This window comes from Sceloporus occidentalis, unplaced genomic scaffold (genome assembly GCF_023333645.1).
Source record: "Sceloporus occidentalis isolate IW3139 unplaced genomic scaffold, rSceOcc1.0.p SCAF_1, whole genome shotgun sequence".
In the NCBI taxonomy this organism is placed as follows: Eukaryota; Metazoa; Chordata; class Lepidosauria; order Squamata; family Phrynosomatidae; genus Sceloporus; species Sceloporus occidentalis.
This window is the reverse complement of record NW_028316981.1, coordinates 249316638-249604995: the sequence shown is the minus strand read 5'-3', so window position 1 is coordinate 249604995 and position 288358 is coordinate 249316638. Positions and strand designations below refer to the sequence as shown.

Here is a 288358-nt window from a genome sequence, read left to right as displayed (position 1 = left end):
CTGATGGCTCCCTCTGAGGCCGAGATGACAGTTGAGGAGGGAGGGGCCTCTTCCTTCAGGCAGTCCCTGATGTTGCTGGGTCTGCCTGATGGCTCCCTCTGAGGCCGAGATGACAGTTGAGGAGGGAGGGGCCTCTTCCTTCAGGCAGTCCAAGATGTTGCTGGGTCTGCCTGATGGCTCCCTCTGAGGCCGAGATGACAGTTGAGGAGGGAGGGGCCTCTTCCTTCAGGCAGTCCCTGATGTTGCTGGGTCTGCCTGATGGCTCCCTCTGAGGCCGAGATGACAGTTGAGGAGGGAGGGGCCTCTTCCTTCAGGCAGTCCAAGATGTTGCTGGGTCTGCCTGATGGCTCCCTCTGGTTGTGGGATTTGTGGGAAATACTCTCCTTTTTAATGCTTACATGAGGATGTTAAAAAAAATGAGAATGGTTTATGGAAGATGCAGAGTGGGAATGAACATTTTGAATTGTTTCTTTCTTCTTTCTCTATTTGGCCTTTCCACTGATTGTATTTTCAGTCCAGTCATGCCTAGAGAAATGGACTGATGCTCATATCTAAAGCTACATTTGCCCAGTAAACATGTTCTTAGTGGGGGCAGGGAGGGAAATGACATCATTTCAAAGGCTGAAAACATAGAATGTGACTGCTGTCAATGAGAAACATGCATCCTTTCAACTATAGTCATGCCCATCCTTGCTGAGTAAATTTCTCTGTCTGTACCATTCAGATTATTCAACTGCAGCCTGTTCCATGTTATGGTTTCCCTTTAATGTGCTTTACATCTATCCGGCTTTCCATAGCTGAATCGATCCAGGGACAATATTAACATACATCAAAAGGCATTTATTCCTCTCCATACTGAACAGATGGCAGATAGTTGACTAAGTGGTTGCCAAAGGGAGGGGAGCCCTAAAAAGTGGGGTTATCCTGCATTCTGTATGTGCTGATTTACATTAACCATGCTAACACTGCTAGAGATCTATTATTCATCTCTGTTCTTCTGAACACTGTTTCTTGAGTCTCCCGTAGCTTATTCAGCCATAAGTGTCTGAAATAAATTTCTCCATTTCAAAGGGTTGCTGAAATGCAGAAGTGGATCTTTTATCTCTGGGCAATTTTGCCATCATCATTGTCTCGCTTGTTCCCGCCTGGTCCATTTACACAGTAAGACTTGAGAATAAAACAATTCAAAGGGAAATCTTCCTGCAGCACTGAGTGGGGCTTTTTGTTTTCCAACAGCAAACTCTCCTTCTTCCTGTACCTTGGGGCTCTCATGGTGCTCAGATGGCCTGTAATTCTCACTGAAGCTGAAGGATTATAAAATCTGCTTGGAGGCAGTTACTGCAGTCCTGCAGTATCTGCTGGCTGGCATTCAAGCTTTATGAAATAAATGCCTCCATGAACGATGTGAGTCATAAAGTACAAATACAAAGAAGTACACGAAAAATAAAGGCACTCCAGGGAGCAAGACGAATGTCTTGACACAAAAATCAGGCCCATTCCAATATTTTCTCCCAATGTATTAGTCACATTTTGCAAACATCCTTAATTTTGATTATCATTTCATGTTTTTTGACCCCTTTCCATAATAAACCATATCCAGTGTCATGCATTGGAGGTTTGTAGGATGTGGGTTCAAGTTCACAGTGAACTATGAAACACACTAGAGCCAAGATCCTGTATTGCAGAGAGTACGGAAAAAGTTCTGCAAGCATACCTACACTACTGGCAAGTCTAAACTTACCTTGAAATTCAGGTGGGCTCCAGGTTTTCAAGACTCGCAGCAACCCTGGGCTTGCATACACTATTCCGAGGCAATTCATGGCAAATTCAGCTTAAGCGGCCACATGTTTCCCCATTCCAAGGTTGCTTCATAGTAAAATGGTGGCCCACAAGCCCAATTTTCCAAATCATTTTCAGACACATGTCTGTGGCTGCTCCACTTTTATTTTTTCCTGTCCGTCAAGCATGCGAACTTACATATGCCTGCTTTGCTTTGGTTTTCTTTTTTGCCACACTCTAATTGGCTGTGCTGGTAGTGGGAGGAACCTTGCCCACTTCATTTTGTCCATGCAGTCCAATTGGCTGGTATAGGCAGGAGCCTTGTAATAAGCAGCCCATAGACAAGTGCCATCCACCATTGTCCTACCTTGTCATTGTTGCATTCAGTCACTGGCCAGCAGATAATGACAATGGAGGGTGCTTTGGAATGCTGCATGGCAGTTTTGCTGCAAGCCACTATTGCAGTTCATGATATGCTGGACATGATCTAGTGATGGGCATGATGGAGACGTGCTCTAGCACAAGAGAAAGAGTTCCTCCAATCCCATGCTCGTGCTTTCATGGGGGTCAAAGTTGACCCAGTGAGTTTCTATGGCCTAGTGAAGAATTAATGTCTAATTAACAATTTGTAAGCTGCTCTGATAGCCTTTTGGCTGAAGAGCAGGGTATAAATAAATTATTATCCTACACATACACATATCTGCTCAAAAGTATGTTTAAAAAGAGGTGAACTGTACTTCCAGGTAACTGTTTATACTATATGTTGTAGAATTTCAGCCTGAGGCTGTGTGATTTTAGAGCCTTTTTATAGTAGAATAGTACCAGAACAGTACTGGAATAGTACTGAATATTAACCATGGCATATATTATCAAGACCATGGCACATATTATCAAGAAAATCAGGTTCACTGCTAGAGGTCTATGGAGCAGCAGATGGGGGAGGAGACTTTTAAAATATGCTTTCCAACCAAAAATCACTTTTGAATATATTTTTTTCTAATGGGTGATCAAAACCCACTAGGAGGGGAAATTCAGTCCTAAACATCAATTTCAAGTAGAAAAGCATTTTGAGTGAGTGTTCAAATCCTTATTCTTACCTGTCCTTGCTGAATAGGGGTCCTTTCATACTACATAATTATGGAGCTATGATTGTACTTTACCTGGCATGGCAAATTCCTATGGAATCTTGGGATTTACAGTTTGGGGAGGGATACTTAGAATTCTCAGCTCAAGAATTCCAGTACTTCACCAGACATAGGATTCCTATAAGATGTTGCCATGATAGTTAAAGTGCAATCATAGACTTGTGATTATGTAGTGTGAATGGACACTAAGCCATTTTCCTTTTATACATTAATTGGACACTATCAAAACCAGTGATGAGTCCTGTACGTTTGTCCTTAAGAAAACATTCAATTAGGACTGAAAACCAGCAGAGAGAGGGTTGGATTGGGACTTAAATCTATTACTGGAATTATTTAATGCTAAAAAAACCTTCTAGATATGGAATGTGACAGGATACATATACATGCTACTTTTTAAAAGAAAATTTGATCACTTAATAGCATTCATTTGTATACCCACACAGCTGCAAGCTACTAGGTTTACTACACAAAACAACAAATCATTTATTTGACATTAATGAAGTTGTAGACCATTTTTTTAAAACAAAGCAGGCCAATTAATAATTTTATGGTTGAACAAACCTATTTTTAATCTTTCAATTTGTTTAAAAATCATTCCTTGTAACCATTTTTCTTCCATGAATTATCATGATTTGTGATGGAGTTAAAAGCATTAGAGTAGTGTTAACAGATGAGACCACTGTTTCAGCCCATCCTCTTCAATCCCATCTCTGATAGTGAGCAGTCTGGATGTGCTGAGCAAGTAACATTGCTTTTATTCTTCTCATAGGAGTAAGAAGTATAGCTTACAATATGTTCCCAGGAAAAATATTTTAAATCCAGTGTTCTGTTGGTTGTCACTGCAAAAACAAATTCCCTCCCCATTTCTTTTCTTCCCTCCATCCAAAAAATGGTTCTTGTGGCTCAGGTATGCCACTGGAATTACTGCTCAAGGTTTATGTACAATAAAATTCTGAGAGATACAGATGTGCCTCCCTTCCCTTCTTCTGTTCCACTGGGTTGTTTTTTCTACTGTCAAACAGTCCTTTCTATCATAGATAGAAAACACTGACCAGTAGCACCGTGAGGAGCAACGGACACAATAATGTTTTTGTAGTATTTCCAGTGACATTATTAGACATTTCCAAGTGTGTAGTGTAGATCCCACCCTACAATTTTGAAATTGTTTTAAATATTTTCAAATATATAAGTTCAATGAAAGGTGAATACTTATCTACAAGTTGACCTCATATTCTCTCTTAAACAGAACAAGGGGGGAAAAGAGAGAAGACCATGAGTCACCCAAGGCTATTCCTTCTCCTGCATTGGCTCACCATTTAGAGTTCATTGTCTTATTTACATCTTTCTCTGCAACAGATGTGTTTTCCCTTTGTGGTACAAGACTGGACAGAAAAGGACACACTTTCTCCATACCTGTAATTCTGTGAGACAGTTTCAACTGTAGCATGTGTCAAACTCCGTTCACTTACTTTTAGAGTAAAATTTCTTATCAGTTATAACATAATTATTGACATTGCCCTAATCCTGAGGACAGAATCACTTCCTTTGCCCCATAAAACAGATTTCCTTTACAAACCATAAGATCTGAAACTTAACATTAATTTGTAAGCGCATGATCATCATACATCTCACATTTTATCTGCTGAGGAAATTCTCTTTTCAGACTGGCATTTATATACATGTCAGTATTCAGTGGCTTTTATCACTGTCAATATATTGCATTAATTTAGCATAGCTGTAATCATTGCTTTAGAAGGTATTTTTACCTCACTATGCAAACTAGCACTTCAGTCAGAGTATTGTAAATTGTTTTAACTCATTCTGAGGATCAGCAATAGGCAGAGAAAACTGCATCATTGGCATAGTCAATAGGAGGCCCCTAATTTTTGTAGTCTAACAGCTTATATGGCTGAAGAATTCTGGGAACTGTGGTTTTGCGAGACATTTAGCTTTCTCTGTCAGAAAACTCTGGTTCTACAACAAATGAGACTTCCCAGAATTCCAAAGTATTTAGTCATGGCAGTTAAAGTGGTGTCAAACTGGATTATTTCTGCAGTGGAGATGCAACTATAGCCATATTAATGTGGATCGGTATGCAAAGAGATCTTGTAGCACCTTTGAGACTAAATGAGAGAAAGACCTTTGTACCATAAACTTTTGCATACTGAGTCTACTACATCAGATGCATTGTGGTATCTGTTGATATACTCTAACAAAGTGGACTCAGTTTATAAATGCAGTAACAAATATTTGTAAACATACAAACATCAGTCATAATTTGAGAACCTTTGCCTCTTAAGAAGCAATTTTAAGGGACACAAAATGTTGAGTCTGGCTTCCTGCCTAGGCTTCCTGTTATCATTATATGATATTTCTTCCATTATTATAGCTGCTCAGTTGTGGGAATTACATGGTTGACAACAATTCTATATATTTACAGATGGTTTGGCATTTCTTGGAGAATCAGCTTTGTTGGGCATTACTACATCACTCTTTCTTGTTTTGTTGATCCTACACGTTTTATCTTTCTAAAATATAGAGTCCAAAATGCATCATTGTTGTTGTTGTTCATGTTGTTGTCAAACCATAACAGATATACAGTTACATTCTTCTCCTTCCTATGACACTCTTTTGTAACAAAACTAAAAAAAGAACCCCTGACTATCTTCTTTGAAGAAGAATGGAGTATCCTGGAGAAAATGGAAGTGAAAGACCAAAGTGTGGCAATCTATCTACAAAGCTAATAAAAGGCAAGAGGGGGAAACATCAGGGATTGTCTAACTGCCCAGTGTCCTTTTCCTATGATTATTTGATATGTGTGTTTATGCTTTCTACTTCCAAAATCAGCATCCATAAGTGCCCATTCTGTCCAACTTTCTCGACAGTGTGAGGATGTGGACAAGGTCCTTGGAGAGGTGAGATCCACATGTGTGCTAGAAGCTTGCCCTTGCTGGCTTACAAAACAGGTCAGAGGGGGGCTGGCTGAGTGGCTCAATGCCTTCTTACAACATGATGGAGTTCCAACTTGCCCAAAGGAGGCAGTTGTGATACCTTCATTGAAATCCCTCTATAATGAATAATTATCAGCCAGTGTTTAGCATACCATTTTTGAGCAAAGTACTGGAGTGAGTGATAGTCTCCTAGCTCCATAGGTTTGTAGATGGAACAGATGATCTAGATCCATTTCAGTCTGGTTTCACGGCTGGATATGGAACAGAGACAGTTTTGGTTGCCTTGTTGAATGACCATGTAGGGAACAGGACAGAAGGAGTGTGTCCCTGTTACTTCTGCTAGATATCTCAATGGCTTTCAATACCATTAATCACAATATCTTTCTGGGCCACTTCATTGGGATAACACTTTGAGGCACTGTTTTACCATGGCTCCACTCCTCCCTGAAGGGGCAAACTCAGGTGGTGGTGCTGGGGGACTCCTATTTGACTCCATGGCCCTTGGCCTGTGGCATTTATCAGCATTCTGTCTCCCCCCCCCCCATCCCCCCATGCTAATATATACATGGAACCACTGGGAGAGGTTACCTGGAGCTTTGGGGTGCGGTGCCATCAATATGCAGATGACATTCACCAATGTTACTTCTTTCCACCTCAATTCATGGATGACATCTTGATTCTAACCCAGTGTCTGTCATGAATGATGGGCTGGAAGAGGGTAAATTGAAATCTAATGCAGATAAGACAGAGGTGTTGCTAGTCATTTGAAAGTCAGATCAGGAAATGCAGCCTATGTTAGATGGGGTTACACTGTCCTTGAAAATTCAGGTTCACAGTTTGGGTGTACTCCTGGACTCAGCTTTGAACCCGGAGTTCCACGTTTATATAGTGATCAGGAGTTCTTTGGCACATTTAAAGCTTATGAGTCAATTGCACCCATTCTTTGAAATGACAAAATTGGCCACAGTGGTACATGCCTTAGTTACAACCTATTGGACTACTAGAACACACTCTACATGAGGCTGCCTTTGAAGAGTGTTCAGAACTTCAGCTTGTACAAAGAACTGCAGGTAAAATGTTAACTGGGACAGGTTACAGGGGGCATACTATTCCCTTTACAATAGCTCCATTGGCTGCCTGTTTGTTTCCAGGCACAATTCAAAGAGCTGGTTATGACCTGTAAAACCCTATATGGATCATGTCCAGGCTTTCTGGCAAACTATGGTTCAAAACACACTGCAGCAATACTCCAGTTTGCGACCATTTAACTGTCCTGGCTCAGTGCTCAATTCTGGGAACTGTAGTATTTTGTGATACATTTAGCTTTCCTGTCAGAGAGTGCTGATGCCACAATAAACTGCAATTGCAGTGGAGGTGGTGCTGCATAAAGAAATGCACAGAGACTACCATATGGAAGAAAAAAAGCCACAACTTTATTTAAAAAAGCTGACGGGTGGGGTTGGCCTGAGCCATGGGTCAGGATCTGGCATTGACCAACCCAACTATTGATTGATCAACCCCACTGCTTGGTCACAACTGGGCCTCGGGATGACAAAAGGGGGTAACCGGCTATTTGCATGTTCACATCTCCACCCCTTGTCACCGGGGAATGACGATCAGGAGTTGCCCCACAATGGCAACTTCTCCACGATCCCAGCACCCCCAGTTCTTTGTACAAATTGGCTGCATGGTGAGTCAGGCAGCCACACTTCCCAGGATTCCCTAACACTGAGCCAGGGCAGTTAAAGCTGTCTCAAACAGGATTATTTCTACAGTGTGTTTTGGACCTGTGACTCCCTGTATGAGCAACCTAGACTGAGATCATCAGGAGAAGCCCTTCTCTTAGTCCCACCATCATCGCAAACATAGTTGGTTGGGATGCAAGAGAAGGCCTTCTTGGTGGCTGCCCTTGGTGACCTTGGAATTCCCTTCCCAGGCAGGCCTGAGTGGTCCCCTTCTTGTTGTCTTTCCATTGGCAGGCAAAACTCATTTTATTTCAACAGGTTTTCAATACAGAACATTTTTAAATAATGGGTTAAGGGATGCTATATTGTTTTAAACTCAACTGTTTTAAATAATCTTTTTAATCTTTTTAATTGTATTTTATTAAGCATACATCTGAACTGTTTTAATAATAAATTCCATTTTAATTTCAACTTTTTGTATGTTTAATTATATAGTTCTTTTTAAATTGCATGCATCCTTGAGTTCCAATTTTGGGTGAAAGGTGGGATGACTATAATAGTAGTAGGCATAGTAGTAGTAGTAACGATAACAATAATAATACTTCTAATCCACATATTCAAGACAACAATACTCAGCTGAATTTACTAGCCTTCTATACATCTTACTACCCTTCCTTCAACACCCACATTTAACTATTTATACAATTGTAAATGCTTGGCTGATTTAGAAAGGGATTTACAATTCATGTTATGTTCATCTCTGATATATGCAACTCTAAGATTTGCTGTGCTAGCAAATAACAACTCTTACACCAGTTCAATCACGCAAAACATTATGCTGGGACAGCACTGATGTAAATGCCAGAATTTTATGCATGTAACATCAGCACAAATGTTGAATAGTGGGATACACATTTGGTTGGCATCAATGAATTCACATATGCCATGTTTTTATATCCATAGTATGATGTCCTATTTCACCCCTGTGACTGATGTAGGTAGCATTATATTGATCATTTTATGGATCATTGAGGCTCAAAGAGAGCAATTTGGTCAAGAATGTTCTGTGAATCCAAGGTTGGGCCAAGGTTTAAATGAAAGTCATTTTAGATTCCAATTGTGCAAAAACATGAGTACATTTTATATACCATCATCATAAACTGCTATATGTATATCTGAATAATTTTCTAGGAAATGCTGATTGGAAAAAGCAAATCTCAAATATATCTGAAGAGAGCTCAGAAAATGTAATTCTTGGGCTTCTAGCTAATTCTGGAAGCTAGAGACCAAAATATATCTTTTCTAAGGTCAATGTTGAATATGTTATTTTGCTAAACAATTGAAATTGTGACCTGCTCCCCATAGGAAAGGTGACCTGCGAAAAAGGATGTAGGATGAGAAAAGACAGTAAGGCCAAAATGTCTGGCAAAGGCTTCCAGGAATAGAAGGCAAAAAGGTTTGTGGAGGAGTGAGGTTGTGTAGAAGAGCAGGAGATTTTTAGTTCCTCAGGGTGCTAAATCTGGAAGAAGCTGGAACAGATAAGGATATTAATGCAATATAAAGACAAAAACATAAGACGTGGCACATTTGTGGAAAAGCTTAGACTAAAAAAATGTGCTAGACATAGAAAGGGAAAGAAAGCAATACATGGATTAAAAGTATCCTATCTCAAACAGTGGTGGTCTTACCACTGGCAATTAGTCCCTGGTGGGTTTCCAAGAAAGAAAGAAACAAATGTTGCCAATGTCAAAAATATGATGTCAGTCCCTGGTAGCAATCTAATTGTTTACTAAGTTTGTTTCTGAAGATATTAATGAGGAATTTCAGCAACACTCTTCCTGCTGTGAGAAAGTATTTGAAAATCACACAGTTTTTGAAGGTTATTCATAATTCAGGATTTACCCCGAAAGATCCAGGGATAGAAGATATTCCTCTACTCTCTCCCTAAAGAGAGTAGAGAAATAAGATGCCCAAACATGGGCAGGTATGTAGTCAGCCCTCCGTATTCATGGATTCTGCATCCACAAATTCAACCAGCCATGGCTTGAATTTAAAAAAAAAAAATTATTCCAAAAAGAAAACCTTGATATTGGCATTTTATATAGAGCACACTATTTTACTATACCACTATATATAATGAGATGTAATCTGGTATCCACAGAGGGTCCTGGAATCAAATCCCAGAAAGATTCCAAGGCCCAACTGTATTACAAGACTGCCTAACATGCCTGTAACTATTGACCAAAATTGCTTAGTTTTTGTTTGTTTATTTGTTGTCTTTATTTGTTCTGTTTCCAAGGAGGATGTTACTAAAATACCTCATTGCCTATGCATGTCTTTTTTTCTTTTTCTGAGCACTTAGGGCTTTGTGGTGTCTTTTAATAAGAAGTTATGATTTAGGCAAAGTTCTACAGTTCTTCTGCTTCTTGACACTCAAAAAATATGTTTTTCAACCATTTTCCAAATACTTTTAATATTCTTTGCATCCCTAGTCCCTGGAACATTGGAAAAAAATAATTGCCAGTCCTCCACATCAACCTGAGAGGTACTGTTCTAAGATACTAACAATTTTCACAATGGGATTATATGTGTATATTTATCCTACATAGGATATGTTTACATGTTTCTTTTAAAAACATTTTTAAAATCACACACTTTTCATTGTCCTGCTTAAGACCATAGATGAAGAGGGTTAATAATTCAACTATATTAAAAAATACTAATGATCATACCAAGTTTGGGAAATCTTGTCCTTCAGTCAAATATAAATGAGTCAAAAATAGAGAAGCCCTGTGGTGCAGTGGTTAAATGCTGGTATTGCAGCCTCTCACAGCCACAAGGTTGTGAGTTCGATCCTGCAAGGCTCCAGGGTTGACTCAGCCTTGCATCCTTCCTTAGGTTGCTAAAATGAGTACCCAGCTTGTTTGGGGGCAATTAGCTTACACATTGTAAACCGCTTAAGTTCGCTGATATGTGGTATAGAAATATACTTGCTATTGCTGTTGCTATAAAAATTAAAAGGGGTTGTACATTATACAGATGGGTTACCAGGTGGGATTCTATCCATGTGTTTGTGTTTCAAATGCAAACATGAGCACTATTTCAGGCTAAACTACATTTAATTTGGGAATTCTATGGAGTCTCTCATCTCACATTTTCTGATGAATGTTTGTAGAGTTTGTGCTTTTTTTTTTTAAAGCATATTACATTGTTGAGGTTGTTCCATTCATTCCATCCAAACACAAATCCACCCTCCCTGCCCCCCCCCTCCATTATTATGTTTGTTGTTCTGAATGTCATACAGGTCCATTAATTATTATAGCAGCCTCTCAACCTCATAGGAGATGTGGGCAAATGATAATGTTTTATGTGAGTAATTAATCCTCTGACAGATGTGTAGTTTCCAAGACTATTGCCATTAAGAATCTTGACAGCTTCCAGAACAAATACCCAGGCTGTTGCTCAGTAATGATTTTAATATGATAATGTTCAGTTTCTCATAAAAAAAAGGGAACATTCAGGCCTAAAGTTTTTCATAAGTGTTGTAATTGAAAAGTACCTCAGAGAGAACAAGTGATGGGCTTTATTCATAATCTCAAATAAGACGCATACAATTAACATTACAGCTGGAAATGCATTCACCATTCTCACCTCCTCTCTTTGGTTAGGGAAGTGATACTTTTATATGGTAAAGGATCTGATACATGGCACAAATAAAGGTGATTCAAGGAAGGAAAATGCTAACAAGGAGATTGGGCTTTTTCTAGAATGTTGTGCCTGGTGTTTTCAATTCTTCCAGTGGTGGTCTAGGAGAACAGACAAAACCTACTGATTCCAAGCAGCATATTTCTGCAGTGGTTTATTTCCATAGATAGATAGATAGCAAACTAAAATTACATTTTAAGGCTCTCAGTTACATATCATGATGTTCTATCATTACAGCAATAAGGAATTATTAGATTAAAAAAAGAAATTGTTACCCATAAATTTCAATAAAAGCAAATCAAATATCTGAATATAAATCTGGAGTTGCTTTCTCCACTCCCCAGCCCACCAGCCCAGTTGAGCCATCTATTTGACCACTCAAAATGTCACATCAAAACTTCAAACAGTCTTACTCTGTCATCATTCCATCCATGTTCTCCTGCCTCATTCAAATATGCAGGCATGCCAGGAAACCTATGCATTGTGGGTATGATTTTCTTTCCTGGAGAAACTGAATCTGAAATATTGTTGATTGGGGGCAATATAAATTGTGATTTGCCTGTACTTCTTCAGTTCTATTCTACTTTCCTTGTAATATATATCACTTTCTAAAGCATAGGTGATCACAGCATGGATCACAGGCCAAATGCATTCCCACCAGTTGTTTTCAAGGCTCAAGCTGTCATAATAAGATAGCAACAGATCCTTGTGTTCTATTCTTATGTTCATCCTCTTCCCTGCTTCTACCAAATTTAAACATTAGTTACAAAAATCACTGTTTTTTTCTCTTGTAATCAAAAGAAAGGCTTCTAGAAGCTTCCATGGAGCATAATTTTCCTTAAAAAGGTGTGCAACCCTGTTCACATATATTTGCACAAAAAGTAATTGCTTTGCTGCCGCAATTATTGCAATGGCAAATTTAATAGCAAAGATAGAGTAGATGAGGCCCTCGGTCTTGGGGATTCCCCCTACTCCCAAAGCTGTCATGTTATTACACCTCTGACTTCAAGATTATCTCTAGATTTTCCTGGAAATAAATTCTTATCATGTATGTATTACTGAGCAAAGCTTTCATTTAATACAATTTAAGCTATACAGAAGAATTTTCTATGATTTTCAAGATGAAAAGATATGCTTCTACACATCATAACTGTGGTCAAGATACCCACAGTTCCATCCTTAGTTGTCCAAAATCACATAATCCTGGTAATGCAATTTCTTGGTGGAAGCATTTGGGACATATTGAATAAAACAAATTTTCAGTGATTACTTCAAGAATGCTGTTTTATAGTTTATGCTCTACAGTCTGTATAAATTTTAATACATACTGTGAAGTCGAAGGCTTACGTGGCCAGCATCCACAGTTCTTTGTGGATTTTTCAGGCTATGTGGCCATGTTGTGAAAGAGTTTATTCGTGACATTTTGCCAGCATCGGTGGCTGGCATCTTCAGATATTTCTCTGAAGATGCAGCCCCTGATGCTGGTGAAACATCAGGAGTAAACTCTTCTAGAACACGGCCACATTGTCCCCTCATCTGTCTATTGTCCCCTCATCTGTCTATTTTCCCCCGCCAATGTTTCTGCCTATTTTTTGGTTGTTCAATGTTTTTAATGTTTTAATATTATTAGTGTTTAATTCTGTTTTAGTACTGGGAATGGGGGGTGGTGGTAGGTCTAGGGTTTGATTTTTTAACTCTATTGTAATTTGTTGTATTTTATTGTTGTAACCCGCCCAGATTCTTCATGATTGGGCGGGCTAGAAATAAATCTATTATTATTATTATAGCCCCAAAACCCCACAAAAATATTAATACATATTATTTTCTTTCTTTAAGATGGGCACTAAGAGTTACAAAAGAAATGACAACACAGTACCACTACAACTTTTTGTGTCAAGTAGCTGATGCATGGTATAAGAAAATTCATGCAAGAAAACATCAGACAAGAACACTTCAGATTTTCTCTCAATTTAACCCCCTACTCCTTAAGTGTTAAGGGATTCCTGAAGCAGGGATGTAGCCAAGGGGGGGTTCTTGGGGTCCGGACCCCCCCTTCCGTGAGATAAAATGAATGGTGCGTGCTGCTGCGCAGCCGCACCCAAGCCCCATTATAATGGTGGCACTTAGTCTGGACCCCCCCCCCCCCTTCCCAAAATCCTGGCTATGTCCCTGCCTGGTCATATTTTATCTATTGTCTATATACAAAATGTCAATAGGGAGGCTAGAGGAGCTATTAGTGACAGAAACTTGTTTCCTTTCCTTGAAATAGAATGTTTTACTAAAATGAGGAAAACAAAACTCTTGAATGCTTGACTTCTGTAGTAATGGAACATGTTCTTTATGATTCATGCCTGCTTCCTGTACCAGTTTCATAAGAAATACATTGGCTTATGTATAGAAATAATTGCTGCCATCTCTGGAGTAACACACACTGACAAATGACTTTTGGTACTTTGAGCTCATATGAGAAGGGAGGAACCATCTTTTTTTCCAAATATGTTTGCCTTACCAATTCACTGCCAGTTTACCACTAAAATTACTCCTCAGAATAACTTGCTGTTATAGGAACAGTACTTTACTTCAGAAGGTAGTAAAAAAAACCTAACCCACTCCTCCATGAAGAAGCAAACTGGGTAGTCTAAAACAATTTCCCACTAGGAACTATGCCTAAGAATGTGTGAGCCCTCCAGTGTTAGAAGTTCACTCCATGGTGGTTCCTTTGTTGGGTAATTGCCTGTCTGCATACATCCTGGTAGGATTTAAATGTGGCAACAGAATAATATTAATCCTCTTTGAGTAACTGGGGGACTGGAGACAGTAGCTGGAATCCTGCTGGTGCCCTATACTAGCAGTTTTCCTGGTTCACACAGCAATGGCGAGGAAAGACAAGCACAATCTGCTCGCTCTGAGTAGCTTAGTTCTCCAGTGCCTTACTTCCTTTGATGATTCCTGGCCTTTCATCCCCAGATCTTTGAGTAAGGGGAACAATCTCAGGGGGCAACACTTCCCTGAAAACAAAATATTAAAAAAAAAGTGTATGCTCCTGTCCCCCACTGCTGTTACAGGATTTTTTGGAATGGTTGCAAGAAATTCTTCAGCGATCTCCTCTTCTCCCCTTCCTCCTACATTTCCTTACTTAGACGACTTCTTCTTCTTCTTTGGCATGCTCTGAGCAGTTGTAGTTGACATGATTACCATGTTTATTCCCCCCCCCCTATTTTTTATGTCACCAGGCACTGTCCCCAGGTCTCCAGTTTAAGCCATACAAGGTCAATGTCTAGAGTGCTTTTAACCTGGCAATCCAACATTGGTGTTGCACCATGACCTTTTTGCTCCTGCTGCCTTCACCTAGGAGGTTATTGCATTAACAAATAAGCCGGCTTACCTCTTCCAGCTTGAATTCAGGATCTGGAATGTCCCCAGATGTTACCATACCTAAATCGGCACCAATCTAGCCGGGATGCCACTGCCTGGATGCATCCCAGGTCAAAGCCTCACTCAGCTGGCCAATTTTTGACATCGGAAGCTCCCTGACTTCAAAAATGTGCTGGCTGAATGAGGCTTCACCCCAGGATGCATCCAGGCGGCAGCATCCCAGCTAGATCAGTGGCGATTAAGGTATGATAACATCCGGTGGTATTCCGGAATCTGAATTGAAGCCAGAAGAGGTAAACCTGCTTATTTCTTAATGCAATAAGCTCCCTAGTTACATTGGCTTAGCCCACCAACAAGACCCTAAACCCCCCCCCCCCCCGCCCGTGTATGCATGTAAGTATATTCACACATACATAGGGGTACTGAAAAATTTCCTGAAACCTAGAATAAATCTTGGTGCTCTGGCACATTTTTTCTGATGCCACTATTCCTCTCAGTTGGGCTGCAATGTGACAGTGATAACTGCAGTCTTCCATATGCCCATTTAAACCAGAATCATTCCACAATATCCATGAAAGTCTGTTCATTAAACATTTTATTTGTATTTTTTATTATTAGAGATGTCCCCACAAAGAGGACTTGTAAGCAGTTCATACTTTTGAAAGGCAGACACTTAGGAGCAGAGGCTCTGGAGACAATATGTCTTCCTTCTTAAGGAGTTACTATACCAGAAAAATTCATCTGATTCTGACACATTGGATGGGGGCACAGATATACTTAAGATTCAATGATAATTATTGGGAGAGATGAACCTTTGTATTTCTGAGCCTTGATTTGGGTTTGAAGCCTGAGAAATTAGATACTCTGTGTTGTTCAGAGCCAATTCAAATCATTTTCCAAAGGATCAAATCAGGATCCAACCCAAATCTTCCAGTTAGTGTACAACCCTGTTTTTTATATAGACACAATGAGGTGATAATTCTTTTCTCAAATGAGGTAAGAATGCTGAAAAATGATTATTCTTTCTTTGCATATAATACAGAAAGAAAACTGAGAGGGCTAAAGAGATATGTGGTCAACAGGAGAGAGATTCAAGGACAGGGCCTCTTGTTTGCTCTTAGTCAATTATCAGTTTGCTCCTGTGTATATTTTCCCCTCTTTCCCATAACCTGCCTGCTTGCCTGTGTTCCTCTTTATTACTGCTAGTCTGATCTCTGTATCAATACAGGCACTCTATAGGTTTACTTTATTACCAGTATTGAAACTTTTGAATATATGCAACAGAAACCTACACACTAATAATAATAATAATAATAATAATAATAATAATAATAATAATAAATAATTTGTTATGTTTCCCTGCCTCTCCCAGTGGATCGAAGCGGGGTTACAGACTAAATAACAGTACAAAGTGTTTACATAAAAATTCAATTAAAAGCAGCTAAAAACAATAAAATATCCAACATCAGACAATAACAATAACATCAACAAGCAAGGCAGGGATCATACACAGACAGGGGCATATCATTCATATCATATCAGGGGGGTATTCATATCAGGTGGGGGTATGCTCAGCTAAAAAGCAAGCATACCCCCAGGCAATAAGAATATTGGCCATTTGTTTTCCCATTTCCTTCACCCAGAGATGCATTCCAAAACTTGAGAATGATGTGTTTCAATCACATATCACACCTATTAACAACACTTTTAATTGCTTTAAAATAGAGTTCTTGTAGATTGACTTTATAATCAATAGATAGACAAATAGATGGGTAGAAGCAGAATAAGAGGCATGATGTGACATCTGTGGAGACAAGGGCACGTTTGTGAATACACCAAAAATGCCTAGGACAAGCCCAAAACATTATCCACATGAACAAACAGTACCCACAACTTGCACACAATTAAGCTGCTTTGTTGTCAGCTCATTGGTCTGTCTAACCCACTGTTCTGTTGGCCAAGGTTGGGCAACATCGAGCCCTAAACAGACCCTCAAATCTTTTGGAGGGGGCTCTCCCCATGTCTCCCAGAAAGAGTATGTCAAAATTGTGGTGCCAACATTTAAAAGCCAATCACTAAATCACCTAAAAACCGGAGCTTCCGGTGAGCTAGCTCTGTGAGGAGGACGCGAGTCAGGAGGCTCCTGATTCCCTCCTCCGCAGCGACGGTGCTTGCTGGAACGGGGACGCCACCCACCCATCCTTACCCTCCTTGGTGAAGAGGGGGTATACCTTCAGCTCGTTGGGGGTGCAGTGAAGGGAGCGGTAGGGAGGGGTCCATCCTCCCAACCCCCTTCTCTGAACCGAAGAGCTGCTGTCTCCCGCCGCTGCAGTCGTTCTATCCAGACGACGTTTGCAGAGCCCTCACCCAGGGTTTTTTCTTTCTTCAAGAAATCAATAAGAGACCTTGCACAGGATGCGGTATTTATTTTATTTTATCCCTTGCAATGAGAGGAGCTTTTGTTGAAATTAGAGCGGGCTTGAGTCTGGGAAGAAAGAGGAGAGAAAAGAGAGCACACCCCTGAGGAAAAACGGAGCTTGGGAAGTGTGTGGGGAAGAAAGGAGTGTGTGGCTGTTCTGAAGTGCTGCAGTTCGAAAGACAGGGCGCTTTAGCCTTAAAGCAAGAAGATATAGAAGGAAACTTCCCTGTTTGTTTTCTGTGAGAGAAAAAGAGCAGAGGAGAGGGGTGAAAACCTACATTGTGGTAAGGAGAGACGTAAGAGAAGAGGGGTGTGCTAAAGACCGACCAGACTGCACCCTTTAAGCCACAAAAAGCTATAAGAGCCCTTTAAGGGACTCCTTGTTCTGGGAAAGGAGTTGGTAATTAAGTATCCAGCATTGACTATAAAAGACTCAGCTGTGTATGGAAACATTTTGACTTTGATGAATCCCAGTATACAGAGGCATTTAAGAAAAATTCCCAACTTGAAAGACTCTATTTTTACTCTTTTGGTCTCAATCTGATATTGTTTTGCTTTTTCAAGGTTTCTTTCTTTGGCAACTACTTCCCTGTGACTGACTTTGTTGCCTTTTATATGGACATTATACTGCTTTGCCCTGCACTGATACCTTGTTAAGCTTCAGCTTTGGTAATTTTGCCAGGAGTGGTTGAACTACAGACCATTTATATATATATGATGAACTGGGTTGTTTTAACCCCTGCTTTTCTTTTTTCAGTCCTGATTGAATCGAATTGAACTGAACTTGAACTAGACTTTATTGGGCATATCTTCTCTCTCTTGTGTGGAAATTCTGAATTTTTTGGCAATTTAGGACACGTTGTGGAGAGAGCGAATGGAAACAAGAGAAGCTCTACGCAAGAAGGAAAGCACATAGTTTGGGAATTAGAACTGTATAACACTAATGAACTAGTATATATTTTTGCTACTCTTATGAACTTTTATGAATCCATCTTAATAGTCATATCCGCATAATGGACTTTATTATTCCTAAGAGTTAAATGTTAATGAATTAAGTATTCTAAAGTGTGTATGATTTAAGTATTTATTAATGTGATTTTTTCTTCTTTTTTCTTCTATAGCAACTCAGCAATATTTACTATATTTACATAGGATACGAATAGGATTGGGTTATTAGCAGAAGTATTATAATGAAGGTCTGAATTGTGGTGTGTTATATACTTTTTTCCTTTTTCTCTTTTTTCTCTCTTTTTTTTCTTTTTCTTTTTTCCTTTTTTCCTTTTCTTTTTCTTTTTTTTCCTCTCATTCTTTTTTTTCTTTCTTTTTGTTTCTTTTTGTTTTCTTTTGTTTTGTTTTGTTGTTGCTGTTACTTTTTCTCTCTCCCTTTTTTTTTCTTTTTCCTCTTCTTCTTCTCTTTTTCCTGGACTAGATAAGATTTTTGCTTTCATTTCTCCGTATAAGAAGAGGAAACGGTGGTAATGGTAAGCTTGAGAAGGAACCACCATCAGATGCAAACACAGACTACGATGCAGGGAAGAAACTCTTTAGAGGATGGAACTAGGACTATTGACCCTAACCTATTAGTGCTTGAAGAACTAAGGAAAATAAGGGCTGAAATGAAAGAACTTCGGACTGAACTGAAAGAGGACATCAGAGAATCGAGTAAAGATCTGAGAGAGGAAATGAAGGAAATGAGAGCAGAAATTAGGAGGGATATCAGGAAAGAACTGGACTGTATTGTGAAGAGAATGGATAAAATGAATTCGGAGATAATCAAAACACAAAATGATATGGAAAAGATTAAAGAACAGATAGAAGTCTTGGAGAAATCCATGATGAATGTACAACAAAAACAAGTCCATCAGCAACAAATAGACTTAAATCAGGACCTTAAATACAGAAATAAATGTATTAAAGTGAGAGGTGTCCCAGAAAAATCAAATGAAGATGTCTTTGATCTATTGTTACAACCTTTGGCGGACTTCCTAGGCTACTCTACTGAAAGAATGGAGATGGATTTGGATAAAATCTTTAGGATTAACTCTGTACAAACCAAAGAAAAAAATTATCCCAGAGATATCATAATTTGCTGTACTAGAACGAGAGTAAGGGATATGATCATTCAAAAGAGCTACGAATCGAACCTTATGATTGGAAATACAGAAGCAAGAATTTACAAGGATATCCCCCCTTCTATAATGTTGGCGAGACAGAAATACAGGAACTTGACTATGACCCTGAGGCATCTAAATGTGGAATATAAATGGGATAGAGTGGAAGGCCTCTCTTTTAGTTATAGACAAAAAAGATTCAAGATTGATACAATAGAGAGAGCGAAGGAGATGGAAATAAAATTGAGAAGGGACAATAGAGGAAGGAAGGATGTGACACAGAAAGAAAACACTGAAAATTTCAAGATAGATGGACTAGAAGATAAGAGCTATAAGAGCATCGAGAGGGAAGAGGAGAAGTCAGAAGAGGAGAAAGAACCGGGAGATTTTTGAAAAATTATTCTAACTCTTGAGGTTTGAGAGTGTGTGTTTGATTTTTAATCTTATATTTCTGTTTGATTTTTCTAAATTGATTGCTCTGAGAAGACTAACTTTCTAAGTTAATAAAGCCATAAAGGGGCGGAAGGGGTGGAACAACATTTATTTTTAACAAAAAAGGGGAAAGAACCAAGCTTATAAACTTACCTTGAAAACCTGACTCATAAATTGGAGATATTTGATTAATTCGAATATGGTCAAAATTATTTCCCTGAATGTTAAAGGAATCAATTCCAAATTTAAGAGGAGTATGGTATTTCATTACCTGGAGAAGATGAGAAGTGATCTGGTGTGTATTCAAGAAACGAAGATAAAAACGAAAGAAGAAAGACTATTAAGAAACCCAAAATTAGGAATTTGTTATACCTCCTCCACAAGTAAAAAAAAGAGAGGTGTAGTGATTTATGTAAACAAAAAATGGACATCTAAAGAGATCTTTAAGGATGACAATGGTTCCTATATAGCTGTAGAAGTTAACATTTCTAACCTAACTTTTTTGGCAGTAGGAGTATATGCACCAAATGATAACAGAGAGAAGTTTTATAGGGAACTTCATAATGTATTGTCCGAATACCAATATAATAATTTACTTCTCTTGGGTGATTTTAATGCTGTTGTGTCTCCTGTGTTAGACAGGAAATGTGGAAAATCTAAAAAGATTAAAAAAAACCAAGGAAAGCTTCCGAAGACCTTTTTTCAGATGTGTGAGGACTATGGGATTCAGGATGTATGGAGGTTTAAATATGATCATGCTAGATGTTACACATTCTATTCCGAGACACATGATTCTTTTTCCAGAATTGACATGTTTTTGGTGAACAGAGAGTTATTACCATTAGTTAAATCAATGGATACTCAAGTAACGTCTATTTCTGATCATAATTTGATCCTGATGGAACTTATGCAACCAAAAAGAAATACTCAATGGAGATTACCACAGGACCTCCTGAATAATGAAGATGTAGTCAAGGAAACAAAAGAAGCATTGACACATTACTTTAAGGAAAACAACACGGAAGGAATGAAAAGGAAGACTATTTGGGATGCCAGCAAAGCTGTTATTAGGGGGATCCTGATCAAATTAAACGCCTTCAAACAAAAAGAATCTCAAGTTAAAAGGGCCAAGATGCAAGAAGAGTTAGAGACTATAGAAAAAGAGTGGAAACAAAAGGGAGATAAAGAACTGAAAGCGAAGATTGTAGCTCTCAAACATGAGATAAAGATATTGGATGTGAAAGAACTAAAAAGAAAATTGTTATTAGCAAAGCAAAGAACCTTTGAACAAGGAAACAGAGCTGGAAAATTGTTAGCAGCTTTACTTAAAAAACAGAGAAAAAGGTGATCTCGTGCATTAACCACAATGGTAAAAAATATACAGAACAAAGAAGTATTAAGAATCTTTTCAAAGACTTTTTCCAGAATCTATACAGTAAACCTGAGGAGAGCTATGACTTAGGGAAAAAATTACAGGACTATCTGACAAACCAAAAATCTTTACTACTTAATGAAGAAGAAAGATTGAAAATTAATCATAAGGTAACTACAGAGGAGGTATCTGGAGCCATTAAGAAATTAAAGACTAACAAATCTCCTGGACCTGACGGCTTTTCTGCAATATACTATAAAAAAATGCAAGAAGTACTGGTTGGTCCTCTGAAAGATACTATAAACGACATAATAGATCACGGTCTACCTGAGACATGGAAAGAGGCCTTGATTGTGTTAATCCCCAAGAACCCTAACAATCAAAAGGGCTTAAATAACTTTAGGCCCATTTCATTAACCAATGTAGATTACAAGATATATTCTAGTATCCTGGCTGACAGATTGAGGAAAATACTAGGTAATCATATCCATGAGGACCAGTGTGGATTTTTACTGAATAGGCATGGAAGAGACAACTTGAGAATTGTTCTGAATATCATTGAGCATGCTGAACTTGATTGTAGTAAGAAAATAGCTCTGTTACTGGTGGACCTAGAAAAAGCTTTTGATAAAATCTATTGGAGTTATCTGAAAGAATTATTAAGATTGATGAACCTAGGAGACAATCTTATAACATGGATATATGCCATTTATGAAGAGCAGAGGGCACAACTTTTAGTAAATGGTGAGAAAACAGATTATTTTAAAATAGATCGTGGAACTAGACAAGGTTGTCCTTTGTCGCCTCTTTTGTTTATAATGGCTTTTGAAGTACTAATGAATAAGATCAGATCTAATGATGATATTAAGGGAGTTTGTATACAAAAATATTCTTTCAAAGTAAGAGCCTTTGCAGATGATCTAATCTGTTTTCTAGAAGATCAGATTCACTCGTTGCCAGCTCTAAATAGTACCATCCAGATGTTCTCGGAGTGTTCAGGGTTGAAGGTAAATCAAAGCAAATCAGAAATATTAACTAAGAATTTGGATAAAGCAGAACAAACGGTATTAAGTGATAGGACGAATTATAAGGTTGCCCACAAGGTCAAATATCTAGGAATCCACCTAACTAGTAGGAATATTGATTTATTCCAGAACAATTATGATAAGTTATGGAAAGAAGTTAAAAAGGATATGATATCCTGGTCGAAGCTACATCTTTCCTTTTCAGGGAGAATAGCGATATTGAAAATGAACATTCTCCCCCGTTTTCTATATCTGTTTCAAAACATTCCCATAATTGCTAATAAAAAACATTTCACTATATGGCAAAAGGAATTTTCTAAATTCCTTTGGGAAGGAAAACGACCTAGAGTGAGATGGAAATTGTTATCTGACGATGTGCTTAGAGGGGGCTGTGCGTTGCCTAACTTTGAAATGTATTATCTTGCATCATCTCTATGTTGGATTGAAAACTGGGTTACATTACAGAATGAAAGACTGATGGAATTGGAATGTGGGGACCTAAGATTTGGAATTCATGCCTATTTGTGGTATGACAAAATGAAAGAACATAAGGGATCTGAACGGCATTTTCTGAGAAAGGCTTTCTTTTTTGTATGGAATATTGTGAAAAATCTTTTTTATGTTGGTCTACCTCTATGGTTATCCCCTCAGGAAGCTCTATTTAGAAGAACTAGGGATTATAGTAAATCTTGGCTAACGTATAAGGATCTGATATATTGGAGACCAGATAATATTATCTCGTTTAAACAGAAAGACGCAATTATGGTAGAAAATCAGGAAATTGACTGGTACTTACATTTCCAACTTGTAAATAGATTTAGATCAGATTTAAAGCAGAAAGGTTTTTGTAAGGAAATGAATGAATTAGACAAGATCATGTTAGATAAGGGAAGAAAGCATTTGTCTCAATACTATAAAATTATGAAAGCAAGATATTTGGAGGATGAACTTGTGAAGCATTCAATGATTAGGTGGGCTCAGGACTTGGAGGAAGTTATAGATCTAGAGTATTGGGAGAAGTCCTGGAAAGATACGAAAAGATTTACAGTTTGCCAAAATTATAAAGAAAACTACACGAAAATGCTTTACAGATGGTACATGACACCAGTTAAGATTAATAAATTGTATAAGACCGCAAGTAATGTTTGCTGGAAATGTGAGAAGCAAGAAGGTTCCTTCTTCCATCTATGGTGGGGCTGTGAAAGGGCCAGAACCTTTTGGAAGAATATCCATAGAATAATGATTGATATCCTCCAGGTGGATATACCACTGGATCCTCGCATTTTTTTGTTGAATATGACTTGTGTACTGGATGATCCTAATGTAAAAAAGAAGTCCTTTTTAATTCTTTATATGGTCACTCTAGGTCGAATCATATATGCACAATACTGGAAAAAGAAGGTAATCCCTTGTGAATTAGAATGGTTAAATAAGTTATGGGAAGCCAAAGACATGGTTATGTTAACAGAGAGTATGAAGAATAAAGATGTGAAGAAAGTTAACACAAGATGGGAATGTTTGGAAATATACTGTGGATTAAAGAAGCCATAAATAATTTAGGGTTTAATAGAACAGTAACCCAAGATGTTTACATCTGTTTAGTTTTGTCCTTCTCTCTTCAAGGTAAATTAATTGTGGCATTAATATTTCTGTGTCTTTTTTTCCCTTCGCCTTTTTTCATTATATGAAGATTAAATTTAGATAAGATAGCAAAAGCTAGGTTTTGTTTTTAGGTTTCACCTTGGCGGAATACGATATAATGTTAAAATTAGTTAAATACCCCAAACTGTGTTGGAAGTACTTGAAGGGACAATTTTTAAAATGAAAAATAAGCTGTATGTTTTTTTCTTGTTACTTGTTTGTTTTTTCCTATTTGTTTTGTTGTGTTAGTTGTTGGTATTGTTGTTTATGTCCTTATTTGTTTGTTATGTCCCATTGTATATTCAATAAAATAAATTTTAAAAAAAATCACCTAAAAACCCTCCAAAATAATTCAGAATGGCTGTCCAGTGTTGTTCTCATGGTTTGGTTAAAATATCACCCCACCTATATTGCAACAAGCTCTTTTTTGCTCACCTAGGACCCAAACAGATAGGCCAGTATAAAGCTGTTTCAGGTCACTTTGGAGATATGCTATTTAAATGACACATGCATCTTAAGAGGCCAGAAGCTGCACCAAAGCTGCACTCCAGTCCTTAGGACTAAAGCGTGGCTTTGGTGTTGCTTCTGGACTCTTAGGATGCACACATTATTTAAACAGCACACTTCAAAGTGACCCAAAGCAGCTTTATTTTGGCCTGTCTGTATGGGCCCCCAGTTTCTCTTTCAGAAAATGTCATTTCATTTCATTTCCTAAGAAATATTTCTTAAGTCCATTAAGAAGCCAAGCCCTTCCTCCAGTCGATCTGCCTCGGTCCAGGCCTCAGAGGTGGAGAAGAACTGCTGGACCTGATCCCATTCCCCACCACCACTCCCTTCTCCTTTTGTGTCGTGTCTTCTTAGATTGTAAGCCTGAGGGCAGGGAACCGTCTAACTAAAAGATTGTATGTACAGCGCTGTGTAAATTTACAGCACTATATAAATAAAGGTTAATAATAATAATAATACTAAATAGTCCTGAAGGAGTCTTGCAGGGCTTTTAGAGCCAGTGAGGTGTAGCAGTTACATTACATTCAGTAATATATGAGAATTACAATTTATGAGTAACATTAGTACCAAAAAACATTACAAAGGATTCTGTATGGTGTGGTATGGGAGGAAATCAGTGGGGAGGGGTGACACCATGAGTTACCACGCCAGGTAAGTCCAACCCTAGTGAGCCACTAGATTTAGGTTCTGGCCTTTAAATCTCAGGGAATGGGAAGTTGCTGACCCTATCTACATGGGGTCATGACTAGGCTGGTGTGCCCTATACTGTGTCCCCTCTCCCCAGTTCTGTTTCATAATGTCTGAATGGTTTCCCTCTTGGTTTTCGAAGGAAAAAGATCCAGATGAATACTTTAAAAGCTGCTGAGGAAAATGGAATTTCAGACTCACTATAAGAGCTTATGAAAAAGTGTGTGTGTGTGTGTGCACGCACGCGTGTGTGCCTTCAAGCTACTTCCTGACTTATGAATTTCATAGGGTTTTTATTAGGCAAGAAATAATCAGAGATGGTTTTGCCAGTTTCTTCCTCTGAAATATAGCCTATAGCACCTGGCAATCTCCCATCCAAGTATTCACCAGGGCTGACTCTGCTTAGCTTCCAAGTTCAGATGGGATCTGGTGTTTTGGGGGTATTATTAGACGTGCCCAACAATAAATGTAAATATAACTTAATTGATCAGTGGTGAGACCTTTTTCTGAGATTCTTGCCAGAATCCCCTCAGCTTTCATGGTTGAGGAGTGGGTGAAATAATAATAAAAATGAAGTTTGTTGTCATTGTTGTGATATCTCAATTCCTTTAACAATTTGTCAGCTTACATCCTGGTAATTTCTTTTTAAATGACAAAGAAATCTTATCACCTTTTGCTCTATGGCATTTGACAGTGTTTGCTACTGAAATTTATTGACTGTTTTGTTTTGTATTGTTAGTTTTTATATTGTTCATACTATTACTCGTTACCTTGAGAATCTTCTAAAGAGGATATTATAAATATTTTAAATAAGTATAAGTAAATATACACAGAGAAACAACACATAAGACAAAACGACAGACTTTAAAATGCATTACTATTTTGAGATGTTCTTACAACCCAATCTGAAATTTACTCAGATGTATCGCTTTAGTCAAGGGACCAATTCCTTGGTGAATTTGAAAGTTTACAAGCAGGATTCAAATTGTGTGCACTCATTGATTTAGGACTCCATCCCTAGTCAGTATGCTTAAGACTGCATACTAATATCTGGACTCCCTGAGCTACAAAGGCACTATAATAAATCACAGTAGCTCTCCTTCAAAGATGTAAATGCCTCCAGTTATTAGAAGTGATAGTATCTAAGCACTGGAGCTTTGAAACAGAGCTAACCTGGTTCTTCTTTTAAAACAGATGCTACAAGCAGTTCCTCTAAAACCACTGTTGAATATATTAATTGCTCATATTCCAGTCTTAAAATAGAAATGACCTCAATGGCAGAATATTCTCATAGGTTTTTTTTTAATTGCAATGATAGTGCTAAAATGATAGAAATTCTTTAGGAATAATTATTCTTGTTGTACTGGCCTGTGTTTGGTGGGTGAAAAACTGAAATAGTCTCCAGAGATTAAGAGTGCAAATACATCCCATGTTTGCATATTGAGTAAAATCAACACCTAAAGTTACCTGCCATTTCCTTTGCTATTTTATTTGCCATAGTTCTGATCCAGATTTAGATGTATGCAACAAGGCTGGTGTAAATGGACATTCGCACCCCTCCTTCCTGTCTGAATGCAGTGAACTGTGCACCGGGAGAGAGATATCCTCCAAAATCAGACAGTTGGACATTGCATGAGTGCAATCTTTCTACTAGCAGAAAGCAGGTCCTAGATCCTAGATGTAATGGTAAATCTAAGCCCCAAATTCCGCCCAGCCTCATATTGATTTGTTTAGACAATGCAAGCTATTAGGCTGGGATCAGACCCAGATCCAGATGACCATACACAGATCTTGTAGATCTGGCCTGATCCCAGGGCAAAGAAGCCTTAACATGGGTCTAAATGACCAAGGGCTTCTCACTAGTGACAACAATTAAGGAAGGTGTGATCAGTGGTAGCAGGTCTGTGGTGCAAGGAAAGGAGAGCTTTTAAACATTTGCCTGTCCCCATGTCAATCCAGGGATCATCCAGATTGGGACCCAGGCCAGGATACCACAGGTTTGACCTGTGCTATTCTGGTCTATGTGTTCAGGGCCCTAGTGACATCACAAGAACAGTCTTGCTAGTTGAAATCCGTTTAGTTTACCCTTCTCTTTCAAACTACAGCCAACTAATTGCCTCTGGGGACGCCAGTGCAGAGCCTTGAGGCAATGCCTTTCTTCTGTTGTTTAAAATGTGTGTTTGGCATTGGGAGTTAAATTGTGGCTGTGGTCTGATGTACATGATGGTGGCACAGAGGTAGGTAAACCTGCAGGGGTAAAACGACCACAGGTACTATAATGATTAGAGGGGGGTAACATTGAAAGCCATCTTTGTCAGCAGAGAAAACAGCTGCACTGTACAGGTCCCAAGTTTTCACTGACAATGGAGATGGCTTTCTTGGCCATCGACCCATCACCACAATGTATGGCTCCAAAACAAGAGTTACATTGATAGAATCGGCTGTTACATCAATATAAAACACTGACATCCATGCATGGAGGTTTGATGTTGCTATCATAGTATAACAATTAGGACCTAAAATGGAGTGTTGCAATATGGAGTAATCTTATTAATGCAACACCTCCTCTACATTTCACACTTTAAGATCATTTTTGGATTACAAAAGTAAACTGAGAGGGAGTCGCAGAGAAGCATTTTTCTGCTTGCTTCTCCTCATGACTTAGCACTTCTGTTGGAGCTGGTCATAAAAGCACCCCATTTGTCATGCTGGAAAAATCCATTTGGCAAAAGGAATGCTTTTATGACTGGCTCTTACACTTTTACAACCAGCTCCTCATGGAAGTGCTATGGATGTCATGTGCTGAAGCAAGCAGAAACACACTTCTCTACCGCTCTGTCTCAACTTACTTTTGAAATGTAATAAGGCTCTAACCATCTTGGAAACATTCTATGGAATCCTGTAACTGGTAGTCTGAGGAAGCACTACAGTTTTCTGGTGGAGAATACTAGGCTGTATCCACACTGTAGAGATAATTCAGGTTGACACCACTTTAACTGCCATGGCCACAGCAAACTACAATTTCCAGGATTCCACAGTAGTGAGCTATGGCAGTTAAAGTGATGTCAAAATGGATTATTTCTGCACAGCAGATGCAGCCTTAGACATCCTTTCCTAAACTACAAATCCCAGGATTCAGTTGAATTAAACTATGGACAATGAAAGGCAATGTAGTGCTAAAATTGTGTGATGTGAAAGGCCTCCTGGTTAATGTCCACTCCCAATATTCAGCATTTAATGGCCAATGAACATTCCCGGACGGGGCTGGCCTGGATTTTTTCTTAATGCCTGCTTAGATTTCCCCCATAATGTGTCTGTTGTATTTCTACAAACCATGAGCTTCTCCTGAGTGTGAATATTTCCCTCTTGTTTTCCAGCAGTCCTGTTTTCCTGTAGTCCAGCCAGCGATCAGCAGCTGACTTCTCTGTTATCATAGTTAATAGCCATTACATTCTCCAGCGTGAAAAAGTATTGGAGAGAGAGAGCCACATCTAAGCCCTTGTTATTGTAAGCACATCTGAAGTATCATGTGAAGCAGAGATAACAAATAATGAAGTCTGAGAAGTAACTGCTAAATTACAAATCTTAACAAGTCATAGTATGTTTGTGACAGTTATCAGAGAGCTCAAAATGCTGGCCCCAAGAAAGCTTCCTAAACCCATATTGTATTATTAGTTTCATTACCTCAACCAAAAGGTTGCAAAACTCATGGAAGTTTGAAAGATCTTTAAATCTCTGGAACAGGCAAAATGTTATAAAAGGCATCTGGGAGAGGGAAGTAGGAGAGACTTGACTTTAAAATCATTTTGTCTTTATATTGTCTTGAGACGTAATGAAGAGGAAGTGTCTGCAGAGTGGGGAAATAAGAAATGGCTTTAACTACATTGACTACATGATCTTTCAACAATCCTTTACGTAAGCACCTGGACACAGCCATCTTTGAACACAGTGGGTTTTACTTTGAAGGTTATGTGCATACATGTGCAAATATATTAAGGCTGGATTCAGAGGAGCTGTTCTTAAAAGAATTCAGTGGCTATAGAGACATGTCTGCCTGGATGCTGCATTTGTTCCACTGAGGGCATGTTCTCCTTTGTACTAATAAAAAAAAAACACCTTCAATTTATTTTTAGCTTTCTTCAAAGGCTGATGAAAGCACTGTTTGCTATTCCAGGAACATACAGCTATCTGCATTTGTTTGCTGTCTGTTTATTAGAATAAAAATGAAGGTAAAGACAATTTTGTCACATAAAACCACACATATACATTGTATTTGTTTCTTTCTAGCTTCCCCATTTCCTAACTTGGATTTCTACTTATAAAGACAGGAAATGTAGCAATTAATGGGAATTAAAGAGGAATGAAAGGAATGCAAACACAGAGAGAAAGACACTTATTGTTTTTGTTGTTGATATTTTTTGACACAAAGAAATAAGACTTGGTTAAATAACAAGGCATCTGCCACTGCCTGCTTCCCTTGGCAGAGAAGAACGTTGCACATAAAGTGTGTGTGTCTATGTATTCAGTTATTTTGTGTTTATCATTCAGAAGGAAAGCCATTCTAACTAAACAGCCTTGGAAGCTTCTAATTCAGAAAAATTAATGCCTCCATTATATTTTATTATTATTATTTTGAAAAACCAGTGAGAGGAATTATAATATACTCTTAAAATCCTATTATATTACTTCTGGGGGAAAAAGTGTGTGTGTGTGTGTGTGTATGTGTGTGTGTGTGAGAGAGAGAGAGAGAGAGAGAGAGAGAATGGTGACAGATAATTATCCTCATCAGTGATACAGTAATGTTTTCAATTAGGTTCAGCAACAGGTATACCTATACTTGTGTCACAAGTTGTATAATTCCAACATGGATGACGTTTTTCATGCAGGAAATTAATAGAAAATCTGGGCATTATGTGTAACACTTGACCTAGCAAATCATTTTTGGTGGTAGTAGTCATCCTTTTATTATTATGTTGTTGCTACTAGTGCTGCTGTTGCTGCTTTTCTCCTTTTTCATCTTCTTCTACTACTACTGTACTGCACGTGAACATATGTCAGAACTTTCCCAGTTCAGAGATATCATATATACATGCAATTAAAACAACAACAACAACAACCACACAACTTTACATACGATCTTATTTACATTGTGGATTTCACATTGGAAGTGCATCCATATTTCACATTTATAGCGGTTTGATTCCGTTTAAATTGCCAGAATGCTATAACTCTGCATATCGCATTCTGTATATAACTAGGGCTGTCACATTCTGTATAGGAAATAATGAAATAGGTGAGATGATCTACCTTTTTATTGTCACTCAGAGCCAGATGTGTATAAACTTGTCGACAAAGTGAAAGACTAATTCATAGTACAAGTTGAATATCCCTTATCTGGAATTCTGAAAGCCAAAATCAAAGTTTTTATCATGGGTGGCTGAGGCAGTGATGCCTTTGCTTTCTGATGGTTCAGTGTGAAGAAATTTTGTTTCATGCACAAAAGTATTATAAATATTATGCATAAAATTGCCTTCGGGCTATGTGTACAAGATATATATGAAACATAAATGAATTTCATGTCTAGATTTGAGTCCCATCTCCAAAATATTTCATCATGTATATGTAAATATTCCAAAATCCCCAAACTCCAAAACACTTTTGGTCCCAAGCATTTCAGGTAAGGGAGACTCAATCTATACCAGTTTATTTGCAGACCCAGTGGCAAATGTGAGGCTTCATTTCATGTTTAGCAAGAATGAACACAGACAACATTACCCTGGAATGGAACAGGCCACAACTTTATTGGCTACATTTTAATATGTTTTTCTCAGAGCACGGGTCTGGATCCTGTCTTCAGTTGGCCCACTTTCTGGCTGATGGTAACCCCATTCATCAGTTGACCCACCTATCAACTGATGGAAAACCATTCACACAGCCTTCCTGCTGGGTAGTGCTGGAATGAGAGATGCAGGAATCCATTTGGGTGGAAACCACCGTGTGCTTCTAATGTCCCTTGGAGTGAGGCAGAGCCATTTGCCCCCAAGCTGGGCATAACTTGATTGCCTGCACCAACAAGGTTTTGAAGTGGTCCCACCAAACTGTGTATGATTGGTTCACAGGTACCACCTACCACTGAACTGGATCAATGTTAAGCATTTGATGCCAGTAACAAAATCTTTTTTTTTTTTTTTTTTTTTTTTTTTTACATAAAAACCCAAAAACAGAAAGGGTGGATAGGATTGACAATTAAAGCTGCAGATGGTTAGCCCAGGGCAGGAAGCATCTTTTATGGGCCAAGAGAGGACCTGAGGGAAACCTTTGCTTGCTCTCATGCCCACCCTCTGCTAACCAACAAGGCTGCCTCTGATTAGCTGCCCTTTACACTCCAGGGAAATGTGCATGGCTTTCCAGAAAATACAAACATGGCACCCACCTTTGTTTCATCTTCAATGACAGCCTGCAAATTAGTGTTCTCACTGATTCAGAAAATGCACATTCCAGTTGGGTCCTGTGTAAAAAAATCCTTTTACGTAGCCATACGGTAAAACTCTAGAGACCACAGTTCAAATCCCCACTCAGCCAGGGAATCCCACTGGGTGACCTTGGGCAAATCATACTCTCTCAGCCTCAGAGGAAGCCAAGGCATACCAGCTCTGAACAAATCTTGCCAAGAACTCTGTAGTAAGTTCACCTTAGATTTGCTATGAGTTGGAAATGGCACAACAACAACAGCAATGTAAGAGATAGAGCAACCCACATTTTTCATAGACCTTTTATAGTATCTGGTTTGTGCATACATTCTAATTCTTCATGAATTTATAATTCATATAACAGGGATTTATAAAACACTCAGGCATTGTTGAGCATATGAAGCCACCTAATATAGAATCAAACTAATGCTCCATCCAGGCCATTCTTGGTGGTCCTGAGTGGCATTGGAATTTAAGGCCTTTCTCAGCCCAACTGCCTGAAATCTTTTTTTAAATTATTTTTAATTGGATGGGCCTTGGATTGAACCTAGCACTGTCACATCTAAAGGAACTGAGTACGTAAGGTATATTGAAATGTTTGGGCACTAGAGTCCAATGTCGGTCGGGACCTGCTCCCAAATCAAGATGCACAGGATCCTGTAAAAATACAGTTTTATCCTGTATTTTGAATTTGATATTGCAATTTTTACCTGTATACCGCTATGATCAACACAGAATAGTGGTTTATAAATAAAACTTATTATTATTATTATTATTATTATTATTATTATTATTATTATTATCCTTAAGCAATTAGCATCAAGATCCCATTGATTTCTGTGGAACACACATGCACCTAATTTGTGGTGGATTATATCTACAAGCTTCATCCACTATTTACAGTGCAAGCACATCAGAACCACAATTTTGTAAGCCATTTTAAACATGGATTCTTGCCACCCTTCCAATGTGTCCCGAGCCACACTTCTGAAAATCATCCTGTGGTATACACAATGGAGATATCACACTGTGCTTGTTTGTGTTTCTGACAGCACCCTGGAAGTCCTAGACAGACACTTCAGTTTTCCTGATCAATTGGTACTGCACCTCATAACTGCTCTATGCGCTGATCTCTGCCATAAAAATATATGCATGATACATACGGTCATTTATATTCTAGGCACAGAAGATGAAATAATTCCTGCACCATGTCCATTTTTGTGCTGTTAAGGCATGCTCTTGCTTTGCAAGCAAAACAGTAGATCTTTCATTTGCCAGTGACATTCCACAAAGTGCTTATAATTCAGTGTTCGCTTATCAGCTGTCCAATCTCCCTCTCTAGGGAATGTGTCAACCATCAAAAGCAGTGGAGGAGGTGTGCTGAATCTTAATGGTTGCTATTTAATCAGATTCACTTTCTTAAGGGCATTTAATCAATGAGGACAAGACGTAGGCAGATTTTTAAATAAATGTGTCACTTTAGTGTAATCCACAGCACAGCTGAATGTATTTGTTTATGAGATTCTCCAGCGACATGCCTTGTTGCTCAGTGGAACTGAGAATCTGAAAATAAAAAATGTGCTACATGTAGTTTTAAGTTAGGCTGTGAACAACAATTTTATTCTGAGTATCTTAAACATCCAGAAATATTGATAGTGAGGATATGGTATATCTATGATGCACTTACTGCTGAAATGGGGCAAGGGTGGGGAAGGGGAGGGATATAATATGCAGTTCCCTGAGTTCTGATTTCCCCACACACAATGTTTGGAAAAAATGCAATGTTACATTCCCTCCCCCATTTTCTTAGCAATACCTCTTGGGGAAAAAAATCAAGGGCCCTAAACAATTCGAAGGTTATTTGTGACTAACAGCCCAGCCCTATACAGTCTTACATGGGAGTAGAACCTATTGAACGCAAGCTGGGTCTGCTCTGATGGGAAACCCTGACTTATCACTGCAGCTTCTAGATCCAAGGGAAGGATGACTTGTCTGCAAAACCAACAGCCACAACAGGCTGATCCCAGCAGCACTGTCTGCACACACTGTTGTATTAATGCGCATTTGTGTGATCAGTTTGTATAGGTGGACTATTTTAATGGTGCTAAAATGCAATTGTGCAATCAGTTTGCAAGTATGCAAAAGGAATAGCACTAGGGAAACTGCACAAACTTATAAGTGAAAGTGATGTGGCACGTTAACCATTCTGGGTGGGAAAGGGTCAGTGGCTTGCCTGCCTACTGACACTTCTCCCTCATCTCCACAGTGGTGCACAGTCCACAAATCCAGGGGATTCTCTGGAATTTCTGGCTTGAACCAAAGTAAATGGAGGCTATTTTTACTCCAGAGAATTGCCCTAGAGAGCAGATTGGGCCCATGTTCCACCCCTTTTGGCCCCATGTATCATCTAAACAGATCAGTGTGGGAATGGAACATACACGCACACACATACCATGGCATTTACTGCCATATCAGCATGTACAAGGTTTGGCCACAAGTCCCACTGAAAGCAGTAGGACCTAAGTGAACTGCAAGTTTTTTCTGTTGCATTCCTGTGTTGAACCATGAAAATTGGCAAAACCACCCCCTTACTTAAAGTTTTAGCATGAATCAACATTGTCTAAAGTTTGGAAAACTTACTTTTTTTTTGGGGGGGGGGGGGGACTGTAACTACCAGTATGAAAGGTAATAATGCTGGTTAGGGATTCTAAGAACTGTCATTTAAGAACATTTTTTCACACCATGATACAGTTATGCCTTAAGGTTTTTAAATGTATTTCTCAAAAGCCTAAAATTTATTGTTATAGAATAGATTAACCCATTGAATCAGTGGGAGCATAGTAAGTGAATGGATCGATTACATTAAGTTTCATTGATTCAGTGTGTCTACTATAAGCAATAGAACTGAGAACATGCATGCTTTCAAAAGCAAGCATTTGAAATGGTTTGGTAATTCAAAAAGCAAAACAAAACAGATTTCAATGATCATTTGCCCAAATTAAATGTATTTAATTAATTATTAATTTATGCTGATGAAAACAATATCTAGGCATTTTCTGAATGCAAAATTATCACCAAGGCGGGTTATAAACTGCCATAAAGCACGCACTCTGCACATACTAGGGTTAGGAAGGGCCATATTAGGGTTAGGAAGGGTCTTACCTTCCTGACAGTCCTTCCTCCCAGTACGCGCGGAGCGCGGAGTTTATGGCGGCTCCCATCCACATGGGCGCTGCCATTTTGATGTCTTGGACACTGTGCATCCAGATGTGTCGTGGCGGAAGTGACGCCGCGAGGGCGCGCTCCGCCCCTTGCGGCTCCACTTCCGCGTTTCAAAAAGGAGTGCCATTTCGGCGCTCCTTTTTCGCTGCGTGGGGAAGCCTCGCTGCGTGGGGAAGCATGGTCTGGCCGCTGGGGCTTCCCTACACAGCGAATGGCGGCGGTGGGAAAACAGCCCCTTGAGGGCCGTTTGTAACCCGCCCAAGGGAAGGAGAAGAACAGGAAGAATCTTGTTGACCTCTCTCTCTGTTGTATCCCCATACTCATCTTCATCACTTCCTACATACTGGATGTTGAATTTCTCCATTATGGAGCCTTCTTTACTTGAAGAGACACCCTGTATGGTTTAGAACATTGGAAGATCAGGATCCTATATCACATAGGGGAGAAACAAAACTAGAGAAGAATGCCTGCAAAAATTTGTACAGTTGGTCCTCCACATTTGCAGATTTGGCTTTTGCAGATTTGATTGCTCACAGATTTGATTAATATGTTCTCTCTAGGTCCTCCAGTATGACTCTATGGTCAATGTCTGGCAGAAGAACATAGAGTCATGCTGGAGGACCTAGAAATTCCTAGAGAGAACATTTCTCTAAGCATTGGTAAGTGCTTCACCACGATTCTGTGATTAACTTCCACTGGATGCTAACTACTGAATTGCGCTGGAGGACCTAGAGATTTCTAGAAAGGTGTTTCTAGAGAGGTGAAAAAAAGTGTTTTTATTTGCAGTTTCTACACTTTCATGGGGGTCCTACACTCCTAACCCCAGCAAATGTGGAGGGACACAGTATTAGTGACAGGAACAAAACAGAGGACATGGGGTCAATAGGCATTGGTTTCAACTCTATCTGCACTGAGGCATGTCACATTTTTATAACAATGGGGTATATCTGCTTCCATAATTTCCCATTACTATAATGCTTCCACATGATATAAAGTAATGAAAAATCAAATTTAATTTTCTGTAAATCAATGCCCTGGGGTCATTGTTTGGATCTGGAGTCCAGTCCAAAGCCCAGCGCAATGTCTGAACTCTCTGCTAGTTACAGACAAATTCATTCTCATGATAGCTGCACAAAGAATGTGAATGGTTTTAGACATATCATGAGACCTGCTCCAAGTGTTATCATCATAAGTAACATAAAGGATTTAAAGAGAGAGAGAGAGAGAGAGAGAGAGATGTATAGAAGCAGATAAGTAAACTTGTGACATTTTGTTGGTTTCCTCAGGAACCAAGCTAGGCTTTATTTTGTAACATGCTCTTAGCGAAGGTTGATATAACACAGTGGCAGAAGCAGTATGATAGTGAATTTCTTTCACTGCCCTTAAACACACAGAGAGAGAGATGCCACATTCTCCTTGAGGAAACTAGGTGGGGGGAATCAAAACAAAACTTCTCATCCAGTTCTCACTGTGGAGATTTTTATTTGTTATTTTAGCTTGAATTAAGGAAAAGCAGATTCCTCCACTGATGTTGGTTATATTACAGCTGTAATGGAATGAGAATCATGTACACCTTCCAATGTGGATAGGCTCCAAATGAAATAGGAAATCATTGTCATTTGCTGCTGCTGCTGATAATGATGATGATGCATGCATGCAGGTTCTACATGTGAGAAGAAAAGAAGAGACTAAAATGTGAAGGATTGAATTCTCCTTCTAGACATAATCCATCCAAACAAAACAATTTGAGAAAGTGATATAAAGCCAGCTTTTCCAAGAGAAGCCATCCATAAAGTCCTTTAGTTCAACAGATAAACAAATATCAATCTTGGTCTTTTTAACATATGTCTCCAAAACAGTGATGGAGGAAATACCATATGGATGTAGCAGGAGGTCAGACGTGACATTTTGGATCTCCCAAAACAGTCTTGTTTGGGAAGCATGTTTCTCAGATTGTAACTGGGTGAGAAACAGATAAGCAAATGCCTGTAACAGCTGTAAAGACTTAAAGGCATTGTGATTGAGTTAGATGAAAATATATGCTTTCTTCTAACTGGTTGCAACCTATTGAGAGAATGAAAACAATCTGAACATACAGCACTCTGACTGAAATTACGGCTCACAGAAAGAGCTGGAAATATTTTCTGCCCAGACAGAGTCAGAAATACTCTCTGAAACAATGATTCATGCTGAGCTAATGCAACAGACTGGAAATGCTGAAATGCCACCAAATGCTGAAATATATGTAAATACTCTATGAGATTAATTATGAGTTGTATGATGCTCATGGGTTCCAAATAATGGCTGGTGTCCTTTGAGTGGTTTTTTGTTGTTGTGTGCCCTAAATTCACTTTCAAATTACGGTAGCCCTAACACAAAAAAGGAGACACAAAAGACTGGAGCAGCTATAGGACCATAGCATTAATTACCCAAGCAAGCAAAAATATTCTCAGAATTCTTCAGCATAGACTGGAGAGAGAAATCACAGAGGTGCAACCAGGGTTTAGGAAAGGAAGAGGCACTAGGGACTACACTGCAAACATATGATGATTAATGGAGTGCATCAAAGAATTCCACAAGAAAATCAGCATGTGTTTTATAGACTACAGCAAAGCCTTGGACTGCATAGACCACAAAAAGCAATGGAATGCTCTCAAACAAATGGGAATGTCACTAAATTTGATCGTCCTGATGAAAAATCTGTACTTAGGACAAGAGACTACTGTTAGAACGGAATGTGGAGAAACAGAATGGTTCCCAATTGGCAAAGGAGTAAAGAATTTAGGAAATATAGTATGAAAAGCAGGTTTACACTCAAAAGGAGGAGTGAAGATAGGAGAAAGGAACATCAGCAATCTAAGATATGTGGATGACACCATACTACTAGTGGAAAATATCACAGACTTGAAACAATGACTAAGGAATGTCAAAGAACAATGTGCAAAGGCAGGTTTTTTGCTGAACATGATGATGATGATGATGATGATGATGATGATGATGATGATGACGACGACTACAGAGGATCTACCTAAATTCAACCTAGATAATAAGTAAATTCCATGTAAATGGAAATAGTCAAAGACTTCCCATACCTGGCATCAAATATTGATCAGAATGGAGCATGCGGTCAAGAATAAAAAGGAATGGGAAGGGAAGCTATTAAAGAATTAGGCAAGATCCTAAAGTGTAAAGATATACAATCGAGTACAAATTACATTTGTACAAGCCATTGCATTCAGATATGAAAGCTGGACAGTGAAGAAAGTGGACAGAAAAAAAATAAACTCATTTGAGGTGTGGTGCTGGAGAAAAGTGCTGAAAATATTGTGGATGGCTAAAAAGACAAACAAATGGGTCTTTGAACAGGTCAATTAGATCTCTCTTGGGAAGCCAAGATGATAAAACTGAGGCTGTCATACAGTACTTTGATGACATCATGAGAAGCCATGACTCATTAGAAAAGAGAACAATGCTGGGAAATGAAGAATGTAGTAGAAAGTGAGGAATACCACATGCTAGATGGGTAGATTCAGTCAAGGAAGTCACGGTCCTGAATCTGCAGGAACTCAGCAGAGCAGTGGAGGATGGGGGGTTCTGGAGATGTCTCATCCATAGGTTCACCATGAATTGGGGTCAACTCAAGGGCAGTTAACAATAGCAAGAATTTATCTAATGGTTAACTTGCTGGTTAATATATTCACCCTTCCAGTAGTAAGTTCAGATTCTTGCTGAAAGTGAAGAAAGTCACAATTACAAATGTAATTTGTACAAATGTAATTTGTACTCAGTTGTATATCTTTACACTTTAGGATCTTGCCTAATTCTTTAATAGCTTCCCTTCCCATTCCAAAAATACTAAGTTTGTCTTCACCTTTAGAAATTAGTAGCTGATTTGACAACAGTCTTATAGGAAAATTCCATATTTTTGTAGAACAAGTATGTAAAGACTTTTCTCTTGAATGGAATTACCGTGTTGCAGAAACTATGTGTTACCTTGCAAAAGATGCCCCTGGCTTGTTTCAGGTTCAGTGCAGGAATCCAATACAATAGCTTCTGCTAGATAATGTGTGGGGATAAATAATTGTATGCACTTTTTAATGTGCATAACACTGCAAGAAGGTCTGCCTCTATATTTTATAGACTTACTGAACATTGGCTAGGAGAGATCAGAAGAACTAAACATGTATACAGATCCACCTGAGAACATTTTCATGGTTTTATGCTTCCCTTTGCTCCTTCACTTTATGCTAACATGGATTTTTTCCACACTCAGTTATTCAGAGCTCAATACTAAAATGATAACTACATCAAGTACATACAAAGGGCTCTCTGGAATGTATATTAATGTGACAATTTGTGCAGCAAGTCAGCTCTTTAAATTCAAGGACAAATTAAATCCATTCTTGTGCATCCCACTGGTAATGTAATGTACCATTAGCTTCTGAACACCAGTTTGGGTTCCTTCCCCCACCTCCAGCCCATTCTTCCAACATCTAACAGTCTGTGACAATAGCAGGGAAAGAGGGTTTAAAAAAAATCTTTAGTATGGATCCCCAAAGTCACTTAAATCAAAGCATTTTGTAAACTGTGTCACAACCTTTTAAAATATATCTTTGTGTTAGCTTTAACATCATTATGTCCCATTGTGATGAAAATGGACGCTCTGTATACTGCGATAATGAAAATAGCCACTTTATGTAGTTTCTGCCTGCAATTATCCAAGCTTTTCTCAGACTCTGGAGAAATCTAAGCTAATTGCTTTGGGACTTTTGCTACATTTCCATAAATTCTTTGTTAATTTTTCATGAGAAAGTGTGATTGCAGTTGGCTTTAGATTTCTCATTGTATTCAATAATGTAAAGAAGTCATTTATGAAAAGACAACGAACTCAGGAGGACTTGAGTCAAAGAGTTAACCTGTTTATCTGCTCATATTCTCAGGTAAAACTAAGTGTGACTCATCCAAATCCTTCAATGCTTCTCCCCCCCCCCTTTATTTTGATATAAGCTTCCCCACACACACCTCAAAGGAAATCTAAAAGCAGCTCTGTGTGGAGCATGACCTTGTCATTATAGGACATGAATTGAGTTTGCTTTATCGGACAGTTTGGCTTGATGAGGAGGTATAAAAGCAATTCCACTGCAAAGACAAAGAACTCCCTGACACAGAAGGAACAAAAATGAAGCCCATATCTAAGGGGAATGCTCTGCAACTTGTGATCTCATATTTGATTTATTGATTGTTTCAAGCTGAAAGCCACAGTTTCGACAGGCTCTAAATAACAACAAGACCAAATATGAGTCTATTTTATTGCTCAGCTGCATTCAATAGCCTAAACTGAAGATGAATTCTCTACAGTGCTGAGCACTTTGGGGTCAGAATCGAGCTGCTGAAAATCCACAAATATTACCTTTCAAAGTGGGCTATACATTTCTCCCATGCAAACTAAAGTTTTATTTTTCCCACCCAGGAACTGTTATTGCTTATCGTAGAGATTTTTTTAGACATCTTTCCCCAGATGAAAACTATGCATAACCATGACTAAAACAATTCAATGACATTTTTTCACCAGGTTATGGGGAAATTACCACACAACATTTCGATCAGCAGTCTGAAGTGCTTGTACATGTATGTTGTCTCAAATTACAGATTCCCTAAAAATGGGTCTAAAATTAAGAAGTGTAGCATTCTTTGCTTTAAAGATTATCATTCTGTTTCTAACACATGTAAATGTGTGTTGCTAGATTGTGCCATCGGCAGGCTTTCTTTTCTTGAGTTCAACCCAAGACACTTTGCTGCCTGAATAAATAAAGGAAGATGGTGTCTAGCAATTGATGGGATTATCATATGGAGGGTAAGGAGGGGAATAAAGCAGATTGCTCCCATCCTTATCCCACCTCTTTCATGCAGCCGGGGGAAAGATTATCACACCCCACACACTTATCCTGTTCTTCTCCTGTCTATGAAGTGTAATGAACCCCTCATTTGCTATTGACTGAAACTCCCATTAATACCAAATGACGAGTCCATTACATTTTACAGATGGGGAAAGAACGGGATAAGCGTGGGGTTTGTGATAATCTCCACTGTTTTCAACACCAATGATGGGAGAAAACAGGGTTTCTTAGGATTTTATCACACAAGAGTTGAAAAGTGGAATTAGAGCAGGATAGTAGAATCTGTGGCTGTACCATATCACACAACACCATCCGGCCTGTTGCTGGACTGTAGTCCATGTGTTGCTGGAGCACTCCTCATTCACAGGCAAAACTGGCCAGTGCTTCCCAATGTGTTGCTTTCCCCCTTTTATTCGCTTGTGATGCATTCCTCCCAAAGCTGTTCCAATATGCAGGCTGCCACATGGTGTAAATGGGCATGATTATGCTCCTCTCCCCTTCTCCCCCCCCTTACCCTCACTATCCCAAGCAGTCTGCTTTCCTTTTTCTTTTGAAATTTTATTTCTTTATTTTTTACTTAATGTATTGACATGATCACACAATTGTGTTAAGAATAAAAAATGAAAATAAATACAGACAAGGGCATAAGGCAGGGAGGTGAGGCTATGGAAGACAGCATGCAGAAGACAAAACAGAAGCAGTTGTTTTGTGTGTGTGGCTTCAAGTTTCATTTCTGGCTTACATTGACCCTAAGAAGAATCTATCATGGGGTTTGCCTGGCAAGTTTCTTCAGAGGGGGGTTAGCTATTGCCATCTCCTGAGGCTCAGAGTGTGTGACTTGCCCAAAGCTGCCCAGTGGGTTTAGATGGCCAAGCCAGGATTCAAACCCTGTCTCCAGAGTAGTAGTCCAATGCTCAATCCACTACACCATGTTGGCATTATACCATGGCAATTTTAAAGAGTTGTGTGATAATGACTGACAACCTGTTACGTTTGTGTTTCTTAAACTAACACAATTGTCTGGAACCCTAGTAATGGTGGCGGCACGCCACTTCCTGTCCGTCCATTAACGGGCAAAGTCCATTAACAAGCTTCAAGTCCAACAAGAGAGTTCTTCAACATCCAAGTCAAGTAAACAGTATGCAGAGTCAACAAACACAGTCCAGGTCAAACACAGAATTCAGGAATATGACAGGGAATCAGGTAGATCAGATGATCTCCAGCAACTCCTGGAGAGCAGGGGTTGGAAATTTATAGCTCAGCAGCTCAACGCAGCTGCTGCTTAATTAATTGCTACTTCCTATAAATCCTCTGAGACCTCCTCAAGCCCTCCCTTTTTTGTTTCTGCTTAATGAAGGTAGGTATGGGTAAGTTGTCTTCTGTATCTAAATACACAGGACCCTCTGCCAAAGCTGGGACTTCACTCTGGTCTGTATCTGAGACTGGTGGCTCTGGAAACTCCCCCTGCTCTGGTTCAGAAGCAAGTCCCAGCAGGTCCATTGCTGTAGTCTCTGAGTCAGAGGCCATTTCCATGTTCTGGAAACAGGGCACAATAATTATCTCATTAAAACAGAATAAAGTTACATTAAAATATAAAAGTTAATAATCATAAATAGAACCCACACCCCATATCTGACAACGATTACATATCAAAAGCCTGCTTAAACAAAAATGTATTTGCGTGCCAATGAAAAGAAAGCAGGGAGGGGGCCAGCCTAGCCTCCCATGGAAGGGAATTTCAGAGGGTGGGAACAACCACTGAGAAGGCTCTCTCTCATGCCCTCACCAAGGATGGGGGACTGAGAAAAAGCCTTCCCCTGATGATCTGAGAATTCTTGCAGGTTTGTATGGGTAGGTGGAATCAACCCAACTTGGATAAAATCATCTTGGTGGGTTTTTCTGGAAATTATACCAGTGAAGTTTATTTTAGGGGAACTGTACAATGAGATATTTACAACCTTCTTGTGCATAAGCTTTTCCCCCAGCTGCACAAACAGGAACTTGATGGTACCAAGGACCCCACAACCATTGCCTGGCAGTGTAGAAAGGTGGTTCAATGGTGACCAATTGCTGTTGTGCAACTAGTAAACACTGAGGACCTTGAGCTGCTTAGACTAATCCAGCTGCAAAATGACAGCTGGATGTCTTTGATCTTAACTGTATCCTCCCCAGCCACTGCCTGCCTGTGAGGATGTGCCTTGGCACCATCTGGCTGCCATTTTGCACATCCTCCAAACTTTCAGTTTAGGCACAGGGATGAAATGTTACTCTTCATCATTGTTTAATAATACCTTAGCTTTTTCATGGCTCTAGAAAGTCTTTCTACTGTGTCTTCATAATATATTATTTAGAAAGGATTGCTAACTTATAGTATGCATGCATTTAGAAGTCAATTTGTGACCATTCTTTTATTCTATCAACATTTCAACCAAGAAATATTCTAATATATGCACATCTGTGTGTGCATGTGTTCAGCTTTAAACCTAACACACACTTAGGTGCATTTTATAGATATACACATGTCCTTTCCCACAGTATACCTAGAATTGTATCTATATCATTTTTATTATCACTGGAATAATATCCATATCATGTTTATACAAAATTCATTAAACACATTCTCTGCCTCTCATTCTGTCTTTCAGTACAACTCAAGAGAACGTTCTTCTCTGACAAGCCCATTGCAATTGATGGGGCTTGCTGCTGTGTAGGAATGATTCTCAGTGGATTTTATTCTGCATCAGTAAGTGACCCTGAAATGCACTATCAAAAGAAATGCAAAAAAGCTTTTTATCCTCTCAACAGCTATTTTTCTTGCAGACTAAAGGGCCTACAAATTCCCCAGCTACACACAAAGATCTGCCTTTGGTACAAGTAAGTGAAGTCTAGTGTTAGCACATTCAAAACTCCCCTCACTGATGTGGGTAAACAATCAGCTCATTGAAATCCTCTGGGAAGACCACGTACGTGTGCTTTTCTAAATGGGGAGTCTGCTAAAAAAGTTAAATCACACACACACACACACACACACACACACAACCAAAAAACAGTGGAAAGCACATTGTTTTACAGGCTCCATAGTCACCCTGGCCCCCAGAGCTTGTGAATTTCTTTTGCAAGGCTACATAAGAATGAAGTATCATATGATTCCTACATTTCAACTCTTTAATCAGAGAACATGTTTGTGTGTGTGTGTGTGTGTGTGTGTGTGTGTGTGTGTGTGTGTGTGTACACTGCATGGGAATGCTCAGCCTAGCCAGGTAGGACTGGTGCTGAATGGCACCACATTAAGTTATGCAGACGGCATTGTCATTACTTAATTGCCATGGAAGACTGTGAATGCATCCCTGTTGGTTTTATTGGGGAGGGGGGCTGCCAGGCTCTATAATTCACACATCATTAACTGCTTCATTAAGACTACAGCAGGCCCACTGGGTCTTAAACCTGTTGCACTTTCAAGACAATGCAATGAAATATTCACTGTCTGAGCCATTCAGGCATCACCAGTGATGGGAGAGCCAGATTCCTTAAAGAATTAGAGGTGGGGTGGGAAAGAAAGGCGCGACCTTTTTTTGTCATTCAGAAGTAAATGCAAAAAAACCCCACAAAGGTTAAAATGTGGAGGCATTTTAGCTGAATGTGTTCTTTTCCAGTAAAGTACATCCTCACCTACTACTACATAATAATGGCATGCCACCAAGGGCTCAGTGGTTGAAGAATTTCCCTACATTCTAATTTCTTTGTATTTTAGGAACATAAGCCTAAATTCAATTTGAGTTCCAAGTAGAGTAGGCCCATTTGTAACTCAGCACTTATACATTCAGTGGGTTTACTCGAATTTGGACTGATAATTGCATACACTTAAAATATGACAAAAAAGACTGTATGTAACAGAGCAGCCAGACCACCTTTCACCCATAGTATTCAGCATGTCCCTGGAGAAATCAGCACTAAATTATGGGTAGACAACTTGCTTCTTGGTTGGGGTTTCATATGACCAGAGAGGTAATAATCAATTATAAGCCTGTTTATCTTTGAGATTTAGATCATGCATAACAGATTTTACACACCATTATTTTGGACCTAAACACCAGCAATCCCTATGCATATTATAGACACTGGAAGGTAAGAGAATCAGTTATTTAAAAGGCAATAATAGATTTTATTAGTAGTAAATGGCATAAATAATATGTTGTGGACTTTCTTTCCATAGACATCATTACATCCACCTATCTAGAACTACTTCCCCCAACTCCAGATGCGTTGGAATACAACAGTCACAATAGTTTACAATAATTGAACTAACAGATCTGGAGGGCACCAGGTTGCTTAAGGATGGACTCAAACTTTGATACTGTTTGATACAGAAATGATACTGTTTCAGTTAACCTAAGCACATATAGAATTCTCATGGTTCATTATTTTCTGTAGTAGTAGGTATTATAATAATATGTGTCCTAATACAGGGAATGGTGATAGCATGATCTGTGTGCCAATGAGAAAGGGATCCTGTCTTATTAGGGGGTGAAATGTGAGTGTCAGAGAGGATGGGAATAGAGGGAAACAGAGATGCAGGCTTTGTGAGACTTTGAAACATTCTTATTTCCATCAAACTTCAGCTCAGTGAAGGATTCTGCTTTTCAGAAGGCGAGCCTACTTGTGTAGAATAGATTTACCAATCAAATTGTTGTTGTTGTTGTTGTTGTTGGGTGCCTTCAAGGCCTTTCTGACAAGATGACAAGGCATGGGTGATGGGAGACAAGACTAGGATACATAGCCATACTGTTCTCTCCTCATCATGTTAATAACAGGAAGGAATAACACCCAAATTAGGTTCTGTTTTATTGTTCAAAAGCATTAACTAAAATCGGGTGTCAGTATCACTCTTTGGATAAAGTTGACCCCTCTTCTAGGCCCAAAACACACTGCAGAAATAATGCAGTTTGAGACTGCTTTCACTGCCCTGACTCAGTGCCAGGGAATCCTGAGAATTGTAGTTTATTGTGGCACGAGAACACTCTGACAGAAGTTAAATGTCTCACAAAACTACAGTTCCCAGAATTCCCTAACATAGTTTTTTCACAGGTACTAATGTGGAGCCCTCTCTATTAAGTTTATCGCATGGGACTTGGGGAACAGGAATGGGGTGGCATGAAAGGGAATGGAAATGGGGCAGAATGGGGGGTGTATATTATCTCACAGGAGAATGCCGCCAATGCCACCAGGAGTCCCCGATCCATTCTCCATCTGTCCCACAGCAGCCGATGTTGAAGAACAATTCTGAACAGTTCTTCAAAACTGGCTGCTATGGGATGGATGGGGAATGGATTGGGGACTCCCAGCAGCATCAGCAACATTCTCCCATGCAATAATATGCATTTCCCCCCGTTCCACCCCATTTCCACTCCCTTCTGTTCTGCCTCATTCCCCAAGCCCAGTGCAATAGACTTATGTATTTGAGCACCTCCTGTTTCCTGTCTAAAAGTGGGAGTTTACATTTACTGAAAACAGATTCCTTTGTTTGGATTGGTTTCTTAGCCAATAAAGGCTAGTTTGGATCCTACCTGGGTCATTTTTCTACGATGTTAGTTAAGCATTCCATTATGATTTCATTTGTAAATCTGATGAGCATCATTTAGATGATCATGGCAGGGGGTTGGACTGGATGGCCTTTGTGGTCTCTTCCAGCTCTATGACTCTATGAGCTTCTTCATCTGGGATACAATCTGCCAATCAATTACAAATCCACCAAACAGGAGCATTACCTAGTTCATTGCTATTCAAAATGGTGGTACATGGACTGGTGCCATTCCCCAAGACATTGGCTGTCACTTCCTGTATAGTGTTCAGGAAAGAAAGAAAAAACAATTCTTGCCAAAGGGAAAAAATGTGATACTGGCCCCAGGCAGGTGGGAGGGGGAGATGCTGGTCCCCCAGATTCAGATAGCTTGAGCTGTACTGATTTAGTCCACACTTTACCAGTTTGTTCACAAGAATATTATGTCTTCTAAAAGCTCACAAGCCAACTGGTTCATGATCGTTCATAAAATATTTCATGGTTCATCTGTCAGCAGTTGCTCATACTCTCCCCACCCCCCACCCCAACTTTTAAGGAGGTTCAGAGAATATTTGCCTACCTCAGGTTTGCAGAGATCTCACCTGTTGTGCAATAATTGTCAAAAATTAATAACAGAAGCCTGCAAGTCCCTTTATATCCTTGGATGTAGTTCATCTGGTTGTGAAAACTTGCATTAATTTAAAATGGCTAAGTATCTCTGTGCCTCCTCTTTACTGATCTGCAGTCCCTTTACTCCATCATTTCATTTGTTTTACTTTCCTTTTGAGAGAAGACAAGAAAAATAGTACTGGAATCCTATACTGTATGACCTTTTACATGACGAAACTTTGTGTATACCTAGCTACATAGCAGAGGCACTTAGAAACAAGCTTTTCAGAATTGCAAAAATGTATTACAGGACACTAGCACGAATGTCTAATGCTTATTGGTGCTCAGTACTCATCAGGCCTGATGTGATACACACTAGCACCTATTTGACGCACATCAGGACCAGTATAATGTGCATCAATCTCATGGTGCATTGGTCCCATTGTGCATTCAGCACCAATGCGCATCAGACATTTTTCTGGCTCTGCTACAAAAGAACATAACAACAGCATCCTACTGAATATGGGGTGCATAGCTGTTCAATTCTAGTTCCTGCATGAAAATGCAACACTCCAACAGGATTCTGGCCTGGATTTTGAACACTTCTGTTACCTATTCGCGTTTTGCCATCTTTTTATGCAGTTTGTGTATATATGGGTCTTCAAATTGCCTCTTGCCTTATGGCAACCCCATGAATTTCATTAGATTTTCTTAGGCAAGAAATACTCAGGTGTTTTTTCCTCTTGCTGTTTTCTTGTTCTTTCTCCTCCAAATGTAGCTGAAACCCCCTTTTAACCTCTTTTGCAAGCCTGAGCTCATTCTGGCCTTTAGCCCTCCTGACCTACAAATATTGACTACTCATTTGTACTTTCCCTTGGTGATTTGCACCTCCTTCCATTTCCCATTGTTAAAGAATTTTGAGGATTGGCTTTTCCTTTAATTAAAAAAAATGATCAATCTACAATAACTGGAACAAGATTCAACCCTTGGTCACATCTGCTGATTTGCTCTCTAGACAATTACAAATGTCTATGATTTTGAGTTGCTGAAAGGAAAAAAAATATGTCAAGGTTCAAAACAGGCAGGAATGAAGCAATAAGAGAGAGGTTTCAAGGCCAGATGTGCTGTCAGTTCTGGGCACATCCAGACTAATTTAAAAGACCAAAAACTCCCAGATCTTGTTTCTGTTCTTTCCCATTTTATTTTGGTGTTCCATACACATTTCGTTTATCCCATATATTTGCTGTCAAGTGACCAGAGAGTTTTATACCAGCTGCCCAAGTCAATTCATATTAAGCCAGTAAAAAAAATCAGGAAGAACAGAAACAAAATCTTGGACTTTTCAATAAATCTGAAGGAAACAAAAAGTGACAACATAGATGTTGGCTAGTATTAGAATTACAGAATCATAGAGTTGGAAGGGACTTCATAAATCACTGATTCAAACTCCCCTGTTCCATAAAAGGAGGCTCCACCACTTCTCTAGGCAATTGGTTTCATTGCCAAATCATTTTTACTGTCATGAAGTTCCTTCTAATGTTCAACTGAAACCTATTCTCCTGTAACTTTAAACCATTAGACCTGGTCCTATCCTCTGGGATAGCAGAGAACATATCTGCCCTCTCTTCTTTGTGACAGCCCTTGAGGTATTGAAAGAGTGCAATCATGTCACCCTTCAATCTTCTCTTCACCAAGCTGAACATACCCAGCTCCTTCAACCTTTCTTCATATGTTTTGTTCTTCATGCCTCTTATCATCCTTGTTCCACTTCTGTGAATCTACTCCTACTTGTTTATATTATATTCCAAAATGAGGGGCCCAGAACTGAATGTAGTACTTGAGATGAGGCATGACCAGTGCAGAATATAGTGGAACCATTACCTCTCTTGACTTGGGAACTATGGGGGGATAGAAATGGGCGGCAAGATGTCGCCCCTGTCTGCCCTGGATGGAAGCCACAGCAGACAAATGCTGCAACCTCTGTGAGGCCTAAAAAGAACTCGCTCTCATTGCTGCCCTCGTGCGCAACAATGATGTCTGTGTGGCATGGTGCCGTTTGAATGCTGCACCACACGTACATCATCATGGTGGCCCCCGTGTGGACGGGGGTGAGCCATGATGGCATCGGGACAACATGGAAGGGCTTGGGAGCATGTGGATGCTCTGCTCTCCCGAGCACTAAAATTGGTCCCAGGTTGGCACTTTGCATCAGTCTGTACCAGACCTATGTTTCTATTAATGCAAGTTAAAATTCCATTTTCTTCTGTATCAGCTACTTAGCTACCAATCTACCTTAGTAGCGTAACTAAGTAGTGTCTACCAGCCTGATCCACCCTCCCATCCCCACTTAGTGGGCAGCAGTCTCTGTGAACAACAGGGATAAGTTGTAGGAAAGCAGTCTGATGTTCCCACCCCTGGAGTGATGTTCAAAGGCAGCAAAAGGCAACATTAAAATGTATGCTCACCATTTGATGCTATAAAATCTGTTTCCTTGATATCTGGTCTGTCTCTTGTATGAAGCCAAAGGCTTCTTTACATTGGAAGGGTTCAGTGGTCATCTGGATCATCAAAGGAAGATCCCACGTGGGTCAGGTCTGGAGATAAATGTAAGTGACATGATAGGTAAAGTATGACAGCAAAAGCCAAATTTGTTCTATTTATCTTGTTCTTAAAATCTGGACCCTGACAACAGGTCACTCTCTTCACTTTTTCACTGCTCTGTGGTTTTAGTATCTTCGAAACTAAAAAATGCAGGGGCACATGTGTTGACCATAAAGCAAAATCCAGAGTATGCATTGGTAATACCTATATTAGGCCAAGCAGAAGTCCTAAAATCACTATGCTTATGCATTTTAAAATTTATTTGTTTGATTTATATCCCACCTTTGTCCTAATGCAGGACCCCAAATGAATGAGTCAAGGAAAGAAAAGGGACACTTCTGTAGTCATAGGATAGTGCCTTTTTTAATTTTATGAACATTTTTTTCATAGCCAAAAAAGCTTCTATGAAACACTAAGTTTTAACCTGAGGCTGAAATGAGGCCAAATGAGCCTCCAAGGGTTGGATGTTCACATCTCCCTCCCCTGTATTTCTATATGATGTATGGATAGTGGAAGAGTCTGCCCAGGAGATTATCATGGTTGAGCAGGTACATGAAGAAAGAGATTCTTCAACCAGTATTGAGCTTCTAATTGGGTTTTAAAATGTTATCACTAACATCTTGAATTTGGACCAGCAGCCTATTGGAAGTCATTGCAGTGTATTCATATTTTATCCATATGAACAAGTTTGCTGATTACAAATGGATTGCACTGAACACTATATTTAAATTTGGAGTTTTCCTGTAGGGGATCATAGCCTGTGGACTAAGGCACAGAAAATTAAATCATGACCTTGGGTAAAGTGTCTCTCACAGTTTTCTCCCCCTGTTGGAAACAACTTTTTGGAAGCTGTGGAGTGGGGTATGTGTCTTTGAACACTTTCCCCCTTTTTCATATAGTTCTGTGAATCTGTTCCCTTCTGTACATCCTGTCTTGAAGTAATTCCCAATGAAGAGTTCTATGATCTTCTCTTTGAAGATGTTAAATGAAATAATTGATATTGTACTGGATTCTTTTATATTAACCTAGGTGCATCATGAAAAGAATAACTGATTGATGCCATGCCAGGAGTTCATTTGAACTGTGCTTAGTTAATCTATTGTAATTCTGATGGCAGTTTGAACAGTATATTTGTTCTCAAAAAGCAATCTCTGGGTAAAAACCCCTGTCACCAAAGACATTTTGTGTTGCTTTGAATTGAGATGTAAAAATCTCTCTTGATACTTTTATTGCAGGGATGTGGCTGTTCTTTTTATCTTTTGAAAAAAGGAGACTGTCTTTTATTTTCACCATTTGCCCAAATATATTTTCTGATAGTCATTTTTTCAATCATCACAGGCTACTTTCCCCCAAGGCTTTATCCCCAAATTCATGGAGTATTTCTTACTTTCTTTGTAAGAAAATTCTAGCAGTTATCTGTGAACCCCAATCTCAAATCAAGCACAGGAAAATTGTTTCATGTCATGAAATGCCTATTACTAGTTGTTGTTTTTACCCCAGTTGTATTTAGGTCATCCTATGTAATATATGATTCCTCCAATTCAGAAGGATGTCTGTGAGGAATAATTGCAGTTATTACAAACATATTGTTAACCTTTTTCTTTTACCAGTGCTGATTAAGAAAAGAAAATCAGCATCAGTTTTCATTACTATGACCTTAGGTTTCTACAAAGACAAAATGAATAGCATAGGGTGTTGGGCATTTAGAAGGAAGAAAGGAGGACCTACTCCTGTTCCAGCCCCTCCACCTTTATTTTTATCTATTTAAAATATTGGCACTCTCAAATATTCCATATATTAATTCTCTGGAACGATGAGGTATCATAAAGATGCCATAGGCATCTGTATCTGGTAATATTGCTTATGACACCAGAACAAACTCTTTCACAAATTCTAAGAGCAGTGCAGCAGTCTCTGAAACAAAAATTAATTGATGCAGAAATTGACTTTCAAACTCTTCTCAGATCAGAAAGACTCCCTAGGGTGCGTATCTGGTACAACATATATCTAGCTAGAACTCTTAGTTGGACATGGAGGTTTGGGTATTAGAGTCAGCAACATGAGATGCACACATCTACATTTTTTGCTGGGCGGGGCATGTATTTTGATTGAGAAACTGGTATGAGGACAAGGTGGTCACATAACAGCCAGTACCATTTGTTCAGCCAAAATCAAAAGGTTCAAGTCACAGTCAAAGTGAGACTGGAACCCTTTGTCATCACAAAGCTTGGGATTCCCCTGTTAATTTGCCTATGATCTGAAGCTTAATCTCATTAGATTATCCTTCATTTTGCCACTACCTTGCATTTTATTGTTCGCACTGGTAGAAAGACAACTATCAGAAGTATTCACCAGTGTCTCAAACCCTTGTCTCCAGCTACTGTATGCAGAACAAGTTTTGCCAATTTCTTCAGGCCTGTTTGGGTCTTAAATTACTCCAGTGGTCTGCAAACTCATTATTCCCCAGGATAATTTTTATTTATTTTTTAATTTTAGATTTTAAATAAATTTACTAATAATATACCCTCTCCCCCAAACAATTAGTTCAATCAACTATCTCTGTCTTACACATCTCCCACCTAGCACATTTGCATAAAATCAGACACTGCTTATGGGTCTCCTTTCCAAATTAAAAATTACTATTCCAAAGCTCCTATTGACTTGTTGGTGTTGCTAGTCACATCTGTAGTATAGAAGAGAAATTGTGACCAGATTCCTGTAAAGCCAAAGAATAAGACAGATCCTAGACCATGCAGGAAGAGAAGCCCATGGGGGTAGCTCACCCACACACAAACATTAACCTTCCCCCAAAATGGGTTATCATTTGTTCATGGAAAGCTGCTGGTTTGTTTCAGACATAACTCTAAACCACAGTTTGGTGCTATAGCAATGAGACCGAGAAAGCCTTGGACTCAAATATTGCCCTTCCTAATTTCTCCTGATGAATGATGCAACTGCACTTTCTTCCTTTAGAAGTTAACCATAGTTTGACATTGCATCCAACAAATATAAACTGTGCTTAGTTTAAACTATAATTTATTGAGAAACTGGACTCAAGCTGTAGTCACCTTCCTGGCTTGTTTAAGCCAATCATGGTTTATATTTACTAAGACAGAGATTAAGACATTATCAGGCCTATTTTTCAAATATGGTTGTTATTTTTCCCCCAATTGCCTCCTCACAGTTCTATCAGAGGAAAGATGGGGGAAAGGGAAATACATGAGCCAATTGCTTGGTTGCCTTTGTTCCTACAATACTGAACTATGAGTCAGACTGCTAATCCTACTTGAGTCCAATAAAATGGAAAAAATAGTTTAGAAATTTAAAACATTTAACATGACAAATTAATTAAACATTTCAGAATGAATAAAGAATGACAATAATATATGAGTAACCCAGTCCCAAACTACTGCTGTTTGCATAGCACAGTGTCAATTAACCTGTGTTGTTGTTATGGTTTGGTTAATTGCTATGAATTTATGATTCCTGCCGGTTTTGTGTTACTCATTTCCTTCAGATTGTTTTACTGAGTGAATTGTGGTTCTTCTAATGATATATTAGCCACTTACAGTTGTTTTACAAGAAAGGCAGGATATAATCTTTTTACAATAAAGGTTTGCCTGTTGAATAACAGTTTTGGTACACAATCCCCCCCAGTCCATTGGCTTTGCTGGTTTTCTTCACTTTTCCTCTCCATTCTGATGCCACTTCCAGTGATGGATGGTGGCTTCCATGTCAGTGGAATAATGAGTCTGCTCTGGATTTTATTTTGAACTTTAAGGGAGCTATCTAAAGTGCTGAACTTTATTCCCCAAATAGGTTGAGCACCTTCAATAGCTAGCTCTTTTAAACTTTGGATTAAAGCCCAGAATGGATTTACCATCCCGCTGAACAGAATCCTCTAGCCACCACTGGACAGATCAAGCATCTTTCCTATTCTCCTTTTCAGGTCTCCCTTCAGCTTTTTTACTCAGACCTCTTCTTCCCCATTGCCTTTTTGCCTATTTCCTTTCCCTTCATTTTAGGACTCATCATTTCCTGAACATTCTGTGATCTCAACACCAGTGATGTTACTAGGTTAGTGCCACCTGGAGTGGTAACTCATGGTGTACCCCCACCATTGACCTTGTTAGGGGTCAAATCCAGCACACTGAGAAATGCTTAGATGTATGTGTGACCATGAGCATCCAGCACCAGAAGGACAAGACTGATTAGCCACAGCTGATGCTCATAGGCACAAGGTCACTCTGCTTGACTACGTGCAGCAAAGCCTGGATGATGAAACATGTGTCTGCATGGACAGGAGGACACTTTACAGTGTCGGGCAGGAAGTGACTGAGTTTGGGAGACCGCATGGTCTGGAGTGTATATAAACTCAAGGGCTTCCAGTAATTGCTTGTGGGTTTGAGTAGGAGTTGGTATTTGTTTGATCTGTATAGTAGCATTGGTGATTCATGGTTAGCACTCTGTAAATAAAGATAGCACTTTCGGGAGCCTGGCTTCTCTGGTTGTTTATTCAGCTGGAGCCGGAGCAGCAGCGATTGCTGGAGAATTCCCGAGATTCCTGCAATTCCTTCACTTCTGGAAGACATCCAGTGCCCGTCATCTTCACTGAGGATTGTGAACCACGTTTCTGCAAATTTGTCAGCTACTCTGCTATATTCCAGACTTGGTTTATAAGCCCAGCAGTTTTTCTGCCAATAGTTATTGGGCTCAGCAGTTATATTGACAGACCTCCCCCCATGCCACACCATACTTATCCACAGAATCCTTAGTACAGTAGTAAGGTTACACATAAATAGTAATTCTGGTATACCACTGAATGTAATGGCAATAGTTGTGACATAAACAACAAGAAAAATTAAAATTATACCTTTAAATTACAATATCATAAGCACATAGATCCCTAGCCACAAAAAAGGAGACATAGGAGACTGCAGCAACTATAGAACCATAGTACCGATCTTTTATGCAAGCAAAATTATGCTTAAAATTCTGCAACATAGGCTCCAACCATATATGGAGAGAGAGATCCCAGAGGTCCAAGTAGGGTTCAGGAAAGAAGGAGGCACTAGGGACCACATTGCAAACATACAGTTGCTAATTGAGTGTACCAAGGAATTTCAAAAGAAATTCAGCATGTATTTTATAGACCACAGCAAAGCCTTTTACTGCTTAGATCATGAAAGGCTATGGAATGCCCTTAAAGACATGGGAGTGCCAACACATGTGATAGTCTTGATGTGGAATCTTTACTCAGGACAAGAGGCTAATGTCAGAGCAGAATATGGAGAAACAGAATGGTTCCCAATTGGCTAAGGAGTCAGACAAGGATGCATCTTATTACCCTACCTGTTCAACTTATATGCAGAAAACATTGTAAGAAAAACAGGCTTGGACACAGAAGAAGGAAGAGTGAAAATAGGAAGAAGGAATATCAGCAATCTGAGATGCTAATGATACCATAGTACTAGCAGAAAGCCTCACAGACCTGGAACAATTACTAAGGAAGATCAAAGAAGAAAGTGCAAAGGCAGGCCTACTGTTGAATATAAGGAAAACAAAAATGACCACGGAGAACCTACATTAATTCAAACTAGACAATGAGGAAATAGAAGTAGTAAAAGAGTTCTCCTGTCTGAGATCAAACACTGATAGGAATTGGAACTGCAGTCAGAAAATCAGAAGAATGGGTAGAGGAGCTATGAAAGAACTAGAAAAGATTCTAAAATGCAAAGATATACAACTCAGCACAAAAGTCATAATCATACAAGCCATTGTATTCCCTATTACCATGTATGGATGTGACAGTTAAGAAAGAAGATAGGTGAAAAATCCATTCATTTGAGATGTGGTGCTGAAGAAGAGTGCTAAGGGTTCCATGGACAGGCAAAAAAAAAAAACAAACAAACAAATGGGTCCTAAAGCAGATCAAGTCAGAAATCTCCCTGGAAGCCAAGGTGACAAAACTTAGGCTGGCGTACTTTGGACACATCATGAGAAAACAATAATTGGGGGAAAATAATGCTAGGAAAAGTGTGGGGGGGAATAGATAGAGAGGAAGGCCACATGCTAGATGGATGGACTCTATTAAACAGATCAAGAGTATGAGTTTGTGGAGGACATGGGGTCTTGGAGATGTCTCATCAGCAGGGTCGCCATGGGTTGAGATTGATACGAAGGCAGTTAACAACAACAGCAACCAAAAACACAGCCTAAATGTATTTACATGGACACCGTTTCATGTGTTTAAAGTGAGAAATTTTTAAATGTGTGTGTGTGTGTGTGTGTGTGTGTGTGTGTGTGTGTGTGTGTGTTAAAAATACCTTAAAATTTAAAAAAAAAAAATCTGGGGCTTCTACTTTCTCCTCCCACTGAGCCTCACCCCACTCATACAATTTCTTCAGTATTTTAATGGGATGCTGGTGAATGCTACAGTCCATTTCTGCCCATATGTAAATGCTTGGGGTGCAGTGGTGTCACCCTCTTAGGATATCGCCTGGTGCAGCCTATACCCCATGCTCCCTCCAGTAACACTCCTTCTCATAGCAGTGAGCATTATATCACAGAATCAGCTCCTCCCACATACCCTGGGGATGTCCAGAGGTGTAGCTAAGCAGGTCAGTGTCAGAGGTCAGTTTGTTTGGTCAGTGGTAGGGAGCTGACTTATGGCCTTGCTGTTTTTCCTCTTTGCTGTTTGGAACCCACTCTCTGACTCAGAATGAGTGAATAAATGTGCAACAACAGCAGAAATGAGGAACAGCAGTGGCAGCGTCACCTGCTTGCTCACTAGTTTGTAGTAATGACATGAGACTGGGAAAAATCACCTTTTTGGACCACAGTTCTACACTGGCTATGCTGGCTAGCTGGAGCATTCTGATGATAACAACAACAACAACAACAACAACAATGTTTCTAAGCTCTGCTAATGGCATTGTAGAGGAAGACGAAGAAAAGGCCTGCTGAAGGATATGTTGCCCCCAGACCTGGGATGGAACCTGCTGCAGCTTCCACAGCAACTGAGTAAAGTCCCTTAATAGCCTCTGACTTCTTTTGTTGAGAAATATACATGTGAGAAGAAATAGAGTCTGGGGTTTGGTTTTGTATTTTGAGGGGGAGAAAAAGTCTCTAATTCCTTTAGAGAAATTCCTCTGGCATTCCACTGGCTTAATTAGAACACTGTTCAGCAGACTCTGAAAATTTCAGACCTGTGAGTGTTTGCCCACAGAGACACATAAGGCCTGGCACTAGCTCTTAATCACATTCCTGAGCCTGATGTCAAGCAGAGTTGAGGCACAAACACACCAGCAGGTTTTCTTTAGAGTACCTGGGAAAGAAAAACCACAGCCAAGTGGTGAAGCCGGACATCTGCACTCAACATACTGGGTTGTTGTTTTTCCCTCAAAGTCTAATTGTTCAAGCTAACCATTTACCCATACTTTTAAACAAACATAGGCTTCTTTGTTTCAACACTGTCAAATACATACCTTTTCATCATTCTGCTTTAGATGATGCAGAAAGGAATCACCTCCAATCAAATGGTGTTGATTTCATTGCATTGTAAAATCCTGGCCACAATAAAGGCAGTTGTAGCACCTGCAGTTTCAAGAACAGATCTAGGCATTCAAGGTCAAAATTCAGACTTTCTATAGGATTGACCATTACATCCTTTTGGAGCAGCTTGCATGGATGAAATCTTGGGGCACAATATTACTTTAGCTTTAGTTTTGTCTGGAAAATGAGTCTCAGATGAAGGAAGTGGGAGTGGGAATAGGGCAATTGCTCTCTTAGTTCTATCTTGTCCACCTACCCACCAACCCCAATTTCACATCTACATTAAACCCCATCTATCTCCTCTGTGCGTCTGATGAAAAATCCAAGATTCATTATCTAGAGACAAGAATGACTAGGATGTGGTCTAACAAATGGATATTGAATGTAAATAATACAGAAGTTACAAGGGAGCTTACACTGGAACTAGGGATGCCATAACCCGGTGGCCCCCGTGACAAACCCACTTTTGGGGCCCCCTCCCGGTCCCAGTCCGGTTTGGCCCCTAGCCCCCGGTTCGGCCTTCCCCTGCCTCCTCCCCGCCGTCCTGCGCGGCTGTGCGCCACTCTCCCCGCCTGGCGCACTGGCATAGCCTAGAGAGCAGGTCTTCAGGACATCTGCCACTCAGAACTTTTGCCCGCCCATGTTGGTATATATGCCTTGCAAGAGGCCTTACTTTCCAGGTTACAGTGAGAAAAGGAAAAAAAAGGCCATAAATCGTTCATGTTTCACTGGGAGTCTAAACGCCTCATCTTTTAAATGTATACTGCGTCAGGATTCTTGTAATTCTTTATCACAGGATCGTTTTGAGGCCCTAAACACCTTTACTTGGAATATGCAAATTTCTCCCGAAGCTGACCAATGGGAAAAAAGCAATCAGCCCTCCACTTGGGTTGGTTTTCAATGGCTTGGTGAAGGAAGAGATTTTGCCTTGCTTGTAAATAGGGGTAGCTTTAGGGTAGCAAAAGGCTGCAGAAATAGTTTGACCCCCCCCCTTAAACATCCATGTCTCAGTGCTATGGGATTCTGGGAATTGTAGTTTCTTGTGGCACCACAGCTCTTTTGACAAAAGGTGGCTGAATGGTCCACAGAGGAGGCGTTGCCTGGGGGCAGAGCCTCTTGCCAGCAGTCTGCGGTGGAAGAGAGGAGGCTGCGATGTTGAGGAAAAGCAGGGGCTCTTCCGGATGGTCCTGGCCACTTCCCTTGGCTCCCTTCTTCCTTCTCCTCCTCCTCCTCCTCCTTTCAGAGCAGCCACAGCCAAGGTGAGCTGCTCATTCACACTCCCTGGTTTTTCTCTCCCCCTCCCCCTGCACTTTGAGACCCCTTTAACTGCCAAAGCTCAATGCTCTGGAATTCTGGTGTCTGTGAGGCATTTGGCCTTCTCTGTCAGAGAGCTCTGGTGCCACAATAAACTACAATTCCCAGGATTCCATAGCACTGAGCCCTGGCAGTCCAAGCAGTGTGTTTTGGACACAGAGATCCTCCAAATGAATCCAGTCCCTTTTTATATCTCTCTCACACACTGCAGGAATAATTACCCACTTTGAGACTGCTTTAACTCAATGCTAGGGAATCCTGGGAATGCTAGTGTTTGGGAGACATTGAGACTTCTCTGTCAGTGATGGCTCTGAGGCCACAATAGACTACAATTCCCAGGATTCCCCAGCACTGAGAAGTCTCAAACTGGACCATTTCCTCAGTGTGGATGCACCTGGGGAGGAATTCTGGGCACTGCAGTTCAACTACGTTTGGAGGGTTATGGGACTCCCTGTCAGAGATAGCTCTGGGGCCACAATGTACTACAATTCCCAGCATTCCCCAGCACTAACCCAGGACAGTTAAGTCACTCTCGAACTGAATTATTTCCTCAGTGTGGATGCAGCTTTGGTGAGGAACTCTGGGCATTTCAGTCCAGCATTGTTTTATTTCTGCAGTGTATTTTGGACCAGAGACAAGGTGACCAGGCATCCTCCTCCTTTTCCAGGACATGTCCTCTTCTGTCAAATTTCAAAATGTCCTCCATTTGGATCATGGCTAAGAAGCATGGATTTATAATTACATGGGTGTTTTTAGCTTTTATTTTTGGCCATGTCCTACATTTTTTTTTGCTTGGGTGCCCTACATTTTAGGGTGAGGGCATTGGTCACCTTGGTCAGAGAGCTTTCCAGGGGTTAACTGCCATTCTGCTGTGGTGCTGGAACAGACCACCATTCCCAGAATTCCATAGCATTCAGCCGAGGCAGTTAAAGTGGTCTCAAACCAGATTATTTCTCCAGTGTAGATGCAGCCCAAGCCTTTTGCCTCTCTTATGCCTGAGATTTCAAAGCCCAGCCCTGGCACCACAACAAATTACAAATCCCAGGATTCCATAGGATGGAGTGATGAGAGTGAAAGCAGTGTGGCAGCAGCCTAAGTGTGCTTAATGCAGTTCTTAACATGGTGCACCTCTTGCCTACAGAGTCTCACAAGACTTTTTTGTTTAACTACTTGTACCCATTAACTCCATTTCATGTCTCCTTTATTTAGTGGGGAGGAATACAGACAAAACAAGTCAAAATGAAGAAAAACCAAAGTCCCTTGACCAAGTACACACTTCTGAGAAGTATACTTGGTGAGACACCTGAAACCGAGGGCAAATACACTTTTTGTTTAACCATGTTCTATATGCATAGCCATGTTAAACCATGTTCAATGTTAAACCCAAAGGGTTTGGTTGTGGAATAAGCCTCTGAAATATGCAAGAGGCAATGTTAAAAATAAAGCCATGTTCAATGCCCAAATGTGCTGTTTGGAATGGGGAGAGGGGGGTGGCCAGAAAGGGAAGTACATTTCTGCAATCTGTCTACGAATAATGTCAAAATGTCCTCCATTTTGATCATGCCTAAGAAACATGCATTTATATTAACATTTCTAAAAAAGCATTAATTTTTTCGTGTGTCCTCCATTTTTAAAAATGTGTCCTATATTTGAAAATGTTGTCCTGCATTTGTCCTACATTTGTCCCGGTTTGGAGGTCCTGACTTATGGCAACCCTAACTGGAACCAAAATTCAAGCCGGTAGTATTTTGTTAATCTGATGTATATGTTCCTTGAAAACACAGAACCTCACAGTTTGAAGGTTCTCTTGGACTGAATTTTGACCTTGAATGCCTAGGGCTGTTCTTGTAGGTAGTCTTAACCCTGGGTGCCTATTTCCAGCTACAATTAGCTGCTATAGATTTCTTCACCTCATATTCAAATTTTAAAAATTTAGCTGTGCAACATTGTGATCTACTACAAAACTATGAGATTATACCACAGGAAATAGGCTGTACATTCTGAGGAGAACCGAGAGGTTACTAAAAATTTAGACAAGTATAACAATGTAAATATTAAACAATTTTGTTCACCACTCAAGAAACTATTGTCAAACCCTTGTGGGCAGGTAATGCTAAAACAAGTCATGAGTTTTCCCCAACTAGATAAAATGTTTACGTTTTAAAAAAAAAAAAACAACTTTAGTTGTTTTTGTTGCACTCATTTATATCCTGGTTTCCCCCCAGAACTGGAATTCATAGCGGCTTACCAATGAAATAAATAAATAAATAAATAAATAAATAAATAACACAAAGATAAGTCAGACCTTCTTATACATGGATTTTTTATACACGGATTCCAGCATACACGGTTTGAAAATGTTCCAAAAAAGTATAAATTTACCTTGATTTTCCATTTTTTATAAGGGACATCATTTTGCTATGTCATTATATTTAATGGGACTTGAGCATACACGGATTTTGTTATACACGGGGGATCTTGGAACAAAACCCCAGCGTATAACAAGGGTCCACTGGATATGTAAAAAGTATCAAAAGTTATTGCTAAAATATGATGGTTGAAATTCTGATGGGGAATAACAAAAGTGTAACCACCGTAGTTACACAGCTATGCAATGACTCCCAGCTCAACTCCTCCCCATCCCCACTTACCAGGAAACTGCTGCTGTGATCAATGGAGGCCTGTTCCCCTGTAACTTGAAAGCAGTTGACTGATATTCCCACCCACCCACTCCCATAAACTATCCCTACTGTGACAGGAAGAAGCAAAGTCCCTGTCCCAATTCCCACTTACACTGCAGATCACTCACATAAGGAGTGGTGACAGCATCAGCCAGCTGCTTCCTGAGTAATAGGGAAATGGACTCCCATTTCCAGTAAGTAGGGATTGGGGAACTTTCACAATGCCTTAGGGAATACATTGTTGTTGTGTGTCTTCAAGTCATTTCTGCCTTATGTGACCCTAAGGTGACCCTATCACAGGGGTTTCTGGGGCTGAGAGTGTGTGACTTGCACAAGATTACCCAGGGGCTTTCCATGGCAAGCAAGGAATTGAACCTTGGTCTCCAAGTCACAGTCCAATGCTTAAACTACTATACCAAGCAGGCTCTCAGGGAATACATAGGAATCATAAATACCAAATAGTTATGAAAGAGTAACCTCCCACAGGATTCCAGCTGATAATACTAAAACTATTTAAATCAAATCTCTTCAAAAGGCAAATGATAAAAATCAGTTAACACCACACTGTTAAAAGTCTTTGCATACAATTCCCGAAAGACAGAAAAACAGCAAAATGGGAGCCATCCTAGCCTCCTTAAAGAGAAAGTTTCAAATCTTAGGAGCAACCACCAATGTGCATGTGATGGTTGTGGGACTGAGAGAAGTGCATTTCCGTTGTAATATGATGAACATCATCAGAGTATCTGACAATATGTTGCTACTGGCTTGCCTGGGCAAAATAGCAGTTTAATGAACCATTGACTAACTTGAAGCAGGCATGACATGATCAAGTGGAAAATAAATAACGGAGTAGGGAAATAGAAATGAATTGCAGTCTTTGAGACTGGTTTGCTAGGAAATAAAAAAGTAAGCAAAAGCTAAACACGAATACTAGCATTTATTGGGAAAAGCATCTTGCGTTTTGCTGCAAGGATCCTTCCTCTGTGTCCTAGTAGTGGGAGGAAAACATTGTGAGTAGAGAGGGGAAACAGCCTTTTCTGCTGTGGTGTCCTGGTTGTTGGATGACCTCCTTTAGGATGCCCAGTTGATGCTAACACTGGAAGTCACTCCATGTTTACTTCCTGTTTGTTTTTCTTTAAAGGATTCTTCTGGACTGAAAACTAGAGAGCCAAAATCATGACAAAGGTGCACCCACACCCTTAGGGGTCAGTTGAAATCAATATATATATATATGACTTTGGGAGGCAAAATAATTGTTTAAAATACACATGGCCCATGGCCCATAGCCCATACACATGGCCTACCTCTTGTATGTTGTTGTTGTATGTCTTCAAGTAGTTTCCAATTTATGGTGACACTAAAGGAACCTATCACAGAGTTTTCTGGGGCACAGTGTGTGTGACTTGCACAAGGTCAACCAGTGAGTTTCTATGGTTGAGCAAGAACTTTAACCCTGGTCTCCAGAGTTGTAGTCCAATGGTCAAACCATTACACTGTCGGCCTACACGTGGTATGAGGGAACAATTTACCTTATATTGATTCATCAGATTTGTTGGTTTGAGGAGGCTCCTTTCCATAAAGGGAACTGTTTGCCTGAAGAAAACATGCAAGCCTGTTGTTTCTTTTGATACATTCAATTATTTTAGAAGTCATGTTTCTGCAATAACTGCTAACAGGTGATCGCAATATAGTAGAGTGCATCAATCAACATGAACATTCAGTGATCAAGATAATCTTCAAAACTTTATTTAACTTAACCTATTTAAATGTTTCTTTGAACTCTGTGAAAATGGGGGAGCAACCTACTATGGGAGTGACTGGGGCAGATGGTAAACTCCTAAGCCACCTCTCCAGCATCCTTTGGGTGAAACACCTGAGCCCCAAGGGCAACCCAGCTTTGGGGTGCACCCCAGCAGGCCCGCATCCAGAATGCCAACCCAAGATCCCCTTGCACAACTCAAGTGAGGCTTGCATCTTAGGCCAGCCCCAAGGCCAGCCTCATTTCCTACCCTCTTAGTCTCAAGACCTAAAAAAGGCAGTTCCAGAGACCTAACCTTCTCTAAATAGGGTGCCGTAGGTGTTCACCTCCATTCCATCTCCTTCAGATTAAGCCAGGATACCTATTTATGACCACACTCTAGCCAGTTGTCCAAATCCCCTAACAACATTGTGGGCTAGGCAAAAAAAAAAAAAAAGTTAGAAAGGATCGAAAATTCCTACCTGGCCCCGAAGCGACCAGAGGAATCTCACACCACAGTAGAGGTGGGAGGGTGGGCCAAGAGCGAAAGGAGGAAGAGTGCAAGGCAGAGCAGGACTTGAATAGCCTAAGACTCACTCCTGCATTTCTCCAATGCAGAATGGGCATGCTGTGTTACTTAACTGGCTAGTCTCTTTTCCCCAGAGGCTAGCAAAACCCTATCCTCCAATCACAACCAATTAGGGGATATGCATTCTTTTTAAAGATGTATTTAAGTGTTGGAAATTTGCAGCTCTGATTGTAAAAATCTCTTCGGAATCATACAAGCACATGATTGTCCTGGTCTATCAGTTTGTTTCCACATGTGCATCGCTTCTGCTGAATTATGGTTACTGAAGTTTGTTTTCTAAAATGATTTCAGGAGGCCCATCCATGACTTAAATTATACATAGCATAACCATAGTCTAAACCAGAGTATGGTACATTTGACTCCAATAGGCTAAAGCAGCAGTTCTCAACCTGTGAGTCATGACCCCTTTGGGGGTCAAATGACTCTTTTACAGGGGTCACCTAAAACCATGGGAAAACAGTATCAAAATTACAGTTATGAAGTAGCAATGAAAATAATTTTATTGTTGGGGGTCACTACAACATGAGGAGCTGTATTACAGGTTCACGGCGTTAGGAAGGCTAAGAACCACTGGGCTAAAGAGCAACACCCAATTTCATGTTGGATTATATTTATATGGCATAGATTAACTTTGTATTACCACAGACAATTATTTATATGAGGTTATAATTAAAAAAAATCAGGATCCAGATCAGCTTTGTACAAATACAATGGGCCCTAAGGGTTCACCAAAGATTCAGCCTGGTTATTATTGTGAAATACAGTCAGTACTCTGTATCCATAGATTCTGCATGGATCAACCATCAACATCTTGGGAATTTTTTTTTTTTTAAATCCACAAACCAAGCCTTGATTTTGCCATTTTATACAAGGGTCACTATTTTACTATGACATTGTCCCAGCCAACATGGCTGCAATGAAACAAGCATACAGTGGTACCCCGGGATACGAATTGACCGCGTTACGAAATTTCCGGGGTACGAAAAAGTTAGATTTAAAAAAACTGTTCCGGGTAACGAAAGATTTTTCGGGTTACGAAAATCATTTCGGCGCGTTTCGGCGCGAAATTCAAATCGGAAGCGCGGCTAGCGGCTTTCCAGCGCCTTTTCGGGTTGCGAAATGTATCGGGTTACGAACGGCGCCGCGGAACGAATTAAATTCGTAACCCGAGGTAGCACTGTACTTCAATTAACAAAGCATCTGGCAGTGAACCTCCTTATTAAAAGACCTCTTTACACTAGTGCATTCCTCCTTTTCTTCCTCACTATCTAGATAGAAGGTTGTTTTTTAAAAGCATCATCCACGTTGGAGGCATAGTAGAGTAGGGCAAAAGAAATACAGACTTTCAGGCTCGCAAAAGAAAAAGGCATCCCTCAATGCGTTTGGAAGAAACTTTCAAATTGTCTCTAGAAGGTCCAATTGTTATTTTCTTATGCAAGGCTTCCCTGACCTAGGTATTTCATTCCACGTGTGCATATTGTTAGTTTCTAAACAACACATTGCTGGAATATTTTTTTTTTCCTTTTTGTGGTGCAAGAACCTACCTCTAGGAATTCTCTGTACCTCAGATGATCACTCAACTACATCTTGTTGTTGTGTGCCTTCAAGTAGTTTATGACTTATGATGACCCTAAGGTGAAGGTATCACTAAACACATCTACTTTTCAAATAATCTATTGACTGGAACATACCTTTAAAATAGCACCTCCTGTGGTGTTTAATAGAGACAGGAAGAAAAGAATGCTAAGTCTTACACTTATCTCCCATTAACAGAGGTAAGAAGAATGGAAAGCCTTAAGTTTATCTCACACTTATGTTTATCTCACACAGGTTAAGAATGAAAAAATATAGGCAGACAATACTGCAACACTGTGAGGCTGATGGAAAGCATGACTGTTTTGTAGATGCCCTCTCCCTTTGCCCTCATGGAGAGGGACTCTGAATGAGACCATTTTGACTTCTTTTGCTTGCATACTAATGTGGTTATTCTTCCTTTTGAATTAAAGCAGGTCAGCCATGCACCAGGGTTCAGGGCAGCATTGTAAAATATTTCCGAACCCCTGGTGACTGTGCTGTGACTCAGGTCTGAAGTATGTGACTCAGGCCTGAGATTCTCTCTCATCCAATGGCTGTCTGAGGGCTTGGCATTCACAGAAGCTTCTATTGTGTTTCCAATGCAATCTGAACAGCAAAGAAACTTGGCAACTACTGTGTTAGAGAGCAAACAGAGTAGAAGTGGGCTTGATTTTAAAGCAGGCTACCTCTTGAAGGCTTAGGAAAATGAATTGTGTGTGTTCGCGCCTCCTTGATAGCCCACTAAATTTTAATAGGGATTTTCTCATGCATTTAGAAGTGCCAGACCTTCCATTTCAGTTCAATGGAAAGAGATTTAACAGTGGCATTTATCCCTTTTTTATTTTTTGGCAAACGGGTAAGAAGACTTGATCTACATATTTCCCTGTTCTGAATTGTCTTTATGATTTGTTTCCCTTTGTATTGTTGCACTGTGGAAACTAGGCATTCCCTGAGTGTATCTTATTTCTAATGTAACTATGAATTCAAATTAGCAAGAAAGGGCTACAATATACCCAAAAAATAAATAGTCACTGATCTCATATGTGTAAGTGGAAATCCTTTAATTTAATTTGTTTTATTTTATTTATAAAGCCTTCTGACATGACCAACTCTCTCCATGAAGAAATGTATATCATATCCCTTTCACTCCATCATCTACCAAGGAGATAGCTGAATTATTCTTAATAATAAGCAGTAGACAAGAAATCACTGGACCTGTCTTTAAAAAGGTACCCTGGAAAACAATACTGTAGTTTTCTCTCTGATAAGGTGTTTTTAAAACACCTTAAACTGTGTTTTATCACGTATCGTAATTATGTAATATTATCTTTAGAGCTTTATGGACTAAATGGTTTATTTAGCCAATTAAGTAATGGAAGCTTTAATTGACTGATTATAAACATTCAGAACTAAAGACATGCCTTTAAAAAAGAAAGACATTTGAGGCTATTTGGTTTATTTTATTTTGTTCCAAGAGATTTTTAAAAGCAAGTATCAAATGAACTGTAAAAAAAAATGAAGAAGAAAATATCAGAAATGACATTTTCTTCTAGTAATGAATTATTATACATCATTTCATAAATTGTACCGACACTTCCTGTAACAACTCCAAAAGAAAACTACAGCAAGGTTTATATATTATTAATTTTCATTATTTATTATTAAATTTCATTAATGTCTCATAGACAAAAATGGAGATCTTTCAGCAAGTGTGTGGAACACAATGTTTCATATGCGAGCTCCATGCCACCCTTGCCTTAAACAGCTGCCAAGCCCCACAGAGTGCTGCTAGAGCCCATTACTGCTCAGAACGAAAAAGGAACAGAGGCCACATGGTCTGTGATCCGCTTGATCCAGCCAGAAACAATTCTGCTCTCCCAGAGGTCACCTTTCCAGCTGGAGGAAGAAAACTCTTGTCCAAATGGACAAGAGAATAAATTTGCTTTTTTCCTTGTGGATTTTGGATGTTATTATATTTTACCATATGGCCAAAAGGGCTACCCCTGAATATATTTCCTCAAGCAGGAAACTGCAGCTGAGTTGAGCCATAGTCCTCACTGCTCGATTGCTTTCCTCCCATCCATTAAATGCCTGTAGCACTGCCTCATGGGACTGGTCATCTTCTTAGAAGAGAGGGTCCAAACATTGTCCAAGGGGCTAGTGAAAAGGCTCTTGGACCATGTCCAAAACACCAACCAAACTCTAGACAAAGTCTCTCTAGATTAGTATACAGTACAGACAAGAATACAACTGATTCTGTGACAATCCATGAGTAAAGAACACTGCATAAAAAGAATAGACAGACATGCTAAGTCTCAGTGAACTGAGATCCCATTGAAAGCTAAGGGAGCATAAAGCTTCACCATCATACTTACATGAACTAGTCAAGAGGGTGGAAATGGCCAGCTTTGCTTGCTTGTGTTTTTTCACTGACTTTCCTGTGAGATAGTTGTGTTTAACACCACATGAATATTTGTCTAGCCTCCTCCCATATCTTACTCAGTTATATATAATTATTTTTTAACTTATGTATTATTTACTTGGTAGGAGTCAGTGGTGTGGTGGTTTGAATGTTGGACTACAACTCTGGAGATCACCACAGTTCAGTTCCCAGGTTGGCCATGAAACCCACAGGGTGACCTTGCTCAAGTCACACACACGGTGCCCCAGAAAATTCTGTGACATGCTCTCAGCTTCAGGGGAAGATGAGGGCAAAACACCTCTGACAAATCTTGCCAAGAAAACCCCATGATAGGGTCGCCTTAATGTCGACATAAGTCAGAAATGACTTGGAGTCACACAACAACAACAGCAGCAACAACATTTACTTATGACTTACTTGTTACACATATGGCATCTTATCTTGTCATATTGTAAATAGCTTCAAGTCAAGTACCTAGCATATGATTCCAGAGTCATGTAACTGCTGATAAATTCTTGGAGCTGCTGAATTGCTGCTAAATGCTAAGACACACTTTCAATTTTGTCTCCGCTAGAGTAAACCCATCAAAACAATCGGATTTTCCAATATGTGGATTCTCCATTCAGTAATTGATTCAGTAGCTCTATTCTAGTTGTGATTCATCAACAGGATCCAGGCCTACAAATTCTCTAGTCAGCATACCCAGGAGCTGTTGGATCTTTGTCGTTTCTTCCAGTCCAGATGATATAGTTATCACCGGTTAAATATCAAGTAGCAAAAAGGCTTTGGGGATCTGAGAAAGTGTTGTGTCAAGTTAGCCATGAAGATGCTGGCATTCTGTAGAGTCATGTGCATACCCATGGCAATGGCATTGATGTGAGGATATATGGTCTTTCCAAAGTTGATATAATCACAGTCGGCCCTTCTTATACATGGATTTTTTATACACGGATTCAAGCATCCACGGTTTGAAAATGTTCAAAAATGTATAAATTTCAAACATCAAACCTTGATTTTTCCATTTTTTATAAAGGACACCATTTTGCTATGTCATTATATTTAATGGGACTTGAGCATCTACCGATTCTATTATCCACAGGGGATCTTGGAACCAAACCCCAGCATATAACAAAGGTCCATTATATAGTGATGTACAATGAAGCCTAATAAAAGCCTATGAAATTCATAGATATAGGATGAACAAATGAAATGCATAGATATAGATTTGGGGACACCTGGTTTAATGATACTACATGTGAAAGGAATCAAGGGTGCGGTACGACAGCCCCAAAGGGTGGCCTGCATCCGCCTCAATTGGCAGTGGATTGGGGCCAGGGCAGCCTCACCTTGCGGCCCCAATCCACCATTTTTCCAGACCAACGAGAAGCAGCAAAATGCCTGGAAAAGGGGTGCCCTTGCACCTTAGGTGCCTTAGGCTCCAATGGCACTCCAGCGCTAAAGAGGAGAAAGAGGTGGCCGCTGCAGTCCCTTTCTCCTCTGCATCGTTGACATGGCTGTTTGGTTGTCACGCCAATGATGCAGGGGCTCCATTTCGGAGCTACTTTCCAAGCCTTCGCCAGGCTGCTGTGGCCTCGGGCAGCGTAGACACAGCTCGCATGCACTGCACCGTTTGGGCATAGCGTATGTGTGCACCGTGTGGTTGGCATTGCGTAAGAATGGTGCTCCCACACATACTAGGGTTAGGGAGCATGTGGATGGTGTGCACTCTCTAACCCTAGTATCGCCAGAAGCATGCTGCTTTATGGCAGTGTGTATTAGCCCTAGGAGTCCTAGTAAAGCACAGGTTGAACATGAGTCAACAGTGTGATGCGGCAGCTGAAAAGGCCAATGTGATTCTAGGCTGCATCAGTAGAAGTATAGTGTCTAGATCAAGAGAAGTAATAATGCTACTCTATTCTGCTTTGGTCAGGTCTCACCTGGAATACTGTGTCCAATTCTGGGCACCACAATTCAAAAAAGATGTTGAGCGCGTCCAAAGGAGAGCAACCAAAATGGTGAAGGGCCTGGAAAGCATTCCTTATGAGGAAAGACTTAAGGAACTGGGTATGTTCAGGCTAGAAAAGAGACAATTAAGAGGTGATATGATAGCCCTGTTTAAGTATTTGAAGGGGTGTCACATTAAGGATGGAACAAACTTGAATTCTGCTGCTCCAGAGACTAGAGCACAGAACAATGGATGCAAGCTACAGGAAAAGAGATTCCAGCTCAACATTAGGAGGAACTACCTGACAGTAAGAGCTGTTTGACAATGGAATGCACTCCCTCAGAGTGTGGTGGAGTCTCTTTTTTTCTTTTTTTCTTTTTTTTGGGGGGGAGGTCTTTAAACAGGCTGGATGACCATCTGTCGGGAGGTGCTTTGATTGTGAGTTCCTGCATGGCAGGGGATTGGACTAGATGGGCCTTGTGGTCTATTCCAAATCTATGATTCTATGATTCATCAGGTCATCATAAGTTGACAGGCAGTTTGAAGGCGCATACACAACTGTCATGAGACAGGACCAAAGGCCCAATTCAAGTGCAGACTGTCTTCTTGTGGGAAAGCCAGTTCCACATTGAATCTGATCCATCCCTGCCTTAATCCAATTTTTAAAAATTCACCATTTTCTCCAGATATTCCAATTGCACCACCACCATTCACTCCTTCTGAGGTCACAGTGAGGCGCCCAGATATGGGATTGATTCTGGGTGCCTGACTTTTTACCTCAGAGGGAGCAAGTCATGCCAGCAGTGGCAGTACGCATATGTAGGCAGCTGCTGGGTGTCACTCCGGAGTGCCCTGGAAATGGGGGAAATTCAGAGCAGCTGTGAGGACAGAATATTCTGGAAGCAGCCCGAAGTATTCTGGCCTGTGTAGACCCACTTCAAGCCAGGAAAACTACTGGGGCCTTGCTAACTCTACCTGTACTGGACAGGAACTGGCTGAAAGTCTATTCTCAGTTTTCTTAAAAAAATAAAAATGCTTTGTTAAGCTTCAAACAGATGAGGAGGGGACTGCACCTTGCTTGAAAAAGATCTGCTTACTCTAGAAGCTTTTGGGTATGATAGTTCTCTTTTTGCTCAGTATTTTTGAGCAGGATGCATTGGGAGGGGTAAGAATGGCCTGAGGTCTACCAAAAACAACAACAACAACTTAAGGGTTACATGTGGCCATAGGCTAAATGATCCCCATCCCTGTTTTATACTCTATTGTTGTGGGAGATACTGGTATAAAAGGCCTCAGTATCCATAGTAGCTTATATGATGTTTTCTTGGGGAAATGGCAACAGGATGCACTTCTCTAGGAAGTCAATAATATCCCTTCAGTGACGGAGTATTAGACAACCCAACTGTGATAGCACCAATGCCCCAAACAATGGGCATCCAAATGTGGGTAGCTTCTTTGTTCCAAACTTGTGCAGGCATAACAGTCACTCTGCTGCTGGGTATAAAATTCTCGGCTAGATAGAGCTCATTCTGACTCAGCAAAGTGGTTCTTACTTTCTTTTACGGGTTGAAATAAATTGGTAGACATGAATGGTATTTGCCAGCTGTTGAGGAGCTGTAAGTTCACACCATGCACCCACCTGCATCTGGCAACATGTAACAAGATGTATTGGGATTAGTTTTTGAGAGCCCTTGTTACACAACACTTTGCTAAGCAAGCCACTTTTTTACTACTGAAAGATGACAGCAGGGTAGAATTATTGTAAATGGTTAGAGAGTACCTTCTGAGAGGAAGAAATGGCACAGAGGTGAGACATGTTGAACGTCAGTAGAAATTGGCTGCCTAATTCCCATTTGTGCCATTGACAATCTCCCTTGTTACATTGGCTTCTGTCTCTGGGCTTAGCTGCACTTTCCTGTCATTCAGCTTTTCAATGTGTTGTTACAGCAGAAGCTTTGAAAGCTTTAAAATGTAGGTTGGGTATAAAGTTCACACAAATGAAGCCTTAACTACAGCTTTGTAAAACACAGCCTTGGGATGTATAAGCACAGACCAACAGATGGACTCCCCCATCCACCCACAAAGAAAGTAACTTGTATTGCATCATGAAAGAAAAGAGATCCTAGCATCCTCCCCTGATCTCATTGGAACATTAGATTATTCACTTTCCCAACTAATCAATAATTGTTATAATTAAAATTGATAGCTGCAAATAACATGACCAAGGGCTTGTGCCAGAATACTGATTGTGCATTTGGCTTGGGAAGATAGGTGGGAGCATGGAACACTTATTTTCCAATTTGCTTTTAGCTGGGTGCAAATTGCTTTAGCTGTATCCAGCTGATTTAGACCTTGCCTAGAGGTACACGAGATTAATTGGGAGCCACACTTTCATTGCTTATAGAATAGACTCTGTAATTGGCGAGATTTGTTAGTGCCAGTTATAAAATAACAGGAGAGTACTGCTTTTCAGTTTGTCCCTTTATTACTCTTTCAGCATGGTGCAGGGGGAAAAAAACAATTAGAACCTTTCAAACATTTGAAATTGCTTTTAATTCTTCATGTAAAACCCGCCAGCATGACTGTGGTCAATTTTTCATGCAAGCAGACATTAGCGCCAGTATAGTATTGATTTTCCTACTCCCTACTCCCAGATAAAAAGCATATACGCATACACCAGGCAAGAGAAAGAATAACACCTTTGTTGCTATGTAAATGTTAGATTAGGGTGGGAATTGTGTGGCTGTCCAGATGCTGTTCGACTACAGCTCCCAACATTCCTCACCATTGGCCATGCTGGGTTGGGCTGATGGGACTTGCTGTCCAGCAATTTCTGGGGGGACTTTAGGATTTCCAATACTGTTTTTGATCAATATGGGAAACCTTTGGAGGACAACCTAGGAGACTAATTTGCATGACCTTTCAGATATTAGAGGTCAGTGTACTGATGGCAGATGAGGTCAAACCAAAATGCAGGACCAAAGTAAAAAAGAAGGATCATGTCTTTCCTTCTCATCCACACAACACCACATACTTATATTCACATAAATTTGTACTCACACCTCCATACATACACACCCTTTCGTATCCACATTCTCTCTCTCCCTCTCCCTCCTGCCCATACTTACATTTATATAAATGTAAGTAGCCCTCAGCAAAAAGGCAGGAAAAATGCTTCTTGCTGAGCCAATGGCATGGCTTTTTTTCACTGAAGGTTGGGATGTGATGATGATAGTGCAAGGAAGTATTAGCTTTTCACATTCCACTTGCAATAGATACACTGATTTCTTCCCCTTTCATGCCTAAGGAAAACTAGGTTTTGGTGGAAAGCAGGAAATCCTATTAGAGCATCCTCAGGAGGAAGTTAATGAAATCATTGTGTTGTGGTCACAGTACTAGTTTGAAAACAATTTTCTCTCTCTTTCTTAAGAAATAGGTAATAAACAAAACCTAAAATCCTTTTGATTGCTGAAAGCTTAGCAGTATAACCAACAAAATTGTGAAAATCAGGTTTTCAAACCCCTCTGCCTTCACTTTGTATGAAATCTTTGCATGCATGCATGCACACCCCATAGATGTTTATCTGTGCCACACTATTTCTTTAAATGGATTGTCTGTGATATCTGTCTATATATTAATTACCGAGAGATGCTGGGGGTAAAAATTGCTATGGGGAGGGGGTTTAATAGGGGAACAGCAGTGTGTTTACATATGGCATGGACAGTAAAAGGTAAAGCATGTGTGGAGATAGGCAGGCTAAGAGGACACAGCTCTGATGTCATGTTCTCTTGAAATAAATAAAAGGTGGGGATCCAGTGGAAAACAGCTTTATTAAGCACAGAACAGGCTTTTAGTTCTTACTCTGAGGATTACCTTAAAAGCAATCACATAAGCATCAGTATAAAAATAGCACTTTACAGAACTGACATTATAAATACCACAGTAAAACACTCTCTTCAAAAGAAGTATAAAATGTACACCTCTTGTGATGATAGAAGGACACATTACTAACTACGGGCAACAAGATAAATATGTTTTTGTTCTGCTTACTCATAGTAATGTCATACAGGACTGTCCCTTTGCCTTTTGGCAAAGTAAAACATATGACTCGGATGATAGATGTTAGAGGTGGAGGGCTGCATCCAAATGGAGCAGTGAGCATGCAGCAGCAAGATGTTTGGGTCGCCTCTCCTTCCTCTCATCCATTAAGCTAGTCTGTGGTCTACAGGTCCAGTGGAGAATGCTGTCCCATCACCCATGTTGAAATAAGATTCAGCTCCTAGTCTACTTGACTTTTATACAGAGATTATGGGTATAGGTGCATGGAATAATTAAAACCAGCTACTTAATTTAGTGTACTTAACCAAGCTCATGTCTGCATGGGTTAAATGTCCCATTCGCCACCCTCCATTCATTCTGGCATGGCTCAAATCCTGGTTCTCATGTGGGCAATCCAGACAATGTCTGGCACACCAGAACCAGGAGATAGCAAGGTTATAACAAATTTTAAAAGCTTGTCTGTTGCTCCAGATCTCCTGGAAGATCCAACGTCCTTTGTTTCAGCACTGTGACAGCCATCTGCATGGCCACCTGGTATATCCACAGTACCACAGGTCATTCATTCTGAGGTCAGAATGAGATGTCCAGTGTTTGACAGCTGCTGTGTGCCTCATTCTGGCCTTAGAAGTGAGCAACCAGTAGTGGCGGCAGATGCACTGAGAATCCCAATGGGATGCTAGTTCAGACAGCCACTGTGACACTGAAACAGAGGCCAAGGTAATGGGGGCAGGTTAGGCAGCTATGGGCCAGGATACTCTGAGCTGCCCATGCAGTATCCTGGCCAGGGCAAACAAGACCTAACCCTCTTCTGGCCTGAACCTTCCCCTCCCCCAAATCTGGCAGAATTATCATTCACCCATGTAACTGGTAGAGTGGACCTCTTTTCCATGCATCTGATGCCCAGTAAAATAGATTGGGGGAGGGAGTTATGATTGTAGCAATAGTGTCACAATCATGACTAAGTAATGATTATAAAAATGGGACAGTTACCTAGATGTCCTCATCTGTAACTGTTCTGTATCCATGATCACTTCCTAGTCACAATTGTGACACTATTGTCATGATTGTAACTCCCTTCCCCAACCTACTTTACCAGGCATCAGCTGCATGGGGAAAGGGAGATACATTCTGCCAGCAATCACAGCAGGGGTGAATGAAGTTTCTATTAGGTTTGGAAGGGGGGCAGGCGAGGAGAGGTAACTTAGTTAAGTAGCTGATGTAGAATACTAGCCTCTGTCTTTTGTCTCAGAGAGGAAAACACCATGAGTTGGTGTTAGGCACTGCCCAGTAGGTATTTATGCCTACTACACAAAATATACTTTCTGCTTTGTACAGCTTGTTTTTAATAATTAGAAATAATTAAGAATAAATAGTATAGCTACTTGCATGGAACAGTTTAAATGCTAGTAAAATGTAATCTCCATTTTATTTAGGCAGGTTAAATTCTTTGATTTTTTTAATCCACTTAGCTGTTTAATGGTATGTTGGGTATGTTTTAAACTGTAAATTGTATGCTCTTTGTATTTTATCTTTAAAATGATATCTTTTTAGCCACCATTGACAATTGTGTTGTGATATATAAAGAATATTATAATCTTCAGGCACAGAAGCTCTTTCTTGCATATGCATATGTGGATGCTGTGGATAATGAACAAATGAACATTGATCACAAAAACTGCTGACCTAAAAAGGCAGCAGAGGTCCTGTGGGCACATGCATGTTAAGAAATGGAGTGATACCTACCATCTCTCTATGCCTCTCCCTTTATGAGTGTAACAGGGAGAACTCGAGTTAAATGCAACATTAAGTACAAACGAAAGCTCATTGTCTGTGAGACAATGTAATCAGAACATGTTTTATGCTATACAGAGCCCAAAGGGGAAAACAAACAGAAGGGCAAGGGAGGCTGATTTGCTCATCACAAACATGGCTACAAAATGAAACCTTGTACACACTGAAAAGGCAATTGTACCAGTTTCTATGAGCTGTTGCAATATTAGTGGAAAGGTCTTCTTTGTACCAACAAGTATTCTCTCTTTTATGCATGAAAACAAAAGCTTCTACCCATAGTGTTGTCATTTCTCCTGCTTTCATTGGAGTGGTTGAGCTTTTACTCCCTATTCATTTTTCTCTTTCCTGTGTGTCTTTCTATCAGATCATTTCCTTGTTCCAGCCACTTCTCACAGGTGTCAACATCGTAATGTGCACGTAGATTCCCCATGCTAGGTAGAGCTATCTGTTCACTTCAGTGGACATTGCCACCCACATGTTAATACGTGTTCATGTGATACTGCACATGATTTTGTGTGCTGTATGCTTACTGTATGCTACACTGTATATATTGCTGTGACTTTAGTAACATGTCATAGTGGTCTTGATTTGTGCAGTAAGTATGGATTTTATGGGGAAGGACTAGAGTTCAGTGGAAGAGGATCTACTATGTGTTTGTTGTTATGTACCTACAAGTCAATTCTTATTTATGCTAGCCAAAATAAATCTTGGCAATATTTATTTTGTTTAGTTACAGTACATTGTACATTGCCATAAGTACCAGAAATGCAGCAATGAAATTATTTTTTATAAATAAATAGAATAAATCTTGAAAAATTGCTAATATCTTATTTCTTCAACAAAGAGGCATCTTCATTAGATGTTTACGAATTTCCAAAACAGTGGTTCCCAATCTTTGGTCCTCCAAATGTTTGGGACTTCAGCTTTCAGAATTCCTGATTGTTGGGCAAACTGGATAGGGCTTCTGGGAGTTGAAGTCCAAAACACTGGAGGACCAAAGTGTTGGAAACACTGTTCTAAAAGGCTAAGACTTGATTTGTCTTTACAAGGTTCCAACAGAGACAGAGAGAGACCAACATGCCTTTTCTTTACCTACCAAGGCAGGGAAACAGAAATATGGTATTCAATTAATGTAAAACGTTTGAAGAATTTATTTGCCATTCAGAAACTTTCAGAATCTTCCCCCAACAGAAATGGAGTTAGTCAAAAATGTTGATTAATTCATTTTGACCATTTTTAAGGGCCTTTCTGGCAACAATTCAGTCTATTAAATTGGACAGACTTAGTGTCTGGGCAATGACAGTTTTCACAGCAGAATGTAGCACAGAACAATATTTCAGTAGCTTTCCAGTATAAAAGTGCAGTGTGTGTGGTATTCTGGCTTTAGAAAACAGGAAAGTACTAGACACGGTCCTTTAACAAGATATGTAACAGTTGTTGCAACAAGGTTAAATGCGGGGTGGGGATGGAAGGGAGCTTACATATTCAAACAATGTAAAATATCTGAACAGTAAGCCTGAGGTCAGAGAAATGTCTAATTAACAATTTGTAAGCCACTCTGATAGCCTTTTGTCTGAAGAGTGGGGTATAAATAAATAAATATTATTATTATTAATGCCTATGAGCATAATAAAAACAATGAAATAGAATATACTGTAACAGAAATTTCAGGAAACTTAGATTTCTAGGATTTGCAGAACAATAGAATTGGCAAGAGGACCTAGTAATTGAAAATCCATAAGTTTATTTCCAATTGTCGACAAAGGAAAACAATGAACTCAGTGGAATTCAAGTTCCAAAAGCTGAGACCCCGAACAAGACAAAATGGCTCTTTTTATATTATTCAAGACAAAGAAGCTTCTTCAATACACCTGATTGGCTAATTACAATTTAAACATACAGAATTCTTACAATCAGAACAGAAATACATGCATACATTAAAATTGCATCATCACTCCTTACCCCCTCCTGTAGGAATTCAGTGGCTTTCCTCCTAACCTTGCTCCTGAATGTCAACTATGTGTCCTTATCTCAGTAGTTTATGTTATGTCTTTTTACTGGTGCCAGCTTCCATCCAGGTCAAGATGCACTCCTTATTCCTTTGCTCTAGTTTTTCTAAACTCCAAGCCTTTATTTCAAAAACCATCTCTCTGGCTGACAAAGGTGACTCCATCTTTCTATAGTTTTTTATTTCAACAAGGAATATTTCCACCACATTCCCCCCTTTTGATGTTTCATCAATATTCATATTGCATGATACTATCAACTATTAACTATGTTTATATGACACTCTAAACTCAGAACAAAACAAACCTGTCTAGCAGTTACCAAAATATTAATATTCTTACCATCACCAGGCAATAACATCTTCCAGTCGGTCCATTTTCAGAAAGACAGTATATAGCATTAGTTAAACACACATATTCTCATTGCTTTTAACCCTTTGACACTTTTGTTGGATCTGATTCTCTGGAGTTTACTCTTGCCACCAAGCTAATCTTCTAATAGTGATGTGTATTTGTTTCATGATTCAATAGGAAAACTCCACTATAAAGAATATTGTATCTGCTGTCAGAATCACCTCTCATTGAGAAACTATAATTTTTAGCCTGGTTACAGACTCTTGCCAAGCAACTGTTACTATGCTTCTCTGGACTACTCTCATAACAGAATAGGAATGCCCAGGGTGCCACCATGTTTCAGATGTTCCTCCACTCCAGGGGCATCTTCCATCTCACGTTTCCTCAGGGAGATCACTATGGAATAGCTCTTGTTGTGTAATGCCATTTAATCAGAATAGATCTGGCCTTCACACTTTAAGACTATCTCCAGATGTATAAAAGTCTCCCTCCTTTCAAAGAGCGTCCTGAGAAAAAACTTACCATGCTTGACTTGAATTTTATGCCAATTCCACAGTTAACAATAGGAATCCTGACGACAAACACAATTATGTCTTTGATCATGGAGCTTGATGAGCTTATTTCTTCTTTTCAATAGGATTGCTTTATTAACTTTATTGTGAAAATCATATGTTATTGCTTATGTCAGGAACATATGTGCATGTATATGTAGGCTTATGTTTTGGGATGTGATTTGATTTGAGAATATGTATGATTGAACTTTATCACTTTTAGCATTAATCACTTATAAAAACCTCAGACAACAAACAGAAACATGAATAGAGAACACAAACAAGGAATATAGACAAGAAAAAGAGGCAATGTCTCTGAAAAAAATAATATTTTGATGGAGCTTCAGCTCAAACTTGATTGAAGTCCAAGTTGGTGCCCATTTCAGCTTCCGGGGTGTGAAAATGGGACATGCACCTGTATGTGTATTCTTTTTATTATTTTTGTGTAATCACTTATAACAAACATATAGGAAATCATAAAAGAGAAAAGGGGTTTGAGCATTTGAAATCTTTCTTTCTTACTTGCTAATTAGCTTACTTGCTGTTCACTGCTATGATCTTTGGAATAGCGGTATATAAATAAAACAAATTATTATTATTATTAATTCTTTCAGAGGAGCTGGTGTAGAGCACCCGAAGTCCTGGAAAGGTGCAGCCTAGCTTTTCTTGATTGATGGCGAAGTAGAGCCCACTCAGCTTCCGGTTGTAAGTGGGGCTTAAACTTCGTTCCTCTTGTCTGTGCCCCCCCCCTTTTCCCAGGCAAAGGAAAAGCAAAAACTGAAAAATACTAATTGACAAGTTATTAGAATGTTATGAATACATTAAAGGTATACTTTAGCCACATTTCATTAACTCCCCTCTTATAGGCTTTGCTAAGACATTTCTCTTCTAGAATTTATATCTCACTGCTAACTCTAACTAACAACAGATCCCCTGGGTCATTCTTGGGTCATTCTGAGCTCTTTATGCTTTAGGTTTTTATCTATGCCTGCATCTTTGGACCTTTTGAATGCATTTTAAATACATATGTAACCTTAATTCTACAAACTGCATTTACATGTACATACTGAATATGAAACTTTAACTCTGACCCAATGTACTCACAGCTTTATCTCATTTGAATCCACAACAGTTTGACAACAGAACAGGGAACAGGAAAAAACAAAACTATGATAGAGTAACTTCTTTGCTTTTTACTCAAGACTCAAAAAATCAGTTGATGCTCTTTTTTTAGTCACTCCTCTCAGGCCAAAATGATATATTCTAGCTTGGAATTAGGATACAATTTCACACATGCTGGCTTGAATTTAACTTGATTAATTTTGATTACGTCTGGCAGTGGAAACCAGAATTTGAATTTGTAAAGTGTTTCCAAATTTTCTCTTGCTACAATATAATAGAATACCAATCTCTTTAATACTTTCATATCGTTCCTTATTCCATTCCAGAACCACATAATAATTCAACATAGGATCAACTGGCTCGCCATGTTATTTTTTCAAAATAACAAAAATTATAAGTTTCAATGAGTGTAAATCAAATTGACAATCACTAATTAACCAGAATATAACAATTATATTCTGGATCTCTGGGTTCCAAAAATCACAAAAAGAAACTTCGAGTGCTTTCAAAAATACATTTAGATATCATAAAAAATAAAAATAAAAATTCAAGCTAAAACAATATACAAAAACCTCTTGGATGGGCCATTCTCAAAACTTAAAAATATAAAATAGTTCTCAGCGTCTGTTATAACAAGAAATCATTTCAAAAACTTTAGGCCAGAAATTTAAAACAAAAAAAAAAAAACAATTATTGCAGTCAATAAGCAAGAATCAAAACAAATCAAAATATTCAAGAGCAAAATTAAAAATTAAAACCAGGAACAAAAAATGATTTAAAACAAGCCAATTTTAACATGACATTGGCAAGACTTTGCAGGCATCTTTGAGCTCAAAAATACAAAAGCTATGGCCTCAAAAATTACCAGTTGAAATAAGTGCAAAACAAGCACACAATATTCAGAAAAAGCAAAAATTCAATAGGCCAGGGAATAGGCCAGGAAACTCATGGATCACAACTTAAAACTCAAAAAATAAAAAATAAACTTTGCATGATCTCAGGCATTCGAATGCTCATAATTGCAACAGCTGTTTCAGCCTAGCACAGCTGTAGCCTTACAAAACCAAAACATCCTAACTTTTCCCCAGGCTTCAAAAGAATTCAGGCCTAATACACTAATCTTATCAACTTTAATTGGAAAAATAATTTAGCTGGATTGCCAATCAGAAGATTGCAGGTCAATAATTTAAAACCCAAAAAGCACAATGGAGAATTCAAAAACAAAAAGTCTCTTTGGTCTTCACTAAAAACAATTGCATTTAAATAAAACATATATAAATTCCCAAAGGCACAACTTAAACTTCATTTTAAAAACCCATGAGAGCATCTTGAGGCCAGAAAATAAAAACAAAATATTGAGCAAAAAGCTGCTTGCCTGTAAATTTAAAAATATCAAAAACAAGCTTGCATTCTCTGGTCAGATAGAATCCAGTCTGGCTGCTATTGATGTAATATGAACTCTCTCTACAAACACACACACACTTCCCACTCAAAGAAAAACAAACCATCTTAATGCAATCTCTTTTAACAAGCATCTTCATAGATCACCCTTAACAAGACATTTACTATTTTTTCATCTAAGTCTAAAGCACAACATCTATTCTATGAACTTAAGAAAAAAATCCTTTGCCTTTAAAAATAGTCTACAAAAATCTCAGCCAGAGGGGAAGAGAAAATTTTTTTAAAAAAACAAGCTTTGAACTTAACAACGCTGTGCTGCTGCCCCATCTCCTTTAGCCACAGCCAGGAAAAAACCTCTCACAAACAGTGTAGCCAACAAGCCTCGAAGATAATTCCCCAAACGTTTGGCCAAAACTCACCAAATACTTAACTTTCAAAATTACTATTAAAACCAATCACCAAAATCACACCAAAAGCTCTGAAAAGTACCCATGTTGGTGTGAAAGTCACCAGATTGGCAACACGAAACTCCATTCCAGGTTTTCTTTCCAACATAGCTTCTACTATTGCTTTAGCTTTAGCCAAAGGAAAAGTTTTAAAATGCAAACCATGGGCTTTCCCTAACCCCCCTTTCTCTCTCTAACTCCAGCCAGAACTCAAACCACTTGTCCATCTGCACCAAACCCATTTCTAAATCTTTCTCAGCCACTTAAACATACTCAAACCTTCTGCAACATTCTTGAGCCTTCAATTTCAATTCAAACCTTGTTTATACTTTCCTCTGTAAACATTTTCCAACCATTTTGCAAACCATTATCAACTCGCTCCATAAGCTTTCTCCTTTCACACACCATCATTTTCACATCCTCATACCTTCAAATACTTTCTTTTATCTTTCTCACAATTTCCTCCACTCTTAGATCAACTTCCAACCACAGTCCAGTTCACAAAATCAGGCTACAGCTGAAGCTTACTGGCTAAGCTTAAAACTCACTATTTTATTATTACTATGCCATAACAACACCACCACTATAAAGCACTTATTTCTGCCCATCTTCTTAAAACTTTCACCGACAAAAGAATTTGCAATGTCTCTGGGAAGGCACAGGCTTAATATTCAATTTAGATTTTCCTTTGGCTTTAAATGGGTATGCATTCAAATTTAGGGCAGAACTTTCCCAAAGGCACTGATCATTTAAAATCATGAAAACCTCAAGTTAAAACACCAATTTTCCAAAATTTATCTACAATATACACAAAGGCAATTTCCAATTTTTATAATTTAAACAATTTCAATTTCCCCAAACAACAAGTTTCTACCTCTGGGTTGCTCCTGGCCACTGTCTAACACACAAAGCTAATTCAAAATCCTCTTTTCTTGTCATGTGGGGGCCTTCTTCCCTGATTTGCACCTCTCTCTACAGAGTCTATCTCTATCTTTTCTATCTCTTCCACAATTTGGGCCAAATCAATCTGAACCTTGAACACAGCTTCTTTAATACTAGTTAATCTCTCATCCTTTTTAAACACCAATTCTCTGCAACTATTCAACCCAGGTGGGCTTTTTAAAACAGTCTTATACCAATAGAAAATATACAAATAATCATTGAGTAACCCTCTTTCTGGCTCCAATGTTTTAGAATACAACTGCAAGACAATGTCAATATCTATACTACCCTCTCTCGGCCAATTTCGCAAAATCTGACTCCAAACATCTTTACACAAAAAGATTAATCGCTCCTTTTTCAAACGTTTCCCCATGCCTTTCCTAATGTAATCCAAAGGAGTTTTACCTCCCTCAGCCATTCTTAGACACAAAACAACAAAAGACCACAAGCACAATTTCAACAGGCGCAAACACTATAGGATTAGGATTTAAAAGTACACACTGGACAGATTGCAAAACCCACAAATCTCAGACACTACATACAGACAAATTCCACACGTTATATACCCACGTTTTACTCTTTACTGGAGCTCAACAGTCTTTACTGAAGCCTCCACCACAACCAGACAGAATGAAACAAAATATCACAACCATAATTTATACTCACAATAGACCAATGCTCTCCTCCAACTCTCCACCAGCACCAAACTTCTAGCTATTTAAAACAAAATACCACAGAAGGGAAAGGTTTGCCACCACACAAAAGGTAAAATAATTTATTGGCACTTGGAGATCAGTAGATTAACTACCCCAACACAACTGAGCAAGTGCCTTATACTTTCACACTGATCCCACACTTTGGCAATCAATACTTACACCACAATCTACCTCCTTTCAGTTCCCAGTTCCTTGCTTATGTTCCCTAGAGGCCCGGTTCCTGAGTTTTGGCAAGAAGGCTTCTCTGGGCAGAACCTTTGCTACTGGCTCAGCTAACACAGGGAGGGGGTCCTTTCTCCCACTCGCATCCAAAGATTTGGACCGGTCAACGAGGCTCCCTTTTTAGTGCACTTTTCCCTATATTTTATACTTTACCTGTTCCTGAAGAGATGATTTGTTCTTTTTCTATTTTTTCTTTTCCCTTTCCTTTTCCCCCAGTGAATTTTCAAATTACTAAGTGGTCTCACATAGGCTAAACTCTGTTCCTACCACTGAGCCAATCCTTATGTTCAGCCCTTCCAATCAAAATGTTGGATGGCGCCAGGGCCTTCTCACAAGGGTCCGCTCAATGCCAAAAACACACAGAGCCTGCAGGAAGATAAGTTCTTCCACTCTTTGCCAATTCTTGCTTGCCTTTACTCCTGCCTGGCTCGCCAAATATGTAACAGAAATTTCAGGAAACTTAAATTTCTAGGATTTGCAGAACAATAGAATTGGCAAGAGGACCTAGTAATTGAAAATCCATAAGTTTATTTCCAATTGTCGACAAAGGAAAACAATGAACTCAGTGGAATTCAAGTTCCAAAAGCTGAGACCCCGAACAAGACAAAATGGCTCTTTTTATATTATTCAAGACAAAGAAGCTTCTTCAATACACCTGATTGGCTAATTACAATTTAAACATACAGAATTCTTACAATCAGAACAGAAATACATGCATACATTAAAATTGCATCATCACTCCTTACCCCCTCCTGTAGGAATTCAGTGGCTTTCCTCCTAACCTTGCTCCTGAATGTCAACTATGTGTCCTTATCTCAGTAGTTTATGTTATGTCTTTTTACTGGTGCCAGCTTCCATCCAGGTCAAGAGGCACTCATTATTCCTTTGCTCTAGTTTTTCTAAACTCCAAGCCTTTATTTCAAAAACCATCTCTCTGGCTGACAAAGGTGACTCCATCTTTCTATAGTTTTTTATTTCAACAAGGAATATTTCCACCACAATACTTTGGCATGATCCCATATGTACAGATTCTAGATAGCTAGGGCACAGAGAGGATCTGCTGATTGAATCAAGAAAACACCTTCTGCATGGCAGGTGAACTGTGAGAACAAATGGAGACAGCAATAAAAGGTTGCAGGGAATCCACACCTTGTTAATAGGACTGCATCAGCTCAGGCATCTACTCAGCCAGCCATGCTTTCATCCAGCATGTTAACAAATTATGAAGAGAGCTCCCCTTTCTTTCACTGTTTTTTATGGATGATTCCTTAGCTACTGCCACTTGCCATTTATAGATAAATCTTCCCCCCTTCTCTCTCTTTATCTATCTATCTTCTGCAAAAATAAATATCTCCTGAGTAGACCATTACTTCTCTTTTCTGTTCTGACTGCTGTGTGTGAAAGAAAGACAGTGGGCACTTGGCTGGAGTTTGATTCCAGGATCCTGGTGGAAACCAAAAACAGTGGATGCTGACGTCCTATTGTATTCATTGGCATAGCAAAATGGTGTCCCTTATATAAAATGCAAAAGCAGGGTTTGCTTTTTGGAGTGTGTGTGTGTGTATACACACACACACACACACACATATATACATACAGTATATTCAAGCCATGGATGATTAAATCCATGAATGCAGAATTCATGGAGGGCCAACTGTATTAATGGAAACTGCCATGCAAGGGTCTTTCTGGCAACAATTTAGTCTATTAAATTGGACAGACTTAGTTTCTGGGCAAAGACAATTTTCACAACAGGATGTATCACATGCAAGGGCTTGCATGTTAGTGACATACACATACATAAGTCACACTATACATACAGTGTAAATTATTTACCACAAAGCAATAGACATACTCCTCTGACAGCAGTGGAAGTGGAGTTGTGCATATAGCAATGTTCTGCATTGGACTCACACATTATGTATTGCAATTGTGCATTGAGGTTGAGCATTACTGCACATTGTGGTTGTGCATTGTATTTCACATTGCACATTTTGTATTCCAGTTGTGCACTGCACATTGTATATTGTGGTTGTGCTTTGTGCATTGCACAATGGCATCAGATCATTGAGATGGGTTGTGCAATGTTGCTATTCTGCATGGGTATTGTGTTGTGCTGGTGTAGTATATCTCTGCATACAGATACTTCCACTACATTGATAGGATCTTGAACTGCAGCCAATGTGTCATTAGCATACTCTACAAAAATCTTTCTTGGAGGTGGTGTAAATAAAGCATTAGTGCTTTATGACAACGTTGCTATATAACATTGTTGTGTTTGTCTGGAACAGGCATCGGCAACGTGCGGCCCGCGGGCCGGATGCGGCCCGCGAAGCCTCTAGGCCTGGCCCGCGCTCGCCCCTGCCGCCGATTGCGCCGCCGATTGGCGCCGCTCCGGCCGCCATTTTCTTTTTCAAAATGGCGGCGCCCCTCTAGGAGGCCCGGGGCGCTTGCTGCAGCCCTGTTCCAGGGCTGCAGGGCCGCGCCAGCCCTCCGAATGGGCTCCGCCCTCCTCCCTTCTCTCTCTGCCCTTGGCCCTCCTGGCTCCGTTTTCCTGGCTCTGCCCTCCTCTCTCCGCCTCCCTCTATGAATAGAAGAGTGTGGAGGGGAGGGAAAGGAGGAGGCGGCAGAGAAAAGGAAAGCGAAAGTAAGAGAGCCAGCCAGCCAGGCAGCCGGAGCGAGCCACTGAAGAGGTTGGTTGGTGCATGTATTTTCCTCTGCTTGGTGACTGTGATTTACTCTCCCTTGGTATCTTTGCAACCCCCCCCCCAATGCTCCTTTGGGGATGCTTTGATTCTGATTTCCTGCATGGCAGGGGGTTGGACTGGATGGCCCTTGGGGTCTCTTCCAACTCTATGATTCTATGTTTCTCCTATGCTTTGTGACTCCCTTACTATCTTTGCAACCCCCCCCCCCCCCATGCTCCTTTGGGGATGCTTTGATTCTGATTTCCTGCATGGCAGGGGGTTGGACTGGATGGCCCTTGGGGTCTCTTCCAACTCTATGATTCTATGTTTCTCCTATGCTTTGTGACTCCCTTACTATCTTTGCAACCCCCCCCCCATGCTCCTTTGGGGATGCTTTGATTCTGATTTCCTGCATGGCAGGGGGTTGGACTGGATGGCCCTTGGGGTCTCTTCCAACTCTATGATTCTATGTTTCTCCTATGCTTTGTGACTCCCTTACTATCTTTGCAACCCCCCCCCCCCATGCTCCTTTGGGGATGCTTTGATTCTGATTTCCTGCATGGCAGGGGGTTGGACTGGATGGCCCTTGGGGTCTCTTCCAACTCTATGATTCTATGTTCCTCCTATGCTTTGTGACTCCCTTACTATCTTTGCAACCCCACCCCCCCCATGCTCCTTTGGGGATGCTTTGATTCTGATTTCCTGCATGGCAGGGGGTTGGACTGGATGGCCCTTGAGGTCTCTTCCAACTCTATGATTCTATGTTCCTCCTATGCTTTGTGACTCCCTTACTATCTTTGCAAAAAAAACCCTCCCATGCTCCTTTGGGGATGCTTTGATTCTGATTTCCTGCATGGCAGGGGGTTGGACTGGATGGCCCTTGAGGTCTCTTCCAACTCTATGATTCTATGAGGAGAGAGGGAGAGAGAGAAAGGGTGGGAGTGAGAGGGAGGGAGGAAGGGAGAGAAAGAGAGGGAAGAGAGAGAGAGAACCACAGCCACTGAGCCAGGTGAGAGGTTTGTTCATTGGGGGAGGGGGGTTATACTACCTGTGCCTTTGTGTTTTGAGACAGTGGCATGTATTTTTTTGCTTTTTTGTGGCCTTGCCTAGTAGCTTCCATCCTTGCAAATACTGCTATTATTATTGTTGTTATCCCTTGGTATTGTCTTTGCAAGATCCCCCCACATGGACTTGCTTGCACATTTCTGGGTTCAGACAGTGGCATGCATTTTTTGCTGTTTTGTGGCCTTGCCTAGTAGCTTCCATCCTTGCAAATACTGCTATTATTATTGTTGTTATCCCTTGGTATTGTCTTTGCAAGATCCCCCCACATGGACTTGCTTGCACATTTCTGGGTTCAGACAGTGGCATGCATTTTTTTGCTGTTTTGTGGCCTTGCCTAGTAGCTTCCATCCTTGCAAATACTGCTATTATTATTGTTGTTATCCCTTGGTATTGTCTTTGCAAGATCCCCCCACATGGACTTGCTTGCACATTTCTGGGTTCAGACAGTGGCATGCATTTTTTTGCTGTTTTGTGGCCTTGCCTAGTAGCTTCCATCCTTGCAAATACTGCTATTATTATTGTTGTTATCCCTTGGTATTGTCTTTGCAAGATCCCCCCACATGGACTTGCTTGCACATTTCTGGGTTCAGACAGTGGCATGCATTTTTTGCTGTTTTGTGGCCTTGCCTAGTAGCTTCCATCCTTGCAAATACTGCTATTATTATTGTTGTTATCCCTTGGTATTGTCTTTGCAAGATCCCCCCACATGGACTTGCTTGCACATTTCTGGGTTCAGACAGTGGCATGCATTTTTTGCTGTTTTGTGGCCTTGCCTAGTAGCTTCCATCCTTGCAAATACTGCTATTATTATTGTTGTTATCCCTTGGTATTGTCTTTGCAAGATCCCCCCACATGGACTTGCTTGCACATTTCTGGGTTCAGACAGTGGCATGCATTTTTTTGCTGTTTTGTGGCCTTGCCTAGTAGCTTCCATCCTTGCAAATACTGCTATTATTATTGTTGTTATCCCTTGGTATTGTCTTTGCAAGATCCCCCCACATGGACTTGCTTGCACATTTCTGGGTTCAGACAGTGGCATGCATTTTTTGCTGTTTTGTGGCCTTGCCTAGTAGCTTCCATCCTTGCAAATACTGCTATTATTATTGTTGTTATCCCTTGGTATTGTCTTTGCAAGATCCCCCCACATGGACTTGCTTGCACATTTCTGGGTTCAGACAGTGGCATGCATTTTTTGCTGTTTTGTGGCCTTGCCTAGTAGCTTCCATCCTTGCAAATACTGCTATTATTATTGTTGTTATCCCTTGGTATTGTCTTTGCAAGATCCCCCCACATGGACTTGCTTGCACATTTCTGGGTTCAGACAGTGGCATGCATTTTTTTGCTGTTTTGTGGCCTTGCCTAGTAGCTTCCATCCTTGCAAATACTGCTATTATTATTGTTGTTATCCCTTGGTATTGTCTTTGCAAGATCCCCCCACATGGACTTGCTTGCACATTTCTGGGTTCAGACAGTGGCATGCATTTTTTGCTGTTTTGTGGCCTTGCCTAGTAGCTTCCATCCTTGCAAATACTGCTATTATTATTGTTGTTATCCCTTGGTATTGTCTTTGCAAGATCCCCCCACATGGACTTGCTTGCACATTTCTGGGTTCAGACAGTGGCATGCATTTTTTGCTGTTTTGTGGCCTTGCCTAGTAGCTTCCATCCTTGCAAATACTGCTATTATTATTGTTGTTATCCCTTGGTATTGTCTTTGCAAGATCCCCCCACATGGACTTGCTTGCACATTTCTGGGTTCAGACAGTGGCATGCATTTTTTGCTGTTTTGTGGCCTTGCCTAGTAGCTTCCATCCTTGCAAATACTGCTATTATTATTGTTGTTATCCCTTGGTATTGTCTTTGCAAGATCCCCCCACATGGACTTGCTTGCACATTTCTGGGTTCAGACAGTGGCATGCATTTTTTTGCTGTTTTGTGGCCTTGCCTAGTAGCTTCCATCCTTGCAAATACTGCTATTATTATTGTTGTTATCCCTTGGTATTGTCTTTGCAAGATCCCCCCACATGGACTTGCTTGCACATTTCTGGGTTCAGACAGTGGCATGCATTTTTTGCTGTTTTGTGGCCTTGCCTAGTAGCTTCCATCCTTGGAAATACTGCTATTATTATTGTTGTTATCCCTTGGTATTGTCTTTGCAAGATCCCCCCACATCGACTTGCTTGCACATTTCTGGGTTCAGACAGTGGCATGCATTTTTTGCTGTTTTGTGGCCTTGCCTAGTCGCTTCTTGCAAATATTGTTATTATTATGCGGCTCCGCCCCCGGAGGGTGGAAACTCCACCCCTGACATGTGGCCCTGCCTCCAGATAGTGGAAGCTCCGCCCTGGCATGCAGCTCCGCCCCACAGGGTGGAAGCTCCACCCCCGTGTACAGCTCCGCCCCCGGAGGGTGGAAGCTCCACCCCCGGCTTCGGCCCCCCAGTTGTCTGAGGGACAGCAACCTGGCCCCCGGCTCAAAAAGGTTGCCTACCCCTGGTCTGGAATATCAGTATGTAAAGGGATATTTTAGCACCTTGGAGACTAACTGAGCAAAATAAGTTGTAGCATAAGCTTTTGTAGAGTTGGTCTACTTCCTCAGAAGCATTTATCTGAGGAAGTAGATCAACTCTATGAAAGCGTAAGTGATGTCTTTCACTCAGATAATAATAATAATAATAATAATAATAATAATGTATTTATAGCCTGCTCAATCACAAGGAATCCAGGCAGGTAACAGCAATAAAAATACAGAGAATACAATAAAATAAAACACAATAAGATAAGATAAGATAAGATAAGATAAGATAAGATAAGATAAGAGAGAGTGGCGTAAGTCACAGAATTCACAGCTAGACCTGATGCAACTGGGCCTGTTTTTTTCACTCCCTCCCAGGTCTAATGATGACAGTAGGTACGGAGGGAGGGCTTTTCTTCTTGAGGCAAGAATTTTATTTTAATTAATTTTAATTTAATTCTTCTCATTAAATTTAAGAGAAGAATTAGTGGACAGACGACGTAAGTCACAGTAAACAGGGAGAGGAACTAGGTAGGGAAGGCCTGCTGGAAGAGATCCGTCTTAAGAGCCTTCTTAAAGACTGTAAGAGTAGAAATGTCGCGGATCTCCTTCGGCAGGTCATTCCATAGCTTCGGAGCTGCGATGGAAAAGGTCCTCTGGGTGACTGAAGTTAGCCTAGATTTTATTGGCTGAAGTAGATTCTTCCCCAAGGACCTTAGAGTGCGGGACAGACAGTATGGAAGAAAGCGTTCCCTTATGTATTCTGGACCCAAGCCATGTAGGGCTTTAAAGGTAATCACCAACACCTTGTACCTTGCCTAGAATCTAATTGGCAGCCAGTGAAGGGATTTCAAAACCGTTGTTATGTGATAATTACGAGAAGTACCTGTAATTAACCTGGCTGCCATATTTTGTACAAGTTGAAGTTTCCCAATTTGGCACAAGGGTAGCCACATGTAGAGTGCATTACAGAAGTCCAATTGAGAGGTGACCAGCACATGTACTACTATTTCAAGGTCTCCCAGTTCCAGGAAGGGGCACAGCTGGCGTATCAGCTGAAGCTGATAACAAGTGCTCCTGACTGTCGCATCCACCTGAGCTGTCAGGTGAAGCGACGAGTCAAGGAGCACCCCCAAGCTGCGGATAGAGTCTTTCGGGGGAAGTGTGACCCCATCCAGAACTGGCTGACATAACTCCTTACCCGGGCTTGGGTTTCCTATAACAAGTACCTCCATCTTACCTGGATTCAGCTTGAGTCGGTTTTCCCTCATCCAGTCCATTACCGCCCCAAGACAGGCATTCAGAGGAGAGATGCCATCCTTAGTCACTGCATCAGTCCAACACATAGAGAAATATATTTGGGTGTCATCAGTGTACTGATAACACCCCACCCCATGTCTCTGGATGATCTTGCCCAGCAGCTTCATGTAAATGTTAAACAGCACGGGAGACAGGATTAGTTTCAAAGGTGCTACAAGACCCCTTTGCATATTGCTATGTAACAGGTGTATATCAATAAATATCAAGATCTCCTGATAAAAGACTCTCATGGTCTCACATGATCATAGGCAACATAAGCACAGTGAATTCTGGTTCATCAGTAATAATCTGGAGTTAGTAATTTGTGGCCCTCCAGATGTTGATGGATCACATCTCCCATCACCTTGCCTTATTGGCTCTGGTGGGTAGATATACTGGGATTTGTAGTGCAAGAACATCTGGAGGGCCACAAGTTACCCACAGTTGAATAACATAGTGAGGCATGTGCTTCACTGTCATTGCTAGGCCATCGGTATTGCATTAACACATAGCTGATTCAACATCTAGTTTGGCCCTAAAACAACAAAAATCACTGCCACATGAACATATTTGTTTTTAAGTGTTTCTCTGGCATCTTCCCAGTAAGCTTTTCAGAAGCTTACTTTCTGCCGAGATATGCTTTGGAAATTTCTATTCTACAATCTGTTATGGACAAATACTGTCGCATTATGTTAACAATAATAAATAAGCACTACTCTACTAACCACAAGCTCAAATAACAGGAATTGTATAATTAAGGTACGATACTATAGAAATTCAAAAGCCCTTTAGAGTGTTGTTGAAAGAACTATATAAGAATCCACTGAAATAGGCTGCCAGTACCAGTGCAGTGCAATGGTTCATTTGCCAGTAATAAAAGCTGTTTCTGAGAGTATCCATTGCAACTTCTTATAATATTAGTGAGAAATAAGAAATATTCCAAGTAATTAACTTTGGCAGGCTATCAGCTTTATTTTTAAAGCCAATTCTCATGGATTGCCTTGCTTACACACCAAACCAAGAGAGAAATTTCAGACTTGATAAAGATTTGTCACTCTCTGTATGTGCCTTCTAGTTGCCAGTTGACTTATAGCAGACCTGCACAACCAGGTAGTAGGAAGGCTAAACTTCTTTGGGCTGCAGATAGGTTGTTAGCAGCTCAGTTTCCAAATAAAGCTATAATTAATAATTAAACTATCTAATCATTAAGTATTAATTATTAATTAAAATAATTATTAATTAATAACAATTTTATTAATATTAATTCTGTCCTTTTCCTCCTCTTCCTCTGACCGGCCCTATCCTCAGGAGAAGGCTGATTGGCAGAGGAGCCTTGAAGAGTGAGTGTTCAGCTGTTGTCCTCTGTCTCCTGGTTCTTTCCTGGAAGAAAGCTGAATGGCGAAGGAGCCCTGAAGTCATTTCAAATCCTTTGGCAGGCCACATGTAGCCCTCAGGTCATATGTTGTGCAGGCCTGACTTTCAGCATCCACATGAATTTCATGGGGTATTTTTATGGTAAGAAATTCTCAAAGGTGGTTTTGCCAATTCCTTCCTCTGAAGTATAGCCTACTGACTTGGTATTCCTTGATAGTCTCCCATCCGAGTACTAACCATGACTGAACTTGCTTAGCTTCCAAGAGCAGACAGGATCTAATGCTTTCAGGGGGGTTTATCACTACATATTTTGCAAAGACTTTGCCTGAATATTTGAGGCAAGTTCAAGGGTACAGATGCACACAATGGAATTGTTTATTTTTCCCCTGTTCTATGAACAAATCAGCAGACCACTATGCCATATACAGTGGACCCTTGTTATACGCCGGGGTTTGGTTCCAAGATCCCCTGTGTATAACAAAATCCATGTATGCTCAAGTCCCATTAAATATAATGACATAGCAAAATGGTGTCCCTTATAAAAAAAATGGAAAATCAAGGTTTGATATTTGAAATTTATACTTTTTTGGGAAATTTTCAAACTGTGGATGCTTGAATCCGTGTATAAAAAATCAGTGTATAAGAAGGGCTGACTGTAACACACTATTTTTCAAAGCTATCTTTGCTTTGAAAGTACTTTGCCATATAGAATAGGAAAATACTGCTTGAAAGACTGAAGCCCAAAGTTCCCTTGGAGTGAGCACAGAGAATAACCGTAATCTTTGGGTCCTTCCTCTTTTACTATGCATGTGAATACTTCAGTTGACAATTATGAAAATGAGATTTGTGGCCAGAACTTGAAAAAAAAAAGTTTTGGACTAGTACCCACACTGACTGAAAGATTCTGTTAGCTGTCATCCAAAACTAACTTTTTTAAGTTCTTGGCTATGGGCATTACTCGGAGTGTCATTTGGGAACACCTTGAAAATGATGGATGGACTCATACCCTGATTCATACATTAGCACTGTGATGCTGTTGCTATTGATAGCCAACTCACGAAAGCAAAAATAAAAACAAAACAAAAATCCTTCATTACACACTTTGCATTAAAAAGTGGATGCTTATTTAGTGTTGCACTGATTCTAATGGTGTTCACGATGTAGTGGTTTGATGGGTTAGGACTCCAGGAGACTAGGGTGCAAATACTTGGGCAGGTCACAGTCTCTCAGTCTAAAAGAAAGGAAATGGCAAATCTCTGAAGAAAGCTCGTCAAGCAAGACTTACGATATGGTCACCATACGCTGGAGTTGACTTGAAGATATGTAACAGCAACAGCTGAAAATTACTAAAAAGCTTACTGAAATGTTGGTGAGCAATTTGACCCAGGATTTTATTTCTCCTTCTGGCTCCTACAAATTGCTTCTGTCAAAAGTGGGTGCCCTTTGCTCATCCCATTTTCATCCCATCTTCTCCTCTGAGGCCATTCACATGGAGTTAGTCACAGACATTTTCCGGCCTGACGGAGAACAGGAAATGGAACCTGTCATCCACACAGATCAAGATACATGGTACTCAATGGGCAAGTCATTTTGGCAAATTGGGCAGAAAAAAGCACAGAGCATGTCCCCCTCCTACTTGATAGTAAAACTACAACCACAATAAATGAAATCACTAATAATCTGCTGCCCTTAAATGATACTCAAGATCTACTGCCTGAGGCAGCTGTTTCATCTATCTAACATTAGAGCCCATCTTGTGTCTGGGTGATCTTAACCTATTCATTTGTTACAAATATTCCTAACAGCATGAGGGAGCAAGAGGTGTGTGTGTGTGTGTGTGTGTGTGTGTGTGAGAGAGAGAGAGAGAGAGAGAGAGGCAAGACAGTAGTGTCATGGCAGCAAACTGCAATGTTTCCCATGAGTACAATGTGCAATGTTTCCCATGAGTACTTATTTTGCAAGACAGCTGAGTCTAAGAGCAGAAATGAAACAGAAGGGATATGGGTGTTCCATGATGGGAACACCTTTCATTTTTTCATGATGATGATGATAATGATGTGGTAACAAGGTTGGGCAGGGCATTTTGTTACTAAGGTAGATCAGCAAATGGCAACAAGATGGAATTTATTTTTAAAGCCAGCTAAGTTATTTTGGCACAATGAGGCATAGAATTGCATAACTGAACCATTTCCTACTTGCTGCCCTTTATGAAATCAAAATTTGTTCCCTGAAGTGACTAGCTTGCTCTGCCTGATGGTAGAACTGGCCCTGCTTCATAAAAATATAAGCAGAGGATGAGACTGTGCCATGTTATTGGTGTTGAATAACTGATATTTCCATGGTCCTCTGCACTCATTTATCAATCCTCCTCCCTCTGTCTAGCCACTATTGGGATAGATGTAGGCTGAGTAGGGGAGAGGTACCTATTCTTCAGCCTTAATGGGCCTAATAATTGCTTTGGAACTTGTGGAATAGTATTTGTTGTTATTGTTGTGTGCCTTCAAGTCATTTCAGACTTATGGCGAACCTAGGGTGAAACTATCATGGGGTTTTCTTGGCAAGATTTGTTCAGAGGAGGTTTGCCATTTGTTGGGAGAAAACGTCCCTCCCAGTGACATTGTCTTGACCACCTCAGCCCACTAGACCACACTGCTTTTCTATAATGATTAAACTGTCCCAGGTTTTTCCGTAGCTTCAGGACTGTAAAGCCAAGACATTTGAAACTTGGCATGGAATCTAATGGGACTTAGGGGTGTGTACCTCAGCGTCATTTGGTTTTTAATATTAATTAATTTGAATGGATTTACATTTATCTGTTGTGCACTGTACCATCTTCCGTTACTATGCGGCAGACTTCCCTAACAACGACACACTTATTATTCAGGACAATGTCTCCAGTGTTTAAAAGGAGATTTATAAGAAGCCAGTTTTTTTTAAAGGCAGGTAGCAAATAACAGCAAGTTAGCAAGACTAACTGAGATGGCAGAGCAGAGCAAAATGAGTAAAACTGCATTCAGAATAGCTTGAGACTTCAGAGCAAGACAAGAAGAAGAGTAGACAGCAATGGCTAGAGAGAACCTCTGAAGAGAAAAATCAAAATCTGCATTATTGTGGAATTCCTTCCAGTGATAAACTAACTGTGACACAATGATAACTGTCTTTTGGGCAAAAATCCATCACTGATACCTTTATTGGCTAACCGAAATGCACAATATATTTGTTGCAAACTTTGGAAGCTCCATGGGCTTCTTCATCATGTTACAAACCAAACAAGAGAGAAAACAAAACAAAAACAAAAACAAATGGAGATGTTAGTCAGATGCCTACATGTTGTTTCAGTCCTTAGTAAAGATGTTATGATGGGGAGGATATCTTTTGCAGGCAGGTTCCTCCTCATTCTGGCCATGTGGCAATAGGGATATGTTCAAAGTCCAGGAAATTTAAAGTTCATTTGCATCTCAATAAGGGACCCCTCTTTTGCAATCCAATATGTCTCCATTCCAGTGAGGTCACAGGCATCTTTGTAGGCAGAGAAGAATAGATTCCTCAAGAAGTCTCCATGTTTTTGCATCAGGAACATTTTGGTGATGTAGAGGTAAAACATGCAAATTCAGTCCAAATTTAAGAAGAAAAATTGTTTTACCTTGAAGTCCCAGTCCACAGGCTGCTCTTCATGATTAACATCTGCAATTGTTTTTTTCTTCTTCTCCTGTTTGGTTTGTAACATCTTGCCTGATGAAGAAGCCCTTGAAGCTTATTGTGCATTTTGATTGGACAATAAAGGTATCACTGATGGGTTTTGTTTGTACTTGTTAAATGGCCAACACAGCTACACAGCTACCCCTGCATATTTTCTGTATTTTGGTCATTAGGTTTAGATGGATATTTTGTTACTGGAAGTGGCTCTGTTTGTGGTTTGAGAAAGGGGGACTTATAATCCTGTCATTTTGGCATAGACCACCTCCTGTTCCCACACATGGACTTTTCTTACGATGTAGCTATTCTCCTCTAAACTCTCCAGTGCATTCTCTTTTTGGCGCACTGATGCTCTGTAGTATGATCTGACTGTAATTTTAACCTATTCTTTCCATAAATTCTGAGAAGAGCCTCTCCTTTTATCACACAATTAAAAGACAACATTAATAGTATAAAACAGGAGACTTAGAGCTAATGTTAAACCCCCTTCTTTTTATAGTTAAAGGGCAGAAAATAATAATAAAGGAAACCATAGCCAGGAATAGCTATAAACTAGTTCCTCGAGGCTCAAATACAGAATAAAATCTTTAATATCAATTATTTAACCTTCATTCATCAAGGAAATTCATTGTGCTTACTTTCAGTCAGTTTTAAATCACATAGGTCTGAATTGCCAATAGTATAAATTTATAAGATCTGCCTTGCTGGAGAAGTGTTAATGGCCCTGGGGTGAAAATCAATGGCACATTTCAATATAAAACTCTTCTGAGATTTTAATAGAGGGGAGATAGGGAAATATACTTAATTGTTTGATAATTCTGTCCACAAAAGGTCTCCACAATGAGTAAGTTTTCTCCCCTACATATTACTTAATGAAATCTAAATTGTGCAGCATTAGAGCCTTTATGTTAGCATACAGATATTCAGAATGGGATGATATGAATTGGTGAGGGATAAATAATGGTTGTTAATCAATAATTCTTACTGCTAGCCACTAAAGAGGTTCTTTTTAGATCTATAATACTGCAGCAGAAAGAATAGTAATGACAGTTTCTTTGTAACCGTACAGAAAAGCGTCATATGTTTTCTATTAGGAATATTGTTCCTAATATAGTTTCTGTTACAAATATTAGGCATATTGTTCATTGTGGTTCACTCATCTGGTTCTTACTTTCTGAGTACTGACCGTGAGTGACTTTTGTGTCAGTCAGTGTATCATTTTTACCTAAGGCTTAAAGATATAATGTAAAGCAACATTATGGTCATGAATTATTTCACACTCATGGAATTATTAACATCTGGTTTATTATAGTACAGTAGAGAAAATGCTGGGCAGTACTGAATGTATTCTGGAGAGAGCCTGCTGTTTCCACATAAAAGCTCTCAGGTTTAATGCCTGACGTCTCCTATTATATGGAGTCAGGTTACAGGTGCCACAAAACATCTCTTTCTTCCTGAGATCCTGGACAGCCACTGCCAGTCAAAGTAAACAATCGTTAGCTGGATGGACAATATTCCAGTCTTGCATAAGACTGCTTTCTTCCTGACGCCCCTAACCCTAGTACGTACTGGGTACGTACAAAATGGCGGCGCCCTTCCACACGGGCGCCACCATCTTGACATTGCGGATGCATAGCGTCCGGACGTCATGTGATGGAAGTGACGCCGCGAGTGTGCGACTAACACCTCATGGAGCCACTTCTGGGGTGCAAAAAGAAGCACAATTTTGGTGCTTCTTTTTTGCTGCGCCCGGGAACCGCGCGGTTTGGCTGCTGCGGTTCCCGGACACAGCAACTGGCGGCACTTTCATGCAGTATGTAACGCACCATAGTTTGAATTACCAGAATACATTCTACAAGGGGCTGCTTTTGAAAAGTGCTTAGAAACTTCAGTTGTCCTAAAGAATCAATGGAAATTTGGTTATTCAGCATTTGTGTGGGCTTCATTTATTTAATCATCTAATCTAGTTGAGACTAAAAATATATTTAGGCCTTGTTTTTAGGTGACTCAACCATAGTCACATATTGCACTACATCTGTGGCAGTACCACACAGGATTATGTCTAGTGTTGCTTCCTTTCTGGTTGGTTCTAAGACTCTGTCCTTTAGGATATCTAGAAATTCTATTTGTTATGACCCAAACATGTATTTATCTAGTGAATGTGAAAGCTGAATCACCTCTTATCTTGATTTTATTTTCCATCTCAACATCCCTGTGAGCATTTTAATTAGGGAGAGCACAGCATGCCTTTTAACGCTTATATTCTTGGGGCCTAGTATTGTCACCCATAGCTATTTTGTGGGGCAGCCATACTCTTTTAAGGTTTTTAGCTTACTGACTGCTGTGCTCTAATATACAGAGCAATACCATCTTTGTTACACCCTTCCTTATCATTCCTACAATTTTTATCTAGAGATGACTGTACCTTAGTAGTTCTATCACTTCCTCCAGGTATCTGCTATATGCAATGCAGACACAGTATGTTTTCCTTTAACTCCAAGCACTCCAGAGTATCTTCTTGCATTAGCATAGAAACACCAATACATGGCATGTACCTTCAGATATCTCACATAGGCACGATCCAGACAGGCCTATAGTGCGCCCTCATCATGTGCTAGGGGTTGGCCAAGGGCGTACAGTCCATACGTGCCTCACCCCAGCACGTGATGAGGGCATCAAAATGGTGGCGCCCTGTACAGACGGGCGCCACCATTTTGATGCGACAGACGCCTAGAGTCTGCACGTCGTGGCACCATAATGATGTCACGAGTGCGCCATTGGTGCATCATGGCATCATTATGGCACCACAAAAAGAACCCTCTTTTTGCGGGTTCTTTTTGCTCCGCGAGGGAGCCGTGCGGTTTGTCCGCTGTGGCTTCTTCGTGGAGCAAAACAAGGCGTGGGCAGGCCACCCTTTTTGGGCAGTCTGTACCCTGCCATATTTTCTATGTAGAAATGAAGGCCTCTTCAATTGATTGTTTTGTTTAACTGTATGTTCGTGTATCCATCTTGTTGCGATTTGAGCAATTAGAAACATTTTCACTTATACCTCTTGAAGATGATTCAACCAGAACCAGATGCTTTCTAGGTCCTGTCAGCTTTACCCCAGTGTTTAGTTAAACATTGCTGTGATACTTTTTTTAATGTTACACCTTAGTAATCTGGTGCTTTAATGGTGCAAATAGGTGCTGTCACCTTTGTGCAGGCTTGGGGCCAGAATGTTTTACAGTGCCTAACAAATCATCCTTCCCACACTATCATCTTATTTGCATGAGCTTGGCTTGCAAGCCTATGCTGTTACCTACCTTGAGTCTCATTATTGAGAGAAAGGTGGGATATAAGTCAAAACAACAACAACAACAGTCTTTCCCTGTCTAGCTAAGCGTTCACATACAACAGGAAACATTTCAGAGAAATCTACCTTGGAGGCTGCTGTTTTCAACAACAACAGTCTTTAATAGTTGTATATTTGGATTGGCTTGCCCTGTGGTGCTTTCTCAAAGCAAGTTAGACATTAAATTTCTATAGCCTTTTCCAAAGCTGAGTTAGGCCCTGTGCAGACCAGCCATTAGGGCCAGCCAGGGGGTGGAGTCGGGGCATGGTGTCCACATGACACACACCCCGACTCTGTCCTCAGAGTGCCATGGTGCAGGGCGCCACTCCACACGGCACACAGCATCACAGTGCTCACAATGTCTCTAGCCGCTGCCCCTTCTTCAGTCAGATCAAGGCAGCAGCAACCGCACACAGGGCCTCAATCTGCCCTTTCCAGGTGTGAAAAGGCCCGTGCAAAAAGTGGTTCCTTTTTTGCACCCTGGAAAGGGCGTGACAGCCATTCCCATACGTTGCTTCTTCGGCGCGGTGTCATGTGGATGCAGTGCCAGACGAGTGCTGTGATGCCACACACTGTGTGGAGCAGTGCGTGGCGTTATAACACCTTGGGAGGCAGGGTTGGAGTGTGTGTCATGTGGACGCGATGCCTCGACTCCACCCCCAGGCCGTCCTTAATTGCTGCTCAGAAGAGCCCGAGACAGGTTCCCTGAAAATGTAAAACTACTACCTTGTTAAGTGGTCCTGTTTTGCTTGCAAACTGAAAAACATTTGTCTATACAAGTTTAATGTTAGGATGAGGAGGAGGATAGACCAATGAGAATTCTAGTGTCTCCAAGCTCTTGCATAGTATTATAGTCCCTAGGGCACCAATGACACAGTTACAAGAATCAAGACAGTCTTCTACTATATTTTAGTCAAAGAAAGAGATGCATACTTCTCCATTTTAGAGTATACTGAAATACCCTTTTTCAAATGCAGATCAGAATTCTAATGTGAACATGATAAGGTGATAAGGTGTCCTATGCCCAATAATTTTTAAATGAGTCATACAACACCAAAAGTACAAAAACAGCTTTTTTTTTTTAATTCTGATTGCCAAATTATTTAAGGCAGGTATAAAAATGAAAGCATTCAATATACATTTTACATAAAATAAACTAGATTACAGCATAAAACAAGTAACCAGGCAATGGCATTAAAGTCTCTCTTCTAAAACGGGATAATTGTAAACATTAAAAAAAAGACTGCAGGACTATTCAAGTAATAGAACAATCACAGACGTCTTCTGGTATGCAGGCTATTGGGTTATTTGCCATTCAAGATTATAAAAAGGACAATTCATTATTCACAGATGCTCATTATTTCCCCATTTAAAATCTGTACATTATGTACAACACAGTTTTTGTGGTACTGGCAAGCCCATGCCTTCCAAATGTATATTCTTCACAATACACAATTACAATGAAACAGTTAATACAGTAACATTTTACACTGATGCATCTTAATAGGAGCCACCAAATAGACATCTAAATTGTACCAAAGTGTCATTGTCATCATCACAGTTACCCTCTACTGAGAGTTGTGGGCAATATTAGAAGGGTATGCAAGATTCAGGCACACAGATACATAACATTAGTTATTTACAATTTGAGAAAAGCATAAGGAAGGAAAAAGAAACAAACAACCTTTTTGTGGTTAACGTTTTCTAAACAAGACAAATACACTTCTTTTCATTTACTTTGTGGTTTACAACTTAGCAGCAGACTCTTTGTGTGAGCCTGATTACCAATACAAAAAAGTAAAGAATATATATATATATATATATGCGCATATATATATATATATATATATATACATATATATATACACATACACACACATATATATATACACAAAGAAGTCTAAATACAGCAACATTGGTTACTCTGTGATAAAAATCTGCAATTTACAAAAATGAAATGACTGGTTTTTGCCTGCCATTAAGGCATTTCAAATTAACACCATGGAACTGATGTCTGTAATAAAGCGCTTTTTTCATGTGATCCAGTCACATGTTGAAGTACATTTCCATATTTATCATTCTCTGAAAAACAAGAGAAAACAGAAAACAGTGGTTTTAGAAGGATATATTTTCAATCATCTCTCAACAATCTCAATAAAATGAAGAACAGAGAGTGGAAAAAATGAAAAATGTTGTAACAATATTGGGAGGACTTGAATTAACCCTGCATTTAATTATATATAAGGTTTCCATTTCCTTTGAAAGGTCAAAAAGTAATACTGTTTAAAAGTCCATGCATTATTTATAAAGAAATACATATCACATGTTATGTGAAGACAGAGTGCTGTATTTTCTACTAATATAATAAATAAATAAATAAATAAAAATTTTATTTATATACCGCCCTTCCATAAGATCAGGGCGGTTTACAACAATTAAAATACACGATATTCAATTAAAACCATACCAAAATTACATAAATCATACAGTAAAACGAAATCAAAACAAAAGCAAAAACAAAAGCAAAAACAAAAGCAAAAGCCCCCGGGTTAGCCAATCCATTGCCTGTGCGGCGGGGGGGGGCCTATGGGGCCTTAATCGGGGAATGCTATTTGAAACAGGTAGGTCTTCAGATCCCGTTTGAATTGGGCCAGGGAGGTAGCTGAGCGGAGCTCTATGGGCAGCGTATTCCAAAGGGCCGGGGCGGCGATGGAAAAAGACCTCCTAGAGGTGGAGGATAATCTCGCCCCGGGAACCCTAAGTAGTTGCTGCCCAGATGTTCTGAGGGTGCGGGGCGGAATGTACGGGGAGAGGCGGTCCTTCAGGTATCCTGGGCCCAAGCCATTTAGGACTTTATAGGTCATCACCAACACCTTATATTGCGCCCGGAAGCGAATGGGCAGCCAATGGAGGTCTTTTAAAACCGGTGTTATATGGCTGGCCCTGGACATACCAGTAACCAGCCTAGCTGCCATGTTCTGCACCATTTGAAGCTTCCGGGTTTGGTATAAGGGCTGTCCCATGTAGAGTCCATTGCAGAAATCCAGTCTCGAGGATGTGTCTTCTCGCAAGTATACAAAATTTCAGATGTACATGTGGATTACAAAGGAGCATACACTACATACACTAAAACAACTCGAAAGCTCTAGCTACTCTGTGAGGTTCTAAATGACTTGCTCTGACATGATGGGCAAGATATGTACAAATATTTCAGAAGAACATAGTCAGCTCCAGTGATTAATTATCTATGCTATGATAACAACTCAGTGGAAACTGCTATGGTGAATAGAATAATGCTGCTATCAAACAAACAAAGCATTTGTGATATAAGAACAAAAATCTATGAAGAACCTTCGTTTTCAAACACTGCAATTTGCCTTCCCCACCTTTTCCTATTAAGATATCTGCCTGAGAATAATTTGTGGTTTCCAGGATATTTACCTTCTTTGTGCAGGAAACATACCAGATGCAGATGCCTGAGCAGCTACCTGCTGAGTGGCAACAAGGGCAGCAGAGGTCAGCCCTGGAGGAAAGATGAAACAGTGTATCTTAGTGGATGCATTTCCTCAGTTTGCTGGTCTTTGGGAGAGTCAACAATAGGTACAGACCTGAGTTTTAATAAGACATGAATCACAATAGCACTGCTATACTCTGTGCAGAAGGCATACGTAATTATTGCAGGCAAGCCAGAAAAAAAAACCTGCCTCCCTGTTCTAACCAGCATGCCTTCTTAAGATTCCACCTAATAGGCATTTTATAAGGAAGAAGGCATTCCGCCTTATTGTATTCTTTTCCAAGTACTGCACTGCATGGTGCTAAATGGCTTGTATGAATTCTTGAATAGGAAGCTCAGTAGAAATAATAGGCACCAGGAAACAACAAGAATCAAAAGCCACAGTGAGTTACAGCAACGACGTGGTAGCTACTCTGAACATAATACTTTCAATAATAGCTATCATTTTAACATTTTCCCTTTTGAATGCACATAATGTATCCCATAAGGCATATGGACCCACTGAATTGCATTCTGAAACAGTGAAGACTTCTACACAAGAAAGAAAAGGAACTGCTAAGGCACAGAGTGAATGTAATGAATTAATGCTATTAAAACTACAAATACTATAGCAGTTCTTTTCTGCATGTGAAAAAAATATCCTTTTAATATTCATAGAATACAGGGGCAGAGGGGAAAAAGTACCTTTGCATTATCTTACTATGAACCCATCTGCACCTCAATTCATATGTGACCTGTAAAAACAGTCCTGATTCTGGAGCCAGAAGAATTTTAGGACTGACTGGTAGGTCTTCTCTTACAGACAACTGCTCCAACATATTTTTATTGTGTATATGTGTTCGTATAACTGTCTGCAAACAGCAGTTAATAAGGAATACTTTACTTCAAAAAGTCATTTAGATGGCTCTTACCAGTTTAATTCAAGTTAACACTTTACTTTGAAATATTCCTGTTAGGCTTCATAGTACATCAAGCATGTTAACAAAAAGGATTTTAAAAAAAATAAAGATACTGTCATGCAGAAACAGGAAAACCTAATCTCTAAGGTTAATATCTCTTTATCCCACTATATGTATAATTCTTTATACCAAGTTCCCAAAATGAGTACAATCATTTCAGTAGTTCTAAAAAAAATAAAAAATAAAATAAAAGAAGCTGCTGCTGCTCACCTTGAAATGGGTCATATTGACCTGGAATTAGTGGGTAGCCCATTCCAACATGAGTGTGGTGATGTGTATGAAGATGCCGCTGGCTAAAAGGAGAGTGACGATCTCGCTCCCGCTCTGCTTCTCTTTCACGCTCAGCTGTAGATTTCTCCACAGGCTGAGAACAAAAGGGTGTTAAAACAATGTCACACTGAAAGATCCATAAAATGATGTGGTTTACAATTTTCTCTCTGACTCAGGATACTTTTATGCATGTCTATGTGCCTTCAGTCACCAGTCGACTTATGGCAACCCCATTTACTTCATAGGATGTTCTAGGCAAGGAATACTCACTCAGAGGTGGTTTTGTCAATTTTTCCCTCTAAAATATAGCGTACAGCACTTGGCATTCCTTGGTGGTTTCCCATCCAAGTACTAACCAGAGCTGAGCCTGCTTCGTTTCCTAGATCAGTATCTAGTGCCATTAGGGTATTTAGGCATGTTTTACACTTTTACAGTACAGCACATTTAATTTCTCAACAGGCATGATGCTTTGTAACAAGGCACTGAAGGATTTTTCAGCATCAAACAACTAGTCCAAACTATTTCATTTCTCATCAACACTGTAGATTTAACCAATTTTACATTCAGTTGATGTCTGGCACCTCCAGTCTGAACCACTGGCAGGCTATGTCAGCTTGCTGTAGGGTAACTACAATTTATTCTGGAACAAAATCAGCACTGCTTGAGAAGCAACAGCCCCACCCATCCTAATTTTAACATAGGTTAGAATGGCCTTTTGTTTCAACAATTAAAATGAAAAAACAAAAACAAAAACAAAAAACGGGGGTGGTGGACCTATTAGAATGGTCCACCCACGAAGGCTGATGGAACCCAAAAGGTTCCAGGAAGCCTTAGAGGGGTACATGGTTGGAAATGACGGCGACTCTGTTGATGCCCTGACTGGTATCTGGGATACCAGTCTTTCCAGGGCTATACACAGTATCGCTCCCAAGCGCCCTCTCAGGCCCGCTTCCAAACGAAAGCCCTGGTATACGGAAGATCTCCGGGCGAGGAAGTGGGTTCTGCGATGGCTAGAACATCGCTGGCGGAAACACCTACGCTTAGCCGACAAGGCTCTCCTAGACCGCCTTTTGGAGGACTACGGAGAGGCGATACGAGCAGCTAAGAATTCATTCTATAGTGCTCATGTTGCGTCCGCGGAGTCGCGTCCAGCAGAGTTGTTCAGGGTGGTCAGGGAGCTAACTCAGCTCCCTCCTGCCCCGAACCAGATCCTTGAACCTTCTAAGGCCTGCTGTGACCATTTTAACGACTTCTTCGCAGATAAAACCTCTCGGATAAGCGAAGGTCTTAACGCCGGCATTAGGGCAGAACCTAGAGTAGAGGTATCCAGAGCCTCCGTGGACTCTATTAAACTGGATCAGTTTGAGTCTGTTAGTACCGATGATGTGGACAAGATCCTTAGAAGTGTTCGGAAGACAACCTGCTCTCTCGATCCCTGTCCCTCATGGCTAGCGGCTCAGGGGGGACCGGTGGTAACTTCATTGTTACACCGGATCATTAATACATCCTTGAGGGACAGGCAATTTCCATCAAGCTTAAAATTGGCCATAGTAAAACCATTGCTTAAAAAGCCCTCCCTCGACCCCCTGATGCATAATAATTATCGGCCTGTTTCGCTACTGCCATTTTTGGGGAAGGTGATCGAGAGGGCGGTTGCAATCCAGCTTCAATCGATCTTGGATGAAATGGATTATCTGGACCCATTTCAAACCGGCTTTCGGGCGGGCTACGGGGTTGAGACTGCCATGGTCGCCTTGGTCGATGATCTCCGTCTGGGCATTGACAGGGGAAGCGTGTCCCTGTTGGTGCTCTTGGACATCTCAGCGGCTTTCGATACCATAGACCATGGTATCCTTCTGGAGCGCCTGGCAGAGGTGGGAATCGGGGGCACTGCACTCCAGTGGTTCCGATCCTACCTCTCCGGGAGGTTCCAGATGGTGCAGCTGGGGTCCCTCAAGGAGCCATTCTGTCTCCCATGCTTTTCAACATTTACAGGAAACCGCTGGGAGAGATCATCCGGAGACATGGGGCACGGGGTTATCAGTACGCTGATGACACCCAAATAGTTTTCTCTATGTCTCCGACTGAGGAAGTGACCAGGGATGGCATCTCTCCTCTCGTGGCCTGTCTGGAGTCGGTAATGGGCTGGATGAGGGAAAACCGACTCAATCTGAATCCAGAGAAAACGGAGGTGCTCGTGATAGGTTCTCCTGGCCCGGGGATGGCGGTGGTTCTGCCTGTCCTGAACGGGATCACGCTTCCTGTGAAGGACTCGGTGCGCAGTCTGGGGGTGCTCCTTGATTCGTCGCTCCACCTTACATCACAGGTGGATGCGACAGTCAGGAGCACCTGCTATCAGCTTCGGCTGATACGCCAGCTGCGTCCCTACCTGGGCCGGAGGGACCTTGAAACAGTAGTACATGCTCTGGTAACCTCTCGCTTGGATTTCTGCAATGCGCTCTACATGGGGCAACCCTTGTACCATACCCGGAAGCTTCAATTAGTGCAGAATATGGCAGCCCGACTGGTTACTGGCATACCCAGAGCCAGTCACATAACACCAGTGCTTAAGGATTTGCACTGGCTGCCTATTCGCTTCCCGGCGCAATACAAGGTGTTGATTATTACCTATAAAGCCCTAAATGGCTTGGGCCCAGGATACCTCGAGGACCGCCTCTCCCCATACAATCCGCCCCGCACTCTCAGAACATCTGGGCAGCAGCTATTGAGGGTCCCAGGGGCCAGACTAGCCTCTACCTCAAAGAGGACTTTCTCCATCTCGGCCCCTACCCTCTGGAATTCCCTGCCCATTGAGCTCCGCTCGGCTACCTCCCTGGCCCAGTTCAAAAAGGGGCTGAAGACCTTCTCATTTAAACAAGCATTCCCAGATGCAAGCCCCGATTAACCCCTCCCTGCCCTCTACGTCAGCAGTGGCACGCTGGCTAGAATGTTTTTATTGTATTTTATTGTGTTATGTATTGATAACTGTATGTGTTTTATGAATGCTGTACACCGCCCTGGTTTTATAGAAGGGCGGTATATAAATAAAATTTTTATTATTATTATTATTATTTATATTTTAGAAGCATGCTGCCAAAGACCCACCACTCTGATTGTACCCAATATACACAGTTCTAAAGCAATAAGAGATGTCTTACAGCGGGAGACTTGCTGCGATACTGGTTGGCATGCTGCTGCAACAAATCCAGTGCTTTAGATTCAGTGGTTGATTTTACGCTGATGCTAGGGCTGGTACTGACTTTTTCCACCTCTTCTCTCCCGGACATCTTCCCATAAACAGGATAATGAAATCCTGGCGAGAGATAGGCCCCTGCAGATAAACAATAAATGTCATATCAAGTAACTGTTTACATTGGGGGGTGGTGGTGGTGACAACTCTAAATACATCCAATTCAGATTACAAAAGTAATATGCAAGCAATCTGATTTTCCTCCCGCACCTCATATAATTCATGCTAATGAATGGAGGGTTATAAAGAGGGTTGAGCTTAGAGCCATTTCCAGCATTTATGGGTCCTTTAAAGTGAAACAAATAGTAAGCATAATGGTTCTGACAGTAAGTGCTTAGAATATTTTTATAGGCAATAAACTATCCTTCAGCATAATGGTCATACCAGAATGTCAATGAATCCTCACTGTTTCTGTATCTGGGAATGTTGACAGTTCATAAAAAAGTAACAGCTTTTGTTAAATTTCTTTCACTCCTAGAACTTTGTAAAACAAATCTCAACTGTGAAACTTCTAATTTTATTTTGCTACTAAAAGGGGGTGTCAAATAGAATGGCTACTGTCTCAATTGTGCCTGCTTCACCAAATTTCAATACATACCTGGATAACTGTGCATGAGAACAGGAGATACAGCCCGGTATGCAGGATGATTAGGATCATACATCTGTGGATAAGGGTAAGCGTGCAAGTACTGTATATATGACTGATGCTGAGTCATTGGAGAGGAAACAGCCACTCTAGCACCCCGTGACTCCTTCCAATTTACAGGAGTCTTTCGATCATCATTTTTTATCTTGTTCTCCTCCAGCGACTGGGAATCAGAACGCTTCATCTCCTTAGGCTCCTCTTTAATGCTGTTTAATGAGACAGGAAGGTTGGGGAAGGAGGCTTCCTTATTAGGTGTTTTTCTGGGGCTGTCTTCTTTTAACTTTTTTTCTCGTTCTAGTTCCTCTGTTTTCTGCTGATCAAGATATTTTGGTTGATATACATAATGATGCCACGTTCTTGTATCTGGGTCCTAATATAGGAGGAGAAGGGGGGGAACGTTAGTTCATTTTTAAAAATGTAGTGTATAAAAGAAACATGTTCACAGCTACTTTACTCCAGCAGAGCAGTGTGTGTGTGTGTGTGTGTGCGCGCGCGCACACACACACAGAAAAAGTGAGGGGGGCACAACCTAAGAGCTACTTTATGCTCAGTGTTCATTCGATGGAAAAGCTGGCCCACTGCCATATGACATGAAAACTGTATTAGTATAGTTGCAAAAGCACTTTGCTAGGCAGCACAGGACAGGAGCTTAGTTTTGAGTAATTACATTCTGTCGGCCCTAGAAAAATAACATTTTTGGAAATCTGTAGCTAGAAAATACAATTTGGTGAAAACCTGAAATACAGATAACACTTAAAATAATCAGGCATAACCTTAGAGTGCATCAAGACTGATTTAAAAGAGCAGAAAGTCCCAGATTTATTCTTCTTCTTTCTAATTTTAATTTTGATATCCATTAATATTTTTTTTACCCCAGAAAGTTTTCTGTCAGCTCCTAGTACTTTTTATACCAGCTCCCAGGTCATGTTATTTTAGTTAAGGTAAAGGTATTCCCCTTTGATAAGGTTGTCAAGTCGTGCCTGACTGTAGGGGGTGATGCTCTGTTATTAAGCCGGAAAGCCAACGTTGTCAAAGACTACTCTGTGATCATGAGGCCAGCATGACTGCAAAGAACGCTGTTTACCTTCCCACCAAAGTACCTGTTTATCTAGTGGTAAATAGCGGTACCTATTTATCTACTTGTATTTGCATGCTTTTGAACTGTGAGATTAGCAGAAGCTGGGACTAGTGATGGAAATTCACTCCATCATGTGGCACCTGGGCCTTGATGTTCTTGATGATCTTGTAATCAAGAGAATCAGCGTCTTAACTGCTTGAGCCACGGCATTAACCCAGTATAAAATCAGAAAGAACAGGAACAAAACCTGGAACTTTTCAGTCAGTCTGGTTAAACCCATCGTTTATTTCATTATTATTTTTTTTGTAAAAGAACGTCACTACATGTAACTTAGTAGATGAAACTGTATATTTTGGCTTATTTATGAAAATGTATAAATATAAGTGGCTGAACTTAATCCAAACTATGATTAAAAATATGCACTGTTTTAGAGGCAGAAGTAAAGAAGTTAAGTTCATTTAAGTTTGGGCTCACTAGGAAAAGTTTAAAATAGAAACTACCAACAATAAACAAATAAAAAGCACTGGACTATGATTCTGGAGACCAGGGTTTGAATCCTGGCTCGACCATAGAATCATAGAATCAAAGAGTTGGAAGAGACTGCACGGGCCATCCAGTCCAACCATCTACCATGCAGGAAATCCAAATCAAAGCATCCCCGACAGATGGCCATCCAGCCTCTGCTTAAAGACCTCCAAGGAAGGAGACTCCACTACACTCCGAGGGAGTCTGTTCCACTGTCGAACAGCCCTTACTGTCAGGAAGTTCTTCCTAATGTTGAGGTGGAATCTCTTTTCCTGTAGCTTGCATCCATTGTTCCGGGTCCTGTTCTCTGGAGCAGCAGAAAACAAGCTTGCTCCCTCCTCAATATGACATCCTTTCAAATATTTAAGCAGGGCTATCATATCACCTCTTAACCTTCTCTTCTCCAGGCTAAACATCCCAGCTCCCTGAGTCGTTCCTCATAGGGCATGGTTTCCAGACCTTTCACCATTTTAGTCGCCCTCCTTTGGACAGGCTCCAGTTTCTCAATGTCCTTTTTAAATTGTGGTGCCCAGAACTGGACACAATATTCCAGGTGGGGCCTGACCAAAGCAGAATACAGTGGTACTATTACTTCTTTTGATCTAGACACTATACTTTTATTGATGCAGCCTAAAATTGCATTGGCCTTTTTAGCTGCCGCATTGCACTGTTCACTCATGTTCAACTTGTGGTCTACTTGGACTCCCAGATCCCTTTCACATGTAGTTTCATTCAGCCAGGTGTCCCCATCCTATATCTGTGCATTTCATTTTTCTGCCCTAAGTGCAGTACCTTACATTTCTCTGTGTTGAATTTCATTTTGTTAGCTTTGGCCCAGCTTTCTAGTTTATTCAGGTCATTTTGAATGTTGATCCTGTCCTCTGGGGTATTAGCTATTCCTCCTAATTTGGTGACATCTGCAAATATGATAAGTATGCTCCCAATTCTGTCATCCAGGTCATTGATAAAGATGTTGAGTAACACTGGGCCCAGGACAGAGCCCTTTGGGACCCCACTGGTCACTTCTCTCCAGGATGAAAAGGAGCCATCTTTGAGCACCCTTTGGCCCATGTAAACCCATTGGGTGACCCTGGGCAAATCATACTCTCTCAAGCTCAGAGGATGGCAATGACAAATCTCCTTTGAAGAAACTTGCCAAAAAAACACCATGATAGGTTCACCTTAGGATTGCCATAAAATGACTTGAAGGCACACAACAATGACTTGAAGGCACACAATAACCAATTCCTAACTAGGGTTACAAAGAATGACCAGGATGAAAGAACTATATCCATACTAGGAAAAACTTTAGACTTCTTCACTTTCAGCTAAAATCTTTGCCTCACAGCCAATCTTTTTTTGAAACTAAAGTCAAGAAGGCAGTGCGAAGTGCTGTTCAAGGAACAGGTCCTTTCATGTATGTTCCAGCTTCTTGGGCCACGCCTGAAATAGCTATTTGGAAAGTGGCCTGTACACAGCTCAGCATTATCACACAGGAATAAAAAAAACCCCTCATGGTCTCCACCAGAAAGGCTGAGAACAGAAACACTTTAGGGTGCATCTACACGAGGGAGTTTCCAACCTGGGGTACCCATACTCCCAGGGGGTACGGGGGAAGGAATTTTAGGGGGTGTGATAAAGATACTAATCTGAATCTATATTAAGTTCACTTTTGTCAGTCAAGAAAAAAAAACTTGGAGTGTCCAGAATCCATAGGCAGACCTGTGGATTGCAATCTGCAAGAAAGTGACACGTTTTTCTAAAATCATGTTAGAAGGAGGCGCAAAGAAGTAAATAAATGTTATGTTCACAACTGTGATTTACTGTTTACATTTTCTTCTGAATCAATTAGAATTTAATTGTTCAATTTAAATTTGCCTTTTATGTATTGAGTTAAAAGCTTGGTTTTTTAAGTTCAATTTGTTCACCCGCAGTATTATATGTGGTTCAATTTCTGATTACAAAATTAGAAATTAGATGTCTTCATCTTCAAATGTGGTATTACTTTTGTAGGAGGTGCGAACATTAATCAAACATTTCCTAGGTGTGTGGAGCATAGAAAAGGTTGGGAACCACTAATCTACATAGGAGAAATAATACAATTTGGCACCACTTTAACTGTCTATTTTACAGAATCCTGGGATTTGTAGTTTTGTCAGGAGCTAGCAGAGAAGGCTCAAAACCTTGTAAAACTACAGGATTCCATAGGCTGGAGCTACAGCACTTAAAGTGGTATGAAACTGGATTACTTCTCCAGGATGCATGCATAATTAAGGAGTATGAGTATATTTCAGCATTTCCTTATGTAGGGTTAGTAATGCTGAAGCCTTCAAAAATGGACTACAAATACTGTAATCAATGAGACAAAATTAATTATTCTGTACCTATATTTAGTTAGGCACCAAGTTCATTCCAGAAAATAAGGCATTACATGTAGATTTAACCATACTAATGTAAGCCCTACTGATTTCAGTAGGTCTCTATGGCCTGTTACAGACAGCCAAAATAAAGCTGCTTCGAGTCACTTTGGAGGTATGGTATTTCAATGATGCATGAGTCCTAAGAGTCTGGAAGCTTCACCAAAGCCGCACTCCAGTCCTAAGGACTGGAGCGTGGCTTTGGTGCGGCTTTTGGACGCTTAGGACGCATGTATCATTGAAATACCATACCTCCAAAGTGACTCGAAGCAGCTTTATTTTGGCTGTCTGTAACAGGCCTAAGGTGACTAAACTGGGATCTAACCCAATGCAAGCTTGAAAATCCTGGCATGTTGGATTGACCCCCAGGCAGTCTTCACATCTCTGGGCTTTCACATTAGTTGTGGTGGTTTCTGAAGACTGTAGCCTTAGAATTCTATTGGAATAACTAATTTTAACGAGACAGGAGCAAGCATGTAAATTATACAGAGCTTTAAAATCAAGAATGTTCTTGATAATGCTCACACTTCATGCAATTCAATATAAATACACTGACATCTCAGGTTTTTCCAGAGAAAAGTGAATTCAACAACCTTCAGACTCATAACATATAGATGAATATATGGTAATCCAGATTAATGAATTTTCCTATTAAACATGGACTAAGGCAGCCTAAAGTGATGTTTAGCAGAAAGGAATTTCCATCTGTGATTTCTTAATTAAGGTAATTCCTAGCTCTAGAACGGTGAGAAAAAAACCAATGAGAAGCAAAACTGCCATATTTTTTATCAAACTGGGAACTTCTGTTTGTTAATTCCAGTGTTTGGGAATGGATGAATAGTGTACAAACCTGGCACGATCAATATTAGTCTGCATAGTAAAAAGCACCTGAGACTAGATTTCTGTGATTGGACAGAGCAAAAAGCAGTGATTAACATGGAGATATGTTATTTACATCCTTGCAAGACCTCTCCTTTTTGTGCTTGAACATTTTTTGCAAGTACAAAACTGCAAGTTTGGCTGTGTTATATCTGTATCTGAGGACATCCTAGTATGATAAACCAAACTGGTGAGGAGCATATCTGCCATCAGGTACAGAATGGAAGAATTTAAAAGAAAGAAAACATTTCTTTTGTATTATATGCATGCGACTTATACTCACCCCTTCTTTTTATAGGAAATGGAAACTGGCTTCCACTCAGCAGAACTATCTTACAGTCAAGCTGTACTCATAAATGAGGATTCATGCACACAGTTTAAGGAGCATGCATGGCAGAAGCCTTCCTTTCACATAACCCTGCTGTGGTTTCACAATTTATCAGGCCAGAAAGTCCACAGTCACCTACTGATCAACTAGCCATGAACAAAACTTTTCTCATGCAGTGTAGTGGGAAGTACTAAGAGAATATATGCATGATGTTTAAAATGCAAAATATAAAAACTAAATTATGATGAAATTGGGAAGCCAAGAAGAGGCTCTTCTCTAATTATACAAGCAGCGGTTCCAAAATGGTGTGATTGATTTACCTCAAGTGCAGGGATAATTGGATTTACTGTCTCTCTAAAGAGACTGTACATCCTGCCATGTTTCCAGTTGGCTATTTGTCTGGTCATTGAAGGTGAGTAAAAACAATCACCAGCAGATCAGGAAGTTCCTGCTGACACATCAGAGTGAAAGCAGCACATAGGCTTAATAATGTATTTAACATGGGACTCTGTCATGGGAGATTGTGCTTGAAGTTCTCTTGTAAACTCTGCTGCAATTCTGACATCAAGGTAAAACAGAGCTAGGAAATGATAGCACAGTAATAACTCTTGCAGCAAAGAAGACACCAACAGCACAAGCCTATGCAGGCATCCCACCATGATCAAAGGGGCTTACTTCCAGGGAAATGTGGATACGAATGAAGGCTAAACCTGTTTCAAATTCCTTAGGCTTGAAATCATTGCTTCTCCACCCTGAGGTCTTACCTGTTTAAACCTTGTAGCAGGATCTACTCCCGTCTGCTTCATAGAATCCATGACAGATTTCATTTCCACAGCTTCCTTTATGAGCTGGTGGTTTTCCATTTGCTTTGCTTTATAGCTATCTGACTGAATCTGTTGCTGATGATTAGACAGAATCTGTGGTTTGTTTGTTTCTTCAGTTTTATTAGGGACTGATGCCCCTAGTTTAGTGTTTTTACTGGCCTCAGGTGTAGAAGGGGCTTTTGAAATAGTAGCTGAGGGGATGTTTTTCAGTTTGTCATCTTTTGATGCCTCCTTAAGGGGGAGTTCACCTTTCCTTTCACACTCTCTCCCACTCTGCGCCATTTTCTGTTCTGCCAATCTCTGGTCCTCATAATATTTTTCATACTGCTGCCTGTAAGCTGGATTAGAAGCCATTAAGGACTTTTGGTCCATATAAAGTCCATAAGCATACTGGCCATAATAAAGTGACTGGGCAAGTGCAGGGTGCCTCTGAGTTATTACTGACTGGTGTTGAGGCTGCAAGTTGGTGGAGTTAGATTCACTTTTTTTGGGCTCTGTTGGCTCGGCCTTGTCTTTCTTTTCAGCTTCTTCCTCTGCTTCTTTTTTTATCTTCATTCCTTGCGTGTTATTGCTGTTCCCAGCTGCAGGGGTGCTAACCTGTCCAGAGTGCATGTAACTTGGGGAATAATAAGGATCATAGCCATGGTAATAGGGAGAATGGGACTCTTTTACTTGTGGTGGTTGTACAGGGGTTGAAGAATGCCCTTTTACAACACTGTCTTTATTAGAAATAATATCTGAAGGGGAGCTGGCCTTTGACCTCATACCCTCTGACCTGCTGTCAGAGCCACCATCATCTGCAGCATCAGAGATATCAGAGTAAGCAGGACTGTTAGTTTTAGCAGCAGCACCCTCTGCTCCATTCTGTGTCAACACATGCAGTGGCGCCATTGAAGGCTGTCCATTCACCAAAGTGCTGCATTCCATTCTTGAGGCACTCCCTATAGAAGGGCTGGGTGCATTGTCTGTGAAAGTGTAAACCTTATCAGCTTCAGCTTTAATGCTTGCCATCCTGCTCTCTTGAGATTCTGACAGTCCATTAGCTAACACTTCATTTTTGCTGAGATGTTCCTTTAAAAAATGCCCGGCAATCTCTTTCCCAGACCCTTTTGTGTCCTCTAACTTTCCCAGCTTCAAATCCATTTTAGGACTTCCACTCTCTTTGCTTTCTTTATCCTTCAGCTTTCTTTTCTCCTTTTTCTTTTTGTCTTTGAGTAATGTGAGAGCAGGGTTTACAGTGCTTGGCTCTCCCATAATTGTGGGCTTTGGTTGAATAGGTTTTAGAGGAGGGCTCTTTGGTGTAGCCTGCACAACTGTAGTTGTTAGTGAGGGCAATCCTGGCATTGAACCGGTGGTAGTGGTTGTAAAGGCTGCCGTAGGTATAGCAATTAACTGAGGTGGTGTTGGAGCTGGAGCTGGTGCAATGGGTCTGGCAGCTTTAAGCTTTGAAAGGTTTTTATCTACTTTACAGTTACTGGCTTTTTTGCCTTTGTCTTTCTCTCCCATATTCTTCTTGTCTATTAATCCCTCAGCTTCTAGTTTGGGCATTTCAGTAGTTAAACTGCTTTCTGCCACTGAACAGTTCTCCAAAGTCACTGTCATGTTAGAAATGACTGGCAGGCTGTTTAGTTCACTGTTTAAACCCCTCTTTTTCCCAGAATTCCTACCGCTGTTAGCCTGCTCCCTCTTCCCTTTTGGTGTCCCAGGAGTGCTGAATGAACAAGGAGACGTAGGTGCCTTCAGCTGATCATAATGTGATACATTTGTGCTTGGCTCATTGCATTCCAGTGCCACATTACTGAGTGCTTCCTCACAATCTGAGATTTTGTCTTCACAGTCAGGCTCAAACTCCAATTTGTTTTCTGGGTCCAAATGTGCATGAGCCTGGTGATACCTCAACCCATTAATGTGCTTGTACTTTTTGTTGCAATTGGGATGGGGGCAATCAATCAAAACTGGAGAAGAACAGCCTTGGTCCAAAAAAGCAGTCTCTGGCTTCCCCTGGGGAGTGGTTGGAGTACTTCTAGAATTGGTACGAACACGCTTTCCAGATTTATTGTCCTCTGAACTGGAGTTCAAATCTAGTTCCATGGGTGGCTTATTTTTCCTTTTATTGGTGGACAAGGGGCTAATTTTTATGTCTTCTATGGCACAATTTGGAGGCGTCCTGCGGCCACTAGAATTAAGGCTGCCCCGTCTCCCTTTTCCATTGGCACCACCTCTATTCTTGTTCTGCAGTCCTCTGGACTCCGTAAAGCTAACATCAGTCCCAGGTGTGGTTGTAGCTGCTGCAGACCTTGCTCGTTTTCCTCTTCCTCGACCACCTCGCATTTCCAGGTCACTTGTTGGTGATTCACAAAACCTATGTAAATAAAACCAGAATTGGGTAGACAGGAAAAAATACCATAAACAACAGACTGAGTACACATCAAACCAACAATGCGCATGACAAAAGACAGCCTGAGTCATATCATCTGAAGAAGGAGAATGGGTGAGACAAATCTGTATGTATTTTAATGGAGTGAGGATTGAATTCTCATTCATTATGTGCCTTTGTACACTGCTTCCTAACCATCAAGGCAGTTAACAATAAAACAAGGTTAAATGCAAAAAATGTAGTAAAAGTAAAATAAGACCTTCAGAATCATCAAGCTAAAACAGCAGCATGAAACATAAAAAGTCAAATGATCTTAATTAACCTCCTGAAGAAATGGAGAAGACCGGGCAAGCAGGCCACGCCTCCCTGGGCAAGACAATCCATAGGCTGAGTGTGATAATGGAAAAAGTTTCTGGCTGATTACCACCCGCAACGTATCAGGGGAGGGCTTCCATAACAGGATTTCTCCCACAGGATTTTATGGCATAAGAAGGAAAATCTTAATAGTGAACTCCTTTCCAACACCATAATATATTTCCCCTTAATATCTATATTTTACAGCACCTAACCTGAGAATGTACTCTTTTCATGTATGGTTTCAGTCACATAAAATTGTTTTTATGAGTCTCTCTATTCAGTTTTTCTATCAGAATTTAGAAGAGAAAGCAGAGAAAAAACAGACTCAACACGAAGGCTTACCTGGGAGGAGCCCAATCGTGTTTTGTGCAATCAAGCAATGTTCCAACGTATGTTTTATTCCTCCATGTAACATTTACAACTAGGACACCTGCAGATGAGAGAGAAACAAAAATTATCACAGTGAGAACAAGAGTCTCTGAACGTTCTTTAAAAATAGAATGACACAACAACAATAATAACACAGAGCTCCATTCTCATTTGCTTTCAAATCTGTGGTTTATAGGTGTCCTCTTTTTGGGTTTCAGTGACCTCCACTTAAAATCCACAGGAAGGTATATGTGCTAGCGTGCAGACAAGTCACAGAAGGAGAACGTAATCAAGATACAGCTGTGAGAAGGAAATGGTTTTCAGTATGTCCTGCTGTAAAAAGGCAACAGTCACCTCTTAATTTTGCTATTATGGCACACAATTGCTTTTGTTTGGCAGCCGGCTAACATAAATGGAGTGCCAATAATGAGAGCTAAAAGCAGTATGTGACTTGTGAAAGATCTGTTTTATCTTTAAAAGCACAACAATAGTGATTCTATTTATCTGACTTACATATATTTTAAAGCCACGGTACATATTGTGTATGCTACAAAAATATAACTATTTTCTTTATTGGAAATTATACATATTTGATACACATTATGCCCTAGATACCATTAAACACAGATAATATCTATATTTTCTTTACAAGATATGGGATGCCCTTCATTTATCTTAGTCACAATCTAAATAGACAAAGAGATAGTATCAGGAAATCAACTTTAAATACCATCCTTTATATATGCTTTTCCTCTGGAAAGAGATAAGAAATGCAATTCAGTGTGGCAGTAAATATTCTTCTCCAATTCTTTATTAAACAAACAATTGTTATTTGCTTTCTCATCAACACTACTCTCACAGATAAAAACCATTTATAACAATTAGGCTCTTGGGCTACTGAACACAATGACATCTTTTATTCATTAGATATGGTATATATACACGTAGCAGTCATTTCTTTTTTCAGAATTAAAATATGTGATCCAATAGGCCTGAAGCAATAATATAATTTAGCTGCAAAGATATCCCTTCTAAATATGTAACACCAGTTGCCAAGTCAGAATGAGTTTCCCCCCTCTTACTAGACCTTTGCATCTTCTAGCTCCAGTTCCTGCTTTATAACCAGTGAAATAATATGTAAATAAATTAATAATGAAATCGTGCCTCATGTTCCCAGTTTGCCAGCTTGCTTTACGTCACTACTGTGATTTCTAATTTTGCATTAAACTTTCCCCAGACTGTTGCACCAATGTAAAGAAAACATGTAACCTGCAACTTATTTCCTCTGGGTCCTTTTAACAGCAGGAAAGTATTTTGAAATGCTATTAGCTAAAGTACTAGGGAAGAAGGGATTTCCTTTAAGCATTTTCAACAGCGTATCTGGGAAAAAATGGTTCCCTGCATGGTTTTAGCTTGTTATTGTAAAATGACAGTAGGATATCAGATAGAATACGTATCCTGGTTTCAGTGTTTTTAAAAAAACATAAACTCCAGATATGAAAGATAAAATCTTTGCTGAGGTAAGACTAACAGCAATTAAAATAGTTTATTTTTATGCTTCTTTTGGCTCTTACCAAATGTAACAGCTGGGAAAACACACTTCATTTCCACCCCTTAAAGAAAAGAAAAGAAAGGAAAGACACCCGATAAAACTGGAAAAGGGGGTGGGGGAGAGTGGTCTGTTTTTCTCATCATTTACTCTCTAGGGCACTGCGTGTGGTGTCAGAGACCTTTCCAACTGCTTAAAATTCTTCAGCATGTCAGCTATATTTACAGCCCTGGAATATATTGGTATTGCCAGAAGGTGACCGCATTTTTAGCATAAGATGCAATAGGCTGAATCACTTTGTTCCCGAGTCTCTGATGTAGCACAAATGTATAATTAAAATTGCTTGAAAGGGAAACATGAAAGAAACAACAAGCCCCTCCATTCTTGGGAGTAATAAAATTAAAAACAGGAAAAAAGTCTGCACAGACACTTAACATTTGTCTGCAGTGAAAGGCTTTTGTTATTGCCTTCCCCTAAGGGCTTCATATTTCCAGCAAAGGGAGATTCTGGATTGGCTGGCGCAGGCTGGAAAGGCTGCTGTCTCATTGGCCAAGCCCAACACTGCAGCACAGGCCACAAAGAGCAAAGGAAAATAGTGATGTAACACCACAATCTGGTGCAAGCAAGAGGCAGTAGGGGGAGGGGGAAGGCAAGGCAAGGCGGCCCAGCCAAGAATATACTCTGCCATGGGAGAGGCTAAATGCTTCCTGCTTCTGTAAGCTCACTCCGGTTTGTTTGCTCTAACTAGGCTGGTCCATGTGATGAAAGGTTGCTCTCTGCTCAGCTGCATGCTCTCCATATAAAACCAGGCCTGACTCCAGATAACATTAAAATTCTTAGGTCAGAGGAAAGAAAAGAAAAAAAAAAAATACTCAACAACCATGCAGTTTTCCTACTGGCTGTGAACATAATGACTTATAGAGGGAGTTAATGAGCCACTGGCTCTCTGGGTGATATGCCAAGGCTGGCAAGAAGTAAAGCAAAACCTGAAATCAGTTGATGATTAAAACTAAGGTAGCTATTTCTGGATGCTTTTAAGTGTCAGACAAAGGGCAGATGATGTTACTCCCTGCTTGATGAATAAAATTGAATAAGCACCTACTCGGCCCTCAAAGTAAAGAGTTATAAGCAAAATTGCAAAAAGGAAAAAAAAAAGGAGAATCAGAAAGTAAAGAAGCGTAGGGAAAATACAGAGAAAAGGTTCAGTAGGCAACATTAATAACAATAATAACTGATATAAATAAATCCTAACACCCCCCCAGTATTTTCTGATAAAATAAACATTGTCCATTAAATAAGGTGTGCATGCACGCACACACACACACATGCACACACACACACACACACAGAGATAAGTGCTGCTGGACTCTTGCTCCTCCTCAGATATGTGTGTGTATGTGTGTGTGTGTGCATATATATATATATATATATATATATAGAGAGAGAGAGAGAGAGAGAGAGAGAGAGAGAGAGAGAGAGCGCTATTTGATTTTTCTTACAGGAAAATTGTGAACTACTTTCAGATGTCAAGGGAAAAAAAATCCAAGACTTTATCTTTTGAAGTTCAGTTATACCTTAATTCTAGCAATCATTTCTTACTTTTTACACTTTAAAGATACAGGCAGAATTTTTGATGCACTATTTTTAATGGTTTATTTTTTTTAATAAAACACTACTTTAATGACATTTTAAAGATATTTTCTCATGTGGTTTTAGTTTCAGCGAAATAGCTTCTCTATTAGATGCATATATATTCCTTACATTAAAAAAAATTGTTCTAACAAAAATCACTGATGTGTACATGGCTGAGGGAATATTAGTGAAATAAAGATTTCCTTCTGAAAACGGCCAGAGGAGGATTGATTCATTGCCTTGAAAAATCTGCTCTCCCCTCTTCAGTCACAGGAATGCTCTGTGAGAGCAAGCAATGAAGTAAGAGCATTTAATTCGGCAAACCTATTGTAGAAGTGGGTCAAGCGAATAAACTGCTACACCAGGAAGCATGCAACTGGAAAGACAACAGTGGTAGATGGAAATGGATATAATGAAAACACCATCCTGGTTCCCTTCTACTCTGTATGCCATATGGCTTAAGATGTTTTGCTGTACGTACATATTAACAGAGGAATGAAATAGCTTTCCTGTCATAGCTTTCAGCTGGACAGAAGGCTGGCTTCAGAATCCACATTCAAAATGGGCTTCATAAAGGACACCAAACCTGCTACTCATCAAATTGTTCATACATAAAAAATACCACTGCGTCCACTTCTTTTTTTTAAAGGAGAAAACCTAAGCTCTCATTGAGAGTGGCCATGGGGGATTGCTGGTGATGGCAAACCTGCCCTCTACCCTCAAAGCATATCCATTGTCAGAGAAAGATATCTGCCACTAGACACCATCTTGTATAAACGGCAGGACCTGAAAAAAAGCATGTTGTCAGAAGCCTTAGACCCAGTGGATCTGCAGATCTCTGCAAGGATGAGCTGACAAAGTGATCTGTACCCCCCCCCCCTTGAAAGAAAACAACTAGGGCGGGGGAGATATCCTCATCCTGTTTTCTGCCCAGGATATAGGAAACAGTGGTTCCTCTGCCACTGAATCCCCACAGTCTTTCTAACCTAAGGATTCTCTGTTACAAAACAGACATAGAACAAACAGGCATAGATGGCAGATTTATGCTATGGGTCTTCTGAAAGGAAGCCCCTCAAAGTTTTTTTTTTTAAAAAAAATAAAATATAGGTGGAAGTGTTAATCTAAAAGATGGGGGACACTGAGGATCCCCACCAGCAGTGCAAGTAGCTCTTTGAAATTGTGGGGACATTATAGCTCAAAAGGAGATCTGTGAGAGAAGGTTAACTTTGGGGATCTTTTCAGCTGTATATAGCACTAATAACTGCAGAGAGCAGTCCAGTTTCAGTGAACAGAAGGGTTTTATTTAGAAATTTATTTAGACACGGAAACAGAAAATACAGTGCAACATCAAGAACCATATTAGGTCATCAGAAAGAAAGGTGTGGAAGGTTGGATAGAGAGGAATCACAAGTTAAAGAGAGCAATAACGGCCAGTCATGAAGAGAGGTCCATGGAAACAGGAGTGGCTCAGACAGTGTCTAAGGGTTATACAGTGAGAATGGAATGGAGTTCTATGCTGGCTGTTTGCAGTAATAAATGAAATGAAATGGAGTTCTGGCCTGTAAACCACTCCCCCACCTGTGAATACCATGGTGATGGCTGGGGCAGATATTTATATCCCATTTCAGCCCCTTGATGCTTGATGTTACCACAAGGTGTAACAAAGGCTTTGATGGTTTTCCCATGGAATTGACTAAAGGGGTCTAACTAAGGTCTAGAATCGCTGATAGCTTTAGCTCTGGAGTAACAAAACATTCATTAGATTTGAGACAATCCCTGGTGGTTGGGCAGGAAAGGTGAATAGAAATACATCAGGAACTATGGCGAAGGGTATGGTCTCTCATTGCTTTGCATTGGGACTCCCTTTGTCTCTATAATGAGAGAAAATGCAAAGAGCTGGGGGGGGGGGGATGATTAGCAAACCCATTTAGTGTTTATTTTAGCACTGTTTAGGTCTCTGCATGTCCTCAAGTCAATGTGACTCCTTACACATTTAACTTCCTAGTTTCCACAGGTCATCATGGCTTCTCAAAATATACCCAACACAAGATATTAATTATAAAACCCTATATCCAACGAGAGAGGTGTGAAAGGGTATAGTGTAACAGAAGAGATCAGACTAAGCATTGCCTATGCTTATCACCCTTAAATCTGACCACACTGTAGCCTGACACCAAGAAACAGGAGCTGAAGTTGGAGATATCTAGATGAAAGGGAGCACTGCCTATGCAATTCCACCAAAACTGACACCCTGCATGGTCCTTATATTCAGGAACTGGGCACTCAACACACTTGAAGAAGGGTGATACGCTCCCTGCAACAGTAGATATGTACTCTAGGGCAGTGCTTCTTGAGCTTTCTGATGTGGGGCTCAATTTCTTTCAGTGTGTCAAGATTGGCATTTGTGCCCAGTGACCACAACTGTTCCTTTCTTTCCTGGAAACTCTTCAATGACCAGCAGCTAATGGCTTGTGCACAGGCACCAGTCCATGGATCACTACTTTCACTATCACTGTTCTAGTAGTAGCCTTGATTGATTCTTGTTCCTTGAGGCCCAGGTGCCTTTGATGGGTTGGAACACACTTCATCAGCTTTCCCTGGTTTGCTAGCTGGCCTTGATTGTTCTGGGACTGGGAAAGAATAGGCCAAGTGCTTCATGCTCTGGTTATTGGATTACTGTGGCCCGTTCCGGACGGGCGTATAGTACGTCCCCAGGACGTACTAGGGTTAGGAAGGGGCGTCACTTCCTGACGCCCCTAACCCTAGTACGGACTGGGTCCGTACAAAATGGCAGCGCCCGTTCTACACAGGCGCCGCCATTTTGACATCGCGGACGCATAGCGTCTGGACGTCGCGCAGCAGAAGTGATGCCACGAGTGCATGACTAGCACCTCGCAGCGCCACTTCCGGGGCGCAAAAAGAAGCTCCATTTTGGCGCTTCTTTTTTGCTGCACCCGGGAACCACGTGGTTTGGCCGCTGCAGTTCCCGGACACAGCAACTGGTGGCAGCAGCAGACCGCTGCTTTTAGGCAGTCTGTAACGCACCTGTGCTGCGCTGTTTGTGGTGGGGCTTTGATGAAGACCTGGAAGCTTCAGCTAGTGTAGAATGTAGTGGCCTAAAGGTGGAGTTAAAAAGACCTATTCACTTTCAAGGCCAATCAAGGTGTGAGTCACTATCTTTAAAGCCACACATGGCTAGAGATACAAATACTGGAAAGAGCACATTTCCTTCCTTACACCAGCCGTCATGTGCTTCGAGATCCTCAAGGGAGGCTTCTTCAAGAACCTTTGCTACATTATGTGAAAACAAGGGCAACAGCCCACTCTGTTGTGACACCCCAAGCGTAGAACACCCTCACCATGGTGCAGTGGCTGGTGGTAAAAGTATTTTATTTTTGGTGCTACGTTCATACCTATTTTATCCAAGCATTAATTTGTCAGTAACTACTTATTATAGCCTATGTACCCTAAAGGCACTGATCCAATTTGATCTTGGAAGGTAAGCCGGTTAGCCCTGGTTAGTAACTGGATGGGAGACCATCAACAAATACCATGTGCTATAGGTGATATTTCAGAGGAAGGAAATTGGCACTCACCTCTGAACATTCCTTGCCTAAGAAAACCCTATGAAATTCATGGGGTTGTCATACATCAACAGGTGACTTCAAAAGTGTGCACACACTCACCTACTCCTATTTATTCTGTTGTTGTTAACTACCCTCAAGTTGACCATGACGCCTGGTGATGGATTAGGCATCTCCAAGACTCCCTTTCCCCCACTGCTTTGCTTAGGTCCTGTAATTCAGGGCCCGTGACCTCCCTTGATTGTGTCTAGCTATCTGGCATGCGGTCTTCCTCTCTTTCTACTGCCCTCTAACTTTCCTAGCATTATTGTCTTTTCTAGTGATTTATGCCTTCTCATGATGTCCCCAAAGCACGATAGCCTCAATTTCATCATCTTGATTTCCAGACTGTTCAGGCTTGATTTGATCAAGATATTTGTCTGTCTTTCTGGGTGTCCATGGTATCCTCGACGCTCTTCTCCAGCACCACATCTCAAATGAACTGATTTTCTTTCTGTTAAGTTTCTTTACGGTCCATCTCTCACATCCGTATATGGTGATGGGGACTTGGATGATTCTGACTTTAGTACTCTGTTGTATATTTTTACACTTTAGGATCATGTCTAGTTCTTTCATAAGTACCCTTCCCATTCCTATTCTTCTTATTTCTTGATTGCAATAAATATTACATTTTATGAAATGCCCTAATAGTGTTAAGATGAAGGGTTTTATAAAAGAATTTTTTTAATAAATAGTACATATGGAATTGATTGTTCGGAATGGCTCCTACTGAAATCTATGGGATAAAGGAAGTGGATTACTATCTAAGATGCACTGTCTCAGGCCACACATTAGATACAACAGAGACAGGGTGCAATTTAGCGATTCTAATGTCTCCTAGAAGACACCAACTTACATAAATATGTCATTCACTCTTAAATGACTTTGGTCAATTTTGGATGGGAGATTATCTGTGGCAATGAGAGATGCAGCACTTATTGACAGTGACTCAAGGGCTCGACAGGGAAAGTTGCCCCTTTCCTAACAGCATGCAAATTTTTCTTTTCACTTTCATTTTTATTTTTTTATAGTCAAGGAGGGTTTGGAGTACAGAGGAGAAGGTCACCTGGGCACAGTGTTGGAAGACCTCTCCTTCAATTTTACACTTTTCTGTTCACTGCTCCCTTAAGATGCTTGTGGGGACTTGCTCAGAGGGAGTGAGTCAGAGATCTGCCTCTGGAACCAGCTAGTAGCCAGGAGCTCTGTCCATAACTATAGTCCCAGTGGACAGAGCTCGCTAACAGAGTTTGGGGACAAAAGCCAGGCCCACAGGGGTTCTTTACACTAGTGTTTAACAGGGGAAGCCCACAGACTTGTTCAGTGCCTCCTTAAGACTTTTCAATATGGGCACTGAGGGACCTGCTGCAGTCACCTCCAACACTTGTGGGATGTTTGTCTTCTTGTCTACAGATGTGAGGAACTTCACCTGCACTAAGTGCAAGTTGGTAGCCCTCTTAGAAAAGAAAGTACAGCAGCTGGAGTCCCAAGTAGATACTCTTCAGCAACATAGGGAGCAAGAGGTTTTCCTGACCAGAACGGACCATATGGTCCTGGATGGGAAACACACAGAGGAAGTTGCTGGGGAGGAGGAGGTCACTTCACATACAACAGAAGTAGATAGTTGGAGCAATGTCACACACATAAGTAGGGAAACCAAGGAAAGTTCTGTGAGCTTGCAGCTATAGAATTGATTTGAATCTATCTATTTATCAAGGATGATGAGGAAGGGCAGCATGGATAGACTTCAGGGACAGAGCAGGGGACCTTGGGAGTACCACCAAAGGGAACAGCAACTGCTAAGCCTCGGAGGAGGCATGTGGTGGTGGTGGTGGTGGACCCCTTGCTGAGAGGTACTGATCCAGTGGTTTGTGGGCCTGAGAAGATGTCTTGGGAGGTGTGCTGTCTCCCTGGGGCAAAGATCCATGATGTGACAGAGAGGCTGACAAGTCTATTGACTGTCCCTCTTTCTTTTGGTTCATGTGGGAACCAATGATACTGCAAGGCAGAGCCTTCAGAATATCATAAGGGATTATGAGACTTTGGGCAGGAAATTGAAAGAGATGGATGCACAGGTTTTCATCTCATCTCTTCTCCCATTTGAAGGGCATGGTCCAGGAAGGGAGAGGAAAATAGCAGAGGTAAATAACTGGCTCTGCAGATGGTGCCGCCAAGAACGAATTGGATTTTTGGATCATGGTCTGAGGTTCTATGAGGAGGGACTTCTGGCAAGGGATGGGTTGCATCTCATGCCAGTTGGTAAAAACATTTTGTCAATAGTCTCAAAAATTTGATCAGGAGGGCTTTAAACTGAGTTATGTGGGGGAGGGAGGCAGTATTCTGGAAGGCAAAAGGGCTGAAAAAAATAGTCTAACTGTCATAGTGGGAACAAGACAAACAGTGCAAGTACCCAAAAGTGGGAGGGAAAAAAACCTTGCACAGATGAACAAGACTGCATGTGAAAGGGATCTAGGAGTCCAAGTAGACCACAAATTGAACATGAGTCAACAGTGTGATGTGGCAGCTAACAAGGCCAAGGCGATTTTAGGCTGCATCAATAGAAGTATAGTCTCTAAATCAAAGGAAGTAATAGTGTCACTCTATTCTGCTTTGGTCAGGCCCCATCTGGAATATTGTGTCCAGTTCTGGGCACCACGACATAAAAAGAATGTTGAGAAACTGGAGCATGTCCAAAGGAAGGTGACTAAAATGGTGAAGGGTCTGGAAACTGTGCCTTATGAGGAATGACTTAGGGAGCTGGGGATGTTTAGCCTGGATAAGAGAAGGTTAAGAGGTGATATGATAGCCCTGTTTAAATACTAGAAGGGATGTCATATTGAGGAGGGAGATAACTTGTTTTCTGCTGCTCCAGAGACTAGGACCTAGAGCAATAGATGCAAGCTACAGGAAAAGAGATTCCACCTCAACATTAGGAGGAACTTCCTGACAGTAAGGTCTGTTCGACAGTGGAACAAACTCCCTCAGAGTGTAGTGGAGTCTGCTTCCTTAGAGGTCTTTAAACAGAGGCTGGATGGCCATCTGTCGGGGATGCTTTGATTTAGATTTCCTGCATGGCAGGGGGTTGGATTGGATGGTCCTTGGGGTCTCTTCCAACTCTATGATTCTATGATTCTATCCTAGCCTGATAGGGATCACAACAACCTCAAGCCGCGCCCCAATCTGGACTTTTGAGGGTGAAATAAGGAACTGCAAAAAGCAGCTCCTTTTTGCACCCTCAAAAGGGCGCCATAGCCACGGTGGTGCAACTATATGGCACTCCTTCAGCGCTGCGTCATTTGGAGCGTCATGACACTGCATGCCGTGAGGAGTGGTATGCGGCATCATGGGGGCGGAGCCAAGGCATGTGTCATCTGGACATGATGGCACGACTCCACACCCATGCCAGTCTTTCAGGCAGGTCCATACAGGGCCTCAATGACCAAAACATCTTTGCATTCTAAAGGCCCTAGAAAACCTGTAGAGTCACATTCTCTTGTGGAAACCTTGGTGATCTCTCATGGAACCCTAGAGTTCCAGAACCTTAGTTGAGAAACTCAGGTCTACTCAAACTCAAGTTTAATGACGGATACAACAACAGTGTCAGGACATATTTAAAAATAAAAAATCTATGAGTAGAATAAATAACTTTTTTACCCTGAATTCCTGAAAAAATTGTTTGAACTGAGTGACCCTAGATTAGCTGTTAGCTTAAACTTCCTCAAGGGTTGTTCTCAGAATAAATAATGGAGCAGCATATATAATACCTTCAGCTCCTCTGCAGAAATAGAGGATTCTAATGTAATATATAAATATTCATGGACAAGAAATAGCGCAAATGTTTTATCTCCCATCAGTCATCTCATTGCACTTGAATCTCAAGTAGGATCAAGCATATCTGTGGATTCTCACTATAGTATTAGATAGACTGGTTACTTTATTTTTACTTTTCTATCATGTGATGTCTCCTTGAAATTCTCATCATATCTTAGCTGTGTGTGTGTGTGGGGGGGGGGGGTCCATGTAGACAGATGGAGAGAGTTTTATTCAGGGGTTCCTTGAAATCTGAAAATTATTTCAAGAGTTTGCCCAGGGTAAAAAGATTGAGAAAGACTAGACTAGACAATTTCCAAGGTCTCTTCCAGGTGAATGATTCTGTGAACAAGTGACAAATTCCTTCCATTGACAAGAAAAAAAACATTTCTATTCTGCAAGACGTTTAGGAACCAATAGTAAACATTTCATAGAATCATTGTATCAAAGAATTAGAAGGGATTATAAAGACCAAATAGCCCAGCTTTCTTCCACACAAGAATAGGTGACTCCCACATCCTTTCAAACTTGTACAAGCTAACCATACACAGCTGCCTAAGCCATTCCACACAATGTTTGGTTTTCAGACTTAGCCTTTTGGCCATCACATCACATATAATACATGCCTGACTTGTGATCTATCAAGACCCCTATACATTTTTCATATGTACTGCTATCAGGTCCAGTGTCACCTTTATTTGTGCCTTTCATTTTTACTGCCTAAATGTAGTGTGCAATTTTACTGACTTTTACATTTTGTGGATTAAAAATGATTTTAATTCTATGAGTAGTTTGATGCTTTTTTGAATTAACTAATTTTGTGTCTTTGCAAGTACTTTGAACTATATTTGTTTTATTTTTTTAAGCCACCTTGAATCAGTTTGGGGAAAAGTGGGATATAAATTCAAATGCTGCTGCTTATATTACCAGTGATAACACTGAAAGTTATACGTACTGTACTGTACTAAATGAAGTCAAAAGCATGCTAAATCCAATCCTGATTAAGAGAATGAAAAATATATATTATAAGCCACTTTAAAGCCTAGTCTGGAGGAAGAAAGATGGCTATAAATAAACTACCACTGACTACCAAAGTCAAGACCATCTATGCCATTGTATTTCCAATAACTATGCAAGATGTGAAAACTGGACAATTCCAGTTCAATGAATTCAATGAAGAATTCTCCCTAGAAGCCGAAAATGACTAAACTGGAACTATCCTTTGACAACAAGAACAACAGCAGAGGAAGAGGATTGCTGGATCAGACTAACGGCAATTTGACTACCAAAAGAACAAGAATGTGCCTATATTTTATGCTCTGGAGTACCGTAAACAAGAAAAAGCTGACTGAGACCTAAATGCTGACCATCTTCAGCAAACAAAGATTCTTATTCAGTGAACAAAGATACAGTGGGCCCTCCTGATCCATGGACTTGCCATCTGCGATTTTGAGCATTTGCAGATGGCAAGCCCACATTGTCCCTAATGGCAGCACGGATGTAGCCACGCCACTACTGGGGACAAAAGTCTCTCATCCCCCCTCACCTTTCCTTCCTCTTTGTGCTGGCTTGGCTTTGAGGGCAGAGTCTGGCTCCCAGTCAGCCGGGGCTGGGGCTTGCATCTTGGAGTCCCTGTCCCCAGGGCCAGCACCTCTGGGCTCTGACACCCAAGCCCTGGCCCTGGCGTTGGCTCCCTCAGAGACCCATTGGCCAGAGGGAGCCAGCGCCTGGGCCGGGGCTTGGGCTTCAGGGCCCAGAGGCTCCATCCTGGGTGCTAGCCCTGAGGACAGGGGCTCCAAGACTACCAGCTAACTGAGAGCCAGATTCTGCCTCCAAATCCAAACCAGGTCAGAGAGGAAGAAAGCAAGTGAAGAAGGAGGGAGAGGGGAAGGAAGGAAAGGAGGTGGGTGGAGGGAGGAAAGGAGGTGGAGGGAAGGTAGGGGCGGTCTCATTCTCTCTAATGGCACTATGGCTATGTGGACAATGGGACTTGAGCATCCGTGGATTTTGGTATCTGTGGTTGGAGGTTTCCAGAACGGATACCCTGCATATACTGAGAGCCCATTGTACTTTGGTTCACAAATACCCTGATGGATTCTTACAGTTAATTACCTCTAAACAGAGAAGATGGACTCTGTCTTTGAAGATGAATGATGGGACACAAGATTGTAAAGCAGCCACTGAAGAATGGACCATCCCTTTAAACATGGGCTAATGAAGATAAATACATGGGCTAATGAAGATAAACACGCACTGGGAAATCTAACCAATTAAAAATATACACTTGTCCCTCCACATTCGTTGGGGTTAGGGGCACAGGACCCCTGTGAGTGTGGGAAAACAGCAAATAACAAAAACACTATGTTTTTACCTGAGAAAACACATGTATAGGAATCTCTGGGTCCTCCAGTGCAACTCTGTGGTCAAGATCTGCCAGACATTGACCATAGAACTGTGCTGGAGGAGCTACATATGACTAGTAGAGTGTTCTCTCTAGGAATCTCTAGGTCCTTCAGTGAGACTTTTGGTTAAAGTTGACCACAGAGTTGTGCTGGAGGACCTAAAGAGAACATATTAATAAAATTCGTAAATAATCAAATCCGCAAAAGTCAAAGTCGTAAATGTGGAGGAATGAGTATACTTCAGAATGGAGAACTTATCCCCCAGCCATCTGACTGACTATGAAATAATATGGACAATAAATGCATTATGTTTAACCACGATTTTTAAATATTTTCAGTTCATAGTTATAGTTCACGGACTACAGCCTTATAAAGTTGCTTTCATCTATTAATAACACAACTGGCATCCTACTAGTCTGTGTGCTTAGGTTTGAAGAATAAGATTCTTTTTTATGCCTTTATAATAAAACAATAGTTGTATTATTATTATTATTATTATTATTATTATTTTGAACAATGGCAACCCTGTGAATGAGAGACCTCCCAGATCCCCTGATATCAACAGCCTTGCTCAGGTCCTGTAAACTCAGGGTTGTGGTTTGCTTGTTTGTATCTACCCATCTGTAATGCAGTCTTTCCCTTTTCTTACTGCCTTCTACCTTACCAAGCCATATCCTGTTTTGTCTCAGAGTTCTTCTGGCTCTCATTGGTTAGGGTTAATAGTACAAATCCATTATTTACATGATCTTTAAAATCTACAAGGATGTTCTTCAGGTTGTATTTTTGCACAACGATTGATTTAGATCCCTGCCCATCATGGCTGGCCATCAAGGGGGATGATGCCTTGATGGCACTTCTGAGATGTGTCATCAGTGCATCCCTTAGGGAAGGTCATGTACCATCTGCTTTAAAAGAAGCAGTCATTAGACCACTTCTGCAAAAGCCTTCCCTGGACCCCCTGGACATGAAAAACTATAGGCCTGTATCCCATCTGCCATTTTTGAGCAAGGTGATTGAGAGGGCTATTGCTCTTCAGCTCCAAGTGGTCTTGGATGAAGCCGATTATCTAGATCCATTTCAAACTGGCTTCAGGACAGGATATGGGGTGGAGACTGCCATGGTCGCCTTAACTGATGACCTTCGTCTAGGCATCGACAGAGGGAGCGTGACTCTGTTGGTGTTCCTAGACCTCTCAGCAGCATTTGACACAATAGATCACAACATCCTCTTGGAACGCCTGAGAGAGTTATGAATCGGAGGCACTGCTTTGCAGTAGTTCCATTCCTTCCTGTCAGGCAGGTTCCTGACAGAGGGTGATGCTCGGGGACAGTTGCTCCTCAAAAACGGAGCTTATTTGTGGCGTCCCTCAGGGTGCCATCCTGTCCCCGATGCTATTTAACATTTATATGAAGCCACTGGGAGAAATCATCCATAGACACGGGGTGGGGTGTTATCAGTATGCTGATGACATCCAAATATATTTCTCTATGTCTAGGTCATCAGCGACGACGACAGACGGCACATCTCCCCTCAATCAGTGACTTGAGGCAGTAATGGACTGGATGAGGGAAAACAAACTCAAGCTGAATCCAGACAAAACGGAGGTACTTACAGTAGGGACTACTAAACCAGGTATTGGGCTGAAACCTCCAGTCATAGAGGGGTCCACGCTCTCCTCAAAGGACTGTGTTCACAGTCTGGGGATGCTTCTTGATCCGCCACTTCAGATGAGAAATCAGGTGAATACGATGGTCAAGAGCACCTGCTATCAACTTTGGCTGATACGCCAGCTGCACCCTTTCCTGGAATTGGATAACCTCAAAACTGTAGTACATGCACTGGTAACCTCAAAACTTGACTTTTGCAATGTACTCTACATGGGGCTACCCTTGTGCCTAGTCCGAAAACTTCAATTGGTACAGAATATGGCGGCCAGGTTGATCACTGGAACATCTAGGAGTGACCATATAACACCAATATTAAAGTCAATCCACTGGCTGCGTATTAGTTTTCGAGCACAGTACAAGGTGTTGGTTATTACCTTTAAAGCCCTACATAGCTTGGGCCCAACGTATCTAAGGGATCGCCTACTTCCATATAATCCGCCCCGTACTCTCAGGTCCTCTGGGAATAATTTATTGCAACCTATAAAAACTAGACTGACTGCAACTTCCCAGAGGGCCTTTTCTGCAACTGCTCCCAGCCTGTGGAACGGCCTGCCAGACAATATCCATCAAATCAACCAACTTAGACAGCTTCAAGAAATCTGTCAAGACAGAGCTTTCCGGAATGAACTACTCTGCCATGTGGTGATTCCCCCCCCCCCCCCCACATACATATATTATGACTCTGCCACTTTTATTGGTTTTAATTGTTATGTAATTTTAAATTCTATATTGTTTAATTGTCTTTTAAGGGGGATATTTTGTATAAATGGATGTATTTTAACTCTTGTAAGTCAGTTTGATTGTTTTTAACAAAAAGCAGGATAGAAATAAAAGTTTTATTTATTATTTTATTATTCTTTAGCTTTTCTCTAATTTTTGATAGCAGTTCATGGTCTGTGTCACAATCTGTTCCTTGTCCTGTTTTTTCAGAGAAGTGAACTTCTCCATTTCCTGCTTCCAATTATGCAGTCTACTTGATTTCTATATTGGCATTAGATGACACCCATGTATACCGTCATCTCTCTGCTTGCCTGAAGAATGTGTTTGCAATAACAAACTGTTGACTTCACAGACCTTAATACCGTATATACTCGACTATAAGTCAAAAAAAAAATATGCCCCAAAATGGAATCCAAAATCATGGGTAGACTTATAGATGGGGCGATGAGTTTATGCTTATAAATTTCCTGAAATAATAAGTGCCCACCTTCCTCTGTAGCCTTGTAACGGTTCCCTGTTTGAAGCCACGGTGCGCGCTCTCTTCCTCTCTCTCTCTGTGTCTTTGTTTTCCCTCTCAGCCTTCCTGCGCAGCCAGAGCTAACAAGCTGCTGCTGTGTCAAAGGACACAAACACACTGTATGCCCTGGCTTGTCCCCCTGTTTTGCCTGGAAATCCTGGGGTTGAAAAGCAAAGAGAGAGAATGGTCTGTCCTCCTTTTTTGCAAGCCCTGATCCTTGGGGGTCCTTGGGGTGGAGAGCAAAGGAAGAGTGGGGTCTGTCCTCCTTTATTGCAAGCCCTGATCACTGGGAGTCCTTGGGGTGGAAAGCAGAGAAAGAGTGGGGTCTGCCCTCGTTTTTGCACGCCCTGATCATTGGGAGTCCTTGGGGTGGAGAGCAGAGAAAGAGTGGGGCCTGTCCTCCTTTTTTGCAAGCCCTGATCCTTGGGAGTCCTTGGGGTGGAGAGCAGAGAAAGAGTGGGGTCTGTCCTCCTTTTTTGCAAGCCATGATCCTTGGGGGTCCTTGGGGTGGAGAGCAGAGAAAGAATGGGGTCTGTCCTCCTTTTTTGCAAGCCCTGATCCTTGGGGGTCCTTGGGTGTGGAGAGCAGAGAAAGAGTGGGGTCTGTCCTCCTTTTTTGTAAGGGGAAGAATGTGTTCGCGCCATGCCGAGACTGATGCTTGGGAGATGTCCAGAGAGGGAGATATAGGGAGGGAAGTGGTGCTTTGTTTCCCCCTTTAGATCTTTTGTAACATCCTACAGTGTTTGACCCTCGACTTATCCATGGGTCATATCAAAATCCATGATTTTGGATCCAAAAACTGCCCTCGACTTATACATGAGTATATACAGTAAGTCATTCTCCTGCTTCATTACTGGATCATAGGCCAACATCTCTAATAATGTCTGGTTCTGTTCTGTTTCAAGCTTTTGTATTCCAACTGCCTACCACTATCGACATGTCTTGTTCCTGGATTCCAGCACAGAATTTTTCAATTCTTCATTGACCTCTGTAGTTCAAGCATACATTAGAATTATAGTTATATTGATGGGTTTTCCCTGGAGTCTTATCAACACAATTTGGCCACACTTTGCATTATACTGTGCCGGCATTTCTTACATCACTCATCACAATTAATGACATTCTAGTTCCTTTTTAGTTTTCATTTGCTTAATAAAACACAATATCTGATTCAAGAAGTCCCATTCCTGTCCACTTAGTGTGCTTATCCCAGTTACTGCAATATTTATATGTTCCACTTTTTTACACTGTCTAGCTTTCCTGGGTTCACTCTTCTCACTGTCCACGTTCCTATTATACGCACTGTTCAGCTCCTAACTAAGAAAAGTCTCTAAGAATAGAGCTGTGAGTCCTCCCATTTTCAGCAAGACTAAATTAACTCACTCTGGCACTTATTTGAGGACTGGACTGCTTGCCTATCAATGTGTGTATTTAACTAAAGTTAATATTGGAAATGTCTGAAAATATCATATTCCTTAAATAACAGAATATGTAAAAGAGAAGAAAGTTGCCTAATAGTATTTTAAAGGGACCTACCACTAAGCTATATGTTTGAAGACTCACCTTTTAAACGTATCCTGCAATCAAACCATCTGGACTATAACTATGATTAGTCACCAGAATTTTATCCCAATAATTTAAGTAAGGCAGAGGAGGAAGATATGCACTGCTAGCAACCATAAACCTTTCAGAAACACTGCTGTAGTCTCGATCCATAAACACACTGTGAATTTAAAGATTGAAGTGCTGGAAGCTAAATATAGCTAGAGTGCAACAATTATCATTTGATCAAGCTGGCATTATTTCAGTTTTACTAATTGCTCATTCAAACACTCATGTTCCTATTTTCATGCTATTTCTTCCAAAACTTTAAAATATACAGTGGGCCCCTGCCTTACGCGAGGGATCTGTTCTGGACCCCCCCCCCCCGCGTAAGGCGAATTCCACCTATGCTCAAGCCCCATTCATTTGAATGGGGCTCGTGCGTGGAGGCGTGGGAGCGTGCAGGGCGCCATGGGTGCGCACCCCATTCATTTGAATGGGATGCGCCGCCCCTTGAGTCCTGTGTGCTCCCTGCGGCTTGAGTGTGTACGCTCAAGTCCGCATAAAGCGTGCCTGCATATAATGCAGGCGCACTGTATTAACTTATTGTGGATATTAAATACAAACTGCTCGTCCCATGTACAATAATAAGAGCATTCAAACCTGAATCATCTGTTTATAGATTATTTCCTAAAAAGTAAAAAATTCACACATGAAGAGAATCTAAGTCACTGATGAAACAAGTCATACAAGGCACAGGGGGAATGATAAAATAAGTAGCATTACAGCAAGAAATATTATTTCTAGAAGTTATTGTTTCTGGCCATTGAGGATACCATTTTTAAAATTCCTTGCTTTATTTTTACATGCAAAATCCCCCTCAAAGATTTCTCCTAAATAACACAGAGGGATGAAAATCATAACCAAAAGGGGTCTGTTTCCGCATGGACTGCTACGCTTTAATACTCAAAAGAACATATGGCCACTTCCATCACTGTCATATCCCTTGCAGCCTTTGTTCTGAGGCCTGATGAGTTGTATTGATTTGGGAAAATCATTGAGCTTCTTGGAAAACTAGACTCTAGCTTGTTCACTACCATCTATTTCTCTCAGGAAGACAGCTGGTCAATATTCAGCTGGCTGGGCTATTGGCTGGGTTCTTAACGGGTTTTTTTCTATTTCTATCTCTAGTAGCATTTGGTTTCCATGTTGCAGCTAGGTAACTTGAATGCAAATGTGAAATGAATTACAAATGAATGAAAGAAGAGCCTTGCCCAATTGTGGAACTAGGGTAGGGTATTAGTGTAAAAATAAAGAAAAACCACAGATAAATGTTTAAATTCTTCTTTTAAAAGATGAAATATTTTTACAGCAGGTTTCCTCTGGAATCATTTTCTAAAGTCCTCTCTTTAAGATGTATTCTGCAAAGTCTAAATAAATGTAAACAATAGGTTGGATCTAATAAAAAAAACCCCACAGATGGAAGGCTGGAGTCCTTCAATCACCTAAGGTTTTCCGTTTTGGCTCACTAGACTTTTTCTGTTGTCTGAATGATGGATAAGATACTTTTCATTGATTCTCCGCATTAGTTATTTTCTTCTACTCCCCACCAACTGCTCCAGTAGTTTGGAGGATCCTCTGGAGAATGGGGCAGATAGCACTGGGAGCTGCTGAAAGGAGCCAGAATTGGCAAATATTACTTCCCACATCCCTTGACCCATCAAGGGTGGTAAAATTCAAAGATATAGCTGTGTTAGTCTGCAGAATCAGTATGTAGAGAGCTCTTGTAGCACCTTTGAGACTAACTGAAAGAAAAAAGTTAGCAGCATGAGCTTTCGTAGACTAAGTCTACTTCCTCCATATGCATATATGCATATATCCATATGCATCTGAGGAAGTAGACTTTAGTCTACGAAACCTCATTCTGCCAACTTCTTTCTTTCAGTTAGTCCCAAAGGTGCTACAAGATCTCTCTACATACCCATCAGTAGTGTTCTCAGAGGAGTTCATTTGGGAATATTCCAACTGTTGGGATAAAGAATTGGATCTAACCCAGTGTAATTTAGAAGAAGTCTCAAATTCTTTAAATTTACTTAGTTATTAGTAGATACAACAGGATAAGAATATACAGTTCTTAATGAACAAAAATGAACCAAAAAAAATGAAATGCTGTTTTCCTGAATTGGTGGCATGCAAACGGAAGGAAAAGCAGATAAACATTTGATACAATTCACAGATCAATAGTCCATTTCTGTTTGTGACTGCAGCAATTCTTTCATTTTTACTCAAGCACAACCTTTTAAAATTACAAACGAGGCTATGATTCCATCCAAATCAAGCATGTTTAAGCTGATTTCAGTGGAGGGTTAAGTGCATGCTTACTCACTCTCACTACATTCAATAGGTCACATTTCTTTCCTGCAACTAGTATCCTCCAAACAGAGGCTTAAAATTTAATTCTGCTCCTTTATTCAACAAACCTCCAGGACCTTCCATAGCTCTTGAGGGAAAGTGTTTGAGAAACCTGGCTGCACGACTTACCGTGCCAGTTATTTGCAGTGTGGGGCTAGAGAGCAACGGCAGCCTCCGGTGTCTTCTTCCCAGGTGCTGCCTGGGGATTGGTGGAATAGCAGCCAATGAGGGAGCTGCATGCCTTTCCCTCACTGGCTGAGGCACCGTACCAGCAGGCCTAATTCAGGTGAGAGCGGAGGGCTTATCTAACCTCTCTCAGCTTCCACTCAGCCGGTCCTGCTGGAACCTTCCTACCCACTCTGGGTGCTGGCCGGCACCTCACTGTTCCTGTTGTGTGTTTGTGTGTGTTCACAGCCAGGGTTTGTTGTCACAGCTATATATGGGTGGCAGCATGGGTCTCTAGGATCTGCAGCATCATTCACCAGTGCTGCTAGGGCCCGGGTGTATGACACGCTGAAGGACTGCCAAGTGGGGTGACAGGGAACACGCTGGGTCTTGGCCAGCAGTCTCCTCTGACATCCCTGGTGTCCGGCACTGGGCCAGGCTGGGGTTCATTGCTCAACAGGTGGGTTGGTGGATGCCAGATCTGGACCCATACTTTGGGGCCAACCTACTTTATCAGCTGTAAATAATAAAGTTGTGGCCTTTTCTCCTTCCAAATGGCTGCCATGTGTTATTTGTGCCTTGCGACATTGCCTATGCAGATGCAATACACCTTTTCATTCAAGTTTCTTTTACCCAATGGTGAAGGTGCTAATTATCTAAAATTGATTCCTCATACATCACAATCCAATGTATTCCCCACAGTACTTCAGTAATGAATAAAGTTGGCTGTACAGCTATATATATACTATACGTTATTTTTCTTCTATACAGATCCACAAATTCATCAGTTCTACAACTATAATATAAACTAAGGTGGGCAAATTGTGGACCTTGGACCCCACTTTTGTAGCTCTTCAAGCCCCGCAACATTCCCTCAAAAACCCCAACTCTTTTTCTAAAATAAATCATTATTGTAATGATAAACAAATAAAATAAATAAATTATAAAGTATCAATATGCAGGAAGACCGTCATGTGCAAAAAACATGAGAAAATACACCCCACAAGTACCCTAGAATCCCACACTACCCCTAAACCAAATGACAATTCCTGCTGCCATTTTGAGGATGACTGCAGAGGTAAGCAGAAATATTTGGGTATGCTATGCGTTTGTGGGATGGCCCATGGAGAACTGGGAAGAAATTTGATCTTTGGCCTCCATGTAGTTGTCAATCTCTGATGCAAACATACACAAGGTGGATGATGAAAAATAGCTCTTATACAAATATTGCCATTTTTAAAATTTCATCAGCCAAGCCATGTGTCAAAGGAAAATTTCATCTGCCAAATGACATTTATTCTGTCATATTTTATTTACACTTTCCAATAAAAACTTGTGGACTATGCATAAATTAGAAGAACATGGAATGGGGGAAACATGCTGCTTTTGAACACACACACACCTCTTCATTTTAGCAAAAACAGGCAGACCTGGACATATTAGAAAATAGTCCTTCAAAAACAAAATTACACGAATTGCCATCCATAGATCTCAGCTTCTGCGGATGGCATGCCTGTGGGGGGATGGCAGCAGAAGATGAAGAGGCGGAGGAGGAGGAAGAGGTAGGGGGGAAGAGGAAGATGATGAGGAGGTGGTGGCGGAGGGGAAGAGGAGAAATGAGGAAGAAGGAGGCAGTGGGGGAGGAGGAGGAGGAAGAACAGGAGGAAGCACGCAGCAGCAGTGAGGGAAAGGGGAGGAGGAAAAGCAGGAGGAAGGAGGTGGCGGCGGTGGAGGAAGAAAAAAAGGAGGAAGAGTGAGGCAGTGACAGAGGGGAAAGAAGGGAGGAGGAAGCAGTGGCAGCAGGGGGGAAAGGAGGAGGAGAAAGAGGAGGCAGCCTCCTGCCACCATGAGAACGATGAGGCTGGCTTTGTGAGGACAATGGGACTTCAGCATCCAAGGATTTGGGTATCCATGAGGAGATCTGGAACAGATCTCCTTGTGGATATCAAGGGCTGACTGTATCAGTGTAATTACCAAATTAACCAAATGGTTGCCAAAATGGAAAACCAACTGCAATTGTGGTGAAAGGAAATAATTTATACTGCATAACATCCACATGGATTCTGATCTTTGGAAAAGGAAAATTTGGAAGGAAAGGCCACATCGCAGAGCTAAGAAGAAATTGTTGAAGAAGGATGATAGAAATACATCCTCTGACACATATTCAGTAGGCCATGTGGTACCCATGAGAAACTCTACTGTGGCATCAGGAAAGGCCAGGGCTGCGAAATACTACTTCAGTTGAGAACAAAACTGACAGGGTGAAGAAATAATAAATTTACCCTTGAAATATTCATAATAGAATGTGAATGTTCAATTCACAGGTTATACAAGAGATTGTATATTTCTTCTTCGTGGCCTCTGCGAATCGTACAAATGGGTTGTACTGCGCCTGCAGAGTTGAGCTTGGAACCTGCTAGAATCACTGGGTAAAGTTTTCTTTGCAACTTTTTGGCGGTAGCTCTTTCTTCAGTTCCTTTTTCCACCGCATTAGCAGCTTTAGGAACCTTGCTTGTGAATCACTTCCGTTTATCCTGATCCGTTTCTGACCTCAGACTAGTTTGACCATTTTCTCTTCTTCTGTGACTTTGACCCTGACTCTGACCAGTTGGCTCGTTTGACTTCGGCTTGAACTTCGATTCGGATATGATGCCTCTTCCGTTTAAAGCTTGCAACACTTGCAGTGGTGAGATTCCTGAGAAAGATAACCACACCACCTGCCTCCTCTGCCTTGTAGAAGGGCACAATCCTAAGACTTGTGCTCAGTGCCAGTCGCTCACTCCCCAGGCTAGAAAAAAACGGGAGGCATGCATTGAAGCAGCTTTGTATAAGCAGGCACTCCAGCCTCAGGAGACCACCTGGTCTACTTTGGCCCCTCCACCCGCGGCTGCTGAAGGCAAGGCCGTCCAAGGCACTTCTGGGTCTGCCTCAAAACAGCCCGCTGCGGCTGCAGCTTCGGCTACCCTCCATAGCCCGGGCCGTGATTCATGTCTGATGGAGCTCAGCCAATAAACAAGAGCTCTGGATACCAGACCAAACCTGAAGAACCACGGTCTAAGGACAAGGACAAGACAAAGTCCGTCAAAAAGTCCAAACATGTTACCAGCTCAAAGGCTGACTTAGTCTCGAAAAAAGACAAAGGCGCCAAAAGAGACAAGGATGGTTCCAAGTATTCTTCCAAATGGAAGCACTCGGGTGCCAAAGACTCTTCCCCTCAACATTCACACTCCAAAAAGGCGCGTTCTGACCCCTTGGGTTCAGGAGACCACCAACCTCTTCAATCCCCTTGCCAAATGTCTGCTAAGTCTATTGAGGATCTTGATATCAGAGTCCTGTTGGATCCAGATCTTCATTGTGAGGAAGAATTGTCGGTCCTCACTCTGCGCCTACTCTGCCTCATGCTTGTCACTTCCCAACTCCGGTGCTGAGTTGACCACTCCAACACCAGCCGGAATACATCTATGATAGCGAGACCAACACTTATTATGTGCAAATGGATCATGAAGGAGCTCACCGGTGGATTGCTCGTCAGACTTCAGTCCCAACATCAGTCTCAGCTCCACCAGCTGCTTTGGTCCCGGCATCGACATCAGTGGTACCGATGAAGCCCAAACCGGCTCCTGTGTCAGCCACACAAATTCAAGCCACCTGAACAATGGACCAGTTGCCCTCTCCTGTCATCCTCCTCCAAGAAGGCACCGATGATGATGAGTCAGTTCGGGCTGCTTCTCATTCCTCCCATGCTGAAACTGAAGATTTTGAAGTTGAGGCTGTCCCATCCTGCTCCTTCATTTACGATTGACGATGTTTGCTCCTTTGCTGCCCATGTGGTTCGTATGGGGAGAGCCTTGGGTCTTGAGGTCACCCATCTGGACGATGATGCCGCGGACCCAATAGAAAGGTGCGTTCATGGGAAGGTTCCCACCCCACCTTCCATCCCGTTTCTTCCATCTTTGGAGCACACAGTGAAATGCTCATGAGAAACTCCAGCCTCTGTACCCCAGGCCTTCAAGAAGATCGAGAGCCTATACAAGATCACACCTGCTCAGTCCTCATGACTTCTCTCTCACGCCAAACAAAACTCGGCTGTCATGGAGAGCTCACAGCACACTTTCACCCCCAAGACGTCAACCACCCCGGCTGACCATGAGGCAAAAAAGATAGACAGCCCCGTTAAGAAGAGCTATGCTTCTTCGGTCCTCGGTATCAAGGTGGTGAATTACAACGCATGTATGGGGGCTTACATCCAATATTGGATGGAAAGCTTCTCCCCCATCAACCAGGATTTGCCCGAAGACAGACAGCTGTTAGCCAATGAAATCAGGGAAGAGGCTCATTCCATCAGAGGATGGCTAATAACCTCTGCTAGGCATTCTGCAGACTGCTCAGCCAAGTCCATTGCTGCTTCTGTTGCTCTCAGAAGGCATTCCTGGCTCCATGCCTCTGACCTCAACACCAATGCCAAGGCTACGATTGAGGATATGCCCTTCGATGAGTCCGGACTTTTTATCAAGGAGACCAATGATTGTTTAAATTTCAAATATCGGATGAAGGCTGCGGCACAGAAGCACGGTATGTCCTCCACACCTCAGTCTTCCTCCCGCAGGCGCTTCGGAGGGCAGCGTCAATGGTACGGACAAGGTCAGCATCCCTTTCAGCAGAACTACCAGTACCAACAACACCACCAGAGGCAATGCTACCCTTCTCAGTCATCTTCTTCTTCCAGTTGTCGCCAAGCTCCATCATGGTACTGATGGCTTTCCTGGTGGCATTACCTCCGCTCGCTGGGCAGGTGAGCTCTGCGCTTTGCGGAGGGACCAGCCCTTCCTTAGGTTTCATAGGGGTAAGGTTGTCCTCCGAAGTGACATTACCTTTTTGCCCAAGGTAGTGTCTTCATTTCAAACCCAACCACCAATACCAAACACCGCTTGCATACCTTGGATGTTCAGAGGGCCTTGGCTTTCTACCTGGGTTCAAGCCAGTCCAAGAGACTGTTTCAGTGCTGCTCAGAGCCTAAAAAGGGACTACCTGTGATTGCACAGAGGTTTTCCAAATGGGTGGTTTGTATCATCCTCCTCTGCTATGAACTGTCGGGTAGACCCCTTCCTGCCAGGGCTCGAGTCCACGCAACTAGGGCGGTAGCGGCATCCTCCACTTTTTTTATTGGGGTGCCTCTTGAGGATGTTTGTAAAGCTGCGGTTTGGTCCCACCCCTTGACTTTCATCAAACACTATAGGCTAGACACCAGGGCCAAACAAGACACAACTTTGGGGATGGCAGTGTTGGTTTCAGGTTTACACTGATTTGTTTGCACTGTATTCCTTTGATTGTTGACTTCATGTGTTCCAAGTTATCTATGTCTTGAAACTTGACTTTACATGATTACAATGACACCTTGACCAATGCCTTTGTGCTTTGTTGACAATGTTCATTTTTTCAATTGCTATACTGACATGGTTTGCACATTTGTCTTATGACTTGAAAGCATTTCTGAAAAAGCAATGCATGTGTTATTGATGGCTTATTTGGAAAGTACTATTCACTGAGGTACTAAATACTCCAAAATCAGTTTTGGTTCAAGTCCTTATTGTGTTGTTTCAATAAATACAGCCTTTTGAACCTAAACTTGGTGTCATGACACTCCCTCCACCACTGACCTAAGTCTGTCAGTCTAAACCCATTTGTATGATTCGCAGAGACCACGAAGAAGGACAGATTGCATACCTGTAACGGTATTTCTTTGAGTGGTCATCTGCGAATATATACAAATCCTGCCTGTCCTCCCCTCAGTGTCCTGCTCCACATTGGCTCATTCTTATGTTGCTCACGCGGCATAAATTTTGGAAGTGAAGAAAGAGCGGGAACGCAGGGGACCTATAAGGCTTGGGCAGTACTGCCAAAAAGTTGCAAAAAGTTGCAAAGTAAACTTTGCTCAGTGATTCTAGAAGGTTCTGAGCTCAACTGCGCAGGCACAGTACAAGCCATTTGTATGTATTCGCAGATGACCACTCGAAGAAATACTGTTACAGGTATGCTACCTGTTCATACTGGACAGAGATACTTGTTAAGTCTATGATGTACAGTCTTCCAACTTCACCACTTCTCAAGTCAATAAAGACATCAGCAGCATCATGGGACACAATAACTGTAATAGTGCCAGATATGGATTACTTAGAGAATATTGCCAGTATTGAAGGAATGCAACCAGTGAAGTAACAGATTAGGATAGGCAGTCTCCAAGCATTAATGGTGAATTTCTTACTGTGCAATGTTTCTTCCTTTTCTCTGGTTCATCAGCATACATAAGGGTGAAGAAAATCTTGGTCCCTTACATACTCTTTTGCAAATCCTTTCGTTGCCTATATATAAGGAATGTACAATTCGGCTTTTGTAAACTGGTCATCTATCGGAGTTAGAAGCTATGGAAAATAGAAACTAGAGCAGATGAAGATCACACAGTTTAAAGGTTTAGCCCTCTCACCCACAGATGTCAAGGCTAAAAAAGCTGCTGTTTGGCTCATTCTCAGAAGGAAGCAAACAGTGGAATGAATTATTTATTCAAGCCTGCTTAGTATATTTTTGGCAGTGAACACAGCACTTGGTGTTGTTCTCTTTGCCTAAACAAATAAGGCAATGACTAGGAATGTCAGATGTAGGTACTTTATATTGCCACATGTGTTGAACCTTTTGAATGTTATCCCATGAAAAGAAAAGCGAACAACTGTGGTGTAGAAACAAAATATAGCTGTATCATCACGTTAATCACAAACTAAAAGAAAAAATCAAGAAAACTGTCTAGTTAACAATTTTGAATGGAGGAAAACTCACAGGAGGAATACGCCTTTCCTATAAAAGTAGGGAGGCAAATGGAATTTGCTTCCAAATAGTATTTAAATGTACATAAGAGGAGACCTGTTGGATAAGACAACAGATGAAGTATCCTGGTTCCTTTTTGCAGTGCCCAATCAGATAGCTACAGGAGGCCCATAAGCAGGACATGAGCACAATACCACTCTTCCATTGGTGTCCCCCTGGTAGCTATTGGTAGATTCACACTTTATCAGTGTGTCTGGTCTCTTAAGGTTAGTGGCCATCACCACATCTTGAAAATACTCTCTCAGAATCAGTTCACTCACTGGCCCGGCAAAATTCAGTATGTGAGGCAGAGGAAAGGGCAGGTGATTCTCTCTTCCTGCGCATGTTGATAAATAATATGGATATTACCATTAAAATTTGTGAGAACTGTTTTATTAATCATTAATCATTATCTGTGATATCAACTATTTTATAGCTTTTTTTAAAGTAATATTGTCATTCTTGATGAAACACATATAAGAACAAACAAATGAAGATTTACCATTAATTTCTGGCTTTATGATGCTCCTCTTTCTGAGTTCCTAATCCCCAATTATATAGCTTCTCGGGAATGGTGTGTACAGATACACAGCTTCTATTTTAAAATTTCCAAAACAGCAGTTTTCATTTTTTGCTCAGATCCAGAGACAAATTGAAACTGTTTCAGATTACATGTGTCAAGTTTATCAGGTTACCCAGTTAAGTCTATTTTCATCTTAATCCAAAGTCTAGTACAATTTCTATCACATTACGATTTGGAAGGCTGGCACAAAAATATACCTCTGAAAAAATTCTTATTCTTATTTTTTCTTCAAATGACCAATCTGAAAATCATTTAGTTGTCTCACTCAAAACCTTTCTTGGTACCTTTGGAAAAAGAGGTAGGTAATTCTGCACTGCCTGTTCCTGTAAAAAGAGTGGACCTATAAAGGCGTGTTTGTGTGTGTATGTGTGTGCGCGCCCACACACTTTCAAGTTACCTATCAACTTATTATGGCTTGCATCTACAGAAAGCTCTCAGGAGGAAGGGCATATGTAAGCCACAAATAAATAAATCTCCAGATGCATTTGGTGATCATTCCCTTACTGCTTTCTATGGTGATAAAAGGTTGTCAGGTGTGAACAATGGCAAATTGTCCAACATCACATAATTAAATACTAAGAGGAAGGAAGGAAGGAAGAGGTTCAGTTTGCTGATGACAGGAATAGTGGTGTGGGGGGAGAGGGAAATCCACTTTCTGTGTCAGGCAATGGATATCAAAATGCCGTGGGATAAGGCTGAAGATAACCGCAATCTCCCAAAGCTACTACTGATCCATGCATCTCACTGGGGTTGAAAAGGAGAAGAAGGAATTATGATGCTTTATTTAAAGTCAAAGCATTTTATTTGCTTTTGTGCTAGCTCTGGGGTCCTTTTCATCTCTAGCTACCAGACCCAAGAGAGAACACATTCCTATAGCTCTGTTGGCAGCCAGCTGTGGCCTTGGTAAATCATAAAGCCTCTTAACCAGCCATTCTTTACAAAGGCCAACTGCAGTTACTAGACATGATCACTCATTTCTTATTCCCACTCAAAGGAATTTAAAACAGCAATTTAGAACAGCAGCTGAAAAATTGTGAAAGTCACTGAACTACATTTTCCCAACATGCAAGTGTGTGTGCAAATTCATGTACCGTTTAAAGACTTCATTGTCTTTACTTTGAAGGAAAGCGTTAGGAATGGGGAAAATACCTAAGACAGATGTACCCATAACAAATAAGAGACATGAGTCAAATAGGATTTATTTTTGAAAATGCATCCTTAACAAATGAGCCCACCAGCTAATTGCTTTCAACTGCGCTATCAAAATTTCTGTCAACTGCTCAAAGCCATCAGGATGAAATGCCAATAAAAATAACTGAAATTTGTGGGCATTTAACTCTCACCTTTGTGCAATTATCAATAAAACTCCCGTCAGAGTGGTCCTGTGGGAATCACTATACTGTATACAGGCACTGAGGATTATGTATTTACATTTTTGCTAATTTATTCTCCAGTTGTGCTCTGTGGGTCTTTCGGATTACAGGTTAAGATCATAATACCCATTCGTTTGAGCTTTACTGTATTATATTTATCCACTGGCAGCTGGTAACAGAGCTCTTCCCTTCATATGTACCTGCCTCAACAACAGCTGCTTGCACCTGGCTTTGAACTGATATAACCACAAGGGTGGGACCAATTTCCTGGGAAAAATGCATACCACCGGCATCAGCCCTGATGATCCATCATTCACACATAACCCACAGCATGCAGCATAGCTGGAGCTATTAAGAACCTGCAGTGTATTTACAGACATTACACCACTGGGGGGGGGGGAGGACTGTGGTGTTGTGTGTTGCTTAAACATTATATTTTGTTGGATGATTATATAATTTTGTTGGCTGAATATATATAATAATTTTATACCAGCAGCTTCTATAAACTTGATCAGAATAGTATGTCACAATAGATCTTGATCTGATCCGATCCTGGTATAAAGTCATGGGTTTTGAGAGCCTCATGTTTCTAACACATAGCTCACATTTAGACAATACTATTTTCTTGGAACAGATAATACAAAGTCAAATCAAAACAAAATGAAAGCTTTTTTAAAAAAACAGAAGCAAAAGAGGGAAAGAAAAGAAGTGAAGCATATTCTTTGTTTTTGTAAAAGGTTTAACTTTTCTAGAGGGAAAAAATTTGACTGATATCTTTGTTCTCTCCACACTTTAGAGATAGTGTATTTAGTCAAAAGGGGCTCAAATATATTTCGAGTATCTCTGTAATTTTCCTAGACATACTTGCCTTGTAAATTAGAACAATGAAGTATAAATAATGGCATTCTATGTCAGATGAAAAGTAAAATGGATCTTGGTTAGCATCAACTGAAAGTAGGTTGTCAGTTTGCTGGGATGTAGTAATTAGCTGGCTGCCACATGAACAAACTGAGTAGGTGTCAGTATTTAATATCCAGTCAGGTTTTTCAGTTGTTGCTTTCCTTCGCAGCAACTGAAAGGAGTAAAACACTTGATGTGGTTTTTCCACGGTACTGTGATACACTGGGAACTGCCCTTACAAAAGCACCAAGGGGTTTAGTATACATCTTCTTCACCTGCTTTAGATTAAATGCCCAATTTCTTGTATATATATTTCCAGCACACTGTGCTGATTGCTTTGTTTATTAGGAACACACTGACTTGCGATTTCCTTGACCCGCAGTGAACCCCGGAGCTACTACAGTTTCCTTTCACTTGCATACACTGTTTAAGCTAGTCTACCTCTGACCTTAGTAGATTGGGGCCAAAACTATTTTGGACACTAAGGGCAGGCCATAGATACATCAGGTTTTATCTTCTTCTTTGAATCTACTATTTTCCATCTTGAATAAAATCAGCTACAAATTGTGCTGGCTAAGATTCTTCACTCTCACATATTTCTGTTCAAATATCACTATCAGCGTAAAGTGCTTTGACTTGTTTCATTTGGGGAGTACATGCACAAATTCATCTGAATTATCGACTGCACTTTAGCCTCATCTGAAGCATTGGCCCTTCTGTCTGATAAGTGATGACCCCAATGGCACATAAAAACCCTCTCCAAAGAGGCAAGAACATTATTGCTTTGCACTGGGGACGGCAGCATGAGAGCCAATCAATCACTATGCTTGACTGTTTTTACAGCCTCCTCACATTAGGTCCAGTTAAACTCATAGTACCTAGTGCTCTCATTCTTCTTCTTCCTCTTCTTTGCTCCCTCTGATCCATTTAGGGCAAGTCTAAGGGACAACAATATAAGCATCTCAAAATTGACTCTCTCTAATCTATACACCAGTTTTCTTTTTCTTGACTGTAATAGCAATTTCCTTTTGACAAAAGAGACAGAAGTATTTCCTCTCTCACACTAATTCTTGAACACACAGAAAAATAATAATAATGGGGTGTGCTAACCATTTGGTCTACTGCAGCTTATTTGGAATTTTATTCTATTATTTCAAATGCATTTTTCCAAAGCATCTTAAATTAAAAATGTAATGATGATAAAATACAATATTAAAATCAGGTAAAATTTAGAAGATATCTTGCAGGACTTAAGGGCAGGCCAAATGGTAAAAACACACACACACACACACAAAAAAGCAAAACACAACAGATTCAGCAGAGAAAGCCTTCTGGAATAAATGTGTACAAAAACAAGACGAGAGGAAGCCTGTTGGGCTTCCCTAGGAATACAATCAATCAATCAATCAATAATAAAATCCCACAATTATGCCACCAGTGCTGAAGAAACTCTGTGCCTGGTACCCATTAAGCAACTAATTATGGGCTAGAACATAGGATTTCACAGATGCTGACCTTAAGGTTCACACAGGGTCCTCGCTGAAAAAGAGAATCCTTAAGATAAACCTGTTCCATTCCATATAGGGATTTAAAGGTTATTGCTATTGTTATGTGCTTGTTAAATTGCTTTCACTCATGGTGACCCGATGAATGAGAGATCTCAAACAGAACCTTTTTTAAAACAACCTTGCTTTCTATGGCAAACCCTGTGGTTTTTACTGTTTTGCTCATTTTAAAAAGTTATTGCCAGTACTGTATTTAAACTGAACCTGGAAAATGACTAGCAGATAATATAGGGATGAGGGCTTTGTTCCTATCAGCATTTGGGTGGCCACATTTTGTATCAACATTTTGTATTTGTATCTGATGCAATTCATGTGCCATATGTAATCCAAACCACTAAAAATGAATATGCACAGAAATACGTCCAAATTTGACTTGTTATGACTCTAGTCTTCTATCTATTTAAAATAAATACTCCAATTTCTTATCTGTATAAACCCAACAAGAAAAAAGGGCTCCGTGCTCATTTTTTCAAATTATGTATGTAAAGATTGCTGTAGATTCAGATACCACGCGTGGGCTGCATCCACACTGCAGAAATAATCCAGTTTGACACCACTTTACTGTCTTGGCTCAATGCTATGGAATTCTGGGAATTGTAGTTTTTTGGGGGTGCCAGAGCTCTAGTGCCCCAGCAAATTACAGTTCCTAGAATTCCATAGCATTGCACCATGGCAGTTAAAGTGGCATCAAACCGGATTACTTCTGTAGTGCAGATACAGCCATAGGCAATAATCAAGATTTTAAGTGGCCAGGGAACAGACCTTTTCTAACCTTAAAAATTACAATTCCTTTTCCTGGTAGCTAAAAACTGGCCTGTAGTTCTTACTGCACATTCTCTCCTTGCCCTATTTTATGGCTTTCTGAAACATACTTTATGCCACAAGTATGAAAATAGCTCTGTTTTGATATTTCTCCTAAATCTCCTCCTGCATATTATTCTCAGCTTTTGTTTTTTATCAGGTTGTGAGACTTTGTGTTTTCTTCCTGTGCCAAAATTTGCACACATTCAATGCTTTTTTTCTGAGTATATTTATTTATACAATTTAACTAGTTTATAAACTAATTTATAAACACTGATGAAAGCATTTTTGTGGCCTTTTACAATTACAGTGGGCCCTTCATATCTGACCACCCTTGGATTGCCATGCCTCATATTATTCAATGGTGATGCATGCACAGATCTGTCTGAACGCTGCTGCCATTCAGTAATATGGGGAGTGGGGGTGGGGCTATCTGCATTTTCTCCCATCTGCCCCCACAGAACCAAACCCTGTGGATGAGAAACAGCCACTGCATACATCCTAAAGCCATTCACATTTTAAAATATGTTCATTGTTTTGTGTGTACTGAAAATGTCCTCAATGCCTTGCAAAAGTGCAGAGAGTTGATGTGAGGTACACCTTTTTCACAATAATATTGGGAAGTATGCAACTGTTACTTTTGTTGAGGCTGCCAAGCCTAATGAAATTTCTTTTATTCTTCAATCATAACTGACTCAGAGAAAGCATAATGGATCTTGAAAGCAGTATTACCCAGTAGTAATAGTAAATAATTTGTATATGATTTACACATTTTATGTTTGCCACAGAATGTACAGTATATTAAATCCTAACTATGAGTACATCCCAAAATAGCTAAACTATTGCTCTTGTTGAAGCTTTTGCTATGCTTAGTACTCCTTTAACCTGAACTGTGATTTGCTTAATCTGGAATCTTTGACAAATTAAAATTAAAACTGGGAGTTTAACAAGATCTTGTAAAAGGAGGCAAAGGAATATCACTGCTGTTCTGCCATAAAGATAGCTATTGATCATCTTGTCACAAATCAGATACAGCCATTTTAAAAATCAATTACCTTGGAGTCTAAAGAAAAAGAAAGAACATATTTTCAGTCTTGATGGACTAGTAACTGGTTAAACAACATGAAGCAGTAAACAGGAGTAACTGGACTCCTGGAAAAAAAAAAAGGAGGAGGGCATATCAAAGATCTGTGGGTCATTGCTATTTAGCCTTTAACCTAGAGTTAAGGGTGAACAGTGAGACAATTAAGTTGCAAATGACACCAAATCTCTCAGGATAATAAACCCCTGAAACGATTGAAAAAGGATTTCTTCAAACTTGAACAGGATACAAGTAGAGAATGAGATTTCAAATAAATGAAGGTAAAATGATGAATGTTGAGGCAAACCCCATGCACACAAATGGAAGTCTGAACATAACCCAGGATAATATTCGGACTGTGTTGGATAGCTCTACAAAAAATGGCCCTGTATACATATCCTGATAGGATATTTTTTTAACAGGGAAATCTTGTTTTATTGTTTATGAGCAGCTTCATGGCACATTCTACCAAAATACTCCCTTTGAATTTGAGAGTAGCTAAACAAACCAGGAGACTTCCTCTGACTTTGCAGCATTCCTATTCTTATGGAGAGAGCTTCAATGGATAGAGCAGAGTTTCCCTTTCACAATCTTGGTTTCCCATGTATGGAGCATGACTGAAATAACAAAAGACAAGGATGGGAGTAGCACCTCAAGCATTTCCATCCTTGTGCATTGATTCTGATCAGTTACAGAATGCATGAACTAAAGTGTGGTGATGAACACTCATTTAGATTATATGAAGAAGGATTGAATAAATTAATAGAGAACACATTTATACAGTTTCATTGTATTTATACTCAATTAGTTTTTCCCAAAACCCATAGCATCATACACATGGGTATTTTCCATCCTACTGGATCTCACAGCAATGCTGTGAAGTGATTGGTCCACAGAAAGCTTTACGGTTGATGGTATAAATTGAAGTCTCTCTGGTCATAGCCCAACCATTATCCTGTTTATGCTGTTTAACAGCTACCCCATGCCTTCGACTTCAAAATAGCTAAATGGTCTGCAGTATTTCACTAGATGCCAGTTGTGTGTGTGTATGTGCACACACGCGCCAAAGAGTGTGGTGTGTGTGTGTGTGGGGGGGAGAATGCTGCATTTCTGCCTAAGCAGTGCCCTGCCTACATCAGATTCCTGCAGCTTAAGATCCTAGGGAGAAACTCTTTTTGAAGTTCTTTGTATTTGTTATTGTTGCTAACTGCCTTTGAGTCGATTTCGACCCCTGGTGACCCTGTCTAGGAAGGAAAGAAGCTCCTCTGTTGTTGCACTTTTGATTCTGGAATAACTTCTCCAGAGACATAGACTGAAGCCAGCATTGTAATCTTTCTGGTGTTGATGTCGTCTCTTTGGCAGGGCATTTTAAATAAGATTTATCAAAAGGTGACTTCCATGTCAAAGGGGCAGTGAATCCACTTCAGGTTTAGCCTGTCCTTAAGGGAGATTTCCAATGTGTAGAATCTTATTCCCAAAATTAGTGCATCACTTTGGGTGGCTTTAAAGTTTAGACTAAATCCCAGAGGGGGTTCACCATCCATTGGAGTTATATGTTTTACTATTTCCTCCCCATTGCTTAATGCATACCGTATTTGTATGACATTTTTAATGGAAATCCTGAATGTACAGTGCAGTTTAACAGTATTTTAAATAAATTAAAAATAGCATTAAAAGGTAACAAAAATTCAATACAACTACATCAACAGGATACTGCTGTCTCTTAACTAATGTCTACTTGCTAACCATATCAACTCCAAATAGCTACATCCTCAGCTCCTTGCAATTTAATGAACAGTCATATCCAACAAATCTCCTCGCAACAGCTTGACAGTGGTTATTTTCTTAGACACTGGGCCCAAAAGAGAGATTTGGCATTGCTTAAATAAGTTTTACAGATGTAGTAGAAAAAGGCAATAAAGAAAACTGGGTTTTTATAAAGCAAATGCAACAGAGCATAAAGCTGTTCATCCAAAACATGTTCACTGGTGTGTGTACCAAATGGCTGTGTGTACCAAAGGGAAATATACAGTGAAAGATATTATGGATGAAGTGAAAGTCTCCTTTGCCTTTCAGGGTACATAAATTTTATTTGTAAAATGTAAATCTTAGGCTCACATTCTTCAATCTGCAAGTGCCATTATATAAAATTGAATTCAAGGAGATTTACTCAGAAATATAGATAATTTCTAGCATATTGTATTATAGGAAAGCAATTTTTTCCACTACATGATAATAAAGAGTATCTCTTTATTTTATATTTTATTTTATAGATTCTTTTTCACCACCAGTTGACCACTTGAGCAATCCTATGCCCACTTACCTGTGAGTAAGCCCATTGACCAATGTAACTTACTTCTGATGAAGCTGTTATAGGGTTGCAGTGTACATTGTTTATATCCCCAAGAGTTAAGCCAGATAAATATTGCTATAGGCATCAAACCTTCTAACACTTCAGTTAAATGTTCCACATCTCTGCAAGTTTGTCCCATTTCCTAAATTGATATCCTGCTATAACTTTTTAATAAACATTCATATTTTGAACTTTTAAAACCAATTTAACCATTTAATTGTTCCTTCACTTCACCACTTAGCTTGAATGGCTGCCTAAAACTATTTCCAGATGACTCCCTCAAAATTCTTGTGTCACCCCCAACCATTCTTTTCACATGTAAGAGTAAAGGATATTCCTATTTATGCAGTGATGAACAGGAACCCATCACACTGTGACAAAAGTGGAATGGATAAACACCTGTGAGAAAGAGGGGGCTCCCCTCTCCCATTCCCCCGTTTCATTAAAACCACAAAATTAAACCACAAAACAGCATCCCACTTATAGATAGTGGAGAACAGGTGGACAGAAGCAGTAATACTTCTGAACATTTCTAACTAACTCGCATTTCAATTAGTATGATATAACACCTCTCTGCAACTGCACTACTACTTTATAAAACCATTCCTCTGAGGAAAACACAACCAGGGAAAATCTTGTAATATTTTCAGAAAATGGTCAAGATTAAATTTGATGACTCTCAGATGGAAGGGATTTTTGTGTTTGTGGGACAGGCACCAAGAATAATTGTCTATGTATCTAAACTTGTCAACTTTAGCCCAGGGAACCTTTGGCACAATCCAAATAATTGATTTGGCATAACAAATTCTGAGGGACCTTAAAAAGCAGTTGAAGAGATTACAAGGGGAAGGAATTTCTCCAGAAAGGAAGCTGTGGAAGAACTCTTGCACTATGTGCAGACTTCTGGATCACATCTTATGCAAATAAGCATTTATTTCTGTAGCTTTTGCCATACCAATAGATTAAACAGCCAAATCAACCACACAGCTGCTGAATCAGTAAATTCTCATAATGTTGGGTAAACTGTGCTTATAGGTTGGAAATTAAAAGCAATGATATTAAATGAAACATTATCCAAAAAAAAAAAAAAAAGAAGAAGAAGAAAGAAAGAAAGAAAGGAAAACAAAATAAACTTTACATTTATACAATCGTTTATTTGTGTATCAGTCTGATAAAAGAAATGTCACACTGAGAATTCCTGCCCAAAGTCTGAGGATTGGTTGCCTTTCCCCATCATTAAAGAACAGGTAGTGCATTTTGCATGGGTGATGCAGTGGTTTAGTGGTAAAGACACCAGTTCTGATGCTTGGAAGATCAGATGGTTGACAATTCAAGGCCCGAGTACTGCATGATGAAGTGAGTTCCTGTCACTAGTCCAAGCTTCTGCCAACCTAGCAGTTCGAAAGCATGCAAATGCAAGTAGATAAATAGGTACCACTTCTCAGTGGGATGGTAACAGTGTTTGATGTAGTCACGCTGGTCACATGACCACCACAATAGTCCTCAGATAGCACTGGCTCTTCAGCTTAGAAACACAGAGATGAGCACCACCCCCTACAGTCTTTTATGACTAGACATGCATGTCAAGGGACTATCTATACCAGTGATGGTGAACCTTTTCGAGGCCAAGTGCCCAAACTGCAACCCAAAACCCACTTATTTATTGCAAAGTGCCATGTCCCTCTGGCTTTCTAGTAACAAACTCTGGCAAACTCTGTGCTGGGGCGATGGCACAAGTGCCCAAAGAGAGGGCTCTGAGTGCCACCCCTGGCACATGTGCCATAGGTTCGCTATCACTGATCTATACCTTTACCTTTAGTGCATTCTAGTACATATGCAGTCCTACCAAATAATTCCTTGTGAGTTTTCGCTGACTGACAATTTCATGGTGAGCATTCACTTGCTGGCTCTGCAAATCACAGACCAGCATTCTGACTGATGCATACTGGTATACCCAACTATGCTGGTTAAACTTTTTGAAGTACCAAATACATTAACAAAAGAAGGGTTGGTAGTGGGGAAAAGAAATATTTTATGACCATGCTATTTTTAGATTTAAACAGTTTTCCAGTGTATTTGTTCACATTTGCTTTTTTCTCTGACTAGTAAGGGAAGCTGTTTGGTAACTCTTTAGAAGCATGCCCTCTGTCCACACTGTGGCAGTGGTGAGGCTGAGAGTCAGGAGGATGATCCTTGAAATATAACCACACCCTTGACCCTTGCAACATGTCCACTCCTTTTGGAATCTTGCTATAGGCAACACAGTACCCTCCAGAGGTGTGAAATATAACTCCCATTGTCCACCACTGGCCATGCTTGCTGTCATTCATGGGATATACAGTTAAAAAACATATGGAAGGCATTAAAATTCTATGGTCTCAGTATCAATATTGCTTTCAAACACAAATCTTAAATTCTACCATTGTGCAAGTATGAGCACAGCTCTCCCATCCAAACAGAGATCTGGTCCACAGCTGCTAAGTTTCAAAAGCACTACTGAGTCTGTGTATTCCACCAACTTCATCAATGTTTACTTCCTTATAAATCAAAATACGATCAGGATTCTTGATCCATCATCTAGGTAGTCCTTTCACTGATGCATCTGAAAACTATTTTAATCTGTTCTAATCTATTATTGAGTTTATATGATGTAAATATCACAAAGGCATCCCATCTGATATTGAAAGTTAAGCAGGATCAGCTTAGCACAGAGTGCCCGCATTATACGCAGGCGCGACTTACGCAGCTTTCAGCATAAGCTGAAAGCCGCACCAGAAGAAGGCTCGGCAGGCCCCGGAAGCAGTCTTTTGAATGGGGCTTGAGCATACGTGGAATTCCCCTTACGCTGGGGGGGGGGGGGATCTGGAATGGCAATTAAAGTTTCCTAAGGCTTCAGTCTTTGTTAAAGAAACAAAAATATTTAAATATCAAAGCCAAGCCTGTTAAGCTCTAGCTTTCAATCAGCAGAGTAGCAGAAATGTGTCCTTGTCTAACTATACTTCTCCAAGAACTGAGACTGTCTTAAAAAAGTAGCTTGCAGTTTAAACTAAAGTTTACTAATGACTTGAATCTGTATATGTATAGAGGCCTATATTCTAACCTAGCTAATGAATAGTTCAGGTAAAGAAGAAATCTTTACCTCACCATCTTTCCAAAGACAGTTGAGAGAGGAAGAAGATGGGGAACCCAGCAGGACAGGAAAAATATTTGTGTGAGAAAGTAGAGTAGGCCCTCCATGGCAAGCGGACTTGCCATTCACGAATTCCAGCATCTGCAGACAGCAAGACAGCAAGCCTGTGGAGGGAAGGGAGCAGCAGAGGAGGAAGGGGAGGAGGAGGAAGAGGAGGGAAGAGGAGGTGGAGGGAGGAGGAGGAGACAGCAAAGGAGAAAATGAGGCGGAGGGAAAAAGGTGGTGAAGGGAAAGAGAAATAGGGAGGAAGAGGCGGAGGGAGGAAGAGGCGGAAGGAGGAATAGGAGGAGGGAGAAGGAAGGAGGAAGAGGAGGTAGGAGGAAGAAGAAGAGGAGGCAGCCCCCTCCTTGTTGCTGCAGTGAGAGTGGTGAGATGGGCTTTGGGCTGCCAGGGCGGCATAGTCTCATTATCCCCAATGGTGGTGTGGCCATGAGGCCATGCCACCATTGAGGACAATAGGACTTGAGCATCCACAGATTTTGGTATATGGGGGGGGGGGGGGCACCTGGAATGGATCACCTGCAGATAGTGAAAGCTGACTGTACTTCCCAAAAGGGGGAGTAACCTGAATCACATGGTTTGTATACCAGTTTGCAAAGTTATTGCCCTGTGATTCAGTAGGAGCAAATGGGATGTTTGAATAAAGGGAGACAGCAGGATTTGCATGTATTAAAATCTAAGGAGGGGAAGGAAGAATGCAAAAAACAATCTTCCAATGAATTGCTGTGGCCAATTTGTTAACTGGTGGCCTACCCTCTGGTGACAACTCACTCTAATTATAATGAGGCTAGCACTTGGATGGTAGACATTTAATCTGCCAAGGAAGTGGTCAGCTCCACACCATGACGTGGCAGCGGAGCAGAACTATGTGGAGAACAAGGGATGCATTCTAATTTGCTTCACTTGTGTACATGACACACTTTTAAATGGTAGTTATGACATTACATGGTATGAGGGATAACAATTTACAAAGTCATTTACTGTTGTGTAGTTCTGTAGTTTAAACCATCTAAAATGTTTTAAAACTATTACTCATTCAAAGACCATATGCAGTAATCTTTGTTCTGACTTGGTGGTGCAGCAGTTAAATGCCTGTACTGCAGCCGCTCACTCACAAACCACAAGGTTGTGAGTTCAATACCAGCCAGGGGCTCCAAGTTGACTCAGCCCTGCATCCTTCCGAGGTCGCTAAAGTGAGTACCCAGCTTGTTGGGGGAATTTGGCTTACACATTGTAAACCACTTAGGGAGTGCTTAAGTGCGCTGATAAGCAGTATATAAATGTACTTGCTATTGATTGCTATTGCTATTGCTGACTTCTTCATAAGCTTTTGTGTGACTATAAATCAGAATAATGTTCTTTCTGTAGAGAGATGCCTTTAATAAAATAAATTGCCATCTATGACTACATTCACATTGGTTGAAGAAAAAAGGTAAACATTTAGGTTAAAAATTTAGAATGTGTTTTAACATAAAGGATGATCAGTGTAATGTAGAGGTTAGAGAGATGGATTAGAAAACCAAGGAGATCTGAGATCAGCATAATTGTAAGGCATGGAAACCAGATACCAAATTAATTGTGTACCAGATACACAAATCCTGTGACCAATTTGATAATAAAATGAACAAGAATGTCATTTACTAATCATACTGTCGCTTATGCTGTAACGAATGTTTCCTTCATAAATAGCATATATACAGCTTATAGTTAACTGTGGACTGCCATCTCATCCAGAAGGAAATGGCTGTATATAGGCTGTAATTCACTACTTTTCACAAAAACCTTACATGAAGCCTGAAAATATAACAATTCAGCAAAATGAAACAGTGAAGCAGTTCCTGCTTCAAACCCCATAAAATCTTCTCAAATAGGCAGCTTTCAATGAATCTGTTTTCAATGGGCTTTCCCTTCACAGTAAGTCTGTTACAGAAGCTTCTCTTCCCCTTCCCCCATGCACCAGAAATTTGGTAACCATAGTTTCTGTATCCTGCAGAGATTTGATATGTAGAGCTGTATTCTACCTGCTATTAAGCTGCTGATAGCAGTGTTTCTGTTGCAATTTATGAGAAATGTCAGTTGAAGCACTGAGTACTGTACACATTATATTTTCCCAGCTGGATACCTCTGTGAAAGGAAAGGAAAGCCATAGATACATCAGCAACATGCATTTGAATAGGGGCAAAGAACAGAATGGGGGAAAGGCTACAGGTTAGATCTGTTTTGTGGTCTAGGTTCAGAAGCAAACAGGAAATACAAGAAAGGACATCAGGGATGTAATACTTACTTCTTACCTGGGGGTCAACCCTATTAAATTCAGTGGGACCTACTTTTGCAAGACAGATACAAGGTGGTTAACTTCTCAAGAATTGAACAACACTACCCTGTGTCTAAAAGCCATTAAATACAAAGCCCACCTTAATGAATTGGCATTAAATACCCCCCTGCCCAAATTAGATATTTCCTGTGTTTTAGATAGCAGCTAGTACCTTGATGGCTCCAAATAAATTTAAAACATAAGCAAACTGTTAATTTTTCAAAGATAAAATGTAAGCCAGAAACTACACACACAAAGCACAGAAAATCAGAAACAAATATGGATAACTGTAAGGCAGAGCTTACTGACAATTTTAAAACTTAACATGGGTGGTACCTATAACAAAGCCCAAGATAGTTTTAGAAATATGACATCTGCATAAGTTCTGTTTACAGAGACGTTTAGTAGGTTGAAATTGCTCTAAATATTATTCTTATTCTCATTATTAATTTGTACAGTACCAGCAGTGCACATGACATTTTATTATAAGAGAGTGACCACAGCAAGTGCTACATCAATGGATCATACACTGTATATGCAGTTCTGAGGATTATAATAGCAAGTATTGTACTTAATTTGTAAATTGAGCAGTGGCAGGGCTCAAACTCTACTGGAAGTCATGTTATCTGAGCCTTGATGTATAAAGAATTGCTGTGGTTATTCTATAGGAAGAAAAACAGAGTGTTTTTTTTAAGATACTAACAGATATTTTCCAGCCAGAAATGTTCCAGCTAGTGCAGCCACTGGTACAAAGTAAGTCATAGGGCTGAGTCTTGGTTGAAATTTAAGCCTTAACAAAGAAACCTTGGACAAACGATTATCCATACAATTTTATACAGGAATCAAATCCAAAGGTACTAAGATGCATAGGCTTTTCCTCTACGGAGATTACTGAATCAGACAAAACATTTTCAGGGAAGTGATTTGATCAAGTTTCACAGTTTGAGCTTATTAAATAGTCCACACTATAAGGAAAACTTTCAGCTGTCTGTAAGAAAATGGCTCCAGATGTGAAATTCAATACAACGCACACAATTATAAAAGCAGAACCAGGCATTTAAAACATGTGCTTCTCAAATGACTCAGTGCCTTTCAAAAAGTTACCAGCTCCTTATACAAGAACAGGCTTCTTACTGGCTTTAGTCTTTGCACTGGCCCTTAAGTTTTCCTTTCTCTTATAAATACCAAAACAATGAAATTAAAGTCCAAACCCTGCTAAAACCTCCTGTGCTTGAAACCAAAGATGGGGCCCATTACCATTTAAATAACAACATGAAGCTCTTTGAAATAAAAGTCCCTTTTGATCTTGAAAGGATCAAATGTGGAACTGTGAGAGTCTGAGTTCTTTGCATTACCAAGGAGAAACTGCAGAACCGAACTATGACCTATGCTCTCTGATATGTGGTAAATCTCTGGCATCTCTTCAGCTTGTAACTAGCCAATGCTCAGTTCTTGGTTTACATGAGGGTGAGAAGCGAAATATAAAATGTTAAGTCTTGTAGAAAATGATAAATAAAGAGTTTGAAATACTAATTCATTATATCAGGAACTTTCGTGGACTACGGCTCAAAGGCAGCTGTAGTCAACAAAGGCTCATTCTGTCATAAGCTAGTTTTAAGGTGCCACAGAACTATTTTGTTTTAGCTACATCTCTGATAAATGAAAAACATATTGGCTGAAAAGTAGGGTACAATAATAATAAATTAATGACTTTTAAAACCCTTTCATCTCAGCCCACTGGAGTGATATATTGAGCAAAACACAAATATGACTGCTCTTCATTTTTTAACAATGTGTTTGTGCTTCCTGTGGATGCAAGACAGGAATAGTCTGACTGCTCAGTTGGTCACGGATAATGTTCATACACCCTTCCTCCACCACACATAGGTTGAGTCTCCCTCCCTTAACTGAAATGCTCCAAATTTCAAAACATTTTTTATGGATGGATGAGGTAGTTCCATTTTTGCTTTCTAATGGATCAGTGTAACAAATTTTGTTTCATATACAAAATTATTTAAAATATTGTATAAAATTATTATCAGGCTATGTGTTTAAAATGTATATTAAACACATTGATTTTGTGTTCAGACTTGTGTCCCACCTCCAAGATATTGCATTATGTACATGGCAATATTACAAAATTTGGAGAAGAAAAATCCATAGTCCAAAACACTTATGTTCCTAAGCATTCTATATAAAGAAGATTTAACCTGTATAGAATTAAAATTCTATACAAATATCTGGCTTACTGCTTCTCCTAAGGATTAAAATGCTATTTCTAATATGTAGAAGTGTGGTGAATTTTTTGCTGAATTCTTCTGATTGCTCATTCTGCAGTGATCAATCGTGTTCAAAGTTGTTTTGTTTTTGTTTTTTGACAAATATGATATAAGGTAATGACAAAACTTATGATAGTTGCCATGCTCAGACTCCATGATGGGTATTATGCAAAGATCATGTGGCTTGGAATGATCTTTCCTCTGGAATGATTTTTCCAAAACCAGTGAAGATCTGGTAAATATGCAGAGAGAAAAAACAATAAGGAGAAAATGTATGGCTGACACTATGCCATAGCTACAGATGCTCAAGATCCTAACCACAGATATCAGCTTGGATTATTAGGCAGCCAGTGGTTTTGTTCATTGGCTTGGATAGAGTCTGTGCTTTCTCTCATTAAAGAAAGAAAATACACAATTGGTGCTTTTCCAGCTGTTCAAAAGCGTTTCTGCTATCCTCAAAACAAAGCTTAAATTTTAGCACCAAGAAGCAAGCTGCTAGGAATTCTGTTCAGATAATTTGAAAAGTGGACCTGACACTTGTATCCATGTGTGTCACCCAAGGTTGTTGAGAGGATTAGGAAGGACTGTGAGTATAATGTAGCCCCAGATGAAGATTAAAAACCATTCTTCAGTATCACCTGAGTTCTAGTCTGTTATGTGCCATAATATTCTTGTTTGTTTCTGCTATGTATAAGCAAACACAGCTCCTTTTCTGGTGATACATTGTTTGTACTGGGTGGGGTTGATTTCACCAGAAAGTGTCACCTGACTGGAATTTCCCTTATGGGTGGCTGCTGCCCATGGAAATGGAGGTAGGTAAGGAAGCATCCACAAGAGCCAGTGTGGCATAATGGTTTGATCATTGGATTATGACTCTGGAGACCAGAGTTTGAATCCTTGCATAGCCATGGATGACCCTGGGCAAATCATGCTCTCAGCCTCGGAGGAAGGCAATGGCAATCCTCCTCTTGCCATGACAGGTTTGTCTTGGAATTGCTATAAGTTAGAAATGACTTGAAGGCACACAACAAGAAGCTCCCAAGGAAATCAGCAAAATCCCATTGCTATTCCTCCATCAGGATTCATTGTCAGTTTTGTCTATGAAGAGAAGGATCTCTTCCATTCATGAGCCTCATCAGGATCCAAGCCACATTTCTTAAAGTATATTAAACAGACATGTGAGTGATCATTCTTCCAGTCTGGTGTTAGTAGTGACCACATGTACATGTACAGCAGTGATGACCAGCATATGTAAGAACTTTTCTTCCTACTCTATGGGTAGTGGTTGGAAAATGTAGCAGCTCTGGCTGGAATTTTCTGTTTATAGATTTTCTTCTCAAATGGATACACGGCCTTATAAGGGCAGCGATTCAACAATGGACTAGTGTGGAATGCTATTTAACTGCTCTTCTTTAAAGAGATGGGGAAAGGAGAAAGGCTGCTTCTCTCCTCCCCCCCCCCTTTTTTTTTCTGGAAAAGTCATGAATAAGAGAGGCTTTTGAAAATGGCTCTAGCCTTTGACAGCTTGTGCAGTCTCCTGATGTCACGCCTCCTAATTGAGACAATGCAGGGTCTGCATGGCACATTGCTGCAACATTTGTTTTACAAGCACACATTTTGCAGGAAACGAAGGATTAATCTTCCCAAGACTTACATGCATACTCTATCCAAAAGGGGAAAAATAAAACTGTTCTACATTCGCACAAATAAAAATTCATAGGATGGTGGCAGGCAGCCAACAAACTATTTCAGGTCTGGCCTCCCATCTGTTCAGCCTGTTCATGATTAGAAAACACAAGTAAATTGCTTTTTCTCCAACTAATTCTCAGAAGGACTCCTTAAAAACAGATTCCATGGCATGACTGTAATAGAAGAGTTTACAATAATCAATAAAGTAAATCCTTTCAGTAACCAGACTATTAGGCAGTCTCGACAAAGAAAAGGATCTCTCCTCTTTACCTCATCCCTCCTCATACCATTTTCTCAGCATTACAAAAGTACTGAGCCAAAGAGTTACTTAAAAAAAATCAAGGAAAGAAACTTATTTTCTGATTTCCCAGCCAGGATATCCAGAGTTATTTTCAATAAATGGCAATTTGACATGCAACACACATTAATCTACATGTGCATGTGTGTGTGTAAAATTAGGATGAACATTTCAAAAGCCAAACATAAATAATAGTTCCACATATCTCAACCACCTTGTGTCTACCAAATATCTCAAGATTCAAAGCAATTATGTTTCAAAATGTATTCACAGTGAAGAATATATCAGAGCAATGAAATCCATCTTTCAATGCTGGTCCAGCCTTTATTTCTTTGGTGACCAAATAGCACAGAACTCATACCAACTGTAGTTCAACCCAACAAAACTCCTCTCTTTTGAATATGCTGCTAGTGCTGAATTAAAAACAGACCTTATTGATAAACATCCTGACATCTGACTATCCCTCACCGCAAAGCTGTCCCCAGGCTTTGCCTGTATAGCATTTTTCTCTTGGCTGAATGACAGCCAAAAAGAGAGATGAGGCTGCTGGGGGGAGGGGGGGTTGTTTGATATCAAATTAATTTTTGAATGAATCAACCAATAGCCTTGCCACTGAACACTATCATTGTATATCTTGCGCCTTGCAACATGCACTATGACACACTTTGTCCTGGTGCAAACAATTTCCATTATCAGACATATTTAAAAGCACTACTGTATTTTATTTTATTTTATTACATTTTACAAACCATGAGCAGCTTCTCCAAAGTCTACAAGACAGGGAACAGTGCAGCAAATTCAGCCCACATTTCATCCTTTTCTAGGCATGCTAATCCTAGGCAACCAGATTGAAGATTAAGGAGCAGGAAACAATTACATTGTGTGCTATTGCCAAGATGCAAGAGTGTCTAAATCTCCTTGAAGGTGAAAACAAATTAGCAGGTTTACTTGACTCATGCTGTCTATCTGAGTAGAGGATGCCTTCCACTTTCCGCCAGTCTCATTAAATTGTGTTGCTTTAAAATACATTTTCTCTAGCTTATTAGCTGCACCTTTCTCATCTGGACAGGTTTGTAATTCCTATTGTCACCAACAGTTTGCAACCCAATTGTCACCTTTACCCTTGCACCTGAGATGTAAAACGTCATGGAAAATGTTCTGTGTGCTTGGAGAACTTGCTTCTTGTAAGTCAATATAAAGCTTAATACTGTTGGATTCCTAAGATTTTAATTACAGAGCTGCAGGAATGACCCCATTCTTAATGTTAATAGTCATTACAGCATGCTGTCATTTAGACAGCTGAATCAAGGGTATTTATCCTCTCTGTGAAAAATTTTGGCAGGGAGAATGTGTTTTATGAGAGTGTGTCTCACAATGTGATTATGCTGCAAAAGAAGAAATGGAAAAAGTTCTATTACAGCCTTTTTATAATGAACTGAAAGACATATGTTTGCAACAGTTCTACATTTACCTAAAAGGTACTTTAAACTTCTCCTTGGGTTGATTAGATGTCAGAATTCAAGTGTAAGGCTCTGGTTTCTTTGGGTGGTTTGGTAAACATTGATGTACTACTGAAAATTTTCAAATGTCCTAATTTAATGAGTAATTTGATTGAGAATCAGGAAGGCAACTGATGTTTGTTTGGCAACTGAAATTCTCTGGTGAAACATTCCAAAAAGAAAATGGACTTTGTCACAATGGGCAGGCTGCTGCAATGTGCATTTCTTGACAGGGCATATGTGTACGTTTATTTTCTTCTGTGTCTTACTGGTTTCAACAGATAGTGACTCTATGTATGAAACCTCCAACAGACCATGCTATTAACAGCCCCACTTGAGTCTTGCAAATTCAGGGCCATGGTAACATGAAAATAGACATTCGTAAGTATGGTGTGCTTCTTTTTTTGTTTTGTGTAACAAAATGCTGGCTACTGTCCTGCTTTGGAGTACAATTGATTGATTGATTGATTGATTGATTGTATTTATACCCCGCTCCTCAGTCCTAAAGGCTCTCAGAGTGGCTTACAATTATTATTATTTTTAATTAGACAGTTCTCTGCCCTGAGACTTACAATCTAAAAAGACATGACACAGAAGAAGGGAATGGTGGAATTCAAAGTCTGGTTATGACATATAAATCTCTCTATGTCTGTAGACCAGAATATTTGAAAAATGGCATTCGTCTGCATGAGACTCTCTGGGTTTTATTATCTTCATAAGGACCTTCTCCTAGCCTTGTTACTTTCAGTGGCATTTTTGGAGGGCACTTTCTTCATGTACTCTCAGGCTCTGGAAGTTCCTGATGAGCAAGACTAAACTCTTTCTCTTCTCCTCCACTTTGCAAGTCATCACCTTTTCATTCAAACAGGCAAGTAAACTGGGCATTCTTGAAGGAACTGCTGGCTCTTTTTAATGATATGTTTTTACATTGTATTTTAAATCTCATGGACCAGGTCATATCATTTTTAGTCTCCTAGAGTTATGTTTGTAGGAAAGGAATACTCAGGAGGTGGTTTCGTCAGTTCTTTCCTCTGAAATATAGCCATAGGTCTACAGGTAACTTGAAGGCACATACACACATGGAGCCATGTTTCCATTGCCTAATTTGCAGGTATACAGATCTGCAATACAAGAATTCTAAGGTATTGCCATCTGAAAAGTCATAGACAATGTTCTGGCATGTGAAGTTGAAGGCTTTCACAGCTGGCATCCATAGTTTTTATGGGTTTTTCAGGCTATGTGGGCATGTTCTAGAAGTGTTTACTCCTGACATTTCACCGGCATCCGTGGCTGGCATCTTTCTTTTAACTTTTTTTAAAAATCTAAGATATTTTAATCCTACTATATAATTTGTTATTGTTAACTGCCATCAAGTCAATCTTGACATGTGACGACCCTATGAATGAGAAACCTCCAAGTCACTTGGAGGATGGGGGGCACTTGGCTTAACAAGACTACATGTGAAAGGGATCTAGGAATCCTAGTAGAGCACAAGCTGAACATGAGTCAACACTGTGATGCAGCAGCTAAAAAAGCCAGTGAGATTCTAGGCTGCATCAATGGAAATATAGTGTCTAGCTCAAGGGAAGAAACAGTGCCACTCTATTCTGCTTTGGTCAGGCCTCACCTGGAATACTGTCTCCAGTTCTGGACACCACAATTAAAGAAGGATGTTGTCAAGGTGGAGCATGTCCAGAGGAGGGTGACCAAAATGATGAAAGGTCTGCAAACCATGCTCTATAAGTAGAGACTTAGGGAGCTGGGTATGTTTAGTCTGGAGGAGAGTAGGTTAAGAGCTGATAGGATAGCCCTGTTTAAATATTTGAAGGGGTGTCACATTAAGGCTGGAGCAAACTTGTTTTCTGCTGCTCCAGAGACCAATGGATTCAAACTAGAGGAAAAGAGATTTTACCTCAAACTTAGGAAGAACTTCCTGACAGTAAGAGTTATTTGACAGTGGAACATGCTCCCTCGGAGTGTGGTGCAGACTCCTTCTTTGGACGCTTTTAAACAGAGTTTGGATGTCCATCTCTCAGGGATGCTTTGATTGTGTGTTCCTGCATGACAGGGGGCTGGACTGGATGGATCTTGTGGTCTCTTTCAACTCTATGATTCTACTTTACCAAGCATCATTGTCTTTCCTAATGAATCATGTGATTTTCATGGTCTGTCCAAAGTACAGCAGTCTCATCTTGGCATCTAGGGAGAAATCAGGCTTGATTTTTTTTTTTTTTGGGGGGGGGGGACTCATTTATTTACAATTTCGGCAGTTCATGTTATCTGCAGAATTCTCCACTAGCAACACATTTCAAAATAGTTCCTTTTCTTCCTAATAAACTTTCTTCATTGTCCAGCTTTCACAAACATAAATGGAAAACAAAAATACAATGGTGTGGACATAGTTTAGTGAAGCATTCTAGTAGAATACACCCAATTTAGATCAGGATGTATATGCCACTTTGCACCAGTAATCAGCTCATAAAATCAGTTGGTTTGGTTACACCAAGCAAAAATTACAAAATAACTCTCTTTATACTGAGGTCCACTGCTTTGTGTAATGGCTGAACACCATGTAGGAGAACTATTCCAATTCAAATTCCAAGTCCAAAGTAGCCACCACACTACCTGAAAGGAGACACAAATATTCTGGCCTGAATAGACTTTAGTTTAATCTGCTGTAGCCAACAACAATTTGTTCAGTTAAGTAATATCATTAAGCTTCTGAGACAAATGTACCCATTTTTCAAATGACTCATACTTAGGAGAAATGGTGCTCCCTAGTTTTGCTTTTATTTCATTGAAAATAATTTTGGAAATGGGCTAGTTTTTAAATAGGGCAAGAGTTGAAACTTTTCCCTGATTATCCTTTCTTCATCTTTGTTATTGGACTTCCAAAATGTCATTTCTAACCCAAGTAAAAGAGAAAGGATTTGTAATCTTGGTATTATTTGGCCAACAAAACCACTCTCTTTTTGAACATTTGCTTTAAATTAGCTTTCTATGAAACTGAATGTTGATGTTATCCTCTCTAAGCATCAGATTTAAAAACAAAAAATGAACATAGTAAACAACAGGAGTGACTTCCAGACAAGGGTAAGGCATCAGTGAAGAAGTTTAATACCATCACAAAATTGTGTGAGCAGTTTTCTATAATAAAATGTTGATAATTGCTGGTGTAACTATTATAGTTTATTTATGTGGTAGTACAGTGAGCTATTTCTAACAGATTTTTTCACACTGTAAGCAACAGCTATTTCCGCACTGTTGTTGTTGTTGGAGGTGTGTGCCTTCAAGTTGTTTCCAACATATGGCACCCTAAGGTGAACCTATCATGGGGTTTTCTTGGCACAATTTGTTCAGAGGACGTCTGCCATTGCTTTCCCCTGAGGCTGAGAGCATGTGACTTGTTCAAGGTCACCCAGTAGGTTTCATGGCTGAGCAGGGAATTGAACCTTTGTCTCCATAATCATAATCCAACAATAATCCACAGATAAGCAAGTGAAGTAGGTGGCCAGATAGATTTTCTCAGGCTTCTGCCTTAGATTTTTAAAAAGATAGCTTCATTGATCTATGAAAAGTGACATTTGCTGATTTCCTTTTAACAAGCTGGCCTTAGTTGCCCAAGTGAAATATGAGACCAAGTCTGATCTTATGCATATTTACTTCAGTGTAAATCTTACTGAGTCTAATGGAACTTATTTCCAACTACCAGCACATTTAACCCACGGGCATTCTCAATCAGCTATTTAAACTACAGTCAAAACAATATGTGATAAAGGGCTAACGTTACATCTGTGCCTTTCAATATGAATAAACAAGACAAACTCTGGAAGAAACTATGAGTGAACAGATGCAGTTGAGACACATGTTACATTTCCCTGAAAGCCATATGCTGTTTCTAATACAAAGAAATTTTAAATGGATTTTTTTTTACATTTTTTGAACTCTACAGGGAAAAAGTTTTATTTTGTATCCAAAAATTATAATAAATATTTCAAAAACTTACCTTATACTAAATTACCAGTGATCTATACATTGTAGACATTTATAATGATAAGGCATGAATTTTCTTGGTTCAAACATATTTGGCCTCCCCTGTTCATGTTTTTTTATAATCGCAGCTTCTCTATGACAGCAGTGTAAAGTCAGATGTTTACATTTTCTATTGACCCTTTTACAGTGGACCCTTGCTATCTACTGGGGTCTGGCTCCAAGATTTGCCATGGATACCAAAATCTGTGGATGCTCAAGACCCATTAAATACAATGGCATAATGAAAAGGTGTCCCTTATATGAAATTTATATTATTTTTGAGTATTTTCAAGCCATGGATGGATGAATCCATGGATAAAAAATCCATAGATACAGAGAGCCGACGGCATTACATAATTTAACAATACAGTATTTAGTAAATAATAGAATAACTGGTTCCGTTCCTACCTCTCCGGGAGGTTCCAGATGGTGCAGCTGGGAGACGTGTGCTCCGATAAGAGGGCCCTTACATCTGGTGTCCCTCAAGGAGCCATTCTGTCTCCCATGCTCTTCAACATTTACATGAAACCGCTGGGAGAGATCATCCGGAGACATGGGGCGCGGTGTTATCAGTACGCTGATGACACCCAAATAGTCTTCTCTATGTCTCCGACTGATGCAGTGGCCGGGGTTGGCGTCTCTCCTCTTGTGACCTGTCTGGAGTCGGTAATGGGATGGATGAGGGACAACAGACTCAGCCTGAATCCAGAGAAGACGGAAGTACTCGTGATAGGTTCTCCCGGTCCAGGGTTGGCGGTGGTTCCACCCGTCCTGAACGGAATCACGCTTTCCGTGAAGGACTCTGTACGCAGTCTGGGGGTGCTCTTGGACTCGTCGCTCCACCTTACATCTCAGGTGGACGCGACGGTCAGGAGCACCTGTTATCAGCTTCGGCTGATACGCCAGCTGCGTCCCTACCTTGACCGGAGGGACCTTGAAACTGTTGTACATGCCGTGGTAACCTCTTGTTTGGATTTCTGCAACGCGCTCTACATGGGGTAACCCTTGTACCATACCCGGAAGCTGCAACTTGTGCAGAACATGGCAGCCCGTCTGGTCACTGGCACTGCCAGAGCCAGTTATATAACACCAGTCCTTAAAGACCTACATTGGCTGCCTATTCGCTTCCGGGCGCAATACAAGGTGTTGGTTATCACCTATAAAGCCCTAAATGGCTTGGGCCCAGGGTATCTGGAGGACCGCCTCTCTCCGTACAATCTGCCCCGCACACTCAGATCATCAGGGCAGCTATTGTTAAGAGTTCCAGAGGGGAAATATAACTCCACCTCTAGGAGGGCCTTTTCCATCTCGGCCCCCAACCTCTGGAACTCGCTGCCCTTCGAGCTCCGCTCAGCCACCTCCCTAGCCCAATTTAAGAAGGGGCTAAAAACCTACTTATTCGAACAGGCTTACCCCTGACCAGAATACTTCCTCCCCTCCCCCCCCTCGTCAGCATTGTTTTGCTGGCATGAAATTTTATTATTTTTATTGAATTGTTTTTAATTAATTCTGTATGGCTTATTGTTGTACTGTTGTATAGTTGCTGTTCACTGCCCTGATTTTAAGAAGGGCGGTATACAAATAAAATTTTTATTTATTATTATTATAACTGGAAATCAACTCATTTTCTACATAACTCATGAAAAAAATACAACTGGTAATGAAAGCCCACTTTTTTGAGAGCACAGAGTGTGCAACCGTACAGTTGAGGAAAGGTGCTACATAAAATACAAATTAAATCAAAAAAACTTGGTTAGATGTTTCTGAAGAATAGTAGGCATCCCCCCCCCCTTTTTAAAAAGGAAGACAAAAGAGGATCCTTCTGGGGTGTTGTCAATGGTACAATTGTGGCCATAATCATGCAGTGTAAACAATAACATTCTTTGTGCAGCTTTCATCCCTCCTTGTACATCATTGAATAGAGATTCACAAACTTTTTACGCTTGCTGATTGGCTTCCTATCCCACAGCAGCTGGAATAAAATGTGTGTTTATTATGAATTCTCTCTCTCTCTCTCTCTCTCACACACACACACACACACACACACTTTGTTGAGAATAATGGAGCTGATAGTGAGGCAGTCAATAGATTTAACATAAGTTTCCTAAAAAAGCAAACAAATAAAGCAAATAAAGCACTTTTAACATGTATAGTCTACATGTAAGTGACTCTAAAACCTTTAAAAGGTATATAGAGATCTTGTAGCACCTTTGAGACTAACTGAAAGAAAGAAGTTGACAGCATGAGCTTTCATAGACTTCAGTCTACTTCAGTTAGTCTCAAAGGTGCTACAAGATCTCTCTACATACTGATACACAGATATATCTTTGAATTCTGCCTTTAAAAGGTGTGTCTCGGAGGCAAGATTTTGATCTGACAGTTCGTGAGCTTTTCCTCCCTCTGCCAAATATGTCTATGGACATGGCTTTATGTTCGACTACCCTTAACTTTGATAATACTACAAATGGGGCAATTCATAATAGAACAAGAAGTGGATTAAACTGGAAGGCAAAGGCCTGTTACAGACAGCCAAAATAAAGCTGCTTCGAGTCACAGTGGAGGTATGGTTTTTCAATGATGCATGCGTCCTAAGAGTCCAGAAGCCACACCAAAGCCACGCTCCAGTCCTTAGGGCTGGAGCATGGCTTTGGTGCGAATTCTGGACTCTTAGGATGCATGCATCATTGAAACGCCATACCTCCACTGTGACTCGAAGCAGCTTTATTTTGGCTGTCTGTAACAGGCCAAAGTAAACATCAGAAAGCAGAAGTCAATCTCTTGACCAAAAGTTCAAAGTTAATGACAAACAAACCAGATGGACAGAACAACTGTAGTCCCTGCTGGAAACTGTTTGGTGGATTAGGATGAGGCAGAGCTATCAAGGCGCTGTGTGTGTGTCTATGTGTATTCAGGCCAGCCTTATATATGCTATTTGCAAGGCCCAAGTAATCATCCAATAAGGCCCCAGATCAGGACTATAAACTATATCAACCAATCTGAACCTGATATGGACAGGTTGGTTACCTGTAACTGCATTTCTTCGAGTGGTCATACGCGAATTCACACAAATGGGTTTCATCTGCGCCTGTCTGAGATGCTCTGACCTAACATCTCATGCAAGAGCGGCAATCGAAGACATGCCCTTTGATGAGTCTGGTCTTTTTCATAAGGACACGGACGAAAAGCTGAATTTCAGATATCGGATGAAGGCCACAGCTAAAAAGCATGGCATATCAGGAAAAATAAAATAACTAGAAGACTTCCTGGCCCAGTTGCAGAGTCAGCATGGCCATACAGCTCTCCCTACACCCATGACACCGATGATTCTTCTTTTAAGTTGCAATCCTATATACTACAGTGGGCCTTCCTTTACATGGGGGATACGTTCTGGATCCCTCCATGTAAGGGGAATTCCATGTATGCCTGCTCCCCATCAAAAACAATGGGGTGTGTGCTCACGGCGCCAAGTGCACCACGGGCACTCACGCTGTATGTTTTATTGTCACGCAGCTTCAGCATAAGCTTGAAGCTGTGTATAGTGCACCTACATGCGGCATGGCCACACTGTATTTACTTAGTGAGGCTCACTCCTGAGTAGGGGTGTATTAAACTGCACTGTTTAATGAGCTTCAATATCTGTTAAAATATAGAAAAGGAAGGTAGCACTACAAATAACAAAAATCTTGTTAAGGTTTTCCTTCTTATCAGATAATGAATGGAGAGCTGAAAAGTAATCTATGGCTGACAAAAGTACAAATAAACAAATTTTCATTACTTCCATTTTCGAAATGTATCTTGAAGTATCAAGACAAAGCACAGTGAGAATGTTGTTGCTGTGTGCCTTCAAGTTTCCAGCTTATGGCAACCCTAAGGCAAACTATCATAGGGTTTTCTTGGCAAGATTTGTTCAAGAAGGGTTTGCCTTTTCCTCCCTCTGAGTTTGAGAGTGTCACTTACCCAAGGTCACCCAGTGGGTTTCCATGGCTGTGGGGATTTGAGTCCTGGTCTTCAAAGTTGTAGTCCAACATCAAACCACTACACAATGCTGGCTCTCCAATGAGAATACCACTTTTTAAAAATAAATTCTACACTTACTGCATAACAAAACACATTGTTCCAACAACAGAAATGTCATTCCAGCAATCTGAGAAGAAACAAATGTTACAACCTGATAGCTTTTTCTTCAGCCAATGGCGTGGAGATGCTGTCTCTTGATTAGCATACAGACAAGTATGTCATCATCAAAACAAACTTCTCATGGCTACAACTCAGTGTTTCCTACATCCAGAGCCAAAATAAGGGTACAGTTCAGTCCAGCAAAGAGAATATTTACTTTAGGCTGTCTAGTATCCTGTTGGTTACATACACTGGCATAACCCAGCAGAGATATTTTTTTAGGCACAGTGGAAGGAGCATCTATTGCCCTGGGTATGCACCAGAGGCTTGGAGGGGTTTCTTGTGCAGAACTCCATCCTACCAGCCACTGATCGGCTGAGGAGGTGAACTTAGGTGGACTGCAGTTGTCCTTGAAAACCTAAGGAAGAGGGAGCAGCCTTATCCTTACATCTGATCAGTGACCAATATGCTCCTTACTCCTTACAAGTGTGAAACAGACAAGCTGGCTTCTGGCCACTTTGGAGGCAGGGCATTTGCATGATGCAGACCTACAAAGTGGCCTGAACGTATGCCAAAGCTGCCTTCCAGTCTTTCTGATTCCTGGAGGCACAAGTTGGCCACTGTATTCATGTTCCGCCTTGGGAGTGGGCCTTGTGGACAGTGGGGTTCCGACCCGATTCTGGCCCTAAGCTGCTTAAGAATGATTGTATTTGTAAACTTCAGTTGCTGATTTAAAAAGTCTCTCCTTCTCTGCATCCTCCTTACATCTTGCTGGTCACTGAAAGAAAACTACACCTGGTACAATTACAATAATTATTTAGGAGCAGTAGCTGGAACTATCTCCACCCTCACCCCACCAACTATTCTTGCCATACAATATGGGAGGTTTATGCAGCTGAACTAAGAAGAAAATATGCAGCCTATCCTACAGCCACCAAATATCTGATTCAATATGAACATCTTGAAATTTGCCTCTAAAAATTGTTTGAGCTCAGGATCTGGCAAACCTGTGGGCTATTTGAAAGTTACTACCAAGGCTGACTATGTTGATTCTCATCTATCTTACGTCACAGCCCAAATGCTGTAATATAACAAGTTCTCTACTCAGATACTTCATTTTAATGCAGGCTGACATGTTACAGAGATTTGTCAATCTAAACAACTACAGGCTTTTATATTAAAAGAAGATGAAGTGAAAAGTTTCTTGTGATTCTCAAAGCAACACATTTTCAGTTGCTACACAAAAAATTGCTTTGCAATGAACTAATGCAGCATGTAGTGTAAGAAATAATTGTCATTTTGCCTAGCTGCCACTTTTATTTCAGCAGGGAAATGTCATTAATGGCAAGCTGTTACCCCACTTGTCTTCAAAATTTTCTTGAAACCTCCCCTAACAGCTCAAATCATCACCACCATGACCACAACCATAACCAACTTTGTAATCTCCTGCTCAGACATGCAGATTTTTTCCAAGGCTTTTAACTGGAGAAATACGTTGGCTGATAAGACTGTACCCAAGGATGCTCACCAAGGGTTCTTTGTCACCCTGAAATGACAAGTGGAGTGTTCCATGGTTCTGCCTTGGCTCAATATCTTTATAAGTGACTTAGATGAAATAACAATAGAGATAATCATTAGACTTTCAAATGACATTTAACTGAGAGACGCAGGTGATACCATAAAAGATAAAATTTAAAATGGCATTAAAATACTAGAGAACTGGACTTTAAAAAAAAGTGAATTTTAACAGACACAAATGCAATATTTATATTTAGGCAGGAAAAAAAATCAGATGCAGAAATTTAGGAAGGGTGTTACCTAGCCCAGGGAGCCTGAATAGTATAGTTGTCTGAGTGCTGGACTAGGAAACCAAGGTTTGAATTCCTTCTCAACCACATGGAAACAATGTGTCATCTTAAACAAGTAACACTTTTTCATCCTTACAGAAAAACAAGGGCAACCCCCAGCTGGACAAATTCTGCCAAAAGAACCACCACAATAGGTTTGCCTTAGGATTGACATAATTCACGACTAAGAAGACACCTAGTCTGGCAGCATTATACGTACGTGAAAAAGATCCATCTAATTTCAGTAGTCAGAAAATATCTACTGTATATACTCATGTATAAGTCTAGAATTTTTAGTCAAAAAATTGACCAGAAACACCTGAGACAACTTATCCATGGGTCAATGTAATACTGTACTTTAACTCTTATTAAGAACAGGAACCATCCCCTGGTGAAAGGCAAGAGTGTAATCTGTCATGGAAGCACTGACCCTCCTCTACTGTCTTATCCATCCAGTGTGTGCAGAAACAGTTATGCCTGCTGGAATTTTGTAAATACTTTGGCATTCCAGGGTACACTTTGTATGTTTACTGGTAGAGGGTTGTCACTTCTCTTCTCTCTTTCTGTCTGTCTTTCTTTCTTTTTCTGTTTCTTTTTTGCCTGTTCAACAGCAGTATTTGTATATGGCTTTTTTGTATCACAGCTGAAACTATTGAAAGATCATTTCATATAGTTTCCAAAGGCATAACTGGTGGTAGTGTGGCTGGTAGCTAAGATGGGAGTTAAGTGGTACAACTCTGTCATGCCTTCTCGTGTGCTTTCAGTGTGTAAAAGCATTCATAGTTATTACTTTATTTAACAACTCATTTCATGTTATTACAAATACCAGGCAGCCACTATACAAGAAACAGACTTTTCCCTATATTACCACACAGTAAAGAGTTCACCCAGAAACAACCATGAACACAAAATAAAATATTCAAGCCAGAATCCTGATGGTGACTTATGCTGGTATTATGCCATACCTTCTCATGCAATAGTTTTGTCAGGCTGTGTAACAGCTGCCCAATGGTGCCCAGCAGCTCCAACCTCACCCCCAGCTCCCTATCTTCACTTCCCTGTTCTCTGGTCTCTCTTTACTATCTTAGGAGGAGATAGAGAACAATATACTTTTACAAAAAGAAAACAGACTAATAACATTTTCTGGCTAAAATCCAGGTATGGGGGGAGCTGAGAGAGCAATTTCTGGTAAGCTTAGACATCTAGGCTTTCACACACATCCAGTGTGATTTCTTTTCCCATAAGGAATTGTTTGCCAACCTCAGGATGCCACAATGAAAATGAGAACTCTTTCTTTGAGGATACTTCACTGAAGAAGGTAGGTTCTTCACATGAGCAAAGACAATGGAAAAATCAGGGATCTTATTTGTGTGGAAACTCTCGATGTGAACAGGAACCTCACCTCTTTTGACTTTCCAGATGAAGAAAATGACAATAGAGCAGTGGGGCTAGACATTCCCTTCTGTACATGTTGACACAAACTGGGCAAGCATTTCCTGAATAAGTTGTTGACATTCCAGTATCATGGTTACATTTAAAAAGCCGGTAACAGTTTAGAAGAGTTCTTAGAAAGTAACCAATCCTGTTTCACACTGCATGCCAATAATAACTTTCACAACTTTACCCACAATGATATTTAAGGATGCATATGCACCATATCACAGCCCTAAATAAACTGTACTCTATGATGTAGAATAAGTACCAATAAAACAACAACCTGACATGCCAGGGCAGATGTAACACTGGATTATTAGCTGAAAATGCACCTCAATTCCAAATCAGATCATTCTAAACAAATTCTGAAGATAATGTAGAATAAAGTTTCTATAAAATTAATATCCTTAAAATTAGTATTTATTTTCACTAGAGAGTTTTGGAATGAAGAGTAAACAATGTTTTCATTACATACAGATAGCAATATATAGCAAACGAATTCCTGTTAAAACAGGTTCTAAAGCAGTCTTCTTTCCTTTCTAAGAAGCTAACAAAATAACCAACATAAGATTATCTACTCTTAATGATTTATCAATGTTAGCATCTTATTTATTTATTTCTGACTCATTAAGATCAAACTTGGAGGCTTTTGTCTGGGTATTGCTACTCACAACAGTATGATGGATAGCTATCACATCAACAGTTCCTCATCTGTGGCAACGCTTCCACAGGGATATCCACCATGTATCCTCAATGTCATGTTAAGACCTTCTTCTGGCAGACATTTAATTTTTAACTTCCTGCTTTATCATTGATTTTATTGTTGGCTTTTCAATATCTTAGTACTGAAAATTGGCTGTATTGTTGCTCTGGTTGCTATTTTTTTACCTTAGGTTTTCAGCCTGCAAACCACCTTTGGAGGATTTGCCAGCTGGCAGTATATAAAAGTAGTCAATCAATCAATCAATTACATTGTGTCAGACACGAAGAAGATTTTTGTTATCCTGATACAAAATCCACAGATCCAAGCATCCACAGCTTGAAAATATTCAAAAAAGCATTAATTCCAAATAGCAAACTTTGATTTTCCATTTTATATAAGAAACACCATTTTTAATGCCATTGGATTGAATGGGATGGGACTTGAACATCCACAGATTTTGTTATCTACAGGGACTCCTGGAACCAAACCTCAGCAGGTAACAATTTTATTCTGTTCTCAAAAAGGCTCTGAAGGTAGAGTGTTTATTTATATTTTGTTAATGCCACACAAAAGTTCCAGATTTGGAGAGGCACAAACAAAACAGATAAAGACTACTAGGATTTTCTTGGTAGGACCAAACATCAGTCACCAATAAAGAAAAGATTCCTCAACTAAGTGTATCTGAGCAAGAAAGTAGTAGAACATCATTCTTGTGAGCACAAAAACACATTATAAAATTTCACACTGCTGCCCCCCTCCCTTTACCAAGGATCACTTCTTAATTCATTGGGGGTCAGAAGTTTAGTTTACTCAGCAAGAATAACACTATTAAAAGGTAATGCTCTTTCACGGCACCACAATTCACAGCCAAGCATTCCTGACTAATGCAATTCTGTGAAAGAAAACACTGGAGCCAAGACAGGTAGCCATTTCAGTCAGGATATTTATAAATAGAATTTATATATACTTTAAAAGCAACCTAAAATGGTCAATCTCACTGATGATTATGGTGAAGGCATACACACAGAAAAGAAAGGGATTGCTGAAACCATATAAAAGCCAGTATGTCAGACTGTCTAATGATTTTCAAAGAAACAGTGTTAGGCACTTTGGAGATGTCTTTTCTATCATTACATAGGATGAACTACCTATAATATGTTAGGATTTATCAGTGGTTCATTATGTTATTCTGCACTCTGGAAGTGGATTATCTTGTTTTCAATGAAAAACTCTTCAATCACGATTAATTAAATACTATTCAAGCAAACAGGAGAATGTACTGTCTCTATAATGGATTGAATGATGTTTATTATGGTGATTAGGCTAGTACAATATCTCTAAATGAATCTATTGAAACAGTTCTTTTTGGAGCCCATAATCTACACCACTAGCACAAATAAAATTGAGAAAAGCAACAACTCAGCCATGAACAAAAAGAGGTACAAGAACTAAGGAAGATCTTCTTGAAAGACAATTGACAAATCTGTTTTTTACAAGTTGCATTAATTTTAACAACAATTTTATCAAATTCCGTTCCTGAGCCAAGTGTCAATTCTGCCATTATTTCCCAGAAAATTCTCTATATATTTTTAAACAACTTTTCCCTCCATTTTATTGAAATATAATTTCTGCATCACAAAGACTGATGTACCTCAGAAATCTTCAGTTCAAATACAAATGACATTCACTCATTCTACAACAAAATATGAACAATTGCAAACACAAACCATATGTAATTTTACAACAAAATGTAGATACATGTACAGATTGTCCATATGTTATTTCAACGAAATTATATATTTTAATATAGTTCTAGTATTGCATATTTTTATTAACTTTTTTCTGCAATTCTATGAACAATTTTATTTTTCAGACACTGAATATTCAAAATATCTACTCAACTTTATCCAGACAATAAAGCCAGTTAGTATAATTGTTTAGTATGAGTTTTTTAAAACCCCAAACAAATGAAAAATTGCTGCCTAGAATCACTGGAAGGGATGCAAATGAATAGGCCGAAGATTTGCTTCAAGTTATAAAATACTGTTCAATATTCTGCAATATATATTTGAAACAAAATGAAAACTTAAAGAAAAATTGAAAACAACCATCTTACCTTCTTCAGTTTCATGCCATACAATTCCTTCCAAATTCACACTGGTCCCGGGTTCACATGGTCCAAGGCATTCAGGTTCTGTTACTATTCCAACATCACAAGTATTCACACCCACTGAACGAGTCCGTACCAAAAGTTGCTCAACTGGGGCTGCAATGTTGGATGAAGATGGAGAAAAATAGGAAGGCAGAATCTGAGGTGTGAGACTACTGGAAATAGGAGGTGGAGGTGCAGGCACTGTAAAGAGGGGGTCAACCTAAAAGTAAAGGCAAAGAAATATTCTGTTATTGTAAGGATATTATAAGCCAAGATTGTTTTTAAACAAACACCAGCCTATGAACATATTGATTCCATGCAAAACTGAGCAACTTGCACTTGGATATCAAGAAATGAATGTCTCTGAACAAACTTTTGGTCAAAACAATTATTTTAAAAAAGTGAAATTAACTTGTCAATTAGTTTCTATTATCTTCTTAGCAAAATGCACCTGGTAAAAGAAGTTACCAGTCTGTTTTACTAACTTGTGCTATTTTTATCTTTTTTAGAACTCTCATTTAGTAATTTCTCGAAGGCTTTTTGGTTGCTTAGTAAATAGAAATCTTTATTCTCATTGCAAGAGAAACCAGAAACTAGCAAGAGAACAGCAGTAATGTGCTTCTTATTTGTACCAAAAGAAGACATTGTTTGCACACTGAATATTTTACTGCTACTGGTAAGTCCAAAGCAAAAGTTTATTTCTCTGGCTGAAATATAGGACTCTTTCACATTACACAATTATAGCAGTATGCTGCCACTTTAACTGGAATGACAACATTCTGCCAATACTGATATTTGCATTTGGGGTGGGGGGTAATTAATTCCAGCCAGAGAACTCTGTTTCCCACCAAACTACAACCCCAGGATCCCATAAGATGCAGATATGGCAGTTAAAGTCGAATCATACTGGTATATTTGTATAGACACTATAACAACACTCCATTAATGACTATGCCCTATGCAATCTTATGTCTTAACACTAACAATATAAAATGGGTGATATTTAGAGCAAAAATCTGTCCTCATATAAATGACACCCAAACTCATTTGTTGACCTTTTCACATTATAGTTTTGGTTCATAAAGCACTGCATACAATGACCATGGAAAAGATGAAGTGGAAATTATGTGACTTATTCTTTAACACACTAAAGAACAATATACAGATATAGGCGGGATACAAACCGCCGCTTTGCGGCGCTTTCCCGCCGGGGCCATTTGCTCTGCGCGGGAGCTGCAGCAGCCAAACCGTGCGACTCCCGCGCGGAGCAAAAAAGAAGCTCCATTTCGGAGCTTCTTCTTGCGGCGCACTGATGATGTCGCGAAGCGCCGCTGGCGCATTCGCGACGTCATAGGCGCCGCGACACGTCTGGACGCTATGCGTCCAGTACGTAAAGATGGCGGCACCCATGTGGAAGGGGCGCCGCCATCTTGTACGTATTGTATACGTACTAGGGTTAGGGGGGTGCGGAAGCACTGCCCCTTCCTAACCCTAGTACGTATACAATACGTACTATATGGCGGTGTGTATCCCGCCTGAGTCTCCCTTATCTGAAATGCTTAGGACCAAAAGTGTTTTGAATTTCAGAGTTTTTCCAATTATGGAATATTTGCATTTTTTAAATGTGCCTTCAAGTCATTTCCAACTTATGGTGGTGACCCTAAGGTGAACCTATCACAGGGTTTTCTGAGCTGAGAGGGTATGATCCACCCCAGTTACCCAGTGAGTTTCTATGGCTGACCGGGGAATTGAACCCTGGTTCCAGAGTTCAATCCACTACACTCAAACCACTACACCATACATAACTGAGATGTCTTGGAGATGGGATCCAGGTCTAAACATGAAATTCATTATGTTTTGTATACATTTTATACATATATCCTGAAGGTAAGTTTATACACAATATTTTTAATAATTTTGTGCATGAAACAAAGTTTGTGTACACTGAACCATGAGAAAGCTAAGGTATTACTATCTCACCTACCCATGTGCACAATTTTGGATTTTGCAATATTTTGGATTTTGGAATTCTGGATAAGGGAGGCTCAACCTGTGGTAACAATATAACAAAAACTAGTTAAACCATCTTTAAAATTCTTTCCTGTGACATGAAACCAACTGAGGCATGAAAAATATTAGAAAACAGTTCATTAATATTATGGGTTAGGGCCAATGACACTCTTCTGTTCACACAAGAGCCTATAATCTAATGGGACCCCATGAATAGAATGGGTGAAGTGTGATTTTTGAAATCTACCCCACACATGGGAATTTTGTAGATCTTAGAACCCTGAAAAGCATCAACTGAGGATTTTGACCAAGTCTCTAGAAAAACTTTAAAGGTAGAACAGAGCTACAGAAGGGATAGTTAGAAGGTCTTTGCCTCCAACATGAATACTCAAACTGCCATTGGACAAACCATTTCTATAACTATATTTACACACACACATGCACACACGTGCGCGTGCGCACACACACACACACACACACACACACACACTTCTTTTATTCATTCATGCATTTGATAGCCTACAAAAATTCATTCCATAGTCCACCAGTTTCTAAGAACAGATTATTCCTAGCATCAACCTTACCCATGACAGGTATCAGCTTGCTCACAAACTATCTCTCCTCAGTTATTCTCCTTCTTCTGTGTTTTTAACAATCATTTGGAGAGAGATGTAGAAAGACAAAAAAAAAAAAAAGAGTTTTATTTTGTCTTCATTTATCTTGCTGTTCTTCTCCCCTACTGTGAATGGACAGAGACTATGCTTCAGAAAAAGGCCTTTACCATTCCCTTCTAAAGGGTCAATACAGCTCATGATAACCCATGTTTTGTGTTAACCATGACTAAACCATGGATGACATGGCATATGTCAAAACAAACCATATTTCTCCCATTTTCAGTTAGTTTTCAGTTTCTCTCACACTTCAGCATGTTTCAGGATGATAAACTGGGAAAATAAGCTAGAAAAAAACCCCAAAGTTGTTTTAGATGTCATAACAAGCCATGGTTTAACAAGGCAGAGCTCATGAACTAATAATGAACTCTGGGGTCAGGCTGTGGTCTCTGCCTGTTTAACGAAGTATGACTTTTTAGCAGAGACAGAGTTGCATCTGTGAACAACCTAGATTTCAACAAACCACACCAAGATTTCCACACTGTCCCTTATTGTGATAAATTAATCTGGTTGAAAGATCCTTCACCATTAGTTGCTAGAAATATACATGGAAAGAAGATATTCAGCAAACTCAGCAGTGTACAAATAATTGTATAATACAACATACACCCTGGAGCTCTAAACATAAACAAATGCAGTACACAGACGAACAGAACATAATTCTATTATGTGTGATAGCCCTACCAGTAATCCTTACTTAAAACCTGAGAGATAAACATATTCTAAGCAGGTTAAAACATGATTTTTTAATCTCTAGGTTTGACAATTGCCTGACCAAAAAAAAAAAAAGGGGGGGGGGAGAGAAAAGGACAAAAACAACAGAGTACGGAAGCGCTGCATTCTGTTATGTGTTTATCCTGCTGCCATTACACTTTAAGATGTTGGCAACATTAAAAGCAAAAAGAGCTTTTCAGCAGCAAGAAGCCAAGCATGCAAGCAAATGTAAAACCAACTGACCTCAAAAACAGATGTTCCTTGCAAACTAGTTGTCAGCTAAGTAAGGATGAAATAAAACAATATTTATCTTTGAACTACATTCAAGACACTGGGCCAGAGTTTGCACTACATGGGTTTTGGCGACTGCTGAGACATCTCATAACAGAAGCTTCTAGCTTTCTTTCATGCTTCTAAAGTAATCTCAATGCAGTTTATTCCAAAATGCCCTGCAACACTTCTCCAGATGTGGCATGGCACAGCCTCAGTTTATTGTGATTGAATTGTCTGAAATTATTTTGAAATGCTTTTATTTCAGATTAAAATAGTTCTGGTGTAGTATAGCAGATACAGTTTTGGGCTAGAAACAGAGTAGATAGTAACTTTCCCTACTAAGCCATGAAGCTCCCTAGCTGACTATGGGCTAGTTAACATCTCTCACACTAACCTTCCAGACAGGACTGTTGTGATGTTAAAAGGGAGAGGGACCACATATAACACTCTGAGGTCCTTCAAAGAAGAATGGGATATAAATCTAATAAATAAAAACTGAGTAGCAATAGCAACAGCAAGTATTTTTTTTTATTTCAAATTAAAAGAAACTACCACCATTATATATCACATAACATACATACAAGTATACATACAAGTACAAAATAAAACAACTTCCTATCATAATTTGCTCTGCTGGATGAGTTAGCTAATTACTTACAACATTCTCTTATCTTAACTTAATAAGCTTCTAAAGGGTGCTATATTTTACCTTATCTTATCTTATGCTGAACTTACTAGAGATGCAGTTTTTATGAGTCTTACCGTGTTTCTACAAAATTAGCTGTTAAATCTTTAAATACAGTAGTGATAATTAAAATTCCTCCCTTTTAATGTAATCGGTTACCTTTTCTCCCCATTGCTTAAATATCTTTATAAATACTCCAATTTCCCACTTTATTCCACTAGAGCTATCCATCTTGAACTTATCCCCTCTCCCTTAATATAGTTCACCCATAGTTCCCAATCCTTATAAAAGGATTGGAGGGAGTGCCCTTTAGTTAAACATGATATTTTTTCTAAATTAAAAAATTCATACATTTTTAATCTCCATTCTTCTATTGACGGAACCTCCTTCTTCTTCCAATATTTTGCCAATACTGTTCTAGCCGCGATAATGGCAAAAAAAATTACTTTCTCCCCGTTCTTCTCCAAATTTTCTTCTTCAATAATATTTAGCAAGTACATCTTTGGGTTCACACCGTCCTTTATGCAAATTATCTTTTTTAATTCTTTATGAATCGACCTCCAAAATTTATTTACTGGATCGCAGTTCCACCAAACGTGCATATAAGATCCCAACTGTTTTCAGCATTTCCAGCAATTTCCGTTGGTGTTTTTAAACATCTTTGAAATTCTTAATGGGGTTAAATACCACCTGTACATACTTTTATAAATATTCTCTCTGATCTCCATACTGGTTGAGTATTTGATTCTAACCTTCCAAATTTTTTCCCATTGACTTAAATCTATTGTTTGGTTTATATCTTGGGGCCATTTTATCATATAATCTTTTATTATTTTATTTTCCATTTCCCAATTTAAAATTAAGTTATAAAATTTCGAAATTCTTTTCTTTTCATCTATTCTAATTACCTCTTCAAATTCTTGATTGCTCTTCCCTATTCCAACTAGTTTGTCATCCATCTTAAATCTTTCTACTAACTGTCTATACGAAAACCAGTTACATTCGATCCCTTCCTTTTTTAACTCCTCTTGTGTTTTAATGATAATTTTATTTTGCTTCTTTTTCGTAATATCTGCATACCTAATCCAATTATTTTGCCTATATTCTTCTCTTCTAAACAATGCCTCTGCCGGAGATGCCCAAAGTGGTATTTTATTGCACCATTTCCATTTATATTTTGTCCAAATCCTGAGGAGAGATCTTCGAATTATGTGGTTATTGAAGTTTCTATCAACTTTTAATTTCCCATAAAACAAATATGCGTGAATTCCAAATCTTAATTCCTGTGATTCCAATGTAATTAATCTTTTATTTTCTAATACAAACCAATCATGTAACCACTCTAATACACATGCTTCATAATACCACATTAAATTTGGTAATGCTAATCCCCCTCTTTCTATTTTATCATACATATTTTTGCTTTGTATTCTCGCTTTTTTCTTCTTCCAAATAAAGTTCCCTATATCTTTATTCCACCTATTAAATACTGCACTGTTCATAATTATCGGTAGATTTTGGAAAAGGAAAATCATTTTGGGTAATAACATCATTTTAATCGTAGCTATCCTACCAATCCAAGATAATTTTAATTTATTCCATTTCTCCAGATCTCCTTTTATTTCTTTCCAAAGTTTATCATAATTATTTTGAAATAAATTTTTGTTGTTAGTTGTCAACTTAATTCCTAAATATTTCACTTCTTTTTTGATTTGGAAACCCATCCTCCTTTTGAGTTCCTCTTCTTCCTTTTTAGTTAAATTCATAGTCATTAATGTAGTTTTAGTGGGGTTGATTTTATAACCTGTTACCTTTCCATAATTTCTCAATATTCTCATTAGCGAGTCTGCATTTTCGTTAGGGTTAGCGATTGTCAACACCAAATCATCGGCATAGGCACTTAGTTTAAAAGTTTCCTTACCAACTCTCACCCCTTCAATTGATTTCTCCTTTCTTATTGAATTTAGAAGTATTTCTAAGGCTATTATAAATAATAAAGGAGAGAGGGGACATCCCTGTCTAACCCCTTTACTTATGGCCAATTTTTTCTGTTTTTCACCGTTAATTAAAATATAAGCTTCTTGATTTGAGTTAATACTTTGAATCCAAGCTAAAAAGTTGTCTCCCACTTTCATTTTCTTTAATACCCCAAACATGAAATCCCATCGTATGTTATCAAAAGCCTTCTCCGCATCTAGAAAAATTAGTGCCAATTTCCTATCTATATTTTTTTCATGCAATTCAATTAAATTAATTAAAATTCTCATGTTATCTTTAATTTTTCTACCAGGGAGAAAGCCATTTTGGTCCGAGTGTATCCAATTTATTAATATTTTTTTAAATCTATTTGCCAAAATTGATGCTAATATTTTATAATCTGCATTTAATAAAGCGATTGGTCTATAATTTTTAGTATCTAATTTATCCCTATCCTCTTTAGGAATTAGAATTAAATTGGCTTGATTCCATGTTTGAGGTAGTCTCCCTCCCTTTATTTGATTCATGGTCTCCACTAAGTGGTGTCGTAATGTCAATTCAAATGTTTTATAAAATTCATTTGTGAACCCATCTGGCCCCGCCGATTTATTCAATTTACTACTTTTAATTGCTTGCGAAACCTCTTCCCCTGTGATAGGGTTGTTCAATAATATCCTTTGTTCTTCTGTTATTTCTTGCACCTCTGCCCGATCCAGATATTTCTCCACTTTGCTTTTTTTGTATTTCCCCTCTCTAAACAATTCCGAATAAAATTTGTGAAAAGCTTTTTTAATTCCTTCTTTTGTTGTTATGATCCTCCCTTCCTCTCTTAACTTCAGCACTGTTCTCTTAGCTCTCTCTTTTTTCAGGTAGTGTGCTAAAACTTTCCCGGGTTTGTTAGCTAACTCATAATATTTATGTCTCATAAATTTCTTTTTTTTATTCACTTCTTCCATCATTATTATGTCTATTTGTTTTTGTGCATATTTAATTTCTTGCTTAGCTTCACAATCATTCCCATTAACCTTTAATTTATCTTCCCACTTCTTTAGAAGTCTATTAAATTCAACCAACTTTTCTTCTTTTTTTTCTTTTGCACTCTGCCCCTTTCTTAATCAAACTGCCCCTTATTACTGCTTTCATTGCATCCCAGATTATCCACATTGGTGTTTCTCCATTGAGGTTGTTCACAAAATAATTGTCAATGTCTTTTTTAATTTCCTCCACAATTTTATCGTCTTTTAGTAAATTTTGATTTAGGTACCAGTTATATTTCTTTTCTCCAAATTTAAATTCTACACTTACTGGGTTATGATCTGACCAAATTTTTGGATGTGTTTTTACATTATTAATTTTTGGAATCAGGTGTACCGATGCCCAAATCATATCAATTCTACTCCAGGATTTGTGATGATTCGAAAAAAAGGTATATTCTTTAGTTTCTCCATACTTAGCTCTCCACACATCATATACAGTTAATTCGTCTGTCAACTCAAAAAATTCTCTTGGTAGTTTCCCTTGATTTTTTTTAATGGTTTACTGGAATGTCTATCTAAATTCGGTTCCACCACCCCATTCCAATACACTAACAGAATATGAGAATCATAGTCCCAGTCAGTTAACTTCTCACGAATTTTTTTATAAAAACTGGCTTTATTTGAATGCGGGCCATAAATACCTATTATTAAAATTTTTTGCGAATTGAATAGAATTTCCACTGCTAAAAAATGGCCATTTCGATCATTACAAATCTCCTTTGCTTCATATTTCTCATTTACATACATTGCGATTCCTTTCTTTTTCACTTTAGCAGCTGAGATGAATTCCTGTCCTAACTTATAACATCTAAGATATTTCTTATCTTTTTCTTTAATTCTGGTCTCTTGTATACAATAAATATCTAATTTCAATTTCTGAAGATAAAGAAATATTTTCTTTCTCTTTTGGGGAGTGTTCAACCCCTGTACGTTCCATGTACAAATTTTTAAATTAATGTGTGAACCCATTATGTCCTTAGCAACAGCAAGTATTGATGTACTAAGCAGTTTACAATGTGTAAGCTAAGTGCCCCCAACAAGCTGGGTACTCATTTTAGCGAGCAAGGCTGAGTTGACACAGAGCCCCTGGTTGGTATTGAGCTCGCAATCTTGTGGTTTGTGGGTGACTGGCTGCAGTACAGGCATTTAACTACTGTGCCACGTGGGTTCCCTTCACTTGTAACACTTTGATTTCATTTATGTGATTCTAAGGGTAATTTTAAATTATTTTTGAGAAACAGATTTAATTCCTATGTCATGGATTTTATTCATTCATTGATTCATTCAACGTATGTCTCACTATTCTCCCAGCACTTTCATAATGTTCCATTTCTAAGACAGACAGTTGTTCTGTAGAATATACACAAGAGTCAATTAATTCAGGGGACCATCAATATCAGTTTGGTTTGCTACCCAGCTGCTATTTTTACTTGCTACCAAACTCTCTACTTAGATCAGTGTTTCTTACAAAAGTGTGCACCAATGCACCCTGGGATGCCTAAAAGAACACAAAAGGGTGCTGCACTAAACATCAGTTGTTCCCTCTTTTCTAAAGGCAAACAAAGCCAGGACCATGGAAAGAAGGAAGCCAGGTGGGAATTGCTGCTGGTGGATCAAATGGTGAACTGAGAAAGAAAAAGATTCTGATAAGGATCTGCTACAGAGGTGGTTGCTGAGAAATGCCTCTGCAGTTTGGTGGTGTAGGGAAGTGTTGAAGGAAGGGAGCAAAGGAGCTGGATTTGTAGAGAAGATAAGAAATGGGAGGGAGGATCCTGGTTCTCCACAGCAGATGAGCAGCCCTTGGTCTCCCAAGTCAGGTCCTCTTTTGCCTTTCTCCTTCTCCTTCTCCTCCAAGTGTGGCCTTGGATGCATTTCTTTCCTTCTGGGCTCTGGTGAGTTTCAATACCAGTCCTCTGCACTGGACTAATGGGGGAACATGAATTCTGTTACTAGTCTCTTGTCATGGAGTGAGTGGGATTTAGCTATCTGTTGATTAGTCTCCTCTGGAGTAGGCCCACAGAGTCAGTGGGATTTATCTGTCTGTTAACCATCTTCAAGAAATGATTAACTGAAGCCCAAAACAGATGGGCATGAAGGAACGGTCCATGATTAGATGGGGACTGTGGCGACTGCATGGCCCATTCTCAAAGCAGGCCACCACTGGGGTTTCAAATGATCCACTGGCAGGAGCAGTTTTTTACTGCTCCTTTTGCTGGCAGCTTTGGACCAACTTAAGTAGCCTCAGAGTGGCTTCTAGCCACTTTAGGGACATGTGTCATCTGCATGCCATGCTCCAAAGTTGCTCCTTTTGGCCCATCTGCTTCAGGCCTGAGTCTTCTTTAGCTGGAACTGAGCAAAACGAATGAGGCTGGGGAGGTCTTGTGAGGGAAAAGAGGGGAGGGCAGGACCACAGGGGAGGCGGAATAGGAGCACTTGGAAGACAGGATATTTAAGAGGGGTAAGGCAGAAAGATTCCTAGGGGGAGCAGATTTTTGGACTAGCCACTTGAGAGGCATTTTCTATGGCAAGACGTCATAGCCCCAGTTGTACCATCACCCTCTCCTCAATTCTTCTAATAGATGCTGATTGAAATGGCAACTGATTCTTTAGTTCAAAATGGGAGACAAGACACCAGGGTCCATGGGATGCATGCAAGACTCCACTTGCCATTGATTGGCCATGAAGTGACCAATTCCTATCCACAATGGGGGTGTGGGGAGATGTTGCCTCTTCTGACCCAAAGGTAAATAAGGCCTTACTTGGCAGCTCTCAGGTAAAAGAGCCTCCCCAATTCTTTTGTCTAATTTGGCTGCTTTCCTTTCAGGGGAAAAGCTCCACTATTCTTGCCACTGTGTGTGTGTGTGTTGTGTGCCTCCAAGTTATTTCCGACTTATGGTAACCCTATAATAGGGTTTCCTTGGCAAAATTTGTTCAGAAGAGATTAGCTATTGCCTGCCCCGAAGCTGAGAGCATGTGATTTGCCCAAGGTCATCGGGGGTTTCATGGCTGAGTGAAAAATCGAACCTTGATGCTATGACACACTGGCTGTCTTACATTACAACAGTTCTTAACTCTTGGCTCTGCAGAGTTTTGGAGCAGAATCTGTTAGTGGAGTATCATTGAGGGCATAGGAGAGAGTTGACTGATTGTCTGGGTGAAAGGTTATGGAAGATTTGGAGTAAAGTGTCACTCAGGTTAATTAATAAATGAGTGCTTTTAAAGAGACTTAATTAGAGAGCAGTGGAAGAAAGACTGTGTGGTGTTTTAATGTAATAAATAATTATGCTGCTTTGTTATGATTGTTTCTAAATAAAGAATTGCTTTTGCCTTTATGTATATTCAGCCTCCAAGAACGCTATTTAACTGAAAGTGTGGATTTAGACAGTGTGTCTGTGGCGGCAGTACTGAATAAAGAAGGGTGGTGTCCAGTGGAGATAGAAATTGAGAAAATCCTCATTGAGGGTATTTTGATGGTCCCTATAATTGATGGTTTCCCTGGTGGGAAAACATGAAGTCTTTAGATTATGGTGGAGGTGGGGATCAGGGAAAACTCTCACTTTGGTGATTGCAGTGAGCACTGCGGAAGTATTCAGATGGGTGGGAGTTAAACGATAGAAACCCAATGTTTGGCTAGTGGTGAGATTACTTAAACGGAAACCTCACAGTTGTTGTTGAGGACCGGGGGGGGGGGGGGTAAGGAGTAGTGAACTAACTGAGGTTTGGTTATCAGTAAAAGATGAATTTTTCCAGCAAAACATCTTGGGTTGGTTTCATCTCTTGCTCCGGAATAGGCAGGAAAAACAGACTTGCAGGAGTCGCCACCAGAGGGACCAACCCCACCATCCCTCAGTCTTTTTCCTGCCTCTGCTCCGAGTAGGCTGTATTTTTCATTTTCTCTAAATAAATAAATAAAAAGGTGCTCTGATAAACTTTCTATACCATTCTCATGGCAATTTCATTGCTTCTTCAAGGTACAGGAAGATAAAGAAAATTGTGATAAAATTGTGGCTTGTCTTGGATGCATTTTAACATGCTACAAGAAGATTGAGATATCTCTGTTGTGATCAGTTGTTGATCACTTAATTTACAGTGCAGCTACTTCCTCTGCGCTAGCAACAATCACATCCATCTAAGATAAATGTAGGACATGATACGGCCTTCATCTTCCACATTTACATGCCACCACTGTTGGGTTGCCTTGAATCAAAAGAGGCTTCCTTTGGAAGACACATCTTGTGGTTCTCACATAAGTGATATGCCTCAGTTCACCCACCCATTGGTCGGCGAGCTTTGATAAGTCCCATGTTATAGGATGTTTCCACCTCCATTGCTGGAAAAAGGAACATTGGTTCTTACCTGTGATATATTCATTTTCAGTGATGTAGGTGGGTATATCCTCCCCACCCAGAACTGAGGAGGCTGTTTCCCTTGGTTCTGCAAGGGTGGCTGTTAGATAGTTATTTTTAGTTTGACTTTATGATAGTTTCTATTTATTATACTTATATTTACATTTAATGCTCTCTGAGTTCATTTTCTGTCCTCGGCTATAATATTGACTCCTTCAAGTCTGTTTTTCCTGCCTATTTCGGTGCAAGAGATGGAATCAACCCATGTTATAGGATAATCCCACCTACATCACTGAAAATGAACATATCACAGGTAAGAACCAATGTTCCTATCCGCTCCCTTAAACCAATATGATTTCAAAGACAGTTTCCTCCTGTTGCAGCAATTTCTTACATCTAGCAATGTTCATCTGACTCACAAACGTAAATCTGTTTTTGAGGAACACCTAAATAGCTCAATGACTGGTTTGAAAAATACTTTCCAAAAGATAGGAAGAAGTTTGTGTGGATCAAAAATTTGTCCAAGGCTGAGGCTTCATCTGAATTTACTTCTTCAGAAGAAAATCCTATTGAACTGTCTTGTGACAAGACTTTGTAAATAAAATTTGGCAACATAGAACTAACTGAGTTTTGAATCTCAGTAAAAGATGAATATCCACTTCTAAGTATTGAAGCTCAGTGAATCCTAATTCCATTTGTGACATCATATCTTTATGAAGCTGGGTTTTTGGCAGTTGCAAATACCTCATGAATATCAATGTGGAACAGGAAATGAGGATGGCAGTGTCAATCTGATTCCAAGGTTTGTGAAGTTGTGCAATGCCCAGCAGGCACACACAACCTATTAGTAAGTATTTATGGTTATTTAAGATAGAATTAAAAAAACCTTTTGATTAATGTGTATAAAACAGCTACTGAATAGTTAGAACAAAATATTCAACTTGTTTGGATTAAACTACTTAACAAATGGAACTGTTAGGTATTTCTTTTGGCTTGGGGAGCCTTGAACAAATTACTGAGACACTAAGGGAGCCATGAGCTGAAAACGTTTGGGAACCTCTGATTTAACTGTGTGGTTTTTTCTCCCATGACTCAACTATATGCAAAGGCCATGGACAAAAAACAAACAAACAAGTATTTCTCTCATTTGTGCTATAGGCAAAAGACCTTGGAGATATGCAAAAGATAAGAACTGCTGTTTATTACTCATTCTAAACCTCACTGATGTTTCAGAGAATACTTTGCTTCTCCTGGAACTGTTTGAACATTTCAAAAAGGTTAGAGAAAGGATAAAGTATTTTCTCATTTTGTACTGAAGTGCTATTAAACAGTTTGGGAGCCAACCAGCACTCGTGGAAATGATAACAGGCTAACAAACAAGGCACAGGCTACCTACATACCTTGTTTTATGCGCATGTACCGGTTTAAGGACAAAAATGGCATTTTTGCCATTAGCGCACTCTACCACTGAATTTCAGATGCACAATAGAGGATTGTGGTCTGATAGGTTTTGATAGTGCATCTCAAGCTATTCTAATGTGGCACAGATCGGTGCCATATTTGTGCCCATTGGTTTCTTTCTTTCTGGGGATTCACCACCACCCAGAAGCCAATGGTTCAGGGCCTGGCATTGGACAATGAATCACCACTTTGAGTAGAACTGGAATGGGAGATGGTAGCATTGCCTCCAACTTGCAGTAGTTGCCCACTCCAGTGTAGTGAAACCATTCCACATGGACTTGAAAATTCCATAAAAAGCTATCACAGAGGGATGGGTAAAATTTTATTGAATGTGCCAGGGTTCAGTGTCTAAGCTGTGCTAGACTGTCAAAAGTGATAGTACGTTTTTATTAGAACTGGGGAAGGGGGAGAAGCATGAGAAAATAGGTAATCATTTGTGTCAGCTTTGTTCACATCTTATGTGTGCACATATTCCACAAATGAACAAACAAGCCTCTTGATCACATTTTAAATAAGTGGGTACAGAGGGTTTGTGATGCTATCATAGCTCCTTGGCTGAGGACTCCAAAATTCACTGAAGGTTCAAGTGACCTTGGTAGCCTATAGTGCTTTTGTCCAGCTCTGGTTGGCTTGCCAGGTACACCCACCTCTAGATAGGGATAATCTGGGCATATTCATTCACTAGTACCTTTCCCACTAGATTACTCTACCCTTGAGGATGCCCCAGAAAGTGAGTGTTAAATACAACAGATAAACTGCTTTCAGGATATTAGCTAAGATGGAAGGATATTATATCCCATTTAAAGGAACTCAGGGGACTGCCAAGTCTAGTCTGCATTGAAGATGTTAGTGATAATAGGGGGTGGGAGATGGGACTGGTTGTAGTGTTCTATTATATTTTTAAGTGCGTTTTAATGCTATTTTTATCCAGCCTTTAATTCTGCTTTTAACTATTTTTTATTTGTATTTTTTAAACAGAGATTTGTTTTTGTCTTTAACTGTTGTATTAAGAGGTTTATATCTGTATTTTGCTTTTAAAACTCTGTACACCACCTTGAATCATGTGAAATGAGGCTGAATAAAATGAATGAATATATAAATAAATAAATAGTTCAGATTCTTCCAGAACCCAGAGGGCTGGTATGCACCATTTTCAGTTCTTCCAGAGTTTTGGTGTGCTACAATGCCTCTGCTGTGCCTGTCATTTCTCCTATTTACTGTAGCCTTTCTGGTTATGGAGGAAAGTAGCTGTTCCCAGGTAATCGTTGTTAACTGCACTCAAGTTGACCTAACCCATTGTGACCCTGTGGATGAGACTTCTCCAAGAACCCCTAACCTCCACTTGTCTCCTTATTTCCTGCAAATTCATGTCTGTGATCTTTGATTGAGTCTATCCATCCGGCATGCAGTCTTCTTCTCTTTCTGCTACCCTCTACTTTTTGTAGCCTTATTGTCTTTTCTAATAATATGATATGGCCAAAGCATAACAGCCTCAATTTGATCATCTTGGCTTCCAAGAAAATTCCAGGCTCGATCTATTTGAGGACCGATTTGTTTGTCTTTTTGACTGTCCATGATATCCCCAGCACTACATCTCAAATATGTTCATTTTTTTTCCTGTCTTTCTTTACTCTCACCATCCATACATAGTACATTGTGATGGGGAATACAATGACTTGGACACTTCTGACTTTAGTGTTCAGATGTATATATTTACTTTTCAGAATCTATTCTAGTTCTTTCATAGCTGCCCTTCCTATTCCAAGTCTTCTTATTTCTTGGCTAAAGTCACCATTCTGATCAATGCTTGATCCAAGGTACAGGAACTCCTTTAACTATTTTAATTTACCCATTGTCTACGTTGAATTTATGTATTTCTTCTGTGGTTTTTATTTTTGTTTTCTTTATGTTCATCATTAAAACAGCCGTTGCAATTCCTTCTTTGACATTTATTAGTAATTAATCCAAGTCTGCGATGTCTTCCACTAGTTTTATGGTGTCATTAACCTATCTTAGATTATTGATGTTCCTTCCTCCTATCTGCATTCCTTCTTCTTCTGGGTCTAAACCTGTGTTTCATATGATGTTTTCTGTGAACAAGTTGAACAAATAGGTTGCTAGAATGCAGCCTTCCCTAACCCTTTTGCCAACTGGGAACTGATCTGTTTCTCTGAATTCTGTTCTAACATTAGCCTCTTGTCCTAAGTACAGATTTCTCATTAAAACTTTGAGATGTAGTGGCATTCCCATGTCTTTGAGAGTGTTCCATAGCTTTTCATAATCTATATAGTCAAATGCTTTGCTATAGTCTATAAAGCAAATACTGATTTTTGCCTTGAATTCTTTTGTGAGTTTTATTAGCCATTGTATGTTTGAGGTATTTTCCCTGGTGCCTTTCCTTTTCCTTAACCATATTTACATCTCTGGAATTTCTCTCCCCATGTATGTTGGGAGTCTATGTTATAGTATTTTGAGCAAAAGGGCCTTGGAAGTTTAGGTTATTGACTCTTAGAAGTATCAACAGTATGATACATTTTGCTTGTGCCTACTGTGTTGAGATGTAAACAGGGGGAACAGGGCTGGATTTCCAAAGGACACTGTGAATATGAGATAATGAAAACTATTATATTGCAACATCAGATCCCTCACAATAATATGCAACACTATGGGGCTGTGCACACTAGCCATAAAGGCCGGCCTGGGGGCAGAGTTGGGCGTGGCATCCACATGACACACACCCCAACTCCACCCCCAGAGTGGCGTGATGCCACGCGCTGCTCCACAAGGCACACAGTATCACGACGCAGTGCCAAAAGAGCGCCTTAAAGCCATAGCACCAGATCGGGGCTGCAGTGTGCAGTTGCAGCAGCCCAGATCTGGCGCAGCTGAAGGTGGCTGCAGGCCACCCCTTAGGGGCGGTCTGCACAGACCCTATGAGACTCAAATACAGAAAAGACAGATGTTCTGTTTTGTATGTTTGGACCTCATGACTTGGAAAACTTATCAACCATAAGTGCCATACTGGCTGGGGAATTCTGTGAATTATACTTCTAAAAAAATTATCCAAACTCCCTTCCCCCAATATTAGAAACATTCCCATACTGACTGGTAAGGACTTCAGCAAAAAGATAATCTCTTTGGGGTACACACAGTTATGAAGCCCGATACAATCTACAGCACTGGGAAGGTTGAGCTCCTGCTTATGTCAAATGTCGTAGTTATGTTTACACAAATGCAGTTACCCTTCCATGGCTGATCCTTCTCTTCAACACATAATTTCTGTGAGTAGAGGATGTGGGGTTGGAGGATACAGCCCAGCTCCTCTCATGCTTACAGGTTCTGAATGTCTAAGAAGGGCAAGTGACAGAGCAGGTACTACAGAACAAGATTCTACTTCATACAGTATATCTATACAAACATATGGAAACACTGTAACCCCTAAACATTAAAAGCCAGTATGTAAGCCTCCAACAGCAGTGTTAAATAACATAGTCCCAGAAGGATGGTACCATGAGCTATTTTCCCACATATGAACTAACTGTGAAAACTTATGCTTGGAGTTAAGTAACATTTCCCCAATTTTTGTACAAAAATACATTCAGCTTAAACTACACCTTGATAACATTTCTTAAGCACAAGAGAAACAAAATACAGTACAGTGCTTGTTTCTCAACAATAGTTGTAGGAAGCCTTCTGAACAACCCAGAGGCAAAGAGCAGGAAGGCTGCCACCAAGAATCGGGGGGGGGGGGGGTGAAAAGAAAAGGTACAAAACTCTAACATCTGCTAGAGGCAGTCTGTCAAACTGAGGAAAGTTAATATCAAGAACAGACGCTCTGCAGTTCCTCACTGTTATTTTTGCATGATTATTCCCAGGTGTTAGGGCATGCTGAGCAGTAGCTTGCTATTTATCACCAAACAGGTTCCAAGGAGGATGAAAAACAACAACAAGCAATACCCAAGACAAGTTGGTTATACAGATTGCACCATTTCCATAGCCAGTTGGGCAGCTTTAAAAACCGACAGAAATACTGCAGCAATCTTTTCCCCGTTGCCTTATTTCATGAGCTTATGGGGACCTGATTAGCAATGAAGGCTGCAAAGTTTCAGTGTTGTGCTTGGCAGTTTTCCATTCCCCAAGTGTATGATTGCATCAGGCAATGATGGCTCTCCATACTAGGAAGCTGACAGTGAATATCAGACTATAAATAGAGTAAGTGTCCCAGTGTGCACTTTCATTCTGAACACGATACACACTCTCTCACATACACACTCTTTAAAAAACGCATGAGAGAGGCAGAATGAGTTGGAAAAGGGAATGTCACCATTACTGGAAAGATAAGCAATCTTTTCTTTACTCAGACGCTCAATTTCTTTTGCTGCTTTTTTTGAATACTAAATTAAGCTGTGCATATAAAAGCTGGACTTTCTGATGTGTTCACAAATCCCCAGAACTACACTCCTGGAGCAATAAAATTCCACCTCTCCTGGAGGGGATTTCCTGCCCTGCAGGGTGGATTCCACTGAACAAGAGAGAGTTCCTGTAGACTAGACACTTCTTTCCAGCTGGATAGGAGGAAGTGTAGAGATTTGAGTGCCAGATTCCTTTCTCTTCTCATTTTAATGGTGAGAAAGCTAAACAAAGAAAAGGCATTATTCGGAGACCAAATAAACCTCCCCAAAATGGAGCCATCACATTCTTGTTTTTGCTTATGCTCACACATGAACACACGCAAACTTCTATGTTAAATATGACATACTGTAATTGAGAGATAGTTCAGCTATCAACATTGTGTCTACTATCTTTCTATAGGCTTTCTTTTCAAGCAGTTCTTATAAAATAGCAAGGAACCAAAGATTCTAAGTTCCATCAAGCTTTTTCTCTGCAGCTATCAGGGTAAACAATGCATAAAATGCACCCTCTGTAAGATGAATAAATAAATGAATAAATTTAAAAATTGAATCAGTTGATTAAAAGATCAAGGAATTCAACTGTTTTCATAAACACCCACCTTACTTGCCACCACACAGGCAGAAATAGTGGGAGCAGGTTGTGTTCATGGACATCTGGATCAGGTTCAGCCTATGAGCCTGTACTACTCCAGGATGAGTTATCTATGAAATAATCCTGGTTTCTAGTTATATTCACCAGAGCAGGGCTACTGTAAGTGGTGGTGCATAGACAATAGACTGCTGGTCACTGTTTAGTTTCCAGGGAAGACAGGAACTATTTTAGCCAATGGGCACTACAATACTAGACCTTGGCACACTATAGCAATAGCAGCTTCATTTCTATACTGCTTCATACCGCACTAAGCAGTCTCTATGCGATTTACAAAATGTAAGCTAATTGCTCCCAATAAGCTGGGTACTCATTTTAACGACCTTGGAAGGATGCCAGGCTGAGTCAACCCTGAGCCCCTAGCTTGGATTGAACTCACAACCTTGTAGTTTGTGAGTGAGTGGCTGCAGTACTGGCATTTAACCACTGTGCCACCTGGGCTCCTCACACTGAGAGGGAAAAAGGGTCATCCCCTACATTAGATGGGTTAGGAAGCACTGCTCTATATGTATAGAAGCTGATCACTAAGTATCTTTCTTGCAAAACATCTATCCACATACACACATACATATCACAATCACTCAGTCTACAGAATGGTTATATTGATGAGAGCAGGCAAGATACAACATTTTAGAGCTAGAGTGGGCTAGCAATTTACAGATTCAGCCATTATTCAATGGTGATGCAATATGGAATATAACCGTTTGCATTTCTTCCCATCCATGGGGGTGGGGGGAGTGAGGGTGGGAAGTAAACTCCAATGAAGGCAACAGTCCACTGCACTATGATATTTATCTGTTAAATTTATAACCTGTCATTCCGTGAGAACATGTGATAGAAGACACTTTGTGCTGGTTATCACTGGCTCAAAGTAGATATTTCTAATGCTATAATCAATGAGAAACGACACATTCCTACCACACCTTCCCCATACCCTGGTAGGAATCATGTTTCAGGTTCACTTTATTCCTTAAGGTTTTTCTTCTCAATAACTCTAGGAATGCTCATTTAGCTTTTTGAAAATAAAAATAAAAAGGGTATACACTAGGAGGCTGCCTGGAATTCCCCATCCCTCCTCAAACCTCCTCTCCCTGGGACTGGGACTCTTGTCTCTGTGCCTAGATATTCTACTGAAATGATAAGATGGCAGTGGCTGGTGGAACCTGCTGTCACTAACTAGCTTTCCACTGTTCACTAAATGCATGGAGTGCCAGTGGCACCGCCCAAACACAACCACCACACAAGCACAATTGTTATTAAAACTAAGAGGAATATAAAATTCCAATACAGACCATAAAAAGACATCACCCTTATATGGAAGCCTCATAGGCATGCAAACTTTCTGGGTGGAGGGATTATGTTCATTTGTTTTTTTATAGCAAACTATTCTGTCTTATGAATAATATGAAAAATCAGCAATAGTCTCTACAGCAGGAAAACCCAGGCCAATTTTGGACTACCTCAACTAAGAATTAGACTTCAATAGCACTGCAATATTGGGCTTTCCTGACAAAGCATTTGAGCTAAAAGTATGACCTAAATTTAAACACACTGAATTTATTTGGCTCAGTTATATTTCAAGGATGTTTCTCCTCCATTCCTGTTCTTTATGGAACCCCTGAAAAGCTTCCGAAGAACTTCAGAAGCAAAAGTTTAAGGGGGGTTAGAGAAAGACACCAGTAGTACCTTTTAGACTAAGAACAGAGTTCAAATCCCCAGTTGGTCATGAAACCCACTGGATGACCCTGGGCAAATCACACTCTCTCAGCCTCAGAGGATGGCAGTAGCCTTCTGAAGAAACTTGCCAAGAAAACTCTGTGATAGGTTCATCTTAGAGTGGCCCAGTACCAGATGGCCAGAAGAAGAAATGGCCTGCCTGCATAGATATCCCTCCATATTCAGAACACCAACAACAACATGGCAAAATGCAGGCCTGTGACTAACATTTTCAGGTTTTTTTCTGCTGCATTGTTTTTAACACCTTTGCCTAATGAAGAAGACAGTGGAGCTTTTAAAGACTGCAATATATATTCTGTGCATTTTGTGGATAGTGAAAACAACAACAACATTTATTTTAACAAGAACTTTCATGAATATTAATCCACTTCCTCAGGTCCACAAAATACATCAGGGTTTTGAAGGTGGAGTTTGACACTCCCTCCCTCCCCCTTTTCCTTGTCATGCTGAACACAGACGAACATGGCTAACAACTTTAGGAAAGTGCTATAAAGAACTTCAGTGTTTCCTGGACCCCAGTGTAAAACCCACTGTTTTACTCTAAAATTATTCAGTTACAAAATTAGGATTCACAGTGCAGAGTTAAGATCTACAGCTACACAGTTAAATTCAAAATACATGAATTTTTAGGAGGTGAGGGAGCCGAGAATGAGACAGAGGGGGAAAAAAGTGGAGAGATGTCTGTCCTCAAGTGGCAAAAACAACAACATGGGAGTTTTGCGCTATGAAGTATAGCAAAAGGAACCAGGACCCCAAATGCCAGGTCATTAAAACAGTTGTTAATGATACATCCCATTAAATATTCACAGAAACAGTGGAAAGACACAGGTGAATGAATTCCTCGCATACAAATTACTAACTGAACACACTTTAGTTCAATTAAGACAAGCACAAAACATTTTTTACCAAAAAATAAAATAAAATCTCACAGCTACTTAATGACACCATCCTTTTAGCCAATGTATCTCTCTGCATTATTAAAACTGTCATCTACTGATGAGCCAAGTAATGTATTTAAACCTGAGACTTCCCAATGATAATATTAAATGAGCTGCCTTATTGTATGCTGGAAAGTGCTGTTAGTTGACACCTACCATGCTGGCAGGCAGGGCAGTGGGTGAGTTGGTGGGTTATGATATTCCTGTTTTTGAAGATGAAACAACAAAAGAAAGACTGAATGCCTTAGCAGACGCTTGTGAATAAAGTGAAACTACAGTCCAGTTATGAACATGAACATGAGAAATGATTTTCCTCTCGTTTTTGCTCCCAGCAATTAAACTTCTAGTGAAAGTAACTCTTTAGTAACTTTGGCTGCTTACAAAGAGCCATGAACTTTCTGTTCTTCATAATCAACCATTTCCCAAGGATATGTAATTTTCTACTGTTCTAGCATGCATCTCTTTTGTTTTGATCACTGGAAAAATGTTTTAATACTTCATAGAAATGCAAAATGTTTTGCCCAGGAAAATGTAAACAAACCCACCCTAAAGCCTTGTAAAATCATGAGATGCCTCTGGCAGTTTTATCAAAGTGTGTAGACATGTACAGAGCCTTTGAAGAAATGAAACTGCTGTTTATCAAGTGTGATTTATAAGCAACACTGATTTAGCTGGGAGATAACATGGCTGTCTAATCATTAGTAGTCAGACAACAGCCATGTGAACACATCAATTACGGGCCAGTGCCAAAAGCCCTTGAGATCCTGGAGATTAACAGCCAATCCTCTGTTTTACAAGTTCGCATCAAAAAGAATATTAATAAGAGGAGGGGCAATGTGAAAGCCTGTCAGACTGATTCAGCCTCTAAAACAAGGCATTCTTCTCCTCCTGCTACGCCTTGAACTGGCCCATGAAAATAGTTGGCATCAGCCTCTATGTGTGGATCTGCCAATTGTCGGAAAATGTTTTCATTAACATATGGGAAGTTGTAAAAGGCTGCAGCAGCTCTATTTTGTGTGTTAACAACAGAAAAGCCTTTTTCGCCTCTTCTTTTAAACATGACAATGACACATGCACAGTTATTATTAAAAACAATTGGGAAAGAAAATCACAGCTGAGATCTTAGAAAACATCACCCTATCCTCTCAGTCAAAATCACAGAGTTTTGAAATAATAATAAATCAGTCAACTTCTCAACCATGTCTTCTACAGAATTAACTGAACAGAAATAACTTAGAAAAATAATTGAAATGATCAACAAATAAAACAAATGTACCACCTGCCAGACAAGATAGGATGACTGTGAAAAGGGTCTTTATGGTCTTCTCACCAACACTTGCTACATTTTGATTACCAGGTCATTGGGGTCTTTTCCATATGTTAGTCATATAAATGCCATTCTTTTGTCTCTGCTTTATAATAAATTTATGAAATGAAATGACCTTTTCACCTAACTCTTTAGGCAGCTTCTGCGAGATCTTTGTTCACAGATTAAAGTACAATCCATATCGGTTTATGAAACACATATACCAACCAGCTGATGTTTTAAATTATGCCCTTTGGTCACTCAATGCTTTTTTTTTCTTTTGCCATCTGAAGCACCCTTAGCTATATATTCAACCAAGGCCCGATGCTGAATGCTATTTTGTCTGCATTCTATCAAAAGGAACAGATTTGTGACATGACACTTTCTTTGACTTCAGCATTTCTTGTAGTTCAGCCTCTTTTTTCTCCCATCTCTAATAAGTTTTTCACTGACATGAAATTCTCTTGCAACTACACAATTATTGGATTCTTTTGCACGTTCAATAAATTTCAGTTTGAATGCTGCCATGTAAGAAGCTCTCATTTTGCAGAGGGAAAGAAGTTATACAGTGTGCCCGTGTCATGAGCCCCATTACTTGTAATGGTGCTCAAGCATACGCGCTATTTCATTTACGCGGGGGGTGGGTGTCCGGAACGGATCCCCCACGTAAAAGAAGGGTGCACAGTAATTCTACTGTATATTACTATAATGACCACAATATTGATCATAGACTTACAGTAGAATTTACTGAAATATTAAACCTATATAAGTGAAGGCCTTAGTACCATAGTAAGGCCTTATTTTCTGTTCATGATTAACATGTGGTTGGAAGTAATGAAAGCAGACAAAATGGCTACCAGTACATTGTTACCATCTTCAGCATCTGGATAAGGTTGCTTCAGATGGCAAAAGAAGAAAAACATCCAGCAACTGAAGGTATTGCACAACAATTAATGAACCTTACTGGATGCTCCTGTACTTGATTGTGATGGCTCAGATGTAATTGTCAGTCTCCAAGGCTATTGCTTTTGTCTTAATAGTCTGCTGTTAACTGGACTTCTATGGAAACCAGCATTGACCAGTACATAATTCTACCCAGGTTTTCAGGGTAAATTTTTGGACTACAACTTCTTGATTTATAGTTGAGTATAATATACAGTATACTATCAAAATAATCTGAAGCAGATCTTGGAAAAAAATATTAATTCATTGAATTTGTTAGCTCCCCTCCTCAATGACTCCATGGGTTTCCTGATTTAACACCGAAGTTACTGTCTATACTCGACTATAAGTCGACCTCATGTATAAGTCTAGGACAGATTTTGGGGGCCAAAATTGTGGCTTTTGATATGACCCATGGATAAGTCGAAGGTAAAAACTTAGAGGTATGTAACAAAGGATGTAAAGAATGAAGCAGAGGGAAATCATGTCAAACAACTTACAAAATTCAAGCAGCCATCACTGTTTGTGCTCACACTAAAGGCTCGCTAGATGGATGAGAGAACAAAGGGGAATAAGTGCTTCCAAGATAGGTTAAGTTCTTGCCTTTCATCTGAGGTTAGTTCCTGTTGTTGTTGTTGTTGTAAGAGTTAGAGTATGGTACTTACATTGACCCATGGATAAGTCAAATTAGGTTTTTAGGGTCAATTTTTTCACTAAAATTTCTAGACTTATACATGAGTATATACAGTATAATAAACTTACATTTAAATAATTAACAAAATAATCATTTTAGTGTACATTCTAGTAACCTCATGGCTGAACATCTCAATGCCCTATACATTGGGCTACTTTTGTTTGGAATTGAAATTGAAGTTTGGAAACTTCAGTTAATTCAAAATATGGCAGCCACACTGATTGCTGGTAAGTCTATCATAGAATCATAGAGTTGGAAGAGACCGCATGGGCCATCCAGTCCAACCCCCTGCCATGCAGGTAATCCAAATCAAAGCATTCTCGACAGATGGCCATCTAGCCTCTGCTTAAAGACCTCCAAGGAAGGAGACTCCACTACACTCCAAGGGAGTGTGTTCCACTGTCGAACAGCCCTTACTGTCAGGAAGTTCTTCCTAATGTTCAGGTGGAATCTCTTTTCCTGTAGCTTGCATCCATTGTTCCGGGTCCTGTTCTCTGGAGCAGCAGAAAACAAGCTTGCTCCCTCCTCAATATGACATCCTTTCAAATATTTAAACAGGGCTATCATATCACCTCTTAACCTTCTCTTCTCCAGGCTAAACATCCCAGCTCCCTGAGTCGTTCCTCGTAGAGCATGGTTCCAGACCTTTCACCATTTTAGTCGCCCTCCTTTGGACATGCTCCAGTTTCTCAACATCCTTTTTAAATTGTGGTGCCCAGAGCTGGACACAATATTCCAGGTGGGGCCTGACCAAAGCAGAATACAGTGGCACTATTACTTCTCTTGATCTAGACACTATACTTTTATTGATGCAGCCTAAAATTGCATTGGCCTTTTTAGCTGCCGCATCACACTGTTCACTCATGTTCAACTTGTGGTCTACTTGGACTCCCAGATCCCTTTCACATGTAGTCTCATTCAGCCAGGTGTCCCCCATCCTATATCATTGCATTTCATTTTTCTGCCCTAAGTGCAGTACCTTACATTTCTACGTGCTGAATTTCATTTTGTTAGCTTTGGCCCAGCTTTCTAGTTTATTCAGGTCATTTTGAATGTTGATCCTGTCCTCAGGGGTATTAGCTATTCCTCCTAATTTGGTGTCACCTGCAAAATTGATAAGTATGCTCCCAATTCTGTCATCTAGGTCATTGATAAAGATGTTGAATAGCACTGGGCCCAGGACAGAGCCCTGTGGGACCCCACTGGTCACTTCTCTCCAAGATGAAAAGGTGCCATTGTTGAGCACCCTCTGGGTTCGGACAGTCAACCAGTTACAAATCCATGTAACAGTTACCTTGTCTAGTCCACATTTTACAAGCTTTTTTGCAAGAATGACATGGGAAACCTTGTCAAAGGCCTTACTGAAATCAAGATATACTATGTCCACAGCATTCCCTTCATCTACCAAGCTGGTAATTTTATCAAAGAAAGAGATCAGATTTGTCTGGCATGACTTCTTTCTCTAAAACCCATGCTGACTTTTTCTGATTATGGCATAGATGTTCACAGACTCTCTTTTTAATGATCTGCTCCGGAATCTTTCCTGGTATTGATGTCAGACTAACTGGATGATAATTATTGGGATCCTATTTTTACCCCTTTTTGAAGATGGCAACAACGTTTGCCCTCCTCGTCTGCTGGGATTTCTCCTGTTTTCCAGGAGTTTTCAAATATGATTGCCAATGGCTAGAATATTACATTTGCCAGTTCTTTTAATACCCTTGGATGGAGTTCATCTGGTCCTGGAGACTTAAATTCATTTAGATTAACAACATATTCCTCTACTATCTCTTTACTTATTCTGTACTGAAATTCCCCTAATCTGTCCTCTGCTCCATTATCCTCAGGTTGAGCACCCTTTGCCTTTTCTGAGAAGACTGAGGCAAAGAAAGTGTTGCGTAATTCTGCCTTTTCTCTGTCTTCTGTTAGCATTTTGCCATCTTCTCCACACAGTGGCCCTACCGTTTCCTTCTTCTTCCTTTTGCTGCGGACGTACCCAAAAAAGCCCTTTTTGTTGTTCTTAACCTCTCTAGCAAGCCTGAGTTCATTCTGCGCTTTAGCTTTTCTGACTTTACCCCTACACATGCCTGCTATTTCTTTGAATTCCTTTTTCGTGATTTCCCCCTTTTTCCATTTCTTATACATGTTCCATTTAAAACTTAGCTCAGTTTAAAGTTCCTTAGTCATCCATCCTGGTTTCTTGAGACACCTCCCGTTTTTCTTTCTCACTGGAACTGTTTGAAATTGTGCCTTCAGTATCTCCCTTTTGAGAAACTCCCATCTGTCCTGAACTCCCTTATCTTTTAGTATTTCTGACCACGGGATCGCCCTCAATATTTCTCTATGTTTACTGAAATCCGCTCTCCTAAAGTCTAGAATGCATGTCTGACTGTGCCTGGCTTCTCCTTTCCATTGTATAACAAACTCCAGGAGAACATGGCCACTTCCACCTAAGGATCCCACCACTTGCACCCCATTAACCAAGTCATCCTTATTGGTTAGGATCAGATCTAAAATAGCTGACCCCCTTGTTGCCTCTTCCACCTTTTGGACCATGAAATTATCTTCCAGGCAAGTGAGGAATTTGCTAGACCTTGAGGATTTTGCTGAGTTTGACTTCCAGCAAATATCAGGATAGTTGAAGACGCCGATCACTACTACATCTCTCTTTTCTGACTGTGTGGTCATCTGTTCTGGAAAGATATCATCCAATTCCTCAGTCTGACTTGGGGGTCTGTAGTAGACTCCCACCGTGACATCCTTGTTGTTTCCCTCCCTAGAGTTTTTTAAAAAATTAAACAGTCACCACTCAAAATGGCTGCCCAGTTAACTCTCTCCTCCTCCTCTCTGTAGCAGGAACTGCTCTGGAGAGGCTCTGGGAGGAGTGATATAGAGCTAGTCTGCTAGCTCCGCCCCCTAGTGACTCACAGATGTCTCACTGAAGCTCCGCCCCTCTGCAACAAGCACACTCTCCCTAGAGTTTAAAAAAAATTTAAACAGTCACCACTCAAAATGGCTGCCCAGCTACCTCTCTCCTCCTCCTCTCTGTAGCAGGAACTGCTCTGGAGAGGCTCTGTGGAATAGAGTGGCAATATTACTTCACTTGATCTAGACACTATACTTTGATGCAGCCTAAAATAGCAATGGCCTTTTTAGTTGCCGCATCACACTGTTGACTCATGTTCAACTTGCAGTCTACTAGGATCCCCTTCACATGTAGTTTCTTTAAAGCAGTTGTCCCCCATCCTATATCTATACATTTCATTTTTCTACATTAGTGCAGTATCTGACATTTCTCCCTGTTGAAGTTCATTTGTTAGTTTTGGACCAGCTTTCTAATCTCTTAAGGTCATTTTGAATTTTGATCCTGCCCTCTAGGATGTTAACTACTCCTCCTATTCCTTCATCCAAGTCATTGATAAAGATGTTGAATAGCACTGGGCCCAGTACAGAGCCCTGCAGGACCCCACTGGTTACTTCTTTCCAGGATGAAGAGGAGCCATTGTTGAGCACCTTTTTGGTTCGGCCGGTCAACCAATTACAAATCCACCTAAGAGTTGTATTGTCTAGACCACATTTTACTAGCTTGTTTCCAAGAATACCATGGGGGGGGGGGGCTTGTCGAAGGCCTTAATGATATATCTACAACATTCCCTTTGTCTACCAAGCTGGAAATTTTATCAAAAAAGGAGATCAGATTAGTCTGGCATGACTTGTTTCTCTGAAACCCATGTTGACTTTTTGTGATTATGGCATTGATTCACTTGTGTCTCCTCTCCCCAAATTGTTCTGCATATGCTCACAGGCAAGCAGTTATGAATTCTCCACCCTACGCTCCCTGACTGATCGTATCCAATCCACCCATTTACTGCTGCATGTGCAGGAGATCCATGTCCTTTAGTTGAAAGATATACATAATGTCTTGCTAATCTTCAACATAATTTCTTACTAACCTTTATCCAACAAGATATTTGAAGGCTGAGTGAGCAGCATACATATTAGTAGAGACATGGAAAGTAGGAAGGAGAGATGTACGCCAGTGACTAAACTCAATCGAACAAGTTATAAAATGTGCTTTAGGACAGTCTTTCCAAAGCTGGGCTCCCACCATTCCAAGCAAGAACAGTAACATAAGCTCTATAATGCAGTTAGAATCAACTGCAAGTTTGTGGGCAGACAACTTAAAAAAAACAAATGAGTTCTGAAGGCACTGCTAAAAAAATGTGACATTACATGGTCAGTGGTGAAGACTTCCATGTCTTTTTCCATAACACCCACAATTTGTTCTGCAAACTAATGTTTAAACTACTAACATTTCTGTTAATCCAACAAACTGAATGATTTCAATTATCAAGGTTAGTGAAAATAAATTAATATTGTGAATTCTATTGTTTGACTTTAAACAATTAATTTTCAGATCTGTTATTTGACATTCTAAATTTAGAATTCTGTGGTGTTTTGCTTAGGACTGTGATTATGAAAATGCAACTTTACTTTGGGAAATAGGAAATCTCAATGAGTTTTCCCCCTTTCCCATCATACTTCATCATTCACTATCTGAAGTCACTCACAGGTCACTGAGTCCTGGCTCTTTTAAACTCCATTAGCCTATCCAAGGTTGTTAAGCAGCAATTACATAAGTAAGTGCCAAGATTTTCTCCAGTGCCTCTGTCTGCAGGAGAGCCATACAGGAATTGAACAAAATAATCAATTCACTAAAAACAACTCTTCAGTGTTTCCTAGTAATGATATGCTAATGAAATATATTGGCTCAAATTACAAGGGTCATATACAGTTGTTGAACTCAATTCCCAAGGCTATCTATGTCACTACATTTCAGGTTTACGTAGCTTTTCACTATTAGTTGATGAACACTAAAGACTAATGGAAGTAAACTCTTATGTCAAGGTTACAGTTTTGTATAGCAAAACTAAAACAAAACAAAACAACACAACCTAAAAAAATGTTGACATCATGAAATAAGCAATACAAGCTGTACAAATCACATTTTAGTGTATTTTTTTCTATTTGGTATATAAAAAAATGCCCGGTATTCATAATCCTAACACAGTGGCCTATGTTGTTATTAAAGACACTATCTGTGCTGGTTGCTTAGGACACCTTTAACATTACCAGTCTGTCACACATCTCTAGTGATTAAAACATACCCAAAAACATAAGAAGCAAGGGAAAATAGTGAAATGATTCTCATCTAGTATTGCAGCCTAGACTATTGTTGATGGGGATGGGGCAGGAACAGGTAGGGACGTGTGTCGCAAAACAAGGCAACTGCATAAACAACATATGCTGCACATGTAATCTTCAAAGTAATTCCTAGTACACTGTTCCCTTGTTATCTGGTGGAGTTTGGTTCCAGGACCCCTTCTACCCGTGGATGACAAATTCCATGGATGTTCAAGTTCCATTAAATACAATGGCATAGTAAAATGGTGTCCATTATGTAAAATAGCAAAATGAAGGTTTGGTTTTTGAAATTTATACATTATTTAAATATTTTCAAATTGTGGATGCTTGAATCCATAGATAAAAAAAAATCCATGGATATGGAGGACTGACTATACTATTAACAAAGATAAGGCTTTTACTAGCGGTTCACTTTCAAGAATCCAAACATTACTAGCGAATGTAACAAAGAAAATGTCCCAAGCTAAGGCTTCCATTTCCCATTGCCAACTCAGTAAAATGGATTGAAAACTAGAACAAAGATTGTTTCACACTATTAGTACTGGTTTAAACTTAGCAGTAAGTAAGCCAGTTAACCAGCTACAGAAAATGTTTTTATTAGCTCACTACACTCAGCTTCTTTAATTTCCTATCTGAGGGGTAATCCAGACCGCCCCAAAGGGACAGGCTGGAGATGCCCAGTTTCCCTCTGGAGGGATACTGCAGCAGCCTAACTGCGTGGCGTCCCTCCAGGTCAAAAAGAACCCGGAAAAACTGGGTTCTTTTTGGCGTGCCAGGACGAAGTCACCAGTGAGCCATTAGCGCACCATGACACATCCAAGATGCAAGCGCGGCGCCTGGCGGTGCAGACGCGGTGCTTGCGTCACACACAAGCGCCATGTATGGATGGCACTACATAAAGATGGTGCCGTCCATGCGTATTAGTGTTCCAGAGCGTGTGGTTGCTGCACACTCTGGAACTCTAATTTAGGCGCCGGCACAGCACTTTCGGGGCCTCTGTTTCAGGCCTAACCTGACTGAAATAATCTTAAATGCTATGTAGGTAAGACAATATTAACCTGCAACCTGTAACTTGGTGCTTATAAAGCACAACTTATTTGTTGTTGCTGTTGTTGTGTGACTTCAAGTCATTCCCAGCTAATGGCGACCTTAAGGCAAACTTATTGTGGAGGGTTTTTTGGCAAGATTTGTTTAGAGGAGGTTTGCCATTGCCTTCCCCTGAGGCTGAGAGACTATGGGCCGAAACACACTGCCCCTTTGAGCGCTGGATTGGGGCCACAGCAACTGCACATCAAAGCCCCAATCCAGTGTTTTTCTGGTCCAAAAAGAAGCGGGAAAATGCCACTCCTTTTTGGGGCCGCCACTGTGGCTTGTTGGCAGTACATGTAAACGCTGCACCGCCGAAATGCCATGAAGTCATCACACGGGCAATCAGCCATGAGTTTCCTGGCGGCATTGCGGCATTGACAGTGTGTGTGGCATCTAAACACCAGATGCTACCCTCAACCCAGTGCTTACTGCCAGTCTGTTTTGCCCTCATGACTTGCTCAAGGTCACCCAGTGGGTTCAAGGCTGAACTGGGAATCAAATCTTGGGTCTCCAGAGTCATGGTCCAACACTCAAACCACTATGCCACACTAGTTTCTAGCCACCCTAAATATTAAATAGTGTAGATATTCAACAATCTTCTGTAAAGGTCATAACAGCAAAAATGTTGGCACTATCTGGCATCAATTATGTACACATTTGGATGTCATAGTAAGTCAAAATTCTGGAGAATTCTGGCCTACTGCGAATGAGTAACTTAGTCTGGCCTTAGTTTTTTGTGGCATTTTCGGTCTATGTGGCCATGTTCTGGAAGAGTTTATTCCTGATATTTCGCCAATATCTCTGGCTGGCAACTTCAGAGAATGATGGCATGGGAGTGAGTGGGGCACACACACACACAGAGAGTGTGACTCTTGATTGAGAGGAAGCGATTTAAATGTTAATCTCTGTGTTGATCTACTGCTGAATGGAAAGGCCTCAGGGTGTCGATTTAATTAATGATCCACTGTCTGCTAGGAAAGCCCCTGACCCTGGGTGGTTTTCATTTCCATGGGCTGGGTCTTGATTTTGATGTTTTTCAGAACTGGTAGCTAAACATTGGCCCTGTCCAGATGGGCCATTAAGCACGTACTCAGTACGTGCTAGGGTTGCCCGGGAGTGTCCTTTTTAGACACTCCCTAACCCTAGGACATACTCAGTATGTCAAAATGGCGGCGCCCTGTCTACATGGGTGCCATTTTGACGTAACAGCCGCATCGCATCCAAACGGCGCAGCGCGGCTGTTACATCTTGGCGCCGCTGAAGGGTGCTTGTGGCGTCCTTTCAGCGGTGCCCAAAGGAGCTCCAAAATGGAGCTCCTTTTGCGCCGCATATCGCTGGCACGGCCTTTACACAGCCCCGCCAGCGATACTAAAGAGAAAGGGGTTGAGCAGCCCCTTTCTCTCTCTCCCCGCCACTGTTGGAGTGTCCTTGGGGCATGAAGCCCCAGGACACCCCTTTCCAGGCCGCAGGGGAGCGGACTTTTGCTGCTTCCCCGAGGCCAGGAAAAGCGGCAGATTGGGGCCTCCTGGGCTGACGCTGTGGCAGCTCAGGGCCCGATCCGCCGGGGAAAGGGGTGGGTGCAGGCCGCCCCAAAGGGCAGGTCTGTACTCCGCCCTAGTTTACTTTCTACTTTCCCGTTGAAGCTGTCCAGGTGTTTATGGATTTGAACGGCTTCCCTGTGCATTCTGACCTGATAGTTGTTGGCATGGTCCAGAAATTCAGAGTTTTCAAATAGCATGTTATGCCCCAGATGGTTTATAATATGTTCTGCCACTGCTGATTTTTCTGGCTGATCCAGTCTGCAGTAATAAATAATAAATAAATAATAAAACTTTAATGTGTATCCCGCTTTTCTGTGACGAGACAATCAAAGCGGCTCACAACACATTAAAATCCACATTTACAACATTGTGTCCCAAATTTCTCCCCCCCTTAAAACAGGATTAAATATGTTACAATTAAAATATCTAAAACAAATATATATATATATATATATATATATATATATATATATATATATAATGAGGACAGAGTGGTGGGCTAATACATGATGTGAGGGGCAGTCATTCTGTGGCTGGGCATTTTTATTCAGGAAAGGCCTACCGGAAGAGATTGTCTTGACAGCAAAGCTGTCTAAGCTGGCAAGTTGATGGATCTCGTCCGGCAGGCCGTTCCATAGTTTGGGAGCAATTGCAGAGAAGGCCCTCTGGGAGGTAGCAGTTAGTCTGGTTTTTAAAGGCTGCAATAGATTCCTCCCAGAGGACCTGAGGGTGCGGGGTGGATTATGGGGGAGCAGGCGATCCCTCAAATAGGTAGGGCCCAAGCCATGTAGGGCTTTAAAGGTTACTGTATTACCAACACCTTGTACTGTGCCTGGAAACTAATAGGCAGCCAGTGAAGAGATTTTAGGACAGGTGTTATTCAGTCACTCCTAGTTTTTTCAGCCACTAACCTGGCTGCCTTTAGGGGCCATGCTAACCTTCTCTGTATCGTTCCAATTTTAGTATATGTCCTGCCGAAGTATCTCTTGTGTTCACTGATGACCAAAGGGGCCTTACGTCCTCCATTTTTAGGCAGAGCACATGGCTTTATGTTCCCATTACTAACAGATTTTCAGTTTCTATTGCAACTTTCCTCTTTTCCCTATAGAAAGCAAGGAGGTCATAGTGCAACCTCTCTTGTAGCATCATTTCATATCCTCGCCATTTTCTTTTTCCACTCTGTCAGTCTTCCCAATTAACCATTATATCCATCAAATTTCATTTTCCAAAAACTCTGTTACTCTAAGAAATTTTTACACGTATACCTCACCATCCTCTTAAAATAATCGACGGTTCTGCATACCAGTCCACTGTATTTGTAGAATGTGCTAATTTTAGCGGCAGCTCAAAAGGGTATATACCAGCCTGTCATCCACCATCTTACAGCCAGGATTATAGTATGGAATTGTCATTTGCCACCTTAGAGCCAGGATTATAGCATGGAATGGTTCAGCTAGCACATTTGAGGAAACCCCCTGTCTTCAATTTATACCCCATCATGCGATGAATCACTGTACACTGAGAAGTAGTCTACAGGCATAGATTCAATGTGGTTATGAGAAAGAAACCCCAAGAGCCATCTCGTCCAACTCCATGGCCAACACAAAATATTAATCGTTCTCTACACAGATTGTATAGAAAAATTATAATGGAGTAAACCAGTGTGAGTTTCAACTAGAGCAGACCCAACCAAAATGAATGGAATATACTAGTCATCACTTACATAAGTCTCACTGATTTCAGAGAGTCTCCTTTCTGTGGGACTGGCACTGGATTTGTCCCAATACAATTGGTCCTCCATATCCACAGATTCAAGTGTCCACAGATTGAAAATATTTTTTAAATATATAATTCCAAAAAGCAAACCTTGATTTTGCCATTTTATGTAAAGGACACCACTTTGCTATCCCACTGTATATAATGGGACTTGAGCATCCACAGATTTTGGTATCAACTGGGGAGGGCAGTCTTGGAGCCAAGCCCCAGTGGATTCCAAGAGCCCAATATACATGCAACTCAAGCCAGTCAGAGAAAGCTGTTATTGCACCCAAGCAACATGAACCATTAAAAATAGTTACATCCCTTACAGAGCAAGAGTTCTCATTAGTTAGGTATATTACACTGGAACAGAATGATTACCTTTCAGAACTGAGCTCACTTTTTTATATAACTCAGTTTAAAAATACTAGGGTGACTGGAATTACAGTAGTAAGAGAAAGGTTTTGTTTATTTATTTGTTTGAAATGATTTCTCTTCTCAAGCAATACCCATGCTACAAGGGAAGGGTGGTTAAAATATCCAAATGAGGAAGAGTGACAAAGGATAACTAAAACATATTCAGGGATAGCTGTGTTGGCCATGAAGCAGAATATAAAAGCCATTTTAAAAGACAGTTGAATCTATTTAATTTTTTTTTAAAAAATGAAAAAACATGAATGGCATGAGGTCCACTGCAACTCTCATTCAGATGATTCAATTTCAATAAAATGTTCATTTTAGAAGGGGAACCAAGAGAATATATTCAACTGGAAGAAAGGCTTGTGCAGATGTAGTGCTAATGGCTGCCTAAAGGACCAATTCAACATGGCCATATCATCTTTCACATTCCAAATTGTAGTTTTACTGAAAGAATCATACATCATAACCTCCAGCTATTTTAAGAAATCCTAAAGCTTTACAAAGCAATGCAGACAGTAAAGACATGCTAATTTGGGAACTATTTTTATAGAATGGTAGCAAGAACCTAATTTTAATATGAATGGTTAGCAAGGAAATATTCAAATCTTGCCACAAAATATGTAACTAATGTGTGGTGCTTCAAAATTAATTAGGAGACAAAGGGATAGACAGTAAAGGTCTAAAGGAACCAGCTCAAGTTTTTTGCTTGATTCCATATTTATTAACTAAAACAGTGACTTTGGAAAATTAGTGGACTCTATTCATTGCACTTAAGAAGATCTCAGACTGCAAATCCTAACTGGGCAAAAATGTTCATATAATGAATTTAGGGATTAAACCTACACCCTGCACAGTTAACACATCCTTCTCATTTCAATTATGCCTTTTTAAAAAATGCAAAATAATGTAAAAACAGTATGACAATCCACACATTCACTAGGATTTACAGTAAAATTTATTTCCCTTTCTTTTCGCATTCAACTTGTCAGACAAGGCCACTTAAACTAGGGGTAGACTATCTCCTGTCCAGAGTGAAACGGTATCACTCATCACTCACTCCCATAACTTCTTTTTGTAAACATTCAGATGGGAAAGTTCTAGAACACAGTGATGAATCTGTGCCAGTTGAAACTGTCAAGTTTGACAGGAGGTTACCTGAGACATGGGGGACAGGGGAGGGGGGGGTTGAAAATAACCATTTTTTGTTTCAGGCGATATCCTTAAAGGAAATCATGGGGTAATATGCATATTCTATATTTCCTCTAAATCCCATTGAGACAGAAGGGAAAACCTTGCTTATAAGTGGCCCAAAGGGAATGAACACCAAAGATACGAATCTTCCGTTAACTGCTTAATACTATATAAAGCTCTCCTATGTCAATACACACAAAGGAGAATAAATTAAAACAAAGCAAATTAGTTTGAAAGAGCAGTAATAACAATCTACCGGCTTTTCTGAACTGAAAATGCTGCACTGTTGCCAGAACTGCCAAAGATCACAAATAGTTTAACTGCCAGACAACAAACAGAAACTGGTGCCAGCCTCTATCTTGTAGACTTTCACCCTTCATAAACTGACACAATCTTAAATCTGATAAACTTTTTAAATAGTGTACAGTAAATATCCAGGGTTGCCTCCTGTTTTTATTAGGCTTTCTTCAGTGCTTTCAACAACAGCCAAACGCAAATAAATTTAGCTACGGAAGCTATACACAACATGCATATCCAGTGCCTCTTCATGCCAAAGTAAAGCTTCATCTACAGTACTAAATATCTTTCTACCAGGATGCTGCTAAAAATATTGTAGAAATGGCAACAAATTCATAAACCTCCTACAATGAATTCAGTAAACAGGCTGAGTCTGTAAGACATGAGCATGGTTACTGCTGATAGGTTAACTTGGAGGTCTCTCATTCATAGGGTTGCCATAAATCAAAGTCAGCTTGATTGCAGTTAGCAACAAAAATCACTGTTGATATTATTCTTCATTTTCTAGTATCATCTACTTAGCCTTTCATTTTCTTGTATAAATGCTTTGCATTATGACTGAGGTCCAAAACACACTGCAGAAATAATCCAGTTTGATATCACTTTAACTGTCCTGGCTCAATGCTAGGGAATTCTGGGAGCTGTAGTTTTGTGAGACATTTAGCCTTTTGTGTCCAAGAGCTTTGGTGCCACAATAAACTACAATTCCCAGGATTCCTTAACATTCAGCCAGAGCGGTTAAAGCTTGTCTCAGTGTGTTTTGGACTTGAGACTTAAATGCCTGTTCTTTGGTGTCCTTAACTGGGATCCCCTTTCATGCATTAACTTGAAGGTAGGTTTCCTGTCTTATCCATTTTATTCTCTGCCTAACTCACAAATGATGTTAAACAAACTCTGCCTTTCTACACATTTCAACCTTGTTTTAAAACTTTTTTTAAAAAAAAGAAACTTACCTCCAAAAGTCTCATTTTTTCCACTAGGAGTAAATACGCCCACCTGAGTGTTACAAAACAACTGATCGTTCAAGGGGGCCTGAAGAATCAGTAAGAGAGAGAAGGTGCAAGCATGCACTAGGACACAGTTTACAGTTGGTGAGGCACTAGCTCTTTCTTTAAGGTTCTCTACAACAGAGGCTGAAGAATATAGACAGGACTACCCAGCATGTAACAGCCTGTATAGAGTGTGTAGCCAGAGTGGAATATAGCTGAACAACATGAACTGTCAATGTACTTAGCGGTCTTTGCTGGGAAATAATCTATCGTGTTTAAGGGAGATAATTCTTCTGTGGCCATTAGAATAGAAAAGCTGTACCCCATCCTTGGAAAGCATTTAAGTAGGGGCGGGACTCTTGCCTCACAACCATCACCACTGGCCATAGTATCTAAGGTTTCTAGCTGCTGAGCTCAGAACATCTGGAAGATGAATTTTTCCCTACCTCTACTGCTATAACTATGTAATAATGAGTTGGGTACAGTACTTCCTAGTACTGTAATAATGTTGGTTGGCATTCTGGGTCTCCCTTTTCCCATCACTTCCCTTGACCAAATATGTCTTCTGTCATCTCAATGCCCCGATCACCCACCACTGCTTTTATTATCCCAGTATTTTAAATATGTAATACAGCTAAGGCTTGTCCTTGTTTCTGGCACCATCTTTCTCTATTATACTTAAAGGAGAAAGGACTAAAAGGTATGGTTTACCATTTAGGGATTCACCCAAAGAGATTAAACAGTCATTCAAAGATGGAGGAGGAGGAGGAGGAGGAGGAGGAGGAGGAGGAGGAGGAGGAGGAGAAGTGCAACACAAATCTGGAATCCACAATGTGTGATGGACAATTGGACATCTCCATTCATTTCAGTGGAAGAGGAAATGGTACATGCATACCTTTATACACAAGGAAGGGCCCAAACAGACAGGCCAAAATAAAGCTGTTTTCGGTCACTTTGGAGGTATGCTGTTTAAATGACAAGTGCATCTTAAGAGGCCAGAAGCTGTGCCAAAGCTGTGCTCCAGTCCTTAGGACTAAAGCATGGCTTTGGTGTGTCTTTCGGCCTCTTAGGATGCATTGATCACTTAAACAGCATACCTCCAAAGTGACCTGAAGCAGCTTTATCTTGGCCTGTCTGTACAGGCCCAAACTGTCCTATCCAACAAAATCAACAGGAACACCTGTGAACAAAAGAACTTAATTTACACCTTAGAGCTCTTGGCTTTTAACTCCTGGATCATTGTGATTTGATATATTTATTTTTACTAACTTTATAGCTTCCGGGTCCAATACAAGGTGTTGGTTATCACCTTTAAAGCCGTACATGGCTTGGGCCGAATTACTTGCAGGAACACCTCTCCCTACATAATCCGCCCCGCATTCTCAGAATATCTGGGAAGGATCTGTTAGAAGTACAAAGGACTAGATTAGTTTCAACTTCCCAAAGAACCTTCACGGTAGCGGCTCCAAAGTTGTGGAATAGCCTCCTGGAAGAGATCCATCTTATTACCTCCTTAGATGCTTTTAAGAGGGCAGTTAAGACGGATCTCTCCGGTGGGCTTACCCACCTGACCTTGTATAAGGAGCACTGTTCCATTTTTTTTATCAAGAACTGTATACAGTGCGCCCGCGTCATACGCGGGCGCGTTTTATGCAGCTTCCAGCACATGCTGGAAGCCATGCTGGAAGGAAGAGAGCCACGCCCCAGAAGAAAACAATGGTGCATGCTCCTGTGGCATGTGCCCTGTGCGCCACTGCTGTGCCGCCACGGGCACGAGCCCCATTCATTTGAATGGGGCTTGAGCATCTGCATTTTTCCCTTACGGGGGGGGGGGGTCCGGAACAGATCCCCGCGTAAGGGAAGTGACGACTGTACCTCTATTCCACTCTCGCTTTTTGATAGAATCTGTTTTAACGGAACTATTTGCTAATTGTTATTGTATTATATTGTGTGGTTCTGTATATTTTATCAGATTGTAATCCCGCCTCAATCCATCTGGGAGAGGTGGGAAAATATAAATAAATTGTTATTATTATTATTATTATTATTATTATTTTACAGCACTAACAAAAGACCACTAAGAAATACTAAACTGTCAGTAAAATAGCATACGTGATGGGCTTTGAGAACTCAACATAATGTAAGTGTTTTGTATAATTACCATTTTCCCTGTGCAATGAAGTCAAGTTATTAAAATTCCCCTAGTTAATTTAGGCTGCTAGTCACAGTTCATTTAAGTAAGCCTACTTGAACACAAGCTGCCTTGCTTTTACTGGCTGCAACCCAGCTGCCCATCTGTCTCCCTATTCATATCTCTGTATCATACAACAGTTTTGACTGATATGGTGCGCCCAAGCGAGTTGGCCTAAGCAAGAAAAGCATGCAGGCATAAGAACACTGCTGTTGTCAGCCAACAGCAAAAATGAAAAAGAGGTAAGGAAAACTACTGTTTTGAAGTGGTGGGTTTTTGTTTGTTTGTTTTGATTTTTGCATCCCAACTTTAATATAGTGGGGCCTCGGTATCCACTGGGGTTTGGTTCCAGGAGTCTCCAAGGATACCAAAATCTGTGGATGTTCAAGTTCCATTAAATATAATAGATGGCAAAATTGTGTCCTTTATATAAAATAACAAAATTAAGGTTTGCTTTTTGGAATTCATAGATATAGTTTAATATTTTCAAGCCATGGATGCTTGAAGTCATGGATAAAGTCCCTGGACATGGAGGGCCAACTGTGCTGCTCAACTGGGAACTACCATGGTAAATCAATCAATAATGGTATGTAGGTTTGTGATAAAAAAGCCAAGGTGGTATTGTGGTTTGAGTGCTGGGGTTTTAATCCCCACTCAGCAATGGAAACACACTGGGTAATCTTAGGCAATTCACACTCTCTCAGCCACAGCCTCTCTCATGGAATCAAAGGCAAACCCTCGTCTTGCCAAACAACAACAACAACAACAACAACAAAGTTTGTGATAAGAAAGCTTGAACAGCTAGAAACATCAATATGTAATGCAAAGTAGTACACTGCAAGGATTTTGAGGATTCCTGCTTCCTGTCATTTAATATACAGTGGCAGAACATCTTAAGAAACATTGGTTAAGATAAAATAATTTGGGATACTAAAGGGAAAATGTTCTCATTTTGCAAAGGTAAAAGGAGGGGAAGATTTATATATTGATAAAATGAAATTTTAAATAAATGCTCATTTCCCAAATTACATCTTGGATTCTTGGTATAGTCAATGACTATGTCTCTTCCTTCCAAACATAACCTAACTGTTTTGAAGGAAGACAAGCTCACCTTGACCCCAGAACATGATAAAATATTCATTTGTAATTCACTTTACACAGAAACAGCATAAATTCTGACAGCAAAGTCACTGCAAGGAATACTATAAAGATTTCTAACATGGTAAAATGAATGTTTAACCTTTACCTTTTACTATCCATTTATATTGCCATCTTGGATTTAAACCACCATGGAGGTAAGTTATATTGCCTCCTAGGCTCTCTCCTGAAAGTGCAAAGAAAAAGAGAAGGAAAAAGAAGAAAGCATAGCAGGTGGGACTCACGTATCCAAAGTCTGGAGATCTCTTTTCACAGAGCTAATACAATTGCCTGTCCAGTGTATAGGGTACAAAATAGCATGGCAGCTAATGAGATAATCATGATACAATAATACACAGACTGCAATCCTCTACTCCCTTGTATGAGAATTAGTCCTACAGAGATCAGTAGAAACAAACTGACGAGAAAATGGGTAGACAATTGCAGACTCATGCCCTGAATGATATGTATTTTGTAACCATGGGAATGACAATAATCATACATTGTCAAACACAAAAAAGGATTTCTCACGTATTTTAATGTCCATATGTACATATATAATCCTGATATTGCAACCAATGGGGAAAATCCCACTTTGTGCTGTAGTTTGGTGGGAACATAAAACCTTGGAAAATTTCAGAGTTGGACTTTTTTTCATAAACATTTAGTGTTCATGTTCTCTTTCTTCTCAAATGTCCTAGGCATGTGGTATCAAGTAAACAGCAATGTTCTAGGTTCAAAACAAAAATCACATCAAATGCACCTATATTCACAGACATGCACCTTCCTTTGGCCTAGTACATACGGGCCCTTTGTGACGCCTCGTCACATGCTAGGGTTGCCTGGGGGTGGAGTGCCCACACGCCCCACAATCCTTGCCACAACCATCGCCATTGTTATGTAAGCATCGTGCGACATCCATATGGCGCCGTGCACACTTGTTATGCCGCTGCAGCTTTAGAAGAACCTGCTTTTCATGGGTTCTTTTCCTGCCGGTGGGAAGCCACACGGTTTGGCAGCTGTGGCTTCCCTTCAGCGGAAAAACAGGCGCCCGGAGTCCACCCTTTTTGAGTGGTCTGTCTCACGCCATAGTCTTCTATTTTTAAAGAAAGAACTGGTCATTTGTTTAGCTCAACCTCTTACAAAACGATTTGTAACACAATGTAATCACTATAAAAACTATATGATGGGGGGGGGGTGCAGCTTTTAATACTATTTAGCGCCTTGCTGTTACTGCAGCTTTTATTCTATTTAGCGCCACAATGTTTTAAAAATGTAACATACAATGAGAGGGTTCAAGCATCTGTTGAGATAAAGTCAGTGGATTGCTATAATTGCCCTGGGAAATGCAGTTATCCATTAACAAGTCACTATGATTAAGTGTCATATCAAGCCAGCCTGTAACCCACTGTAAATATTTACAATTCAGAGGGACAGCTTACTTGGTGTAATGTATGAACACTATTGAATATCCTCCTATACAAATCTTCTAAATGATCCTAAAATCAAGAGCTTCTGTTGAAAAGCCATTTCTGAAAATATTGATTTATACTACAATTCTGTGCATGCCTACTCAGAAGTTAAATCAAGAAGATTGTAGGGAATTTACTCTCAGGTAAGAATAAAAAACTACAGTCTTGAAAATATTAACATTAAGAGCAACAAGTACCGTAATAGTTCAAATACAGTTGCCTCATGGTTTGTAATTATTCTTATGAGCTCCTTCCCAGCCCCTAATTAATTAGGAGAGTGGAATAAAAGCCAATTCATGCAATTTCCCTACATCTTTGTCAGGAAGTGGAGCTAAGGAAAGGAGGGATAAGGTTCTGTAGGCAAGCTAACTCGCACTTCATGGAGACAAATCTGAGCAAATGTATTATGTTTGTTCAGGTTAAGAGCAGTATTCGTCTCTCTGTCTTGCTCTCTCTCCCTTTTAAATTCAAGCAAACAAAAGAGGCAGCTTCATTTGCCAACAACTGGTGCCCCAGAGTAGTCAGGCTGCTGTCAGACAGCAAGGCTTACCAATTCTCTCCCTTCCCCTACCCTTTTGTTGCCTTCTCAAATATACACTTTGCTCAGTGGTCCTTACCATTAAACAATTCACGTTTTCCTTCTCCCCTTGGATTCCCTGCTTCAGGAGGGGGTAGAAATACCAAATCAAGGTCACAAAATATAAAGCCAGACATTCATTTCCTGTACCTCAGAGCCTCATTCTTTCACCTCCTTGTCCAGAGGATTTGGCTACCAAATAGGTCTTAATCTGTAAACAAATAATTTGATCTACAATTAAACCATTCACCTTTTTTTCCTCTTGCCCCCTCCCCTTTCTCACTTCTTTCTTTGGCTGCTTGGCTGCAGTCCAATGTATAAGCTCACAGGTTCTTCTATTATTAAAGTCCTCATGATGTTTAAAGAGCAATAAGCTAATTGAGAGTTTATATTTTATGCCATAAGCATTTTACACATGATTGACACCCTTCTTCTTTTTGCTACTTTTCTTTTAAAAAGTCATTTACAAAATAACAAACTCTCCAAATGCAAACAAAGCTTATGTTCCTGATTCAGGTATGCACACACACCTTATAAGCCTGTTCATATAGTTCTAGTACATAACTGGTGATAGGGCTGATAGGGTTGCCCAACACACATGGGACAGTGGATTGGGAAATTTAAACAATTCTATTTGTCCCTCCCAGATTACTGGTATGTACTACAAATGATTTTCTTTCATCTGAAGGTGTCACATAAACACACGGACAAAGAAATATATTTGCACCACCAAACTGCACCATATGGTCCTGGACTTAAATGCTGCTTTAAAACAGGCAACCAGGGACTTGTGAGTTCCCAAGGAGAATTTAAGATATGTACCCCAAGTAGAATATAAGATATGTATCCTCAGCTTTAAAAACAGCTTAAAAGACCAAAATTAAGAAATATGAATCTAAAGTTCCTGTGCATGCAAAGAACTGGAAGAATTCTTGTGTTCCCAGTCACAGTTCCCTATCCTGCCAGGGATACAGCTTACTGCTGTGGAAGTCTAAATGCATCTGAGGAAGCAGAATGTAGTCTGCAAAAGCTCATGCTGTCAACTTCTTTCTTTCAGTTAGTCTCAAAGGTGCTACAAGATCTCTCCACATACTAATTCTACAGACTAAGGAGATTACTCTACCCAGAAATCCTACCAGGATAGATGTGGGATTTAAAAATAAAAAAATGGGTGTTATTGCACTTTCCTGTTCCTAGGCTGTATGCAGCCTGTACCCATCCCGGGCAGCCTATTTTTCCTGGAAAAGATCCGGGCTTCAGATGGTCTGCCCAGGATGGGTACAGGTTGCATACAGCCTGGGAACGAGCAAGTGCAAAAACACCCATTTTTGACTTTTAAATCTCACATCTATCCCAGTGGGATTTTTGGGTGTAATAATCTATCACAGCTATATCCTTGAATTCTATTGCTGTGGAATTATTATCCCTAGTTAGACTGGGGCACACGTTTTCAACAAAATAAAACACAAAACAAACATCTCCAAAACACCTCTTCCTTCTAGCTTTCCATTTTTCTCCCCCTCTGCCCCTATCATTGGATTCTGATGATGGTGAGTCATCATTGGGCTATTTTAGGATAGCTGTGTCTGTTGCAACAAAAACAGTAAAGGGTGGCAATATAGAGATTAATATAATTACAGTAGTGTGAGCTTCTGCAGACTATAGCCCACTTCATCAGTACATTCAATGCATCATACATCTGGTCTCTAGTCCACAAACCTCATTCCATAATACATCTGTCAGACTTTAAGGAACTACAGACTCATTTTTGTTACAGAACTTTTGCTGCTAAATTATTTAGCAATACAAGCTTAAATTCCAAAATTTTTGTTTGTTTTATGGTTTTTCTAACAACATCTAGCATTTAGTGCTAGGCACTTTTGTGGTAGCAAAGCCCCTGGCTGTGATGTAATTGGGGAAGTTCATAAATACAGTAAATGCTGTACAAATCAAGCTGTCAACAACAATATCAAAGTACTGTGAACATTCTTTTCGTAGGTATGGGAAATGGATTGACAAATAGATTTTTTTTTTTTGGGGGGGGGGGGGTAAACATTTTTATCCCATCCTTTCTTCAAAGTAATCAGAGTACACAGAATTTCTCTACCAGTTTTATCCTGATTGCAACTCTATATGGTTTGGTATGAATCAAAATTAGTGGTTTACTTCCACCACCACCACCATCAGCATTAATAGAGCTTAACAGCAAATGTACACATATTAAGTATGCCCCCGGAGCAGAATAATATGCTATAACCTCTCCTGTCTATACATACAGGTTCGGATGAGGTTATTTCTTGCTATCCATTGTAATTTGGTTCCTGGACCCACCCACCCCCCACCCCCATGGATAGCAAAATCTGTAGATGTCCAGGTCCCATTATATACAATGGCATAGTAAAATTGTATCCCTTAAAAGAAATGTAAAATCAAGGTTTACCTATTGGAATTTTTAAAAATATATATCTTCAAGCCATGGATTGTTAAATCTGTGAATGCAGAATTCATGGCTATGGAGGCCCAACTGTATTATTATTTGTCCTTGTCAATAAATAATAGAATTATTGATGACACTCCAATAGCTAAATGTACATGTAGAAATCTCTTTTAGAAATGATAGGTACTTAATAATATCAACTTTCACAATTTATTTTCAATGAAATTCTCCAAGCCTATTTTAAGTCAGTTACAGCTGCTGACATCAATCTGCCAACTTGCAGAGTGCTAAGCTATATGAAAAATTTACAGTTATAAATTTAGCCACTATATACTTAAATACACAGCTCCTTTCTCTTGATAAGCTACTTGTGATAATAAAATGCAGTCCTCTCCAAAGCAGTAGTATCTAAGTAAGATCCAACACTGCCTAGAAACAATAGCAAAATATCATGACGCCATATTCAGTCCTATGGATGGGGGGGGGGGGGGGGGGGAGGAACGCCATAATACAGTCGTCCCTTCATATCCATGAGGGTTATGTTCCAGAACCCACCACTCTGATGCCAAAAACCACAGGACCTCAAGTCCCATTGGTTTTAATGGCAGTGCATCCTGCATGCGCCCACATTGGCATGACCACATGCACACACTGCCATTGGGAAGAATTGAATGGAGCCATCCGCAGATGCTCCAATTAACAGATGGCAAGTCCATGGAGGGCCAACTGTATGTGTGTTGCATGCTACAGTGCATTCATTTAAAATGTGTTATACAATAGTCTACATCAGCGCTACTCAAAGTAACGTTCCATGGACTGGTGTCAGTCTGGAACCAATCAGTTGCTATTCCACAGCAAATTTCAAGGAAATAAAAAACTAACTGTAGCCAATGAGCACGAATATAATACTAGCCCTAGCACACAAGAGAGGTAAACCTGCTGATCCTCCTCACCAGATACTGTGAGCAACATAATAATAAACGCTCATTTGTTTAATACAAAGACAGAAGACATTAGTATGGAGCTTCTTAATCACCTACCACTTCACAGCCCTTATGATGTCAGAGGACTTTAGTGGATACCATCTTTCCTCCCCTCGTTTCTATTCTGTATGAAAAGGTGAAAGGAAATGGGGGGGGGGGGATGTAGCAGCAACTCTAAGACTAACTGGTTATTATTTTTGCATGAACTTTCACAGATATAAATCCACTTCTTCATGTGCAGTGCCATGTGTTATTAAGGCTTCAGGTTCCAAGTGGTATTAAGGATTCCTACAGTTATGGGAATGGGCTAGAAGGTAAGAGAATGCAAAAATACACAGACCATGAGTATAGAAGGTACTCTTTCATTCCTGTTCACTTATCTGATTTGCTGATGTCAGATTTTGTCCAACCCATCTGCATTCTTATTTTTCTATGGGTTCTCTGGGCTTTCTGGAAGAATTTATTCCTGACGTTTTGCCTGCAGCTGTGGCTGGCATCTTCTGAAGGTGGTGGCATGGAAGTGTGTGGGGTATATATACATACTTGTGTGACTCTTGGTTGGGAGGAAGTGTAAAGCATCAGCATTCTGTAAAGTTGTATGCAGATTACCTATTAACATCCAGTAATAATATCCATAGCTCCACTCTGTTTATGATTTTCTATTGCTCATAAAAGCACATGTAGCAATATATTAGCTGAAGTCTTAAAACACATCTCTCCCCATCCCAGTGTATGTGTCTAACACACTTCCACATGTGTTTGAAATGGCTGTTAATTCTCCCTTCTAGATATGAATTATCACACACTGTGTTGAATATACTTGGACGGTCTCTCTGACCTTCCTTATGGTATAAGGAAGATTTTGAAATGTTTTTATGTACATGCAAAATGCTGCACAAGACCCCTTGGATTCTGGCCACTGTGTGTAAAATATCATGGGTCAACACACAGGCATGGGGTTTAAAAGGAGTGTCCTATATATGTTTGTGTCCTGCTTAAAAACCTTTGTGAAAGTAAGAAGAAATGACTCCCAACACTTAAGCAACAACATTTCTCACACACATACACATAGCCCTCTACTATCTATACTACATTATCAGTAACCCAAGGATGCCAAAAACATTTTATGAAAAGAAATTTTTAACAGTCACAAACAGAATTTAAATGGAAAGCATGTAGTAAATATTAGAATTTTAATAAAAAAAAATATAGCCCACGGACATCACTTGAAAACATTTGGCAATTTCCCCTCAAAAGTAAATCCAAGTGCTCAGAAAATAAATATTCAAGAGCATTAATTTGTTTCTAGATGTGTTCATGCAAGTAAAACAGCAGTCCTAATGTGGAAATTTCAGTCACATTTTGCAACTAATTGGAAGCAGATTAGAATTCTGCCTCAGGGGAACATTGTCAAACTAGAAGCTGGAGCAAATGAAGAAAGAGGTGAAAGCATCGTGAAGAGCTGACAGATTTACAGTGCTCAAGGCAATAAACGGGTACTAGATGAAAATGAATGTGCTTCACTGTACTGCATGCAGTTCTCTCACTCATATCTCAGCATAGCATACAGCTATGAAACTATTATTTTCAGTGGAGGCGAAGAAAGTACACATAAAAATGTAAAGCAGCTATTTATACTGCATGTATAAAAAGCCCACATAACTGGAATTTGTTAGAGCAATAATCAGTCAAATTATTAATTTAAGGGCCTTTCTGCATCCCTTATTCATCATGAGTAATATTTACTCATCCAGGTATTTCCACAGCTATTTCCATGACTACTACTTAAAATTATAAAGAGATGTAGTTACAAAATTAAAAACAAATATTATGTACATTATTAACCCTGAAATATATACTTCTCAAGGTTATACTGTCAGAGGGTCAAAAAAACCCATTACTGGAGTATTTGAGCCAGCCATCTGCTCTGACTAGATGATGCACGACCTTAAGAGTCACTTCCACTGTCAGGCACATGGCTTCTATCTCAGCTGCTTCTACAAACCAAACAGTCCACATGGAATAAGATAAACAGATTCTGTTTTGCAAGATGGGGGAGGGGGGGAAGGGAGGAGTTTTGGGCTTAAAATGTATACCAGAAAATGTATGGTTCATGCTGCCTTCCTCTGGTATGACATAATCCAGAGAAGTGACTTGCATCCAGAGAACAAATGAAATGACAAACAATGGAGATGACAAAACAAATTGTGCAGGATATCTTATTCCAATGAGATAACTTGCATGGTCATACAAGTTATCAAACTGAAGTGCTGTTAATTACTAACTCTTCATAAGAAGAAGCTTTCATAATCAGAGGTAAGATGATATGGCAAGCAAATTCTAAAGCTGCAAATAGCATAGAAGCAATTAATATTCAAATACATATACGGTTAGAATACTCCAAGAAGAATACTGAAGATCACATCAGTCCTATCACTTAAAAGGAAAATCCCAACAATCGTGTAATGTTCCAAATGAAATTTCCAGACCACTTTCAAGGTCAGCCCTATCCAGAACACATTACAGCAGTGAAGTCTGAATATAAGTAATATGTGCACAACAAGCTGTTATCCTTTTGCTAGATAAATATCACTGCTGATATATCAACAGAAGATGCTAAAAGGCACTCCTGGACACCTCTGCCACCACCACTTGTCTAGAGAGCACCGATAAGAAGCTTGTTCTTCAAGAAAAAAGGCCACTTCATCCAATATCAGTTCAATCCGCTAAGTCCTGATCATAAGGCTTCCATACCTGAATTATTTCATGTCACAATTAGCCTTCAGTTTATTTACTTTCACTGATCCCAAAACTACCTCCAAATATCTTTTTCATGTGTTATACGGCTTTTGGGATTTGTAAACACAAAACTGACGCAGAGCTTTGTGTCACCTGTATACTGGTGACGCTACAGCTTTGAAGTCATTAGAGTTTTCCTCAACAGATTCACGTAGATGTTAATTAGTATGGAGGACAAAATGGAACTTGGGGCATCCCACAAGCCACAGGACAGAGGAAGAAGAACAGAAGTTTCTTAGCACCAACTTATGACACTAACTGGTCAAGAAGCATTCAAGTTGATGTTGTTTTGCAATTTTATTGTGCTGTGTTGTAGCATTTTAATTTTTTTTATTTCTCTTGATTAACATTCTGATGAGAACCAGTGTGGTGTAGCGGTTTGAGTGTTGGGCTAGGGCACTGGGAGGCCTGTTTGTATCCTTACGCAGCCATGGAAACCTGCCTGGTGACCTTGGGCAAATTACACTCTCTCAACCTCAGAGGAAGGTGAGGGCAACTCACCTCTGAACAAATTCTGCCAAAAGAAAACTGCGATAGGTTCACCTTAGGGGGTCACCTTAAGTCTTAAATATCTTGAAAGCACTCAACAGTAATCACTCTTACACCCATTAGTGATCGGGTCTTAATATTCAGAACTGGTACTGTACAAATGAAAATCCATGTTTGAAACTTTTTTAAAAAAAACTTATTTTAAAATAATTTTTAAAGGAATTCATTATTTACAACAGGTGGGTATAAAAATGAGTTTGACCTCATTAATGCACAAACAAATTGACTCTTTCAAACAGAAAAAAATCAAACAAAAGAAGAAGACATTATTCCAGTTGCAGATCCCCTGTGAATTGTCTGCTCTTGCAAAACCTTCTGGCTCACAGAAGACTTTCAGTGCATTTCTATGCACATTTACTCAAGCCCAAGGTAAATGAACATGAAGAACAGAGGAAGAACCCAGGCCCATAAAAATGACATTTCTGCTACACACTCAATTTTGAATCACTTTCACACTTTCTCATAAGAAAGATTAAACTGGTTTATTAAGTCACAGTGTTAACGACTATAAGAGAAATGCTCCATAAAACCTTTTGACAATGTTCTCCCTACCAAATATACAGATAGCACACAACACCTGCAGAGGGGCATATTCTTGAAGGGACAGACAGGTATGAATGTGTGATAAAATAAATAGTTCAGTTTTTAGGTCCCCCTTTTGTTTCCCCTTCCTGCAGATAGTTTGGTAGAACAAGATGCTTTTCAGCCTAGCTCCTGGTAGCTTGTATCTGTTTCGGATCTCATTCTGTCCTCATCATTAATTTGTAATGTTTCCAAGTCCAAATGCAGCCAAATGCCTTTTCTTTAATTTTTCACTCCCCTGGCCACCAGAGATGTGCTGTCTGTTCCACCTCCAAATTCCAAACCTACCTGAAAACATGCTGAGCTCCCTCCTCCTGCTCCCATGTCCTTGATATTATCATGTCTCAGGACCTTCCCTGATGCTAGAAATGCAAACCCACAAAGACAACATCAGGCTTGAAGCCTCCCGCACATACATTTCTTAAGCACCAAGAACAATCTCTCTTTCCCTCCCAACAGAAATGCAAATGAAAACTCATGCAATACAAAACACACTCTGAACCATTTCCGCCTGCTGTTCCTGCTCCTCCTAATCTGTTGGGCTTCCCCTTCCTGACTCAATGCAAACAAGGACAGAGGCTACTTAAAGGCTTCTTCTACAGACTAAGGCCCATGATCTTATGCATAATTAGGGACTGATTAGGTTCTTCAAGCATTCCTGTCCACTGTCATTTAGCCTCAAGAATTTTATCTTCCTGGACAAAAAAATACAAAAACAACACCTAAATCTTCAGCAAGTTTTTTTGTCAAAAGCTGAACAAGCACTTTGAAATGCACCCAAAAGCAGACTTGGCTCTAATGATGACTACAGATTGTTGGTGTTATGTCTTACATCCAATCCCATTTAGGAACTTCACACCAATATGTCATTGTGATGTGAAATTGTATTTGTATAGTAATACTCTGTGTTGATATGTTAAGAAGGAACAAGTTTCCAGGGAAGTGTGGGAAGACTGGCAGTAAGTATGAATTGAAATGCGAAATGCTACTCCAAGTGGGGGAAAGGCATCCATCCAGTGGTTTGTTTCTGAAATGGAAAGGTGTAAGAATAGTAACTACAGGGTCAACACAGGGTAAGTTAAGCGAACTAATGTTTTGTTTTTTTCCATTTTCAAAGGAAATCCCATTTGGAATGCACTGCAGTCATCCAAATGGAAGGTCATCAGAGCATGGATGGCTCAAGCAGAGTCATTCCTGTTCAGGAAGATTCATAACCACCATACTACCTAAACTACTACAATGTACTCTTAAGACAGAGGCCACATGCAACTGTAATAGCAATAAAGAGATTAATAAGCATCCCACATCAGACCCACTTTATGATACAAGAAAGAAAAATATTTTTAAAAAACCAACTAGCTGCAGGAAATGATTTAATATTCAAGTATGCGGGGATCCGTTCTGGATCCCTCCCCCGTGTAAAGGAAAAAATGTGTATGCTTAAGCCCCATTGAAAATAATGGGGGTGTGCAGGCATGCATGCGCCATTTTGTCCCCCTGGGCTTCCTGTACGAGTATGCTCAAAGCAGTGTATGGCAAGCCTACATATGGCACAGGCAGACTGTACATTATTAAAATTGAAACACAATACAGTGGGCCCTTGGTATACACTGGGATTTGGTTCCAGGACTTCTCTCCTCCTCCCCCACCCCGTGAATACCAAATCCATGGATGCTCAAGTCCCATTAAATACAATGGTATAATAAAATGGTGTCTCTTATATAAAAAGGCAAAATGAAAGTTTGCTTTTTTGAATTTATATATTATATATTTTTTAAAATATTTTGAATATTTCAATCAGTGAGTTTAAAAAATCTATAGATATAGAGGGCTGGCTATATTGAGAATAAAATGCAAGATAACATATAATGTTTGATTATTTCTTAAAGAGTGCAGCAAATAACAAATAAACCAAAAATCTGGACCACCATTTCTGGGTGTCTACTTTTATGTCTCAGGAGTAAACCCTTTCGCCTTCAGTGGCACAATAGGTACAGGATTACAATATTATATCCATTTACCAAGGACATCTCACTGATATCAATGGGACCTATCACTGAACAAAAATGCAGAATATTGTGCTGTTGCAGAGTTTTCCACACAAAGGCCAACAATAGAGTACATATCTAGACGAGAAAGAACACAGGCAAGTAGAGTTTAATAAGATTAAGATTAAACGAATGGAGAGTTTGAAGAAGAGAACAGGGAAAAACAGCCAAATTGGACAAGAAACTATCTGAACAATCCTGTATATGTTTACTTTGAAGTAAGCCGTACAAAAGTCAATATGACTCTTTCAGATAAATGGGTATAGAACTGCAGTCCTAAGCATACATCAGGAAGAAACAGAGGCTTAACTGCTGAGTAAACAAAGATAGGATTATATTTACGTGTAATATGACACAATGGCAGAAGCCAATATACAAATCATGAAGTCATGAAATATGATTAAAGATTCAAGTTAGAAAAACTGAACAAGTGGAACAACTGAGAAGAGACACAACAGATAGCTAAGGAAAGGTAAGAGATGAACAAACCCAATGAACATTACAAAATCATTATAATCAATATTGTTACTTCTTTCACATGTACGTCAAGAAGTAATTACTAGACTCCCCAGATTAAAATGTACTCTATATCATAATTACCCTCTATTTTATAAAGACAGTACTGACAAAACTGAACTATGGCAATAATATGAGGCAAAAGAGACAAAAGGATCAAACATTCACATACTTTATTTGATAAGAAGATATAAAGGTGATGCTATTAACTGAAAGAGGAAGTAGATACAATATTCTTTTGCTGGATTAGAGTTTGATAATCATCTGATACCCAGAGAGAGATAAGTGAAAATACTAAGAGAGAAGGAGAGAACAGAAAAGACAGAGCTGGAAATGATCAGTATAAGTGTTATTGAAAGCCAGGAGAAGAAATCAGATTGCTAAGAGGAAGTGCAACAAGAATAAAGAGAAAGGTGCTAAGAATAAAGCCCTAAGAAAACCAAAATGAAAGCATAAACTAAAAAGAAAAAGAGCCACTGACAAATACTTTAAAGTGTGGTACTGAGCTGGAAATCTAAATTAAAAGTGAATATGTACACATACACCTGTGAGAAAGGAAGCAAGGAGAACAACATACCCTACTTATCTTGGTGCTGACACCACACTGAACAGCATACCATGTGGACATTTCTAGTTGGAAGGGGACGTGTGCAATCTCTAAATATTTTTCCAATATATAGCCTGCTATCCTCCATCCAACCTAGTTATTCCACATAAATTACTGCTGTTATCGTTTCCATGCATGGCTAATTTTGCTCAGCTTCAAAGACTGGGCATTACATTAGAGACCTGTAATAACTCTGGACTTTACTCACAATTCTTTATTATTATTACTACTCTTAACTAATTACAGCCAAAAGTGTTTCCCCCCCTTGTGTTATCTGCTTATTATGGCAAAATACAGTTGGCCCTCCATTTCCCTGGATTGTTTATCCATGGATTCAACCATCCACGGCTGGAAAATATTTAAAAAATATATAAACTCCAAACTTCAAACCTTAATTTTGCTATTTTTAATAAGAGACATTGTTTCACCGCGTCACTGTATTTAATGGGATTTGATAATCCACAGATTTTGATAACTACAGGGGATCCTGGAACCAAACCCCAGTGGATACTAAGGGTCCACTGTATAGATCAGCAAAAATTTCTCACTAATCTTACAGAATGATAACTTAAAAGCCCCAAGGGTGACATTCAACACTGTGCAAGCTACAGGGTAGAAATATTGTCAATCTGTTTCGCATTTTATTTCAGACTTGAAGGAGTGCTACAAGATGCTCAGCTTATTTGGGGGATTCTATTCAGCACCTCAGACAGATCCTTTAAAGTCTGGAATATAACTGAGAATTTTTTTCAAATGTAGTTTTGATATCAAAGCTATCAGCTACCATTGGCCAACCAATATGTCTTTAGGCAGCAGAACTTCTCATTATTTCCCCTGTTAACACACCAAAACTACTTCAAATCTCTCTCAATTTTTCAGATAGGAAATTTGGGGTATGCAAGCCATCCCTGGGTGAGGGCAAACCCATTCCACCAATGGTATCAAGTCCACTGGCAGAAAGACTCTGTTAATATCATCCACACTTTCCTGTATAGATACTATACAGTTGGCCCTCAATATTCACGGTCTTAAGACTCACGGTTTTGATTATTCATGAGGTCAAGGCTGCTAATGTGGGGATTCTTCCCCCTTCCCCTGCCTGATCTCTCCTTGGGTAGCCTAGGGATTGATCGGGAGGCGAAGGCAAGACATGCCTTGCACCCCCCATGACCCTTCTCCTCCCTGATCCTCTCTTTGGGCTGCCTAAGGAAAGGATGAGGAGGCAAAGGATGTCGGAGGGGCTAAGGCACCTCTTGCCTTCTCCTCCCCATCCTCTCCTTGGGTTTCCCAGGGGAAGGACTGGTGAGTCAAAGGGTCTCAGAGGGGTCAAGGCATCTCTTGCCTTCTCCTCCCCAATCCTCTCCTTCGGCTGCCCAGGGAAAAGGATTGGGAAGGAGAAGGAGCAAGGAGCCAATTAAAGGGATAGGAGGGTAGGAGAAGGGGGCCATGCAGCACTGCTCCTCTTCCCCCACTCACTCTTTCATTTAACTGGCTTCTAAGTGGGGAGTGGGGTTATTCGCGATTTTTCCATATTCATAGGGGTCTCATTCCCCTAACCCTCGCCAATAGGGAGGGAGGACTGTAGTTCCTTTTAATATCAGTCAACCACACAAATCACCTAAGAAGATTATCGGAAACCAAAAAATAGTATTGTTTGGCTATGTATGACTTTTGAAAGACATTTACATGTTCTTTTTTACTCTTCCTAATCTGAAACTGAAGTAAACATAATAAAATATACAACCTAATTTCACTGGAAAGGAAAAACATGGCATTTTCCCATCATGCTAGAAATGTATGACATAGATGGTGCACATTTAGAAAAATTGTTTCTATACAAAGAAATCTTATGGTTAACAACACTTTCAGATAAAACCAATAGTTAATAAAAATGATGTACATATATAAAATTAAACAATATATTATGAACTCTTACTGACACAGTCTAAAGAGATTGAGTCTCTATACTCAGATGTTTTCTTAAAACAAAGAAAAATGAAATAGGAAATGCACATTGTGACCATGTGACACCTAATTTTCTACTGTTAACAGAAACATAAAAACAGAGTCAGATTCTTCAGCAAAACTACAAGTGTATACTTTTTATAGTCTATTACAACATGATAAAAACCAGAATCAGCCTGACTGATATAAAATTGACTGGCAACCAAAGGCCATGCTATTATTTGAAACTGTCATGGGAAGGCAATAAAATTGCTACCAGGTCTCCTCAAGTTACCCTTCAATAAAAAGAAACCATCAGGGAAATAAGAGGGAAAAGAAAAACATCAAAACCTTTAAAGTTTTTTTAAGTAAAATTATACTTTTGTGGCACAATGCCATCTGCTTCCTGGTTAACACGACCCAGTTCTACTGCTTAAAATATCAGCTTTCCAAAACTACTGAACAAAACTAAATGGACACATTCTCATTTTTAAGGAAGTATCTCTAATTTTAAAACCTGCATTCACATGGAACAGGTTTAAACATCCCTGCAAACTTACTATCCTCATGCTAGTTTACAGTGACAATTCCCAAGAAACATGAATGCATACTCAAAATAGTGTGTGTGTGTGTGTGTGTGTTTGCATGTGTGTGCGCACACACCTTCAAGCCACCTATTGATTTATGGCAGCTCCAATAATTTCTTTCTTTTTTTTAGGCAAGGAAGACTGAGATGATATTGCCAGTTACTTTTTCTGAAATACAACTTACAACACCTGGTATTCAATTGGCCATCTCCCATCTAAGTACTAACTAGACCCTATTTAACATCTAAGTATCAGACAGGCTCTCATGCCTTTAGGGTAATTTAGACCTCAAACAGGGATACAGTATAACATTCTTACAGAATTAGTATGAAACAGGAAGAAGAAATGGTAAAAAAAATAGGAAGGCTGTTTTCAACCACTTGCCTGCAATCCTCTCCTTATGAAACTAGTCAAATGATTGTCAAAAAATCTACCTGTCTATGTAAAAGTAAGCTTCACTATCTGCAGCATCATTTACCACTTATAAAGCTTAATTTATATCAATAATGGTTCGGTACTGTTCAGTACCAAACGAAGTGGAATTCTGAGATTTGTAGTTTGCTAAGGAGCTTGCATTTTCTGCTAGAGAACTCTTGTGAACTCAAAGGAGAGCTGTGGCATTAATTAGGAGAGTATTCTAACTGCCTTGCCAAACTATACAGACATGATAGTTAATGTGGTATCAAACGGCTAAAACCTGGTAGTGTAAAAGCTCTTTGTGACATAAGGAGTTAATCATAAAATGAGAAAAGTATTGGGAATAAAAAGACTCTGCAATTATGGGTGTGGCTTAAACACTTTTGGGACATTTTTATATTACACGATTACACATTTTGCCTCATCCAGCTTTACTTCTCAGATCGTCTAACCTTCTTTGAGTAAAACTCAAAGTAAGTTTGGATACAGGAGTTAAGTGCTAACACCCATCCTCTTTCAACTCAAATTTACAAACCAATATTATCTACAACCCTTCATTCAGAACCGAAGGGCTTTCTGCCAAGCTCAGCAATTAGTAAAATCAAGTCAGCAAAAATGAGCTGATCTAAATGTTTTACTGTATGCCTAAGTAGCAATTCATGGCTTTGCAAAACTACTCTTTTCCATGAGCTATATTAAAGGATGCATGCAATTCAAAATAATAATGGTTGATAATTGGCATGTGTTTTACACTATCATTGTGAAAATAATGGGTTGCATCCAGCTTTTGTTCCCTCAGAGGGAACAACTGCTGAGCAAGGTCCTCCTCAAAACACACACACCAGCAAAACAAAGAAGGATGATCTTCACCAATCATTCCCCTCCTCTATCCCCCCCCCCACAAGAAACACTTCCCTTACTTGTTTTGGTGAACCCCAGTGGCACACACCAATAGGTCTCAGACAGTTGTATGGGCACCATCTGTAAGATGCAGAAGTAGTACACATAGGACACTGGATTTCCATAACAATTCTCAAGTGCTGGTGAAATTAGTATTTTTGTTTCCTGTGTTTCCTTTTTTTTTAATTACCTTTCTCCTGAGATGGGATCTATCTTATTGATTCCTAACAATATTAGTTGATTCTGTTGATTCCCAACAATACTGTTGATTCCCAACAATACTAGGACTAGATTTTAATGTCCTTAAAACTTACTTTTTGTTGTCATGTGCCTTCAAATCATTCCCCACCTATAACGAGCCTAAGGAAAATCTATGGGCGGTGGCTTTTTCCATGATTTTTCAGAGGGTGTTTGTCCTTGCCTTCTTCTTAGGGAAGGTCACCTGGTGGATTTCCATCGCTGAGAAGGTATTCAGAGTTGTAGTGCAGCATTCAAATCACTACCCCACATGCTGGCTCTTTAAACTTATTAAAAATGCTAAACATAATCATTAAATAAATGTCTGTGAGCATATAAATATCTGTCTTGGGAAAACTAGGCTTTTGCTTTTTATCTGTGATGGGGTCCAGCTCCTCTGATGATGACAAGATGTAACATATGAAAAGCTGAGAAATACTGGCACAAGGAACTACAGGAGGAATAGGAAAAATTGAAAAAGATCATTTCTCCTCCCACCTTCTCCCATGGGGATACTCCATTGTGGATCAGAAGCATTTGGCAAAGGCAGGAGGGGGGGGGGGGAGACCTTTTCATCTGCTAAGGCTACATCCAAACCCTCCTGCCATACTACAACAAAAAAACGTAAGGTGCAGTAACAGAAATAGGCCCTATCCAATGTCATCTCCTGCTCCAGTTCACCTAAAACAGGAACCCACAGAAACCCCTATGGTATCTCTATTCAGGCCAATTACTTCTGCACAAGAAATCAAAAGAATACTATTCCAAAACCACTTAAGGATGTGGAAATTAAAAAGAGCCCCTTGAATTGGGCCTCAAAATAAATTTTGAGGCAATTCTTCTGTTTCTGGACTAACAAGATGTGTCCAGTCCCATTTAATAACCTAGCTGCCCTGTCCTATATTAAATTGTTCGTGTGTGGCTTCAAGTAGTTTCGGATTTATTGTGACCCTAAGGTGACCCTGTCATAAGGTTTTCTTGGAAGAATTTGTTCAGAGGGTTTTTCCTTGCTTTCCTCTGAGAGAGTGGGATTTGCCCAAGATCACCCAGTGGGTTTCCATGGCTGAAAAGGGATTAGAACCCTGGTCTCCAGAGTCCTAGGTCCAACATGCAAATCAAAAATCATACTGGCTATATTCTTTACTATATTTTGTACTAAACACCATTTCCAGACTACAGTTCACATCTCCTATAACAGATACACACATGGCCATACCCAAGCTTGGAAAATTTACTGTGCTTAAACTAAAACTCTCAGACTCCCCCAGCCATTCTAGGAGATTCTGGGAGCTGTAGTCTAAAAAAAGAATTCTTCCAAGCTGTGTTCTGGTCACATGGAAAATTCCAAATGAGATGTCGACAGAGAACAAACAGGTATAGTCAGACTACTTATGAAGTGCCACAGCAAGCACATCAGGCAAAACCAACAAAACCTGCTCAAAATGTCCTCAAAGTTCACCATACTGGACCAGTGTAGCAACCCCTACAATTTGTGGACCAGATCCTTAACAGGAATGTTGCTGCATGCATAATCATTACCTTCAAAGTCAGAAAAAAATCACTTATCAACAACACTCCTGTTTTAGCAGAACTGAGCTCCAATTTACTGGCCTCCAACAAGCACTTGCCAATCCCAGTTTAAAATTTAAAATAAATTTTAAGTTTATACTCTGCCTTTGGATTACAGAGTTTGGGGATGCCCCAGTTTTATCTCAACAAAATATCAGGAAGCTGAGAGAAAACAATCAAAGGACACAATAGAACCAGTGAAAGGCTAAAATTGTACATGTATATTATGTGCATGTGCGCGCGCGCGCCTTCAAACCACCTATCAATGTGTGGTGACTCCATGAAGTTAATTGGGTTTTCCTAGGCAAGGAATCATCAGAGGTGGTTTTGCCAGTTCCTTCCTCTGAAACGTAGCCCGCAGCTCCTGTTACTCATTGGCAATTTCCTATCCAAGTACTAACCAGGGCTGACCTTGCTTAGCTTCCAAGATCAGTCAGGATCCAATGCCTTTATGGTATTTGTAAGTGGGAAAGGACTGGACAGCACACAACAATAAAGGCTTACCTAGGAATAAATTCCACAGACCTCAAAGGCGAATATTTTTAATAGACATGTTGAAGATTTAATTGTAATTTAAACAAGTCCCCATTTCAAACCAGCACTCTGTGATACAACACTGACTGTTTCCTGTTATTCTTGATAAATAAGCATAAGAAAATACTGTTTTTACAATGTGCTACTGCTGATTCACTGACCCATTCTCACAGAGCCAACAACTGGAAATGACTGGACATTCATTTGTAGTTTTGAAAAACAAGTTTTCTTATTTTCAAACAGCACTGGGGGTCCTGTGAGCTATTTCAAAGGAGAATCACTGTTCCCAGATGCTTCTAAGAGTGGCATTTCATCCCTCCTTTTTAAAATATAACCAAAAAAGACAATAGTCTAAAAGACTCAAAGCCTTCCTACAAAAACTGATTTAGAGGCCATATGCAGCCCCAGGACTCACGTTCCTCCTCTTTCACTACTAAAAAAAGGAAAAGTACACACAAATTGCTTCTAAGACATAGAAGGATCTACTTAACTGAGAGAGAGAAGCCGTCATCATGTTGCAGTTATTTAGCCATGCAACATGCTGCAACTCAGCAACAGAAAGAGCCAATATGGTGTTCCTGTAAATACTCCAGTTTGAATTAAAAATTGGATCACGCACCTTTCTCATAATGACACCAAAGGACAAAACTATCAATATCAGGCATCCTTCTCAGAGTTTAGGGAACCATTTGCTTTGATTTGTAATGGAGAACGGGGCTAATTTACAGTGTTTCTGCAGAACAGTGCTAGTTCCTTGATTCAGGAAGTGTTGTTTTTTCTATCCTATAAACTCTGAGTATTTCTTGGTTAGGAAAACCCTATGAAATTCATGGGGTCGCTATGCATGGACAAGCAATTTGAAGACACATATATATGCAGCTGCTCAGAGAGCTCTCTATGCTTAAAAATAGGGTTAAAATGCTTTAAATAAACAAATAAATCTACTGTGAGTGTCATTTGTACAAAGGCTTCCAAACTAGGGGGGGAAATCTTAATCCTGATTTACTGTTATCCCTATTATCAACACATTTACCAAATCTACATTTAGATGTGCTTTATTACATTGGGTAGGAAGGGTACTGTTATTTGTTGACCTGATCACACAGAACATGAATAGGAGTGCATTAGAAAACAGATCATGCAGGCACAAAAGGAGGACAGATGCAGGCAGAATAATTTATCTTGAGCTTTCGGGAAAGTTGCCAAAATCCTACTAACACCACCACTTTCACTGAGTTATTTGTGTGTAATCAAGATTCTAAATAATGCTTATGAATATAGATCAGGAAATTAGGGGAAAGACTCCTTTGGAAAAGGGCCATAGTTCAGGGGCTGGGTGTGTACAACTTTATGCAGTACACCTTTTGTATGCAAAAGATCCTCAGTTCAGTCTTCAGACTAAACCCTAGAGAACATGTATCCACAGACCATGTTGAGCTAGATGAGCCAGTGGCCTCCTGACTTTGGATAAAGTAATTCCAGTAAAAGGAAATTATCTTCTTAGACTCTAGGAACATATGTAGTTTAGTGGTCAAGAACAAGAGCTAAGGACTGGGTGTCCCAGTTTCAGTTTAGCTGCAAATTCATTCCATGCAAAGCTAGCAACAATTTCTCAACCTCCTTCTTTTTCCAGCAATACAGGCTGAGTCTCCCATATCCGAAAAGTGTTTTGGATTTAGGATTTTTTTCAGATTTTGGAATATTTGCATATATATATAATGAGATATCTTAGAGATAGAATCCAAGTCTAACCATGAAATTCATTTATGTTTCATATACACCTTATAAACACAGCCTGAAAGTAATTTTATACATAATATTTTTAAAAAAATAGCTTTGTGCATGAAGCAAAGTTTATGTACACCAAACTACCAGAAAGCAAAGTTGTGACTATCTCAACCACCCACGTGAACCATTTAATATTCAAGAATACAGTTGGCCTTCCGTATCCACAGATTCTGCACCCATAGATTCAAGCATCCAAAGCTTGAAGATTTTTTTTTTTTTAAATCCAAAATGCAAACCTTGATTTTGCTATTTTATATAAGGGGCAGCATTTTATGCCATTCTATATAATAGTATATTTCAGATGTCATAATTCTGGATTAGGGATATTCAATCTGTATATGATAAGACTGCTTTATCTTGTACTATTGCTATAAGAGTTTTTGAGACAATGAATGCTTAAACAAATCAACAATCTCTATAAATAAATAGGAATTATTCTTCCATATTATTCTGTAAGTACTGTCAACTGCTTGCTTAAAAATGACATATGGACAGATTCTGAAGGGCACAGGCAAAATTCTAAGCAGTACCCGTTACCATATTTCAAGTGCAGAAGAGGCGACAATAATTCTGGATTTACAGGTATACCTCAGTTAATGAATACTCTGACAGCGCAGCTTCTTTTAAAGATCCTTATCACACTATATTGTTGTAGTGCTATATTTCACTTTAACTGGCATGGCAACATTCTACTGAATCCTGGGGTTTGCAGTTTAAGGAGGGGGTATTTAGACTTCTCAGCCAGAGAGCTCTTGGACTTCGCTGAACTACAAACCCCAGGATTCCATACGACATTGCCACTGCAGTTAAAGCAGAATGCAGCTCTATTACATTGCAAATCAAGCTATATATCGTCCTTAAAAAGATTTTCGCTTTTCACTTTTCCTTCTCAGTCTCTATCTAGATGGGAAATTTTCAGACACATCACCACTGGATTGGATGGTGAAAGGGGACTAGAGAAACACAGACTGTCAGTGTTGGATTGCAGCAATGTGTCTTTAGTAAACAAAGCAATTTTAAAAGCTTGATCTAGGAAAGAGTAGAATTCTGCCCCGGTGGGATTTTACTGTAGTTGTGTATATGTGTACAAAACTATGGTGGGGTACAGACTGCCAGAAAGAGGCAGCCAGTAACCGCCTCTCTTTTCCGCATAACCGCACCACATCATCCAAATTGCGCAGCGCGACTACGCAGAAACAAAAGGTCCGCTAAAAACGGCTCCTTTTAGTGCCACCGCAAACTGCCTGTGGAGGTGCAAGGACATCGCTGCCGCACACACCCATCTGGAAAGTGCGGGGCAGTGAAGTCACAGCTGTGCACACCGTGTATACAGCGCCACACAGCTGTGATGTCCTGGCGATGTCCTAGGGTTGTGGGGCGTCTGGAAATGGCGCCCCAAGGCAACCCTAGCACATCACCAGGACGTGCTAAAGGGCCCGTGTGTACAGGGCCTATAACAGGCAAGCTAAACCCACTTCCATAATCCTTTACTGAGCATGTGTTAATAGTAAAATAAAGAAAAAGGAAGAGAGCAAACAGCTACCACCCAGAATATTAAAAAAAAAAAAACCATAGATCTAGCAATCTGGCGTCCAAAATGGAAATTGGAAGTAAGACAATGAAAGAATGAAAAGTCAACCCTGGATTGATTTTGGAAGAAGCCCTCAAGTGCTTAACAAGTGATTTCTAGAACTGTCAAAATATTTCTGTTTACTAACACAAGACTTACCTGACCTGGTCATTTAATTTCACATGTGCATATTGTTAGCTCTGAATAAAGAGTTTGCTGAAATATGTTGAATTACTTTTTTGTGTGTGTCATATATGAATCTAACACCTAGTTTTTCCATGTTATTTCTGCCTCTAGTATCAAATGTTCTGTTAAAGAAGTAATGCCCAAGAACATATCAATTTCATCAACTGAGGTACCTCTCTAATCAACAGGGAGTGGAAAGGTGTGAACCTGTATGCTGTTTACATGGTTTCTGAGTCATAAGAAGAGCCCTTAAAAATTTCCCATCATCATCTCCATGAATTTATACAGACACCCTTAAGGCTCCACAACACAATGGGATTTCCACTAATTAATTTCCACAGGATGGATGCACAGTTGTTCTAATCCAAACAGATGCTTTTCTAAGACTTAAGCCAGATAGATCCTATCACTTCTTAAAGCAACACTGTAAGAATACTATTTTTCCAAACCACTAAGAATGCGCTTAATTTCCAAATCAAGTTTGTTCACGTCACATACACATACACAAACAAACTCTATGGTTAAAGACGACCATTCTGTAAATATCAGTTGCAGACAGAACAGAATTGTTGCTCTTTCAATACTTTTGCTTCCTTGCCCCCAACAAAAAGTCCACAGGTTTTTATACACAGTGGTACTAAAGAATCAGTGTTGTGGTGTAAGTAATTGTAGATAAAATAGCTTTCCAATTATCACAGACCTGCCAGGAAAAGCAGGAATGCATTATGTGTTAATGATTGCAACCAGGGGTCTCTGCTTAACTCTTTTGTCAGAACTACAGCAGATCCTCCCTGCAGCTTCACCATTAACATGTCTGTTTCCTGTCAGCCTACTCAGAGATAATGCCATTTATCTCAAGGCGGCACAAGACCAGTCATTAGCTTCAATAACAGACCTCAAACAAAGGCCGGATGATGTTTTATCCAAGATACATAGTCTGCAGCCAAGATTTGTACTGCCTAAGAATTCAGAAATTCCATTTGTAATATTTAAAAATGATTTCCCCACCACCACCACCACCACCAAATGTACCAACCGTTTCATTTAACTTTTAAGAGCCTGTTTCCTGGAAATTTTAGAAAACAGCTTTTATTATGTACAATTTGAAAAGTGGTTATTAACTTACTAAAATTATCATTGGGTTGTTCCCCCCCCCCCACTTTCCTCTGGGGGGAAAATTGCTAGAATAATGTAAGTGCTTGCAAAATAATGAGATCTTTGAAAAACTGGCCGTCATTATGTTTGTGTACTAGAATTGATTCCTTATTCTTCAGTGTCAGCTAAGTTTTCCTCAAAAATTGCAATGAGTTGAAATACATGTATGAGCATATCAGAGCATTAGTACAAAGTTACAGGTGAGCATCTTAAAGAAAAAGTAAAACTGTGAGCAAATCTGTTTATTCAAGCCTTGTTTTTATACTGGAAACTAAGAACAGATGGTACATTCCTGAAATCTGGTTACTGAACACTTCTGTGGTTACAGGGGATTTTTGCTTAGCACTTTAACATACATTTCATTTACGGGACTATAAAATACTATTTAAAAAAAAGAAGTATTTATATACCATAATTAAAACAGGATTGCAGGAAAGCCTTTTACAATATGGCCAACAACCTTAACCTCAAATACATCCTGACAATCCCTTCTATTCTTTTCTTTTCTTTTTTTGTAACACGGTATTTATGAAGTTATTTAAACAGTAAAACGTACTAGTGTCCTGTGTGAACTGTATCCCTGCCCCCACCCCTGCCCCGGTAATTCACAACAACCTCATGCTTTTAAAATGATTTGCTTTATAAATGTTCCAGGCCGTTCTGTATTGTTTCAGTGTTACTTTAACCTTCCAAAGGAATTCAATACAAAATGGGTCTGGTCTGAAAGGTCACTGGGTTCACAAAGAAGGCTTTAGTCAGCCAAAGGGCAGCACCTCCTCACCTAGATCCCAAAAACGTTGTCACACTACTAGACAGCACTATAGAACATTAAGAACCCAGAGTTGTGTTTATTGTTAAGCACCCAATAGTTATCAGTGTTTTCAACATCTAAATCGTAATGCAGCTTTCACAACGGTTTGCTGTCAAACAATGGACTTTTGTTCTTTAATTACAGCCAGTGACCTTTCTGCCCCATTCTCCCTGCCACAGTGAATAAATGAGCCCCAAACACTAGCATCTGCAGACATATTTTTAAGACAAATAAAATGCATCATCATCACTCATTAAATCAAAACAGGCTTGGCTATCTTCACTTTGCAAATTATGTCCAGAATCCCATGACATTACAGTAAACATGAAACATGTGCCTATGCACACAATAACCAATCACCAGACTTACAGGTGCCAAGCCATGGCAAATGTACATAAATATACAGTAAGAAATTAATTCTAAAAAATGAGTAGCAACTCTTTGTCGATCAAAGTACAAAATACAGTCGGCCCTTCTTATACACAGATTTTTTATACACGGATTCAAGCATACACGGTTTGAAAATGTTCAAAAACGTATAAATTCCAAATATCAAACCTTGATTTTTCAATTTTTATAAGGGACATCATTTTGCTTTATCATTATATTTAATGGGACTTGAGCATCCACAGATTTTGTCATACATGGGGGGTCTTGGAATCAAACCCCAGCGTATAACAAGGATCCACTGTATCTATTTCTGCTAGCTATTTATGCACTGATTTGGAAAAGATACCAAGTGACTAATTACTTTGCAAACTGCTCAACTAAGCATGTGTATCACAGGTGAACTTATGTGAAATACACCTCCAGATCCCTCCAGACCATTTAAAAGTACACACAGGGCAACAACCGTAGAACATTGCAAAACCTGCCTTCAGCAGGAGCAATCTGACTTGATTAACTATTTCTCTAACTTATTACAGTTGGTATTTGGCAATGCTGAAAGGGATCACCTTTTAACATTCTTATTCTGACATGAATGGGTTCCTAATCCACCTGTCACAACTTGACAACCAAACCATTCCCTTTGTAGTATTCCTCTAAACATGTCATTGGTGTGCTGATTACCAAATGGTCTAAACAAATAGGTAACCTCAGACATTACAGAATCCCAACATAGGATTTGACTTCACCTACACATTAGGGGAGTGGCACCTTTCAGAGAATACAGAAACACAGCAACTGGATCCCACAAGATTCAAGTGAACATGTTCTGCATGAATCTACAGCAGAAGAACAACCCTAAATCTGAGAGTTGCAGCAGACACAAAAATTAAATCGTAACTACACCTCTGAGGGATCTAAGCTTTCTGTGAAATGGGAGGGACTGGGAGAGCCCAGCACTCTTCTACATAAGAGGTCCAACATTTTTAAATGCTTTGTTGTTAAATTAAATGCAAAACCAGTTAAAGGATATTCAGATCTGAGTATGGAAATTGATTTGACCACCCATTGCTGATAAATCCATGCTAAAGACATCATTTTTGTGCAAGTCACATATTTGCATCAATTGGTGAGGAAAGATTATATCTCTTTTCCCAGATCTCAGCATGTGATTGTCCAAAAAGAGGGGGAACACACACACACAAACACATAACAAAAACAAGAACTGCCACATCCTTCTCCAGCAAGGTTTCACATTCACATATAGAAGCCTTGATTGAAAGGAATTTCTCCCAGAAGTAAAAAACCTGAGGGATGTTTTAGACAGTAAGCCAACACACCAGTGTGACAGACAATTGGCAGCACTGCAGGGCTCTAACAAGTAAAGCCATTAAAGTCAGTACAAGCCAAGAGCAGTGGGTGTTACTGGCAATTCAGGCTCCAGCAATGCTATAAAGGCAAGGGCTGCAAGGAGAAGTGTTCCTCTGGCAAAAAGCTACTCCAGACAGGTTTGTTCCTAGTTTACACATTACCTCATTTACATTACACTGACTGAAATGTACTTGTTATATATGAATTCATTCCTCATATAATATCCTGTGCGACTGGTATGAAATGGAACACAAAAACTGGAGAAAACCACACCACTCTCTAATCTCTTGTTGCCATGACAGCAGCCTTTGAGATACTGAAATGTTCAGATTGCAAGCTAAACAAAATTGTTGAATGTGAACATTTGGCTGAAAGATTAAAAGGCTAAGGGGGTTACAAAAGGGCAGTACCTCCCACATTCCAGGCATCCACTGAATCCAATCAAATGGCTCTGACTCTTTAACCACAACTATTGTGAAGACTGGATTAGGGCAATTTATCTAGATAGTTAAAGCAGATTAGAGAGCTGCAATTTGAAGACTGCTGGCAACAAAAGCAAATGCCTACTGTACTGAGTTAATAAAAACGAGCATGAGATTTTAGGATACTTTTCAGAACAAGCAGAAGCATTTTGCTAACTCAGAAGACAGATACACTTTGACTTTGGGAGCAAAGCAAACTGTTTTTAAAAAAATAAAATAAAATAAACAGATTTAGGAAAGAGTTACACAGACCAGTACAAGCCATATCAGCAAGTACTAAATCAGAGAGGAGATATGTATTATACACTGAACAAGAGAGAAGGCTACGTCTTCTAATTATACTCAGCTCTTTTGTAAACTGTGATTTATCAAATGAAGGAATTTTTTTGTTGCAGGATAAAACCATGAGTTTTGAGGGTGGTATTTACTGAAGTGCGAAGTGTCAATCCTGAAACAAGAAGTCATCCATCTTGTAAACAGTGCAATCCAGTCCAACACCTTCAGCCCTCCTGAACACCTGTAAACAACTTGGTGTACACTTCATGCATCACTTAGGAAGTTTCCCATTTCTGAACATTTTAGCCTGGGAACTGTAAAAAGGAGTAACATGAGAACAATTGTCTGACTCACGTAGTCACAAGCTATTACCCTGAGCAGAGGCTGTGAGGAGGGGCTGTCTTTGTTTAAACAACCTGTAGAATTAATTTGACTCTTAATTATAAGCCAACAATAGCTCCTTGGATGACAAAGAAACCTTCTGTCCTTCTGGATACAGAACAATTGTTGCTTACACCAAACCTTGCCCCAGTGAGCAATAACAATAAGCCAAGAGAAACCAGTTCTCTCCACCTCCCTGCACAATGCAAGGCCATTTATCCTGAACAGAGAACATCCTTCAGACTTTAGTGAAGAGGAAAGAAAAACACACACATTTTTCAGCTACTCCACAAACAAGCAGTGCCCATCCAGGAACTCACTGAGAATCCAGATAAGAGAGAGAAAGAGAGAGATTGCTGGACAGAGGACAAAGTGTTCCCCTGTATTTGGAGACAAATGTTTTGCACATAGCTTTCATTGCAGCATGCCCTTCCCCCACGACCCTCATTCCAAACAGGTTAGAAGCACACTGCATGCCTGCTGACAAAGCACTCCTTACGGCCATTTCTGAATTATGCAGGGCTGCTTGGGTTTTGTACAAGCAAGTGACTCCCTCCACCTTACAGCACCTCCTTGTCTCACTCCCTCTCTCTCTAACACACACACTCACACATCCACACCTCATTGTGGATTCCACCCCCCCTCACTTGTGGAGTTAGAAGAGTCAAATATCTGTTTCATGCCTCTCTTTGTAGTTGCTGAGAAGGAAGCGACTTTCCCACTTGGGAGGCGGGACACTGCCACTTTTTTAGTGGTGTGAGAAAAATACAAGCACACATACACACACAAGATTTGCATTCCAGGCAGTTAATTCCAGCAAGTTAGCAACTTGCAAGATAAACATACTGATGCCAAAACTAATAAAAACTACAATGCAGGTACTTTTTCTTTCAAAACAAAACACACAGAAAAACCAAGATGACCTTTACTCCATAGTACAAGTAGATGGTTGGAGGGAAATTAACCACAAAGAAAGGAGTTTGAAATATTGAACAATATGCAAACACCATAAGCAAATAAGAACTGTTGAAAGTTTATCAGACAACGAAGAAAGGGATAGAACAAGGTGGGGGGGGGAACCACATGTCCTACCTTTTCTGTTTTCAGTTTCTTTATTCTCCTGTGGTTCTCCTCCTCCTCTTCTTCTTTCTTTACCAAAATAGAGTTCCCCATTAACCCTGAATCCAGGGAGTTTTTGTTCACATCCCCCACCGTGGAGGAGGCACAGTTGAAAGGGCTGTTGCTTCCAGCACAACCTCCCTTGGCCCCAAACCCATACAAGTGCCCAGGAGAAGTTTGGCTACTGTTGTTGGGGTGTCCCTGCTGCAGGTCAAGTTGTTTGTCTTTCCTAGATTTCCCTCCATCCTTATCCCGCTTGGAGCCTCTGCTGCCTTGGGTTTTACCTGGTTTCTCCTCTTTATTTTTCCCACAAGAGGCAATTGTGTTATTGTTGTTGCTGGTGGTGGTATTATTGCCATTTGGGCTGTTGCTCACACTTTGACCCAACGTTGGAGTCATGCCAGTTGCCTCGCTTGGGCGCCCCTGGACTTCCTGCCTCTTGCCAGCACTGCTGATTTCAGGAATCCCATACAAGGCAGCAGAAGGCAGAGATTTAGTAGCATCCTTCGAAGTTTTACTCCTTTTCACTTTTGATTTGCTAGTTTCTTTGTGTGAAGAAATCCCCTGAGGAGCAGGGGGCTGAACAGAAGCAAATTTTAGGCCATCAGCTAAGGCTGAGGTAGCATTCACTCCACTAGAAGCAAGACCCCCACAATCCTTGGAATTGGTAGAATTATTCATCTCAAATTTCTGTCTGTCTTTCTCCAAATCAGCATCCAAATCGATTATCAAATTTCCGACCCCGATTTCCCAGTCATCACCACTGTCATAAGTATCAACCGTGTTTGGATCCACACCTTTGCCAGCAGTCGAAGTGTTCAAGGACATCCTGAAGATGAGACCTCTTGAGTAAAAATCAGACGAACTTTCCTTTGGAGATGAGGGGACATTCGTTTATCTCCGTGGGGCTTTTTAAAAGTGTAACTCTTCTTCCTTTCCTTCCCCAGGTATAGCTGGGTATGTACCATGAAGTCCAGATCCCACTTTTTCCTGTGAGGAAGGGGAAAAGTCGAATATTTCTTTGCTGGGTGTTACCAGAATATAATAAAATTAATAACAGAGAGGCAAGTGAAAGAGAAAGGACATGCCATATATTAATTTTAAGAGGTCTGTTAAATTGAAGCCTTTGATAATGAGCATCTTCCCTAGGGTTGCATCCCATCATCCAGGACCTCTCTTTAAAATGCCATATAGCCACCAAAAAATAATGAAAATTAAAAAAATTAAAAATCAAACCTTTTATACTGCAGGATTTAAATCCACAAAGCTCAAGAATCCAAGCTGGGAATGTGATTCTGGATCACCTTGGCACAAAGAGAGAGAGGAAGCTTCCCACCTAAAATGCATTCCACAAATTGTGTCATTTTAAACCAGACCCCCTTCAAGTTCTGTTACTTTTCCCTAGATTAGATTAGCTCATTGGAAAGGAGGAGGGAGGGTAGGAGAGGGCATTCACATGTACACACAAAGAGGCACTAAAAGTGCATTCATTTTACATTTTTGTAAAACAGGGGGGTGGGAGCGGGTGGGATGAGCTATTTTTGTTTAAAATGCCCACCAGATAACATCTAAAAGTGCTCCCAATGCCCTCTTGAGCGACCCACACCTCTGTCTGTTAAATATAGCATTACTGACTGTACAGGAAACTGATTAAGACATACACTTTAAATGATCTACACCAAGGTGGCCTCTCTAACCGCAAACGAGTGTGTGTCTTTGACACAGCTCAGCTAAAACATCTTTTAAGGAAATCTGCCCACCCCCCTTTCCCCCCCCCAATAGTTGAGTGTCCAAATATTTACAATACGTACATTGCTTACCTTTAATCCTTTATCATTTTTAATTAAGACAGCAAATCAAAAGAAAAGAAAAAAAATTCCTGGTCTCAGCAAGAACTCAGTGCCCCATTTCATTTTGTTTGTTTTACTTAAAGAAGAGCAAGGGATAAAGGAGAAGCCAAGTAACATTTCTGCCAGAGTAATCCTCCAGTAACATATTTCCTTCCACCATGGCACAGAAAAAAGCAGAGGTTTCTTTCCTCTTCCACTTTTTTTTTTTTTTTTGGTGTGTCTTTTCCTCCTCAATATATATATATGTATGTATGTATGTATATAATTTGCTGTTCCTCACAACTCCACAGGCTGGAAGGTAGTATTTCACATTCACAACACCAGAAGCCTCCTCCTCCTCCTCCTCCCCAAAAGTAGAGGGTTGGGGGGGAAAGGCAAAATAATAATATGGAGAGAGAGAGAGAAGAAGAAAAACACCAGATAAATCTCTTTTGTTTTGTTTGCTCCTTTTGCTTTTTGTTTCTTCCCTGGCTTTGAACAAAGCACCAAGATGAGATTGCAAAACGATGATGATGATGGTAATGATGATAGCAAAAAAAGGGTTTGCCCCCAACTTCACATCCGGCCTCCAGCCCCAGCTCCTGCTGCTGCAGCCATCCTCCTCCTGATCAGCAAAAGTAATGGCTCCATAGGAAAAAAGACAGAGAGAAAAACCTACTACAGTACAGGCGTCCGGTTGTTACAAGGCTGGATGTGCGAACATCGGGGGGAAATTAGTGAAAGAGAAAAAGAAGAAGGAGAAAAAGAGGAGGAAGAGGAAAAAAGGGGGGAGTGAAAGAAAGGATTGAAAATCTGGGCTGGATTCTGCCTGTTAGTCGGGAAGTGGCAATCCCCCCTTCCTCCTCCTCCTCCTCCTCCTCAGTCCTGACAGATCTGACTTCTTGAACTAACTTGAAGGAAAAGGAGCAGGAAAGAAAGAAAGAAAGAAAGAAAGAGGAGAAGAGGAGGAGAGGGAGGGAAGAAAACCCAGACTCTGATAAAAACCAGTTATCTAAACACTGGGTGGCAGGGAAGAAGAACAACAATAAGAAGAAGATCCTGTTAAAATGGAGCCAATAGCTTATCAATGCTGATCAATTCCCACCATTTAAAGTTTGGGATTGGAAAAGAAAAAGGGGTGTCTTTTATGTTTAGAGGTTTTGGGTGTTTTTTTATTAATCCAATCTTCGAAGGGGGCAGATTTGTTTTAAAAAAGAGCTTTGAAAAGTGAGACACTCGTGTTGCGGGATCATTCAGACAATCCCCCCTGTTTAAAGTTTGGGAGTGGGGATAAAAAGGAGGGATGTCTTTTGGGTTTAAGGGTTGTTTGTTTTTTATTAATCCAATCTTGGACAAAGATGTTTGTTTTCAAAAAGAGCTCCCAAAAGTGAGGCAGTCATACTGGGGCTCATTCAGTCTCCTGATGCTTATCCACCATTTAAAGTTTGGGGTGGCAGAAAATGGAGGATGTCTTTTGGGTCTAGGGGCTTTTATTTTTTATTAATAAAACCTTGGAGAAAGATATTTGTTTTAAAAGAGTTTAAAAAATGAGAAAGTCATGTTGGGACTCATTCAGTCATTAGAGTCCCATGGGGCTCATTATCCATCCCCACCAGTTAAAGTTTGGGGTGGGAGCAAACCAAAATAGGGAGGCTCATTTGGCTTTTTAAGCTTTATTATTAATAGTAGTAATAATAATCCAGTCTCCTACACTAAATGGAGGGGAGGGAGACTTGTTTTTTATTTATTTATTTACAACAAGAGCTCAAAACAGTGGTGGGGGCTCATTCAGTCATTAAAAGAGTCCAGAGAGATTTTAAAAAATGGGAGACCCTGTTTCAGGGACATAAAGGTTTTTCTCTCCCTCAGAAGAGCCAAGGCTGGTTCATCTTTTTTGCCTCCATTTCCCCCTCCTCCTCCTCCTCTTTTTCCTGAGGAGGATTTTTAATTAGCTGGCTGTGTTTTGTGTGTGTGTGTGTGTGTGTTTGTGTGTGGTGATGATGGGGGGAGGCTAAAAGCTGTAATGAATTGCTGATAGGTTTGCAGAGGAGGAGAAAGCGAGAGAGAGACGGTTCTGTGGCAAAAACAGTGTCTGCAGAGGGAGAAATGGAGGGGTGACTGGCGACGGTTGAAACCAGGGAGGGGGGCAAAGGGGGAGGATGGGCGCGTGAGAAGAAGGAGCAACCACCATCCAGGGTTCAAAAGGGAGCGGTTTGGTCACAGCTCAAGCTTTCCACGTCACGCGAGGAGCAAGGGCTCTGTGGGCTGGCCTCAGAACAACATAGATATATATATTTAATAATATGAATTTAAAATTTTATATATATATATATATATACACACACACACATATAATTCTATATATTCAAAATAATATATATATATAATATATAAATAATTATATATATATATATATATTCAAAATAATATATAAATTCAAAATAATATATAAATAGTATATATATGTATATTAGAATAATATATAAATAATATATTATTATAATATATATTTTAGAATATTTTATAAATATATAAATTTAAATATATGTATATAAATTTACATAAAAATGTATTAATAAATTATATGTGTAAATAATATTTATAAAATATGGGTGACAAGCAATACTGATCTGGCCTTTAAAGAGGGCGGGAGAGAGATTGGGGGGAAGAAGATATCTGCACACACACACTATAGCTCCATATTATATATCACTGTGTGTGTGTATACACACATTCACACATGCAGTACTATATATATGGAGATTATTTTGCTTCTGGTGCTTAGTGCTGAATGTGAAGGAAAGTGGCGCCTCAGCAGTTAAAAAGAAGGGAGGGGGAGGAGGAAGGCAAGGTGTTTTGGGTTTTTTTGCAAAGCCTGTGTTGCAAAAAGAGAGAGAGAGGAATAAGCGCCTGCTAACCTTTCTTCTTCCCTGGACTCCTCTGAATGCCTAATTTGGAGGGAGACATTTAAAATAAAAAAGACATGTGAGGGATGGTTTTCGTGGCGTTGCTTTCCCTCAGTCCTCCCCACTTCAAAGAAACATTTCGTGGCTTTCCAATGAATCTTTGCTTTTATTGGGCAATGGCAGGCTGAGGTGATATGTAATATGGAGACACTGGAGATATAGGTGTACACACACACACACACACACACATATATATATAATATGGAGATATGGGGGTGTATATACATACACACACATATATATACACATAGTATGATATATATATGGAGATATATATGATATATATGGAGGTGTTTATGGTGTGTGTATGTATATGTACACACACACATATATATATCACACATATATAGTATATAATATGATATGGGAGTGTATATACACACACACACACACACACACACATATATATATATATACACATATATAGTATGATATAGTATATATGTAGATATAGGTATTTATGGTATGTAGATATAGGTATTTATGGTGTGTGTATACACACACACATATATATCACATATAGTACGATATATAATATGGAGATACAGGGGTGTATGTATATACATACACACACACATATATATATACATATACAGTATGATATATATGGAGATATAGGTGTTTATGCTGTGTCTGTACACACAGACACATATAGTATGATATATAATATGGAAATATAGGGTGTGTGTGTGTATATATATAATATGTATATAATCTATATATATAATCACACACACATATATAGTATGATATATAATATGGATATAGGGGGTGTGTGTGTTTGTGTGTGTAGATATATACATACACTTATACACACCCCTACATTTCCATATTATATATCACCTCAGCCTGGTGCTGCCCAATAAAAAGGAAACATTAATTTGAAAGCCATCTATATCTATATCTATATATCTAGGGCAGGGGAGAGGTGTGGATGGAGGAACAGTCTCCCTGCACCAAAGCCCCACTCATCCCCACCTTCTCCCCGCCCCTCCCTCCTTGTGTATGGGTCGTTTGCATGTGACATAAATGTAAACATCTTCTGTGTCTTCAACCCCTAGTTCTTCCATGACTGCAAGGCTGGGGTCTGGGGAGGGAAGGGAGGGAGGGAGGCGATAAGGGTCTCTAATTGTCAGTTTTATTCTCCCTCTCTTGGGCAGTTAAAGAAGAACAGCAACCAACCCCAAAGCAATGCCTTTTAATGCTCCCTCCCTTCCATCTCCTCAAGTTCACGTTAAGGATGATTTGTGTGAGAGAAAACTGCAGTGCTATCCACACAACACACACACACACACACCCCAGAGTCCTCCCTGTTCCTAAATCCACGCTTCCTTTCCCATCCACACATTCCTTTGTTTTTGCCTCTGAGCCAGTCCAGATTAAGAGAGATCACTTCCCCCTTTTCCTAAAAAAAGAGTGCCATAAAAAGCCACCAACAAGCAGCAGAAGCAATAGCAGCACGTACTTACGGTCTGTATTGAATCGAGTTGACCTTTTCCTTCTACCAACTGCATTGCAACTGAGGGGCTTTGGGTTGGCAGACGATTTGTTTTTTAATATACTGTATACTAATTTTTGGAAGTCCAGAGTGAAAGCAAAAAAAAAAAAAAAGAAGAAGATGTACATCTAAAGGTCTTCCATAGATTTTATGGGGGATTTATTCTTTCGTTTGCCTTCCCCCCCCCCTAAGATTTGCATGAATATATATCTATACACTGCAAAAATTAAAAAATCCTTTCACACAGCAGACACACGCTCAAACCTAGTGACACTACACAACCCAAATGCTGCTGCTGCTGCTGCTTCTTTGCAGCCAGAGTCAGACTCAGCAGCAGCCAGCAATCAGAACTGAAGCAAAAGCACAGGCTGTACCTGGGAAAAGGGACTTTTCTTTGTTCCAGGGCTCTTTCCCTAGCCGTCCAATCAGAGGCCAGCTTTTATGGAACCGGGCTCTCTGATTGGCTGGCTGTTCCTCTTTCCCTGTCCGGGTGAGAAATGCACGCGCGCCCAGAAGACGAGACAGAACAGCCTTGTCTTTTTCCCAATCGCCAGCCTGCAGCCGGGGCTCCAATAGGCAGCCTCCTGCTCCAGCAAGATACACATCATGTTTCCCATTTCAATTAGGGCATTAGCCTATACATTTTATTTAAATGAAAGGATCAGGGAAAGAGGGAGGGAGGGAGGGAGGCTAGAAAGGAAGAGCGAGCCAATATCGCTTTACAGGGGCGGCAGGAAGATTCCTTTCTCCCATTCGTTTCAATTGACATCTTTTTTATTTTATTTTTTTAATATAGAGATCTTTTATATATAAGAGATCCTGTAGCCCCTTTGAGACTAACTGAAAGAAGTGGGCACCATGAGATTTTATAAACTAGTCTACTTCCGCAGATGCAGCTACTATATTTTTGCATATATATATATATATATATATATATATATGCACACATACATATAAAAATGCAAATATATAGTAAATGCATCTGAAGAAGCAGACTACGCAAGCTCATGCTGCATAGTCTACTTAGATGCATTTACTATATATTTGCATTATATGTGTGTGTGTGTGTATATATATATGCACACATATAAAAATGCAAGTATATAGTAAATGCATCTGAAGAAGTAGAGTTTAGTTTACGAACGCTCATGCTGCCAACTTCTTTCAGTGAGTCTCAAAGGTGCTACAAACTCTTTTATTATGTGTGTGTATGTGTGTATTTTGCAAAACCACCACTATCAGATATATCTATATATCTATCTGCTAGTGGTGGTTTTACAAAAGCTGCCACTAATGGCTTCCCTCTGTGTGTGTATGTGTATTTTCCAAGGAGACATTGAAAATCTCATTCATCCTTTCACCCAATGGCTCTTCCATGCATATTTGTCACAACTTGACACTGGAGATCTTGGTGTTTGGTGGATTTTTTTTTAATGCAGATGTGACGGCTTTTTTTCCCCTGAAAGGAAGGGGAAGGGGATTTTGGAGGAAACCCTAATGATGGCACAGACTTCCCTTTCCCCATCCTCCCTGCTTTGCAGGGTTTTGTATCCAGGCTGCTCCAAGCTTTTTGTCTTCACTTCCTTCCATCTTCTCATTTGGTGTGCATGGAGGGCTTAAATAGGCTCCCCTCCCTCACCTGCATTATTATGCAAAGGACTAACTGTGTCCAACTTTGTGGATTGACTAGTGCCAGTGTTGTCAGAAAAACCCTCCCTGTTTTACTTGTCCTATCCCAAAAAAGCAAGTCAGGTAGCTGGAGTAGTAAAGGTTTAATTCATCTGTGCAGATGAGGCAGTGAAATGCATATCAATAGAAGCAGAAAGCAAGCAGCCCAGATCAAGGGGAGTAGTTATCTTTTATACTCTGGTTACATCATTACATCATCCTTTGTCCTCAATAATACAAATTCTGCCATTCTACTGGTTGCTATCACTGTGATTATCTTGTACAGACCATCCTAGCTACTTGAGTGCATGATCACCTCTTGCTGGTTGGCCCCCACCTCCTGCTCCTGCACATCCCAGACATTTCATATACTGGCATGCACACAACACACTTTCTCAAGGCTGCAAGGTTGAAACAACAATGCCTGCATTTTACTTTCTCTGTTCCGGGATTCTTAGCAGGCAGACAAGCTTTTAACACATTAGTAATTACAAAAAAAAGACATATAAATGCAAATCATAATACTTGTAATGATAAATGCAATAAGCAGTGTACCAAGTTGCACTAGTGGCAATAACTGAATCAGGTATTGCTGATCATTTTGAGTATTATTGAGTGGAATGGCAATAGCAGCTTCATTTATACACTGCTTCATACCACACTGAGCAGTGTCTAAGCTGTTTACAACTGTAAGCTAATTGCCTCCAACAAGCTGTGTACTCATTTTAGCGACCTCAGAAGGATGCTAGGCTGAGTTGACCCTAAATCATTAGGATTCCAGCCCTTATGTGTATTGGCGCATGGGCACAGATCCAACAATTTGTCTCATTCCCCTATAGCAGTCCACAACACAACACAAACCAAAAGATCTTAATCATCTTGGTGTTTTCATCTGAAGAAATATTTCTGTTCATTCCAAGTATTCAATGTGCCATGCAGTCAATGCCCCTGCCTCTGGAGAAGGGCTTGCCTTCTGCCTGCCTGGGGCAGGTTCCAAACTGCTCTCAGGGCATGTGGGCTGCTGGTCCTCAGGCGCTTCCTTTTTCTTTCCTCGGGTATGGTGGATTCACGGGACCTGTGTAAAAAGACAAAGCAAAAACAAACAAAAATACAAGACAGTCAGTGCAAATATTTAACAATTGTTCTCTCTCCTGTTAAAAACCTTTGGTCCCTGTGTGCCATTAATAAATTACCAAGGTACAGTTTTCCATACATTATCCAAAATATGCCAACTCCCTTCACTAATCTAGGTGTGACCCGGCCTAACCCATAGCAAAGTAATGGGCAAAGCTTCAGGCCATTTCAAGTTTCTTTCTTAGGACCTTATCACACAGGAGGCAAAGTACCCAAATCCCATGGATAAATGCGGTTTAGATCCCGGGAATATCCCGCAAAAGTGGGATTATTTTCAGACATGTTGGGCTAATTGAGCATTAATGTCAAAAGTGCACAGAATTGCGCCGCTTTTTACTTTGGGGATTTTCCCAAAAATTATTTCTGCAGTGTGGATGCAGCCCATATGAATCTGCAGCAGTGAGAAGACAATTCTGGCTTGCTCTTTGCCTATCCCCTGCCTTGGTCCCTGTAGTTTTCCTCCTTCCCTTGAAAAAACAGCTGAAGGATGTACTCCAGCATCTTACAAATCAGGCCATCCCTCTGTTTAGAAAAAAATAGAGCTTTGCATTTAGCTTGTCCTTCTCCTGGCCCTCCTTTTTGCAGAGCACCCCTCTTCTCCTTCCAGATCTACTCTATAACCTGCCCAGGTGGCTTGAACTCACCTGACTTGAAAACTCATCTAATAATAATTCTTGCAAGATGGGCACTGTTTTCCAAATGCCACACATTTTTAATACAATATTGAACATATGCACACTCCCCAAAAGCAATCCTTGTTGAAATGGGTGTGCTGTTGTTTGTTGTCTCTTTATATTGGTTCGCTTGAAAGGTTTTGTCTTTACGGCTGTGGGCGGCGGGACTCAAGAATGCCTTTTTGAAGACATCTTGGAGTAGATAATAGACAATTTTCTCCCCAAATTGAAGCATGAAATTTGCTATGTGCGGCACGAAATGCCAACAGATTTGTGTCTGACTGAGCAAAGTTGCATTAGTGTTTATATCAGAACATCAAGAATGGTACTTAATGTAAAAAATTGTGGAATGGGGAAACGTTAGATGAGCCTCCTCATTTCTGGAATTTAGCACTTTTTTAAACATTCCTTGACTAAAAATTGCCTTTGACTGAGGCTACAGCCCTGAGCTACTTTGCATGCTCATAAATCCTATTGACTTGGAAAAAAGGCTTACAATTGTAAGCAGCATGGAGGGTCATGATTACTGAATCAAATTTCCTTACCTGGATCTTGCGTGTTTTCCTTCCCTTTAAAATGACTGTTAAAAGCATTTCCCATCGCAAGCTACACACACACACACACACACCTCTCATTGATCCTATCAACGGGAGACCTCCAAGTCACCCTATCCTCAACTAGCCTTCTTAAGATTCATGGCCATGATTTCTTTGACTGAGTCTGTCGGTTCTTATTACCTCCACTTTACCAAGCATTATATAGTAGTCTTTTCTAGTGAGTCCTTTCTTCTCATGATATGACCAAAATATGACAACCCAAGTTTAGTCATCTTTGCTTCTAGGGAGAGTCCAGGCCTGACCTGCCCACCCAGTGGTCTTTTTAACGGTCCATGGTATTCTCAGAACTCTTTTCCAGCACCATATCTCAAAACGTAGTTGATTTTCATCAGCTGACTTCCCTGTCTAGATTTCACAACCATACATAAAAATGGGAACTCTGATGACATGGATAATCCTAAGTTTGATAAATGATATATCTTTACGCTTCAGGATCTTGTCTAGTTCCTTCATGCTACCATTGCAAGTCCTACACATAGATATGTACTATTGTATTTCCTTTGACATTTAACTCTTAACCAAGTTTTGTTGTTGTGTAGCTTCAAGTTGTTTCCAACGTATGGTGATTTTATGGCAAACCTATCAGGGTTTTCTTGGCAAGATCTGTTCGGAGGGGTGGTTGTTGCTGCCTTCTGCTGAGGCTGAGAGAGTATGCTTTCCATGGCAGAGCAGGGATTTGAATCCTGGTATCCAGAGTCCTAGTCCAGTGTTCAAATCACTATACAACATTAGCTCATCAAGGTAGACAGGATATTTTAATCCCCAGAGTCACATCTTGCCTTTTTTTTTCAGAGCTAGACCTGCAAAGGAGACATTTTATGGCATTGTACCTGAAGAGTTAATATCACTGAATTTCAGCCACAAGCCACACATAGATTAGTTTGTGTTTCAACAGGCAACATAGTGGTGTTTTTAAGATGCAGAAATTATGCTGGATAAATATTTACCCAAAAAAGCCGGTTGTCAGCTACTCAAATGTTCGACCAGCTCACGTGAACATTTGGTTTTTTGCTTTGAATGTTTGGTTATTGTAAAGTACATTTGACTTTATATCCTGAAACCCTCCTGTGGGTGTGAAGTATTTTATTCCTTGTAACACAGTGGAATTCTCATTGGGGTCAGAAGCCACAGATTAAGTCACTCACTGAAAGTTTCATTTTTTTAAAAAAAAAATCTACCTGGATGAGCATTAAGGCAGAGGCTGAGACATCCCTGTACCATTTAAAAAACCTCAAGTCATTTATTATGATGATAAAAACCACCAGTTCAATCATATTACTGTTTACTCAAAAGTAAGGCCCACTGTATTGTTTGGGCAAAGATGCAAAAGAATTTCATTGCTTCAGGATGGATCCAGAAAGGAAGTACGACTACTTCTCTAGTGTTATGTCTTTAAAATTCAAGAGAAATGCTGTTTCCATCAATGCAATTGTAAGAGGTACTGAGATGTTAAGTTCTGTTCCTCTTCAAATGTCCCAATACAGTACCCAAGCTCCACAAATGCAACAGGGAGCTATGTTCACTGAACTTTTAATGAGAGGATCATTGTGCATTTGACCACAAAACTAATAGTTGGTGGTAGACTGGGAGAAGACGATTTGGAGTGAATTAATAAAGAGCTGGGGCTGGGCTTGTGAACATTCAAAAGCTTAAGAAATACTTGTTTGAGCAGTCTAAACTACCATAGTATTGCTAATCTGCAAAACTGAATGCTTCCTGGAAATGAAAAGAGAAATTCTTGAGAATAGTTCTGTTTATAGTAGTGTAGTTGCAATGTAAATAAGGGCTGTTGTGTCAGCTCTTAGGAGGTCCTCCCACACAGGCTGCCAGAATACATAGTTCTGTGCTAACAAGAGTGAGTGCTTGCAAAGTGGGTGTTTTCTAAACAAGATAAGACTACTGATTAGCAAAATTCAGCTAAGTCTAAACACTTTCAAAAACAGTAATAAAGTTCTGTGCACTGTAAACCTTTCTAGAATATCTTGATGGTGCCAGTTTTCTGGTTTCAGTTGTGAAAATAATATTTTTACAAGTACATTAAATGACCCTTTAGACTAGTAAGTAGGCCCCGTTAATGTGTCTGCTACATACAGCCTGCTATGTGTAAACACAGAACTTCAGTCTTCCAATCTATCCTGTGCATGTAAATAAGTCCCACAACTATTAGGACTAACAATCAAGTAAATGTGCAAAATTATAACCTAAGAGTTTGAACTGTGAGCCCCAATCTGATCTGCATTGTGGTATAATAATACTGACCTGCATTATAATTGTAAAAATTACATTGCTAGTAAATATGAAATATTGTATGCGATTTAAAAAAAATATTGAATTCATTTCATATTATATATATCTATATCTGGTTGTAATTATTAGTTATAGTCATATAGATTTTGTTATGGGCAACTCTGTCTCTTCCACCACAAGTGAAAGTCATGCAAGAGCACCAATGTCATTAGCATACAACCCCCACCAGCCCTACCTAGCACACCCAAGGTGATGAATGCTGGAAGTTGTAGTCCAACAACTGGAGGGCTGCATAATTCCTACCTTGATTTACACATTGGTCTAAACCTAATTATTAGCCCCACAGGACTGAGGCTGCATTTGCACTGCAGAAATAATCCAATTTGACACAGCTTTAACTGTCATGGCTCCATCCTATGGGATCCTTGAATTTGTAGTTTGCTTCTTTGTCTCTGACAAAGAAGGCTAAGTATTTCACAAAACTACAAATCCTAGAATTCCATAGCGTTGAGCCATGGCAGTTAAAGTAATGTAAAACTGCATTATTTCTGCACAGCAGATGCAGCCTTGGTCCTATTGTAGCCTTGGTCCTAATGCATTTATCAAATGTGTGCCTTATCAAATTCCCATTTGATTTAATGGGCCTGCTCTAGTTGGGACTAACAATTGGAGTGTTGCCATTGCTTTCTCAAAGCGTTTGTCAAAATATAAAGCATTCCCTATGTGCACTAAATGATGATTATAATCCGGGACTGCCAGACTTGGCCATAATGACTTCAGCTACAACCACTCCTGAATGAATTCATGCCAGCACAGCTTCCTACACTTCTGCTTTTTTTGAAAAAACCATGCTGTTGCATGTGATTTCAGGGCATGTCCTTCCCTCTTTTTCTCCAGCTAGTGTTCTATCATTCATTAGTGTATTTCAGAAAAGCAAAATTGAAGTGGTTGGGACTTAATTTTTATTTCTTGAAGGGAAGGAGCTGAATAACTTATAATGCATACAACACAGGTTGCTGGTAGTTTTTTAAAAAATTATGCATACATACATACACACATATATACTCTGTGTGTGTGTGTGTGTGTGTGTGTATTACCTATTTGGGTAATAGCCCCAATTTTTGAAAAGCGACCTCTGTTTAGACTTGTTTCACTTTAGGCTGTTTCATGTCTGCAAAATTACAGTCATTTGCACATTATTATTATAGTGAGTGGGAGACAGATTGTATTTAGCACTGGATGGGGGAAGGGTCATTTTGGGAAGTGATCTGCTACGGTCAGCACATACATTCAGCCTGAAGAAAATTGCTTCTGAATAGTTAGTCTGTTAACTTGCCAAGGAATGGTCACTGGGTGAGATTGCAAACATGCTTCTACTTTATCTGTATTATACAATCCTAATGTTACAGAAGGATGGCTGACTGAACAAATGTTTTAGTAACTGAAACTGACAGGGGTGAAACATCATCCCACCCCATTCTGATAATTCAGAAAATATTCAGTGGAAATGTGTGTAGGCATTTAAAAAAAAGCCTACTTCAATGGCTGTGGATTTTGAACCATGCTGTCCTTTAAAAGGTATAATTCCCCAGAGCATATTAGCACACTCATGTGGTTACTGTGTATTTGGCAGCAACATATTTATAAAGCATAAAGGTCATGTGAAGTCGAAAGCTTTCACGGCTGGCATCCATAGTTTTTGTGGGGGTTTTGGGCTATGTTGCCATGTCCTTGAAGAAACGTCAGGAATAAACTCTTCCAGAACAAGGCCACATAGCCCAAAAAACACACAAAAAACCATAAAGGTTATCTTCTGTAAGAGAGTTCCTTACTGTTGTGAGGAAATAAAACTAGAGAAGAGAGTAAATACAACTGGCATGAATATAACTGGGTTGCTGGACTCTTGGTCTACTTGCTTACAGTAGCTGTTATGTTGAGGAATAACAACGCTGAACTTACATAAGTTAATTGCCACTTCTATAATGATGATGATAATTCATTGGTCATGAAAACATGTTTCCTACTGATTAGTTATTATTATCAGTCATATCAAATGATTTGTCGGCGTTCCTCTGTTCTAATTTTTCATCTCTTTAAAACCTATGCCTTATTTCAAGTTTTCTATTCTATTCTAGCATCAGAGTGAAACTACTTTTAATTGCAGTTGCTTTTAACTTTGTTATTACTTTGATTTCAGCAGGACAGGTAGGTACATATGTATAAATCTCTGCCATTAATAACAGTGGATTTCAGAAATGTGTTATCTTGGCTGCATTGTGTTGTTGTTATTGAGTTCTGTCAGCTGATTGAATAAATGTGTGCTGATTAACCAAAATTATGAATTTTAAGTACATTTGTATGTTAGTAAAAATTCAGAATAATTGCATTTTCAAAATAATGATTAAATAAACCAAAAGCAATGCTTCTTTTTTCTGAGTTTCAGAAATTTAAAATTGATTACAAATTAATCAAATAAATTAATCACCAAAACATTTTTTGATTAATCTACTTATTTTTTCACACTTTTATACTACTATGAGATTATACATGCATAAAATATCCATCCAAATACCAGTTAGATGCTGGATTTTTTTTAAAAAAATGCACAATACCTTATGTGTACAAAAATGAAAAGTTGGCATATTTTACAGTCTGCAAAGGTAAGATAGAATATGAATTGGAGAGACAAGAGTGGCTGAAGAAAATCAGTAATGTAAAATGAAAATACAGAATTTTCAATAGCCCCATAAAAGAGGAGGAACCTAAGAAGGTATCTGAACAAAGGGAGATGCTGTCACAAATACTGGTAAGGAAGAATAGAACTAAAAGATGGAAGAAGGAGGAGGAGGAGGAGGAGGAGGTAATAATAATAAGCCAAGATACAATCATAGTTTAGCTCTGGAAGAATGAAAGAATCAAGAGCATGTGGTGGGTTTGCAACCATTGCTCTGGAGCAGCAGAAAACAAACTTGCTCCATCCTCAACATGACATTCCTTCAGATATTTAAACAGGGCTGTCATATAGCCTTCTCTTCCCTGAGATAAACATACCCAGCTCCCTAAGTCACTCCAGACCTTTCACCATTTTAGTTGACCTGCTCTGGTGATGCTCCTGCTTGTCAACAACCTTCTTGAATTGTGGAGCCCAGAACTGGACACAGTACTCCAGGTAAGGCCTGACCAAAGCAGAATAGAATGGTACTACTAATTCCCTCAATCTAGACACTACAGTAGCCCCCCCCCCCCCACCGTTTTCACAGGGGAGCCATTCCAGACCCCCACACACAAAAATGGAAAATTGCGGGTATTCAAGCCCCATTGGCTTGAATGGCAGTGTGCACCTGTGGTCACCCATGAGCACGCTGTGGGCATGGGCCCATTTTGTCCCCCTCCATTTGCTGCCCGCGAATGGGCAAGAGACACAGATTCGAAGTCCATGAAAATGGAGGGGCGACTGTATATTGATGCAGCTCAGAATTGCATTGATTTTTTTTTTAGCTGCTGCATCACACTGTTGACTCATATTCAATTTGTGGTCTACTAGGACTCCTAGGGGTCATGCAGATGGACCTGAAAGAGTGGTGCATGGCTGCACTGGCCCCAATCATGCCAGAGCCACAGCAACCACATGCACCCAGCCCTGATCTGAACTGCCACTGTGCTCTAGCAAGGAGCAGCTTTTTGCTGGCTCTTCTGGATTGGGGTTGTTTCCAGCCGTATTTGGGGCATGTGTCATGTAAATGCCATGCCCCTAACGCAGCCCAAAGCCGGCACGTTTGGCCGTCTGCTTCAGGCCTAAGATCCCTTTCACATATACTATTGTCAAGCCAAGTGTTCCCCAACCTAGATATGTGCATTTCTGTAGCACTTATAATGGTATTAAAATCTAGATACAACCATAATCTGTCACAAAGTTTGTACTTAAGCCTTTATAGGTCACAACCAGTATTTTGAATTTGGTTTAGCCAAACGTTGCTGCACTTAGTTTAAAAAATAAGAATAATAATCATCCAGAAAAATAAATTTAAGCTAGAAATTTGTCTATATTCTCTGCAGGATGTCTGTCCAGTAAAAGATTATGTAACAATGGGACAACCAATCTTTATTATGGATGCATTCTGGAATCCAGTTTATGGCTTCTCATTGGCTGATCTCTGAAAATAGTATAACTATGCATACTCACTTGCCTTATCTATAGGAATCTGCTGCTGATGGGCCACTCCTTTTCCATTCTTGCTTCTGTATTAGAGACATTTCTGTAAACAAGCAATTCTGGATTTTAAAAGAGGTTAAGCCCTGTTTTAAGTACAATAAGATAAAAGCACTAAGTACATAATTCCTTTCTGGGAACATAACAGCTACATGGAAGGTAGTTCACTGAAAGTGCCTGTATTTAAAATGTTTCTACATTCCTTTTTCTTTCTTCTTTGCTTAGAATGAACATTATGGTTATCATGAAAATCTTCAGTATAAGTCGCACAGTTCACTGTCTCTTTTGTCTATTTTTCCTAGTTGCCTGACATTTCCCCCAAAGAAGATTCTTGGAGCTGTAGTCTAAAAAAAGTAATGTTTCCAGGCTCTGTCTCTCACTTGGATTTGGCAGCTTGCTCCAAGGATCAAATACTTTTGTACAAAGCAACAAATAGACCTTTTTAAACAAGTTGGAACATTTTTAAACAAGCTGTTGAAACATTATGTAGAAAGTAATTGCAGGACATATTAAATAATAGTGCGCAAACAGCAAGGCTAACAATGCAGAAAGGTAAGGCATCACCAACAGTGCCATTTCCTGTCTCATAGACAACTGCTTTACCAGGTGTTTCAGTAACACTTGGATAGCCCAGCACTGTAAGTTCATTCAAAGAGGAGGTGGAAGAATCACCCAGACCCAAATATTTGAGAAAATGGAATAACAGCGTGGAAGACACTAGAGTACAACATTTTGAACGAACAGTTGTATGGATTCTTCTTAATAACTGAGTGAATAAACTGGGAGAAAGGGGGTGGAATTAAAATAATTGAGTCTATGTGCACTACACAGATATAATATTTATAATTATCTGTTAGGGAGCTCTAGTGCTATGGTTCAGAGCAGTTCCCTAGAACTCGCTAGCAGAGAATTCTCATCAAACAACAAATCCCAGAATATCATGGGATAAACTAATGATGTTTAAAGCACTATCAGATTCCTGTAACTCTGTAATGAGTGTGGATATATTCTATATCTCTGGATAGCAAATCAGGTCTGAGGCCTTAGAAGGTTCAAGGATCTGGTTCAGGACGGGAGGGAGCTGAGTCGCGTCCAGCAGAGTTGTTCAGGGTGGTCAGGGAGCTAACTCAGCTCCCTCCCGCCCTGAACCAGATCCTTGAACCTTCTAAGGCCTGCTGTGACCAATTTAACAACTTCTTCGCGGATAAAACCTCTCGGATAAGCGAGGGTCTTAACGTCGGCATTAGAGCAGAACCTAGGGTAGAGGCGTCCAGAGCCTCCGTGGACTCTATTAAACTGGATCAGTTTGAGTTGGTGAGTACTGATGATGTGGACAAGATCCTTGGAAGTGTTCGGAAGGCAACCTGCTCTCTCGATCCCTGTCCCTCATGGCTAGTAGCTCAGGGGGGACCGGTGGTAACTTCAATGTTACACCGGATTATTAATACATCTCTGAGGGAAGGGCAATTTCCATCCAGCTTGAAATTGGCCACTATAAAACCGCTGCTAAAAAAGCCCTCCCTCGACCCCCTGATACATAGTAATTATCGGCCAGTTTCGCTGCTGCCATTTTTGGGGAAGGTGATCGAGAGGGCGGTTGCAATCCAGCTTCGATCGATCTTAGATGAAACGGATTATCTGGACCCATTTCAAACTGGCTTTTGGGCGGGTTACGGGGTTGAGACGGCCATGGTCGCCTTGGTCCATGATCTCCGTCTGGGCATCGACAGGGGAAGCGTGTCCCTGTTGGTGCTCTTGGACATCTCAGCGGCTTTCGATACCATAGACCATGGTATCCTTCTGGAGCACCTGGCAGAGGTGGGAATCGGGGGCACTGCGCTCCAGTGATTCCGGTCCTACCTCTCTGGGAGGTTCCAGATGGTGCAGCTGGGAGACGTGTGCTCCGATAAGAGGGCCCTCGCAACTGGGGTCCCTCAAGGGGCCATTCTGTCTCCCATGCTTTTCAACATTTACATGAAACCGCTGGGAGAGATCATCCGGAGACATGGGGCGCGGGGTTATCAGTACGCTGATGACACCCAAATAGTCTTCTCTATGTCTCTGACTGATGCAGTGACTGAGGATGGCGTCTCTCCTCTCGTGGCCTGTCTGGAGTCGGTAATGGGCTGGATGAGGGAAAACCGACTCAGTCTGAATCCAGAGAAAACGGAGGTACTTGTGATAGGTTCCCCTGGTCCAGGAATGGCGGTGGTTCCACCTGTCCTGAACAGGATCACGCTTCCTGTGAAGGACTCCATCCGCAGTATGGGAGTGCTTCTTAACTCGTCGCTTCACCTTACAGCTCAGGTGGATGCGAAGGTCAAGAGCACCTGTTATCAGCTTCGGCTTATACGCCAGCTGCGCCCATACCTGGCCCAGAGAGACCTTGAAATGGTAGTACACGCTCTGGTAACCTCTCGATTGGATTTCTGCAATGCGCTCTACATGGGGCAACCCTTGTACCACACCCGGAAGCTACAGATGGTACAGAATATGGCAGCCAGACTGGTCACTGGTACTTCCAGGGCCAGTCATATTACACCTGTACTTAAAGATCTGCATTGGCTGCCCATTCGCTTCCGGGCACAATACAAGGTGTTGGTTATAACCTATAAAGCCCTACAAGGCTTGGGCCCAGGATACCTTGAGGACCGCCTCTCCCCATACATTCCACCCCGCACACTCAGAACATCTGGGCAGCAACTACTGAGGGTCCCTGGGGCTAGATTAGCCTCCACAACAAGGAGGGCATATACCATCATCGCCCCGACCCTCTGGAACACGCTGCCCATAGAGCTCCGCTCGGCCACCTCCCTGGCCCAATTCAGGAAGGAATTGAAAACCTTCCTGTTCTGTTTGGCATTCCCTGAGATAGGCTCCAGCTAGTCTCCCCCTTTCTGACAGCAATGGTAGCTGGTTGATGGGGTTTTAGCTTTTTAATAGTTTCATAGAATCATAGAATCGTAGAGTTGGAAGAGACCACTAGGACCATCCAGTCCAACCCCCTGCCATGCAGGAAATCCAAATCAAAGCATCCCTGACAGATGGCCATCCAGCCTCTGTTTAAAGACCTCCAAGGAAGGAGACTCTATCACCTTCCGAGGAAGTGCATTCCACTGTCGAACAGCCCTTACTGTCAGAAAGTTCCTCCTAATGTTCAGGTGGAACCTCTTTTCCTGTAGCTTGCATCCATTGTTTCTGGAGCAGCAGAAAACAAGCTTGCTCCCTCCTCAATATGACATCCTTTCAAATATTTAAACAGGGCTATCATATCATCTCTTAACCTTCTTTTCTCCAGGCTAAACATCCCCAGCTCCCTAAGTCGTTCCTCATAGGGCATGGTTTCCAGACCCTTCACCATTTTTGTCGCCCTCCTTTGGACACGCTCCAGTTTCTCTGTCCTTTCTGAATTGTGGCGCCCAGAACTGGACACAATATTCTAGGTGGGGCCTGACCAAAGCAGAATACAGTGGCACTATTACTTCTCTTGATCTAGACACTATACTTCTATTGATGCAGCCTAAAATAGCATTGGCCTTTTTAGCTGCCGCATCACACTGTTCACTCATGTTCAACTTGTGGTCTACTTGGACTCCTAGATCCCCTTCACACGTAGTTTCATTCAGCCAGGTGTCACCGATCCTATATCTGTGCATTTTATTTTTCCGCCCTAAGTGCAATACCTTACATTTCTCTGGGTTGAATTTCATTTTGTTAGCTTTGGCCCAGCTTTCTAGTCTATTCAGGTCATTTTGAATCTTGATCCTGTCCTCTGGGGTATTAGCTATTCCCCCTAATTTGGTGTCATCTGCAAATTTGATAAGTATGCTCCCAATTCTGTCATCCAGGTCATTGATAAAGATGTTGAATAGCACTGGGCCCAGGACAGAGCCCTGTGGGATCCCACTGGTCACGTCTTCTAGTTTGTTTTATTGTACATGGCTGTATGTAATTGTAATGTGTTGTTCACCGCCCTGATCATAGGAAGGGCGGTATACAAATAAAATTTTTATTTATTTATTATTATGTTTATTACAAATATCAGTCCATCTAGATTTACTTTATACACTTTTAATCTTGGGGAAAAGGCCTTGATTTTGAAAATGAGGATAGTTGGTGGTCATCTCTACAGAACTCCTCATCTCTCATCAATCTTTGTCCAGGTGAGTGAGCATAGCTTACTTCATCTTTTTATTGGTGTAATACACCATTAAAACTCAGTTACACAGATAAAGCCAATCAGTAAAATATCACCCAAATATTCAAGATAATATGAGGAAATAGGTATCTTTTTTCTGTGTTAGCTATGTTAAGTTAAAGAATTCTGGCAAAAATATTTACAGAAATGCAGAAAATAACTAATCTAATTAATAAGAAATTAGAATATAATGATTACACCATCATTGTGCTAGTAAGACAACAATATGTTAAAGCAGTTTTAATATTGGTCTTATCTAGCTCTGAAATGGTCACACCATTGGCTCAGGAACAGGTAATCTGATGTTCTTCTGATTTTTCTACCACAATCAAAATGGCTAGTGGTCTGGAATTATAGCATTTATAGGCCATAATACTTGAAGGTCACCAAATTGCTGACTCCTGATCGAGGTCAGTGAATACTGATCCAGGATTTTTATCTGAATTACAATGCCAGAAACTGAAATAGGGACTTTTGTGTAAAAAAAGAGGTGCTCTTTCCATAGAACTACAGTGCTTCTCTCCATGAATCAAACCTTCAAGATATGTGATATCAGGAGGCTATGTTTTTGTTGTATCAGTTTACTGCTACAACTAGGAGCAAAGACAGTGGAAAGGATTTCTTCATGACATCCTGCAACCGTGTCAATTTATTCTGTTGCCAAGCTTGTGAAAATAGTAAGAAAAGAGAGATTGGTAGTTAGGTTAGGATCTTGCTGAGATAACTTTGTAGGAAAAAAAATGTTTTCCAGAAAATTGAAAAGGATATGGTAGAACTGTTGTTGCCAATGTTGCTTCTTTCCCATTATAACATAAAAAACCTGTTTGACTAGAGATAAGAGTTGAAGGTAAGGAGAATCTGTGTTGTTTGTCTCCAGCCTGTGACTGGCCAGGCACTATAGAAAGAACAGCAGTACTGTAGTATGGATGAAAACAGGAGGTGATAATATGATACCATCCATACAGTATGTTTTGGACTACAGCTTCTATAAATCTTCGTCAGGTTGGTCAGAGATTATGGGAATTGTAATCAAAAATATTGGGAGAATCTGATATTTGTCTGTGTGTGTCTGTGGTCTCTGAATGTTGTTTTTTCACAGGCAATCTAAGTTGGTTTTTAGTGGGGAACTGCCATTCTTAGTTCACTCATGTTTCACAGGATATCCAAATTTGTAACATCAAAACATATTCCACCTGTGTTTTCTCAGTGGCTCTTTTTTTAAATGAACACAGAAAATCTGATTTATCTGAAAGAGATTGGACAGTAGTACAATCTCAGCATATGTGGATCACATGTAATTTTAGTAAGAGGCATGGCTTCAACATGTGTAGTGACATACCTGCCAAATGAAATTCATTGTAACTGTTCTAGAGATAATGGTTGACTGAACCTGGGGTATATACTGAAATGTCTCATGTTACTCCTTGTTTTACCTTACCTTTAAAATCTTTTGATGGTTGTTACATGAGGTCATTTAGAACATTACATGGAATCTATTTTATCACCCCAGTTATTTATTTTTCATTAATACTAAAATATATGTGTGGGTGACATATATTTTATTATTATCATTACTATTATTATTATTATTATTATTATTATTATTATTATGAATATTATTTTTATAATAAACATTTTGTGGTAATGGACACAAATGAAGCTATCCTGTTTAGAAGAATGGCTATTTTAATGCTAATTAATCTATTTTTCAAAACAATTGCTCATCAATAAAGCTATTTTAGAATATCCATAAAGGTAAATTAGTCCTTCCTCTGCCTTCTGCTCACTGCAGTAAAGTCATGCCCAGTAATGCTGATGGAATATAACAGGATATACCCATAGAAAGTGCTCTCTGGTACTGTGGAATGTTAATAGCAATTCTCTTAAAGTTAATCCACACTGCAGAAATAAAGCAGTTTGACACCACTTTAACTGTCATGGCTCCATCCTGTAGATTCCTGGAATTTCGTGAGGTATTCAGCCTGGTCTGTCAGAATGCTCTGGTGCCTCACAAATCACAGGATTCCACAGGACAGAGTCATGGCACTTAAAGTGGTGCCAGACTGCTTTGTTTCTGTAGTGAGGATACATCTTTAGTCACTTACAATACAGTGGACCCTTGTTATCCACTGGGGCTTGGTTCCAGGAACCCCCGTGAATACCAAAATCCGTGTATGCTCAAGTCCCATTAAATACAATGGCATAGCAAAATGGTGTCCCTTATATAAAATGGGAAAATCATAGAATCATAGAATCATAGAATCGTAGAGTTGGAAGAGACCACTAGGGCCATCCAGTCCAACCCCCTGCCATGCAGGAAATCCAAATCAAAGCATCCCTGACAGATGGCCATCCAGCCTCTGTTTAAAGACCTCCAAGGAAGGAGACTCTATCACCCTCCGAGGAAGTGCATTCCACTGTCGAACAGCCCTTACTGTCAGGAAGTTCCTCCTAATGTTCAGGTGGAATCTCTTTTCCTGTAGCTTGCATCCATTGTTCCGGGTCCTGTTCTCTGGAGCAGCAGAAAACAAGCTTGCTCCCTCTTCAACATGACATCCTTTCAAATATTTAAACAGGGCTATCAAATCACCTCTTAACCTTCTTTTCTCCAGGCTAAACATCCCCAGCTCCCTGAGTCGTTCCTCATAGGGCATGGTTTCCAGACCCTTCACCATTTTTGTCGCCCTCCTTTGGACATGCTCCAGTTTCTCAATGTCCTTTCTGAATTGTGGTGCCCAGAACTGGACACAATATTCCAGGTGGGGCCTGACCAGAGCAGAATACAGTGGCACTATTACTTCTCTTGATCTAGACACTATACTTTTATTGATGCAGCCTAAAATTGCATTGGCCATTTTAGCTGCTGCATCACACTGTTCACTCATGTTCAACTTGTGGTCTACTTGGACTCCTAGATCCCTTTCACACGTAGTTTCATTCAGCCAGGTGTCACCCATCCTATATCTGTGCATTTTATTTTTCCACCCTAAGTGCAATACCTTACATTTCTCCGTGTTGAATTTCATTTTGATACTTGAAATTTATACTTTTTTTGAATATTTTTTGAATATTTTCAAGCCATGGATGCTTGAATCCATGTATAAAAAATCTGTGGATAAGGACATCCAACTGTAATTGGTAGCATTCGGAGTTGCTTGATTGCAAATAACCCAAGAACTGGAAATGGAAGACAAATTAAATTCAGACCCTGTTCTATATTTGCCAGATTTCCCTCAGATACATGAAAGACTCAGAACTCATTATAAGCACAACTTTGGCTGGGAGATACTGGAAGGTGAGGTGATTTCTTCTTCTCCTGTGACTTTTAACATTACTGTCAGAAGGTGCCTTTGCTCAAAGAAAGTGCCTCCAGATATCCATTGATGTTTTCCAGTCCCTTGGACATCTGTGTTGCATTTGATGAGAGGCAGGGGCTGGGGGAACTGCCAGGTAGATGCAGGGACAAGGAAGTCTGTATATACAGACCAGTTTCACATCTTTAAATCCAATCCACCACCTGTGTTAAACCTTGGGTGCTTCACCTTAGAGCAAAGCTGTACATTTCTTAAATGTGCGTGCCATATGTAAAGCAGCATTGGTGGCAGAGCCTGTAAACTAGTGCAAAGCTGGTTTGATGTGTCCATTTTTCGAGCTGGTCTAAGTAACCTAATCCTACAGGAAATACATTTACTGTTTATGTTAAACCGTTTCTTAATATGAGCCAGCCTGATTTGCTCCAGCTTATTCTGTTCTGTTTTACTGTTTCCTCCTTTTCAGAGGAAACAAAAAATCCTGCAAGGACAAAATTAAAGGCTGTAATCTAATGCAGTGTGACACTTCCTTGCATTCCAATTTCAAAAAGAGAGTGGTTTCTGAACCAGTTAATGCATTCACAATTTACTAGCATAAATTACACATGCCCCATATGGATAGTCATTCTATTTATATATTAAACACATTTTTAAAAGTATATTTCACAGTTTTGTTAACCTTATTTGGAATCATTTTCCCTCTCAGCTGGTTAGTTTACACTAATGTAATTAATGCATTTCCATCATAAATAAAATAATGCTCTATCTTAAAACTAAAAACACAGTCAGCCTGATAGCCACTTTGAAACCAGTCCCATAGGACAAGGCTGGTCCTCCAGTGTTTGTTGGACTCTGATTCCCATGACCTTCTACCAACATGACCAATGGTAAGGGATGATGGGAACACTAGTTCAACAACATTGGAAGAACCACACTTTATCTTTCCCTTATATCAAGGGTGAGCAACTATCTGCCACTGGTGGGAACACATTAGTGGGAAACTTTGGAGCAGGGACGTAGCTAGGATTTTAGAAAGGGGGGTCCAGACTAAGTGCCACCATTATAATGGGGCTTGAGTGCTTTGGCGCAGCAGCACACACCATTCATTTTTCTAATGGAAGGGGGGGGTCCGGACCCCAAGAACCCCCCCTGGCTACGTCCCTGTTTGGAGGGCTACCCTCTGCCAGTTCCCTGCCTCTGAAACATTATTGCAAAAGAACTTTGGCCTCTATGTGCCCAGCCACCCCTAGAGATGTGGGAGAGGGACAACTTTTGTCACATATTACCTCTCCTGGACTATTTTAGGCCTAGAAGAGGTACAGTCAGTTCTCCATCTCCACAGATTTTTTAATACATGGATTCAATCATCCACAGCTTGAACCTTAATTTTGCCATTTTATATAAGGGACACCATTGTGTTATGTTACTGTATTTAATGGGATTTGCACATCCACAGATTTTGGTATCCACAACTGATCCTGGAATCAAATCCCAGTGGATACAATTTATTTATTTATTTATTTATTTATTTATTTATTTATTTATTTCCCACCTTTCCTAAAGGCTCAAGGCAGGTTACAACATGCTAAAATACAAAACACAGTTAAAACACATAAAACCACAGTTAAAATACAACACTATGAAATTATTAAAATACACTCATAAGAGTACATATACCAAGGGCCCACTGTATTTAAAAAATCCAGGAAGACAACCTCTAGTTCACTTCTTGTTATAAAGGGCTCTCATGGGCCTAAAAGTGCTTGTGGGAGGGGGACATGGTAAAATAGTCCCCATCCCTCCCTCAGCATATTTGGGGATAGCAACATTTTTTAGGTGGTGCTGGGGGCTCTTGGAAGTAAAAAATGAATTTGGGATGCTTCAGGTGGTGTATTGTCCATACTTTCCGCACCTTGTCTCACACAGAGGTGGCCTCCTGAGTGTACAGCAGATCAATGAGTTTTCATCACAGAATCCCAAACAATGGGTGTGGTAAAAAACCAAAATTTGTTAGAATTCTGTAGGAGACTTAGGCTGATGTAATTGCTATTACACTTTCTAGGAAGTTGTTAGAGTGGTATCCTAATCAGGATTTGCTGAGCACGATATCCATTAGAAAAGAGATAAACAAAAGACATTGTTGTTGGGTTGTGCAACAGAGCAATCCAATATTCTCTGGTGCAGTGTGTCTCCAGTGTAGCTGTACTGGCATAAATTTGGACAACTGCTGAAGAGGAGCTGAGTGAGGTGGTTGCTTTATGCTGCTGCTTTGGAGTGCAGTGGCATTCCAGCAATTTGTCAGTTGTTTAGCTTAGAAATCTTGTGTTTCAAGGGCCAAAAGAGTGGGGAGAGATTAGTGGGATTTTTCTGCTTCAAATGCCAAATAACTTTGGATATTAGAGCCAGGAGAGAGCCAGTGTGGTGTAATGGTTTCAGCATTGGACTATGACTCTGGAGACCAGGGTTTGAATTCCTGTTCAGCCATGGAAACCCACTGGGTGACCTTGGGCAAGTCACACCTCTCAGCCTCAGAGGATGGCAATGACAAACCCCCTCTCAAGAAACACCCCTCAAGAAAACCCTATGATTGGTTCATCTTATGGTCACCGTAAGTGAGAAACGACTTCAAGGCACACAACAACAACGAGAGCCAGGGCTTTGGGTGTGAGACGCTTTGACTTGGAGAAAGGGACCCAGATTGCTCTTCCCCTTTATATGACACAAAAATTCTGTGTCCGGTGAGTGGATGTACAAGAACAATACTTAGCACAGCCCTCCTTCCACTGGCCTGCTTTTAATGCAACTACAATTCGGCCACCTGTTTACGAGAAATAGGCACCCATCCCACAAAGTATCCCTTATCACCTGTTTCATTACCTTGAGGTCAAGGAACAAAGTGGGAACAAAAAAAAATCTTGAGAAAGCATCAGGACAGATGCTGACACTCATTCAGTGTGATTTTTGTATCTGTCAGAGGCAGTAAGAAAATATTTTGCTGAGAGACTAAATATATAAATCACACATTCCATGGGAGCAGTGTTGGTTTGTGAATGGTTCCTTCTAACTACCTACTGAACAACATGTAACTCTATAATATTTCTTCATTTTTTTAAAAAAAAAGGGGGGGGGATGGTGTGTTGGAAAAGAAAATGTGAAGGCAAACACCTCCCCCATGCTATTAGTTTGGAGTGCTGAGAGGCAGCGAATAAATGAAAAAAAAAAGCCATTGGTTTCAGTTTTATTGCTACAATAGCCTTTTATGAGGGGGATTAGATACGCCTAGAACTGGTGCAGCATTCATTGCCATGCTGACCAACAGTCAGGGAGCCAGAAGGGGGCTGGGGAGCCAGAGTGTTGTTGTGCGGTAGAATCACCGCAGACTTTGTCCAATTGGATTGCTGGTTTTGCTTGGGACGGAGAAATGTGGCCTAAAAGCTCATTCTCCTATATTTTCTCTCCCCCCCCCCCCCCACCTCCAGCGTGCTTTCTTTCCACAGGATATAGCATTCAGAAAACAGGCTGAGTGAGCTGCAACATTAAAAAGATCAGTCTTTGGCTGTTGAATGAAAGCCTGTTGTGTGTGTGACTCACATACTAAATGGAAATCTGCCTTCAAAGACTATTTTACTGCCTAATTATATATACACAAAATGTAGCTGTCTGTTTCAATCAAATCATAGGAAAAGAAATAAAACTCTTCTTAAGATGCAATTTTCATGGTTTGTCATAAGCTTCCAACACACACTGCTAATGCAAAATGAGGAAGTACAGCTGCAAGGTCCAGATAAGACTCCCATAATTGTTTTCCCCCTTCTAATTATTGCATTATAAAGACATTATACCTACTATTTGAAACTGGGGAAAGCTGTATCCTTTGGGGGTTTTTGGTTGTTGTTATTGTTGTGGTGGTTTTTTAAAAAAATGTTATTTCCCTCCCTTTCAAAGAAAGTCTGTTGATATCCATGATGATAAGCAATGGAAATCTACTTTGATATAGCTGTGAAGACTATAATTCAGGGTGGTTCATCCTCAGACTTGGATTCTAGATATCATAGCGGCAAGTATTGGTGGGAGCTGTTCTTTAGAAGCTATAAGATGAAAACATCAGAGTTTGGGCATGCTGAAAATGTGTGCTTCCACATGCACAAATGTGGTTCCACCTGTATAAAACCGGCTTCTCAAGGAGAACCACTGTGAGATAATGGTTACAGTGCTGGAGTGGGATTTGCAAGATGCATCTTCTAGTTCCCTCTGGGCTGTGAAGTTCAGTCACTCAGAAATTTGAAGCAGTCCTTCTTTGTCAGTCTGGGCTACTTCATGGGGTTGTTGTCAAGATAAAAGTAGCAAAGATGAGAGCTAGGTACACCAATCTGAGTTTACTTGAGGAAAAGTGAGAGGTGAATTTAACCAGGGGAGGCTAATGATCTCAGCAGATTGGGGTACCCCACTCCACTATTTTAGGTTGAACTATCTGCACTTCTTGGGTCAAATCTTGGATATAATTGCATAATCAATCAATAACATATTGATTGATTATACAATTGATTGATTATACAATAAAGTGAATTTATACTGGTCAAATAATTTTGCTTTATTGCTTGTTCTGTACTTGTGCATTCTGCATTTGATTTCTATGTATGCTTCCTGAGACATAAGTCCCAATGCTATTAATTGTCATTTGCCCTCAAATCAGCTTCACCTTATGTTGAAAGGGAGACTTCTAATAACTTTGGTCATTAATTGCCCTGCTCATGTCTTGCAGATTCAGGCCTGTGGTTTCCTTGATTGAAACAATCCATCTGTGATGCAGTCTTCCTTTTTTTCCTACTGGTTTCCACTTGTCCAAGCATTATTGCCTTTTATAAGGGGTTACATCATCTCAGGATATGTCCAAAGTACAACAGTTTAGTCATCTTCATTTCTAGTGAGTGTTTAGGCTTGATTTGCTCTAAAGGCCTTTCATTTGTCTTTTTAGCAGTCCATGTTATCCATAAAACCCTTCTCCAGCACCACATTTCAAATTAATCAGTGATATATATAGTTATATTTCATTTTACAGTTATTCTCAGTAATGAGGAGAGTACAACTTTTCTGTTACTGGAAAAGGATATGGTAAAACTAACATTAGAAACCATAATAACCTCCCCCCCCCCCCCAAACAACTGTTTCTAGGTTTTATCTTAAGGGCGAAGCAGACTGGCAGCTTGGAATAGCCTCTGACCACTCCAGCCCCCGATTGACCACCAGTTTGCTGTGGTCCCAAACTAGCCACTGGCAAGGAGCAGGTTTTTGTTGCTCCTTTTTCTGGCCACTCCCAAACCAGCTGAAGCTGGATTTTTTGGCCATTTGTTTTGGGCCATAGAGTTTAACAGACTGGTATTTTTATTTGTCATCTTCTAGACAATAATACTTAAGAATCATGCTGTGGTATATATAGAGTAAGTAATGTTTTAATTCCCCCTCTCCCAATTCTATTTGTCTTAAGGAGCCAAAGTTGCCATATGGTTTGTCATCTAGTGTGGCTCTCTTTTTAATGGAACTGCCAAGATTCTCAGTAGGGCGTTCTGTTATCACATGTAATCATGATTCTCAGGTTCATTCCAATGGTAATTCTCATACCTGCTATATGTCATTCCATGTAAGTATCTAAGCCATCTTTATAATGGCAAATGCTGTCAAGGTAATTCACAGTCATAAGAACCAAAGAAATTCACTTAAGCAAAAAACAATCAAAACTATCATACAGCTGATGTCACTATTTAGTTAGTAAAAAAGTAGCAATAAAATTGATAATAAAATCCTGAAATTCAAAATTATATGTCTGCCAGAAGATGAATATTTTAGCCTGGTGTATAAATGAAAATGCAGGAAGATCTCTCTTGGGAGAGCTTTCAACAGATGTCAGGGAAGTTTCTTTCCCTGAGAGCAACCCACTGCACTATTGTGGGCAGCAACACCCTGAGAAGACCTTCCAAGCATTGTCTTAATAATTAGCCCAAAACATATGGAAACAAGTGTTCCTTCAAATTGACTAATCCTAAGATTTTAGAGCTTTTAAAATGCAGCACCAGCACTTTGAATTGGGCTTGGAAACTGACTAGTAATTTCCTCAGCTGGCAGTCCCAGTGAGCAACCTCACTGCTCTGCTCTGCACGGTCTGAACTTTTCTGACTAGAGTTGAATAATTTTTCCCAATCTTACTCAGGGAAGAGGACATTCAACAATATTGTAGTCATTTCCATGTTCCACTAGTACCAAAGCTATAAAGTATTGCTAGCCATACCAGCAAGAAAATCCTCTTGAGCCCTCAGGAATCCATTGGATTCCATCATTATCAAGGGACAGAGACCATCCTGATAGGTTCCTCCTATAGAGGGGCAAAGAAACTACAAGACTAAATCTCAACAGAACATGAACTGACTAGGACAATAAACCTGATCGCAACCTTCACTTCTACATTCTCTTCCTCTTGTTCAGCAGTGGAGTCATAAGACCAAATTAAAAGTATGTTCTGCTACTTGTAGCCAGAATCAGGCTGGGACCAGGCAACCGCATGGCCCATTCCCAAAGTGAGCCATCGACACAGTCCCAAGCTTCAACAGGCATTGATCCTTTTTGGACCAGCTTTTAGCCCTCTAGTGCAGACTTGGTGTGGCTTCTGGCCCCTTTAAGGGCATGCGTCATCTAAATGCCACACCCCCAAAGCAGCCAGAAACTGCTTTATTTGGCCCATGCATTTTGAGCCCCTATCTTAGGTTTAAGACTATAGGTCCTGTTTGAGTATTACTTGCAGAAATAAAGGTATGGAACTATGTATCTTTAGGAACAACCTTAGCATAACCTCTTTGAAGTTTATGTATGCTATAATGCCCCATTAACTATCTGGATTTTTCAGGGCATTATTTCAGGAACAGAATTAAGACTATTTGTTTCCTTTAAGCTCTAAAAAGGAGATCCCAAAGCAGTTTACAAGAATTATCAGTACAGTTAAGCAATACGTATTGTTTCCCTGTGGTCAATTTTTTAATAAAAAATATCAACATTGGTAACCTATGTCAAAACAGAAGAAAGATCCCAAGCAGTGCTAAATGCCTGGTATATTCCTATTCCTTCTCCCTCCCTCCCTGCCACCCCATTCCAAATGTCTAATTTCAAATCCTTTTCACGTCCTTCTCTTGCAGGGTTTAATGTACGTGATTAATCTTGACTCGGCTTAATACTGCTAGGAATGTGGCAATGACCTCAGCTGAACACTGGGAAAGTGATTAATGTTACATGCATGGAGATATTTCTTACGCCAGATCCTGAATAAACACAGACATGCAGTATTCAGTTACAGACCTTTGCTCAATTGAAAATGGACCATGGTTTGGAAGAATAATGTTTCAGATGCAATAAACAGTGTTAGAGGAAACATGGCTCTTGTTAAAGAAAATGCTGTTTCAAGCTAAAGTCCTAGTGAACATAAAAGATATATGATGCAATAAACAAAATGAACCACAGGCAAGAAAGAACCATTTGATGACTAACCCCTGATTGAATTTTCCAACACTCCTGGACATTCTGTGAGATAAACTGTTCACAAAAGATCTGTGTTAAATATAAGCTTGTCATTTCCTCCCCCTGACTTCCCCCCCCCCCTTCTTTTTAATACTGAGGTCCAACCCGGGTATATTTTCTGCTATCGGTTGTTTGTGTTTTTGAATTTTTTATGATGTGGGAAGACAGGCAAACAGTTGCTATGATTGTCAAATGGCTTAAATCAAGTAGAGAAAATGCAATAAAACACTGTTTCCATGGCAACACATTGTAACCTACTACCTCTGGATTATGAGCCAGCTCACATCTATGATCATTATTTGTTGACAGACATAAATTCAGCCTAAAAGCATTAATTTCATAGGAGGAGGGGGGGAACCTTGGAATGTTCAGCTACGATATAATAATGTTTAAAGGTTTTGGGGGCATGACTGGAATATCAACACTAGTTTACAGAGCCATTTTAGTATTCTGGTGTTAATAAAATAAAGGAAAACACGCTGTTTAATTTCTGAATCTTTAAAACAGTGTAACAAATGTTTACTTATCCAAGCCTGTGAACAATAATTGACATGCATTCTTCACTGCTTAAAGGAACACAGTAAGTTGAATTTTAAGTGGTGAGCTATAATTTGATTTTAAACAAAAATCCAATGACACATCTAGTCTGTGACTGAAGGACACGTCTGAAAATGTTACTTTTTCCAAATAAACAGCATGGTACAATGGTGAGCCCTGATATATTTTCAAAACCCTTTCATTTCCATCTGTTGTCCTCTTTTCTGTCAATGAATAAATCACAAAAGCAAAAGAAACCAGACAAAACATAATTTTGTCTTATCCAAAAACAAATGTCCAAGTATAGAATTCATTAATATAAATGTGATTTAAATAGTTATTTCTCATTTGTTAAATATTAATACAATTGATATTATTATTATTTTTTTAAAAAAAATCTTTCCCTTTGTTTCCTGTCACTGAACAACTCCTGATTTGAAAGGAGTTGTGATTTATAGCGGAGCTGAATAATATAACAGATATTCAGAATTATATAACAAAATTCAGATGTTCTGAATTTTGTATTTATAGATTACTTTAGTTTGTACAGTGGCACCTTGGTATCCACAGGGGATCCATTCTGGACCCCCCCCCCCCCCGTGAAGACCGAAAAATGTGGGACCTCAAGTCCCATTCTCCCTAATGGCAGTACAATGTGAGCATGTCCATTAGAATGGCTGTGTGCATGAACCACCATGCACGGACCACCACTGAGGACAAAGGGGACTTGCTATCCACCAGTGGATAGCAATGCAGATGGCACGTCCACAGATAAGGAGGCCTCACTGTTTTTATCATAATACATATCAGAGATATTATACACCTATTCAGAAGATCCATTTCATGCTATTAGAATCAAATATGTTGGGGGAGTGGGTGGATGAATCCATTTGGCCAAACTTTCCTAATTTGCCTGGGAGCCCTTGGGTAGCCTTCTAGTTTGGTTTAGCACCCTTTACACCAGGCTTCTAAATGAATGTGGAGTTGACTTGAGCATGGAAGGCTCCTTTGTTATGGAAATGATTGGAGACACATGGTGACTGCAAAGATAAGGAGATGAGAGGAGGTGGAGCCAAAGAGCTATGTCACACAGTATCCATATGACTGTAGTCATTGCTGTCATTGTGGTATTTGCCATCAAGTTGAGTTTGACTTATGGTGCCCCTATGACAGACTTCTAAGATCCTTAGTCATCAGCTGCCCTGTTCACATCTTGCAACATCAGGGCCATGGCTTCCTTGATTGAATCAATCCACCTGCAGTGTGGTTTTTCTCCTTCTCACTGCCTTCCACTTTGCCAAGTCTTTTCTCATGAGTCCCACTTGATATGCCCAATGTATGAGAATTCAAGGTTGATTTGCTCTAAGGACTGTGTTTCCCCCCCCCCCCCCAATGGTAGTCATAGAACCCTTCTCTAGCACCACAGTTCAGATCACTCCACCTTGGCATTAGCTTTCTTTATTATTCATATATTTATTCATTTGCCCACCCACCCATCCATCCATCCATTATATTTATATGGTGCCTTTCTCCTGATGTGAGAGCCAAGTTGGCTCGGAAAGTTAAAACCTTTCTGGTATTGAATGGTCTTGAGAGGCAAGAGGCTATCAGGCTCTCCCAATTTACAAAGGCTTTTGGTGAGGATGCAGACTGACTGTGTCAAATAACTACTGGGCAGCTGGAATGTTTAATGGGAGGGCTTCAGACTAAGATACCTCCATCCTCCTCATGAAATTAGGGCCACAGAACTGAAAGTTCTAGTAATAAGGACAGTAGAGAAGATCAGAATGGAAGATACTGAATGGCAGCAGTACCAGGAGGTGACAATGGCAGAATTTCTTCTGGCAACAACTGCAGTGGCATTGTTTCTAACTTTTGTTAATACTGGGCAGACGTATTAACAAACTATAAATGTTATAAGTAAAAATTACTAATAATATAATAACAGTCTTTCTTGATCTACTTTTTTATGGATATGTATTGAATGCTATCATTTCTAAATGCAATATGAGAAGGTGTGTGCATGTAGCACCGTGAATATGCAGGTATCAATTTTAAGAAGTAGGGGGAAAAACACATAGGAAATGATGTGACTTCCTGGAATTTGCCACCTCCTCTACATAATTACTAACTGATCCCAATCAAGCAAAGAAAAATGTGCCTGCCACTCTAAAAAGCAAAAGTGACATGTTTGGATCTGTATTCCACCTGTTTAATGTACAGTTTCATACTTAATCCCCATTTGGGATCATTGAATCCAATCATATCTCTTTTGTATACACTTATTATATCCTTGTGCAATTGCTTCATAAAGATCACTGCTTGTTAGCACAGAAACAAATAATCCTTGCTTGATAGAACATAGTATCTCTTTCATGCCAGTTACATAGCAACTATGTTAAAAACATTTCTTGGATTTTTTCCAGATTGGTAATGTTGGTACAATTCACCAAGCTGTAGTTTTTCTCTTCTTCAATAACTGAGCTAAATATGAATAGCAATGGCACAGGGGCCGTGATTGGTAGATTCCACGCCTAAGTGACTATTTATAATGCAAGTAGGTTTCTAATTCAGCCTTATAGATTTTGTTTGCATTATACAGAAAGAATGCTTTGTTCTTATACTTTCATACCACGAAGCTTTCTGAATACCTAAAAAACTTCTTGGGACTTGAAGGAAAAGGCTGTACACTTTGAAGAGATATGAGAAAGTTCAAAAAGGTAAGCAGTTTGTAAATATTTTTGAAATAAGAAGGATTTGTGTTTGTTATAAGGCATGCTCATAAGTGCTTTCAGTTATCAACAGAGCAATAAATGGTCACTGAACATGATTTTCATTGTTTCAGGCACACCCTGACATTTGACATTACACTGCTAAAGGAAGACTGTGAGACAAGATCTACAGGGAACAAAGGCCACAGCAGTGACTAATGAATGACAATTCAAATGTTCAAACTGTTGACATTGCTAACCCACTGACACTGAAAAAAGCTTGAGGATTTAAGGTCCATTAAGCCAGTGGGCTGTGAAAGCTGATAATTGTTTCTTGCTGCTAGTTTGACTGTAACTAGTTATAAATAAAAAGTTAAAAATACCAAACTATAAATAATGGACTTGTAATTAATTCATTTTTCCAGCAGCAAAGGCTAACCATATTGTGCTATAGTTTTAACAAGGGATGGCTCTTTTGTGACATAACTGTAACTTTTAGTGACTTTTGCAATTACAGGTTGTGGTCTCTTTAAATTGTGGAAGAATAGGGTGATGTACTTCAAATGCTAACTTTGTTGTGCTAGCTGACCCTGTGCTGTGGATGTTGAGGTGATAGCAGGTGGGCAGGAGGACACTCTCCTTAATGCCAGAAGCCAGGAAATTTAGCTAAAAGTAGCTCAAACAATTTTAGGTATTCTTGGGAAAGAGAAATTAAAGAGTTATTTTTAATTGATAAGAGTAAATATTTTGGGAGCATGATGCCTTGACTACTTATGTTTACAGAGCCATGTCTCCAGCTGTTTTAGTCCAATCTTTAACTAATTTAGATTGAGAGAGTTGAACTGGTTTGCCCATCTAAGGGGAACACAACATTTTTAATCCCAGTGGCTTCAGGAATTTTTAGAGGAGAGTCTTGGCCCACTACTACTACTACTTTGTTTTTGCCTTTTCCTCACTTTGGGAAAAGTGTAAGTTTTCCCTGTGAGTCCCTTGTTTAGAATTTCAACTTTTTGACTTGCAACTGGCCACTATAACCTGAACAACCAAAAAATATCTGTCAAAACTTAAGAATCTATCAAAATTTCCATTGAGTTATGGCTGTCCCATTTATTGCTTCTGGAAATTGTCTCCTCAGATTGGAATTTTTATGTCAAACTTAGGTTAGCACTCTGGCATGATACCCAGTTAAATTAGGGCTGCCAGACAAATATTCTCTTTTATTATTATAGATTATAGATGTATCTACATTTTGTTGATGGTGATAGATGTCCAATATTGTCCAATTGGAATGAGATGGTAAAGCTGGATAGGAACTTGAAAAAGGTTAACTCTTTATGAATTCATGTTTTAATTCTTCATTTTGAAAGTTCAGATGGCCTTGTTAAAACCAGTGCTGGTGAAGAAATCCATCACAGTCATTACATTTGCTCTCATGCCAAAGCAGAATTTGCTCTCAGGTCATAGCTTGAGTTTTCTTCTTCAGAGAACAGGAGGAAGCAAAGTTATGTTCAAAGGAAAACCATAGTTTCACTTGAAGCCCTCTTTAACACACTGATGAAGTTTCGGAGATTTTTTTTTTAATGACATGGAAAGGTAAGTGGGGTTTCAAGGCAGTATTTTGCAATTTTCACAATTATAGAAATAATCTGTCGTTTAAATAACACCACCACCAGTAGGTATCTTCTAAATTACCATAGCTATAGACTCAGTACATGGTCTGGTCTGGTTTGAAAAAGAAATGCCTACATCATTATATTTCTAGTGTGATAAAAACCAGTTGTTTACAGCTTGGATAATAATAATAATAAAAAAGACTGTTACATTCCATTCCAAGTAAGTGGAACCTTCTTCCCCACTGCCCAACCCAGGTGTTTATCACACTATGCTCTTAAAGAGGTACTATTCCAGTGTGACTCCTCTAGCTGCCTCCTGTTGCATGCTGGGATTGGCAGTTTTAAGGAGGGGTATTTAGAATTCTCAGGCAGAGAAGTTCAGCTCCTTAAAACTGCCAATCCCAGCATGCAACAGGAGGCTGCTAGAGGAGTCACACTGAAATAGTAGCTCTTTAAGAGCATAGTGTGATAAACATCCCAGATTCTCTTTTTTTCCTCTGCTTTCATACCCCTGCCCTGCTTGTTCAGGTAGATGACACAAAATCATGTTAATGAGACAGAAATCTGTGATCAGCACCTGCAGGCTCTTTAGGCTGTGTGCTAACTCTGGTTTGAGATGCTTTTCCTCCCTCCCCTGGCTTCTTTCTCTTCCCTGCCCAGGCAGCCTGGCCATGACTGACTTGCTGATGATTAAGCCTGTGCTGGCAGGTTGCCCAGATAGCAGCTCTCCTACAGATTCCAGCCTCTCTCCAGGAGTTGCCTGCCTTCAGCATAATGGGCAGCATTCAAAGCAGTAAGGCATTCGGTCGACAAGGTCAGAGTGCCTTTCATTCCTGCAATAATCAACCAGTGTAGCTCTTCCTCAGACCTGGGGAGAGAGAAGATAGAGGTCAAAAGAGCAATTACATTTCACATTGACTCCAGGAAAGACTTGGAACACATCACTGAAAAGGAAAAACAGCAAAAAGATTCACTCCCTACCACCACCTTTCTGGGCTGTTATTAATATAGGGTAAAACATGAACACACACTCACACCCATTGCAGCATTTCTTTTACAAGCTGGCAAACAGGGGAACCATTTTGCTCCAGTCTGTGAAATCTGTGCCCCACCTCCCTTTCTTCCTTTCCCTGAGACATTTAGCACTGTCAGCATATTACAAAGGAATGTAAATGAGATACATGAAGTTATAACTAGATACACTGAGCAAAACCTATTAATTATGTTAAAAAATGTTAACCCTAGCAGCCTGTAAAAAAGCAGTTGTGCTAATTTTCAGGCTGTAATCTGTCCTGTTATTAGCATAACAGTATTTATTTAGCATTAAGACAATAATTTGGAGAATATAATTTACTAGGAAATGTCAGTAATTTTCTGCTGGCATATTGTTGTTCTGCAGCTACCTTTGTTTGACCTTACAAGCTGCCAGCCTTAATTACTATAATGACATTAAGTGTACTGACCAGTCTGATGTTGTACGGTAGGAAGTGTTCTTGCTGTACTGCTGAGAGAAGAATGAAAGGATTTGCTTTAGTGCACTGTTTACTTTCACATGACTTTCAAAGACTCGCTTTTAAAAGAAAAGAAAAGAATGAAAAGAAATGAAAAGAAAAGAAAATGAATCTCCTAATTAAAAGTAATGTGCCTAATTATTGTTCATATTGTGGATCTTGAAAAGGCCATATGTACATTTCTGGTACTAGCACCTTAATGTGTTGGATTAAACAGCTTACACCATCACTTCCTTAACAATAGGTGGTGACCCAAAGGTGTTTTCCAATCTGTTCTTGGTTGACTTGCACAATTACGTCTCTTTAATTTCCCAGGTCTTTTTTTCCATTCACCAAGCTGTTAGCACATCATTATGATTATGAGGCCTTCCCTTCATTCAGAGCCTTCATACTGCCAACATACACAACACAGAGCTGTATTAAAATTAATATGGAAACTAAAATGTTAACTTGTCTTTTGTTAACTAATGAATGGACATTCTTTCACTTTCTGTTGCAGAAGGGGAACATCCATTTCAGAAGGTAAGGTTTGATGGCAAGCTTGTCTCAAAAGATTCATTGACATGTGTGTGGGGAAGACACTTTAAATGTTTGAGAAACACTGGTTTATACAGTGTTGTAGACCTACACATTTGGCTATTTATGGTGGTATGTTGAACTGAAATGGATGTTAGTCCACAAAAGCTTATGCTACAAATATCTATATTCCAGAATGCATCTACTCTAGTATAGTGTGGTGTAATATTAGAAAATATGTAATGTAATATTAGAAAAATATATCTAATCCACTTCTTACCTGTCCTTCCCTCTAATTTTATGAAGGACAATTAGCTTGCTATTGACAGAAGGTGAGGAAGCATGGTAGAGATAGTTTTTTGAGTAAACAACACGTGACCCATTGCAATATTTCACACTGTAAGAAGTTACTTGAAAAAAAAATTAACTTTTTTGCTCCCAGCTAACCAAAATAAACATAGCCTTTCCCCATTGTTTACTGTGCCGCAAGATGGGAATACAATACAAACAAGTCATATTAGTTACTTCATGTTCTGAATGATGGCTATCTCTGAAAGAATTAAAAGTAGATATATACTTTCTTAACCTCAATCGTTCGTGTAAAATGCAGAATACTAGTGAGAGCTAAACAGATGGGCAGCCTAATCCTGTGGCTTAGACAGGATGGTTGATTCTATACACGTGTTTCCATCCATACAAGCTTAGCTCTGTGCAGCAGCAAATCAACAACAACCAACCTTTTCAGAACAAACACAGGAATTAGCAGCAACCTGATCCACAGTGGCTAGGATCCTATTATGTCAAAGTGTTTGACAAGCACTTTGACAATTTCATCACTTGCACACACAAGACATGTGTCTTGAAATTGAAGTAGACATCACTGATGCTGATAGGGATATCTATGTGTACATGAACAAGTGACGATGTCCCTGTGTTGCTGTGTTGATGGGGCTTTGTGTTCCACTGATGTTGGATCTTAGGCAGTAACACTAGCAACTCCTATTTTATTTATTTCAAAATGTATATACCCACTGCTAATATTGCTGTATCCAGAGAAGCTAAAGCATAATTAACACATATTTTAAAAGCAAGAAAGGACAAATCAAGCAATAGATCTGAGCATGATTGGATTTTGAAGCTGACCCTTATTGATGGTATATCATATCCAGAATAGGTTTTAAAAAAACCCTCTACAGGTGGATGAACCACCCTCCAGCACAACAATCTTGTGTAGACAGAAGATACTCCAAGGCTTATTAATCATGACAAAATTTATAAACAACTTCCCTAGCATTTATATATTGATTAACAGGAAAAGTGACCAAAATGTGGAGGTAACATATTTAATTAATGTTCTCCTTCACACCAGAGATGATGTAATATGTGGCAAAGAGATGGTATAATACAGACCTGATATAATATATTAGTGAAGAGACTGCTATGAATCAGAGCATCCCTTAGTTAACATACTGCTCCATCGTAAGCTCGCTAAGCAGCCTGCTGTGAGCCATGTTCTCTTTCCCCATGTAAACTTTAGGAATAAATTAATACTGGTCTATATTACAGATTAATGAGAAAATGCAGGTGGTGCTATGTAAATGCACTGTTATGTTATTATTGTTTCATTTCATGTTATAATGGTTAACAGCAAATAATTCAATGTATGAGATCAAAAAGAAGATTGATGCAGACTTTGATGCAATGTGCTCAGAATGTACAATGAATTCTTGATTTTGTTTCATAAGCAGCAAGTTATTTAGTGGATGCAAGGAGGAAACCCCAATTATACAGAGCATTTCTTTCATAGCCCTGAACACAAGAGACCTGTATATAAAGGTTTTAGATTACACCCATTTATATTAATGAATGTTACTGACCAATTAGTCAATTACACAGGCAGTGAATCCTCTGAAATCTTTAGTAATTGCATTTTTAGCTAGCAATGCCAGGTCAGCATTGTCCCAGACACTGAGGTTTCCAGGCCAAAACCTGGGATGTAGGAACATGCCTTGGTGGTATCCCTAGATCTCATGACAATTGCTGACAGTTTGTCTTTTATTCAAACACACACACACTCTCTCTCTCTCTCACACACACACACACAGAGAAAGAGCACAAACCTATTTTCCTGTTCAGAAATTAAGAGAGACATCTTAGCTAAAGTGGTTGTTCCTAGGTCAAAGCAAGATGGGAGTATCATATTTAAGTCTACAGTCATGTCTTTTATGCAATCATGGTTATGTGAATTGCTTCAAAAGAGACTCACATTATTCCTTTTGAAGATAATAACATAATTCCCCTTGATGTGAACATGTCAAGTTTAGCCTAATTTGTATTATGGTCCTCATGGTAAGAGGTGAGAGAAAGGGCACAACACAAAGATACAACATATTTGGAGAAAATGACTCCTTCTCTTCATTAATTACAGCTGCTTAGGCCTGGCTTGGCATGAGACAATTGATCCACATATTCGACAACTCAGTCATCCTGTAGAAGATGGAGCCAATTGTTTTCCGCTACTCTAGAGGCTAGAATATGCGTCAATGGATCCAAATTACAAGAAAGATTCCAACTAAGCATCAGAAAGAACTTTTTTTTTACTCTGAGAGCTTTCCAGCAATGGACTGTATCGGAAGTCATTGGACTCTCCATCTTTGAGGTCTTTAAACAGAAGTTGGATAGGCATCTCTCAGGAATGCTTCAGTTGCAAGGTCCCACATGCCAAGGGTTGGACTACATGGCCTTTATGGCCCCTTACAACTCTTAAGATTTTACGATTCTGTATTTCTAATCCAGCTGATATCCATTATGTTCAGTTGTCCAAATCTATGTGGGTGCCAGCCATGGTGTGTTTTCTTAGCCATTTGTTGTGCAAGGTAGGTCTAGCAACCTCAAATCTGGGCTTGGGCCTGGTAGTCTACAACCCCAAGGGCCCTTAAGGGATCCTGCAAAAGACACAGAAATGGATCTAGCCCCATGCCACATTGTGAAAATTGTGATCAATGAGCAGTTAATAGGAGACCAAAAAAAAAAAAAAAAAGAGTTCACAAAGAATTAAACAAGACAGTGAAAGTTTTAAACTGGACGGGGGTGGTGGGGAGAACCAAATGCCAAATGCCATAGAAGCACCAGAGGAACCTTTAAATCAAGGATGGGTACATTTTTGGTGATTGTTTTTAAGGAGCATGAAGAAGGTGGTACGGCTGAGTCCAATCAGCCAATTGCTGGTCATTGAAGGCTGGAGGGGGGAGGGATTAGTGATAATAGGATATGATCCAGAGCTTAGTCTTAAAAGGGAGAAATATAGGAAGGATGAGATAGTCCAGGGCATGCAGAGATAGCATGAAGACTAGTTAGAAAGAGATGAATTGATAATATCTGAATATCAGAAGCTGGGAATGTGGAAACAGCTCAGTGAATTCATATCTGACTTAATTTTTATATTTGTTGTTGTTCTGTGCCTTCAGGTTATTTCCAACTTATGACGACCCTAACACAAAATATGGTGTTTTCTTGGCAAGATTTGTTCAGAGGAAGCTTGACATTACCTTCCCCTGAGGCTGAGAGCTTGTGAATTGCCCAAGCTCATCAAGTGGGTTTCATGGCCAAGCTGGGAATGAAACCCTGGTCTCCATAGTTGTAGTCCAACACTCAAACCACTATGTCATACTGGCTCCCTATATTAATAATAATAATAATAATAATAATAATAATAATAATAATTTGTTTTATTTATATACCGCTATTCCAAAAATCATAGCGGTGAACAGCAAGTAAGCTAATTAGCAAGTAAGCTAATTTGCCCCCAACAGTCTGGGTACTCATTTTAGCGACCTCGGAAGGATGCAAGCCTGAGTCGAGCTTGGGCCCTTTTGCTGGTCTTGAACTCGCAACCTTGTGGTTTCGAGTGAATGGCTGCAGTACAGGCATTTAACCACTGCGCCACCAGGGCTCCATATATTAAATCTATATATAGACATAATTATGAACTCTGGACCAAGTATGTAGTGTATTTACACAAATCAATTTTATTTGATGCAAGAATTATGGAATCCACATAAAGAATACTACAGAACTATTAAGAGTTGTATGTGAATAGATGCTTTGTTTCTGTGCAATAATCCC

The 288358-nt window shown here is 40.0% G+C and overlaps 1 protein-coding gene and 1 pseudogene across 8 annotated transcripts; both read right to left on the bottom strand.

Moving 5' to 3' along the window:
* Positions 1-99681: 99681 nt before the first annotated feature.
* Positions 99682-251846, bottom strand: ZNF608 (zinc finger protein 608). Of its 8 annotated transcripts, none has more exons than XM_089491514.1 (11): positions 247245-249320; positions 246670-246769; positions 245407-246423; positions 177444-177699; positions 116353-116440; positions 113217-115638; positions 107178-107595; positions 106488-106660; positions 103270-103423; positions 102028-102109; positions 99682-100668 (listed from the first exon to the last, which is right to left on the bottom strand). In XM_089491514.1, exons 3-11 carry the CDS (start codon positions 246259-246261, stop codon positions 100662-100664), a joined length of 4455 nt encoding a protein of 1484 aa, XP_089347640.1. In that variant the 5' UTR covers positions 246262-246423; positions 246670-246769; positions 247245-249320; the 3' UTR covers positions 99682-100661. The 8 variants fall into 8 exon arrangements, with proteins under 8 accessions (XP_089347640.1, XP_089347657.1, XP_089347664.1 ...); XM_089491531.1 differs by having other exon boundaries at positions 247254-249320; XM_089491538.1 differs by lacking the exons at positions 246670-246769; positions 247245-249320 and adding an exon at positions 251698-251752.
* On the bottom strand, positions 210049-210149 carry LOC149323734 (U6 spliceosomal RNA; annotated as a pseudogene).
* Positions 251847-288358: the final 36512 nt, after the last annotated feature.

Coding starts and splice junctions, on each gene's coding strand:
- ZNF608 (XM_089491538.1), bottom strand. CDS start 246,261: ATGTCCTTGAACACTTCGACTGCTGGCAAAGGTGTGGATCCAAACACG. Junction 116,441..177,443: donor ATGGCATGAAACTGAAGAAG/GTAAGATGGTTG, acceptor TCTCATCTGCAG/GTGTCCTAGTTGTAAATGTT. Junction 106,661..107,177: donor TCTCATGCACAGTTATCCAG/GTATGTATTGAA, acceptor GTTTATCTGCAG/GGGCCTATCTCTCGCCAGGA.